General features: G+C 43.4%; 3 protein-coding genes across 4 annotated transcripts; 1 reads left to right on the plus strand and 2 right to left on the minus strand.

Annotated features, from left to right (window-relative positions):
• Window positions 1-27,104: 27,104 nt before the first annotated feature.
• On the minus strand, window positions 27,105-67,431 carry LOC112253993 (parathyroid hormone 2 receptor-like). Its single transcript, XM_042324122.1, has 13 exons — window positions 66,727-67,431; window positions 65,114-65,213; window positions 55,904-56,014; window positions 54,732-54,853; window positions 54,413-54,510; window positions 52,438-52,621; window positions 43,299-43,452; window positions 42,984-43,044; window positions 42,493-42,559; window positions 37,578-37,672; window positions 35,070-35,208; window positions 28,901-28,942; window positions 27,105-27,948 (listed from the first exon to the last, which is right to left on the minus strand). Exons 1-13 carry the CDS (start codon window positions 66,832-66,834, stop codon window positions 27,571-27,573), a joined length of 1,659 nt encoding a protein of 552 aa, XP_042180056.1. The 5' UTR covers window positions 66,835-67,431; the 3' UTR covers window positions 27,105-27,570.
• A 26,517-nt stretch (window positions 67,432-93,948) lies between these two features.
• LOC112253994 (alpha-1,6-mannosylglycoprotein 6-beta-N-acetylglucosaminyltransferase A) lies at window positions 93,949-218,930 on the plus strand. The gene is made up of 17 exons (XM_042324123.1): window positions 93,949-94,158; window positions 112,811-113,296; window positions 122,232-122,396; window positions 145,917-145,993; window positions 147,983-148,072; window positions 150,154-150,225; window positions 153,293-153,454; window positions 154,982-155,151; window positions 155,891-156,025; window positions 161,839-161,972; window positions 184,544-184,677; window positions 198,667-198,816; window positions 211,094-211,240; window positions 211,775-211,891; window positions 213,153-213,227; window positions 214,542-214,699; window positions 215,343-218,930. The coding sequence occupies exons 2-17, from the start codon at window positions 113,056-113,058 to the stop codon at window positions 215,539-215,541; spliced, it is 2,226 nt and encodes a 741-aa protein (XP_042180057.1). The 5' UTR covers window positions 93,949-94,158; window positions 112,811-113,055; the 3' UTR covers window positions 215,542-218,930.
• A 4,469-nt stretch (window positions 218,931-223,399) lies between these two features.
• Window positions 223,400-270,181, minus strand: LOC112253995 (transmembrane protein 163). 2 transcript variants are annotated; one of them, XM_024426189.2, is made up of 8 exons: window positions 269,778-270,181; window positions 268,201-268,320; window positions 249,783-249,826; window positions 248,799-248,890; window positions 246,621-246,717; window positions 236,977-237,088; window positions 229,627-229,768; window positions 223,400-225,036 (listed from the first exon to the last, which is right to left on the minus strand). In XM_024426189.2, exons 2-8 carry the CDS (start codon window positions 268,301-268,303, stop codon window positions 224,976-224,978), a joined length of 651 nt encoding a protein of 216 aa, XP_024281957.1. In that variant the 5' UTR covers window positions 268,304-268,320; window positions 269,778-270,181; the 3' UTR covers window positions 223,400-224,975. The 2 variants fall into 2 exon arrangements, with proteins under 2 accessions (XP_024281957.1, XP_024281956.1); XM_024426188.2 differs by having other exon boundaries at window positions 269,621-270,181.
• Between the last annotated feature and the right edge of the window lie 14,243 nt (window positions 270,182-284,424).

Consider the following 284,424-nt stretch of genomic DNA (forward strand, 5'->3'; position numbering starts at 1 on the left):
GCTCTGGCTTGGGCATGGGAAGCCACATGGGTACGCTGGGTGGTGGGCAATTGTATTTGCCTCTGGGTCCGTTCATCATGCCAGAGTGGTTGGTGGAAAGGGGCTCCATGTGTTACGTGGATAAGCCGGGAACCAGGCGACAGAGGTTTGGTGCCAGGTTGGACTTGCTCGGCACGGGCACCAGATGGCAGATGGGTTCCATGCCAACGCTGCTTCCGAAGGCCTCTCACCACTTCTTCCAATTCTGACAGCCTGGGGCAATGTCTAAACAGTGTGTTCTGATTAGCTCAGAGTACGAGAGCATGGTGTTAACAACACTAAAAACTGTTGCCTACCTCTAGTTTTCAGAGGGTAATGTTTGACAAGGGTCTCTAAGTAAATCAAATGATTAAAAGGCAAATTAACCACTGGCCTGTATGTTTGTGAATTGTGAGTTTTCTACTGTACTCCGTTAATATTGGACGTGCCTCTACAAAAATATAGTACACAATAGCATCCCTCGATCATGTGTGGTGGTACTTACTATAGAATGTTGTAGAACAGCCTTTCTTAAAGTATGGGTCGAGTACCTGTTAATGGTGGGTCGCGATGTGTCAGAGTAAATGTATCATTATTTAATGAATTACTAGAATTTATTTGGCCAAGTGCAACTGCGGTCTGTTCAGTGCGCTCTCTGCTTAGCAGCGGTCTCTGTTCAGTGCTCTCTCTGCTTAGCAGCGGTCTCTGTTCAGTGCTCTCTCTGCTTAGCAGCGGTCTCTGTTCAGTGCGCTCTGCTTAGCAGCGTTCTCTGTTCAGTGCGCTCTGCTTAGCAGCGTTCTCTGTTCAGTGCGCTCTGCTTAGCAGCGGTCTCTGTTCAGTGCGCTCTGCTTAGCAGCGGTCTCTGTTCAGTGCGCTCTGCTTAGCAGCGGTCTCTGTTCAGTGCGCTCTGCTTAGCAGCAGTCTCTGTTCAGTGCGCTCTGCTTAGCAGCGGTCTCTGTTCAGTGCGCTCTCTGCTTAGCAGCGGTCTCTGTTCAGTGCTCTCTCTTCTTAGCAGCGGTCTCTGTTCAGTGCTCTCTCTGCTTAGCAGTGGTCTCTGTTCAGTGCTCTCTCTGCTTAGCAGTGGTCTCTGTTCAGTGCTCTCCCTGCTTAGCAGCGGTCTCTGTTCAGTGCTCTCTCTGCTTAGCAGCGGTCTTTGTTCAGTGCGCTCTCTGCTTAGCAGCGGTCTTTGTTCAGTGCGCTCTCTGCTTAGCAGCGGTCTGTTCAGAGCTCTCTCTGCTTAGCAGCGGTCTCTGCTTAGCAGTGCTCTCTGTTCAGTGCGCTCTCTGCTTAGCAGCGGTCTCTGTTCAGTGCTCTCCCTGCTTAGCAGCTGTCTCTGTTCAGTGCGCTCTCTGCTTATCAGCGGTCTCTGTTCAGTGCTCTCTCTGCTTATCAGCGGTCTCTGTTCAGTGCTCTCTCTGCTTATCAGCGGTCTCTGTTCAGTGCTCTCTCTGCTTAGCAGCGGTCTCTGTTCAGTGCTCTCTGCTTAGCAGCGGTCTCTGTTCAATGCGCTCTCTGCTTAGCAGCAGTCTCTGTTCAGTGCTCTCTCTGCTTAGCAGCGGTCTCTGTTTAGCAGCGGTCTCTGCTCAGTGCTCTCCCTGCTTAGCAGTGGTCTCTGTTCAGTGCTCTCTCTGCTTAGCAGTGGTCTCTGTTCAGTGCTCTCCCTGCTTAGCAGCGGTCTCTGTTCAGTGCTCACCCTGCTTAGCAGCGGTCTCTGCTCAGTGCTCTCCCTGCTTAGCAGCGGTCTCTGTTCAGTGCTCTCTCTGCTTAGCAGCGGTCTTTGTTCAGTGCGCTCTCTGCTTAGCAGCGGTCTGTTCAGAGCTCTCTCTGCTTAGTAGCGGTCTCTGCTTAGCAGTGGTCTCTGTTCAGTGCGCTCTCTGCTTATCAGCGGTCTCTGTTCAGTGCTCTCTCTGCTTAGCAGCGGTCTCTGTTCAGTGCGCTCTGCTTAGCAGCGGTCTCTGTTCAGTGCGCTCTCTGCTTAGCAGCGGTCTCTGTTCAGTGCTCTCTCTGCTTAGCAGCGGTCTTTGTTCAGTGCGCTCTCTGCTTAGCAGCGGTCTGTTCAGAGCTCTCTCTGCTTAGTAGCGGTCTCTGCTTAGCAGTGGTCTCTGTTCAGTGCGCTCTCTGCTTATCAGCGGTCTCTGTTCAGTGCTCTCTCTGCTTATCAGCGGTCTCTGTTCAGTGCTCTCTCTGCTTAGCAGCAGTCTCTGTTCAGTGCTCTCTCTGCTTAGCAGCGGTCTCTGTTCAGTGCTCTCTCTGCTTAGCAGCGGTCTCTGTTCAGTGCTCTCTCTGTTCAGCGGTCTCTGTTCAGTGCGCTCTCTGCTTAGCAGAGGTCTCTGTTCAGTGCGCTCTCTGCTTAGCAGCGGTCTCTGTTCAGTGCTCTCTCTGCTTAGCAGCGGTCTCTGTTCAGTGCGCTCTCTACTTAGCAGCGGTCTCTGTTCAGTGCGCTCTCTACTTAGCAGCGGTCTCTGTTCAGTGGGCTCTCTGCTTAGCAGCGGTCTCTGTTCAGTGGGCTCTCTGCTTAGCAGCGGTCTCTGTTCAGTGCTCGCTCTGCTTAGCAGCGGTCTCTGTTCAGTGCTCTCTGAATTTTTTTCTGTAGATTTCTTGAACACACGCTGCAGCACTGTCGTTCAGCAGCAGATGATGCGCTGTCTGCCACTGACGTCTTTAAATGGACTCATGCTAGAAACCAGTTCTGACTGAGCTCAATCGTCATGAAAATCCTATACACAGATGAGTTTAGCTCTCTTTCATACAAACTTTGAGAAATAACGAGGAGCTCCCTCAATGTGTTTTGTGTGGGGAAGTACTTAGTTATGAGTCAATCAAAACGAACAAATCCCTATAACGGACACGTCCTGACCAAACATCCACAGCATGGCGGTATACCCAGGGAATTCTTTCAGAGTAGGGTAGAATGCTTCAGGAAGCAGTGCTTCGACAGTGGAAAAGTAAGTCAGCTAGCAAGGCAGTGTTGTCATTTTATAACAGGTGATAAGCAGAAATAAAGGAGTACTATCTCATAGTAGTAGATGTGAGTTTCTCTTTCAAACAATCCCCTGGCCATGTACACAGCTAACGGTAGCCAAAGCAAGCTAGCTACTGATAGTGCAACCCTAAGTAACAGTACAGATGAAAAATGATCAGGCCTACTGTACATCTTACTGTAGAAATTATTGTTGAAAACAAGTCTAGGTTGGATCAGATGCTGTTAAAATACAAGTCATAATTTTTATTCTGAACTGGAATAAACTGATTGAAGCCAGATACTTTTTAAGGCAAACACACACACAGTTCTGGGTTTTTCATCTAGAGCAGGAAGTAGTCTCCTGCCTAACTGAGAAAGCAGCAGTAAATATCCTGATCCAGTGGGTTAACTGCTGTGTTCAGGGGCAGAATGACAGATTTGTACCTTGTCAGCTCAGGGATTTGATCTTGCAATCTTTCGGTTACTAGTCCAATGCTCTAACCACTAGGCTACACTGCCGCCCCATATGGCTGATTTGTGGTTTCTAATGACAATTGTGATGTACAAACTATGGCATAAGTGGACGACAAGCGGATAAGAGGCAATCCGTAATTTAAGACAATGAGCGAGCTTGGACGGACGTAACGTTAGTCAATATAACTATTTGTTTAGCACTTTTGAAATGTACAGGGACAGAATTCAGAACATGGGCTGTTTTTACAGTGATCTCCCTGTACACCAAGTTAGAACCGTAGGATAAATAAAGGGGGCATATACGCAGACAATGAAAGCTCTTACAATATTCAATGATTACATTTCTCTAAAACAGGTTATAGGCTACAGTAAAACAGTCAGAACAGTAGGCGAAATTAAGAGGGGTAAATAGACCAAATTATTAGTGTGAGGCACATGGGCTACTAACAGCTTACTACACAACAAACACTTAGTATTACTTTCTTAACTACAGTATACATATCTCCCTGGCATATTACATAATTTATGAAGCAGAAAAAAGAACATTTTTGGACTCACATTGTTGTGCTCGGCTCACTTGAACAGGAAGGTTAACAGTAGTTAACAGTTGTTTTGAGCGCAGCACAAATCATGTTCCATTGACAGCATGGCCGATGTTGACTGTTTATCATTTTAAATTTGGAAAAGAGCCCCTTAATCCCAGATATGGGACCACACAGCCACTGTCACTGATTCCTTCCAAACCACTCGTTGAATTTGCGATTTCCAACTTGTTGTGTAATGTTTGTCCCAATGGCCGATGAGCACCGATACGTTTTATCTATAATTTCTCTTCATATGACAAGGATTAAAAAGGACTTGCCAGTAGATGCTCTGTATTTTTTGCTGGCTTGCCCCACTACCACATAAAACACTGAGCTAGGCTGAAACACCTGCATTTTGGAGCCGCCTTACTCAAGAAATCAAAAAAGAGACCATGATTGTATGCAACTTTATTAACTCAATGATATATATTATTTTTACATTGTTTGCAAACTGATATGTGACAAGTATTAATGCCAAAATAACTTGAAAAACAGGCAAGCCCAGTTATTTATATTTTTTTGTGGGGCTCAAAACAGGTGGGGCTCTGCCTGGTATACTGTACCCATACCCAGTTTTCTTTTCAGTGGGCATTGCCTATACTCTCCTTAATCCCTACTATTGCGTATCAAAGTATAGTGGAGGTATACGACATATTACTTATGTGTAGTACAATAGAGAAATCATGCACAATGTAGCCTACACAATCGCAAAGCACGTGAAATATATTATATTTATATAGGCTATTTATATAGGCTATTTGCAATGTGCTATTCAGTCATCATGCACTGTTCCCTTACAAAACAAATATTGCAATCAGAGTGCAGTATAACTGCAGTTATAGTGCAGTATAAGTGAGTATTCTGCAAACACCGTTTTTAATTTTTTTTTAACTGCAGTAGTTTTGCAGTGTAACTACAGCTCACTATTGCACAGTGGCCTGATGGCCTTTGAGAAGGCAGAAGTTCCACCCATTACAAGTCAATGTGATTGGTTGATTCCACTGTCACTCCGAGTGTTTTGCCATAATACAGTTGAATGGCAGATGCCTTCTATCAGGTGTCTGATGGTCTAGCCAATGGCTGACTTAGCTAGCTAGATTTATCCCCCCTTTAACCCTTTCCTTTCGAACAAAAAATGCAGAGATTAAATCAGAACATAATTGAAAATAATGAGAGATGGTGTAACTGAGTCAGGTTTGTAGGCTTCCTTACTCGCACACGCTTTTTCAGTTCTGCCCACAAATTTTCTATGGGATTGAGGTCACGGCTTTGTGATGGCCACTCCAATACGTTGACTTTGTTGTCCTGAAGCCATTTTGACACAACTTTGGAAGTATGCTCGGGGTCATTGTCCATTTGGAAGACCCATTTGCAACCAAGCTTTAACTTCCTGACTGATGTCTTGAGATGTTGCTTCAATATATCCACATAATTTTCCTTCCCTCATGATGCCATCAATTTTGTGAAGTCCCTGTCCCTCCTGCAGCAAAGCACTCCCACAACATGAAGCTGCCACCCCCGTGCTTCACGGTTGGGATTGTGTTCTTCAGCTTGCAATCCTCCCCCTTTTTCCTCCAAACATAACGATGGTCATTATGGCCAAGTAGTTGTAATTTTTGTTTCATCAGTCCAGAGGACATTTCTCCAAAAAGTATGATCTTTGTCCCCATGTGCAGTTGCAAACCGAAGTCTGGCTTTTTTATGGCGGTTTTGTAGCAGTGGACTGTGGATATAGATACTTTTGTACCTGTTTCCTCCTTTGCTGTTGTTCTGGGATTGATTTGCACTTTTTGCACCAAAGTACGTTCATCTTGAGGAGACAGAATGCGACTCCCTCCTGAGCGGTATGACAGCTGCGTGGTCCCATGGTGTTTATACTTGCGTACTATTGTTTGTACAGATGAACGTGGTACCTTCAGGCGTTTGGAAATTGCTCCCAAGGATGAACTATTTTTTCTGAGGTCTTGGCTGATTTCTTTTGATTTTCCCATGATGTCAAGCAAAGAGGCACTGAGTTTAAAGGTAGGCCTTGAAACACATCCACAGTTACACCTCCAATTGACTCAAATTATGTCAAATAGCCTATCAGAAGCTTCTAAAGCCATGACATCATTTTCTGGAATTTTCAAGCTGTTTAAAGGCACAGTCAACTTAGTGTATGTAAATATCTGACCCACTGGAAGTGTGATACAGTGAAATAATCTGTCTGTAAACAATTGTTGGAAAAATGACTTGTGTCATGCACAAAGTAGATGTCCTAACCGACTTTCCAAAACGATTGTTTGTTGACATGAAATTTGTGGAGTGGTTGAAAAACGAGTTTTAATGACTCAAAACTAAGTATATATAAACTTCCGATTTCAACTGTACATGAAGGATGGTTGGTTGATATAATATGTAAGATACACGTTATTCATATGTTGCATTCAGATCTACATATCAACCAAATATCAAAGTTGAAGAAGAGGACTTTTGAGAATGTGTGAATGGTCCGTGGACCATGGAGGGACAGTTATGACGAGTGTGTTTCATTTGGCGATCTCATGAAGGACAGGAAACACACATAACTGTGTCTCTTAACGCTGAGCGACTTCTATCTTTGACCAGCAGAAACACAAACAATTATCACAAGACCACTTCTGATTACCCTCACCGATTCCACAGCACCCAACTCTGTTTTCACCCACCCTGAAACCACAAATGGATCAGTCAAAAGGCAAGGGTCCACTTTTTTCGAAAAACTTCACTCCGACTGTCACAGACTCCTCTTTATCCTGACCCTCGGTGCAAGCCTCGGTCTCCGAGAACTTCACCACACCTATCACCTCTGATAATTAGCCCTCATCCACTTTCATTTCCACTCCTGTCTTCAGCTTACTCTGCTTGCAATTTCTATCATTTTTCTTTAACAAACCATCTACCTTTTTCCCCCGCCATTTTTAACCAACTCAAGCTCACCAGCTTCCCCCCTCTCTCTCTTAGACCTCCTCTGCCTCTCTTTTTCCCCCCATTCCTCCTCCGTATTCCAAGTATACGTCTCCTTATGATAATACTGCACTTCTCCTGACATACATTTTGTTCTTGCTTTCTCAAGGGACGCCATTTAACCGGCTGTCCCAATCTCAGTCAAATCAGCACGAACCCCTCGGGATGTAGCGCTCAACAGTGCATCCCACTTATAAAGCAGCTGCTTCGTCTGGATGTTATTCTTTATCAAAAGCTACCGCGACACTTTTCCATTTCAAACAAGCGCGCTCTCTGCCTTCCTTCTCCGAAGTGCTCCCCCCCACACTTTTATATACAATATACCGATGCACAGACAGCGCATTGCGCAAACAAAACAACCACCCTTGCAACATCAACTGGAATTACATGGGTCTATTACTGAACTTTTTGTTGAAAACAAATATTTGACTGTGAAGAGACTGTCACTGGCAAACATGGTTACAGACCAACAACATTATATAGTATCTCCTCCTCGTTAAGAAAAGCACATGAGCTAATTATAATACACAAAGTAAGCAAAACAGTTAAATCATTTCAACATTGCCTAAAATGATGAATAAGATACTAATGAGATATACCTATATAAGCAATAGGCCTATAACAATTGAGATGTACAAACTATGGCATAAGGGAATGATGAGCGGATAAGAGGCAATCCGTAATTTCGATATTAATGAGCGAGCTAAGATGGACGTAGTCAATGTAGCTCTTTGTTCAGCACTTTTGAAATGTACAGCGACATCATTCAGAACATGGGCCGTTCTTACAGTATTCTCCATGTACACCAAGTCAGAACCGTATGATAAATAAAGGGGGCATATAGGCAGACAAAGAAAGCTCTTACAATATTCGATGATGACAGTTCTCTAAAACATGCTATAGGCTACAGTACATGTGCACCACCAAGTCAGAACAGTAGGCTAAGTTCTGAGGGGGAAAGAGACCAAATTATTAGTGTGAGGCACATGGGCTACTACACAACATAAACTTAATATTACTTTCTTAGCTACAGTATACATATCTCCCTGGCATATTACAGCATTTATACAAGACATTTTTGGACTCACCGTTGTAGTGCTATGCTCACTTTGCCCTCAGACCATCCTTAATTGATCGGAGCATGGACACTACAAGGTGTCGAAGCGTTCCACAGAGATTCTGGCCCATGTTGAATCCAATGCTTCCCACAGTTGTGTCAAATTGGCTTGATGTTCTTTGGGTGGTGGACCATTCTTGATACACATAGGAAACTGTTGAGTGTGAACAACTGTCATATATGTATATATATGTAAACATTCATACACATAGCTCATATATTATACAGCGCCAAGCCAAACCGCCTGACTCAAGTCATCTTACCTACCCCTGTTAAAACAGGAACTAGCTCACACAGCCAGCAATAAAACTACCCCCCTAACACTATCCCCTCAGCTTTGTTGTCTCCCGACCCCAGGAAACAAAGACATTCCATCGCAAGAACACATACACCCAGCCATAAAACTGACCCTCTCTGCTCTCCTGTGTCAGATTTCCTGATACACAAATGTCTCCTTGTATAAACACACATCTCAACCCCTCTACTGGTCAGGGAGCTCAGAGAACAAGACTCTGCTATGCACCAATGGGGCCCGCTCTGGCTAGAGCAAGGCCCGCCTCCAACCCTTTGTGACCAGTCAGAAGACCAAAACGACAAGACTCCACCTACTTTATTCTATGTATAAAAATGAATGTAACCTTTGTATAAGGCCTCTTTTTCACCTGACTCCTTGCCGAGTTATATGAACTAGATCCGTGCACGTAAAACTGCGGGACAAGATATCTTTGACTCATTAAAACTGTCTTTTGTTACAACTGAAATCCACTGTCCAGCGTCCGTGATTTGGTCTCAACTCTCCAATATATAAACACCAATCAGAACATGGTAGCAGAGGATGGTTTTTCCTAAATTCGATCTATGATAAATTGGTGTGAGAGGTGAGACAAATCATCCGGTTCGAATCAGACGGAAGAGTGACCGAACCAGGAGAAAATCAGCCATTCATCTTGCCTCAGGAAATCTGATCAGAGCGCTCTACTAAATAAGGTAAGCAAAGCCTGTTAAATCGAAATCTGCATATTGTATTATAGCCTAAACCAAATTTTGATCAGAAAGTACTGGGCGTGAGTATGAATCGTTGCCAAATTATTTTTTACATAAGAACCTAAGGCATTGATTAAAGATATCTTGTTTTGTATAAAAAAAATAAAAAATGATTTTTATTTTTTAATTTTTATTAATTGGCCTATACTGAGTTATTTTAATAGGAATGTGGGAATTGTGATTGACCAATGTGTTAAATTCCTTCGGGACCCTATTTGTTCCGAAATCTGCAAAGAAAACTGTCCTAATTATAAATATATTAGGTTGTGTATAGAGGTGACGTTAAATAGAGGCTGTGTTTTAACATGTAAAGGACACGATTATGGATGTTGGAAATTCAATGAGAATTTCATACGAATGAATGTGGTTATAGATGAACCGAATCTGCATGTAAAATGTCCTATTGATACGTTGTGTACGATCGAATAGGTCTTGTGGAGGTGTGGTTAAAGTTAAATAATAGATGAACCGAATCTGCAAGTAAAATGTCCTATTGATAACGAATAGGTCTTGTTGAGGTGTGGTTGGATCGAATGAATCTGCATGAAAAATGCCCTATTAAAAAAGCTGTGTACTATTTAACAGGTTATGTAAGAGGTGTAGTCGAGTAGATATAGGATATGTAAGTTTGGCGTTCCACTAGACAGAGATCGGGAATGATGTGACCATTGCACATCAAACAATAACATAATATAACCAGAGTTGACGTTCCATGATTTTGAGACCGGGGAAATTAAATTGAGAGAAACGTTTGAGATACGTACCTGGGCTATTATGCACACGTGCTGATAGACAAAGCTACTTTAGTAGCCAAATCGCCGTACAACCTTGATTGACAGCCGCTAGCCTCGAACACTGATTTTTGCTTTTTTCATTGCTGTTGATATTGCCTAAAGTTTAAAATTGTTCTGACAATTGTTATAGAATCGCTTGAATTTACTGATATAAGTTCATAAAGGAAGTTACTGAATTATTTACGGAAAGTATTTAAATGATTCGACTAAAAAAAAAAAAAAAATTTTTAAATTCTTCTATTTTTCTATTTCCTAACGTACTAGAATTATTCTGACAGTTATTATAGAATCGCTTGAATTTACTGATATAGGTTCATAAAGGCAGTTACTGAATTATTTACAGAAAGTATTTAAATAATTCGCAGAACATTTTTTTGAGTTCTTCTATATTTCCTACAGAGCTAGAATTACTCTGACGATTGTTATAGAACCGCATATATTCACTGATATATTGTTCCAAAAGGAAATCGCCGAATCATTTCTAGAAAATACTTAAATAAATCACTCAACAAATTCAAATTACTGCCGGAGAGGCACACACGTAACTGCCGCTACATTACTAATCTGACCAAGGGTGGGGGCGCATATGGGAGAACTTTGAGCTAGCGATACAGTACATCCCAGGTCTCGAACAGAGACGGGCTGAGTATACAAAGATAGAAATAAGCTACACAAAGGACTGACTAAAACCTAGATAAACGCATTATACACATTATCAGACGAATTAGATAAAAATGTCTGCAGCCACCACACCCAAACTCGGATTCAATGAATATTTAGATCAGAGTATAATTCATGGAGCGGGAGATAAAGAACAGTATGAGAAAGTGTGGAAAGGATTACGGTTAAAATGGACACAAGCAGGTTACTTTAGCGGGGGACCCCCTACAGGGGGGATCTCCAAGATATGCAGAGAAAGCTACAGGAAGACGTAGGGAAAGCAATGGCAAGTGAGACAGAGAGGAACAAAGCTCATTGGTTCAAGAAGGAAGGGACTAGAGAGAGAAAGCGGGCAGAAGCAGAATTGAATGTAGGAACATGGGCTATAGAAGTGTGTAGGAGGATGCAGCCCAAAAACAAACCAGATATGATGTGCGTGGCTTCTGCGTCAACGGGGGATGTTAAAGCTCCGCCTGAGGACTTGCCCATGGCTCCCCCTGAGGCCGTTTCTCCCTCACTATATCCACAATTGACAAAGGAGGCAGTTCAGCCCCCGCCATACTCAAAGGGACAAAATCACCGGAGCCCGTCACACAACCCATTCCACGGTAACAACCCATTCCTGCCCAGGGCACCTCCCGCAATACAGGCTCCAGTTCTGAGAGTAGACCAAGGGGAGTTAAAAGGGGAAATGACACTGGGGATAACGGGTGGCCATATTGTATGTGAACAGCTCGAAACCGGGACTCCAGGCGCAGGAGGTCTCCCCCAGGAACGGAGACCACAATGCTCCTCTGTGAACTCTCTCACCTCTGAAACCAGAGGACACCTACAAACAAGATTAGATTCAAACCACTTCTATCAGACGGATAGGGAGGACTGTCATCAGAACATGGATATCGAAAACGAAGAAGAAATTGACATGGTGCTCACCCCAGCTCCGATGGGAGCTCCAAACATGACTAAGATGCAGGAGCTGCTGCAATCATCAATAGCTCGAGCTAAGGAACTCAGGGAGCTTATGGCTAACCAAGATAACAACAGACAGGGAGCCTATCGTGTGGAAGGCATAATGAGAGGAACAGTAACCGAAGTCACTGAATCAATGGGGTCCGAAACACTCCGTCGTTCCTCCAGAATCGCTGATAGAAGAGAGCGAGAGCAGGAGCAGGAGATGGCAGGACAGTACCCCCTGCGACCGACACCTTGTGATGCACACACTTTGGAGTACCAGCCCTGGAAAATGACTGATTTAACAACCTTGATGGAACAGATGCCTAGCTTACATGGGGGAGCTTCAGCGTGGCTACTGCAACTGCAGACTCTTACATCAGGCCTGCAACTCTGCCTAGGAGACATGAAAGCACTACTAGCAAGAGCCACTGATCACGGAACCATGGAGGCCCTCATGACAGCAGCTGGCCTTGAATGGCGGGCCCCAACACTCCCCATAGACAACTTCCATACTAGATTATGGGAAGTTTTACGGAGAGCATACCCTACAGAAAGAAACCATGCCACCTTATCCTCCTTTACAATCAACCCAGGTGAGCAACCTGCAGCACATACCTGGACAGGGCTAAGACCACATGGAGATCGGTCCACGAAGAACCATTCGATCACACTGATAGCACACTCAGCATGTGGAAGGAAATGGTGGTGAACGGGTGTCCTGGAGATGTTAAAACCAAACTCAGAGGAACAGGAACAGTGGGGCATGTGCACCACCATGTATCCCAACACCACAAGGAAAGAGGGGGAGCTGAGAGCCAGGTCCAGTCCCTCCAAATTCAATTCTTGAAGCTTCAACTAAAAGAGGCACAGAAAGGTGAGAAACCTAAAAAACAAATGCTTGCAGAAGAAACTCAAGACCAAGGGGAGCAGCCAGATATCACTCAGATAGTAGCACAGACTGTCTCTCAGATGATCCAACAGCAGGCAGCCTCACACAATGCCACTAGGGGGGCCCAACCACCCCAATACCCTCCCCCACAGCAGTATATCCTGCAACAGCAACAGCCAGCATACAACCACCCAGGATCTAGCCACATGCAGCAGGAGCAGCAAGATTACAATCTACCACAGTTCCAAGGTATGGCAGGGAACGCCATGCCCTGGCCATGAAGATTCCCACCACCCACGGCAGGAGAAGGGAGACAACATTTTCAACAGCACACTGAACCAACTATGATGTGTGAAGTTGAGGGTGTCCCCCATCAATTCCTGGTAGACACAGGATGCACCTATTCTACTATCAAGTTCCCTCAATTACTACTGAAAGTGGAGTGGAAGTATCCACCAACCCTCCCTCTTCAACACCTGATCGCCCAGCAAGAATTATGATGATGCCACTCCAGCCGACGCCCACGCTGTCTGAAACCCAAGAAGTATACTGGCTAAAATGCCTACCCACAGGGCCCACCACCCCTCACATCCTGTTTAAGTTCAACCAACTGACAGCTCAGATCTACACTCTGCACCCATAGAAGACTCCCCAAGCTGAGGCACTGATGGCTGCCCCTACACTACAGACTGGGACGAAGAAATGATGCACCTGACCCCACCTATCAGGTGTTGTACTATTGTGTGAGGCCCAGAGGGGGTGGCAGCACCGGTCATCCTACGACCAAGGAACCTCCATGCACCGCTGGCCTGGACGGCTGAAGCATCAACAGCCATAGCACTCCTGAAAACAGATCTATCAGCGGCAGCAGCTCTGACTGCACCTGACTACAAGAACAAGTTCCATTTGGATGTTTCTGAAAAGGAAGGATTCACCTCATCCGTCCTATTCCAGAAACAAGAGGGGGAGAGAAGGGTCTTGATGTACTACTCTTCCAAACTTGACCACATTGAGGTAGGACAGACAACATGCTCCAGATACGTTGCTGCAGTAGCAAAAGCTATTGAAAAAACAGCTCACCTTGTGATGTCACCCTGCAATCAAGCATCATCCCGCAACCAGTACCTGCTCAATTAGCTGAAATCATCGGATTGACGCAGGCCCTCATCAGAGGAAAAGGAAAGACTGTGAATAACTATACAGACTCAGCCTATGCCCATGGAGCAGTCCACACTGATGGACCCAGAACCTTTACGAGAAGCACATGGCCCCACACACAAAGGCAAACTAAAGACCCTTCAAAAGGTCTCGCACATCTGGTGGCACCCTCATATGATTAGGTATGACTGACTTATTTTGTGACAAATGCAACATAGGTGGCAGCCACAACCCAAAGAAATCATATCAAACACCGAGGGGCTAATACCCAGTACCTAATGCATGTTTTCAGGACATTAGTATAGATTACACCAACATGGGCCCCGACAATGTATTCTAAAGATAAACGCTATCTCCTAGTTATGATAGATAGGTTCTCCAAATGGGTAGAAGCAATACCAACAGCGAAGGGGGGATGCTAGGTCAGTCGTTAAGTGGCTAACAAACCAAACTAATACCCAGGTATGGCATCCAAAGAAAAATCTAATTTGACAAATGGCTCACATTTCAGAAATAAACACCTAAGACAGGTGGAAGAAAGATTTGGCATAACACACAGATTTGGTTCTGTGTACCACTCCCGGTCCCAAAATCTGGTGGAACGTTAAACCAAAAGCAAAAGCTAAGATAGCTAAAGTATGTGCAGGTACGAAGTTGACATGGGTTGAAGTCCTGCCTCTGGTGCTGATGGCCATGAGAGCCTCACCAGGAGCAGGCACCCATCTCTCTCCTCATGAGATAATGACTGGAAGAGTCATGCCTGGTCCACCAAGGGAGGGAGGTCATATGCCCGCTCTTGATGTACAACAAATTGTAATGTCTGATTATGTGAAAAAACTGACGGTTCTCTCTGCAGCACTCTCTACCCAGGTTCACAAGGTCCAGGAAGGGGAGCTGCCGGGGGACACGCCACCACTGAAGGTATAGGTTGGTGACTGGGTGAGGGTTAAAAGTCCACAAGATAAAGTGGCTGGAACCCAGGTGGACTGGACCGTACGAAGTGAAGGAGGTTACTTCACACTCATTCCAGGTCAAAGGTAAATCAGGCGCACCTTGGCACCACCTTACACATTGCACCCTAGCCCCAACTCCTTCCAGAACACTGACTGAAGTCAGAGCTGATTTGAGCGGCCTAAATTCGATTCCAAATGAAGACACTCCTTCCTCAGGTGATGCGGCATCAAACTCCGCCTCCCCTGAAAAAGGAACCTCGCCCAGATAGAGGGACATTTCTCCCTCCCTGGGTGAGGCTGGGGATATCTGGCTCTTTGTTTGTGATATTCCTACTGATCTTTGGGGTGTCCTTAGGCACTCTCACATGGTTAATAGAACAACAAACACATACTAAAGCATCAACCCCTCTCACCCCAACCCCTATCCCTGATAACATTCCTAGCACCACTCCCTTCAATCTCACACGCACCAAACGTAGGACTACACCTACAGACCCACCATGCACACCAGACAAGGTTAGAAGCACCACCTTATGTATACCCACGACTGGAACCACCACCTTTCTGCTATAGTTTTCACATCTAGTAGACGTGAAGAGGGGGATTTGTCATATATGTATATATATGTAAACATTCATACACATAGCTCATATATTATACAGCGCCAAGCCAAACCGCCTGACTCAAGTCATCTTACCTACCCCTGTTAAAACAGGAACTAGCTCACACAGCCAGCAATAAAACTACCCCCCTAACACTATCCCCTCAGCTTTGTTGTCTCCCGACCCCAGGAAACAAAGACATTCCATCGCAAGAACACATACACCCAGCCATAAAACTGACCCCCTCTGCTCTCCTGTGTCAGATTTCCTGATACACAAATGTCTCCTTGTATAAACACACATCTCAACCCCTCTACTGATCAGGGAGCTCAGAGAACAAGACTCTGCTATGCACCAATGGGGCCCGCTCTGGCTAGAGCAAGGCCCGCCTCCAACCCTTTGTGACCAGTCAGAAGACCAAAACGACAAGACTCCACCTACTTTATTCTATGTATAAAAATGAATGTAACCTTTGTATAAGGCCTCTTTTTCACCTGACTCCTTGCCGAGTTATATGAACTAGATCCGTGCACGTAAAACTGCGGGACAAGATATCTTTGACTCATTAAAACTGTCTTTTGTTACAACTGAAATCCACTCTGTCCAGCGTCCGTGATTTGGTCTCAACTCTCCAATATATAAACACAAACCGGTGTGCCTGGCACCTACTACCATACCCTGTTCAAAGGCTAAAATTTTTTTTTTTACCTGTCTCCACTTCATCTACACTGATTGAAGTGGATTTAACAAGTGACATCAATAAGGGAGCATAGCTTTCACCTGGTCAGTTTATGTCATGAAAAGAACAGATGTTCTTAATGATTTGTACACTCAGTGTAAATACATACCTCTATTTTTAAAGGCTTGTATCTATCTATAATACCTGGAGAGTGAGCACACATTTCATAGCCCGCTTACAGATCTGTTTGTGCTGGATAGCCAACCTGTATGGTCTTTATCATGCAGCACAAACAGATCTGAGACCAGGCTGTCTGCATACAGCTTTAACTGGTGGTGGAGGGAGGTGGCGTAGATGACCTGGAAGCTCTTGCCCTCATCTGTCCCGTCTTCCATAATGACCTCCAGAAAGCCCACAGCCCTCAGGGCTTTCAATGTGATGCTTAGCTCTTCTGATAACAGAATGCTATGTTACCATCACTCCTGACTCACAGCTATATTATACTTGCCAAAGGATGGCATTGTTGGATAAACCCAGAAATTCTGAAGAATAGATCCAAGTTCCCTTGATTGAACCAGTACAACCAGTACTTTCTACCATTGATAACATCTCGTCGCTGTTCTTCAGGATTAGTCACCCTGAATCAGTGCAGCCAGATTTGGAATATTATCTGAGCGCTAGATGTATTTCAGCCTCTAATGCTTAATTCATTCATATATATCAGTGGTTCCCTAACTTTTTATAGTCCCGTACCCTTTCAAACATTCAACCTCCAGCTGTGTATCCCCTCTAGCGCCAGAGTCAGCGCACTCTCAAATGCTGTTTTTTTGCCATCATTGTAAGCCTGCCACATGCACACTATATGATACATTTTTTTTTTTTTCGTCACAACCCGGCTCGTGGGAAGTATAATAATAATAATCAATATTTTTGCTCTTTATTTAGCCATCTGACAATAAATAAAATTTGTTCATCAGAAAATGTGAATAACTCACCGCAGGTTAATGAGAAGCGTGTGCTTGAAAGGATGTACATAACTCTACAATGTTGGGTTGTATTGGAGAGAGTCTCAGTCTTAAATCATTTTCTACACACAGTCTGTACCTGTATTTAGTTTTCATGCAAGTGAGGGCCGAGAAGCCACTCTCACAAAGCTACGTGGTTGCAAAGTGCATTAGTGTCTTCACAGCATAATTTGCCAAGACAAGAAACTCTGAGCACAGCCCTATCCAGAGATCTGGCAGTAGCTTCTGATTAAATAAATTTTTTACAGAACTGCTTGATTCAATTTCGATGAGGCTCTCTTGTTCAGATATCGGTAAGTGAACTGGAGGCAGGGCATAAAAGGGATAACGAGTCCAGTTGTTTGTGTCGTCTGTTTTAGGAAAGTACCTGCGTTATTGCGCTCTCAGCTCATTCAGGTGCTTCGCTATATCACATTTGACGTTGTCCATAAGATTGAATTCATTTGCACGCAAAAAAATCATACAATGATGGAAATACCTGTGTGTTGTCCTTGTTAACGTAGACAGAAAAGAGCTCCAACTTCTTAATCATAGGCTCAATTTTATCCCACACATTGAATACAGTTGCGGAGAGTCCCTGTAATCCTACATTCAGATCATTCAGGTAAGAAAAAACATCACCCAGATAGGCCAGTCGTGTGAGAAACTAGTCATCATGCAAGCGGTCAGACAAGAGAAAATTATGGTCAGTAAAGAAAATAATCTTATCTCTCAATTTTAAAAAACGTGTCAATACTTTGCCCCTTGATAACCAGCGTTCTGTATGTTGTAAAAGCGTTACATGGTCGCTGCCCATATCATTGCGTAATGCAAATGTAGCAGTGTGATGTTGTTCCCCTAGATTATGCACCAAATTGCACACAAGAACCAATTCGAAAAGGCCAGGTCAAGAGGGGATGTTAATAATTTGATAATAACAATAATAAATTGTTAATAATAATAATAAATTAAATAATAATAAATAATAATAATAAATAATAAATTTAATTACAGCTGCATAGCTAATGTTTTTCTTTGGTGTACAAACACTTTTTCATATTAATATTGTACATACATGTGATTGTAAAAGTTTTGTATATTTTGGTTTGGCCCATCGCGGATTATCTGTATTTCCATACCCCCTTATTGTTCTCTTTTGCCTGACCTTCGGCTAGCAAGGTATGTTGTCCGTGGCTCCGAAATTGTTTAATATAAAACCGTCATAATGTTACACAATGTACTGTTATGCTACCATAAGTCTGTTACAATGTGGATAATATAAAGATTTTTGTTAACAAATTTCACAAAGCTCGCTAACTAGGGTATCTATTGTAACTTGTGAGTACTTGGGACAGTGTTTGAGGGAGTGTCCATGTGCTTGCGCAGGTGCCTGAGAGCTAGGACTGCTCCAAGGGTTAACATAATGTGCGTTGTCTCTTCGTGTGCAGGTATGTCTTTTATTTTGTTCGAATTATGTTCTGTATCATTTTACTTGTATTGTATGGTGTGCTGTTGTGCATTGAATGTGTGCACGCAGCTCCTGTTATTTCCTTTTGGCGCTCTTTTAACAAAGTTAACCATTTTCACTGTAGTGTCCAAAACATCTTTCAAGATGTCAGGCATTCCCTTGGCAGTAAGAGCCTCTCATTGGATGCTGCAGTGTATCCAAGTTGCGTCAGAAGCAACTGCTTGCACGCGCGTTTCCACTCCACTATGTCTCCCTGTCATGGCTTTTGCTCCATCAGTACAGATACCAGCACATCTTGACCACCAAAGTCCATTGGATGTCACAACGCTGTCCAGTACTTAAAAAATATCCTCTCATGTTGTACTGGTTTCCAGTGGTTTGCAGAAGAGGATGTCTTCCTTAATTGACCCCCCACAAACGTAACGGACATATACCAGGAGCTGTGCCAGGCCTGTCACGTCTGTTGACTCATCCAGCTGTAGTGCATAGGATTCACTGGCTTGTATGTGAGGCAGTAATTGTTTCAAAACGTCTCCTGCCATGTCACCGATGCGTCGTGAAACAGTGTTGTTTGATGAAGGCATTGTCTGTATATTTTTGGGGGCCTTTTCCCCCAGCATTGTTCCAGCCATATCCGCAGCAGCAGGAAGAATTAAGTCCTCCACAATAGTATGGGGCTTGCCTGTCCTAGCCACTTGTTAGCGCAACATATAAGACGCTTCTAGCCCCTTCTTATTAATAGTATATGTTGCTTTTATACATGTCTTACTACTTGAAAGTCGACTTTCTTCTTGCTCAAAACTCTCCCATGGCTTATTTTTCAAATTGTCATGTTTCTAAATGTCTGCGCAAGAGTGAAGGTTTCCCGTGGGAAAGTAACGGCTAATGTGATTAGATGTTAATTATTTGACTACCTGTATTTGACATTGTGTTGTTATTTCCGCTACACACTAGATGGTTTAATTTTGTACCCCTGGGGATACGCGTACCCCAGTTTGGGAATATCTGATATATATCATACAAAATTGTGAAGAAAAAATGTGTGATTCTCATCCTTGATAGCGAAGGTCAGGAAAATCTTTATTAATGATATTTCTCACTCTGAGATGAGAGGGATTAATGCAAATTATAAACTGGGTGGTTCGAGCACTGAATGCTGATTGGCTGATGCCGTGGACCGCGTACTGCTTTGTGTCGTGCCTAAGAACAGCCCTTAGCCGTGGTATATTGGGCATATACCACACCTCGGGCCTTATTGCTAAAATGAACCATATCTGCATCCCAAATTAAAGTGCACTACTTTTGACCAGGACCCATAGGGATCTAGTTAAAAGTAGTGCACTATATACGGAATAGGGTGCCATTTGGGATGGAGTTTGTTTCACTCAATTTCATGTTAACTCAAAGAGTATTAGATCAATGGCCAACAGCAAATCTTCTCACTAGCTCTGTGTTGCCCACATGCTTGCACAACATGACATCCAAGCAACACTCACACACTTCACAGTAATACACTACAGAGACTAGTAATGATAACTACAGATAAGGGGTGTAGGCTACTGAAGGTTATTGCTCATTATTTCTCTGTGTGTGTGTGTGTGTGTGTGTGTGTGTGTGTGTGTGTGTGTGTGTGTGTGTGTGTGTGTGTGTGTGTGTGTGTGTGTGTGTGTGTGTGTGTGTGTGTGTGTGTGTGTGTGTGTGTGTGTGTGTGTGTGTGTGTGTGTGTGTGTGTGTGTGTGTGTGCGTGTGTGTGCGTGCGTGTGTGTGTGACCGTACTGTGTCTGTCACTTATCAGCGATGGACACATCACAATCTTCAATTGATCACGGTTTCCCCAGAATAGTGGTTTCCTCATTGATACATTATTGCACTATTACCCCTCAGATGATTGGGATCAGAGTGTGTAGATGTGTGCCACTGCGTGCCCCATCGGTCTCCACCGCCATTATTGGTATAAATGGAAAATAATACCACATATTCCTATCATTATTGCACACAGTATGATCAGAGAGGTAGGTGGAGGTTCCAGGATGATCTAGCTCATCGTTAAAAAGTCTGGCGGTTTCATGGGATTCTATGGCTGTGTTCCAAATTGTACGCTATTCCCTATAGCACATCAGAAGACAAAATATTGTGTAACAAGTATTTGAATACCTGCTGTGTGTGAATGGTCTAATAGACCATGCAGTGCTAGATTGGAACAGCTGAGATCAACACAGGTTATTCCGATATTGTGTGGAGTTTTGATGGAATCACAATTTGTGCTTTCTTGTGAGTAATGTGGCTTGATGAGGCCTAAGTATGGATGGAAGTGAAGTGACTCATTTGCTATTGAACCTAACGTGCCACAGCACAGGAATTCTGTAGTCACCATTTACTGAACCTAAGGACATTCATCGACGCCCCTTCTGGGTGTTCGTCGATGCACCTATATCGGCCCTGTCATTTTTCCGCTTTCATCATATCAACCTAGCAATGAACTTGTACTGACTAAGAACGATTATCTTGATGCAATGTTCAATTTCATTACAATCTGCCCCATTTCTTTTTTTTCTTCAGCTTTATTATTATAGATAGATTGTAGCTTTCATTATTGTAATTGTCTGCATTCTTGCCAATCCCCCCATATATTTTTGTCACGGCTACCGCTGAAGTTGGTGCCTCTCCTTGTTCGGTCGTCGTCACTGGCTTTCTAGCTGCCATCGATCCACGTTTATTTTCCCATTTGTTATGTCTTGATTGTACACACCTGGTTCCCATTAAGTTATTATTATTTCCCTATTTAACCCTCTGGTTCTCAGTATGTTTTGTGCTTGATTGTTCCTGGTTTGGTGTTAGTCTTTTGTGTTAGGGTTTGTGATCCCTGCGTGGATTTATTTGCTGATTATTTTTCGAGAGGAAAGTACGTTATTTTACTCAGTTCTATGTCCTGCGCATGACTCTGTTCTCACCTCTGCACAACTGACACCTGACAATTGATTTGTAAATACATGTATGTATACACAGTACCAGTCAAAGGTTTGGACACACCTACTCATTCAAGGGTTTTTATTTATTTTCACTATTTTCTACATTGTAGAATAATAGTGAAGACATCAAAACTATGAAATAACACATATGGAATCCTGTAGTAACCCAAAAAGTGTTTAACAAATAGAAATATATTTTATATTTGCCTTGATGACAGCTTTGCACGCTTTTGGCATTCTCTCAACCAGCTTCACCTGGAATTATTTTCCAACAGTGTTGAAGGAGTTCCCACATATGCTGAGCACTTCTTGGCTGCTTTTCCTTCACTCTGCGGTCCAACTCAACCCAAACCATCTCAATTAGGTTGAGGTTGGATGATTGTGGGGTTCACCTGATGCAGCACTCCATCACTCTCCTTCTTGATCAAATAGCCCTTACACAGCCTGGAGGTGTGTTGGGTCATTGTCCTGTTGAAAAACAAATACTCTCACTAAGCGCAAACCATGGGATGGTGTATCGCTGCAGAATGCTGTGGTAGCCATGCTGGTTAAGTGTGCCTTGAATTCTAAATAAATCACTGACTGTGTCACCAGCAAAGCACCCCAACACCATCACACCTCCTCCTCCATGCTTCACGGTAGGAACCACACATGCGGAGATCATCCGTTCACCTACTCTGCATCTCACAAAGACACGGCGGTTGGAGACAGAAATGTCAAATTTGGACTCGGCTCAAAGGACAGATTTCCACCGGTCTAATGTCTATTGCTTGTGTTTCTTGGCCCAAGCAAGTCTCTTCCTATTATTGGTGTCCTTTAGTGGTAGCTTCTTTGCAGCAATTCGACCATGAAGGCCTTATTCACGCAGTCTCCTCTGAACAGTTGATGTTGAGATGTGTCTTTTGCTTGAACTCTGTGAAGCATTTATTTGGGCTGCAATGTGAGGTGCAGTTAACTCCAATGAATTTATCCTCTGCAGCAGAGGTAACTCTGTATCTTCCTCTCCTGTGGCGGTCATCATGAGGGCTAGTTTTGTGCTTGATGGTTTTTGAGACTGCACTTGAAGAAACTTTCAAAGTTCTTGAAATTTTCCGGATTGACTGACCTTCATGTCTTAAAGTAATGATGGACAATCGTATCTCTTTGCTTATTTGAGCTGTTCCTGCCATAGTATGGACTTGGTCTTTTACCAAATAGGGCTATCTTCTGTATACCACCCCTACCTTGTCACAATACAACTGATTGTCTGAAACACATTAAGAAGGAAAGAAATTCTGGTGGGAAACACCACTGGTGGGAAAATGTGCATATTTTCTACATGCAGAATTTAATGTTTAAGGGTAATACTTTGTGAAAGAAGTGAGAAGACAGTTATTATGCTCCTGGGGGCTAGTTTAGAATATTTATCAGAGTTACTGTGTAGTTTCAAGTCAATATATCAGTTGCTTTCACAGCCCAAGAGTTCAACTAATAACATGTGTCCGAAATTCAATAAAAGACTTGGGAAATCATTTGACAGGCCGCCAAGCCAGTTTTAGTTTTAAGATCCCAAAGAATGACATTGATCCATGGTTCTGTATGTTCAATCAACAAGTTTATGCAGCAGCTCTTTTTCCCCATGTTCAAATAAAATCACAGGTTGGTCTTGGGTACTGTATACAAACCTACAACGACAACCAGATACTCTCTCACAGCTATGCTTTCACTTTTCAGGAAGTGTGTGAGACACTGTGTAAACATCACTAGCAGGTTTGATTGAATTCCAGCTATACTAGAAAAGCGGGTAATACTTTACTTGACCTCCAGCATCATAACACGTCATAACCATGTCATAACAGTTGACATAACTGGTTGTCGTGATGTGACTATTATTGTGATGACGGCTATTTTATCAAATCAATTAACTATGTTTCATTATTACGCGATTCAATTAATCATGTAACAATTAACTCATTAGTAACTTGTGGCACCACTTGAAAAGTTTGTTTAATGAGTTACCGTTTCCCGAATTAACTCAAGAATGTATCAGAATATATCGTTATCCTACCAGTCATCCATTTATCATCATTACCTCATATCAGTCTCATTCTGATGTCGTTGGCCTCGTAAATCTGCACAAACCCTAGTCTAAATGATTATTCAGCAATACACAAATTGGCTTAATTATTTATTTACTAACTAACTAAACAATAACACAGAAATACATAAACACACACAGTATAGGTTAAATTGATTACTAACATAATGCAATGAAAAGTCCCTAGTGGACTAACCCGATGTAACAGCTTGTTACACAATGGAAAGGGGTGGGGAAAGAAAGAGCGGGAGAGACAGAAGGGACTCATCTTACATACAGTTGGAAAACTATGCTCATGGGAATGTGAATACTTTGCACATGAACGACCACTCAATCGGAAATAATTGCAATGTATATATTTACACTTGTATGTCTCTGTCGTCTATCTCTGTTGAAGTCGCCCGGTCCGTCTATGGGGTCGTCGTCCGATGCAAGTTTCTGGTTGTCCACCAGAGGTCACAATGTCCTTAGTAGTTGTAGTAGGCTTCTTTGTCTCAGTGTTCGTTAGACTGGATCCTTCAGATGTACCACAATGGTGATGATAGGGAAATGTTCTTCTTTCATCTTCAGTCGAGATTCCTAGACTATTTTACATATACAGCTGCAGACTGTGAATGTCTAGTCTTCATCTTCACTCGGCGAGAGTTTGAGGGTCTTACCATTTTCTGGTCTCAATGGTTTATTATTCAGGGTACAGCTAGGACCACTTTACACTGGCAGCCACCCGGCATGTTTTGGCCTCTAGAGATTTTCTTCTTCACTCATGTTGAGAGTTTCTAACCATTTCGTAACATTCAGAAAACCGTCCCACTTCCCCACCTTCCTCTCTGGTGGGAGAGGGTGGGGGCTCTCTTTGATCCTCACCCAGGAGGGAAAGTCATGGCATTTGTCATAACACAAATGTAGTTTTGTGACATATATTGCATTATTTTATGGCCAGTTATGACACCTATACAAGAGTATCAAAACCCACAAAACTTACCACACGAGGCAAAACATTCCATTACACCATAGCCTACGTGTCAACAGTATGTTTATTATATATATATTTTTTTTAAATTGACCATATTAAATTCTAATTGTAATTGCCCACACATTGATGTCAGACATGCACCTACCCCAATGCTCTGTTGCTGAGGACAAGACACCCTGTTTTTGACAGATGACTGATATAAGGTCATGTACGTGATAGACCTATCTGGTTTACATGATTATGATGGCGTTGACAGCGTTATAAAGTGACACAGGATGCTCACAATGCTTCATGACAATGTCATAAAGTGTATTTTCTACAAGTTATTTAAAATATGAAAAAACATTACCTTAAAAAATTCATTAAAACAACAGCAAAGGATTTAAGACACAAAGTTTCAAATGAAAGGAAACTTCTTGGCAGAGAAAAAAAGAATTTGAATACATGTGGGATTTGACCAGCCATAAAATAACACAATATATGTCACAACAGGTGTAAATATGGGTCATGACAGTATTAACATAGGTTATGACAACTGTTATGAAATATTATGACATGGTTATGACACTGGGTGTCAAGTAAAGTGTTACCGAAAAGTGTGTTCCTGGTATTTGGTTAAAGGGGCAATCTGGTATTCAAACGACAACAAAGCAGTTACTGCCCACCACATTTTTTGGTAAGCTGAGGGATGGAACTGGGGCAAATGTAAAGATGGGGCTATTAATGAAAATCTAAAGCAACACATGGGCATTTTTATTTTACAGGTATCCTACTTCACTACAGTACTACCACAAACTAGCCAATAAACATGTTCAAATAAACTGTGGCTGAAACCACATGCCATTTGGAAAATAGATTTTTCTGTTGCTGAGAGAGAGAGAGAGAGAGAGGTCAAGGTTAAAGTAAAATGCCAGACATACTACCACTAGCTGTGCCGTGTGAAATTCCACATGCTTATTTGACGAGGTTCCTCTGTGAAGCAACCAGGTATATACTGCATATGCTTTGGTTGTCAGTAGTCACCCAGGTGTTCCATTTAAAACCAAATTGGCATTTGCAGGGATTGTGCCTTTTCTGTCAAATCGCACACTGCTTTGTTGAATCCACTCTGTATTCTGATTCATAGTCATTAACTATTACTCATACAGGAAACCAAAGCGACCAGAGTGTTACTGGCTGGAATTGGCTGAGCAGTAATGAATGCATTTTCTAGATAAAGGCCATTAATTGGTCCATATAGAATGTGTCCAAAATGGCACCCTATTCCCAATATAGTGTAGTACATTTGGCCAGAGCTCTATTGGGCCCTGGTCAAAGTAGTGCACTGTAAAGGGAATAGGGTGCAATGTGGGGCTCAGATGTAGTGTACTGAAGAAATGACAGGGCAGGAGTACAACTAATGGGGTTCTATTAATACAGACATAGAACACGGATATGGTCGGTACTACACACATGGGTTTGAAGTAGGGTCTTTAACCTGGCAAGGGGATAAAATCTCTAATGGCCTAGCTTACATCATAGCCTGATCTTACATTACTGTAAGTTGATCATATGTTATATGATCACTGAATGTGATCGATTTGGATAATGTGCATTGTGCAATCAAGTGTTTTATTATGTACAATTCATTTTTGGCTCTGCTATCCTGTGAACTGTAACTAGGCCACTAAGGAACATTCAATGTCGTCTTGGTAAGTAATTCCAGTGTATATTTGGCCATGCATTTTCGGTTATTGTCCTGCTGAAAGGTGGATTGGTCTCCCAGTGTCTGTTGGAAAGTAGACTGAACCTGGTTTTCCTCTAGGACTTTGCCTGTGCTTAGCTCTATTCCTTTTCTTTTTATCCAAGAAAATTCCCTAGTCCTTGACAATGATAAGCATGCCCATAACATGATGCAGCCACCACCATGCTTGAAAATATGAAGAGTGGTACTCTAATGTGTTATGTTGGATTTGCCCCAAACATAATGCTTTGTGTTCAGGACAAAAAGTTAATTTCTTTGCAATATTACTTGCCTTATTGCAAATGGGATGCATGTTTTGGAATATTTGTATTCTGTACAGGCTTCCTTTAATTCGTCATTTAGGACCGGCAGGTAACTGAAAGGTTGCTAGATCGAATCTCCGAGCTGACAAAGGTTCAAATCTGTCGTTCTGTCCCTGAACAAGGCAGTTAACCCACTGTTCCTAGGCCGTCATTGTAAATAAGAATTTGTTCTTAACTGACTTGCCCAGTTAAATAAAGGTTAAATTATTATTATTAATTTTTAAACTCTACCTGGTTTAAAATCAACATTGGCCTCATGGTGAAATCCCGGAGCCGTTTCCTTCCTCTCAGTCAGGAGTTAGGAAGGACACCTGTATCTTTGTAGTGACTGGGAGTATTGATACACCATCCAAAGTGTAATGAATAACATCACCATGCTCAAAGGGATATTTAGTGTCTGCTTTTTTTCTTCTACCCATCAGTGCCCTTCATTGCGAGTCATTGGAAAACCTACCTTGTCCTTGTTGAATCTGCGCTTGAAATTCACTGCTCAAATGAGGGACCGTACAGATAATTGAATTTGTGTGGTACAGAAATGGGATAGTCATGGAACTTATTATTTTACTCCTGAACTTATTTCGGCTTGCCATAACAAAGGGGTTGAATACTTATTGACTCAAGACATTTCAGCTTTTTCATTTGTATTCATTTGTAAAAATGTCTAAAAACATAATTCCACTGACATTATGGGGTATTGTGTGTAGATCAGTGACACAATCTGAATTGAATCCATTTAAAATTCCGGTTGTAATACAACAAAATGTGGAAAAGGTCAAGGGGTGTGAATACTTTCTGAAGGCACTGTAATTGTCTTCAGCATTACGAATGACACAGACACAAACTCGTCTGTAGCTGCAGCACCAGTCCATATTTAACCACAGACCTGACTGATTGTCTAGCCACCACTCGAAGTGACAAATAACAGTCCATGAAAAAAGATATTGGAGTCTGGTCTAGTGGTCTAGTGTTAAGGCTGCCAACTCCGAACCATGTATTCCCTTGACGATGCGAATTCGAGTTCAGAGTTCAGTCTCAGCCACTTTCTGTTTGTGTCCCTAATTCCTGTGTATCTCCTGCTCTACCTTCCCTCTGTCCTGTCATTCAAAATTAAAAAAAAAAAACACAATTGTTGTCAGCTGTACATTCCCACTACTCTCTCTCTACAGTGTCTCCTCCAAGTCCTCTCCTATGCGGGTGGTATTCACCACAGGTAAGGACTCTCGGAGGGAGATGTCGTCCACCTGCTTGGCTCTCTCGTCTGGCTCCTCTAGGATGGATGGGGGCAGGCTTTCCACCTCAGAGTTGCTGAACACGTAGCCGGGCAAGGTGGTGTGGGTGCTGACGCTGTGCCTGGCTTGGCTGCTGCGGTACACGTGGCTGGAGAAGAGAGAGGAGGTGCCCGAGATCACGGCCAGCGGCTGGGGCTGACTGGTAGTGGTCTGGTTGAGGCCGTACCGGTAGTTGGCGCATGCCGCCGGTCCCTTCCCATCGAACTCCAGGTTCCAGCGGGTCCAGGTCTTCTTGATCTCTGCCTGGACCTGAAGAGAACAAGAGGATTGTATGGGTCATGATATGGGTCAGGATTTTGTATGGTAGCCTATAGTACCAGTCAGGGCAGAAACTTATTTGGGGAGTTCAGACAACTTTTAGAATGGACGGAATGTTTGCACCTTTATCGCGAAACCTTTGTTGATGTAACAATACAAGAGCGCCTCCGACCATTCTCAATGAAATGACTCGCCGCAAACAAGAAAAACAGAGTAGTGAATTCAAATGTTGTTTTGACCGACTGACATTCACAATGAAATTTGTTGACAACACAACACAAGAGACTTGAATACATATTATTGCCAATGCCAAAGTTCCTATTGTGTTGTGGTGCCCACAAATGTCCTATTCGCTTTCACTGGGCTTTTTCAGAGGTTTTAAAAGCTTTCAGAAATAAACAGCCCAACCCAAAAGCGTCAATTATCACTTAGCAACGAACATAGATGAGAGTAGGGGTGCTCTCGGAACATTACGTTCTAAATGACCAAACTCTCTAAATATTGTATATGGGACTAATAAATGTGGAAATTATTGGGGGAAAAGTAGCATTTTATTTTACAGTAGCTACTGTTTTTACAGTGGTATTTACCTGGTATTGACCAGCAAGTTATGCGGTAGTAACAATGGGTATTTTCTGGTAGCCTACTTACTTACAATACCCACAAATAGGGTTTGAAGTATCACTGATGGGTACAATGAGTACGCACAGTATGACTGTTCTTTTGTTCTAATAAATGACATCAATAAGTTCCATTAGTTCTAATAACATCTCCCCCCCTCTCATTATGGTTAGTTCCTAGAACACTTATAAATGGGCAACAAATGAGCACGTGAGCACAGTTTGGTTCAATTAGAGTCCAGCATGATAGATTCTTGAAAGCAGCAGCTCTAGAGTGGAGAAGATCTTAAACCTTCTGGCCGGGTCTGGTGAACAGTACTCACCTCTCCATTGCAGTAGCAGTAGATAATGGACACAAAGAAACCCTACGAAGAGATGAAAGCGACTAAGGTTAGAGGCATGTGTTGAAAGCTCAAATTCCCGCTGAGAGTATAAATGATGTAACATTCTCTCCAAATGAGAGGTGTCCATGACCTTCGGAGAATAATATCGACATGATGATCTCAGGAAAGAGAGCTCTTAAAGAAAAACACACAATGGATTGGATTTTTTTTTTTCAAAAGTAGTGTAATGTTAAGATAAAAGCATGTCCCACGACATCAGTTGTGTTGTGTTGTGTATATCCAGCTATACACTTCAATCCCAAATGAATGGAAAAGATGAGCACCATTTACATTCCTGGTTTTATCTGGTGCTCATCCTTTCATTCATTTATTCATAGCTGGATTTGCACATGTCATGAGATGTGGTTTCATCTTGACATAAGATGACATTAGAGGTCAAAAAAACATCTGAAAGAAGTGAAAGTGTAATGTCCCTTTAAGCTATAATGCTCAAATTCTCACATTTAAAATCGTATCAATATTGCTTTCAAGTGCTGAGCGATTAACGGAAATTTCTGTTATTTTTTAAAAACAAATAATTTACTATTTGAATTTGATTTCATTCCATTTTTTTCTGTGAGCTCAATGCGCATTTTCTCACTGTAGTTTCTCGAATAGAGGTATATCAGATCAAGCCCGAACTGTGCAATGTAGCAGGGAGTTGTAGTTTACAACAGCCCAATATTCAACATAGTTTAGAGCAGAAAAAGTGGTAACTACAATGACCATAATCCATTGTGCGCCTACTTGTCCGGAGACTGAGAGAAGAGAGAAGAATGCACAATGAAGAGAGATGGAGCAGTTACTTCGCGAGGTATCTCTACCTGAAAATACATGATCGATAGTGTTCAGCGTTCATAAAAGTATTTTTTTAAATAATTTAACCGATTTGACCTCAAAAAGCACTAATTGCTCAGCACTATTGCTTTCTACAGTTTTAAATCTATTAGCAATGGGCAATACAGTGCATTCGGAAAGTGTTCAGACCTCTTGAATTTAAGTTACTGCCGTATTCTAAAATTGATTACATTGCTTTTTTCCCCCTCATCAAGCTACACACAATACCCCATAATGACAAAGCAAAAACAGGTTTAGACATTTTAGCAAATGTATAAAATTTAAAATAAAATAAATATCACATTTGCATAAGTATTCAGACCCTTTACTCAGTACTTTGTTGAAGCACCTTTTGCAGTTATTACAGCCTCAAGTCTTCTTGGGTATGACGCTACAAGCTTGGCAAACCTCTATTTGGGGAGTTTCTCCCATTCTAATCTGCAAATCCTCAAGCTCTGTCAAGTTGGATGGGGAGCGTCGCTGCAGAGCTATGTTTGATCGGGTTTAAATCCAGGCTCTGGCTGGGCCACTCAAGAACATTCAGAGACTTGTCCCGAAGTCACTCCTGCGTTCATCTTTCCCTCGATCCTGACTAGTGTCCCAGTCCCTGACCCTGAAAAATCTCCACAGCATGAGTCACATGCGCCGAATACAACAGGTGTAGACCTTACAGTGAAATGCTTACATATAAGCTCTTAACACTTTTCTTTACTGCATTGTTGTTTAAGTAAAAAATATAAAAGTAACAAGTAATTAAAAGAGCACCAGTAAAATAACAATACCGAGGCTATGTACTGGGAGTACCAGCACAGAGTCAATGTGCGGGGGCACCGGTTAGTTGAGGTAATTGAGGTAATATGTACATGTAGGTAGAGTTACAGTGACTATGCATAGATAATAAACCGAGAGTAGCAGCAGCGTAAAAGAGGGGGGCAATGCAAATAGTCTGGGTAGCCATTTGATTAGCTGTTCAGGAGTCTTATGGCTTTGGGGTAGAAGCTGTTAAGAAGCCTTTTGGACCTAGACTTTGCACTCCGGTACCGCTTGCCCATGCGGTAGCAGAGAGAACAGTCTATGACTAGGGTGGCTGGAGTCTGACAATTTTTAGCAGTTGCCATATCAGGCAGTGATGCAACCCGTCAGAATGCTCTCGATGGTGTAGCTGCAACTTTGAGGATCTGAGGACCCATGGCAAATCTTTTCAGTCTCCTGGGGGGGAATAGGCTTTGTCGTGCCCTCTTCACGACTGTCTTGGTGTATTTGGACACCAAGGAACTTGAGGCTCTCAAACTTGCCTGTCGGTGAGAATGGGGGCGTGCTTGGTCCTCCTTTTCCTGTAGTCCACAATCATCTCCTTTGTCTTGATCATGCTGAGGGAGAGGTTGTTATCCTGGCATCACACTGCCAGGTCTATGACCTCCTCCCTATAGGCTGTCTCATCGTTGTCGGTGTGTCGTCAGCAAACTTAATGATGGTGTTGGAGTCGTGCCATGCAGTCATGGGTGAACAGGGAGTACAGGAGTGGACTGTATCTGCCACACTGATCCCCTTTATTGAGGATCAGTGTGGCAGATGTGTTGTTACCTACCTTTACCACCTGGGGGCGGCCCGACAGGAAGTCCAGGATTCAGTTGCAGAGGGAGGTGTTTAGTCCCATTGTCCTTAGCTTAGTGATTAGCTTTGAGGGCATTATGGTGTTGAACGCTGAGCTGTTGTCAATGAATAGCATTCTCACATAGGTGTTCCTTTTGTCCAGGTGGGAAAGGGCAGTGTGGAGTGCAATCTGTGGATCTGTTTGGGCGGTATGCAATTTGGAGTAGGTCTAGGGTTCCTGGGATAATGGTGTTGATATCAGCCAGCCTTTCAAAGCACTTCATGGCTACAGACGTGAGCGCTACGGGTCAGTAGTCATTTGGGCAGGTTACCTTAGTGTTCTTGGGAAGAAGGGACTATTGAGGTCTGCTTGAAAATGTTGGTATTATAGACTCAGGTCAGGGACAGGTTGAAAATGTCAGTGAAGACACTTGCCAGTTTGTCAGTGCATGCTCGGAGTACACATCCTGGTAATCCTTCTGGCCCTGCTGCCTTGTGAATATTGACCTGTTTAAAGGTCTTACTCACATCGACTACGGAGAACGTGATCACACAGTCGCCTGGAACAGCTGATGCTCTCATGAATGTTTCAGTGTTACTTGCCTCGAAGCGTGCATAGAAGTAATTTAGCTCGTCTGGTAGGTTTGTATCACTGGACAGCTCGTGGCTGTGCTTCCCTTTGTAGTCTGTAATAGTTTGCAAACCCTGCCACATCCGATGAGCATCGGAGCCGGTGTAGTACGATTCAATCTTGATCCTGTATTGATGCTGTTGTGTCTTAGGCTCTGCCGGATTAAGTGATATGATATGCTATTCTAAAAAATAATTTCTCTGTAAATGTAATTAACTAGAAAGTCGGGGGCACCACAAAATAATGTTTATAGAGCTGTTATCTTCCGAATAAACTCTTAAAGACCTAGTAACCTTTTACATCAGTAGCAGTCATATTTAATCCTCGCCTTATTCAGTCTCATCTGAAAGTTGTAAATTCTTGGTTCACGAACCCTGGCTAACAAGTCGAATCAGCAATACAAAATTTGGTTTAATTATTTATTTATTAAATACCTAAATAATCACACAGAATTACATCTACACAGAATGGATCATACATTGATTACAAATTATGTCATAAAGGAAAACGGCCCTAGCGGACGGAACAGATATGACAACTGGTTACACAAAGAAAGGGGGTTGGGTTTGAGTGAAAGAGCAGGAAGACTGAGGAGCAAAAATGTTTTGTGTCCCTATCGGGCTGTAGGCAGCTATGCTATCGTAAATACAGTATCTTATGCATTCTAAATAACCGCCCATTTGAAAAAGGAGAATGCAATAAATATTTACTCTGAGCAGCGCTTCGGTAGATTGGATGACGATAGAAGGCGGGTTGGTCCAGCATGGATCTGGTCCTCTGAAGAATGTCTCTGGTGGTAAACTGGATACGTTGTAGTATCGTTGTGTGTGTTAGACAGATACGTTGTCCGTCCTTTCCTAGCCCACGTTTACAGCGACTGCTGGGAGGTATCACTTCTGGAGTGAATAAGAGTTCAAAGTTCATACCAAGTTGCCATACTTTTAAGTCGAAATTCATCCTTTCCGCGTGTTGACCATCATCTTCACTTTGAAATTCGATGCTAATTTTGTTAGGTTATTATCTGAGCCCTTTTAACGTAGGACCATCGCCCTAACGTCCTCGGAACAGGAAGTAACATTTTCGTAAAGGGGCTTATATAGGGTTGGGAGAGAGGGCAGTGTTTCATAGTTTACAACCAGTGTCTGTTCACATGGGCGGGGCCACTGAGTTGAACATAGTTCCCTCATGAAAACCATTTCTCTCATTTAGGAGCTTAGGAGCATATTTTAACAAATAGTTTCATATTTAAACATTTAAATTGCACAACAATTCCATATGAATCTGATAACTAGAATGTGTAGACTTTCCAATATACAGTTCATTTCATCCTATCATCAGCAATAATGTCTCAGACGCCAACTGATCTGACATCATATTCATTAAGTACCAACTCATATTTTCAAATGGTTGGACTACTGAAATATGGTTCAGTTTCCCACCTTTTGATGTTACCAGACTCTCCATTTTAACAAAGTGATTTTGAATAGTCACATCGGTAGAGTAGAGAGAGGAAAAAGGGGAAAGGTATTTATGGGGGTCATAAACCCTCTGGTTGCACATTTAACATGCTGGTAGAAATGAGGTAAAACGGATTTAAATTTCCCTGCATTAAAGTCCCCGGTCACTAGGAGAGCTGCTTCGGGGTGAGCCGCCTCTGAATGAGCATTTTCCTGTTTGCTTATGGCCGTATACAGCGCTTTGAGTGCGGCCTTAGTGCCAGCATTGGTTTGTGGTGGTAAATAGACAGCTACGAAAAATATAGATAAAAACTCTTGGTAAATAGTGTGGTCTACAGCTTATCATGAGATACTCCTCAGGCGAGCAAAACCTCGAGACTTCCTTAGATTTCATGCACCAGCTGTTGTTTACAAATATACATAGACCGCCACCCCTTGTCTTACCAGAGGCGCCTGTTCTATCCTGCCGAGAAAGCGTAAAACCCGCCAGCTATATGTTATCCATGTCGTCGTTCAGCCACGACTCTGTGAAACATAAGATAATACAGTTAAAGGAGTAAATTCTTCGCATCCGACTTGTTATTGAAAAAATATTCTTCCAGTACGGGGTAAGTAATCGCTGTCCTGATTTCTAGAAGCTCTTTTTGGTCATAAGAGACGGTGGCAGAAATATTATGTACAAAATAAGTTGCAAATAACGCAAAAAACACACACAATAGCACAATTGGTTAGGGGACTGTAAAATGGCAACCATCTCCTCCGGCGCCATTAATGTGAAAGCGATGATGCTGCCACCACCATGCTTCACCGTAAAGATGGTGACAGGTTTCCTCCAGACGTGACACTTGGCATTCAGGCCAAAGAGTTCAATCTTGGTTTCATCAGACCAGAGACTCGTTTCTCATGTCCTTTAAGTGCCTTTTGGCAAACTCCAAGCGGGCTGTCATGTGCCTTTTACAGAGGAGTGGTTTCCATCTTGCCACTCTACCATTAAAGCCTGATTGGTGGAGTGCTGCAGAAATGGTTGTCCTTCTGGAAGGTTCTCCCATCTCCACAGAGGAATTCTGGAGCTCTGTCAGAGTGACCATTTGGTTCTTGGTCACCTCCCTGACCAAGGCCCTTCTCCCAGTGATTGCTCAATTTGGCTGGGGGCCCAGCTCTAGGAAGAGTCTTGGTGGTTCCAAACTTCATCCATTTAAGAATGATGGAGGCCACTGTGTTCTTGGGGACCTTCAATGCTGCAGACATTTTTTGGTACCCTTCCCAGGATCTGTGCCTTGACACAATCCTCTCTCGTAGCTTTACAAACAATTCCTTCAACCTCATGGCTTGGTTTTTGCTCTGACATGCACAGTCAACTGTGGGAGCCAATATAGACAGATGTGCCTTTAAAAATCATGTCCAATCAATTGAACTTACCACAGGTGGACTCCAATCTAGTTTTAGAAACATCTTAAGGATGATCAATGATCAACAAGATGCACCTGAGCTCAATTCTCGAGTCTCATAGCAAAGGATCTGAATACTTATGTAAATGTGTATTTTACATGCAATACAAAGCAGGATCCCCAATTGGGGTGAATGCGAGCACCTGGAAAGAGTTGAAAAAGAGCTCACAGTACATTCGGACCTCCCATCCGACCCCTTTGAACGAGTGTGGCATGCCCACAAACACTATGTAGTGGACCCCGAACACCAGCACCAGCACTAGAGTGGACTTAGCCAGTTTCCTGTGAAAGGGACAGTAGAACACTGTATAATCCTCTATTGAGGGAATCCGTTGTGCAGCATCAGACAAAAATCTAATACAATACAAAACATTAGGCCAGGGGTGGCAAAATCAATCTCTGGAGGGCTGTGTCTGCTGATTTATGTTATTTCCATTTGAATTGTGTCGATTTAATATCTATACAACTGGCTGAGGGGAGTTCCTAATCAATGATCAATGAATGATTGATCAATCAAGTACAAGGGATTGAGTTTGACACCCCTGCATTAGGCTGTATGAGAAAGCCTACTGTCCATGATACGTGTCTGGTAAAGTGCATGAGTTTACGTGTCTGGAAAAGTGCATGCGTTAGGTATCTGGTAAAATGCATGCGTTAGGTGTCTGGTAAAATGCATGCGTTAGGTGTCTGATAAAATGCATGCTTTAGGTGCCTGGTAAAATGCATGCGTTAGGTGTCTGGCCAAATGCATGCGTTAGGTGTCTGGCAAAGTGCATGCGTTAGGTGTCTGGCAAAGTGCATGCGTTAGGTGTCTGGCAAAGTGCATGCGTTAGGTGTCTGGTAAAGTGCATGCGTTAGGTGTCTGGTAAAGTGCATGCGTTAAGTGTCTGGTAAAGTGCATGCGCTAGGTGTCTGGTAAAGTGCATGCGCTAGGTGTCTGGTAAAATTCATGTGCTATGTGTCTGGAAAAGTGCATGTGCTAGGTGTCTGGAAAAGTGCATGCGCTAGGTGTCTGGAAAAGTGCATGCGCTAGGTGTCTGGAAAAGTGCATGCGATGTGTGTCTGGAAAAGTGCATGTGGTGGTGATGGGGTTTGAGAGGGACAGGATGGAAAAGACATGGGTCAAGCTAAACCAGATGCAGCTGGCATCGAGCTAAAATAATTGAACTTCTTGCCAGCCATCTTTATCTGACAGTCCCTTGCAGTGCTTGGGACTGAAATATATGCTGGTACTCATTTTGGGTGCCGGTATTGTTTACATTTAGGTACAGGAGTTCCGCATCAAGTTTGAGGTAATATTCTATAAGAGGAAGAGGAGCTCAAGCAGTAGAACATTTGAGGTGCCAGTACTCCGCTCCGGTGAGCTCCGGCCCGAGTCAAGCACTGCTCCCTTGAGCACTTTCCAAAAACAATCCCCTCAACAGATTTGTGATACAAATGTCAATAGCCAAGGATGATTACACATTGCAATCTACATGTTAACATTAATATCGAGCCAACCTTTGCATCTAAATTGTTCAAAGACAGTCAGCAGTTTAAAAAAAAGTAAATAAATCACAGCTAGAGAAAGAGTTAGGTGAAGTAGAACGAGGGAGAGAGCAAGAGGAAAACAGTCTACATCCCAAATGGCACCCTATTCCCTATATTGTGCACTCCTTTTGACCATAGCCTTATCAGTGACAATCCTGTCTACACCTGTGGGAATGGAGCGGGCTCAAGAGACAACCTGGATCTGATGTCGTGTCTGTTTACTAATGACTGACAGGAGGGTTACCCCCTCAGCCTTCAAGCCTTGGCACAGACCTGCCAACCAACACATTTCCCCAGACAGGAGTGGGAATTAAACAAAGACTCAGGCAGCCCTATAGGGATGGCTTCACAGCATGTCAAAATTTGTCTTGCACTTAGATATGAGAAGAGCATGTACAAAACACTGCAGCTGGGACACTGGGCTGTCAACCTCTGCAGTGAACAGAGTAGTCAGGAAGTCCCACAGCATCATCAAGGACCCCACTCACCCCAGCCACGGAATGTTCTCTTCCCGAGACGGTTCCTGGCCCAACGCTCTTAACCGCTAGGCTACCCGCCGCCCACAACTGGGTTTAATAGACCAGTGGAGGCTGCTGAGGGGAGGACGTCTCATAATAATGGCTGGAACGGAGTCAATGGAATGGTATCAAACACACCAAACACCTGGCTCAGACTGCATATTGGCGTAAAAAGACGTTTTTTTGCCTGACCGTAATGCATTATGGGAGTCATGTTTAATTCATCTTTTCCAATACACATATAAGAAAATAAAAGATGCATTCTCCCATGGCTACGACGCAATACATTTAATAAATCCCAACATTTCAACAGCTTAGCTGCCTTCATCAGGGTTTCAGACACAGATGAACCTGCTTTAAATTCATAACACAGCCTGTATCCTCAGCCTCAGTAAATGACGTGAACGGATTGTAAACACAAACACATGGATCGTGAATATAAAAGAAAATGATTCAACTCAAAGGCACATTTGGAATAAGATGTTCATATAAAAGGCACATTTACTGAAAAGTGGTATTTACAATATCTAATGTTTTTTCATACAAAATCACATAAATGAGATTGACTAAAGCAACAAGGCACTAATGAGACATCAACCCTACCTGCATTGCTTCCGAGTGTCAAATCTCCCAGCATTTGTCTCCCTGATTTTTGTGGCCAGCACTCGCACAATATTCACAAACAAAATAAAGTTGAGCTGAAAATCAAAACAAAGCAAGCATGATTCACTGCTCATTTTAGCGGGGCTACCGTTCTGTGGGTGACATGGTCAGATTGTCTCATTGTAGTGGGGCTACCGTTCTGTGGGTGACATGGTCAGATTGTCTCATTGTAGTGGGGCTACCGTTCTGTGGGTGACATGGTCAGATTGTCTAATTGTAGTGGGGCTACTGTTCTGTGGGTGACATGGTCAGATTGTCTCATTGTAGTAGTTATACCGTTCTGTGGGTGACATGGTCAGATTGTCTCATTGTAGTAGTTCTACCGTTCTGTGGGTGACATGGTCAGATTGTCTCATTGTAGTAGTTCTACCGTTCTGTGGGTGACATGGTCAGATTGTCTCATTGTAGTAGTTCTACCGTTCTGTGGGTGACATGGTCAGATTGTCTCATTGTAGTAGTTCTACCGTTCTGTTGGTGACATGGTCAGATTGTCTCATTGTACTAGTTCTACCGTTCTGTGGGTGACATGGTCAGATTGTCTCATTGTAGTAGAGCTACTGTTCTGTGGGTGACATGGTCAGATTGTCTCATTGTAGTGGGGCTACCGTTCTGTTGGTGACATGGTCAGATTGTCTCATTATAGTGGGGCTACCGTTCTGTTGGTGACATGGTCAGATTGTCTCATTGTAGTAGTTCTACCGTTCTGTGGGTGACATGGTCAGATTGTCTCATTGTAGTAGAGCTACTGTTCTGTGGGTGACATGGTCAGATTGTCTCATTGTAGTAGTTCTACCGTTCTGTGGGTGACATGGTCAGATTGTCTCATTGTAGTAGTTCTACCGCTCTGTGGGTGACATGGTCAGATTGTCTCATTGTAGTGGGGCTACCGTTCTGTGGGTGACATGGTCAGATTGTCTCATTGTAGTGGGGCTACCGTTCTGTGGGTGACATGGTCAGATTGTCTCATTGTAGTAGTTCTACCGTTCTGTGGGTGACATGGTCAGATTGTCTCATTGTAGTGGGGCTACCGTTCTGTGGGTGACATGGTCAGATTGTCTCATTGTAGTGGGGCTACCGTTCTGTTGGTGACATGGTCAGATTGTCTCATTGTAGTGGGGCTACCGTTCTGTGGGTGACATGGTCAGATTGTCTCATTGTAGTGGGGCTACCGTTCTGTTGGTGACATGGTCAGATTGTCTCATTGTAGTGGGGCTACCGTTCTGTTGGTGACATGGTCAGATTGTCTCATTGTAGTGGGGCTACCGTTCTGTGGGTGACATGGTCAGATTGTCTCATTGTAGTAGGGCTACCGTTCTGTGGGTGACATGGTCAGATTGTCTCATTGTAGTAGAGCTACTGTTCTGTGGGTGACATGGTCAGATTGTCTCATTGTAGTAGTTCTACCGTTCTGTGGGTGACATGGTCAGATTGTCTCATTGTAGTAGTTCTACCGCTCTGTGGGTGACATGGTCAGATTGTCTCATTGTAGTAGTTCTACCGTTCTGTGGGTGACATGGTCAGATTGTCTCATTGTAGTAGTTCTACCGTTCTGTGGGTGACATGGTCAGATTGTCTCATTTTAGCGGGGCTACCGTTCTGTGGGTGACATGGTCAGATTGTCTCATTGTAGTGGGGCTACCGTTCTGTTGGTGACATGGTCAGATTGTCTCATTTTAGCGGGGCTACCGTTCTGTTGGTGACATGGTCAGATTGTCTCATTGTAGTGGGGCTACCGTTCTGTGGGTGACATGGTCAGATTGTCTCATTGTAGTGGGGCTACCGTTCTGTGGGTGACATGGTCAGATTGTCTCATTGTAGTGGGGCTACCGTTCTGTTGGTGACATGGTCAGATTGTCTCATTGTAGTAGAGCTACTGTTCTGTGGGTGACATGGTCAGATTGTCTCATTGTAGTAGTTCTACCGTTCTGTGGGTGACATGGTCAGATTGTCTCATTGTAGTGGGGCTACCGTTCTGTGGGTGACATGGTCAGATTGTCTCATTGTAGTAGTTCTACCGTTCTGTGGGTGACATGGTCAGATTGTCTCATTGTAGTAGGGCTACCGTTCTGTGGGTGACATGGTCAGATTGTCTCATTGTAGTAGTTCTACCGTTCTGTGGGTGACATGGTCAGATTGTCTCATTGTAGTAGGGCTACCGTTCTGTGGGTGACATGGTCAGATTGTCTCATTGTAGTAGGGCTACCATTCTGTGTGTGACATGGTCAGATTGTCTCATTGTAGTAGAGCTACCGTTCTGTAGGTGACATGGTCAGATTCTCATTGTAGTAGTTCTACCATTCTGTGGGTGACATGGTCAGATTGTCTAATTGCATCAATGTTCCTACGGTCCAAATGTATTGTAATGGGCCAGAACTGACACATGCAGGCATCAAATAACATGAAATCAATGTGAATCTATTACAATTTCACTTATTGCTTTGTCACTTAATAGGTTGGGAAATAGAGTTGCAAAATTCCGATTATTTTCCCAAAATTCCCAGGTTTTCTAGAAATCCTGGTTGGATTATTCCCAAATCAGGATGTAATAAGTGGGAAAACCAGAAACCTCCAACCAGGTTTTTGGGAATACCAGGGAATATTGGGACAAAATTACCTGAATTTTACAACCCTATTTGGGAATAAAAAATATTCTCTTTTGCAGCATTTCCTCACAGATGAAATATGACAGAGACAACTGAAGGCTTAGCCTGCAGCTGCACTCTGATTCACTCTGGTCCACACAGTCTGACTGTCTGGATCTGCACTGGGTCCCTGAGGAGTAGATGGCTGACAGTCAGTCTGTCCTCTGAAACTCCTCCTATTGAACCAAATCCACTAATAATACTAGAAGGAGAGGCACTATCAGCACATCACTTCATACGTCTGACTGACTGCTTTGACATTCTCACTCTCTGGAGTCTGGAGAGAAAGAATAACTGCAGTGCCGGTGGTCTTGCACCTGGCAGTGACACATATTCCTCTCCCCACCGGATACCAGGTTTCAATCCCCACTCCAACCCTTTGTCATTTTGCACTCAATAATGAAACAAGATTCTGGGCATCGATACACAGCATATCAAATTTGCTCCCTCACCATTATCTCTAATCATGACATTTCTACCATGATATAATTGAACTTGTATCAAAGGTTTGGATGAGATTACATTTTAATTGAAAGACAGGGCTGTAACCTGTAGTCCACTTTGATTTCATTATAATAAGTCCTTGGTCATGTGGCCGGTTAAGAGCAATAGTATTGAAAGGGATGCAAATGTATTTATCTCTGGCGAGACTGAGCTAGTGGTGTCAGTCAGAGTGTTGGTGGCCGAGTAAGAGCACCAGGGAGTCCCTAGTCCACTAGGGAGTAGGGACAGGTACACTGTACACCAGGGAGCCACTAGGGAGCAGGGACAGGTATACTGTACACCAGGGAGTCCCTAGTCCACTAGGGAGCAGGGACAGGAATACTGTACACCAGGGAGTCCCTAGTCCACTAGGGAGCAGGGACAGGTATACTGTACACCAGGGAGCCACTAGGGAGCAGGGACAGGTATGCTGTACACCAGGGAGCAACTAGGGAGCAGGGACAGGTATGCTGTACACCAGGGAGCCACTAGGGAGCAGGGACAGGTATGCTGTACACCAGGGTCCCACTAGGGAGCAGGGACAGGTATGCTGTACACCAGGGAGCCACTAGGGAGCAGGGACAGGTATACTGTACACCAGGGAGCCACTAGGGAGCAGGGACAGGTATGATGTACACCAGGGAGCCACTAGGGTGCAGGGACAGGTATACTGTACACCAGGGAGCAACTAGGGAGCAGGGACAGGTATACTGTACACCAGGGAGCCACTAAGCCACTAGGGAGCAGGGACAGGTATACTGTACACCAGGGAGTCACTAGGGAGCAGGGACAGGTATGATGTACACCAGGGAGCCACTAGGGTGCAGGGACAGGTATACTGTACACCAGGGAGCAACTAGGGAGCAGGGACAGGTATACTGTACACCAGGGAGCCACTAAGCCACTAGGGAGCAGGGACAGGTATACTGTACACCAGGGAGTCACTAAGCCACTAGGGAGCAGGGACAGGTATACTGTACACCAGGGAGTCCCTAGGCCACTAGGGAGCAGGGGCAGGTATACTGTACACCAGGGAGTCCCTATGCCACTAGGGAGCAGGGACAGGTATACTGTACACCAGGGAGTCCCTAGGCCACTAGGGAGCAGGGACAGGTATACTGTACACCAGGGAGCCACTAGGGAGCAGGAACAGGTATACTGTACACCAGGGAGCCACTAGGGAGCAGGAACAGGTATACACCAGGGAGCAAGATGTCACTCCACTCTTCCAAGGGGCAGATTGAAAGCTTCTGGCCAAGAGAAAAGCAGATTAAATCCTCTCTTCAGATTTGAGTTCTTCAAGAGTATTATACATAAACCTGGTTTGTTTGAGAGCTACAGCAAGTAGTTTTTGCATGATAAAAAGCCACCAGATCTTTGTGAGGACCAGCACTTATTTTTTGTATGTCAGCATTTCTTGGCATCTGGCTTCCAACTTCTCTCTTATTTGTCTTTATTTATTTTCTTTATCTTATCTCCCGAAATAAAAACTTCACCCAGAAATTCTAGTTGTGGAGTTGTGCAGAGCAACCGAAGCTATAAGCTTGACCAAAGTTGCTCACACTTGAACATGAATTCAGCTGTACTAAGTATAAAACGCTTTTTTAAAACCAAGATAGGAGTCAGCAATGTAGCCTTCTAGTAATGCATGCAAACGACCGGATTCTCGCCTCATTGGCAATGATTGATGAATTGGGGAGAGGCATTATACCGCAATTGAAGCCACTTACACCAATGGCTGTAAGGATGGGAACTTGATAGATCCATTTTATGTTACCAGCACTTAACTCCCAGCATCTGGGGGGAGGGAAAGAGAAAGAGAGAGAGATTAGAGTACATTTGTACTGCAGGAGTTCCTTACTGCTCTCAAAACAGTGCAAGGTGCAAGGTGTCGAGGTGCAACAAAAGTGTAGTCTCTCTTGCCAGACTCAGGGCGCTCCGCACACACAGCGGCTGTGAGAAGAGGCAAAGGTGTGCAGCTGCAACAATAAGGCAAGTAGGCCGCTGACTGAATGAGAACAAGAGTTCTGCAACACCTCGGGAGATCCTGTTTCCAAGCCAGATGATTGCGGGGAGCCTAGACAGCCGATGCACAGAGTTCATCTCAGCAGGCACCTGCATGCTGCCATGGGCTCCTCCACTTAAAGTGTGTTGCTGGAGGTTTATGTGTTACACGGATATGGTAGATGAAGGATGGGGGCGGCGTGTCACTCTCACCCACCGTGCGTCTGCCAGCGTTGCCCGGACAACAGCCCAGGCGGCGACGAAGAGAGCAGGGACACCTGTAATTAGAGAGGACAATGATTGCCTTAAGATCTTCAGTACTCTGAATACATTAAATTGATACCGGCAAGAGCAGTGAGATTCTTGTTTCTTCTTTTAAGATATTAAATGATCCCCACACACCTGCAACAAGCAAACTCATATGTCGGAGTGCTTTTCCTATTTTGAATAACAGCTATAGTGGCCGTCAACAACATGAGCGCTGTTGTGATTGGGTGACTGCATGCGTTTCTAAGACGTCAGAGCAGCTCACCCCATCCAATCAGGGTAAAGCCCCACAGGTATTTGGTGTTCGAGTAGAAGGCCATGAAGATGAGGCTGTGGAGGTACAGCCCCTCTACCAGGATCCAGTAGTAGTTGGTTGCCAGGAAGTAAATGAAGAGCAACACAGTGATCTTGCATCCAACCTGGTAAAATCAACAGATTGTTAAAAATATCCTGTAGTGCAAAGATCTGTGATCCAGTGGTAACACTTTCGGCTCCATACACATATGCAGCTCCCTGCCAGCGACAGGGATCAATCCCTGCATGCCCCCTTCTCACTGTCTCCTCCTCACGTATCTCCCACTCTAATCTATCTGTCAATAAAGCACAAATGAAAAAAAGTGATTGTCCCACGAGCTGAACCACACAGAATGCTTTGTGACCAGAAAACAGATTGAAGTATTAGTCATAGTAGGGATATCAGATGTGTTGGTGCAAACAGCAGTTTTTTAAATTTTTATCTATGCACAAATCGTCCCATTTGTCATGATTTACCTGCTGAGGGAAGTCTTTTTTTTTTCTCTAGAAATGCAAACTAAATAGTTAACTAAATAGTATGTTTTTCTAGTAATAAAAATTAAGTTCTGGGAAAATAAAAACCTTTGAATGTTATTCTCTTTCCCTGATGTTTGTCTGTCGTGATGGAGATATTTGTGTAGAGGAAATTGACGCCTGCCTGGGGATATCCTGACAGAGGAAAAACTGGAACAACAAGATGGCGCCGACAGAGATGGTCGCCTCGCTTCGAGTCCTATTTAGTTTTTAAAAATGTATTATTTCTTACACTGTTACCCCAGGAAATCTTAAGTCTTATTACATACAGCCGGGAAGAACTATTGGATATAAAAGCGACGTCAACTTACCAACATTATGACCAGGAATACGACTTTCCCGAAGCGGATCCTCTGGACCAACACTCAGGACAATGGATCTAATCCCAGAAGCCGAGCCAAAACAACGGTACCACAGAAGGGGCAGACTGAGCGGCCTCCTGGTCAGGCTCCGTAGACCTGCACATCGCCCACTGCTCCCAAGTATACTACTCACCAATGTCCAGTCTCTAGGCAACAAGGTAGATGAAATTCGAGCAAGGGTTGTCTTCCAGAGAGACATCAGAGATTGTAACATCCTCTGTTTCATGGAAACATGGCTCTCTCAGGATATGTTGTTGGAATCGGTTCAGCCACCGGGCTTCTCCATGCATCGCACCGATAGAGAAGAGGAAGGGCGGGGGTGTATGCTTCATGATTAATGACTTGTGTAATCAGAACATACAGGAAGTCCTTCTGCTCACCCGGCCTAGAATTCCTTACAATCAAGTGCCGGCCATATTATCTCCCAAGAGAATTCTGGTCAGTTATCATCACAGTGGTGTACATTCCCCCTCAAGCAGACACCAAGACTGCCCTCAAGGAACTTCATTGGACTCTATGTAAACTGGAAACTATATATCCTGAGGCTGCATTTACTGTAGCTGGGGATATTAACAAAGCAAATTTGAGAACAAGGCAACCTAAATTCTATCAGCATATTGACTGCACTACGCGCGGGTGTAATACACTCGGTCACTGCTACTCTAACTTCCGAGATGCAAACAAAGCCCTCCCCCGCCCTTCCTTTGGCTAATCCGACCACGACGCCATCTTGCTCCTACCGTCTTATAGGCAGAAACTCAAACAGGATGTACCAGTGACTAGAACCATTCAACGCTGGTCTGACCAATCGGAATCCAACTTTCAAGATTGTTTTGATCACGTGGACTGGAATATGTTCCGGTCAGTCTCAGATAACATCGATCTATACGCTGACTCGGTGAGTGAGTTTAAAGAAGTGCATTGGAGATGTATCCACTGTGACTATTAAAACCTACCCTAACCAGAAACCGTGGATGGGTGGCAGCATTCGCGCAAATCTGAAAGCGCGAACCACTGCATTTAACCATGGAAAGAGGTCTGGGAATATGGCTGAATATAAACAGTGTAGTTATCCCCTCCGCAAGGCAATCAAAATGCCGGTTCAGGGACAAAGTGGGGCCGCAATTCAGTGGCTCAGACACGAGCCGAATGTGGCAGGGTCTACAGGAAATAACAGACTACAAAAAGAAAACTAGCCATGTCACGGACGTTAAGCTTCCAGACAAACTAAATACCTTCTTTGCCCACTTTGAGGATAAAACAGTGCCACTGTCGCGGCCCACTAACAAGGACTGTACCCCCCCCCCCTCTCCTTCTCCATGACCGACGTGAGTAAAACATTTAAATGTGTTAACCCTCACAAGGCTGCTGGCCCAGACGGCATCCCTAGCCGCGTCCTCAGAGCATGCGCGTACCAGCTGGCTGGTGTGTTTACGGACATATTCAATCACTCCCTATCCCAGTCTGCTGTCCCCACATGCTTCAAGATGGCCACCATTGTTCCTGTACCCAAGAAGGCAAAGATAACTGAACTAAATTACAACCACTCCGTAGCAGTCACCTCTGTCATCATGAAGTGCTTTGAGAGACTAGTCAAGGATTATATCACCTTCACCTTGCCGGCCACCGTAGACCCACTTCAGTTTGCATACCGCCACAACAAGTCCACAGACGATGCAATCGCCATCACACTTCCCTATCCCACCTGGACAAGAGGAATACCTACAGTATATAAGAATGCTGTCCATTGACTACAGCTCAGCATTCAACATCACAGGACCCTCCAAGCGCATCAACAAGCTGGAGGCCCTGGGTCTCAACCCCACCCTGTGTAATTGGGTCCTGGACTTTCTGACGGGCCGTCCCCAGGTGGTGAAGGTAGAAAACAACATCTACACTTCGCTGACCCTCAACACTGGGGCCCCACAAGGGTGCGAGCTTAGCCCCCTCCTGTTCTCCCTGTTCACCCACAACTGTGTGGCCATGCATGCTTCTAACTCAATCATCAAGTTTGCAGACAACACAACAGTAGTGGGCTTGATTACCAATAACAACAAGACAGCCTATAGGGAGGAGGTGAGGGCCCTTGGAGTGTGGTGCTAGGAAAATAACCTCTCACTAAACATAACAAAGGAGATGATCGTGGACTTCAGGAAATAGCAGAGGGAGCACCCCCCATCCACATTGAAGGGACAGCAGTGGAGAAGGTAGAAAGTTAAGTTCACCAAAAACCCTGACAAAACTTTTACAGATGCACAATCGAGAGCATCCTGTCAGGCTGTATCACCGCCTGCACCTCCCTCAATGGCAATGCCGCCGCAAGGTCATCAACATTATCAAAGACATTGGTTACGTGTGGCAGCGGTAGTGCTGCAATCGACCATGATGGCATAGGAGTGACATGGGTTTGAATACCCACCCCAGCCACTTTCCTCCCTTCACAAACTATAAATCCACAGTAGATCTACATTCTGAACTGTCTAAATAAAGAGAAAAATACAGCAAAGCTCTCTAGGCTTGTCTGAATACCCCTACCTGCGTTCTAAGTAGTACTCTGACTGGGTATGCAAAAACAAAGATTTACAGCATGTGACACTTCTAAAAATGTATGCTGTAAACACCAGGATGTCATATATCTAGGATACATTCGCTAGGATGAATTCACTGCACACTGAAGAGAATGGTCTTTCCAGACCATGTTTGACTACAGCTGATAACCAGAGTACCAAAAATGAACAAATGGCGGGAAACAACACAATTGACTATCGCCCTGAGGCACTCACACCTGCCATTATGAAGTGCAGTCTAGTTAAGGAACACATATCACCTATAACTTAACAGACACCCTAGACCCACCGCAATTTGCATACCACCCCAATAGATCCATGGATGACGCAATTGTCTGCACACTGCCCTATGCCATCTGGACAAGAGGAATACCTATGTAAGAATACTGTTCATTGACTACAGCTCAGCATTCAACACCATAATACCCTCCAAGCTAATCATTAAGATTGGGGCCCTGGGTCTGAACCCTGTGTAATTGGATCCTAGACATCCTGACGTTAGGCAACAACACCTCCACCATGTTGATCCTCAACACAGGGGCTCCACAAGGGTGTATGCTCAACCCCTTCCCGTAGTCCCTGCTCACCCATGACTGCGTGGCCACGCACATCTCCAACGTAATCATCAAGTTTGCTGACGACAACAATGGTAGGCCTGATTACCAACACCTACGAGACAGTGTACAGGGAGGTGAGGACCCTGGCGGAGTGGTGCCTGGAAAATAACCTCTCCATCAACGTCAACAAAATGAAGGAGCTGATTGTGGACTTCAGGAGACAGCAAAGGGAGCACACCGCCATCCACTGGGACGCAGTGGATAAGGTTCCTCGCCATACACATCACTAACAATCTGAAATGGTCCACTCACGCAGACAGACAGTTCTTCAGGAGGCTGAAGAACCCGGTTACTCAACCCTGCACCTTAGAGGCTGATGCCCTATGTATAGTACATAGATATTGAACACGGGTCACAATGTTTAAACTGTTTTACCCACTTCATGTGTATTTTGTGGGGTCCCGAGTGGCGCAGCGGTCTAAGGCACTGCATCTCAGTGTAAGACATGTCACTATAGTACCTGGTTCGAATCCAGGCTGTATCACATTCAGACGTATTTGGGAGTTCCAAAGGGTGCCGCAAAAATTGGCCCAGCGTCGTCTGGGTTTGGCCGGAGTAGACCGTCATTGTAAATAAGAATTTGTTTGAAGTGATAGTGTCTGGATTTGACCTTGTATTTCTGTGTGTTTATTATAGTTAAGTCTATGATTTGATATTTGATAGAGCAGTCTGACTGAAGGGTGGTAGGCAGCAGCAGGCTCGTAAGAGTCAAAGGTATATGGTTTAGAGAGAAATAGTCGACACTTTATAATTCCTGTAATAACTTGCGGCTGAACTTGAAAGGGGTTCCTTCGTTATTTTACCGTTCATGTCTTCCATAGAGAATGTCTTGATCTACTTCAAATAAGGTCTGTGTTTCGTGCTTAAACCGCCTCAGCGTTTTGATACCCGTGTAAATCCCACTAGGATAAGGTAACGTTTGTCAAAAATATTTTCATAAATCAACTCTACAATTTTTTAAATCTTTTTAAAATCTTCGCTTATATTTAGCCAATATTGATCCTATGGATATCTACAAAGTTATACAATTGGCAAGGTGGTGTAGGTCTACACGATACACAGACCTTGTTTTAAGTGAATCTAAAAATATCCTATTGAATAAATGAACGAAGGAACCGCTTTTCAGATTTTGCTAGAAGGTGTCATGGGAATTATGACTCACACTTTGGTAGTCAATTCTTACCATGTCCATTATTAAAATAGGATTACCTGCATATAGAAATTAGTTTTTGTTTTCAACATTCATCACAGGTAACTTAAACTCTATTTTTATTCAAACAGTTGAGAGTATTTGTCTCCTAAGCAGACTCTTCAGTATTATTGTCACTTCAGAGATCTGTGTGTGTTTTACAGATGGCAGAGAAAAGAGGAGCACCAGTGTGGAATTGGCACCAGGGAAAGCAGAGCACCAGTGTGGAATTGGCACCAGGAAAAGCAGAGCACCAGTGTGGAATTGGCACCAGGAAAAGCAGAGCACCAGTGTGGAATTGGCACCAGGAAAAGCAGAGCACCAGTGTGGAATTGGCACCAGGAAAAGCAGAGCACCAGTGTGGAATTGGCACCAGGAAAAGCAGAGCACCAGTGTGGAATTGGCACCAGGAAAAGCAGAGCACCAGTGTGGAATTGGCACCAGGGAAAGCAAGGTGTCTTATTTGTGATAAAGATGTAAGCATGGGGTCAGCAACGGCTAAATCAAAAAATACCACCAACCTGTGGAATCACCTTAAAGAACACCCATCCAAAAGCCCATATGTACTATATTAAGTTAAAATAAAAGTGTTCATTGTTCATTCAGTATTGTTGCAATTGTCATTATTACAAAAGTGTGTATATACAAGATATATATACACAATTTAAAAATCGTCCGATTCATTTTTTCGGCCTCCAATAATCGGTATCGGCGTTGAAAAATCATAATCGGTCGACCTCTAATTACAATGCTGAAACATGAGGTGATGGCGGCGGATGAATGGCATGACAATGGACCTTAGTATCTCGTCACGATATCTCTGTGCATTGAAATTGCTATCTATAAAATGAAATCGTGTTCGTTATCTGTAGCTTGTGCGTGTCCATACCATAACCCCACCGCCACCATGGAGCACTCTGTTCACAACGTTGACATGAGCAAATCGCTCGCCCACATGAAGCCATCTGCTCGGTACAGTTGAAACAGGTGTGCCAGTGTCCATAGAAGGTGAGCATTTTCCCACTGAAGTTGGTTATAACGCCAAACTGCAGTAAGGTCAAGACCTTGGTGAGGACGACGAGCACCCAGATGACCTTCTCTGAGATGGTTTCTGACCGTTTGCGCAGAAATTCTTTGGTTGTACAAACACACAGTTACATCAGCTGTCTGGGTGGCTGGTCTCAGATGATCCCGTATGATGTGGAGGCCCTGGGCTGGCGTGGATAACACGTGGTCTGCGGTTGAAAAAGCCTTCAAAGCGAAGCTGGTTGAGAGAGAATGCCAAGAGTGTGCAAAGCGGTCAACAAGGCAAAGGGTGGCTACTTTGAAGAATCTAAAAATGATTCGTTTAACCTCTTTAACCCCCCTACTCTTTTCAATTTTTGCCTGAAGACATACCCAAATCTAACTGCCTGGAGCTCAGGCACAGAACCAAGGATATGCATATTCTTGGTACCGTTTGAAAGAAAACACTCTGAAGTTTGTGTAAATGTGAATTGAATGTAGGAGAATATAACACAATAGATCTGGTTTAGATAATACAATGAAAAAAACATACGTTTTTTTCTTTTTATTGTTGTATCATCATCTTTAAAATGAAAAAGATAAAACAAACATTCAGATAGGCTGATGGTGACAATTTCAGTGAAAAATATAAGAGGGCAACAGTACTTGTGCAAAGTTTCAGAATGATAACTTCCAAAATGAGTGTGCTACATGACATTTATCATGAAGTCACCCAGGTGCCCCACACAAGTAGCCCAAATGTACCCAAGTGGCCAAATTGGTGAAGTTATACATTTTGAAGGGAATAACTATATACAAAATACCAAAATGGTATTCTAACACCCCCCAAAAAAAAATAGAGAAAAATAAAAAAATAAAAAATATACATTTACAAAATAACACTTTCAATATTTGGAAGGCCCTCAGTCCTCTACACAATATTATGCTGCTGATGCCAGGTGCCATAGCACATCCATGCCTGCAGAAATACATTTGGGCAGATGAACCAGCTTCAGTGGGGGATGGACACCGTGGCACTGGGGGCTCCCATTCGGAGTCAGTGTCACTGTGAAATAAAATGTTCAGTTAGAATATTTTCACATATGAGCCCTGTATCAACAGGTATAATAAACAGATATATATAGAGTACAGGGAACATAAAGTTGAATATATTATTATAGACCTGCTAGATCTACTGACCCTATTATATTATGACAGACCAGCTAGATCTACTGTCTTTATTATATTACAACAGACCAGCTGTATATACTGTCTCCATTTCACTTTGGCCATTGTTGTGGGCCTGCCCTCCCCTCAACAGCCTCAAATAGGCTATTTCATTTCACAAATAATATTTTATATTATTAATTTCAAACAGCAGCATTAGCATGAGAAGAACTTACCGGTCCAAAACAATGTCCTCTCCTTTCAAAAAATATTCCTCCATTTGGGAATCGCTAAATGAATCGTCCTCGATCAATTTCTTCTAAAATTGTGTGTACATCTGTATATCTAGACTTAGATTTAGCTTTTCCTGACTTAGTCGCCATACGGATTGATATATAAACAGCTGAATATGCGCTTTACCAAAACAATGCTGTGCGCAACATGCGTTGCTCCTTCCGGTATGAATCGTCAATGGCGAATGAACCTCTTTACGCCGGAGTTTACTACATGGGTTGGTCTTCCAACACATAAACATTACATATTGCCGTTTACCTCAGCTCATTGGCTATCTACCCAGCTAGATTTCAAGACAATCCGTGGTCATTGGGTTAAAATACAGTCAATCAACGAAACAGCGGGCAAATCATTGGTGCACAATGATGTCATTACTTGTTGTCTTCAAATCAGTTTCTTTCAGTCAATACGTCCCGCAAAATGACCCATCAGGTTTGGTTGTGTTACAAACAAACCAGTTGATTGCAATGAAACCAAATATGACTGGAAAAGTCACGTTCTGTGTGTGTATTTACCTTGAATGTGTCGTCGAAAATGTAATGAGACGGAATTCACGACACAAGCGGTTCACAAAATGTTTTGTGTTAGGCTATAGAAATGGATTTTATCAAACAAAAAAACATTCATTGTGTAACAATGAGCATTGGGATTGCAAACAGAGGAAGATCGTCAAAGGTAAACAATTAATTTTATTGCAGTTTGTGATTTTGTTACGCCTGTGCTGGTTGAAAGTTGTTTTTTATGGGGCTCTATCCTCAGATAATCGCACTTTCGCAGTAAATCCTTTTTTAAATCTGACAACGCAGTTGGATTAGCAAGATTCTAGGCTTTTGAAACATGTGAGACACTTGTATTTTCATTAATGTTTAATATGACTATTTATGTAGCGATCACCGTATGTTGTCGAATTTCAGCCTGCTACCGGGTTCCGTGCGCAGAGAGGTTAACACTTTTTTGGTTACTACATGATTCCATATCTGTGGGACTCCAAGGGTCAAGGGGTCTGAATACTTTCCGAAAGCACTGTATATTTCTACTCCGGACTCCAATATTGACCACCCTAATATTTCTATATTCCTTAATTCCGTTCTTTTACATGTGTGTGTATTGTTGTGTATTGTCAGACATTACTACACTGTTGGAGCTAGGAAATCAAGCATTTCGCTACACCCATAATAACATTGCTAAATATGTGAATGTGACCAATATCATTTCATTTGATTTCGATTTTCGATTTGATTCAATGTGTATTCATCAACCCCGCTATGTTGTGCCGTTATTTATGCGATGACACTTGAGCGCAAGCCTTTAAGTGCACTTCATACAACAAACAAACTGACCTTGAAGTCGAAGGGAAGAACATTACAGTACTCACAAACTGGGAGTTGTCAAGGGGCATAGCAGAGATGGTCTTGTAGTTGTCCATGAGCGCTGTGTCAAACTCCTGCAGACCTCCGTTGGTGTGGACCACCTTGTCTTTGACAAAGATGCTGACGGCACGCAGCATGAAGGACACGAACAGGTGCAAGTGGATGTAGTTCCTAGTGCAGTGGAGGCGTCTGCATGGCAGGTGTAAAACACTCAAGGCTCAACAATCACTATATTCGACCAATGAAATGTATTTTATAAAACCCTTTCACATCAGCAGTTGTCACATCGTGCTTTACCCAGCCTGGAACCCCAAAGAGAAAGCAAAGCAGTAGCAAAAGGACAGTGGCTAAGAAAAACTAAGTAGAAACCTAGAGAGTGTTTGTTTCGGCATTCAAACCTAGTTTGTGTTGAAAGAAATGTGGAAATGTACAGTTAATACACATACAACTGCATTGAAGACAATAACCTGAATTGAGTAAAATACCCTAAATTCCACGTTTTTTTAAATCACAATGGCCCACCGCAAATCAGCTTCCCGCAGATCATTTGAGTTTGTTTTACAGTGTACGGTGGTTTTTTCAACGGCATCTGTGTTGAAATACTGAGGGAAGATTGAGAGTAAGACGTCCTTCTCTAACTGCATTCATAATACTGACAGCTCATAATGAAAAGCATCGATTTGTTGTATTCAAGTCTCTAACTCAACCAACTAAATCTATTCTTTAACTTGTACAAAGGGGTGTTCTACTCTGTTATTAGGGAATCATGACAGTCCTATTCTTTACATTTGATTCTAGGTTGAGTTGGAGACATGAATACCATGTCATGTCAATGATTAATTTGTAGACAAAACTAGAATTAAGGCCAGACTAAGTCAGTGGCACAATACAGTTTTTGCAATACAGTAAATAGCCTGTTAACTTTTTTCGAAAAGTTAACAAGTGATATGTTCGATTCAGGACTCCAACTAAACCAACATTAAAAGTTAAAGAATAAGATTAAGCCAGTGGCTCAGATGAAACTATCCAAACATTAGATATACTTTTAAAACGTGAATATTTAGCTGTGTTGTCAATCAAACACAATTCAATAATAATTTTCTAATATAGTAAATAGCCTAGAGTTAAGGCTATCTTACAAACTAATGTAGCAGTGTTTATTCAAACTTAAAATGAGTAACATGTTGAGGAAAGTGTTCATGGTCAAAATAGCATGCAAAGGTTGCAGGTCTGTGGAGATCTTCACAATTGCTATAATAATCGGTGTAGAATCTTGCTCAGCATTGACCACTTGCTTGCACATGTACTTTTATTGTAATCTCAACTGTTATCGAGGTCATTTGGTTGTGCTATTAGATGAAGCACAGTGACAACACATTAAGTTGTTGTACAAATACAAACATATCTGACATTGTGTTCCCGTTTGAACTTTGTTGTGCTTTAAAATGGTCGAAAGCGCAGTGATAACACATTCAGGTGACAACTAAAAATCGAAAAAAAAAATTCCATTGGAATTTAGTTGAGGTTTTAGATGGTTGAAAGCAGAGTGATAACACATTGGGAATTCAACAAACCTCTGGCAGTTTTTTTTTTGAGCGGGTGAATAAAGATTGAAATCTCGTTGAGAATTTGGAGATGAGTCAAGAGGATGGCCAGGACATTTATTTTTACTTCTCATTTACATGCGTGACTGTTTTTGGAAAATGGTGATGAACAGCTGAGGCTTAGTGCTGTAGGACCTCGGTGCCATTTACACAGGTGGATAGAGCAGCACATAGAAATATATGGATGAGCAAAGACCGAGTGGCATACATCTGCATCCCAATATATGTCCTTTCTCCCAAGGTCTGCACTTGTTCACTTCCTTTCATAGGCCGAAAGGAAATGACTGGTATAACGCAAACTATATTTGTGGGAAGGAGCGCACAACTGCACACTTCTGGAGAAAGGACCAATCGTTGGGACACAAGGCTGTCTTACCTGAAGTAGCCTATGATGACAATGGCCCCTAGAAGAGAGATGAAGGACAGTGCATATCCAATGGTGTACATGACGTACAGCCGGTCAAAGAAGTCCTGCTAGAGAGAAATGGATATGTTATAGGCCTGCTTCACTGTTTACGCCGGGAAAAAGGTTAGGTTTTTAGCTTCTATGCTAGCTGCCTGTACTCCCGACGCCCCAGTGTAGCGCCGCTGTTATCATGAGTCAGAGCAACTCAAGCATTGTCATGAGTCAAGTCTGCAACCACAACCATGTTAATTGGAGTCTTAGGTGTGACTGAAGTGGTGATTGGGATTACCTTTTCCTCCTCTTGACCAGGTAAAAGGAATTTTAAGCAGTCGGAATAATTGGACCATGTTCGGTTCAACCCCTCCACAGAAACCCAGGAACCGTTGACATCACACTTCCTGTATGCATGACCTGGACATACACACAAACACAGGCACAGACACCACACACACACACACACACACACACACACACGATCTGGTCATTAACATTGCAGCATACAGTTAACTGCCAAAACAAAGGAAACACCAACATAAAGTGTCTTAATAGGGTGTTGGGCCGCCACGAGCCAGAACAGCTTCAATGCACCTTGGAGTGGATTCTGCAAGTGACTGGAACTCTATATGAGGGATGCGACACCATTCTTCAATGAGAAATTCTATAATTGTGTTTTGTTGATGGTGGTAGAAAGCGTGGTCTCTGGCACCGCTCCAGAATCTCCCATAAGTGTTCATTTGGGTTGAAGTCTGGTGACTGAGACGGCCACGGGATATGGTTTACATCGTTTTCATGCTCATCAAACCATTCAATACGTCAAATCCATTACATGTACATTGCTTGTCTCCATATAAAGACCACATAATGCAACACACAGGATTTTAACACAATGATACTGCAGTTAAAACGGTATTCAGTATATTCAATTGTTACCATGGGCCAGATTTACTAAGGGTTTGCACCAGCTCAGAAGTAAAACATGAAGCTAGAATCCTCATTTCAAACAACAACAAAGTGGGTCACCCCGCCTCTGTTCCCTCCGGGGATACGGTTGAGCTTGAACAACCCAGCAGCGTCGCAGTTCTTGACACAAACTGGTGCGCCTGGCAACTACTACCATACCCCATTCAAAGGCAATTACATTTTTTTTGTCTTGCCCATTTCACCCTCTCAATGGCACACATACACAATCCAGGTCTCAATTGTCCCAAGGGCTTAAATCTTTATTTAACCTGTCTCCTCCCTCCTCATCTACACTGATTGAAGTGGATTTAACAAGTTACATAAAGAAGGGATCAAAGCTTTCACCTGGATTCACCTGGTAGTGTCACGGAAAGAGCGGGTGTTCTTAAAATGTTCTGTATACTCAGTGTACACCCCCCCCAAAAAAGTGCAAACTTTGCACCCAGTGCAAACACTTAATAAATATGGCCCCATGAGTATAGCCTATCTGTACCCCAATACCTTGATGGTTGAAGTCGTAGATGTAGCTGGGGCAGGGGATCTTGGTTAGCGCTCCGGGGGATCCCTGAGGCCAACAGATCAGACCATCCCAGCCAGGGGCACAAAGGTCATCTGGATACATAGTGGGAAAGGGGAGTTAGGTAATATAAGTGGTGGGCACCAATACTGAATTAAATATGATATAGATTTCACTTGATACCGATATGAGCAATTCATATTGTGATATTGGTTTATTTGTGTTTGATATCGATATCTGGAAGGCATATTATGATATTGGTTTATCCTTCCTCTTATTTTACACTCTTATGTAAAAACCAATACTGTACATGACTGTTCCTGCATGAACAAACCCCTCTCACAGACCTTCTCACTGGCTCTCAACTTAGTGACTTAATTGCCTGTGATAAATTGACTTATTTAAACTGTAGGTTTAGGCTCCCAGAACATTCATATATGGTCCAATGAGTAATCAGCAAGCACTTGTCTGGACGTGGAAGTGAACAGAAAAAAAAACGAGGTTTTTATAAAACCTAAAATCTTCACAATTACAAACATCAATATATGTGATGTAGATATTTTAGGCTTTTACTTTCATAAGTGACATTATTTGGACATTGTGTTAGAGGGTATCGTCATGAAAGGAACGGAGGCTCCCAGGCCAAATATCATGGCCACTCCCTTAGGATAAATCTGAACTTAAAAGAAATCATTGCTATTGAACTCAAGGCATTATCATTGAAAGGTTTCATTGACTTGTTGCTTTTGTGCCTGTCAATGGTAAGTGCTGGTGATCTTGCAGACACTGGACATTGATCCACTCAATTTAAGAAAGGGCAAATATCCAGCAGTGTGCACTCAGTCCACATCATCAATGAAACAAGCTGAAGAAGGATCAATTTACTACATATCGGCTCCATGGACAAAAACTCTTTCTCCCACTATGTATATTTAAACCTCCGCTCTCTTGATTAAACACATTTCTAATATTAATCTATATTCCATGATGAGAGTGTGAGATGGAAAGACAAAGCTTATGAGTCACTCATTAGCGACAAGTGCAAAAACATTGCTCATAGTCATTACAGCTATATATACACACACACCATCTGTCCACCAGATGAGTAGGCTAGTGGGAGAGCACTAGGAGTAATAGGTTGTCGTCTTTTGTCAGCTAGCCCTCCTGATGGTTCAGTGAAACAAGTGACTAGGGTGGGACTGCGTCACAAATGGCACCCTATTCCCTTTATAGTGCACTACCTTTAGTGCCATTTGGGATGCAAGCTGAGACTAAGTAATAAAGACCTAAGACTGAGAAAAAATAAGAAGTAAATATATTTAAATAAATTAATATATCTTATGATTGCAATTAGGGTTGCACATTTTCAGGAATGTTCAGAGGTGGAAACTTTCAGTGGGAATTAACGGGGATATATGGGATTAATATCAATATCATTTAAATGCAGATGTTTTTTGCATTGGATATATTTACCATATATGGATACAGAAACATAAACCCTTTACCTTATCATAAGTAGACAATTGCAAATGATTAAATCCTTCAAATAGAAATAAAAACAATTTAGTTACGAATTGAACTTTAATTAAATGAGTTGCCTCTTCACATGGGATGATTTCACTGAACAACAAAAGAAAGGGAATATTGAATGATCCCCAATGAGCCATCGCATCTACCAAAAACATTTTCAATATACATCTGTAAAATGATAGTCTAGAAACTAAAGCTTTGGTTGTCTTCCTCTCATGCTTCCATGTCTTCTCCCCGGACCTCAATGTCCACCTCATCTTCACGGTCACTTTCCAACCTTGTTGAGGATAGCTTGTCGTCAGGCTCAAAAAGCCTAAAATTTGCCAGGATGGCCACCAATTTCTCAACCCTTGTATTGGTCAGCTTCTTGCATGCTTTGGTGGGTGCGTTCCCAAACAAGGACCAGTTGCGCTCTGAGGCGGCTGATGTTGGTGGGATTTGGAGGATGATGGAGGCAACAGGTGACAGAGCCTCAGATCCACAAAGTCTCTTCTACCAGGTGGCTGATGAGATATGTTGGCACGACTGCCATATTGCATCTTCATCCCAAAGCCCTTGTTTGGAAGTGTACTTCGCCAGACTGCCAAGAACCTTGCCCTCATCCAGGCTAAGGTGGTGAGACACAGTAGTGATGACACCATAGGCCTTGTTGATCTCTGGACCAGACAGGATGCTCTTGCCAGCATACTTGGGGTCCAACATGTATGCTGTGGCGTGTATGGGCTTCAGGCAGAAGTCTTCATGCTTTGTGATGTATTTCAGAACTGCAGTTTCCTCTGCTTGGAGCAACAGTGTAGTGGGCATGGCAGTACGAATTTCTTCTTACATCTACAAGCAGAGTCTGAACATCAGACAGGACCGCTTTGTCTCCCTCAATCCGTGCAATGGCTACTGCTGTAGGTTTCAGGAGTTTCAGGCTGCTTACCACTCTCTCCAAAAATAGATCATCCTGGAGGATCCTCTTGATGGGGCTGTCCATATCGGCAGACTGTGATATGGCCATTTCTTGGAGAGACTCCTTCTTCTCCAGGAGACTGTCAAACATGATGACAACACCACCCCAATGGGTGTTGCTGGGCAGCTTCAATATGGTGCTCTTATTCTTCTCACTTTGCTTGGTGAGGTAGATTGCTGCTATAACTTGATGACCCTTCACATACCTAACCATTTCCTTGGCTCTCTTGTAGAGTGTATACATTGTTTTCAGTGCCATGATGTCCTTGAGGAGCAGAGTCAATGCATGAGCAGCACAGCCAATGGCTGTGATGTGAGGTTAAGACTCCACTTTAGACCAAGCAGCCTTCATGTTCACAGCATTGTCTGTCACCAGTGCAAATACCTTCTGTGGTCCAAGGTCATTGATGACTTCCTTCAGCTCATCTACAATGTACAGACGGGTGTGTCTGTTGTCCCTGGTGTCTGTGCTCTTGTAGAATACTGGTTGAGCGGAGGAGATGATGTAGTTAATTATTCCTTTCTCATGAACATTCGACCACCCATCAGAGATAATTGCAATACAGTCTGCTTTCTCTATGATTTGCTTGACCTTCACTTGAACTCTGCATACAGCAAATGAGTAGACAAAGCATGTCTGGTTGGAGGGGTGTATGCTGGGCGAAGAACATTCAGAAATCTCTTCCAATACATATTGCCTGTGAGCATCAGAGGTGAACCACTTTCATGCACAGCTCGAGCAAGACATTCATGAGCATTTCTCTGACTACGTTCCTCTATTGAGTAAAAAAAAACCTTCAGATTCCAGTAGGACCATGAACTGTTGCTATTGATAAGGTCTAATTCATAATTTTCAACTCGAATAGAAGTAGAGGGACTTTTGTCAGAGGATGCTTGTTGTGAGCGCTGAGGGAACTTATGCACTTGACCAGATGATTCTGCATCTTTGTTGTATTCTTCACATATGATTTGGCACTGTATTTGCAAATGTACACAGCTTTTCCTTCTACATTAGCTGCAGTGAAATGCCTCCACACATCAGATAGTGCCCGTGGCATTTTCCTGTAAAGATTTTTAAAAAAGAGTAAAAAAACAAAACATACAATTCCATGTACAGATAAATAGTTAAGCAGTTAGATTAAACAACTCCTTTTAAGACAAATGTTTTTAAATGAACCATGTATGGAAACAGGTGAATTAACACTCCTCAGTTAACAGGATCAAGCAAGCTAAACCCCACATGGTAGCAAAAACTAACTAGCAGAAATTGTTTACAAGTTTAAAAATTATTTAAACACACCTTGTTGTAGGCTACAATTTAATAGTTAACAAAAAAATGTAAGATAAAATATATTCACCCCACCCAGTATTGTAATCAAAACTTACCAGAAAGCATGTAGTCCTTGGCTCAGACAGTGTAGTAGTGTGGGCTCAATAGCATCTCATACTTGTGCAAGATTTTGAGAATCAGCTGTACATGTGATGGAAGAATGCACTGTGCATGCAAAGGGTTGTAATTCCATTGAATTGGGGATAGTTTAACCAACATATGCCACACGACCTAGAATTGCCTTATGTGCTTCCCACAAAAAAGGTTCACTGTTATAAGCTAACTTTTTTGATGAATTTAAGTAAAATTCCCCAAATTCCCGGGCTTAAATTCCCATGGAAAATTTCCAGAAACCCCCCGGAAATTTACCGGAAAGTTTCCAACCCTAATTGCAATCCAGGTCTAAATAGTAGATATTTGTATATTTCAGTGTCTCAGCTGCAGTAGCCTTCCTATGCGTATGATGTCATACTTCATTATCTCAGAGCCAAATTGGATCTGATTATAGCTGGGTTGAGTCACATTATCATTTGAGACATCAAAGCACGTTGTATTAATTTAAACTGACAGACAGGAAATGTGCCATATTGGGGTTTGGGACCACTTGCCAGGTGGGTCCCATGTGCAGACACTGTGAAATACCTTAAAGGTGGAACTGACATTTTTTTTTAACTACTTTGAAGACATGAAACCAACAATGATAATATCAGTCAAAAAGATCAAATTCCCAGTTTATACTTCAAAACCAATTTCATTAAGTTTTAAAAATAGGTTCTATTTGACTCAAAATTCCATGAAGTAGAAAGTAAGGCATTGTTGGCAGAATAAATGGACGCAGTTCAATGCATGATTAATATAATTTACAAATAGCAATATTTTTGGAACCACAAATAAATGTACCTGGTTGTAAATCACAGATGGTCTGGTACATTGTTTGTTTCCTCCACCCATTTGGGATGTTTCAGTTTCAATGACCCAATATTTTGAACAAAAACAGATGACTAACTAAGGCTGGGAATGTCAATACAATCAAAATAACAAGGACAGTGATCACAAGTCAGTCATAACGTGGCCAATAGGCTAGCACGTGTGTCAAACAAGGCCTTCAGACTGAATAGGACACATAAGCGAGTATAAATGAGTCAACAGTTGAGACATCTACTTTATGAAATTTTGGCATGATGCGCTCAAAATCGGTGAATTCAACTTCAATATCTGATTTTCCTCTTGAAAATGTCCATAGGCCTACTGTATTAAACCAAGTTATAATTAATGGACTAAATCAATTATAAACAAAAAAACATGTTTTTACTCATGGGTTTTCAGTACATAAAATGTATCGGGAAAATTGCCGCTGTATATTTGTCCTGGTAAATGAGGAAATACTATATTTCAGGTGTACAGAATGATTCTCAAATACTGTAGATACATCCGTCCTTAGTCTGCTCAATTAGCAGGCTTGAAGTGAACTCCGACCTTTGATAACACCGAGGGAGAGGTAATAGGATGGCTAATGATGGATGCAACTGAGATCAGGTGCGTGAGTGATCTTAGCCCGTATTGATGGTTGAACGAGAGATCACCGGGCAGTAATGATTAGAATTGGGCCATTGCCTTTAAAGGAACAATCTCGGAATCAAAACAACAAAGCTATATAATTGCTATATATCCTACATTTAAAGACTCAAATGGAATGAACCAATCACAGATTTCAATTTTAAATGGGGCAAAGGGAACACAGTCTTATAGGGGAACAGAATTATCTGTTATCATTTAGATCTGGGTTAAATTATCTGGAAAAACCAAATACAACAGACAAATACACCACTGATTGAGGGGAAGTGGGGTTATATAATGTTTGTAATTTTTTATTTATTTTACTCCTATGAAAGGCAGAATATCATTTAGCCAATAAGTGGTTTCATTGATGTGATTTCAGTAACATTTTAAGGGTCCATAATAAACCATTTATTCAGCATTTATAAAAATTGTGTGTCCACCATTTATTAATCATTACTCACATTTATAAACTGTAATGGAATTTTTATGTTTGTGCTTTTCTTATAACAAATGTCTGTCTTCTATTCATGTGCTGTTCTAAGAACCAATTTCTGTGTTCATGCAAGTGGCTGACTGTACAAATCCTCACTATCAGTAGCTGCAATTTGGCAGTACGCCCAGACCGTGTTTTGAGAACAAACTAAAGATATCTCAGTTTCAAGGTCTCAGCTAAGAGAGAAAGAAGCCTCGTGGGGTATTGGTCTGTCACACGTTTGGAACCGGTATTGGTCGGTCACATGAATGAAACAAAACGGTAATGATTAAGTAATTATGCTAAATCATGCAAATATAACTTGTCTGCGTATAGCCGTATATAAGACAACTGCTGGGTTTGCCCAGGGAGAGCTGCTGATTGATATGTGAACTATGGTGCATTGAATTGGTTGGAACCTCCCAGCGTGCTGACAATAAAACAATGATTCATTTAAGATTGACTTTGAGGTGTCCCTGTGTAAGAATTTCCACGACAAAACCATTTACTAATGATTAGTAAAGTCCTTTTGCAGTCCCTAATCTAAAGTGAGCACTATTTATAGTTTATAAATGTTGCGAGACCAGTGTAATTTCTCACAAATAGATGCATGCCATTGGTAAACATTCCAGCAGTACCTGGTAAAAGAATAAGCACGCCACACAGGATGTTTAAGGAAATATACTACATATACACAAAAGTATGTGGACAACCCTTCAAATTAGTGGATTTGGCTATTTCAGCAACACCCATTGCTGACAGGTGTATAAAATCGAGCACACAGCCATGCAATCTCCATAGACAAACATAGACAAACATTTGCAGTAGAATGGCCTTATGGGGCGGCAGCGTAGCCTAGTGGTTAGAGCGTTGGACTAGTAACCGGAAGGTTGCGAGTTCAAACCCCCAAGCTGACAAGGTACAAATCTGTCGTTCTGCCCCTGAACAGGCAGTTAACCCACTGTTCCCAGGCCGTCATTGAAAATAAGAATGTGTTCTTAACTGACTTGCCTGGTTAAATAAAAGGTAAAATAACTTTTTTTTTTAAACTATAGGATGCCACCTTTCCAACAAGTCAGTTCGTCAAATTTGTGCCCTGCTAGAGCTGCCTGGGTCAACTGTAAGTGCTGATATTGTGAAGTGGAAACGTCTAAGAGCAACAATGGCTCAGAAGCAAAGTGGTAGGCCACACAAGCTCAGAGAACGGGACCGACAAGTGCTGAAGCGTGTAAAGATCATCTGTCCTCGGTTGCAGCACTCACTACCAAGATCCAAACTGCCTCTGGAAGCAATGTCAGCACAAGAACTGTTCGTGCAGCCGCAAACAAGCCTAAGATCCACATGCGCAATGCTAAGTGTCAGCTGGAGTGGTGTAAAGCTCACCACCATTGGACTCTGAAGCAGTTGAAACACGTTCTCTGGAGTGAAGAATCACACTTCACTATCTGGCAGTCTGGCGGACGAAGCTGGCGGCTACCAGGAGAATGCTACCGACCATAGTGACAAATGTAAAGTTTGGTGAAGGAGGAATAATGGTCTGGGGCTGTTTTTCATGATTCGGCCTAGGCCCTTTAGTTCCAGTGAAGGGAAATCTTAACGCCACAACATACAATGACATTCTAGACGATTCTGTATTTCCAACTTTGTGGCGAACAGTTTGGAGAAGGCCTTTTCCTGTTCCGGCATGGCAAGTGAGGTCCATACGGAAATGGTTTGTCGAGATCGATGTGGAAGAACTTGACTGGCCTGCACAGAGCCCTGACCTCAACCCCATTGAACACCTTTGGGATTAATTGGAACTCCGACTGCAAGCCAGGCCTTAATCGCCCAACATCAGTGCCCGACATCACTAATGCTCTTGTGGCTGAATGGAAGCAAGTCCACACACTTTTGGTCATGTTGTGTGTATATATATATATATATATATATATACACACACACACACACACACACACACACACACGTGTGTGAATAACTAGCTAACTAACCTTTACAAACGTGGGAATAATGATTACTAAATGGTGGGCAAACTGTTTGTAAATGCCTTATAAATGTTTTATAATGGACCCTTAAAATAAAGTGTTACAGTCATTTCTGCATCTCTCAGAGTATATAGCAAACTGTATTTTCATAATGCCTCCCAGTGAAACCATAAGACTTCCGTCATGACTAAATTTGGATGGGTATCAGAAGCTGGTCTGTTTTTCTAAGTAGCCAGGATTTACTTACTATAGACTGTCACCAAACAATAAACACACTAATTATCCATTTTGCTCCAATATCTGTTTACGTTCTGACATTTCTAATCTCCCACCTGGTTTTAACGACTGGTAGATTCTGGATCAAACACACAAAGCGCTTTGTTTTTATCCAGCTCTCACACTGCTACAGAATGTGGGCGGACACACGGAGGATAATAACATGGAGTGCAGCAGCCAGAAAGAGAAACAACCGCAGGGTTGGGGCTGGCAAATTGGCACAGATTCAAATTAATGGAATAAATCCTCCTTTCAGCACCCACAGATTCCGTGGCTAGGGAGAGACACAGCATAATATCTGTGATCTTAAGTCATCTTTGTCTAATCAAACTGCAGTGGTAGTCCAAGTAAATAAAGGCTTTTCAAGAAGTGCCTCCCTCCGCTCTTCAAGAGTGCCTATATGAGAATACTAAGATGAATTTTTCAAAATGTTTTAGTGGTTGCCATAATCCCAGTTATTTTTCCCAAAGACCACTTCTGCCAATTGTAGTTTTCATCCATGCTGTATTGAAAGTTGTCTCAAGCTACCGCAATTAAAAATATATTATAATAATTATAATAATTCGGGGGGGGGGTGAGAAATATTTTGGATAAATATCAGAATACACATTTTTTGCATGAAGCATTACTCAATTCAGTAAATCGCATGTTGAGCATTGACTGACAATGTGAGAAATGCAAGGAGTTCAGCGTTGTCAGTGTACATGCAACAGCACCACATCCAGTCTCTTTCACCAACTCCAACCTCTGACTGAGTGAAGCCTGGGAGAACGTGGGCAGACGTGGAGCAGGCTAGTGTTTGCCCGTCTCTCAAAACCCAAACCCCTTTTCCAATATGCGGGAGACGAATACACGTAAAGTTATGGGATTTGGTCTCTCCAGGCGGGATTGAAGTATGGCGGGCTGCTACGGTTACCATAAAGGTCTGTCTGGATCCACCCGGAAACACGCTGGCCAATGGGGCTCTGCTAAAGCGAGGTAGACCAATCATCTGCTTAGTGGGTACCGATTACACAAACAAACAAAAGGTTGTAAATGACCTATGCTGCCCAAAGAGTAAAATGATGTACGTAAGTCAGTGTTTGCCCACCTGCAGGGTTGTGTGTGGAGATGTTCTGATGACACGCGACTTTGACATCATACAGCAGGTACATCTGCTCCTGTGCTGTGAGGCCGACCTCTGGATGAACCTGCGGAGTAGATTGCAGCATTGATTCCAAAAAGTTGCCCCTTAGATGCTGATCTTTGGTCAGTTTAGCATTTCCCCCCGCTAATAGTTAAGGGTAGGATTGGGGAGGGCAAGCTGATCCTAGATCTGCACCTAGGGGAATCTTCACCCCGGAGGTCATTTTGAGCTCAAACATAACGAGGAGAAATGGTAAAGTGGCTTTGATATAAACTTTGATAAACATCTAAAAGGTCATATTGACAATGACATATACTGTAGCATAACATACTTCATAAATAAAACAGATGTCATATACATTTGGCACACAGTAAGCAATCGCCACACGCTGACGCACTGTGCTCATACTTCCGCCTCATTTAAATGCATTCAAGGAGAAAGTGGATGTTGAGTACTAGTCAACAATGAATATGCAAACATTGACTGATGAGTACAGAAGTGGGCATGTCTGAACATATGCATGACAGAATACATTTTCAGATGAAATAGCACCAATATAAAGAAACATAATGTGTGTGTGTGGGGGGGGGTCCATCTTAGTTTTACCATTATTTACAGAAGAAGTATTTTAAAAGATAGACTGGGAGGAAAGGGTATAGGAGTAGAGGAGTAGAGAAATATAGGGGATTGTAGATGCAAGACAAAAGCAACCAAATGCATTATGCCAAGAACTTTGTCAACTAGACTTGCAATAGCCTGCCTAAACATAATAATACATGTTTTACTAGTTGAATGGTGCATTTCTAACATCCCTTCTCATTTAACCCTCACCCCATACCTACACCCTAATATACACGGAGTGTACAAAACCTTTGGAACATTTACTGTAACTCAGCAGACGCTCTTATCCGGAGCAATTAGGGTTAACACCTTCCTAATATTGATTTGCACCCCCTTTCGCCGCCAGAACAGTCTCAAATCGTCGGGGCATGGACTCTACTAGGGTGTCACAAGCGTTGCACAGGGATGCTGGCCCATGTTGACTCCAACAGGGCTGGATGTCCTTTCGGTGTTGGACCATTTTTGATACACACGGGAAACTGTTTAGCGTGAAAAAATCCGACAGCGTTGCAGTTCTTGACACACACAAACGGGCACCTACTACCATAATATACACTGTTCAAAGGAACTTAAAAATGTGGTCTTGCCCATTCACCCTCTGAATGGCACACATACACAATCCATGTCTCTTTTGTTTAATGGCCCGTTAATTAACCTGTCTCCTCCCCTTCATCTACACTGATTGACATCAATAAGAGATCATAGCTTTCACCTGGATTCACCTGGTCAGTCTGTCGTGGAAAGAGCAGTTCCTAGTGTTTTGTACACTCAGTGTCTATAATCTAGCATCATGTTGCTTGTAGCCTATGTAAAAATGGTCATGCAAATTCCGTATGTGTGTGGTTTATTATTATACACAGTGTAGGCTCCTGTAACAAAACAGGGGGGGGAACCCTAGATTCATTATTCCACAAAAAATACAAACAATATTACTCTAAATCGTCTAGTCTACTTACCTGTGCGTAAACGTGTAGGTAAATTACATTCCAGCATAAAATAAACTTCGCAAAGTTACGCAGAAGTATTGTATTCATTCTGCAGATCATTGGTGGACAGCGTTGCATATAGAGGATTCGATCAACTCCAAAATCAGCTGTGTTTCTGAAGCACGCAGTAGTTCAGGTGTTGTGTCAAACTCGACTGGACGTGGTTCTCCTTCCTGTAGTCTACTCTGTGCGTATTTCCATCCGACGCTCTTGAAGTCTGTTGACAGAGGATGTCAGGAGAAAAGGGCGCAGGAATCGTGTAGGCTTGGTCAGAGTTTTGGTGTCATCTCTCTGAAATAAGGATGTAGCATAAACTTGTTCAAAACGTTTATTGATCATTTGTGGACCTTGAAATAGATAGGCTATATGACTGGCCTTTCAGGCTACTTGTGTCCTGTAGTTCCTCTCTGAAACACACCATTTTAGTAGGCTAAGTTTGCTTTACAGAAACAATTTGGGCATGTTGTCTCTTCCGTGGGCCATGAGCGTTAAAAATGCCATATTATTATTATTATTATTTTAAACACGAATACTCATTATGTTCAGAAAGTCGCAAGAAAATTCCAACCAGAATTATCCATAGGCTAGAAAAAAATCGAGTTTGCGCCTGATAACCAAAATAACTATTACTCTACAGTAGCCTAGCTAACCTACCTATAACTGCATTTCCCGTCTGCACGTGAGTAATGTCGCTATCTATCCGTAGTCATGAAATCTTACGATGTGGGAAGGGATGTCCGCAGCGGTCTGCAGTGTGTGTGTGTGTATGTTCGCCCATAAGCGTCCAAAAAACGCATTTTCTAATTAAAAATGAATGCATTTTGAGAAAAATATTGTTTGCAAATATTGTTCATGTTTAATCTTGGTCAGACTCAGAGTTTGTCAGACTTTCTGTGTGAACAGGTTACAGCGTTCAGAAATCTTAAAGCTACACTCTGTGATTGGCATTACATCAATTGTTTTAATTTGAAGTGAATGATAAAGCCATTGTTTCTTGAGGAATATAACTCATGATCTTAGATCAACTGTTTTACCCCATCAGAACCCAAATAATAAGGTAACTAGATAACCAATAACCTGACTAGATCATAAAGGAACAATTTTCCAGACAGAGGATTGAGTTTACGGTTTATTAACCCAACTTCACACAGGTTACTGTTTGGCCGTAGCCCACGCCAAATAAATGAAGAATACCCTATAAAATAACCGTGACCTTCTCTTGTGAAGACCAGACGTAAGAGAGAGAACAATGGCTAAACCTAATCTTAACTTCCAATGCTCCATCCCCCTGCCCAACCCGCCTCCGCCAACCATCAGGATGCCCGGCATTAGAACATTCCAGACATTCCCGTGATTGGCAGATAGCAGGTTGATTGGCATGTTGGACCCTGCAAACACTGGGTGCTGGTACGTACAACACAACCAACTAACCTAACACATAACTCACAGCTGTCTGTGCGGGTCACTACAATAACATGTATTAAACACTGTATAGCTTCAAAACATGGTTTAAACTATCATTTTGATCTCATGGATGGTCAGTCCTTGCATTCCTATCTCTGTCGTGGTCATTACCATGTAAAATGACCCATGAGCACCCTAGACCTTAACCGGCACCCAAGACCCGCTACAATTTAATGATCGCTCCAACAGATCTACGGTCGACACAATCGTCATTGCTCTAAACACTGACCCATCCCAGCTGGACAAGAGAAATACCTATGTAAGAATGCTGTTCATTGACTAGAGCGCAGTCTTAAACCCCATAGTGCCCTCCGAGCTCATCACTAAGCTCAGGGTCCTGGGTCTGAACCCCTCCCTGTGCAACTGGGTCCCGGACTTCCTAATGGGCCAATTTATTCGAGGTACTCCTCACTCTTTTGTTTGGGTTTCAACCCTGTGTTTTGTATACGTGTTTGTTTGGTCTTCGTCCCTGTGCCTTTACATGGCACACTGTAATTATGGTCAATAAAAAAAAACTATTATGCATTCCTGCGCCTGTCTCCCGATCCCTTTATACCAACGTGACACACACCTGTTAATTGAAATTCATTCCAGGTGACTACCTCATTAAGCTGGTTGAGAGAATGCCAAGAGTGTGCAAAGCTTGGCTACTTTGAAGAATCTAAAATCAATTTTGATTTGTTTAACACTTTTTTGGTTACTACATGATTCCATATGTGTTATTTCATAGTTTTGATGTCTTCTCTATTATTCTACAATGTAGAAAACAGTTGTCACGACTTCTACCGAAGTCGTTGCCTCTCCTTGTTCGGGCGGTGCTCGGCGTTCGACGTCATCGGTCTTCTAGCCATCATTGATCCATTTTTCATTTTCCATTGGTTTTGTCTTGTCTTCCCACACACCTGTTTTCAATCCCATTCATTGCCTGTTGTGTATTTAACCCTCTGTTTCCCCTCATGTCTTTGTCAGAGATTGTTTATTGTCAGTGTAGTGTTTTTTGTATAGGTGCGTGTCGGGTCTTCGTACCCATATTTGTTTATATTCATATTTTCTATTTAGTGTTATGGAGCATGTACTTGGACATTTATTAAAAGACTCCATTTTACACTCCGTTTGACTCTCCTGCGCCTGACTTCCCTGCCACCTATACACATATATCTGACAACAGTAAAAATAAAGAAAAACCCTTGCATGAGTAGGTGTGTCCAAACTTTTGACTGGTACTGTATGTAAATGATTATTCCAGTTTCTGACGTTATTTCTGATATTTCTTCATTTCTATTTATTTTTCTGGAATACGTGTGTATTGTTTCTTAATGACATTTTCATTGCTAGGTATTACTGCACGGTTGGAGCAAGAAACAAGCATTTCGCTGCACCTGCAATATCTGCAAATCGGTGTATTCGACCAATAAAATTTGATTTGAGCACCAACATGTGCCGTTTAGAAGAGCATATAATATTTGGTGTGAAGTGAAAGCTAAGATTCTATATTTGGGGGAAATGAAGGCATAGATGCATTTTTCAACCATTTTCCATCTTAAAAATGTCTGGTTACAAAAATGGAAAAGGAGTATTAGAAATCATCTACTAGAAGTCTTAAAATGTATTAGAAATACATAAAACACAATCTTGTAGTAATATCATAATTTATACTTCGTTTTGCAGAAACTATTTGCCTTCTGTAGGTTTAAGAAATATTGTCTAGTGTCTTCTGTTACCTTCATTCTGTTACCGGGTGTTGAGTCAACTTCACTTACTGTAGTTCAATAAGCAAAATAGATTTTTTTCAAACTCAAGGTGTTATATCGTAGCTGACACTCCACTTTTTCTGCAGACATCTTTGAATCTTTATTCAGAGTAGATATTTAAGAGTTTTTGGAAAATGTGTCCAGGTAAAAAACAGGGAGATTTTACTGTCATTCTGTTGCCAAGCTTTGCATGTGCCCTGTTTCTCAAGTAAACATGTTAAGTAACATTGTTAAAGTAGACTTCTGCATACTGTCTACAGTGCCTTCAGAAAGTATTCAAACCCCTTGACTTTTTCAACATTTTGTTGTGCTATAGCCTGAATTTAAAATGGACACAATTTTGATTTTGTGGCACTGGCCTACACACAATACCCCATAACGTCTAATTGGAAATATGCTTTTCCACATTTTTACAAATTAATTAAAAAAGGAAAGCTGACATGTCTTAAGTATTTAACCCCTTTGTTATGGCAAGCCTAAATAAGTTCAGGAGTAAAAATGTGCTTAACAAGTCACATAATAAATTGCATGTACTCACTCTGTGTGCAATAATAGTGTTAAACATGATTTTTGAATGACTACCTAATCTCTGTACACATACAATTTTCTGTAAGGTCCCTCAGCCGAGCAGTGACTTTCAAACACAGATTTAACGACAAAGACCAGGGAAGTTTTCCAATACCTCACAAAGAAGGGCACCTATTGGTAGATGGGTAAACATTTTTTTTAAAACATACATTGCATATCCCTTTGGGCATGGTGAAGTTACTCCTTCCACTTTTGATGACGTATCAATACACCCAGTCACGACAAAGATACAGGCGTCTTTCCTAACTCAGTTCCCGGAGAGGAAGGAAACCGCTCAGGGATTTCACCATGAGGCCAATGGTGACTTTAAAACAGTTACAGAGTTTAATGGCTGTGATGGGAGAAAATGGATGATGGAATCAACGACATTGTAGTTATTCCTCAATGCTAAACCAAATGACAGAGTGAAAAGAAGGAAGCCTGTACAAATATTCCAAAAATATTCCAAAACATGCCTCATGTTTGCAATAAGGAACTAAAGTAAAATTGCAAAAAAATGTGGCAAAGAAATTAACTTTATATCCTGAATACAAAATATTATGTTTGGGTCAAATCCAAGGATGGTACACATCACTGAGTACCACTCTTCATACTTTCAAGCATAGTGGTGGCTGCATCATGTTATGGGTATGCCGGTCATCAGCAAGGACTAGGGAGTTTGTTTTTGTTGAATAAAAATAAATGGAATAGAGCTAAGCACAGACAAAATCTGTGAGGAAAAGCTGGTTTTGTATGCTTTCCAACAGACACTGGGAGACAAATGCACCTTTCAGCAGGACAATAGCCTAAAACACAAATCCAAATATACACTGGAGTTGCTTACCAAGGCAACTTTGAATATTCATGAGTTGCCTAGTTACAGTTTTGACTTAAATTGGCTTGAACATCTATGGTATGTCTGTCCAGCAATGATCAACAATGAACTTGACAGACCTTATTCCAACATGTATTGATTCCGGGGAGCAAATTAGATATATTTCTGTATTTAATTTTCAATAAATTTGCTAACATTTAGATGTCAAAGTGAGGAATACTTTAAAACTTTGCAATCAATGGTTTTTGCATGGCATACATTTTAGAGTGAAAAGGGGAATCTCAGCTTCACTGTTACCATGGAGATGGCCTCTATATTGTGAGAGTGGTTAAATTTCCCCAGCCCTACAGCGGTTTACCAAAACAGGTGACCGGAGCATTTATACAACTGACAACATCTGAACCAGTCCAGCAGAGATTACTCAAGAATTTTTATGATGGTCTACAGACCTCAGAGTATAGGAAAATTTGGTCTTGAAGTTCCACGGTTAATTCATTTTTTTTTTTACAGTTCCCTTTTAGAACTGGGAGGCCAGGTAGGTATATCCAATTCAACTGAATGTATCCCTCCAGGGGAACTTAAGGTAAACCGGTTACAAGTACAATATCACAATCAACACCACACCATCCAAATAAAAAATGCAATACACAACAGACCTCATTCCCCAATACAATACATCCCCCCCAAACAATAGATAATACACAATTCAATAACGTATTAATAAGTGGAATTCAGCCTGATTGGAACTAAACACTGCCGTATCTGTGGTACTCCAGGACCAGGGTTGCCTCTAGGCAAATTAGAGGCAAATCGTCTAAAATCTGTGACAACTCTTTGCCAGAAACCTGTTTTTTGGTAAGACTCTGCACTACAGCATACATCAGGTTAATTTGACATGATGACTTGACCTGCTCCACTGATGTCATATCCACTTACTGGAGTCCCTGTCTTTTGTGGAAAACAGAGTCCAAAGAGACGATGCACTCAAACCATAGTAAGGAAAAACCAAGGAGGCAGAGATGCCAAAAATATTCTTTATTTAATTACACGCTCAAAAAAATACATAGACGTTCCAGTGCAATAAAGTGAAAAACAAACATTTCAGCGTCTATGCCATCTTCCGTGCAATCACCGGTTATGGCATAGAAGCATAGAAGCAGAAACAATGCTCTATTTTTTATTTTGTTCAGCACTTTATTGCACTTTGCGCTGGCACTTTTTGTATTCTTTCGACCATGACATTAAATTAAGAATATTTTTTTGGGCATCTCTACCTCCTTGGTTTTTCCTTTTTATGGTTTGAGTGCAAAAGGTTGCAGCTCCCGAGTAGCGCAGTGGTCTAATGCACTGCATCTCAGTTCTTGAGGTGTCACTACAGACACCCTGGTTTGAATCCAGGCTGTATCACAACTGGCCGTGATTGGGTGTCCCATAGGGTGGTGCATAATTGGCCCAGCGTCGTCCGCTGGGCCAATCATTGTAAATAAGGATTTGTTCTTAACGGACTTGCTTAGTTAAAAAAAAATATATATATATCATATTTAAGTACAGTGCACTCAGAAAAACTTCAGACCCCTTGACTTTTTTGCTATGTTAAAGCCTTATTCTAAAATTGATTACATTTTTTAAAAATCCTCATCAATCGACACACAATACACCAGAACAACAAAGCAAAAACAGGTTTTACAAATTTTTGCAAATGTATTAAAAATAAGAAACAGAAATTCCTTATTTACAGAAGACCCTTTGCTATGAGGCTCGAAATTGAGCTCAGGTGCATCCTGTTTCCATTGATCATCCATGAGATGTTTCAACAACTTGATTGGAGTCCACTGTGGGAAATTCAATTGATTGGACATGATTTGGAAAGGCACACACCTGTCTATTGTATATAAGGCCCACAGGTGACAGTGCATGTCAGAGCAAAACCAAGCCATGAGGTCGATTGAATTCTCTGTAGAGCTCCGAGATAGGATTGTATCGAGGCACAGGTCTGGGGAAGGGTACCAAAAAATGTTTGCACCATTGAGGGTGCACAAGAACACAGTGGCCTCCATCATTCTGTAATGGAAGAAGTTTGAAACCACCAAGAATCTTCCTAGAGCTGTCTGCCCTGACAAACTGAGCATTTCGGGGGAGAAGGGCCTTGGTCAGGGAGGTAACCAAGAACCCAATGGCCACTCTGACACAGCTCCAGAGTTTCTCTGTGGATATGGGAGAACCTTCCAGAAGGACAACCATCTCTGCAGCACTCCACCAATCAGGCCTTTATGGTAGAGTAGCCAGACGGACCACTTCTCAGTAAAATGTACATGACAGCCCTCTTGGAGTTTGCCAAATCCACCTAAAGACTCTTAGACCATGAGAACCAAGATTCTCTGGTCTGATGAAACCAAGATTGAACTCTTTGGCCTGAATGCCAAGCGTCACGTCTGGAGGAAACCTGGCACCATCCCTACGGTGAAGCATGGTGGTGGCCACATCATGCTGTGGGGATGTCTTTCAGCAGCAGGTACTCGTCAGGATCGAGGGAATGATAAATGGAGCAAAGCACAGAGAGACCCTTGATGAAAACCTGCTCCAGAGCACACAGGACCACAGACTGGGGTGAAGGTTAACCTTCCAACAGGACGACAACCCTAAGCACACAGCCAAGACAATGCAGGACTGGCTTCGGGACAAGTCTCTGAATGTCCTTGAGTTACCCAGCCTGAGCCCAGACTTGAACCCGAACATCTCTGGAGAGACCTGAAAATAGCTGTGCAGCAACACTCCCCATCCAACCTGACAGAGTTTGAGAGGATCTGCATAGAATAATGGGAGAAGTATGCCAAGCTTGTAGTGTCGTACCAAAGAAGACTCAAGGCTGTAATCTCTGCTTCAACAAAGTACTGAGTAAAGGGTCTGAATACTTATGTAAATGTAATGTTTCATCTTTTTTCTTCTAAAAAACATTTTTTTTCTTTGTCATTGAGGTATTGTGTGTAGATTGATAATTTGTTTTCTCCATTTAAGAATAAGGCTATAACGTAACAAAATGTGGAAAAAGTCAAGTGGTCTGAATGCACTGTACATTCTGAATGATATGGTACTTACTGTAAGTATTAGCCATCTATCATCTACGCCTGGGCGCAGACCCTCATACTGGTTCTCCTTGATGGTCTGGTTTCCCATATATTTGCTTGGGGCAATACAGTTGAAGTTGGAAGTTTACATACACCTTAGCCAAATACGTATAAACTCAGTTTTTCACAATTCCTGACATTCAATCCTAGTAAAAAATCCCTGTCGTAGGTCAGTTAGGATCACCACTTTTTTTTTAAGAATGTGAAATGTCAGAATAATAGTAGAGAGGTGTTAAGGTTTTCTTCCGGTGAATGAGAGGAGGACCAAAATGCAGCGTGGTTAATTCGATACATCTTTAATAAAAAGATAAACGAACAATAAACGTAACGTGAAAACGTAAACAGCCTATTCTGGTGCAAACAAACACTGAGACAGGAACAATCACCCTCGAAACACTCAAAGAATATGGCTGCCTAAATAAACACCTGCCTCTGATTGAGAACCACTTCAGGCAACCATAGACTTTTCTAGACAACCCTACAAAACCCCAAGACAAAACACACCACATAATTAACCCATGTCACACCCTGGCCTGACCAAAATAATAAAGAAAACACAAAATACTAAGACCAGGGCGTGACAAGAGGATTCATTTCAGCTTTTATTTCTTTCGTCACATTCCAAGTGGCTCAGAAGTTTACATACACTCAAATAGTATTTGGTAGCATTGCCTTTAAATTGTTTAACTTGGGCCAAACGTTTCGGGTAGCCTTCCACAAACTTCCTTGTGGTCTACAATTTTTTTTCTGAAGTCTTGGATGATTTCCCCATGTTGGCAAGCAAAGAGGCACTGAGTTTGAAGGTTGGCCTTGAAATACATCCACAGGTACACCTCCAATTGACTCAAATGTCAATTAGCCTATCAGAAGCTTCTAAAGCCATGACATTGTTTTCTGGAATTTTCCGAGCTGTTTAAAGGCAGTCAACTTAGTGTATTTAAACTTCTGACCCACTGTGAATTAAGTGAAATTATCTGTCTGTAAACAATTGTTGGAAAAATTACTTGCGTCATGCACAAAGTAGATGTCCTAACCGACTTACCAAAACTATAGTTTGTTAACAAGACATTTGTGGAGTGGTTGAAAAACTAGTTTTAATGACTCCAACCTAAGTGTATGTAATCTTCCGAATTCAACTGTCGATGCCATGGACTATCTAGTATCAATGTTTGTTATCAACACAGTATACAAAAATGTTTGCTTAAAATACTAATTTCATGGAAGAGTCACGTAAAATTAAATCAAGAACAAGTTGGAAAGAATTCTCAGGAAAGGTAATTTACCCAGAACAAAACAACAAAGTCTCATGACGGAATGCTCAGTTTGAGCAGTAAACATTACATTCTGAGGACACCACAGAAAAGGCTCATGTGACTCCCAGTGCTGTTGGAGTCAGACAAGCCTCCCACTCCTCCACTTTATGCATACCTATGTAACCATCCTCTGATCACTCTACATCGAACCACGGGCACAACGGCTTGACATTACAGTTGCCCTGTAATGTCCTGTGAACTTTTAGAGGTGCTCATTTCCCCCAAAATGGATAATGTAGCAATCATCCTGTGTGGCTGAATTGGTTGTGTTTTCAATTCCAATTCCTGCATGGATCACATATTGTCACGCCCTGACCTTAGTTATCTTTGTTTTCTTTATTATTTTGGTTAGGTCAGGGTGTGACAAGGGTGTTTTGTTCGTTTTGTATTGTCTATAGTTTTTTTGTATGTCTAGGGTTTTTTGTAAGTCTAGGTGTTTATATGTCTATGGTTGCCTGAATTGGTTCTCAATCAGTGGCAGCTGTTTATCGTTGTCTCTGATTGGGGACCATATTTAGGTAGCCATATTCCTTGAGTAGTTTGTGGGTTGTTATTCTATGTTTAGTTGCCTGTCTGCAGTAGCCATATTAGCGTCATGGTTCGTTTTGTTGTTTTGTATAATTTGTTCATTGTTCGTTCTTTCATTAAAGAAGTATGTACACTTACCACGCTGCGCCTTGGTCTCCTCCATATGACGATTGTGACACATATACTGTAACTACAAAGTCTCTTTGGGTAAAAGTATATGCTAAATGGCATAAATTACTTTTACTACTATCAGATTGCCAATTAGTCTGCATGTTGTTCTAAAAAGAGACATGTCCATCATTGTGATTCAAAGTGAATGTGTAAGATCCCAGTTTATATATAGAGTCATTCTGTGAGAGCAATAATGTGCCTTTGTACGTCGATGCAGTGAGCAAGTCTTTCATCTGACTGATCTTTCATTTCAAAGAGCCCTAATCCAATCTATGCCATCTGTTAGCCCCTATAGCTGACAAGGAGAGGGCTTCTTGGTTCTCCTTCCTGTTTTGCTCCTCTGATGGGGCACTTGCTTGCTCTGTTCTCACATCGGAGTATGCCAGTGCATGTTTGACAGCTTTTTTTTTCCAGGGGGAGAATTCAAAGGTGTTACGTGTGACCTCCAGATGTTAGTTTCACACACACACACACGTCACATTATACCCGAAGCTGTGTAAAAGAATTTTTTTTTTTACATGGTCATAAGCCTTTTATAACAGTTCTCAAATATGATTAAAGTTAACTTCCAACTGTATATTTGACACACTAAAATACAAAAAACCCCCACTATTATTTAGTGAGAATGTTATAAAGTTCATTTCCAACTGTTCATTTGACCCACTGTGTTCTAAACACTGAAAAAGCCATCTCTTAGTCCTAATAAGCATGTTACAACTGACCACTTTGCCATGTACGATTACAGTTTCGGGGCAAAGTAGTTCAGATGTGGAGCCAGTCGTGGGATGCTGTATGAAAGAGAGCAACCCGGCTCTCCATGTTTGCTGATCTGTGACCTGCTAGCACCGCCCCCAGTTAGAAGGGAATAAGGCAACTTCAGAGTTACACACAAATACTTTGACACACAGATGAAATTGACACGGAAAGGTAGTGGAATGGTGGTGGTTCTGTAGAAGGAAATTACTAAATCAAATCAAATCAAAATCAAATTTTATTTGTCACATACACATGGTTAGCAGATGTTAATGCGAGTGTAGCGAAATGCTTGGGCTTCTAGTTCCGACAATGCAGTAATAACGAACAAGTAATCTAACTAACAATTCCCAAAAAAAACTACTGTCTTATACACAGTGTAAGGGGATAAAGAATATGTACATAAGGATATATGAATGAGTGATGGTACAGAGCAGCATAGGCAAGATACAGTAGATGATATCGAGTACAGTATATACATATGAGATGAGTATGTAAACCAAGTGGCATAGTTAAAGTGGCTAGTGATACATGTATTACATAAGGATGCAGTCGATGATATAGAGTACAGTATCTACGTATGCATATGAGATGAATAATGTAGGGTAAGTAACATTATATAAGGTAGCATTGTTTAAAGTGGCTAGTGATATATTTACATCATTTCCCATCAATTCCCATTATTAAAGTGGCTGGAATAGAGTCAGTGTCATTGACAGTGTGTTGGCAGTAGCCACTCAATGTTAGTGGTGGCTGTTTAACAGTCTGATGGCCTTGAGATAGAAGCTGTTTTTCAGTCTCTCGGTCCCAGCTTTGATGCACCTGTACTGACCTCGCCTTCTGGATGACAGCGGGGTGAACAGGCAGTGGCTCGGGTGGTTGATGTCCTTCATGATCTTTATGGCCTTCCTGTAGCATCGGGTGGTGTAGGTGTCCTGGAGGGCAGGTAGTTTGCCCCCGGTGATGCGTTGTGCAGACCTCACTACCCTCTGGAGAGCCTTACGGTTGAGGCGGTGCAGTTGCCATACCAGGCGGTGATACAGCCCGCCAGGATGCTCTCGATTGTGCATCTGTAGAAGTTTGTGAGTGCTTTTGGTGACAAGCCGAATTTCTTCAGCCTCCTGAGGTTGAAGAGGCGCTGCTGCGCCTTCCTCACGATGCTGTCTGTGTGAGTGGACCAATTCAGTTTGTCTGTGATGTGTATGCCGAGGAACTTAAAACTTGCTACCCTCTCCACTACTGTTCCATCGATGTGGATGGGGGGGGTGTTCCCTCTGCTGTTTCCTGAAGTCCACAATCATCTCCTTAGTTTTGTTGACGTTGAGTGTGAGGTTATTTTCCTGACACCACACTCCGAGGGCCCTCACCTCCTCCCTGTAGGCCGTCTCGTCGTTGTTGGTAATCAAGCCTACCACTGTTGTGTCGTCCGCAAACTTGATGATTGAGTTGGAGGCGTGCATGGCCACGCAGTCGTGGGTGAACAGGGAGTACAGGAGAGGGCTCAGAACGCACCCTTGTGGGGCCCCAGTGTTGAGGATCAGCGGGGAGGAGATGTTGTTGCCTACCCTCACCACCTGGGGGCGGCCCGTCAGGAAGTCCAGAACCCAGTTGCACAGGGCGGGGTACTATACATACAATATCACGAGAGCTGTAATAACGGATTGTATAAATGGCATATAATCCCTGAACATGTTTATAGGTTACAAGCTATACAGAAACAGCATGCAACAATAACAACTAACTATTAAGAACGATTTCACACAACTCACTTTGGACATACGCACTGTAATATCTTGACATATGTTCAGTGTGATTACGTCTAGCCTATCACATGCGACATCATTGGCATAAACGTCACCATTTGTACGCCAAGTGCACGTTACTTTTGGATCCAGATGGCAAAATAAACAAGTCAATTCAAAATTCGTTGTCGATCCCTTTCCTTTGATTGGACACAAAGAGTGACTGTTAAGTGGAAATATAACATGGTGTCAGTTTCTATCCAACTCACAATCAAAATAATAAAATGGAGTCATAGGGGATTCCAACACCGTGGATGGATTGGGATTCAAACTTACCTGACGGATGGAGAAATTTCCGACAGCACGCTGAGATGTTCTCTGGATTGCTACGTGCTAAGAACGAGAAGTGCAGCTATCCCCTGTTGTGGATGGGGGAAAAGGAAGTGAGAGACAAAGGTGCTGAAAACATGACAAGTATGAGGAATACATCATGCCCAAGGCGAATCCGATTTTTGCTCGGTGACAGAAAAAAATTAAAAGGTGTAAACGAGTCCGTCGAGCATTGTTACAGATGCTAAAATTGCTAGTGAAAGACTAACTATCCAAACAGTGATGAGATGGTTAGAAATTGGATTGTTAAATTACGAACTCACCTAGCGCCTGAAAAGCTATTGAGTAATGGCTCATCAGATTTGACTTTGGAAAAAATCCATAGACACTGGGCGCTCACACGAGCTAACAGGAACAGTGGAGGACCATGACTAGCGATAACAGAGCTAGCGCTGCTACAGCTGGTCAGGCAGTGCATGCTCTTAACCAAAGAGAACATGGAGGACACATACACGACGCAATGCAACAGAGCTACGGGGACATTGCAAAGAGGACCAAAATATGTGGAACTTGCGGGAGAGAACACAGTGACAGTGAGGAATGTCCAGCAAAAAAGGCAGCGCTACAATTGTAAGCGATTCAATCACTTCTCCAAGTTATGTGGAGCACATACTCTAAACACAGCAGCCACAGCGCAGGATGAGAACTGTGCATGCTGTAGTTGAGGACATGGCCACAGAGCAAAGGGATATGTTAAAGGGACATGTAACTTCAAATGTAGACATAAGGACACTGCAGTCATGTTAGGGTTGGACATTTTCAGCACACAAGCACCACCCATCTTAGGGCTGAAAGCTTGCCTAGACATGGATTTAATCAAACGGGTGTTGTCGGTCAATACAAATGCAACACTGAATGTAACTAACATTATTGAGGAGTTCTCTGATGTGTTCGAAGGTATCAGAGAGTTCCCAGGAGAATGCAACCACCACATCGATCCCAAGGCAACACCAGTTGTGTATCCACCACGGAGAATCCCATTCACACTCCAAGCTCACCTGAGTGTCACGGAGAAGGGCAGTCATTGTAAAGGAAAAGACAGGGTCAATGCACTGGTTAAAGTTGAGCTGGAGACCATTCTGGGGATAATCAACTACCTCGCCAGGTTTGCTCCCAGACTGAGGTAAACGCCCCACTACGTCAGCTCCAGAAACAGAGCAGTGAATTTTGTGTGAGACATCTCATTACGCTGCATAACAGCAGATGAAAGAACTCATCACAAGGCCCTGTACTCACCTACTTTGATCCCCACAAGGAGTTGCAGCTCCATGTTGATGCATCCAAACGTGGATTAAGAGCAGTCGTCCTACAAGAAGAAACGCCAATCTTGTATGCTTTAGAATTATCAAAGCAGACAGAGGAAAACTACGCCCAAATCGAGAAATTACTCTATCCACCCTGTCCAGAAAGTCAATCACATACAACACACTGAGTGAGGGCATGGATACACAAGTGCACACAGTTATCAACAATGTGCCAGTGAGTTTACCGCAAACTAACTGAAATCAGAAAAGCTACAGCTCAAGACAAGCAACTTTCCACACCGAAACAGACTATTCCGGCAGGTTGGCCTGAATCATGGAAAAAAATATTTAAAAAATGCCCAACCACTGTTGAGTACTGAAACCACAGAGACGGGATCTGAGCTGGATGGTACCCTGTTCAAAAGTGAGAAAATCATTGTGACACGCACACACTCAGACAAGACATGCTCAAACGCATAGACACAGAGCACATGGGCATGAAGAAATGTCAACATCGGGCTAGAGATGTTGTATTTTGACCAGGCATGGGAAAAGAGAGAGTCAATGGTAGAGGCTTGTAAAGCACATGCATAGAACACTGCCACTCTAACCCAAAAGAGCCAATGAAATCACACACTACATCCCTGAGAGGCCATTGTCACAGATCTATTCGTGGAATGGAGAGGACTATGTAGTCGCCATAGATTTCTACAGTAGGTATTTTGATCTCGAGAGACTATACACAGCACCACTTCATCAGAAGTCATACCCAAACTGAAAAACCCATGTTTTCCAGGCTAGGAATTGCATAGACTCCACTTAGCGACAATGGAACTGACAGCTCAGCTGAATTAAACAAATGTTGCACAGGCATGGGACTTCAAACACATCACAACCAGCCCCCATTACCCACAAAGCAATGGGCTTGTGGGGAAAAACAAACAGTGAAGTTCAAGAGCAGAGGGGAAGATTATCCACTCCAGTGGATAATCTGAAGTCATGTGGTTGACTTGAGTAAACAGTCAAGATGAACTGGCACAGAGAGACAGGAAACACAGGGATAAATACACTGGGGAAAATAAGCGACACCTGGAGGGGGTGGAGACAATCACAGGAACAGGTGAAACAGATCAGGGCGTGACAAATATGGTTGAATTCAATGCATACTTACTTGTTATCTTCGAAAGTGAGGTAATATCGTTCTAGGATATATTATGTTCAGTGTGATTATGTCTAGCCTATCACAGTGTCACGGTGCTGACTTTTGCCGAATACCTGCAGCAAAAGCCTCTACCCCGTCCTCTGGCTGGGCAGAGTACTTTAGGATTTTAGTTACTTCGGTGTAACAAGGGCCTAGCCTTGCGGCCCTACCAACCCTCCTATTTATTCGTAATGGCCCTTCGCGTGAGTTGGGTTTGTTCCTTTGTCACTCCCTTATTTTCCGGTCTAGTATGAGGCCTTGTGTCACACCCTGACCATAGTTTGCTTTGTATGTTTCTATGTTTTGTTTGGTCAGGGTGTGATCTGAGTGGGCATTCTATGTTACATGTCTAGTTTGTCTATTTCTATGTTTGGCCTGATATGGTTCTCAATCAGAGGCAGGTGTTAGTCATTGTCTCTGATTGGGAACCATATTTAGGTAGCCTGTTTGGTGTTGGGTTTTGTGGGTGATTGTTCCTGTCTCTGTGTTTGCACCAGATAGGGCTGTTTTGGTTTTTCACATTTCTTGTTTTGTTAGTCTATTCATGTATAGTTTCTTTATTAAAGAACCATGAATAATAACCACGCTGCGTTTTGGTCCGCCTCTCCTTCGACTCAAGAAAACCGTTACACCTTGGATAGATATACTCCTATTTAAGTGTTATGGATTCCTCCTATATTTCCTTACTTTCAAGTGTCTTTACCTCTGTATATATCAATACCTAATAACTTCTTCTATTAGTTATTATGCTCGTCAGCTAGTAGTCACTTGGAAACTAGTATTGGTATATGTTTTGACTCTCTTAAAAATATATTATTGTCCACACAATGAAATATTCTTTAGGGCAATCACTAACCTATAACCAGGGTCATTCTCTGTTCAGTGAGAGTGTCAAAGGCGGTTGCTCTCCAGATTGTTAATCTGGCCTAGTTGTCAAAGTTAAGCTTTTATTAAGTCACTCTGTTTTTTGTCTTATACACATTATTACAATTCAATGGTTCTACAGTTTCTAAATACAGCAATAATGTTCAATCAATCCTTAATGCTTTAAGCTATGCCAGATAATATTGCAAAACTTTAAATGCGTTAACACTTCTAACAATATTGACTAAATAGCAAAAATGGTTCAATTACCTTAAATGCTCAGCCCCTTGGTCACTTTCCCGTAATTGGTATTCTCACAGCAATGAGAATACCAATATCTTAATACATTTCCTACTCTGTGTATGGACTCAATATATTGTAACTGGTACTTGGCTGTTTCCTTGTATTGCCAATTACATCTGTACTTGATGTCTCACTGAGTGACTGCCGCTTTGTCTGTGATCAAGAGGTGTTTAGACCTCAGTTTCGGGTTCACAAAGTTCAACCAAGTATCTTCAGATAGTGATCCAATAAGTACTTAGGCAAAATTATCCAGTTCTCAAATATTGTTCTAGTCTAACAAAAAGCGTATAGTGCAATAGTAAATTTACCTATGATGATTCTCCATATGAAGTCTGTCTCATATGTCAGTGAGGATCATGCCTCTCTTATGATCTCTGTTCTCTTTATATACATTTTTACAGGGGAAGTTCACACTGGCACTGCAGACCTACGTAGTCTTAGACCTGTGTGTAAACGGAAGCTTCCTATTATTACCATTCAAGGTCATGCACTACTGACTCCCACATTGCTGCTTCCGCGTTACTGTTGGCTGATTCTACTCGATGATACCAGCTGGTTGTTTCTACCACTGGAGTTGGCGTAGGTGGCATGTCAAGCGTCAGCTGGGAGAAGTCTATGATAGGTAATCTCCTCTGCTTCCCCCTGTTGTCCAGTTTCTGCAGGTGTGGTCCATGGTTCCATGAGGTCCCGTGAATGCCCTGTGTTGTTGTCCCCATTGCTTGATGGAGTGGGCAGATTCTTTTCATCTCGTGTCACAACATCATTGGCATAAAGGTCACGTAGGTTTATGTCAAGCGCATGCAGGGTTGGGTATGTTACTTTCTAAATGTAATCCGTTGCAGTTACTAGTTATCTAGTCCAAAACAAATGTGTGTTTTTTCGACTCCCCGAACTCAGTAACGTAATCTGATTACATTCAGATACTTTTATTACGTCCCCTTAAGAGGCATTGGAAGAAGACAAAAATGTATGTTACCAATTGAACAACATCTATTGCAGGATAAATCAATGTTAAAGTTTACATAGCTGGTCATATATGGATGTTAAATGTTACTTTATAGGTTGGTTATTTAGGCTTCTTCTAACCCATTGCTTTCTACTACATATAATAATACGATTAAATTATATCTTTACATTAAAAACCAAGGTCTATCAGAATTCCAGTCATTCCAATAAATGTTATACGCTCATGGAATGCGCTCATGGAATGCGCTCATGGAATGTGCTCATGGAATGCGCTCATGGAATGCGCTCATGGAATGCGCTCATGGAATGGCATGCTTTGAGCACTACTAAAAAGTGCTATTCACATGGGAAAAATTAATGCCATATGCTGCATTTGCTATAGGCCTATTGTTGACCTTTTTGCTGGTGAAAATTTGATAATATCCAGCTGTTTAAAGGGAAAATCCACAGATGAAACAATAACAAAACTGTCGCTCCGCCTCGGTTTTGGTAAAAAGCTGAGGGATGGGCCTGGAGAAATGTAACCACTCTCAGATTAATAGACAGAGCTATGGATGCAAGTTCTGACCATACATGATATCAACATTATTGTTTTAACCATGTTATGAGGCTATGCAGTGTTTGTTTACATGCACAATGTTAACAAACATTGGAGAAAAACAAGCTCATATTTTGGGTTCTCATGGAATGTGACAGTTGAACTAAACTCATGAGGCATTTATAAGTTACATTCTTCAAGAATCAATGGATATATATGCATATACAGTATATAAAGTTGAAGTCGGATGTTTACACACACTTAGGTTGGAGTCATTAAAACTTGTTTTTCAACCACTCCACAAATTTCTTGTTAACAAACTAGTCGGTTAGGACATCTACTTTGTGCATGACAAGTAATATTTCCAACAATTGTCTAGAGACAGATTATTTCACTGTTTCACAATTCCAGTGGGTCAGAAGTTTACATACACTAGGTTGACTGTGCCTTTAAACAGCTTGGAAAATTCCAGAAAATTGGATGTATTTCAAGGCCTACCTTCAAACTCAGTGCCACTTTGCTTGACATCATTGGAAAAGCCAAATAAATCAGCCAAGACCTCCACAAGTCTGGTTCATCTGTACAAACAATAGTACGTAAGCGTAAACACCATGGGACCACGCAGCCGTCATACCGCTCAGGAAGGAGATGAACGGACTTTGGTGCAAAAAGTACAAATCAATCCCAGAACAACAGCAAAGGACCTTGTGAAGATGCTGGAGGAAACAGGTACAAAATTATCTAGATCCACAGTAAAACGACTCCTATAATCGACATAACCTGAAAGGCCACTCAGCAAGGAAGAAGCCACTGCTCAAAAACAGCCATAAAAAAGTCAGACTACGGTTTGCAACTGCACATGGGGACAAAGATCGTACTTTTTGGAGAAATGTCCTCTGGTCTGATGAAACAAAAATATAACTGTTTGGCCGTAATGACCATCGTTATGTTGTGAGGAAAAAGAGGGATGCTTGCAAGCCGAAGAACCACATGCCAACCGTGAAGCACGGGGGTGGCAGCATCATGTTGTGGGGGTTCTTTGCTGCAGCAGGGATTGGTGCACTTCACAAAATAGATGGCTTCTGAGGAAGGAAAATGATGTGGTTATATTGATGCAACATCTGAAGACATCAGTCAGGAAGTTAAAGCTTGGTCGCAAATGGGTCTTCCAAATGGACAATGACCCCAAGCATACATCCAAAGTTGGTTTCAAATGGTTTAAGGACAACAAAGTCAAGGTATTGGAGTGGCCATCACAAAGCCCTGACCTCAATCCTATAGAAAATATGTGGGCAGAACTGAAACAGCGTGCAAGTAGGCCTACAAACCTGACTCAGTTACACCAACTCTGTCAGGAGGAATGGGCCAAAATGCACCCAACTTATTGTGGGAAGTTTGTGGAAGGTTACCCGAAACATTTGGCCCAAGTTAAACAATTTAAAGGCAATGCTACCAAATACTATTTGAGTGTATGTAAACTTCTGACCCACTGGGAATGTGATGAAAGAAATATTAGCTGAAATAAATCACTCTACTATTGTTCTGACATTTCGCATTCTTAAAATACATCCCTTACATGTAATGGATTACATGTAATCCATTTCTCCCCAACCCTGGACCTACTGAAGATATGAGTCTTCAGTAAAGACATAAAGGTTGACACCAAGTCTGCAAGTCAAGGCCGTTGAAAGAAGAGGACCAAGGCGCAGTGTAGTGAGCGTATAATTTCTTTTTATTAGAAAAGACGCTGAACAAAACAATAAACACAACAAAACAAACCGTAAAGCTAAAGGCTATGTGCCATAAACAAAATTAACTTCCCACCAAGACAGGTGTGACTGTAGCGTACGTGTAGGTATGTACGGCAGGACCAAATAGGAGAGATTTTTAGGAGCAAGTCCATGTACTGCTTTGTAGGTTAACAGTAAAACCTTGAAATCAGCCCTAGCTTTAACAGGAAGCCAGTGTAGAGCGGCTAGCACTGGAGTAATATTATCAGAATTCAGGATAAGACCCTGATGCAGACAGCTAGAGTCACAGATGTTTATTGACCCAAACAGGGGGCAGGCAAAAGACAGGTCAAAGGCAGGCAAAGGTCTGTAAGCCAGGGCAGAGTCGATAAGGTACAGAAATGCATGCAGGCTCAGAACAGGCAGAGGTTTGTAAACGGGTCAGAGTCAGGCAGGTACAGAACAGCAGGCAGGGTCAGGGCAGGCAGAATGGTCAGAACTGGGGAAACTAGGGAACAGAACATGAACCAGCACGGAGACGGGAAAACACGCTGGTAAGACCTGACCAGACAAGACAAACTGGCAACAGACAAACAGAGAACACAAGTATAAATACACTGGGGATAATGAGGAAGATGGGCGACACCTGAAGGGGGGCGGAGACAAGAACAAATATGTCTGCGGGATAGATGGTGCCGTTGAGGACTCCAGTGCTGGCGGCTGCCGGGTGGACTGGAGGGCCGATGACTGCTGGGTCAGCCGGGGTTCGGGCTGCTGCTGGCGTAGTAATGGGGCCTGCGGCCCTTGGCTAGGTGGGGGTGCTGTCTCAAGTGTTGGCTCGAGCACCGATATGGACTGGGATGGGTTCTAGTCCCAGGGTTCGCTAGGTCGACTTAGGTTATGACCGGACTGTCTGCCATCCTGGAGGTTTCTGGGCCACAGGCGAGCAGTAAAACAGAAGGATCTGTGGTGCTGGGTGTGGTGGAAGAGGTTCCTGCTCTGCTATATAGAGCCTGGGAGGCAGCAGAACCTCCCTGCGGGCTGCAAGTGGCGTCCCCAATGTTAGGGCCGTCCTGTTTTGTCCTAGGCACTGGGAAACCAGGTGTAATAGCTCAGGAGAGCACCGCTCCCACATGTCCCCTTGTTGCAGTCCACCACGTGACAATGGGGAGGAGACGGAGTAATGGTAGGCAATATATCTGACCGGAGACATCCTGTGCTGGCTATGTTGCGGTGATGCTGCAGGACCACGGTGGGATGGCACTTCCATAGGTGTGGGCCCAGTTCTCGTTGCAGACATCCCTAGCAAAGTGGCAAAGGAGGTACGTCCAAGCTCAGTCCCTCCACTGGATGCACTCAGCAACGTTTCTGGGCCGAGGAGGTGATATATCCCGCAATAGGTCCGCTGATCACTTGTACGGTCCTTTCCTGGACTGCAGGTGGGCTGTACAGTATGTCAGGTACACCGTGTGTCCCCAAGAGGCTGCCGTAGTGGTGCTAGCAAGTCACAAATCCGGTGACCGAAGGACCATGAAAGAGAGCAACCCGGCTCTCCGTGTTTACTGATCCTTAGACCTGCTAGCACCGCCCCTGGTTAGAAGGGAATAAGGCAACTTCAGAGTTACACACAAAGATACTTTACTGACACACACACGGATGAAATTGACACGGAAAGGTAGTGGAATGGTGGTGGTTCTGTAGAAGGAAATGAAAGGCAATGAATATACTCTACATACGATATCACGAGAGCTGTGATAATGTTAATAACGGATTGTATAAATGGCATATAATCCCTGAACATGTTTACAGGTTACAAGCTATACAGAAACAGCATACACAATGCCTAGCAAACAATCGGTGACCAGGCCTTAGCTGCGAAGGGCCAGTGTACGACTCCCTTGGCCAACTTGGCTCCAGTGGCGGAGGGTAGCCTTCTGCCAAAGTTATTAAGTTACAGAGTTTGTCTCTGAGAGGGCTGTGTCACCAGCAGAGAATTTTTAACATTGTACATTGCCCTTCCCCAGGAAGGAATGTACATTATCCACTGCACTATTTTCCAAGGCTGCCAATGCCTATTGCCTCTTTATCTCTCCACAGCAGACCTTCTCTCATCCTTTCCTCCTCTCTCCTCTACTCACTCCCATGGATGTTTAAAGGATTTGTGGGATATAGGACGCCTCTTCCGCCTCCTCCTATATTGGTGCCCGTTTGTTTACACACACCACAGACAGTAAATTCCTGAAATATTGAGGAAAAACAGACAGAATGTCCACAGGTGAGTCATGGCAGGTTTACAAGGCTGTTATTTGGCTTGAACCTTTCATCCACTCAGGTGACAGCAATTCCAAGAAAATCGAGCTACCGCTTCGAATGTGGCCGTGACATTCTATATAGTTTAGCCTCAATTATGCATTGTTTCACAGCATGGATGTATTGCCTGAGGATGAGGGTTCGAAAGCAATAAACTAAACCCATGTGTGACTGGCTTATACTGGCTTTGTGTGATTCTCTTTCACTGTGACCTGCCATTGTTTAGTCCGATGTGTGGGTTTGGTATGTTTTGCGTGGGTTTCTAAGTTCTGTTCTTAGGCTGAATTGCTTTTGCTAGACACAGCAACCTATCAGTTGTGTGTACTGTCTGTTTTATTCAAAGAGCACCTTGTTTGAACCCCCTAGCAACCCTCCTGATATAAAAAAAAGAAATGTCTTAGTGTTGTACTTGTCATTCTTGCACTAACACTTGCACTTGTCTTTTCTTACTTGCAATAATTTCAATGATAGATGCTTTTTCCAGGAATGGGTTTACTTGTGATGATGTGGTTGTCTTACCTACCTTTGTTGAATGCACTGGCTGCAAGTCACTCTGAATAGGAGCATCTGCTACTGCAAATGACCAAAATGACAAATGTACTGTCTGGTTCAGGAGAATATCACTCGTGTCAATATCATTCTTATGTCTGACTTTAAAATCATTACTTTGATGTTTTTATAAAATGTCTATTCAAATTATTCTGTTGATACATTCACATGGAGTCTCCTCACAGTAGTCAAGATAACCCCCATCATATTACAGTGAGATATCTCCCATTGTATTAGGCAATACTATCATCTATTTCATGTGTACTTCAAAAGAGCTGGCTTTCCTAACTGCTGATGGATAAGAAGGAAAAAAAGAACTTCAAAAGAAACAGTTTCTTCTCTATTTTCCTTGGTGTAGGCAGGAAAGCTGTCAGACTGAGAATAATAACAGCCATACATTTGTCCTCCTCGTTCGCTCTCTATAGGTCCATATAAAGGTCATTCATTTGAATATGATACATGGAGGGTAGGTTAAGATTTTATGCAGTATTCACCACATTGTGTGCACTACTCACAGACTGGACTGGCTACAACTTATTTTTGGCATGTAACTTCTCATGTTATTTGATGAAATGTTCTAAATTGGTCTCTGTTGCTCTTTGTCACACCCAAAGCAAGTATTCTATTTGTGAGCAGTGAAAGATAAGTGTCAATGATATATACTGTAATAAGTGGCGATTTTAACAGGTTAATCTAGGTGGGGCAAACAAACAAAAAAAAGGTTTTTGATGCATGCCAGCAAAGCCACAACACGACACACCACACCACTAAACAATACAATCAATTGTACTATAACAGTGATATCGGGGGCACACAAACTGTTAGGGCCTACATAAAGATATCCCAACAGCAGAGCTTTCTTTTCAGCACCATGGAGTGAATCCGCTGAGCCTCATCTGGCAGGGAAACAGTTCATTCAGCCTCATTTACTGCCTTTAAAAAAAACATAGCTGATATGACTGACTTGCTTAAACAAAATTTTATGTGGTTTCTACTGACAATTGATGTGTGTCGATTAAGACATTAATGAGCGAGCTAGGACGTAGTCAATATAACTATTTGTTCAGCACTTTTGAAATGTACACCGAAATTATTCAGAACATGGGCTGTTCTTACAGTTTTCTCCCTGTACACCAAGTCAAAGCCGTAGGATAAATAAAGGGGGCATAGAAGCAGACAAAGAAAGCACTTACAATATTTAATGATGACATTTCTCTAAAACCGGCTATAGGTTACATGTGCACCACCAAGTCAGAACAGTAGGCTAGGTTATAAGGAGGAAAGGGACCAAATTATTAGGGTGAGGCACATGGGCTATTAACAGCTTACTACACAACTTAGTATTACTTTCTTATAGCAGCTACAGTATACATATCTCCCTGATGTAAAAAGGGCTGAAATATAAATATACATATATTTGATTGATTGATATTACATCATTTATGCACCAGCATAGAATACATCCTTGGACTCACCTTGTTGTACTGTGCTCACTTGAACAGGAAGGTGGCGCGGTGATCCTTCGTAGGCAAATTTTGTCATCACACTTTGTCATCATAGTCTGGGATTCTCTGGATTTATGGTGCTTCAAGAAAACTGGGGGAAAAAACAAGGTTGAATCATGACGTCAGTGATCTTCAGGCCGGAGCTCTAGAAAGAAGGCAGAGTTCCCGACTTGGAATTCCGAGTTGGATGACTGTTCAAAAAGTATTTTCCCAGTCAGGGATTGTTTTTTCCCCCAAGTTCCCAGTTGTCTTGAACTCAGTGAAGTCTGAGATTTCCCAGTTCCGAGTTTCCAGTTATTTTGAACGCGGCAGAAGTCATGCTGGATTGACAGCATGGCCAATGTTGAATGTTTATAATTTTAAGCTTGGAAAGAGACCCTTAAACTCAGACTTAGATCACACACCCTCTCCACTGAATAGCAGGCTGGTGATTGCTTTGCAACGCTTGCAGTTAGCCACTGATTCCTTCCAAACCACTCATTGTTGAATTTCACCACAGAAAGCACTGAGCTAGGCTGAAAAACCTGTATTTTGGAGCAGACTTACATTGTTTGCAAACTGATATGTGGCACGTATTAACGCTAAAATAACATGCAAAACAGGTAACACCTGACCTAAATGACGAGTCGCCACTGACTGTAACCTCAGTCTGATTATGTGTCAGTTACAGTGCCTTGCAAAAGTATTCATCCCCCTTGGCATTTTTCCTATTTTGTTGCATTACAACCTGTAATTTAAATCATTTTTTATTTGTATTTCATATAATGGACATACACAAAATAGTCCAAATTGGTGAAGTGAAAAAATCATCCAGCAGGACAATGACCCTAAGCATACTGCTAAAGCAACCCTCGGGTGGTTTAAGGGGAAACATTTAAATGTCTCTGAATGGCCTAGTCAAAGCCCAGACCTCAATCCAACTGAGAATCTGTGGTATGACTTAAAGATTGCTGTACACCAGCAGAACCCATCCAACTTCAAGGCAGTTTTGCCTTGAAGAATGGGCAAAAATCCCAGTGGCTAGATGTGCCAAGCTAATAGAGACATACCCCAAGAGACTTGCAGCTGTAATTGCTGCAAAAGGTGGCTCTAAAAAGTATTGACTTTGGGGGAGTGAATAGCTATGCAAGCTCAAGTGTTCTGTTTTTTTGGTTTTATTTCTTGTTTGTTTCACAATAAAAAAATATTTTGCATCTTCAAAGTGGTAAGCATGTTGTGTAAATCAAATGATACCAACCCTCCAAAAAATCTATTTTAATTCCAGGTTGTAAGGCAACAAAATAGGATACATGCCAAGGTGGGTGAATACTTTCGCAAGCCACCCTACAGTATGTGTTACGGGATAATTAGGGTTATCCAAAGTTGTAAATGACAATACTTCCCTGGATGTTATACAGTATATATAGGCAATCTCGTGATGAAAAGGAAAATGGTCACAGTCATGTCTGCGTCCCAAATGGCACCCAATTCCCTACATAGTGCACTACTTTTGATCAAGGCTCATAGGGCTCTGGTGAAAAATAATGCCCAATATAGGGACCATGTCCACTGCACAAAAGGAAGATCATAGTAGGCCTTTCATTTGATTTTCTGAATTGACCCAATTTCGTTACCATTACAATCACCTCTGATACAGTCAATCAACCTCCCGACTGGCATAGAATGAGTAGATAATAAGAACATGACTAGAAGAGTAATAGATGATATTTCTATGCTGAGGAGCATGATTTACTCAGATTTCACAGAGTACAAACCATGTCAAATTATGATGAGCCTTCTGCATGAGTTGTTCAGTGAATGTGTCTGAGGCTCTGAGCCATGAATGATTATTGCATTGAGGGGGAATATGCAGCAGAGATGGTTAGTGCATTGAGGGGGAATATGCAGCAGAGATGGTCAGTGGCCATAGTAGTATTAACATTCCAATGGGACCCAGTTTACTACAGGTTAACCTGCTGCTAGCTACCAGTGGATAGGTGCTCTCCTTTACACTTAGTTTGGATTAGATTGAACTTTGGTAACACTTTACTTAAAGCCTTTAATGCATTGTGATGCAGTTATAATGCAATGTAAGACTTGTCATAAAGAGCATGTATGACTCACTAATAATGTCTTATCATAATCATCTTATAATGATCCTGACTAAATACTGTTCATTTTGAGTAAGGTGCATTAGGCCTACACCTGCAGGCTTTATTTGGTGCCTCTTCGGATTTCAATGACAAGTACAAGACATTCTCCTCTCAAAGTTGAGAGGGGCCTCTTCATAGAAGTGTGTCTTTAAATCAAGAGGGGCAAAGAAATTAATAAATCCCCTGATACAATAATTCTGAGCTTTGAGGGGGGCTTATCTGTAATTTATACTTCCTTTGAAGATGGAGCGCTTTCATAATGCGGTCCACAGCCTAACAATTAGAATATCAGTGTGATATGGATGGGTTGAGTTGCCAATGCCTAGGCCTGGGGGACTGGTGTATTAGGGGAACTTGGGGAATGCCCCACAAAATGTTTTTAATTAACCACCATCAAAATCAAAAATTTAAAGCAAATATAAAATACTTTTGTAATAAAAAAGTTTGAATATCAATGTATCACTTGCTATGGATTAGATAAGTGAGTACGCCTGGAATGTTGCTGTATTTTGGCAGGAAAATATCAAAGTAGGATTGGTGTGCCATTTCACATCCTGTTATGTTCTAATTCATGTCCCCATAATATTGGCATATAAAACTGTGCTGTGGATGCCCTCTAGTGAGCCTCTTAGTCCAACAGTTTGGATTTCTTTCAAATCTATCAGCCAAAATAGATGATTATATCTGAATCAAGCGACGCACCCAATGTGTGTGACACAGTGTGTGTGTGTGTGACATATGTGAATCACGGTGACTGACTCTTACTTTCAGTATACAAAAGGCCACAGCAGATGGCAGCAATCACTAAGCTTGTCTTAAAAAAAAAAAGTGTTCACCTTTTAAAGGGAGAATGGTGATTTTGTTGTCATATGACACTACGCAGCCTAGGGATTGGGCTGCTGTGTAGATTCGGCTACTTATAATGAACATATGAAAGTAAGAAAACTGAAAATAATATATAGTTTCAGTTATCATGGAATTATTGACCACATAAATAGTTAATGCATATCGTTTTCCCCTATTTGTGATATCTTTAGGCTCACAATTCCTTGTATGACGCATGCAATTGGTACATATGCGAAATATAAAATAAACATGCTTCTAAATATGAATAAAACAGCACCAATGTAACATGTGATACAATTTATGCTCATCCTTTTCTCATAAAGGTAAATGTTGCTCTCTTTTTTTTCGTTATTTCAAGGGGATGCCAACATTCAGAGGATCCCTGGATAGCCTTCGCGTTAGGACAAGGTGCTGGAAGTGACAGAGCGAAAGAAAAGACTCCAGCGCTAGAGCGGAAAAACCGTAGCAAGCTACAGTAACTGGCCATTCATTCGGAATCCTGTATCTGTTATCATATCAGCATAAAACAAAACCTGAGCCCCGAAGTCAACTCGGAGCACTCTACTATCCGAAAGGTAAGTTGTAATATGATTTCCACAACATAGCATTTTCATTGCAGAGACGCAGTATTCTCCCAATCGTACTACGAGCGACTTGTCACTGCGGTTAGAAGTGCTGCTCAATGACCGAAGGATGACCAGAAATCCAGACTCATATAGCTAGCTAGCTATTTCAGTTTGTTCTTGTTTTCATGTCAGATATCTCTCGTTAATAACAGCTATTACGGTAATGTTATTGTTAGCTCCACGAGTAGCAAGCTAGCTAACGTTAGTTGGCTAGCTGAGAAAGTACTGCATGTGACAGCTAGCGCGAACTAGTAGAGAATCGCGTACCGCAGCGGCCAAATGTTGCTAATAATCCATCTGACCTATCCAATATAATGGTTAGCTAACCTGGTAGTTTCAACCCGTTGAAATGCAAACGTACTGGCTTCCTTGCTATCCCTAAAAACACAGTGGCTAGTTATGAACGGGGCTACTTTCTTGCTTGCTAAAATTGTCTGTTGTCGATTATAACGAGTGCGCGGTCAGACCAGAGTAAATAACTAGCCATGTTATAGCCTACCTCCCTACCGTTGACAGTTTTGCAGTAACATTAGCAAACCAGCCAGTGCAAACAATGTCTATTGTTTCATGATCACACAGAATCATAGCTCGGGTTGCATTGATTTAATACTACTACAAATAATAATAGCTAACATTCTTTTGAATTCGATCCTTGGCATGATATGATAGAAGTGACACTACTGGCTATGTCGCTTGAATTGCTGTTTGAAAGGTATCTAGCTGGCTAGTGGTGTTAGCCCCCCCCAATCAAATATAATGAGTATGGTTAATCTGTACGAATCTAAAATACATGGCTCCGTTTGACACTGCATGGTATTGCCTAGTCTCAAATAGTTATGTACAGCCTGTATCTTTTGATTGTCTTTTCACTAGATATATTTTGATAATTTGCAGACTTGTTTTTTTTATATATATATATATATATATATTTTACATAAAGCAATGTTTCTACAATATAACTACACGTGAAAATGTATCAAATTAAAAGGTTTTGTTACCATGGTAATATATGTGCGGTGTCCTTTTGTGGATAAGTATGAAAAACACTTTCCCCACACTTTCCACTGTGAGAGATAGCTCACTATATGTTCCTAACTTCCTATAGCTCAGTGATTGGGTTGCTCAATACTGCCTTGGCTGCAATCCTCTGAGTAGATCTGAAAGAGTGCTTCTCTTACAACCCAGGAGATTTATTCAAACACCCAGAAATCCCCTTGGAAACAGTCCAGTGTACTCTGTAATTACAACTGTAGTCCACATTCTCTACAGTATACTTACTCTAAGGAATTTGGCTAAGGTACAGGTAACGTTGTGGTTGGTGCCATGACAACATAAAACATTCAGCTTTTGATGTTTAGTATCTTCTCTTGGAGGTTGGCTCTTTCTTACCCCCTTGGTAATGAAGAAGTGTGATTAAGATGGAGGACAGACTGGCAGGTTTAATTGAGGTGATCTTTGGTTTCTGTTTCTGTTCACCTCACTGCTTAGCTTATTATCCTGACCATCAAACGGCCATTGGGCCTGCAGTTAGCAGAGGTGAGGTGCTGGCTTCCTTGCCTTTATAAAGAGCTCTTTCAAGCGCCTTTGCTGCAGCTCTTGGGGAGTATAAATCTGCTTGAAAGGAGCTTTGCTCCAGTGGCATGCCTTGCTGCTGGCAAGATAAATCGTTGGGACCGCATCATTGGGCATGGCTGGAGATGACGGAGGGATGGGACGGAGGTGGGCTTGTTGATGGTTTTGCCCAGAGCCGCGGAAGATTAAGTCTCTCTCTGATTAAAGGGGTCCTACTCCTCACGGCCTGTACACACACACCACTGCCTCCCTCTCTTTGTGCCACCCACTCGCTGTGCTTGGTCACTGTGTTCGGCTCGAACTGACTTAGGCTAAAACCGCAGTATAGCCAACCTTCTGTTTAAATGGTTGGGCAGGTCCAAAGCTTCAGGTTTTTCTTAAAATGTCACATATCACTAGTGAATTCTGTTTGAGATGTAGGCTAATGTTTGCTTTGAGCATATTTAGAGGTTTTTTTGGAGGGATTGAAGATTGCCTCACCTAGGTGCTTTTTTATTTAACCAGGTAAGTTGACACAGTCTCATTTTCAGCAACAACCTGGGGAATAGTTACAGGGGAGAGGGATATATGAGCCAATTGTGAACTGGGGATTATTAGGTGACCGTGATGGTTTGAGGGCCAGTTTGGGAATTTAGCAAGGACACCAGGGTTAACACCCCTACTCTTAGGATAAGTGCCATGGGCTCTTTAATGACCTCAGAGAGTCAGGACACCTGTTTAACATCCCATCCGAAAGACTGCACCCTACACAGGGCAGTGTCCCCAATCACTGCCCTGGGGCATATATTTTTTTAAACCAGAGGAAAGAGTGCCTCCTACTGGCCCTCAACACCACTTCCAGTAGCATCTGGTCTCCCATCCAGGAACTGACCAGGACCAACCCTGCTTAGCTTCAGAAGCAAGCCAGCAGTGGTATGCAGGGTGGTATGCTGCTGGCATAGGTGCTTGTTTTTGTATCAAAGAGATGAGCTGTTTATGAATCCTTTTGAAGGGCAAGGTAGAGCTTGTAATTAAGCCTTTCATCACTTGATTAGGCTGTAGATTGAATCATATGATATGATCTCACTTTGTCAAGGCAGATGGAAAGGCTTGGGATAAATATACAGCAGTCAGTATTTTAACACTGGCTTGTATACCACACAACTTTCTATTAAAAGCAAATAGTTGCGTTGTTCAGCTTAGGCATGGAGGAACGCAAATAGGAGCTTTTAGCTCGGGACCGGATTCAATGCCTGTAATAGCACTGTTTATACCATATACATAACCTAGTCATTCTATTTTCAGTCATTCTACCTGGTCTTTGTTTATACAACATTGCAGATACTGCTCTGTCATTTCTTGGTTGCAAAATTTTTAATTGTTAGCCCAAGCCTTAATTTCAGTTTCTGTAACAAAACAAGCAACTATAATGTAGAGCCCTCAAACTCAACTCTGGCCCTCGAAGCCAGTTCCACTGTTTTCTCCCATTGTTCGCCTCTAATCAGGGACTGATTTAGACCTGGCACACCAGCTGGGTGCAATTAATTATCAGTTAGAACAGAACCAGCAGTTCTGTAGATCCAGCAAATCTACCACTTAGACTTGCTTTCTATGACAAGTACAGATCTATAATTCACATTTCTATGTGAATTTGGTCAGGTTGCACAAAAAGTTTTATATATTGCAGTTTTAAGGAAGTCTACCTCCTGTGTTACAGGATGTGCTGCAGTACGGTTCAGTACTCAATAGGTTTTCATGACATTCTGCTCCAGTCAAATGATTAATGTCCTAGCACCCATACTGAGATCTAATGACACCCGGGATAAAGTACTCTTCTGTTTCTGCTCTGGTGGATCTCGAACACAATCAGCAGACCAGGATATTAGCTGCTTTCTGAACCTCTGGGGATGAAGGGGGATGTATTGCTTTGATTTAGTTAAATGATCACTTGTTGCTACGCTCGTCCTGCTTGGGTTATTCCTTACATACAGACAAACAGCCCTGTGGCTATTACAGATCATCTTTATATTTCACTAACCTATCTTTCCAACGGCTGTGTGTTGGTTAAACCGATAGGTCTAACGTTTTGTCATCTGAAAGCCATAAATCCACAAATGAACGTTCCTCTGGGAAACATAAACTCAGTCTCTATTGTAACTATCATCTTATTACACAATGAATTCATGTTTCTGAGTATTGTTTTCTTCCTCACTGTTGCTCTTGAGATGAGACACTTGATTGGGAAAGCTTGACTGTGAAAATGAGCACTTTACGGTACCTACTAGTCCTGACAGTTTTACTGCCGCTGGACCTGAACGGGTACTTGTGGGTTTGGGGTTAAGAGGATCACTGTCTAATACAACATCCCAATCAGTTTAACCGCTCGCCTCTCCATAGGCTTACAGGAGTGAGCAGCAGGCTCGGTCAAGAAACTAGAGACCAAGCGGGTCTCTGAAATGTGCCTGCCCTAGGAGAGCGGCCCGAGAGGAAACCATGTTTGATTTACTGTGCGCGGCAGTGCAGTCAACTGCCTCCTTTATTCAGAGGAGGTGGAGAGAACAGAAACGCTCTGTTGGTGCGCAATGCACAGTAAGGGGTTAACAACCCCACACAACTCTTTAACTCTGTGATGGTGTGTAGGGTTGGGGGCGTGGTTAACATTTGTCCTATTGTGATTATTTACCCATAAAATATTGTGATATACGATGCTATTCTTGGCAATTTCTCGCATGGAATAGCCTTCATTTCTCCGAACAAGAATGGACTGATGATTTTCAGAAGAAAGTTCTTTGTTTCTAGCCATTTTGAGCCTGTAATCTAAACCACAAATGCCGATGCTCCAGATACTCAACTAGTCTAAAGAAGGCCAGTGTTATTGCTTCTTTAATCAGAACAACAGTTTTCAGCTGTGCTAACATAATTGCAAAAGGGTTTTCTAATGATCAATTAGCCTTTTAAAATGATAAAGTTGGCTTAGCTAACACAACGTGCCATTAGAACACAGGAGTCATGGTTGCTGATAATGGGCCTCTGTACGCCTATGTAGATATTCCATTATAAATCTGCCGTTTTCAGCTACAATAGTCATTTACATCATGTAACAATGTCTACACAGTATTTCTGATCAATTTGATGTTATTTTAATGGACAAAAAATTAGCTTTTCTTTCAAAACAAGGACATTTCTAAGTGACTCCAAACTTTTGAAGTGTGTGTTTGTGCGTGCGTATGTCCCAGACTGTGGTGCTGTGTTGAACCAGGCTTGGGCAAGAGGCCAGTGGCAGGATGGCCCTGCCTGGCTGGTGGGGTGACCGTCACAGATTGGTCACGGTGCTGCGCCCGCCCGCATCACGTGTGTGTGTGTGGTGCCAACCGCTTGAGAGCAGAGACTGCAGGGAAATGGTAGCTCAGCCGATGAAGGGGAGGGCAGGTGGGAACTGGAGCTTATTCAGTTTGGTACAATGATAACCCTATCATTTTGCAGGTAGAAATGCAGGCCTAATGACTAGAGCTGACGCATAGGCCTGTGCCTTATTCTACATGACATATACTCATGTCTGGTCTACACCAGTGCATTTATATATGTTCTACACCAGTGCATTTATATCTGAATGATCAGTAACTGCACTCTTCTTCTGAGGAAGTGGTGATCTCTGTCTCACTTGCTCTCTCACTCAGCACCACCACTGTCATGTTAAGCTCAGCGTGGATGTCGGGAACAGCCTGTGTTGATTGTCTCACTCATCACACTTAGTATTAAGTTACCCATCCCGTGCCATAGTGTTGCTGTTTTGTCTACAAAGGACACAATGCAGTTGCTTGGTTAAACCAGACCGGAGTTAAATACGCAGTGGTTTTTCTGGTCACATAGTTGTTTGCTACAACACCCTGCTGAAACAAGAAGCAGCAAAGTTTCATCACTTTGTCAAAAGTTAATGTTACCACTGAAACGGACTCAACCGCATGTGTCATATTTTTGAATGCCTGACCGTCCCGTCTTCAGTCAGCTGTTCGTTCCACAACACAAAAATCTAAGCTGGATAGTTTACCCCCTCTCGTCTCTCCTTATATTGTCAGTTAAATGTAAACCAGGCTTTCTTTTACTTTGCTGCTTTGGGTAAAGTTTGTCGACTTGAATATGACGTGTGTGTGTGTGTATATGTATGTATGTATGTATGTATGTATGTATGTATGTATGTATGTATGTATGTATGTATGTATGTATGTATGTATGTATGTATGTATGTATGTATGTATGTATGTATGTATGTATGTATGTATGTATGTATGTGTGTGTGTGTGTGTGTGTGTGTGTGTGTGTGTATATGTATATATATTTTAAATACGGTTTGGACTGTTATTTTCATGAATGTCTTCATCCATAATCGTCAATTACACTGTCACATCCCTAGGCCTACATGATAACATCTTTTGTCCAAATAATAAACCGATTAATTTGATATAGACTAGATTAATCGGTTCCACAGATAAATCGGCGATATTATGTACATAGAATACACAAATATGTCTGCTCATTTGCGGTCATACATTATTTTTTTTTTTATTCAATGAGTTACCTGAAGAGGACTGCTCATTGAACATCATTCAGACCTAGGCATTGGTGGTTTGACAGTGCGTTGCTTGCCACAGCCAACATATTTGAATAAGTAAATAATCAAAAGTACACTTCTCCAAGCAAGCAGCCCTGTCCTCATCACATTCTTAACGTTATCTGGCCAGCAAGGTAATTAGCTAGCTAGCAGAGTTATTTTGTATCAAGGACAAGTGTTCACTTTGGCGCCAGTCCAGTGTTAGCACATGTGCAAAGATAACGCTGTTACTGTCTGGGCCTATTATGTTAGCTAGTGGGCTTATTTAGTTAGTTTTCCGCAATCTGCAAAAAGCAAGGCAGTTAGATATGTGCCGTCATTCAGGCCATGTGCTTGTATTCATGATGAGATAAGTAGCTAACGTTAGCTAGCTAGCTAAATTGGAACTTTGTGACTAAAACCTGTGCGGTTAGCATTTTCCTCCATAAATGTTTTTAGTCATTAGCACATTCCATTTGCAGTTGAAATGTATAGCCAATACATTTTGTATTGAGAAACAGTGTCATGTACATGTGGTTTCTGTAAGAAAATATTGTTGTAAGGAACAGCTAGCTTGTGGTCAGTGGATATCCTGTAAACCAGTGGTTCCCAACCTATTTCGGTTATTGTACCACCAATTGCATTTTACTCTGAAGTACCCCCTCGTGCATTTTACAAGTCGGACTATGGTCTCATGAGGCTTCTCAAGTACCCCATGTGGATAGGCCAAGTACCTCTGGTTGGGAACCACTGCTGTAAACCACAGATGAAATGTACATTTTTATATTCAGTTGAGAAATCATAATTTAGAATATCTTTTAATCTTTTGGAGCACAAATTTGTGTAGAAAAAGGTCTGTTTTTCATTCCATTTCTAAAAAACAATATATTGGCAGATCTATTGATAATCGGTGACTTTTGCCACACTAAAATCGGTATCGGACCCAAAAATCCCATATCGGTAGATCTCTAGCAGAATTGCATTCTTGTGTTAAGAAATCTTCATAATGACAACGCAAAATACATTGTGTTAAAAGCCAATCAGAGGTGTTTTTGGGCAGAGTGTTGGCCTATTATGCTGTGTGCCATTCACACCAGTAAGGTATGGCCATTTGTTTGGACTAGAGGTGGGAATTAATAATTGAATGGAGGCCCTGCCGAGTGTGAAGAAGTAGCCTATTAAGATGCGCAGTCACACTCGTCTCCATGACAGCATGGCCATCGTCAGTTTCACGTCTCCATTACCTTAGACTGCTGCCTGGACGCTTCAAGGGCTGTGTAGAGGGACATACCGGTACCAACTTGAGGCTATAGTCCTACAGTTTTAAAGTGTTAGGGAATGTCATTCCTATGCCTTAGTTTTGGCTCAATCAACACCTGTACATGTTGGATTGGACATTTTTTTAAGTCACCTGATTCTGATTTAGTTTTAGGTGGGAAATGCAGCCTAGGATTATTGTTTTTTTTCTTCTCATTCTGATCCATTATTGATGTAACCTACAGTGGGGCAAAAAAGTATTTAGTCAGCCACCAATTGTGCAAGTTCTCCCACTTAAAAAGATGAGAGAGGCCTGTAATTTTCATGATAGGTACACTTCAACTATGACAGACAAAATGAGAAAAAAAATCCAGAAAATCACATTGTAGGATTTTTAATGAATTTATTTGCAAATTATGGTGGAAAATAAGTATTTGGTCACCTACAAACAAGTAAGATTTCTGGCTCTCACAGACCTGTAACTTCTTTAAGAGGCTCCTCTGTCCTCCACTCGTTACCTGTACTAATGGCACCTGTTTGAACTTGTTATCAGTATAAAAGACACCTGTCCACAACCTCAAACAGTCACCCTCCAAACTCCACTATGGCCAAGACCAAAGAGCTGTCAAAGGACACCAGAAACAAAATTGTAGACCTGCACCAGGCTGGGAAGACTGAATCTGCAATAGGTAAGCAGCTTGGTTTGAAGAAATCAACTATGGGAGCAATTATTAGGAAATGGAAGACATACAAGACCACTGATAATCTCCTTCGATCTGGGGCTCCACGCAAGATCTCACCCCGTGGGGTCAAAATGATCACAAGAACGGTGAGCAAAAATGCCAGAACCACACAGGGGGACCTAGTGAATGACCTGCAGAGAGCTGGGACCGAAGGAACGAAGGAGTGGCTTCGTAAGAAGCATTTCAAGGTCCTGGAGTGGCCTAGCCAGTCTCCAGATCTCAACCCCATAGAAAATCTTTGGAGGGAGTTGCCCAGCAACAGCCCCAAAACATCACTGCTCTAGAGGAGATCTGCATGGAGGAATGGGCCAAAATACCAGCAACAGTGTGTGAAAACCTTGTGAAGACTTACAGAAAACGTTTGACCTCTGTCCTTGCCAACAAAGGGTATATAACAAAGTATTGAGAAACGTTTGTTATTGACCAAATACTTATTTTCCACCATAACTTGCAAATAAATTCATTTAAAAAATCCTACAATGTGATTTTCTGGATTTTTTTTCTCATTTTGTCTGTCATAGTTGAAGTGTACCTATGATGAAAATTACAGGCCTCTCTCATCTTTTTAAGTGGGAGAGCTTGCACAATTGGTGGCTGACTAAATACTTTTTTTGCCCCACTGTATCTATTCACATATTTCAATGCTTTTGGTCAGCTTCTGCAACATGTGAGGTGAAAAGTCTTTTAAAGAACATTATTCCATTTCAGTAGGAGGCTGTCTCTTTCAGACCCCCCCCCCCCAGGGCTATTTTGAGCTCCCATCACAAATCCTAAGGAAATGGACAAAGCTTTAGAAGCCTGCAATGCATGGCCATCTGTCTCAGTCTTCGGGAGGCACGGTGAGGGGCAAGGGTGTCAATATATTTATCAGTGGGAAGTAGTCTATTATGTTGATGATTATCATGGCTTTTTGGGTGTTGTGATGTTAAAAGTATGTTTGATTTATTATGTTCCTTCAGACCTTTGTGTTGTATGATGATTGGGAGCACACAGACTACTAGCCTAGCTCTTTCTGATCAAACTAGGGTATTGACATAGCCCATAGGCTTGTTTATACGCCTACCTATGTGAGCACACAGTATTTTGTGATCTGACAACTGTATAAGCCTAAAAATAATCACAGCTGTTAGCAGCAGTTGGGATTCTCAGCCCTTCTAGAGATCAATTGAGTGTGTGTGGGTTCCAGCCATTTAAAACGACAATTCAGTCATTTGTGTGTCACCCACTCCAACGGTGGTGGTTGTATTGCATATTGTGAAACCGAAGCTGGCTGTCAGCACGCAGGGTTTCATAGGCGCTGTTGGGTGCCAGAAGGCACCCTGCCAGCCAAATAAAGTTCCTGAGTTAGAAACCTGAGAAATTAGTCTGTATTCTTATGCCTCCCTTCTATAGAACAGGGAGGCGTTGTGACAGTCAGCGAGCACATTGGGGGTTTCTGTTAAAGTTTCGGGGTCATGTGCATTTAGGGCACAAGCACATCATAGAAAAGCGTTTTGCAACAGCACACACAAATGTGCGTTTCTTATTGGACAAGTTCAGAAAGTAGCGACCTCCCCGTTTCACTCCGATTTGGGTCATCATGCCTATTGAACAAGAACCCGATCTATGTTGACACAGGGTCATGTCTGTAGTGACCCCCAACCCTTCTCCTTTTCTCTCCTTATCGGCGGAGAATGGCAACTCATAACTCCGTCTCATAGAACCCAGACCTGTGAGAGACAGTTGATGTTATCAATGCAGCAGATTGCGGAAGTAGGTTTTCCGAATATAAAGCGCTGTGCAGAGATTTTGTTTTTCATGCCCGAATGCTTCATTTCTTTTGCACTGTATCACGTTCGAGATGATAAAAGTCCAGCATTAGGTGTTAGCAGAAGAAAACGATTGACTTGACTACATTTTGAATTGAATTGAATCATTTGACTTTTTACTTATCCCATCCTTCAGGACTTGTGAAATGGTCTTGATAGTCTCAAAACTGGTGACAATGGCAACACAGACGTAGAAGTTTTCAGTAGAAAAAGCCCATATATTTGTCAGGGCTGGTACGCCTAAATATCCAAGGAACATTGGCACGTAACGGTGTTGAGATTCTGTCAGAAGTATTGCGCTGCCTGTGAAATTTCACTGCTGGAGGAAAGACTGCTCATGTATTGCAGCGCTGACCCATTTCCCAGGGATCATTTGGAAGGGGAAAGAGAGCCTTTTATGATCCTGCCTTTGAGTTGCATGCAAAGGTGCCGTCAGTCAGTTATCCACTGCCTCATCCCTGGGCCAGTATTCATAAAGCATCTCAGAAGTGCTGATTTTAGTATAGTTTTGGCTTTTTTAATCACAATTAGTAAGAGGGGGGGACCTGATCCTAGATCAGCGCTCCTACTCTGAGATGTGTTGTGAATACCGGCCCAAAGGTTTTCATTTTCCTTTTTATAATATGTCTCGAGACATTTTATATCTTCAAGTGGGCCTGCTAACAGAGAAAGCCCTTTGGCTATTCAGAAAATGATTTATTTAACTGCTTCTGAAATGCTCGAGGCCTGTAACTATCTAATCCTCATCAAAGTGTTACAATCTGATGCTTGATAATTGACAAAGCTTTGTGGCAACTGATCTGAATAAATACAGCAATGCAAGGTTTCCCTCATTCTAGAATATCATGGAGCTTATTGGGCCTCTAAATAACAAGTTGAAGCTGTTTCACACATTAATGAAGCCCAAACTAATCGACGTGAGTGTGTTTGTCCCAACATTGAGGTTCAGAAACACATCATATCTGTAGCTAGATTGATCTGTTGTTTTTGGAACATGGTGTGTCTGTCTCAGCTGGCAGCATCACAGGGTGCAAGCAGTCATTACCGTGAGGTAATGTGTCTCTGTGGCTACTCTGTTCACTTCCTATAGCTAGCAGGGGGGCTTCATAGCTCAGGTCCTTGGGGATCACAGCCCTGCTGGTTTTTGGTTAAACGGTAAAGACTTATTTCAGGAACGACGTGTTCGGTAGGGCATAATGTTCTGATACAGAGGGAGGAATCATGCCAGCTCTTCATGATATTTGTAGATCTGCAATGTTTAGCTTGTTACACCCTGTTTAGCAGAGTGCATGTTTTGCGCTCTCTAGCAAATCAGTAACACCAATAGATCAAGTGCCCCAGAGAATTCAATCCAAATCATTGCCCTTGTTCTGAAATCCACACTAGCATATCACTTAGAATACAACGCTTTATTCTAAGTGGTAGGCAGCCAATGCTGCTCGTATGGACATTGGACAAAAGACTTTGTGAGTCGGGCCACCCTACAGCCTGCGCTGGATCTTCCCGGTGTCCTCTCCGTTGCCACCTGTTCTGTCATCCCGAGCCACACCGCACGGGCTCCGTTAGCGTCTGCCGACCCCAGACCATCGGCCAACCTGATGGGATTATAGCTCTGATGAAAGGGGACAGTAGGGGAGCACTGTGTGCCTCCTATGAATAATTATATTTTATTTCAGCGCCTGGCCTTTCAACAGAGCCAAAGTTACCTGGGAGCTGCTGTCTCCCTCTATCTAGCTGCTTCTGCTGCAGTAAATGGCTAGCCTCGTAAGCCAAGGATTTGGGAGGAGGGCCACACAACACTAATGTCTAGCCATTGTCTCAAGTATATTTTGCTCAGTGAGGCCACAGATGTAGGCCTATAGTTTCAGGCAGCACTGCCATTAGAATTTTTGGCAGCGTTTTACAATCTGGCATGAAAAAAAGTAAACGTGAGAAGCGTTTCGGCCGATCGAATGCATAAACAGGCCTATATTATTTTTCTAAAAACATTTTTTTCGTAAAGGAATTCAGTCCGGCTTTAAGAATGCACAAGGTGCAATTTGGAAATTGGGAAGTGCATCATCAGTTCCTCTTGTCATGTCAGTCATTGTACACCTTAGAGCTATTTATAACTTGTCAGAAATGTTCAGATCAACTAGCCCATGTCAGCTAACATTTATTTTTATTTAGGTTTTTTACCCCATAGTTATTTTTGTAATTTTCTAGTCACTCAAATATCACATGAATACACATTAGACATGGCAAAATGTATAGAATTGCAAGAAAATGTGCTTTAAAACTGCAAAAGGTTCTTTGTACCCCATGACAAAATGTGTTTAATTGCAGGACATAAGCTTTAAAACGGCAAACTTCTGTCCACCAACAAGCGTGGTGTGAACAGTCTATGTCATGAACAGTGCCTGTGCCCATAGAAATAGATGTAGCACATGCACACAGGGGGACGCGGGATGTTCCCCAATGCTGGAAGGGGGGGCCCTGAGTGAAAAAGTTTGGGAACTCCTCATCTAGCTAATGATTATCCTATTGGGGTAACCAATGCAGATGAGCAACATCATACTTCAGGCATGTAGCCACAATACTGTGTCAGGCTACAGGGGATAATGCTTATTGCTAAAATAGCACACCTGCCTGATAATATGGATGATGTACAGGCCCTGAAGCTATTGCTTTCCATCTATGTTATTGGGCTAATTTCTGGAGGGGAATATTACATTTGAAACGGTTTAATATGTTAAGGTTTTACACTACCGGTCAATTTTTAGAACACCTACTCATTCAAGGGTTTTTCTTTATTTTTTAACTGTTTTCTACATTGTAGAATAATAGTGAAGACATCACTAGTATGAAATAAGACATATGGTAGTAATCTAATTTATATTTTATATTTGAGATTCTTCAAATAGCCACCCTTTGCCTTGATGACTGCTGCACACTCTTGGCATTATCTCAACCACCTTCACCTGGAATGCTTTTTCAACAGTCTTGAAGGAGTTCCCACATATGCTGAGCACTTGTTGGCTGCTTTTCCACTTGTTGGCTGCTCCGACTCATCCCAAACCATCTCAATTTGTTTGAGGTCGGGGGATTGTGGAGGCCTCTCTTTTTGATAGGAGGCATTATACCATTCTCCTTGTATGACTGGTGGAGAAGAGTCAGGTGTGTTTTTTTTTCTCTACTGATGCTGAAAGACACATTTCGGATACAAATAGCTAGCTAGCTAAACAATGAACCATAATCCCAATCCATAGAGTACTAGCAATACAAACTTATTGTCATAGCTTGCTGAAGTTAACCAAATAGGTTCAATGTTAGCTAGCTAACATTTTTCTGCCAAAAAAAACACATTAACAACCCATGCTAGTTATTGCAAAGTAGATCTCCCCTCTTTCTAAAGTTTCGAATGGATATTTTCATCTGTCACTTGAAACCGCACAAATGCGAGCGGTGCCCTTTTGCCAAGTGTTTTCCCGCTAATTGCATAATGGAATGAATATTCGCGCGTAACATACTGCCCTGTGCACGTTGCTGCACTTATAATAGTTTAGCAACATTTTAAGCTAAACTTTCTGATCTGTTGCATCACTCATTACTTTTGAAGGTTTAAAAAATTAATACAATTATTTACCCTAGGCTTACTGGTTTTATGAATATCAATCTATCGTCCCACAACTGTACCAGAGTCTGTTTGGAATAGGCTATTTCTTTCTCAACCATCTGACCAATAGAATAGGTAACCTTCTACTTTGTGGGATAGTAAATTGACATAGAATAGTGATTTTGCTGTTTGTCACTCGTCTTGTCGGCTGAGGGAAAGTGCACATCAGAATTCGGTAAGAAGGACTGCACATCGTTGCATCCTCGACTTGCATGTTCTGTTAACATGAATTACCATAATCGAAATGTGATCTTTGTCATTCTGACCGCTGTGGGTGGACGCCCTAATCAGGTTACGCAGCCAATACATATGGGTCCGGTAAATGTCTCCAATGTCCAGTAAATTAAAAGGCTGCCGGTCCTAACAGAAACCCTGGCGCACAGGCTTGCGTTATGTAGACTAAACACCTATCCTCTACGGATATTTTAATGGTACTTCCCAGGGCCTAAGATCTACCCACCATCTGCTAAATGCGGGTAGATTTTGGCATTGGCGGGTAAGAAGTCTATTTCACCAGCCACGTTGGCGCATTTGTGAGTAGAAATAGTCAAGTATGATCACATTTATAGTAAAATAAATGCTGCATTAGCTGTTTTCAAAAGATTTGGTTCATAGCTGGTAAATTAATCGCTCAGTCAAAGAACTACAAATCCTATATAGCCTGTTCCACCTCACACTGCAACAATGCCTGTCTGGGGGCTGTGCGCATGTGAATAGCTGAGTGAAAGATTCATTTTTGGAAGCGCTGTGCACAGTCATAAAAATTGGTCTAATTGACTTGAAACGAAAGTCTACTGAAGTGAGACTTTGTCCTTGTGTTTCTTGGCTATTTACATTGTTTTATTCACATTAGAGGTTGACCGATTAATCGGAATGGCTGATTTAATTAGGGCCTATTTCAAGTTTTCATAACAATCTGTAATCAGCATTTTTGAACAACGATTGGTCGATATTTATTTTTATTTTTAACCTTTTATTTAACTAGGCAAGTCAGTTAAGAACACATTCTTATTTTCAATGACAAAGTTAACTGCCTTGTTCAGGGACAGAACGACAGATTTTTACCTTGTCAGCTCGGGGATTCGATCAACCTTCTGGTTAGAGTCCAACACTCTAACCACCTGCCTTAGATGCACTCCACGAGGAGCCTGCGTGGCAGGCTGACTACTTGTTACGCGAGTGCAGCAAGAAACCAAGGTAAGTTGCTAGCTAGCATTAAACTTATCTTATAAAAAATCTTAACATAATCACTAGTTAACTACACATGGTTGATGATATTACTAGTTTATTTAGCATGTCCTGCATTGCATATAATCGGTGCGGTGCCTGTTAATTTCTCATCGAATCACAGCCTACTTCGCCAAACGGGTGATGATTTAACAAGCGCTTTCGTGAAAAAAGCACTGTCGTTGCACCAATGTGTACCTAACCATAAACATCAATGCCTTTCTTTAAAATCAATACACAAGTATATATTTTTAAACCTGCATATTTAGTTAATATAATTTCTTTTAACTAGGGAAATTGTGGCACTTCTCCCGTGCAAGGAGTCAGGGTATATGCAATGCAGCTGTTTGGGCCGCCTGGCTCGTTGCGAACTGTGTGAAGACCATTTATTCCTAACAAAGACCGTAATTAATTTGCCATAATTGTACATAATTATGACATAACATTGAAGGTTGTACAATGTAACAGCAGTATTTAGACTTAGGGATGCCACCCATTAGATAAAATATGGAACGGTTCCGTATTTCACTGAAAGAATAAACGTTTTTGAAATTATAGTTTCCGGATTTGACCATATTAATGACATAAGGCTCGTATTTCTTTGTTATTATGTTATAATTAAGTCTATGATTTGATATTTGATAGAGCAGTCTGACTGAGTGGTGGTAGGCAGCAGCAGGCTCATAAGCATTCATTCAAACAGCATTTTCGCTGTGCTTCAAGCATTGAGCTGTTTATGGCTTCAAGCTTATCGACTCTCGAGATTAGGCTGGTGAAAGGGTTCACCAAACTAATATTTTAAAATAAATATGATTTTACTGCAAAATGCACACACTTTAAGAATACTACTGGAGTGAATACAAAGTGTTATGTTTGGGCAAATCCAATACAACACATTACAGGGTACCACTCTTCATAGTGGTGGCTGCATGATGTTATGGGTATGCTTGTAATCGTTAAGGACTGGGGAGTTTTTCAGGATAAAAAAGAAACGGAATGGATCTAAGCAGAAGAAAACGCAGCAGACCCACCCCCAAACTACTTCCAGCTGCTATGACTAGGCCAAAGTCATTAATCATCGAATGAGTTTGTAGCTAAAAATTTCCTGACAGTAGATTTCATGACCGTAGTTTTTTAAAGGATCGGACCCTTTTTCTTTAAATTTTTGCCTAAACTGACATACCTAAATCTAACTGCCTGTAGCTCAGGACCTGAAGCCTGGATATGCATATTCTTGATACTGTTTGAAAGGCAACACTTTGAAGTTTGTGGAAATGTGAAATTAATGTAGGAGAATATGACACATTAGATCTGGTAAAAGATAATACAAAGAAAAAAACCATGCGTTTTTTGGGGGGGTTTTGTTCCATCATCTTTGAAATGCAAGAGAGAGGCCACAATGTATTATTCCAGTATAGGCTCAATTTAGATTTTGGCCAATAAATGGCAGCAGTGTATGTGCAAAGTTTTAGACTGATCCAATGAACCTTTGCATTTCTGTTCGAAATGTTGTATCAAGTCTGCACAAATGTGCCTAATTGGTTTATTAATACAGTAATACAACTGTGCACTTGCCTCAAACAATAGCATGGTATTTTTCACTGTAATAGCTACTGTAAATTGTTATTGTTACTTACAACATCATGCTAATCACATTAGCGCATGTTAGCTCAACCATCCCACGGGAGGGACACTGATCTTGTAAAGGTTAAAATAAGTCCCCCTGAGTTTGTTTCTGACCCAAGATGGTAGGCTTGGCCTAAGAAGTCTTTTAAATAGAAGCTAAATATAATCGTTTTTTCCCCCCTCCCCAGTCGCTCACAAAGAAGTAGTTGGATTGGCCTCGGTTTCCTCCCCAAAGCAAGTTTGGTTTACCATGGTAATGTGTTGTGTTAGCCCCCTGACCTTGGCCTAGCTGTGACGACAGTAGGTCAATGCTACTCCCACAATAAACCAGCAAAATATACATATATACACACACATTTTTTTGTAATGCATAAACATGACCTTTTTGAGCTAGTGTGGTGGGAAAAGAAACAATAGTCAGTGCATACTGCATAATGCCCTTCATATCCAATTACTAGCAACCTTGGTTTGAGGGTATGGTGTGTATCCCCTAGGAGTTTGTGCAGAAACCTGAGGAGCCTGACTGAACAGACCATGGATGTAACTAGCTTCCTTAGCTGGCCTGAGGAGGAGGAGGAGGCTGATGATGAAACAACACGTACATGTATCCCCACAGTGTGAAGGACGCCTGGGCTTAAGGCTGCCTGTCTACGTCCTAAATTAAGCCCTATTCCCCCCATGTAGTGCACTACTTCTGACTAGCCCTGTGAATACATATGCTGCAATAGAGTGGAGCGATATGGACAAACATCCATATCACGATAAATTGGCTGAATTATCATGATACCGATATGTTGAACGATAAATGTATAACTTTAATGTGGATCAGTTACTTCTATACATTACCCGTACAAATGCTACTACTACTTTGCATGTTGTAGCCGTCAATTGTCCCATTTTATAAAGTGCCCTTTATTTCATTTCAAACTTTCCGTTTCTCTAGTGTAGATTACATGTCGTAACTCTCCATATTAGCGGCCTTATTTCACATGTTCCATTTCTCTAGTGTAGACTTGCTTATCATCGCTCTCGTCTCTCCCCTTCCATTTCTCTCTCCCTCAACACATTGCTTTCACTAAGAGGCTTATGAAGGTCTTATGGTTAGCGAGAGTTTTCGGGTGCCTTACGAAATAACCTCACCTCTTGGCTGAAGATGATGGGCAAGAAGGATTGCCATTTCACGCGAGAGCGAAACGTCCTGTTTTTCTCCATCCTTGAGTGGGCAGGTATACTGTTTTTTTTTTTTTCCTAAACTGTATCACTGAAATATTTACAAGTCCCAACTCCTCGTACCTCTACTAAAGTTGACTTGCGGTATGGTTTTGTGTCATGGAAAGGTTTTTTTTGGGCCGGTAGTCCTAAGGGTAACCTGCCCACTCATTCAGTTACTTGTAGCCAAGCTATCGGCATAATAGTATTCTTGTGAAAATCATTACACAGTAGACCTTACAGGATTGAACATAGACAGAGACAACATAAAATACAATTTAGCTTTCTTTAGGATGTTTAACAGAAATTGAAGTAGGCTTAACTCTGAAGAGAGACTGGGTTGGGTTATATTTCCCTGTGGAGACAATGTGATTATTCACCATTTTCACTTCACGCTGACTGCATCTTTTTTTTGCATGAGAATCTTCTTAGCAGCAGGGATTTGTCAGCTTTGATACATTTTGTTTGTCTCTCTCTGTTTAGTTCTTGGCACACGTTTCAGGGCGCAGTTCTAGCTCCTGCTGTTTAATCGAAACGAACCTGAATCAAAGTGGTCCCATTTTATAGCAGGTTGTTTGTAAGGCATTGCAGCAAGGACAGAAGGTTGTCTATAGTGTGTGTTTGTGTGGTATGCACATGGTTTTTAGATGCAGATGGCAGAGACATAAGGGTTATCCATGAGTTCATCTGACTTTACGTAAGTAGGAAAAGAGCTTAGTTGCCAAAATCTCGGACTATCCCTTTAAAAGCTCATCTTGGCAAAGTGTGGCGCTGTGCAAAATGAATATAGGGGAAACATTGGATGGCTATAGCTACAGTAGCTAACACCCGCCTTGGGAATGCACATGTAAATACTCCTCCTTTTGCTTCTGGAACTGCGGTGTTTTCTGACTCTTGAGTGCCTCTTAACAGCCTTATGTCTCCTCCTCTCTTACAGAATGCAGCTTGGCCAGTCAACCCGGTGGGAGTGACTGATAAAGATGGGCCAAAGAAGTAGAGCCCACTGGTGAGGAGTAGTGAAGAGTCCAAACAGAACCATAGCGGCTAAACTACCCCGAGCGCCACCATGCCCCGCCTCCCCTTCTGAACTCTCCTGCCACTCCGACTCAGTCCCTTCCACCCCCTGTCCCTCACGCACAGACACAGTCACTCTTGCCAGTCGAGCTGCGGGCCGCGCTCGCCATGGCCTCGGCCTACCTGTGGAAGCTGTCGTCCCAGAAGCTGGGCTTCTTCCTGGTGAGCTTTGGCTTCATCTGGGGCATGATGCTGCTCCACTTCACCATCCAGCAGCGGGCCACGCACGAGAGCAGCACCATGCTGCGACAGCAGATCCTGGAGCTCAGCAAGCGCTACATCAAGGCCCTGGCCGAGGAGAACCAGAGTGTCATGGACGGGCCCTACGTGGGAACCATGACGGCCTATGGTGAGTACCGAGCACTGCGCAAGCAGTGTTCTCCGTCCTTTTTGCGCCCTCTTCAAAATAGAATGACTCCCCTTTGCAAAGCGGTGGTTGTGAGAACTATGAATTTGCTCAATGGTACACTCGGAATGTTCCATTCATTCACTTGGTATGTTTTATTGAATGGAATTCTGATTTGACAGTCGTTGGTAGTGCTGCAATATTTGATCAACCTCAGTGAGAGAACACACTGCTATTGAATAAGGACAGGTTGAATTGATTTACTATGTAGGCTAAGTAGAAGTGCCTTTTTAAAGTCAAAATAGCCAGCCCTATACATCCTCTGACATACAGATCATACAAAATGCATAATGTAGGCTGTTTATAAGTGTTTTCTATTTTAATTGTATCGTGGTTGTAATGCAACCATAGACAACGGGTGAGACAAGAAAGAGGAAGAGAGAGAAAAATGTACATTTTGTCTACAGCAGGGTGCTGCCTCATTGGATAGAGGAAAGTAAAGCATTAGGGGGCTAGCCTGCCAGTAACTTGACTTGCGCAAACAGAGGTGAGTGATACGCTGATGCAGCTGCTTTCCGCCATAACCTATTAACGCCCCACAAACAGCCGTCAATAAGTTATTCACGCCGTTAATAGACCCGTTTGGGTCAATGAGAGGCTTCCTTAGAAACATGAGATTGGAATTGATTACGCTGAACACATTCTAATGGACGGCGAAAAACCTGAAGATGCTGTAAAATGACCAGGCAACCAACCAACCGTCACTGGTCCCGAAAAGGCCATGCCTAATATGATTGGTCTTAAGACTCTTTTAGCCTGTAAAAATTCAATATACCGGCGTTTGTCAGGCAGGAAGCCTCCCGCCTATCTCAGAAACACAGAGTAGGCCTATCAACCTCCGTTCTTCTGCCACAGTCTGCTAATCGCCAGACCTCAAAGAGTACTGACTGGCGAACACGGAGCATTTAGCTGCTCCTTGTTCCCCTTAGGGTCTGTGTTAAAACATTGATGCAGAGTGTTGAAGCATCTGCCTTGGTGAAACCCTTGGTCGTACAGATCCGGGACGCGTCCCAAATGGCATCCTATCCCCTACTTACTATGGGCCCTGTCAAAAGTAGTGCACTAAATTAGGAGTAGGATGCCATTTGTGACGCAACCGAGAAGTCTGTTGTTCTAGCAGCCCAGTGCGCTCCGACCTGTTTTTAAATGACCTGGAGGAGGGTGTTGAAAGAAATCCTAAGCTTTATCCCAGACCGGTATAATGATATCAGCTCAATGTAATGGGCTAATTGCTTAATCGTGTCATTAATTATCTCCATAAAAGCATGAAATGAGTTGTTGCTGCAAACACTATTATTCGGGAGGCAATGAGACAAAAGATCTGTGATATGGTCTCTTCAGAACAGATTCATAATATTCTGTCAATTGCCTGAACTTTAATTCAAATGAATAAACTTCATTAATGCACCAAGTGGAGTATATGTTTATATGATGTAATAATGTCAGTATATAACAGATTTTTTTTTTAAATCCAGCTGTAATGAACTAAAACATTACATTGGACAAGGCAGTCTTTCCCTAGTTTGATTTGCCAGGCGGGCGCAAAAGCTCCCAAAGCAACATCCACGCCCCCTGGCATCGAAAATACAAATGGAAAGCAGTAGAAGCCAAAACCCTGTTTTGGCAACAAAGCTAGCCGTTGAAACCAGTGGCAGATATATGCATTGGTAGGGAAAACATTCATATTGAGTCAGAAGATGTTGTTTGGGGCATTGTGTCCTGTCTTGACCTAGGTCTAAAGAACCAGTCTGGAACCAGTTTATAATGGACTGGATGAAACCAGTTTCCCTTTTTTTTCTTCTTTTTTCTCTCATTTGAACATGTCTCAATCTTAATGTACTTCTTGAGACTGGAACACTGTTTACTCTCTGCCATAGAAACATAATGATACGGTCTAGGAAGCCTTTAAAAAAAGAAAGAAGCTTTTGATTAAATAAAAGTACTAAGGGGAAAAATTGCCTCATGCTGCAGTATTTGTACACTCTGCAGATTTAGGATTCATCTCGATATGACATTAACGCATTTAAGGGGAATTATGGCTTCCTCTCTGCTCTCAGTAAATTACCCATAAAATCTGAGTGCACGTTAATTAAATATTGTATCAAGACTGAATCGGTCTGGTGGTTTATGTGGTGCACTGAACATTGTTTATTAGTTTGAGTAGATTGAAATTTGGACTGAAAAAAGAGAAGCATTGAACTAAACAATTCCAGCCAACCGGTTTCCACGCTTTCCTTTTGTGAGAAGAGGTTATAAAGTTTATAAATATCTGGATTGACGAAAACCCATCTTTCATAAAGCATGTTGATGAGTAAGTTAAGAAATTAAGAATGAAAAGGAGCTTATTTTATAGGAATAGGTCATGCCTTTCATTAAGTAGCAGAAAACAAATGATTTAGTCGACATTCACACCGGTTATAGACTGGCGTTATTGTACTTCTGAATGCAGCTGAATGAAGCTATTAGACGCAGTTTATCATAGCAAACGACACTTTATTACAGGCGATAGGTTCAGTACACATCACTGTTTTCTGTATCAGAAAGTACAGTAGGTTGGTCCTCTTTGAAGTCAAGTAGATCGATGGATTTGACTCGTTTTGTTTGTAACGCCCTCCTGCATAAACTTCCACCATACCTTACTTCATTGTTAACTTAGATGTACAAGATATCAGATCAGAGCCGGTCTCAGGGATGGCTAACTCTATCCCTTCCATCTCCACTGAGTTAGGCCAATCTGCTTGAACTTTTTTTGCACCTTACTTGTGGAATGATCTCCAAGGCTCTCTAAAATTGAATGAATTGGTGCCTCTTGGGCAATTCAAAAGGCTGATTGAGGACCTTTTTTACTGAAGAATGTGTTTTCAATGATTTATGTTTTGCTTTTTGTGTATATCGATGTGTATACAGGGCTTATCTGGGAAAGAGACCTTGATCTCAGCATGACTTCTTGTTTAAAAAGAAAGGTTAAATAAATAAGAGTGCGAGAGACGCCTTCTGTAATAGACTGGAATGATGGTCAAATTATGAGGAAGCTGCACTAACTGCATAACTGAACATAGCTTTGGGACACAACATCGGGAGTGTGTGTATTGGTTGGACTCCCTGAGTTGTGCATTGTTCTGGTGGGTGGCCATGAAAAATAACAATTTTATTTATTTTTTTATTTCACCTTTATTTAACCAGGTAGGCCAGTTGAGAACAAGTTCTCATTTACAACTGTGACCTGGACAAGATAAAGCAAAGCAGTGCGACAACAACTGGGGTTACACATAAACAAACATACAGTCAATAGCACAATATAAAAATCTATGTACAGTCTGTGCAAATGTAGAAGAGTAGGGAGGTAAGGCAATAAATAGGCCATAGAGGTGAAATAATTACAATTTAGCATTAACACTGGAGTGATAGATGTGCAGATGATGATGCACAGGTAGAGATATTGGGTGTAAGAGGGTAAGTAATAATATGGGGATGAGGTAGTTGTGTGTGCTATTTGCAGATTGGCTGTGTACAGGTACAGGTAAGCTGCTCTGACAGCTGATGCTTAAAGTTAGAGAGGGATATATAAGACTCCAGCTTCAGTGATTTTTGCAATTTGTTCCAGTCATTGGCAGCAGAGAACTGGAAGGAAAGGCAGCCAAAGTAAGTGTTGGCTTTGGGGATTACTAGTGAAATATACCTGCTGGAGCGGTTGCTACGGGTGGGTGTTGCTATGGTGACCAGTTAGCTGAGATAAGGCGGGGCTTTACCAAGCAAGGACTTACAGATGACCTGGAGCAAGTGGGTTTGGCAACGAAAATGTAGCGAGGGCCAGCCAACGAGAGCATACAGGTCGCAGTGGTGGGTAGTATATGGGGCTTTGGTGACAAAACGGATGGCACTGTGATAGACTACATCCAATTTGTTGAGTAGAGTGTTGGAGGCTATTTTGTAAATGTAAATCGCCGAAGTCAAGGATCGGTAGGATAGTCAGGCTTTGTTCAGAAATAGGGAGCCGATTCCAGATTCAATTTTGGATTGGAGATGCTTAATGTGAGTCTGGAAGGAGAGTATACAGTCTAGCCAGACACCTAGGTATTTGTAGTTGTCCACATATTCTACGTCAGAACCGTCCAGAGTAGTGATGCTAGTCGGACGGGAATGTGCAGGCAGCGATCGGTTGAAAAGCATGCACTTAGTTTTACTAGCGTTTTAAAAGCAGTTGGAGGCCATGGAAGGAGTGTTGTATGGCATTGAAGCTCATTTGGAGGTTTGTTAGCACAGTGTCCAAAGAAGGGCCAGATGTGTACAGAATGGTGTCATCTGCATAGAGGTGGATTAGAGAGTCACCAGCAGCAAGAGCGACATCATTGATGTATACAGAGAAAAGAGTCGGCCCGAGAAGTGAACCCTGTGGCACCCCCATAGAGACTGCCAGAGGTCCGGACAACAGGCCCTCCTCCGATTTGACACACTGAGAAGTAGTAGTCGAGGACCATAACCCAGTATAGCTGGCTTCAGCCCAAAAAAACATCCCTGTCAACAAAAGCATATTTATAATCTCTAGGAACTCTTACTTACCAGACATAAAGTGCAGTTCAGATATGTATTTGATAGCGAGGGACACATTTCACTTTGTGTATGGTAAGTAGAGTTCCTCGAGATTATAAAAGCATTACATCACATCATGTGGTTACTTGGCAATGGTGATATAGTATCTGTAAGGTCACTATAATTACAACATGCGTGCATTTCTTACATCTGCCATCAGCTCACAGCAGTGTTGTGGGATTTGTGCATGTGGACTGTGATGTGATACTGTGTAATATCACTAAGGCCACGAGCGAGCACACAGCTGCATAGAAATATGGATTAGTCTCCCCGTCTGTCAGTCCGACTCTAAGCAAATGAAAATCTCTGTGGATTTGTACACCACATATCAGAAAATGATGGGAAAGTCATTTTAGTGCATTGTCTCCAATATAATGTATTTTCTTTGGAAGTGTTGCTTTCATCCGAGTCTTTGTAATATCATTTTTTCCCCGCTTAGTTTCAAAATACTGTACAGTATGTTTAAAACTCTCATGTTGATTTTTATGGAGCTCCCATCTATGAATTTTGAGCAGTTACATTTCCCAAGCCCCATCTCTGTTCACCAAACAAAGTGACAGGGTCAGGCTGTTGAATTACAGATTGTGTCTTTAAATAAAATGTTTAAAAAAAAAAATCAGTTGTTGTTGACCTACTTTGTTAACTGAACCAAGTTTATTAAACATCTGGGCTGGTTCCCCATTTTACAACCATGCAAATTAGTCTGAATTTGAATTGTATTTATTAACCTATAATGGTTCTCTTAGTTTGCTTGGTCTGGTGTTGTCTGTTCTGTCTACTCACTCGGTGTGTTTAGGCTGCAATCATTCAAACGGGGAACTCGTTTTGTAGGTCGGTCTCTTGAAAGACAAAGCTTGGCTGACAATGAGGGTCACTGCAATAATGAGCACACAGGTTGGCACCTCATTCCCTTTTACGGTGCACTTCATGTGACCAGAATCCTATCGGCCCTGGTCAAAGGTAGTGCCCTGTATAGGGAATACGGGGCCATTTTAGGACACAGTCACAGTTTGTCGCCATGCTCATTATGTACCACGCATCGGCTCATCGTAGACATTTGCTGCGGACATGAGTGAGGACATGACTCGGCTAACACAGTTGACATCTGTAAAGCGCCGTGACTGCAATCTAAGCTTTGCTCGCTCCCTATGGGTGCCTCCTGTGGAGAACGGACGTGTCAGGCTTTCGCATGCATATTTCAACTCTCATGTTTCATTTTGAAACGTTTTTGCTTAGGGAACGAAGAACGAGTCAAGGTTATATTTTTTTTAGCAGACAGGTGGTAACGATGAATGGGGAGTTGGGGACTATAAAACAGTAAAATCACAGCCTTACGTCAATCCACTTCTGTAACAGTAGCTTTTAATAAAGGTGGGTGTCTAGAAAAGGATCTGAACCAAAGAACTTGAATAATTAACTAAGGTATCACCCATATTACCACCACTGTCTTTCAAATCAATTTATCTATGTAATGGTAGTATTTTTTTTTTTTTACCAGTTTGGCCCAAAACCCAATTCTGATTTGTTCTGATGCTGTGAATTGTACTTTGCTTTTCGGACAGTAAGTTTATCTATCGCATGGATTTAGCCCACCTATGTTTTCACACCTATTACACCACTCTGCCACTTGAATGCAGGCTGTCCACACTCCGCCCTGAAGCATGCATTGCAATTTCCCCCTGTTTTAATCTGGCTTAATTCATTACAATGTTCCGTGCCTGTTGGAAAGACACTATTTCATTTGTTAACACAAACCTCATTGTGCACTCATTGCAAACATGCAAAGGAATGTTTATTGGCTGCCACCTGTAAAACATGAATTAGCTACACACACATACAGATCAGCCATGTGGGGAGATGGCCTACTCTACCTTGTCCAGGTTTGGGAGAGATGGATGGAGTGTGTTTGGTGTTTGGACCAAGGGCAGTGTGTTTGGTGTTTGGACCTGGGGCAGTGTGTTTGGAGCTGGGGCAGTGTGTTTGGAGCTGGGGCAGTGTGTTTGGAGCTGGGGCAGTGTGTTTGGTGTTTGGACCTGGGGCAGTGTGTTTGGACCTGGGGCAGTGTGTTTGGAGTTTGGAGCACTGTGTTTGGACCTGGGGCACTGTGTTTGGACCTGGGGCACTGTGCTTGGACCTGGGGCAGTGTGCTTGGACCTGGGGCAGTGTGCTTGGGGGCAGTGTGTTTCTTTCTCTCTGTCTGTGTTGATGGAGGCTAGGCCGGGCGGTTTCTGCTCAGCGCATTGTGTTTTCTGAGGACACAATCTATTGTGTGCAATTATGTTCAGCCTGATGCAGTGGCAGCTCCACTCCAGGGCTCTGTCCCAAATGGTACTCAATTCCCGACATAGTGCACTGCTTTGGACCAGAGTCGTATGGGCCCTTGTCAAAAGTACTACACTATATAGGGAATACGGTGTCATTTGGGACAAAGTCTAACTTTCCAGTTGATTTCTTCCTTGTCTTACGCAGCGGCGCTCCCTCCCGGCATCTGCTTATCTCCTCCCCACGTAGCCGTGCAGAGCAGACATAACGCTGCAGCTTCCCTCTCTCCCTCGCGCCAACTCTCCTCCCCATCCCTTCCCTCGCTCCCTGACCACGGCGGCGCACACAGGCCTGTTTCCCTCCACACTGTCTTTCTGGCGCGATAGGGAGTGACATATCAAATGCGACACGCAGCCAGAGAAATTGCACCGCAGTCGCCGCGCTGACGTGTGACAGACGGGGTGCAATCGCTTTCTTCACGGCTCCACCACCCCATGGAATGTTAATGAGGTTGACGACATTCCGGATTATTCTTGGTTCGGCGGGAGGAAAGGAGAACATTTCAGGGGCAGAAGGGACATGTCATATTTCATTTTCTTAGTATCTACTAATGATGTGACAAAATGTCTCGCAAGTCAAAATTGATCAACTGTTTTGTGACAAGATCTTCGGTCATACCAATAAACAATATGTTAAGCATGTTGGATAAAAAAAAAAAGAGTTCTATGCAAACTACTGAAATTGAAACCAATGCCAAAATGTGTGTTGCACTTGCAAGTCAACATCGGTCAACAGTGAGCTCTTACACCACCACCATGAACAATAATATGTCAATAATCCCAAAAATCTGAGAGTTATAACAAATGGATTTGAAGCCACTCAGGTTTGTGTTGCGTGTTATACAGTAGCTTTAGAATCGTTACACTTTATTCAGTTGCTTTGAGCTGTGTAAAGCCATGGAGGCCCTGGTCAAAAGTAGTACTCCATAGGGAATAGGGTTCCATTAGGGATGCACCCTTGATATCCTCATGGCTGCCGGAGGGTAAATATCAGATTTACACCATTAGGACACTGAAATGCCAAGCCCTGCATACCAAGTCCTGAAATGCTACTGAAACAAACAGAGATGATGTCGTTGTGAATGTCAGCTCACTGTGTCCTTTCTATCCCATCTCACCTCTTATTGGCCCGCTACTGGGCTATGTCCCAATTATCTCTCCTTCCCTCCCAAAATATGCATTTGTTCACTTCCCTTCACTGATTTGAAAGGAGATGAGTGGTATAAGAAACATGGTGGAGACTCCCGCTAGCCTGTGCCTCCAGCAATCAATCCAGTGCTCTTAGATTTGTGGGGAGTAGTGAACGAGTGCACACTTCAGGAAGGAGACATTATTGGGGACACACTTATTGTGGATTCCAGCTAACTTTAGTGTCTTTTCAATCCCATCGTCCATCCCACCTTCTTTTGGCTAGCTACCGGAGTCGGGAGATGTCTTTAGAAATGCACAGACCTAAATGACGCAGCAAGGTCCTTCTCAGACACCCGCCAGCTCAGTTATACATCTAAATGAGTCCTTTAACGGACAGCATGAAATCCAATGACTTAATGGGGTCGCTGAAATAAGCTGATCCTCTCCCCTTGTTTTTCCTTTTTTTCAGAGGAAAGCCAATAAGAACGGTCCGTCTCGGTATACAAGGCATACTCCGATTACTCACACCATAACGATCTATTGATTAGCCTAGTTATGAAGACAAGAATAGAAAAGCATTTTCTCTGACCGGGACCGCGGAGAGCGACTCACTGGTATTATATCACTATGCGGTAGTTTCCTCCTTGTCCTTCAAAAAGTCAATCTGAGATTTGAAAATGACTATTCATGAGATCAATTAAAATGATAGGAAAATGAAAGGGACATATAGAAAACACTATACTGTATATTTTAGCCTCAAGTTAAGTTAGCTGGTTAGCAGTAAGACTGATATGAGGTATCTATGCTTCATGCTATACTGTGTTTCCATATGCCAGATCTGAAGAAGACCCTGGCGGTGCTCCTGGACAACATCATGGTACGGCTGGGCAAGCTGGAGTCCAAGGTGGAGAACATCTACAACAGCACGGGGGCTAACCTGACCAACGGCACCAGCACGGCCACCCCCAGCGCCTCCAATGCGGAGAAGGTCAACGTGGCAGGTGAGGCTCACTCACTCCCTCACTAGCTTATTCTTTCTCTCCCGAGGATTGGCCGAATCTTCTTTTATTGAAGACATTCAAAAACAAGACATTGCACCTTGAGAATCCCCAGTCCTAGTTCTAGAACATGTCAAAGTAATAAGACATAGGCCTATAGCAGGGGTGTCAAATAAGACATAGGCCTATAGCAGGGGTGTCAAGCTCAATTCCTGGATTTGCTGAGTGTCTGCGGGTTTTCGCTCCTCCCTTGCACTTGACTGACCAATTTGAGGTAATTTATTAGTTAGGAGCTCACCTGGTTTTCTAGGGCTGGACACACATTGAAAGAAAATAACAAAAACAAACTAGTAGACACTCAGTTCTCCAGTGAATCTGATGTGAGCTTAGGTGAATAGTGCTATTTATGCTGGTAAGAATAAAGTTGTGCTCTGAGCTTTGAAATGTCTCTATTCACCCTAGTTACCCCTCTGTCATTGTGTGGCGACAGAATATGGTCGGAATTAGATTCTGACGATTGTGTTACAAAGTGATCGTTCTACTCTTGAGAGAGGTAGGCCCATTCCGCTCAGGCTTCAGAACGTTTGTTTAACAAAATGAAGAATGTTTAACTCTGCCTTTCATTTTTACAAATGTTAAATAAGTATACTGCCGCCATCTTGGGCTGTATCAGTGACAGTTCCCTGCTAGCTGTGTCGGGCAGGACATTGTGGTCCTCCTATACTGCAGCATCCGCCACTTCCTGTGCAACGGCGATAACGACATACCGCATTAACGGCGCACTGATCTCTCAATCCCACCCTTTGTTAACCAATGGAATGCTCTGGCTTCGGACGAGTCAAAGGAAAGAGACCATACTGGTTGTCTTGACTTCTAACCTGTTAATAGACACACGTATCATTTGGCCATGTGGTTTGCCCTAACAGTCTTGAGTTGTCCCTGAGACACCACTCCTCCTCTCCACGTCTGTCCTGTGTGGCAGGCAGCCCTGTCAACCCATTTGCTGCTTTCCCCTGGACCATGTGGTGCTGGGAAGGCAATTACCCAGATAGGATCTGGACAGTGAGGGGATCACATATGTCTTTCGAGAGGCTGCTAGCTATCAAGGTGGAGAACCCAGGGCCCCAGGAAGAGATGTGGTGCTCCCCCCTTACCCTGCTGCCACACTGTCTCTGTCAGACAGTTTGTGCCCTGCTCAGCCATGGAGAGATGCCTATCAGACCTAACTACCGCTAATGCACTGCCTAGACAAAATATGCTGCTTTAGTCACTGTAAATATGCACATTTTGGTATAATCATGAAGTAAACATCTTTATCTCCCGAATTCAATTGTCGCAACTAGGTAGCTTTACAAAGTGTTTATTTTAAAGCTACCCCTCTGTTTTTGATTTAAGAGCAAACACGTTTCCATCTGACAAAATGCGCTACCATGACAATCTCCATTGGGGGTAGCACATCATTAGTGGGTAGGTCAGTTTCTCAGAATACCTCTCTTCGCTACAGCCCAGATGAGCAGGGAGCAAACGAACGTGTCACGTCTGGCCAGTGCCCGACCCACCTCACAGCCGTGTATGGATGTGGCTGAGTCACCACAACCAGTCACAGTCGGAACTCAGAGGGCAACGCCTAGTCCCTTCCTAACTGCTCTCGACTCACCCATTAGCAGCTGTTTGGGAACAAGGTCTTTGACAATGCGTCCTCCATGTAGACTAAATAAAAACTAAATAAAACACTTGTTAGGCTTATCAAATTCTGCAATTGAATGACCTAACCCATGGAGCCATAGGCTTGTCAGACTGTTGGTGGAGGAGGACCCTTAAACGTATTGGAAAGATGTTCCATCGGAGAAACACAAAATGATGTCAGGTCATGTGACCAGGGAGAGTCTTGCGGTGGCCACTCTGCTTCCTTGCAGTGATGAGCGAATGTGAGGTCAGATAAGGAAGTTCATGCTAGTATGCTGTAGTTTCACTTTGTTTGCAGGCTAAGTTACACATTGTATTGCATAGGCCAAAGTCTGTTTTTAGTTTTGTATTCCAAGTCAGTTTTATTTTTGTCTATTTTATGTGGTTGTGGGTATCAATGAGAACATGGCTTCACTGTCCTTTTGCAGACCTATTTACACACGGTTTGATCTTTGTATGTTTTATAGTGTAGTGGCGATGTTGCATCCCTCATTTGATGACAACTTTTAACCAACTGGTCTCCGTAAGCCTACTTCTGCATGTCAGACCTCTTAACATCTATCTAGAGTCTTCCCTTGGCTACTTTTTGTTTTCACGTACTATAGCTGACTGTCCTGTAGCCCATAGTGCACAAATATGGTAGGAAGTGGCTTACAAAGAGAAGTAAGACATTTAAATGAAACATTTCCTAGTGTTTCCTTGTTTTGGGGGGCACAGTACTGCTCAGGGCCATTGGTGGTTTGCAGACAGCTGCACAAGCCTCCTTCAGATCCTAACATTTTTCTGTGACAAATAACATTACCCGTAGATAAAAACCCACACAATACATTCTGTCAACCTTCTTGTTTTGTTTTATTATGAGAACAATTTCCAGTAAGCTAAAGCAGAAAAGCCACATAGCATGAATACCTTTTTGAGTTCCTTTACCAGGATTCTATGCTATGACAATGCTATTCAGGCCTCGTTTTCACAAGTGCTTGTCTTTAGTGTGGATGTCCGTCTGCCATCATCTTTTTCCCGTGTTGGTGGGGAAGCATAGCATAACTACTTCTGTTGTCCTATATTATTACTATGTCTTCCAATCTATACTGAACTGAAATATAAACGCGACATGCAACAATTTCGAAGATTGTTGAAATAAATTCATTAGGCCCACTCCCCCTCAGACGATCCCTCAGGTGAAGAAGCTCGTTGTGGAGGTCCTGGGATGGCGTGGTGACACGTGGTCTGCGGTTATGAGGCCAGTTGGACGTACTGACAAGTTCTCTAAAATGACATTGAGAAATTCACATTCAGTTCTCTGGCAATAACACTGGTGGACATTCCTGCAGTCATCATACCAATTACAGTCTCCCTACAAACTTGAGACATCTGTGGCATTGTTTTTTTAAGCTCATGAAACAGGACCAACACTTTACATGTTGCGTTTATATTTGTGTTCAGTGTATTTGATTCTATAAGCTCTGAACATCTTCTTACTCCACGTTACATTAGGGGGCTTGCCGGGCTCAAACGTGAGAGCATTTGACAGGGACAAATCACATTCCCCAACATTTTCAGTAAATATGACAGATTTAGCTTGCAGGCTAGTTTCCATCTGTAGTCACTTGAAGGTCATCTTTAAGAAGTGAATCTGAGCGGTCCTTATCGGGTTGGCCTAAATAGCTGCCTGGGTCTCCTCTCCGTCCAGAGCCACTTGATGTGAGTTCTGAGGGAAAGGCCATCACTCGCCTGGTCTGAGCTTCTGATACCTGGCACATCCACTACACTGTCTGGCTGCCACCATTCAGCTCAGCTGGGCCAGAGACACGGAGGATCACAGAGGCTGTTAACAGCACAAGGATGGCTCAATCTTGATTTTCGATCAGCGGGAGAGGATTGATTCAGCAATACTCAGAACGGCCTTGGTGTGGACATTTTGTCTGTCTGCATCATGTTGATGTAGCCATTCACCAAGCAGTGTGCGTTAGCTATCGCTCTGCTGAAATGCAATCATGCTGGTAGAGGGAGGAGGGGAAGGGGGGATGAAAGGGGGATGTAAGAGGATGAAAAGCCAGGTGCTGGGCTCCTGGGATCTGGCTGGCTCTCTTCTCGTCTCCCCCTAGCTGGCTGCCGTTGATAGGTGTGGATGTAGCTTTTGCCTTGGCCACACGTTGGGCCTTCTGTGTAAAATGTAACGAGTAGGCTGTTGTTTTTGAGGCGGTGCTGGCCGTGAATGCGGACAGAACAGCCCTTTTCTGCCTCAGAATGGCCCATCTCTTTGTCTTCTTAATCTATGTCATCGATTGCTTCAACCCTGTCCTAGGACAGATGACTGCCAACAATGGACGGAGTGCTAAGGTTTCAATGATGCCACACGGGACAATGACACCGCTGCCTCCCTGTGCACGGTAACCCTAATGCATCACGGCGCAGCTCAGGCAGGATTATAATACCGCTTACAATTTCATCTTGCAGACTGTTGCTGTCGCAGAGAATGCTTCTCTCTCTGAGGAAGGAATAAGGCACTAAAGTCATACATCATCAGAGTGCGCAGCTGAATACTGTATGCTGGAAAACACTCGGTTTGTTAGTTTTGATTCAAACGAAACCGCTATAAATTAAATACGAATACCAAAAGTGTTTTTTGCATGGATTCCGCGAGGTGGCTGTACTGCAGACACCTGTCGTCGACGTGGAAAAGACTCATTGTTATCTTTTTGTAAAAACAACTGGTTTCAGTAATGAGCCGGGCTGGATACGATGAGTACCCACAGCTTTACGCTATGGAGGAACAACATACTCCATCATGGAAATATCTGACTACCTCACAAAATAACTAGTGCTCTGGTTGGAAACCATGCAACACTGGAGAAGTTGTGTGAGGAGGTAGCAGGGCTGAGGAGTTTAGGCAGAGTGAAATTCTCACGTTCCAAGGAGAGAACAAGGCACTCACAGCTGAGGTAAAAATCCACAATTCCAACATGGATTGTCTACTCAGGGAAAACAGGGTGATGAAGGAGTCACTACTAGGCATACAAAGTCGTAGCATGCGTGAAAATGTTTTTTTTTCTGGGATATCTGTGGACGCATCCAATAATCCAGAAGGCGCAATCTGCCTTGAAACTTCCTTTAGAGACTGTAAACAAGGTGGTTTTCCACCGAGTACACAGACTTGGAGCTCGGAGCGACAAGACCAAGGGTCCCCGACCGATCATCGCCAAATTTGAACACTACCAAAAAAAGGAGCTGATGAAAAGCAGGGGAAGGGAGCTTAAAGGGACCAAATTCGGTCTCAATGACCAATTTCCAAGGGAGATAAACGAACGTCGTAAGAGACTATCCGGTACAGAGGCAACAGACAGAGAAGGGTAATTGTGCCTTTCTCATTGTGGACAAACTCTTTATAGATGGACAGCTATTCCCGAGACAGCTCCATAACAACATGGCTGTACTAAATTCTACAGGGAATTCAGGTTATGGAAAAAATGAAAGTTTGGAACTGTAAAAATATCAGAACACTATGAAGTGAATATGAACACACGTACTCAATTACATGCTCGCTTACACACACACACACCTGATCTCGCTCTCACTCTTTCTCTCATTTCTCTTCTCTCACCTCTCTCTATTGTCGAACTGTTTTATAATGTAATATGTTTCTTGTTTGTCTATCTTTTTTTATGTATTTGTCTACAAGTTTATATGTTTGTTTGTTTACAACAAGCAAGGGGAAGATATCAGAATGGGGCATTGGGGAATAATAACATATTGTACGGAATACATTTGTACTGTAGTGAAGCCGTCTCTAGAGTAATGCAATGTCTCTTTCATGATCATGGGAAACGTCAATTGCTATAGAAATGCTGGGATGTGTTTTTCATTGATGTTAAAGGTAATTATGATGCAACTGACAGTGATACGATACGGATTACAGTTATCATCATGAATATTAAGGCTATACGCACTACATGTAGACACATAGACACTCAACCATGCAAATTGGCAGAGTTATGATTTATTTAACATTAGAGGTTTAGAAATCCAAAGCTTAAAAACAAAGGTGTCCATTTATGCTGATGACTCAAATTTTATATTACGTCCACAAGCTAGATCCCTGCAACGTCTAATTATGATAAGTGTACAATATTACGTATTGGATCTTTTTAATAACATTAACATTTTACATTACCCTGCAGTTTGCCTATAAAATGGGCTGATGGTGAAGTAGACATACTTGGTATTAATATCACAAAATATATAAATCATCTCTCAACAATGAATTTCAATAGAAAAAATATCCTATTTATGGAACAATTTCCCTGACTAACTCCTTAGTCATATCTCAGCTGCCTACTCCTGATTTGTTTTTTAAATCATATGAGCAAAAATTATTATGCTTTATCTGGAACGCTAAACCAGACAAAATAAAACGTGCCTATCTATATAATGAATATGAATTGGGTGGGTTGAGATGATTAAATATAAAAGCACTAAACCTCTCACTAAATGCTTCACATATTCAAAAGTTTTACTTGAACCCTAAATGGTTCTCAAGTAGATTACTAAGAAAAGCTCATCCATTGTTTAAATGATATTGTAAGTTGGAAGGGTAGAGTTATGTCCCTCCTGGAGTTATCAGAATTGTGCGGGAAGGTCTGCTCAATCCAAGAGCACAACCAATTGATTACAGCATTAGCTCAGAAATAGAGGAGGCAGGTGGCAGCGGGAGGAGGTAGGGAACTGGTCTGTCCAAAATAAAGGAACAAAACTTGCGAAGGAATAAAAATAGCATAAATAGGAAAGTATACCAGTTTAATTTGAGAACCAGGATGTTGACAACTGTGCCATACAGATAGCAAAATAGTTGGGAAGAGATTTTTGATGTAACAATTCCATGGTACAGAGTGTATGGTACAGGATGTAATGAGTTGATATATAAAACGATTCAAGACTTCGTGCTTTTCAGCCAAAAGTATTATATAGAATTCTTGCCACCAACAAAATGTTGAATATTTGGGACATAAAATCATCGAAGCTCTGCAGATGTTGTTGTGAGGATACAGAATCAATAGACCATTTATTTAGGTATTGCCCTCAGGGAGCCTGTTTCTAGTCTCTGGTTCAGGAAGGGCTGAAAATGCATAGCATTGATCTAAACTTGTCCCTAGATATAGTACAGTTAGGAGATCTGGAGAGACCGGGTCAGTCAATTACTAGTATACTAATACTCTTTAGTAAATGTATTTGTCTTCAACTCATAATCTGTAGATACTATTCAATTAGATAGTTTGAAATTGTATGTTAAACATCACAGCATAGTTGAAAGATGTATGTTGCGTAGAAATCCGGAGAGGGTGGCCAGCAGAGATAGGTGGGATGGGCTGAGGGAAGCTGAGGACTTGGGATTTGGAATTGGGGTCGAGTGGGAGTGGAGTTACTGTGCGGGAGATAGAATGATGGTCAAAGATAAAAGTAAAAAATAAAGTCCAAATAAAACATAAGTCAAGGTAAGTTTGAATGACACTGAGGGGCAGTGTTTTTACAGCTAATGCCGGTTTGCCTGAGGCTGATACCCGTGCAGGTGTTTGTACACATGCATATACGCAAACTCTCATTCAAATACACACATACACACACACACGTAATAGTGCCAGACATGCACTCAACATATACAGTTCTCATTGCTGTTATGATTGGTTGCATTGAAGTCTTTTTTTTCTTTTTTTTGCATTTGTGGTTTTCTCTTTCTTTAGTTCATTCTCTTGGTTGTTGGTGCATTGGGGGGTTCTTGGGGGTGGGGAATGGAATTGTATTGTATTTTTTTTATTTTAAATGGAATAAAAATATATATCTTCCTGGCGGGGACTGTGGGTTGGGTCTCGGATGGTTGAGGGACAGCTATTGGGGAACTGTGGGGGAATCTTGGAGGGTTTGGGTTCATGTTTTTTGGCATGGTGGGAGATCTGTCAACATGCTCTTGAGCAAGGGCATTAACCCTGGATGTCGCTCTGAATGGGAGTCATGTGGATGGATGACTGGTATGATGTAGTTGTTGAGCAGCTTCACTGCAATTATATTGTATGTTTCAGATATTCAATAAAAATCTAAATAAATAAAAATGAATACTACGTTCCCTGAACAGCTGACTATCAAAGACACTCTGGGAATGTTGTCATTCAACATAACGTTTGCCTTTGACATAACATGGATGAGTCATTTTTGTCATGTCAATGCCATTTCATAGACGTTGGCAAAGGTTTTGTGTCCGAAATGTTGGGCCAACCGTCTAGCCCTCCTTTGAATTAAACCTAATGTGCTGAGATCTGGAGGTCTGCTTGTGGTGAGTGCAGAGGCTGTGTGTTTTCCTCCGCTCTGTGTTCTTAGTCGATACTAATTCGGTCCACTCCAGAAACACTCATACATCACCCACTGATGGACACTGTCCAATCTGATGTCTATCTCTTAAACAAATCAGTCCAGCTGATCACCTCCATGACTACACCCCAGCTTTCTGTGCATATAAAGACAGTAGGCACACTCCTATAGATGTTGACTAGGTTTATTGTGTACAATGGAAACCCCAGACCTGCCAATGCTAAGTATGTCTTGGCTCAGTGTTCAGGGCCAGGTGGGATAAGTATGTTGACCACTAAAGACCTCCCGGTTCAATGGCAGTAATAAGATTTGCTTGACAAAGAACGGCTCTACTGGGACGCAGCTTCTGAGGCCTGTCAATTACAGGATCTCCAATGCACTTTCTCGCAGGTTGGTAATACTGTACTGTATTGGCAGTGTCGACTGCGTTACACCCTGACTACAAAATAAATGTAGAAATCTATATTATTCAATTATTTCACCCACACTGCTCGCTCGCGTGCCAACGAGTGTCTGCTTTGCCAAGGGCTAAAATAGAAGTCCGTTCTATTTGTGACGCAGATCGCGCTGCAAGTCCTACCTCTCCCATCGGTTTATAGAAGCAGATACCCACATGGGTATGACTAGAAACGATTCGTTTTACCGTTTTAATGTGTGGATTAATTGCCGGAGTAGAGGACCTTGTGCATTTCCGGTAAAATAGCGCAATGTTTATATCCCAGGACAAATTAGCTAGCTAAATTGCCATAAATGTTTAATGCTATTCGACCTCTCCCCAAATGAATGTAATTGGTTCAGAGTTCGTATTGATATTTTTACCTGAGTGTCGTGATTGCGTCTGGTGTGGGGGGACAAAATAAATGTATGCACGATGGCACACGCGCGCAACCGGTTTGAGTTCAGTGTTATGACCTACACATGTCCAAATATGAGTGAGTCCTATCGCATTCAAAAATGAACATTTTTCATCGGACGTTGACACAAAACCGCACAGACACGTTCTTCTAATATTTGTTTGAGTCCCAACCATGGATCATGCGGATATGGATTGTTTATTATATGTTTTGAGTTTGAGACTCGTGTGTGTGTGTGTGTGTGTGTGTGTGTGTGTGTGTGTGTATCAGAAAACACTTCATAGCTTGGCGTATTGACTACCTGACATTGTGAGAGGCACTTCTTCACTGTAACACCTGACCTATTTTCCATGAATACACAGTGTGACATGCTACGCGGGTTGACATTTTGCAGGATGTGGCAGGAACATGTCTGGCAAGCCGTGCTGAGAGAGAGTCAGGCTCAGGAACTGACTGGTGGGTGTGTGTGTAGACCGTGAGGACTGGGATTGGGCCGCCAGCCACTGAAGCCAGTGCTGTGTGTGGGTCTGTGTCTGGTTGGGTTCAAACCCGGGTCTCCTGCAAACTTGTTATCTCTCTGAGGTAAAGCCTAGGTTTCCGGTCTCATCCAAATTGCAAACAAAGTTACTCATCGACCCACTTCTGTTACATGAACCACCGCCCTGTCACCAGCTTGTGAATAGGGACGGATGCCTCGGTGCCGGTCACACCTCGTCTGCCACCCTGCTCAGGGCCACTCATAGAGATCAGCACTGACATTTCCAAGCTTTCACTGCAGAGTGGGGTTTTAGTCAATACGGTTTAGCGATTGAACGGGGAAATGTAAAGGCATTTGTACTTGGTAACTGACACCACACCGAGGTAGCCCAGAGAAAAGGCTTTTGAACAAGGAGTAGGCTAGATAGCCTTGCTTTTTGAATATATTGCCCCACTACAAAGCAATCTTGCTATCTTAGGAGCCAAAAAGGACATTTGTATTCTGAATCGCTTCCATGAGCTTTTGAATGTCCTTATCTCCTCTGGAACTGAGATAACACCTGCTCTGTGTTCCCCATTCACCTGCATGACAGCATGATGGAAAACATTAGAGGATGTTTTTGAGTGCCCTGCTGAACATTTCCAGGCTTTCCCTGGAACAGGCTGCTAACAGATCCAGTTGGAAACAACTCATGGCCTGCGTCCCAAATGGCACCCTTTTCTCTATATAGTGCACTACTGTGGGCCCAGGTCAAAAGTAGTACACTATATAGGGAATAGGGTGTCATCGGGGTTGCAGCCCAGCAAGGCCTCTGCTTTGCATCAGTGCAGATTTGGCAAACCATTTGCAGTACAACGTGCAAAGTCCCCCCCCCCCTGTCTAACTCTGTCTAATTATTGGAGGTCTTCATATGGAGTGCGGATGAGGATCTAATTGTAAACAAGGTGAGGTTGAGAAATGTGGCCACTTGCGGAGCTCACAAAGGAGGATACTGTATCATGCCGCGAAAGCGTGTTCTGGATGGGATGGAATTATGTATCTATGTCTATGGATGGGATGGGGAGAACATCTGGAGCCAGCAGCCAGGCCTCAAACCAGGCCATGTGTGCCACTCAGCTTCACCTCTCGCTCTGTCTCTCGCTCTCGCTCTCTCTCTCTCTGTCTCTCTCTCTCTCTCTCCGTCTCCTTCGCTGGCTTGTGTTCGACTGTTTGAGCTGTACTGAACGAGGCAGCCGTATCCTGGGGGATGGTAAAACAGAGCGCTGCACTGTATTAACTCCCCCGTAAAACTGATATTTGCCTTTTGTTATAACTAACAGTGACTCTGTATACGTTCAGAGAGGATCAACATAAGCCTCAGCTGGGTCCCTACATTCGTACAGCATGTGTTGTTGTCGAGACGGGCGCATCTGTTTCTACTCTGGTTCGCTGTGGTAGATTTGACTATTTTTCGTAATTCATCAATGCACTCTCCAACAACCCACGTTTGGTCCCAGATCTTGTGCTCTCACTTGACGTGACAGGAATTGGCAAGGCCACACAAACTGATCTGGGACCTGACTAGTCTAACCTCGGTTGTATTGATTTGAATCAGGTAGTTGAGAATGTGCTGATAGTTCTGTTGACAGGACTCATAATGAGGGATACACTTAATCAAGCCTGATCCCTCTACAGTCAGTAACAAGGCGTGATTGTTTCGTGCTGGCTGTACACACTGTAACATGACATCATGCAGCCTTGGGAAGGACCAATGTTTTCCTTGCATGGGTAATGCCATGCAAATATTGTAGCTACAGTATGAGACATTTGACTACAGGCTAGTTATACTGGTGCTAGCTAGTGTTGCTGGGTGTAGAGTGAAATTGCACTTAGATGCTGATCTTTTGTCAGTTTAACCTTTTTAGTGGAAAAAAATGTTAAGGTTAGGGTTGGGGGAGGAAAGCTGATCCTTGATCTGTACCTATAGGAGAAACTTTACCCCAAAGAAGTACAAGAAGTCATGTGTTCCCCATCACAGTTCCGATATTTTATGGTCTTTTTTTAAACCAGTTTATGGACTACCTTTGTTTGAAGGCACAAAGTCACAGCAAGTAAAACACTTAGAGCTGTAAATGTAAAACTTCTCTTTTGCCCTCTGTCCTCAAATGCAAATCAGGTCCTTTATGGTGATGCAAGGGGAAAAAATAGTTTATGATGCTGATATTACAGAACAACCTCTGGAAACATTGGCCTAGATTTAAATGAATAGGAGAGTGCAAATGGGAACACCTGATCTTGCACATTGCACCCTGGGGTGAAGTTTCCTCTAGGTACAGATCTTGGATCAGTTTCTCCTCCCCCAATCCTAACCTTAACCATCAGGGCCTAAATTAACTTTTTGGTCCACCAGCCACTGTGGCAAGTAGATTTAATAATCTACAGTTGAAGTTGGAAGTTTACATACACGTAGGTTGGAGTCATTAAAACTCTTTTTTTCAACCACTCCACAAATTTCTTGTTAACAAGCTATAGTTTTGGCAAGTTGGTTAGGACATCTACTTTGTGCATGACACAAGTAATTTCTCCAACAATTGTTTGCAGACAGATTATTTCACTCATTCACTGTATTACAATTCCAGTGGGTCAGAAGTTTACGTACACTAAGTTGACCGTGCCTTTAAACAGCTTGGAAAATTCCAGAAAATGATGTCATGGCTTTAGAAACTTCTGATAGGCTAATTGACATCATTTGAGTCAATTGGAGGTGTACCTGTGGATGTATTTCAAAGCCTACCTTCAAACTCAGTGTCTCTACTTGACATCATGGGAAAATCAAAAGAAATCAGCCAAGATCTCAAAAAAACAATGTCATCCTTGGGAGCAATTTCCAAACGCCTGAAGGTTTAGTACGCAAGAATAAACAATAGTATGCCATAGTACGCAAGAATAAACACCATGGGATCACGCAGCCGTCATAACTCTCAGGAAGGAGTCGCGTTCTGTCTCCTCGAGATGAACGTACTTTGGTGCGAAAAGTGAAAATCAATCCCAGAACAACAGCAAAGGACCTTGTGAAGATGCTGGAAGAAACCAGTACAAAAGTATCTATATCCACAGTAAAAATGAGTCCTATATCGGCATAACCTGAAAGGCCGCTCAGCAAGGAAGAAGCCACTGCTCCAAAACCGCCATAAAAAAGGCAGACTATGGTTTGCAACTGCACATGGGGACAAAGATTGTACTTTTTGGAGAAATGTCCTCTGGTCTGATGAAACAAAAATAGAACTGTTTGGCCATAATGACCATCGTTATGTTTGGAGAAAAAAAGGGAAGGCCTGCAAGCTGAAGAACACCATCCCCACCGTGAAGCACGGGGGTGGTTTCATCATTTTGTGGGGATGCTTTGCTGCAGGAGGGACTGGTGCACTTCACAAAATAGATGGCATCATGAGAGAGGGAAATGATGTGGATATATTGAAGCCAAATCTCAAGACATTAGCCAGGAAGTGAAAGCTTGGTCGCAAATGGGTCTTCCAAATAGACGATGACCCTAAGCATACTTCCAGAGTTGTGGCAAAATGGCTTAAGGACAACGAAGTCAAGGTATTGGAGTGGCCATCACAAAGCCCTGACCTCAATCCTATAGAAAATTTGTGGGCAGAACTGAAATAGCGTGTGTGAGCAAGGAGGCCTACAAACTTGACTCAGTTACACCAGCCCTGTCAGGAGGAATAGGCAAAAATTCAACCAACTTATTATGCATGTAAACTTCTGACCCGCTGGGAATGTGATGAAAGAAATAAAAGCTTAAATAAATTCTTCTCTCTACTATTATTCTGACATTTTACATTCTTAATATAAAGTGGTGATCCTAACTGACCTAAAACAGGGAATATTTACTATTTACTATGTCAGTAATTGTGAAAAACTGAGTTTAAATGTATTTGGCTAAGGTGTATATAAGCTTCCGACTTCAACTGTACCAGCCACACAGATTTTTTTAACCAGCCCAAAATATTTTTGTGACTTTAAAAGTACACCAACAAAACATAAAAAATGGATGAGCATACTTTGTAATATTTATTTTTAATAAATGTATAACTAGTAAGAAGTAACTCATCTAGTATATTGAATATTTTTTTATTATACCAAAATACACTACATGACCAAAAGTATGTGGACACCTGCTCATCGAACATCTCATTCCAAAGTCATGAGCATTAATATGGAGTTGGTCACACCTTTTCTGCTATAACAGCCTCCACTCTTCTGGGAAGACATTCTGCTAGATGTTGAAACATTGCTGCAGAGACTTACTTCCATTTAGCCACAAGCATTAGTGAGGTCGGGCACTGATGTTGGGAGATTAGGCCTGGCTCGCAGTCGGTGTTCCAATTAATCCCAAAGGTGTTCAATGGGGTTGAGCTCTGGGCTCTTTGCAGGCCAGTCAAGTTCTTTCACACTGATCTCAACAAACCATTTCTGTGTGTACCTCGCTTTGTGCGCTGGGGCTATTGTCATGCTGAAACAGGAAAGGGCCTTCCACAAAGGTGGAAGCACTGAATTGTCTAGAATGTCATTGTTTGTTGTAGCGTTGAGATTTCCCTTCACAGGAACTAAGGGGCCTAGCCCGAACCATGAAAAACAGCCCAGACCATTATTCCTACTCTACTAAACTTAACAGTAGGCACTATGCATTCGGGCAGGTAGCGTTCTCCTGGCGTCTGCCAAACCCAGATTCATCACTCCAGGGAACGTGTTTCCACTGCTCCAATGGCGGCGAGCTTTACACCTCTCCAGCCGACACTTGGCATTGCGCATGCTGATTTTTGGCGTGGCTTGTGTGGGGCAGCTCATGGAGCTCCCGACGAACAATCAGGAACGGATGTGGCAGAAATAGCTGAATCCACCACGTTTGTATATATGGTGTATCACAGAGGAGACACAAATTTTCACCTGCCCTTTTTAAGTTTGCCTTGGTAGCTCGGCCTAAGTCCCGCGTGCACCTTTTGAGATCGATTCTGACTGGTAGAAGCATTTTTCTTTTCTTCCCTAGCAGTTGAAACTCCAGCTTAGAAAAACATCCTAGCTTGTGAACAAAACAATGTAACTAGCCAAGAAACAGAACAGCGTCCCACTTCAGTAGACTTTAGTTTCAAGTAAATTAGACAGACTTTTATGCCTGTTGCGCAGCGCTTCTAAAAATGTGTATTTCACTCAACACCACAGCCAGGCGGTGTTGTAGCTCAAAGAAGAATAAGCTATATAGGATTCGTAGTTCTTTTGACTTTGTGCAGTTCATTTACCAGCTATGAAACGAAAAGGCAGAAATACTTTGAAAGCAGCTTCTGCAGCATTTGTTTGACTATAAATTAGATCATTCTTGACTATTTGTATTCACAAATGTGAGTGAAATGCTCACCCTGACCGCCCGTCAACGTGGCTGGTGAAATAGACACTTCACCCGACAATCCCAAAATCTACGCGCTGGTGTTACTTTTAGGCCCTGTTAACCATTAGTGGAGGAAATACAGAGTCTAAGAGCAACTTCAACCCAGACAGCACATTGACGCCTTTTGAATGAGGATTGGAAATGTAAGATCAAATTTGATTTGTCACATCCACCGAATACAACAGGCAAAATGCTTATTTACAAGCTCTTAACCAACAATGCAGTTCAAGAAATAGAGTTAAGAAAATATTTACTAAATAAACAAAAGTAAAATATAAAAAGTATATATAAAGTAACACAATAAAATTACAATAACGAGGCTATATACCGGGGGGGCCGGTACAGAGTCAATGTTATTCAAATGCTATTCAAAGCCCTGTCCCTGACCTATCTGAATTCTCAGAAATGTTACCCTCACAATGGATTCTTCCCAGCATTGCGGCTTTGACTCATTAGTAAATATTACACAGCTCTTCTTAATTAATTTGAAACCGGGGAACGTTAGTCATGCTTGGGAGATGATGAGATGATAAATCAAGGCTTTTAGTTGCCACAGGGACTCTGGGAACCTTTGTTATTTACCCTGCCGCGAGACTGAAGTTCTGGGACTGGTTTCCCCAAATGATCTTAAGGCTAAGTTAATCATTAGAACTATTGAGCTCGAGGCTAATTTCGCCGTTAGAGCCATTGAGGTCAATGAACTTAGCCTTAAGATGCTTTTGGGAAACCGGTCCCTGGTGAGAGCCTGTAGCCGAGAACGGGCACGAGTGCACTCGCGCGCACACACACACACACACACACTAGGACGTACATGTTGTTCTGTTCCTATGCTGTTGTGAGGTCCTGTAGAGAATAAAGACGGTTCTGGATGACTTCTCCAGACTAGAGTCAATCAACAGCAGCCATGCTGGCAGCCTCGCTCCGGGTGTGGGTGTGTGTGTTTTTCCTCCATGGAAAATCACCCCCTGTTTATGGTCATCATCCAGCTTCTCCACTTCCACAACATCCCCTCAAAGTCCACACTAGAGGTCGACCGATTCCTCGAATGGCCGATTTAATTAGGGCCGATTTCAAGTTTGCATAACAGTCAGTAATTGGCATTTTTGGGCACCGATTATGGCCGATTACGTTGCACTCCACGAGGAGACTGCATGGCAGAATGACTACCTGTTATGCGAGTGCAGTAAGGAGCCAAGGTTAGGTGCTAGCTAGCATTAAAGTTATAAAAAAACAATAAATCTTAACATAACACTAGTTAACTACACATGGTTGATGATATTACTAGTTTATCTAGCTTGTCCAGTGTTGCATTTAATCGATGCGGTGCCTGTTAAATTATCATCGAATCACAGCCTACTTCGCCAAACGCGTGATTTAACAAGCGCATTCATGAAAAAAGCACTGTCGTTGCACCAGTGTGTACCTAACCATAAACATCAATGCCTTTCTTAAAATCAATACACAAGTATATATTTTTAAACCTGCATATTTAGTTAATACTGCCTACTAACATGAATTTGACCATATTAATGCCCTAAGGTGGGTATTTCTGTGTGTTATTATATTATAATTAAGTCTATGATTTGATAGAGCAGTCTGACTGAGCGGTGGTAGGCAGCAGCAGGCTCGTAAGCATTCATTCAAACAGCACTTTCCTGCACTTCGCTGTGCTTCAAGCATTGTGCTGTTTATGACTTCAAGCCTATCAACTCCCGAGATTAGGCTGGCAATACTAAAGTACCTATTTGAACATCCAATGGTCAAAGGTATATGAAATACAAATGGTATAGAGAGAAATAGTCCTATAATAACTATAACCTAAAACTTCTTACCTGGGAATATTGAAGACTCGTGTTAAAAGGAACCACCAGCTTTCATATGTTCTCATGTTCTGAGCAAGGAACTTAAACGTTTGCTTTCTTACATGGCACATATTGCACTTTTACTTTCTTTTCCGACACTTTTGTTTTTGCATTATTTAAACCAAATTGAACATGTTTCATTATTTACTTGAGACTAAATTGATTTATTGATGTATTAAGTTAAAATAAGGGTTCATTCAGTATTGTTGTAATTGTCAAATCATCCAATTAATCGGTATCGGCTTTTTTTGGTCCTCCAATAATCGGTATCAGTGTTGAAAAATCGACCTCTAGTCCACACAACTTTATTTTTGTGGAATTCCAGATTGTTTCCCCCCCTAACCCTTACCTTAAAACCCTAAACTTAACCCCAAAAACCTCAACCTTAAGCTTGAAATAGCATTTGACCAACTTCGACAACAACAAAAAGTCCCGGCTTTTTAAAAAAAGTTCTTGTTTTCCAACCTTGTCAGGACATTCGGGTGAATTGTTAGGACATTGGGGTCCTGATAATGTAGGAAAACACACACACACACACACCCCTCTCCTCCTGTCACCACACTGAGAGCCTACAGCTGTTCTGTGGCTGAGAGGGCACTCTCCATTAGCTGCCTCTTGCTTAATTGATGAGGTGTTCAAAGATGTCTTCACTCGCACGGTAAAGTACACCTAAAGTCGGAGCTGTGGTCTTGATGGAACAGAAGCGTTGAAAGAGATGAAAAGCGGGGGAAATCTATTTTTTATATCTTGCCATTATGGCGCTGGACCATGGTTGTGTCTGAAATTGCACCATATGTCCTATATAGTGCACTACTTTTGACCAGGGCCCTCAGGTCATAACTCTACTCCAGCCACTTTAATCATGGGAATTGATGGGAAATGATGTAAATATATCACTAGCCACTTTAAACAATGCTACCTTATATAATGTTACTTACCCTACATTGTTCATCTCATATGCATACGTTGATACTGTACTCTATATCATCGACTGCATCCTTATGTAATACATGTATCACTAGCCACTTTAACTATACCACTTGGTTTACATACTTATCTCATATGTATATACTGTACTCGATATCATCTACTGTATCTTGCCTATGCTGCTCTGTACCATCACTCATTCATATATCCTTATGTACATATTCTTTATCCCCTTACACTGTGTATAAGACAGTAGTTTTTTTTGGAATTGTTAGTTAGATTACTTGCTCGTTATTACTGCATTGTCGGAACTAGAAGCACAAGCATTTCGCTACACTCGCATTAACATCTGCTAACCATGTGTATGTGACAAATAAAATTTGATTTGATTTGATTTTGATTTGATTTTTAGAGCACGATATAGGGAATAGGGTGCCATTTTGGAGGTACCCCATGAATCTCTCCCACTCTGTAACGGTACCATTCATTGTTGAGTGGCTTCTTCCTTACGTAATGCTTCCAGAAGGCTTCGAATGTCAGGAGGTGGATGGTGATGAGCGCAGGACTGTGAGGAGAGGAATGAGTTTGAAGGGGGGCTGAAGAAGAGGAGCGGGTGTAACTTTAAGCTTGATTTATTTAGTCCCAAAGTCCATTTTGAGTTAACCCATGCTAGACCTGGGTTTAGCTTCGGGATCAACTCAGAGAAGCAGAATGACAAAGGAGAGAGAAATGCTTCCTCCCTCTTCCCACCTTGGACATACAGCACTACTACTGCTAGTAGCTGCTGCCTTGTCTGATTTTAGGCTTGTAAAATTCCAGAATTGTATTTTGTGATTGTCTGGATCTTTATATGATCTATTAACAGTTCCATCTAGATTTCGAGCAAAGGGTATAATAATGGAGTGAATTTTTGCAACTCCAGTCTGGTCGGATGACATTTTGTAAACCATAGAACTCCACCTCAAAGATCTCCACTAGTACTGTGTCGTTGACTAGCACCCTCATGTTTCCTGCATTCTGTGGAAGTGGTCTTGTGCAATGCTGCTGATGGTATCATCTTTCTATCATCGTCATCGCCTTAGTTCTCTCTGTCCCTGTCACGTAGAGGTGTGGGTTAGGCCCGCGGAGGGCTTATCGGGGAACGCATTATCAGACGATTGGCTTTGCTTGACGTTAGCCTTCATTTCCTCTTCGTGCAGGAGAGGGATTTGGCTCTGTCTGCTATTGCGATAGACTATTCCTTTGCAGAGTTACGTTTCTAGCATTACGGTCCTGCTATGAGGCACGTGTGTGTTGTGGTTGACCTCAAACCGGGGGTTTATACCAACAGACTAGGAGAATGGGTTCAAAGGACATGTCCTCACAGACCACCTACCCCCATGTGTCTTTGTCCATGTGTGTGCGGGTGTGTGTGTTTACTCAGAGAAGGGTAGCTCTGCTGGTACTTTCAAACACAGCCCCGTAATACCGTGTGCATGTTCCACAGAGCACTATTATGCAAGCCTTGCAGTTGCCGTGACCACAGCGCAGCATGTCAATCTAAATCCTAAACAACATCGCTGTGTGGGTTCATCAGACTAAAGATGCTCATCAGGCTTAAAGATGCTCTGTGAAGCACAGGATGTGGAAAGATCTCTTGTTAGGTTTAAATACCACCTCTCTGACGTTTGATTAGAATGCGGCTATATTTAGCCTGCCACTTGGCGATAGGCAGCTCTTTCTGCTTGATTAAAGCAGCAGCGACTTAAGGAGCCATGTTTTGTCACTGACACACTGGCTGGTGAGATCTCAGCCAGTCTCGGCTCATATCAGCTGGTCTCTTTCTTGTCAGGAGGAGGGAGGGAGGGAGCGAGGGAGGGAGCGAGGGAGGGAGGGAGTGTGTGTGTGTATAGAAAATACTTTAATAATAATCTGTCTGCCTCCCCCTATTGTTCTCCTGCTCCTGTTGCCCCGGGAAACCGTGGCTAAACCTTAGGCCTTTTGTCTCAGGCTAGCTGTCTCATGACCACATGACTGTTGTCCAATTCTGCATTAATTTCACCTTTGTTTTAACCGGGAGTCATATTGATACCTTGGTCTCTTTTCCAGATTAGCAGAATACAGAATACGGCAGAATACAGAAATACACACAGTAAATAGGAACATGCAACCAACGCATAGCCTGCGGTGTCGCACACACTGGCTCAGGGTGTTGCGCTGGGCACGTGTGATTCCACTGCAGTTGGACTGCGCAGAATCACTGCTAGGGGCTACTCATTATGTGACGATTGATTCTGTGCATTGCCTTCGTTCAAACGGATCCCCTCAAACACGCCGATTGACTGTCTTCTCGCTCAAAGGCTTCTTCTAGCAGATAATGGCTGAAACGGGAGCAGCTTCAAAGGTATCTTTAGGTGGTTTGGACCCACTGGAAGTTGGTGAATAGCAGCGTTGAAGTGTCCGCTAGATGCTGATCTCGAGTCAGTTTTGCGTTTACCTCCCTATGGTTAATATTAGGTTTGAGGGAGGGAAGCTCATCCTAGATGTGGAACTTCACCCCGGAGCGTTCTCATTTGTCTACTGTATCCGCCACTATGCTGTCTATTATATAAATGATGTATTGCACAGCCATTGTGAGTATGAAAACAACAAAGATATTAAAATAGATGAGAGGGCCGCGTCGCAGCATGTGCTCTTTACATCGAGGGTTATTAAGTCAAAGCGCTGTGCGAATTAAATTAATTTCAATCAGTGATTTTCCTTGGAGTAGAGACTATATATTATCAGAATGAGGTCCCCTCCCAGTAACTGACACACACACACAGACACACACTCCTGACGTGGTAGGATAGAATGGCTTTGTGTGCAGAGATCACATGACGTTCTGTTCAATAGAATTCTGATACATTTTCTTCTCTCTCACTGAAATCTCTTTGTTTCTTAGTGAATGCTACTCGGTACAGAAGGATGAATTGTCATTGGACTATGGGCCGTAGAGTTTTAGTCTGTAGCCCAATCATGGCGGGCCTCGTCAGAACTTGGCGTTTGGGCTGAGCCGACCCTGAAGGTTTAATAATTAATCTAGGACTGATCAATCACTAGAGAACAAAGTGATGCATTGTCTAATATTTGGCTCTGTACAAGCCGCAGGACTTTTGGATGCACGATTTGGTAACTCAGTCTGCCTTTTGTTATTGGCAAGCTCCCCATGGGTCGCAAATGGTAAAGATCCTGCCTCTTTGTTATTGGCAAGCTCCCCATGGGTCGCAAATGGTAAAGATCCTGCCTCTTTGTTATTGGCATGCTCCCAATGGGTCGCAAATGGTAAAGATCCTGCCTCTTTGTTATTGGCAAGCTCCCCATGGGTCGCAAATGGTAAAGATCCTGCCTCTTTGTTATTGGCAAGCTCCCCATGGGTCGCAAATAGTAAAGATCCTGCCTCTTTGTTATTGGCAAGCTCCCCATGGGTCGCAAATGGTAAAAATCCTGCCTCTTTGTTATTGGCAAGTTCCCCCAAATGGTAAAGATCCTACCTCTTTGTTATTGGCAAGCTCCCCATGGGTCGCAAATGGTAAAAATCCTACCTCTTTGTTATTGGCAAGCTCCCCATGGGTCGCAAATAGTAAAGATCCTGCCTCTTTGTTATTGGCAAGCTCCCCATGGGTCGCAAATGGTAAAAATCCTGCCTCTTTGTTATTGGCAAGTTCCCAATGGGTCGCAAATGGTAAAAATCCTACCTCTTTGTTATTGGCAAGCTCCCCATGGTTCGCAAATGGTAAAGATCCTACCTCTTTGTTATTGGCAAGCTCCCCATGGGTCGCAAATGGTAAAAATCCTGCCTCTTTGTTATTGGCAAGCTCCCCATGGGTCGCAAATGGTAAAAATCCTGCCTCTTTGTTATTGGCAAGCTCCCCATGGGTCGCAAATGGTAAAAATCCTGCCTCTTTGTTATTGGCAAGCTCCCCATGGGTCGCAAATGGTAAAAATCCTGCCTCTTTGTTATTGGCAAGCTCCCCATGGGTCGCAAATGGTAAAAATCCTGCCTCTTTGTTATTGGCAAGCTCCCCATGGGGCAAATGGTAAAAATCCTGCCTCTTTGTTATTGGCAAGCTCCCCATGGGTCACAAATGGTAAAAATCCTGCCTCTTTGTTATTGGCAAGCTCCCCATGGGTCGCAAATGGTAAAAATCCTACCTCTTTGTTATTGGCAAGCTCCCCATGGGTCGCAAATGGTAAAAATCCTACCTCTTTGTTATTGGCAAGCTCCCCATGGGTCGCAAATGGTAAAAATCCTGCCTCTTTGTTATTGGCAAGCTCCCCATGGGTCACAAATGGTAAAAATCCTGCCTCTTTGTTATTGGCAAGCTCCCCATGGGTCGCAAATGGTAAAAATCCTGCCTCTTTGTTATTGGCAAGCTCCCCATGGGTCGCAAATGGTAAAAATCCTGCCTCTTTGTTATTGGCAAGCTCCCCATGGGTCGCAAATGGTAAAAATCCTACCTCTTTGTTAAAGCTCCCCATGGGTCGCAAATGGTAAAAATCCTGCCTCTTTGTTATTGGCAAGCTCCCCATGGGTCACAAATGGTAAAAATCCTGCCTCTTTGTTATTGGCAAGCTCCCCATGGGTCGCAAATGGTAAAAATCCTGCCTCTTTGTTATTGGCAAGCTCCCCATGGGTCGCAAATGGTAAAAATCCTGCCTCTTTTTTTCTATCCATTTTGTGCAGATGCTTTGCTCTTCAGAACAAATGTTCACAGAACAGGTAGTGACTGTTAAGAGATTTTTAACAGGACAAGACACGCAGTCTGCAAAGGTTCCCTTATTGTTATCGAACTCGTTTAAAGGTCAGAGCTGATACCTGTAGTTCACTCATGGCCAAGCCACAGGCCCCAATGGCAATATCCTCTTGTCAGTCCAAACTAAGTTTCCCTCGGACTGTGAGAGAGTATCAGCCTAATGGACAGGGCAATCACGGCCATGGGCATGATGACAGACTTTCAGACAGCCCCCTGAGAAAATAAAGCCCTGACTGAGCCTCATCACCTCTGTCATGTAACAGCCATTTCTTTAATGGGACACCTTCCCCCAACCCTGGTGTTTTCATCCTCACAGGAACACGAGTGCGCTAAGGTTTTGCACTATATAGGAAACAGAGGGGCATTTTGGGACGCACCCAATCATTTTCGACTCATCTTTTATTTATGGGTGATGCCATCACATTTTCTTTATTGGAATGGGACTTTTCCCAGCACCCCGTTCCACTAAACGCCTTTTAGTGCCGCCGACATATCTAAACTCCACCCATGTCTGTTGTCACGGTGTGAGGCTGGCAGAGAGCGAGCTTATCTGAACCTGCGTCAGTCTGCTGCATCCGGTATAGAAATCACCACTGTATGCCCGGCCAGGGGAGCAGCATAGCCTCACTGGCATCATGTATCTGTCGCAATGTCTGGCTGGCTGGATGGTACCATGTGGTCACACATGTTACGCTACCTGTGCTCGTGCTATTGGGAGACAGCACACATCACATACATACATATGTTGTTTCAGTTCTGGGCTGTGTTCAGTCTCTTCCAAATACCCTTCACCTCCCTGAGGGTACATGGAATTACAGACCCAGTGAAGTCATTGGTTGTCCTGAACTTTTTGACGTGTAAACCCAATGTGTGTGTGTGTGTGTGTGTGTGTGTATTTTTGTTGTGTCATGCGCATACATGCCTGAGGCAGTGTGTATGTGCACATGAGTGTGTTCATTCATGCCTGTGTATTGATCTCTCCGTGTCGTCTTAGTTTGTCAATTCCAGACCTGCACGGTTTGTTGATCCCTTCCTTTTTCTCTCCTCTCTTTCTCTCTCTCTCCTCTCCTCTCTTTTTCTCTCCTCTCTTTTTCTCTCCTCTTTCTCTCCTCTCTTTTTCTCTCCTCTCTCTCTCTCCTCTCTCTCTCCTCAGATCTGCTGAACGGCGCTCAGGAGAAATGTGAGCTTCCCCCCATGGACGGCTTCCCTCACTGTGAGGGCAAAGTCAAGGTCAGCGACATACACACGCACACAGTCACACACACACACACACACAGACACACACAGACCGTAACCACCAGCAGCAGCAGTAATCACAGCCCTCCAGCCCCAGGCCAGAGTCTGCCCGGAGCAGATACCGTCATATCATAAAGGCCATCTGCTCTGTGCGCTGCTCCCAAGCCTCCGCTGGCACCAAGGAAAGGCAGGCATGGCTAGCCGATCACCATTTTTAAAAGAGACAAAACAGGGCTCAAACAGGCTCCCTAGCGGAAACAGATGAGCTGTTTTGTCCTATTTAGCTTCCCTTTGTCTCAAATGTCTATCTCCTTTCTCTTTTTTTAAATGGGATTATTTCAACCACGTTAAATCTCAAGTGTTTCATTGAGGTTAAATCAGAATGCAGCTTTTCAGTGTATTCTGTTGCGCATGGCCTAAATGTTTCTGCTGACTAAACTGTTGGCTCGTAAAATAACTTCAGACAGTTTCTTTTATTCCTCTGCCGTTTTTATGGGTATGGTGGAAATCGCAGCTGTCACAGTGCTATATAATACTGTACATGGTACAAACTTCCTACTGGCATCCTTTTCCTTCCTGTTATTGTGCTCTGATGGATGGGATAATTATTATTAGAATAATCTTTCACAAGGTTTTCAGCGGGAACAAAAGACATATTGAAGACTTCTTGCTCCTTCCCATTACAATATACTTTGGAATTCATAAACCCCTGTCGAATACCTTTTCAAGTCAATTAGCTGCACGTGATGTTTTCATCTGCCTTGCGTGACTCATTCCATGGGACTTACTTGGGTGGCTGTCAATCTCAGTGGAATTAGTTAGGGCAGTCTCATATAAACCTACACCGACTCTGCATAACCTAGTCATTCAAAAACAATGGGATGGAAATCGGATAGAAAAATCTGATGGAAATTGCAGTGATGGAAAGAGGCAATGGCAGGCTACGTCCCAAATGGCAGCCTATTCCCTATGTCGTGCACTACTTTTGACAAGGGCCCATAATGAATAGGGTGTCATTTGAGACTCAGCCTTAATGTGTCAGTGTTGGAGTGGAACACCATTATTCCTAACCCAGACTGTAAGCCATATTCCCACGTAGCCTTGGCCAAGTCGTATCCCCACTCTGTGCCTTCACTCTGCCTTCACTCTGCTCCTTCACTCTGCTCCTTCACTCTGCGCCTTCACACTGCTCCTTCACTCTGCTCCTTCACTCTGCTCCTTCACTCTGCGCCTTCACTCTGCTCCTTCACTCTGCTCCTTCACTCTGCGCCTTCACTCTGCGCCTTCACTCTGCTCCTTCGCTCTGCTCCTTCGCTCTGCTCCTTCACTCTGCTCCTTCCTTGCGCCTTCACTCTGCTCCTTCACTCTGCTCCTTCACTCTGCTCCTTCACTCTGCTCCTTCACTCTGCGCCTTCACACTGCTCCTTCACTCTGCTCCTTCACTCTGCGCCTTCACTCTGCTCCTTCACTCTGCTCCTTCACACTGCTCCTTCGCTCTGCTCCTTCGCTCTGCTCCTTCGCTGGGCTTCAGCAGATTTTTTTTTCTTCTTTCTTTTACCTTTATTTAACTAGGCAAGTCAGTTAAGAACACATTCTTATTTACAATTACGGCCTAGGAACAGTGGGTTAACTGCCTGTTCAGGGGCAGAACAACAGATTTTTACCGTGTCAGCTCGGGGATTCGATCCAGCAACCTTTCGGTTACTTTCCCAACACTAACCACTATGCTACCTGCCGTTTTGCACATCTCCATCTGTGAACATCTGAAAACAATATATTTTTGTCCCTGTTTCTTTGCTTATATTGCCTGGTTGTTTTTCTTGGATTGGGTCCACACACACACACACACACACTTGGGTCTGGTCAAATAGCTCAGAGCTCCTACACATGGGATGGGAGGACTGGCCAAGGCATGTGGATTGGTAGGCTAAACTGGAACCTATTGTGTTCAGTCCTGATTAAGTCTCTCCTCCTCTTCCTCAGTGGATGAAGGACATGTGGCGGTCAGACTCATGCTACACTAACTACGGCGTGGACGGCTCCACCTGCTCCTTCTTCATATATCTCAGCGAGGTGAGTGGTGTCTGTGTCTGTCTGTGCATGTGTGTCTGTGTCTGTCTGTGCACGTGTGTCTGTGCGTGTCTGTGCACGTGTGTCTGTGTCCATGCGCACAGTGGCTACAGTGTGGTTTGATCTACTCATTGACATTCAGTGTTAACAGCCTAGGGGACGTGGAACGCCCCAGCTCTTTACGTATTCATCCACTGAAACTCCACGCGCCCTTGACGACTGAACTATGTACTTGTGAATTATACTACAGCGCAGATTTTTTTTCTAGGAGTTGATATGGAAACATGTACTGTAGCATTCTGATGACTCTAGCGAGTACGGTACGCACACCCAAACACAACACTCCAGATGTAAAGCCCATTTATACCGTAGCATTCTGATGACCCTAGTGAGTATGGTACGCACACCCAAACACAACACTCCAGATGTAAAGCCCATTCATACCGTAGCATTCTGACGACCCTAGCGAGTACGGTACGCACACCCAAACACAACACTCCAGATGTAAAGCCCATTTATACCGTAGCATTCTGATGACCCTAGCGAGTACGGTACGCACACCCAAACACAACACTCCAGATGTAAAGCCCATTTATACCATAGCATTCTGATGACCCTAGCGAGTACGGTACGCACACCCAAACACAACACTCCAGATGTAAAGCCCATTTATACCGTAGCATTCTGACGACCCTAGTGAGTACGGTACGCACACCCAAACACAACACTCCAGATGTAAAGCCCATTTATACCGTAGCATTCACAAATAAGGTTTGTCCTCTGTTGGTCAATGAGAAGCTCATTGCTAAGTAGCAATGACTGAACTGAAGTTTTTAATCAAACTCAAGTCCCTGACTCTTTATGTTGATTATTCTCGGTCAGATATGGGAGCTGGTCAGATATGGGAGCTGGTCAGATGTGGGAGCTGGTCAGATGTGGGAGCTGGTCAGATGTGGGAGCTTATAAATGTTGAGATCAGTGCTTGGGGGAAGTGCAGTGTCATTTTACTCTACTGAAAATACCTGTTGGGAGAGACATGTACCTTATCCATTAAAGGAAAACTTGTTTCATTAGTCCATTCTTGATATAGTCACAAAATGTTTTGCATGGCAGCAATCAAGATATATCAGTTTCAAAATACAGCCAGTATGATGCATTTTGCATTATGTTATGCAACACTCAGCATCATATGATGCAAAATGCATAACACCGGCTGTATTTCTGTATTCCCAACCTTTATATAGCATGAGAACTTGATTGCTGACAAGTAAAACATTTTGGGACTGCGTGTGTGGGTGGAATTCTCCTTTAAGGGAGAGAGAGGGTGGCTGCGTACCAAATGCCATCCTATTCCCTATTTAGTACAGTAACTCTGACTAGGGCCCATAGGGAACTTTTAGGTACGCAGCCAGTGAGAGGTCTATGCAGTGAGACGGCGCTCTATCTCAGTCGGTGTGACTTGCTTTCACAATGGCGATATGCATGTATTTCCATGTAGTATCAGCCTTGTTCGTTCTCTCTCTGCCTCTCTACTTTTGGCCTGAGCCCTACACCCTATCAGCCAGAAACTCCAAAAGTAGTGCACTATATGGGGAATAGGATGTCATTACAGTAGGGTGGGGCCAAATTGTTTCTCTGTCTATCTTTGTATCTGCACTCAGTGAGGCTGGGCCCACCATTGCTATTCGATTCATCAAACACCCCCCCTCCCCCATCAGAACCTCTGAAGTGAGATCAAAGTGAGCTAGGCCACTGTCGGCATGACATCTGCTTTCACTGAAACAATTACCTGCCTAATGATTGCCTGATTTGCCTCCTAGGCGGCATCCCAAATGTTACCCTATTTCCTATATATAGTGAATTACTTTTGACCAGGGCCTATATGGCTCTTATCTAACGTAGTGCACCACATAGGGAAGCGGGTGCCATTTTGGGACACAACCCTAGTGTCCCTTCCTCCCTCCCTCGCCCCTGCGTCCTCCTCTCTCTCCTCTCCTTTGGCAGAGTTCACAGGCCCCATACTCTGTCATATTTTCCATCTCAGTTCCTTCTGATGTTATGTTCTGATGTTAATGTCATTTTAGGTGGAGAACTGGTGCCCGCACCTGCCGTGGAGGACCAAGACATTGGACGAGGAGGCCGACCGGAGGGGCCAGGTGAGTGTCTGAACTGAAGGGCTTTCCACACTGCCAAGCCGAGACAAACTGAGTATAGTTGCTTGAACCGCGCTGGAAAGGACAACGGGAAAATGAAATATTAGAGCCAACACAGTTTGGTTCAGGTTGGCACGATGTGAAAATGACAACGTGATAAGAAAATATCCTAAAACACAATAGTGAAAAGGGCGTAAGTGCCCGTCTCTGCACCCTGCTGAAAGACTCAACAGCCTGGCCAGTCCTTTTCACTCTCACCACTCTGGGGACTGGCCAGACAGAATACCCAGCCTGAAGACAAATGCCACAAAAGTCACGAGGGCATTGAATAGCTTTTATAATGTTAGAACATGTGCTCTTTAGCTCAAATGGTACCGACTAATGCATAAGCAATGTTAGATGCTGCACATAGGCTAACACACACACTGTCTGAAGAGTCAAGTCACTCCAGTGATTGCGTTAGTAACTGACTATAGAGCGGGAGAGGATTTATACCATGACGCCGGTCGCCATGCCAATGGGCACTCGCTTAAATCTCCTTACAGGGCCGTCTGAGGTCAGAACTCCGGGCGTGGCTCGCCGTTATTGACTTTAAATATACTCCTGGTTGTGGATAATGCGATAAGTCCAAATGTAATACTCTTTGCCCCCCTTCGGATGTCCTTTTGTTTTTGAGATCACCATTGATGGTGGCTGTTGTTGTTGTTGTTGACCTGGGCCCATAACGCTATGGGTTAAAAGTAGTGCACTATACAGGGAATAGGGTGCCATTTCGGACACGGTCCCCCAGACTTTTCTCTCCCAGTGATTTCCTGTCCTGATGAGGGATGGTAATACACTGCCAGAGCGTTGTTTCCCCAGCTTTAGCAGCTGTTAATGGCAGGCAGGACGACATCTCAACCAAGCCGCCTGTGGGGAAAGCTTTCTTAATTATTGACCCTAGAGAAGCGGAGAAATGTGTAGATTGGTATCGTTGCATTCCTGCGTTCAATGAGGAGCCATACGTCTTTGCAATGCAAAGAGCGCCTGGCAGAACTTGGCACTCTGTAGCTTTAGTGTTTAAGTTGATGAGAATCCCCTCTATGTCCTGTATATCCAATGTGCGTGTTGGAGATTTTGACAGCGTTACAGAATCGCTGATCTACAAATGACCTCAAATCCTACATACAGTGGGGCAAAAAAGTATTTAGTCAGCCACCAATTGTGAAAGTTCTCCCACTTAAAAAGATGAGAGGCCTGCAATTTTCATCATAGGTACACTTCAACTATGACAGACAAAATGAGAAAGAAAAATCCAGAAAATCACATTGTAGGATTTGTAATGAATTTATTTGCAAATTATGGTGGAAAATAAGTATTTGGTCAATAACAAAAGTTTATCTCAATACTTTGTTATATACACTTTGTTGGCAATGACAGAGGTCAAACGTTTTCTGTAAGTCTTCACAAGGTTTTCACACACTGTTGCTGGTATTTTGGCCCATTCCTCCATGCAGATCTCCTCTAGAGCAGTGACGTTTTGGGGCTGTTGCTGGGCAACATGGACTTTCAACTCCCTCCAACGATTTTCTATGGGGTTGAGATCTGGAGACTGGCTAGGCCACTCCAGGACCTTGAAATGCTTCTTACGAAGCCACTCCTTCGTTGCCCGGGCGGTGTGTTTGGGATCATTGTCATGTTGAAAGACCCAGCCACGTTTCATCTTCAATGCCCTTGCTGATGGAAGGAGGTTTTCACTCAAAATCTCACGATACATGGACCCATTCATTCTTTCCTTTACACGGATCAGTCGTCCTGCTCCCTTTGCAGAAAAACAGCCCCAAAGCATGATGTTTCCACCCCCATGCTACACAGTAGGTATGGTGTTCTTTGGATGCAACTCAGCATTCTTTGTCCTCCAAACACGACGAGTTGAGTTTTTACCAAAAAGTTATATTTTGGTTTCATCTGACCGTATGACATTCTCCCAATCTTCTTCTGGATCATCCAAATGCTCTCTAGCAAACTTCAGACGGGCCTGGACATGTACTGGCTTAAGCAGGGGGACACGTCTGGCACTGCAGGATTTGAATCCCTGGCGGCGTAGTGTGTTACTGATGGTAGGCTTTGTTACTTTGGTCCCAGTTCTCTGCAGGTCATTCACTAGGTCCCCCCGTGTGGTTCTGGGATTTTTGCTCACCGTTCTTGTGATCATTTTGACCCCACGGGGTGAGATCTTGCGTGGAGCCCCAGATCGAGGGAGATTATCAGTGGTCTTGTATGTCTTCCATTTCCTAATAATTGCTCCCACAGTTGATTTCGTCAAACCAAGCTGCTTACCTATTGCAGATTCAGTCTTCCCAGCCTGGTGCAGGTCTACAATTTTGTTTCTGGTGTCCTTTGACAGCTCTTTGGTCTTGGTCATAGTGGAGTTTGGAGTGTGACTGTTTGAGGTTGTGGACAGGTGTCTTTTATACTGATAACAAGTTCAAACAGGTGCCATTAATACAGGTAACGAGTGGAGGACAGAGGAGCCTCTTAAAGAAGAAGGTACAGGTCTGTGAGAGCCAGAAATCTTGCTTGTTTGTAGGTGACCAAATACTTATTTTCCACCATAATTTGCAAATAAATTCATTCAAAATCCTGCAATGTGATTTTCTGGATTTTTTTCCCTCATTTTGTCTGTCAGTTGAAGTGTACCTAGGATGAAAATTACAGGCCTCTCATCTTTTTAAGTTGAAGAACTTGCACAATTGGTGGCTGACTAAATACTTTTTTGCCCCACTGTAACTACTCATCATGTAATGAAGATGAGCGATTCTCTGCCTCCTTGCTCAAACTGATCACGACAAACACAATTGTGCGTGCCCGTTTGTCATCGTCCTGTGCCCCAGGTGGGTGGAGATTTCACTTTAGTCTAAAATGTGCACACTCCGTCCACCTGGAACTTCTGCCGATCTAAAACTTGTCTACCTACCCCCTTTCAGAGGCTAACGTTCTCTTTCTATCGGGTAAACATTGAAAGAGGTTAATGGGTTAAACCATAACGCCTAAAGAGTAGGGGTGTCTAACTTGTGTCGTGTCTTCCTAGACGGAGATCCGGACGAGCTTCGAGGAGCTATACCGGGTCACGTCTCGGCGAGAGGAGTTCCGCTGGATGATGCTCCGGATCAAGCGCATGGAAGACCCCTGGATCAACGCCATCCGCGCCCTGGCTGCCAAGCAGAACCTGGCCAAGCGCAAGAGGAAGAAGGTAGGACACGGACATGCTCTCAAACACGTACTCATGTGCACGCACACACATACTCATGCAAGCTTGCACTTAAAACACTTGCACGCACTCACACAAACACACCGCCAAAAATATATTAGCTACATGGAGAATAGAAGAATAGAGAATATTGGAGAATAGAGTCAGCCCATGCCTTTCTGAACTGAGAATATTGAAACAAGGAAAGTCTATTGTGTTCTGCTACCTGGCCCCAACGATTAGTAATGGAGGTTTCAGTTCCCTAGTGATCTTCAGGACTTCCTCTTTCTGACTCTACGGCTTTTAACAGTGTGGATATGACATATGGTGAGAGACCTACTTCCTCTTTGCACCTGAAACTCCAATTCTTCACTTTTTTTCCCAAGAAGTGTACGCTTACATACTCCTTGTAATGGATTTTAAAACATATGATTGGTGTAAGCATTGGCTTGAGTGAGCAAGAGTACACTTTGGGAGAAGTGGGGAGAATCGGGACCCAGCCCAAACTCTCATGCCAAAGGCTCCGAGCAGGAACAAAGTAGCCTGATCCCAGATCTCTTTGTGCGGTCTTGCCAACTTGGCAAGACCGCACAAACAGATCTGGGATCAGGCCAGGAACAAGGAGCCTGCCCCATTTCCATGACCCTAAAGAGTCAAGATAGGCTTGGTCCCAAATGGCACCCTATTCCCTGTAAATTGCAATAGTTTTCACCGTAGCCTTATATTCCCTGGCCGACAGTAGTGCACTATATAGGGAATTAGGGTGCCATTTGAAACACAGTCACAGTGTGCTGAAAGGTTGATTTTTATATTATTACAGTCATAATCCTCTCTCTACCCATTAATCCCTGAACAATGCACCTTGGTGATTGTGTCTCCGTCCCAAATTGCACTCTATCCCCTACATAGTTTACTACTCTGGGACCTGGTCAAAAGCAGTGGACTATATAGGGAATATGGTGCTGTTTGAGACGCTGGCTAACACGGCAGCTGAAAGTGTGTTGAGAACGTCCATAGAAAGCACAGAACATTGTAAAGTTGGATTCTGTCCCGTGGCTCAGTGTGTTCCCTGGTGAGTAGAAGGAGACTTGTGCGCTCTGATGTTAATAATGATACGTCTTCTGTGGAGCGCATCTTGCGTTCTGCCATGCTGTACTCGGGCAATTGAAACGAGCCTGCCGTTTGAATAGGGAAAATGCCTTATTACATTTTTCCAACCCATTGAATTGCGTTTGGATTACTTCACTAAAGACGTACACCCAGATGGTTGGCGATGTGCCCGAACATACTTGAATAAAGAAAGTTGCACACTATATTACACCGTGATTTATTGGGTTGGTAATACTGTATGAATTTCTTAAATGTTGATGATATAACCCATTTCCTTACTTCTCTGTATTGATAGCTCCGTTGGGAATCAAACTCGCAACCCTGGCATTGCTAGCGCCATGCTTTAACCAACTGAGCCACAATGAGAAACAATAGATTTCAACTGAACTGACACCATCCATGCCCCTCTCTCTCTGTCAGATCCTGGTGCACCTGGGCCTATTGACCAAGGAGTCGGGCTTCAAGATCGCAGAGAACGCCTTCAGTGGGGGGCCCCTGGGGGAGCTGGTGCAATGGAGCGACCTCATCACCACCCTCTACCTGCTGGGCCACGACGTACGCATCTCCGCCTCCTTGGCCGAGCTCAAAGAGTGAGTGTGTGTGTGTGTGTGCACCCCTCAGACATATCTGGGTGGTGTTCAGTGCAGAGTACCGTAGCGAAACGGCTAAAAACGTTTTCCAACGTAAAATTTTGAAGGGCGTTTCTTCTTGAACAGTTCTAGGATCATAATGAATAAGGTTGGGACTTGATCCTAGATCGGCAGCACTCCTACTCTGAGACACTTTATGGATACAGGTCCAGGTCTCGCCTGTCCATGTAGTCTTATTCATTGTGCTCTAAAAGGCTAAACTGATCCTAAATCAGCAGCACTCCTACTCTTGAGATGCTTGATACATACAGCCCCTGGTATTACCTCCCCAAGGTCACCTATGGAATGAGCAGCAGAAGCTAAGTACAGCTAAAGCTAGTGTAATGTGAGGTGGTTGCAACCCACCTGCTTCTGAAAAAACACCCACATGTTCTTTGTGTGCTCTAGTCCCGCTTCGTTAGGTAAAACCTGTCTCACATTGCTTCCTATTTGCATAAGAGGGGTTTACTGTGTGTAAACAATCCATAGCTTTCTTCTCTTTGTTTGTTGTGTGTTAACATCATGTTGTTGCTCTCTTTTTGTAATATATTACAATACCACGTTATTGTCCATGTTACAGTGAATTTAAAACTGTTCTCAACCCCAGAGCATTGGTTAAAAGTAGTGAACTATATAGGGGAATATGGTGCCATTTCAGATACACCCGGTGTGTCCTAACTAAGCCCACTCCCTCGTGCAGGATCATGAGGAGAGTGATGGGGAACAAGTCCAGCTGCCCCACCCAGGGGGACAAGGTGGTGGAGCTCATCTACATTGACATTGTGGGCCTGACCCAGTTCAAGAAGACACTGGGGCCCTCCTGGGTCCACTACCAGTAAGTACTCTATATATATATATATATCTCTGTCTCTCTGTCGGTCTGTCTCTGTCTGTCTACACATCCACCTCATCTATGGGCTGGGTGGGGCATGTGATGTTTTTTACATTTTTATTTAACTAGGCAAGTCAGTTAAGAACACATTTTTATTTACAATGACTGCCTACCCTGGCCAAACCCTAACCCGGATGATGCTGGGCCAATTGTGCGCAGCCCTATGGGACCCCCAATCATGGCCGGTTGTGATACAGCCTGGAATCGAACCAGGGTCTGTAGTGATGCCTCTGGCACTGAGATGCAGTGCCTTAGACCACTGCACCACTCGGGAGTGTGTGTGATTTTGTTCATTTAGTTAGGTGGAGAGCGAGAGAGAAGTTACTTACACATCTCCTCCCTAGAAGAACACCTATCGACTAACACAACTCATCTCACATACACATGGTTCTGAAATCTATCTGACTCGTCATACAATGCCTTAGTTAAAAATATGAGCATCCTAGTTTTTCATCCAATGAGTTTCCTGGTATCCTCGTTTACACCTGTGTCAGGGGGTATATTTGATTTGATTTGATCTCTTTGGAATCCGCATCCTCCTTGCTGCTCTGACTAATTGGGAAGTGGGAACAGTGTCAGGCTCTCTGTCTGTGTCCCTCTGAGTCTCCCGAGGCTGTATCCCTCCCTGTAGGATACCAAGCATTGCTGGGGCATGCTGTCAGAGTGTTCGCCCACTGCTCATTTACTGATTGGAGAGAGGTTGGCGGGATGAAAAGAGGCCTATTTCCTGCAGCTTATTTGATACCTGGTGGGGTAGCTATTCAGGAGGCAAAGACCCAGGCACAGAGGGTGGGACCAGATGTGATTTACACACTCATTAGCATCTGAATGAGTAGGCTGAGACTAAGGCCCAGGCTGGGTTGACATTTAAGTCATTTCACAAGATGCTCTTATCCAGAGCAACTTACAGTAGTGGGTGCATACATTTTCATACTTTTTTCTCGTACTAGTCCCCCGTGGGAATCGAACCCACAACCCTGGTGTTGCAAGCGCCATGCTCTCCGAGGTGGGCCTGCTCCCCCTGCCTGGATGGGTGGATGGGTTTTTCTTCTGTAAGCCCCTAATTTTCTTTTCAAGCTAACAAAAGTCTTCAGGTCTCATGCAAGGCTTCTCATCGAACAAGCTCACTATCATGTGAACCAGCTCTGTTACAGTGGCTGCCATCAAACTGTTCTTTCACTGGGCTAAAATTGCATTACGTCTGAGCACAATCGTTTGATGTTCCAATGTTGGTAGGCCATTTCCATGGGAACATCAGGTCAAGATCTTAACTCTTAATGGGGAGCGGTGGTCATGGTTGTGTCGTCTGTTAACGGTGTCTGTTTTCTGCCCACTCTAATGTGCGCATGCGTTTGTCCGCTCCACTGATAAGACTGTCTGAACCGGCACCTTGTACTCCTCGCCACTGATCTGAACAATGTTCGAATTACAACCTTTGTCTCCAGTCGACAACAATCTCATTTGAAAGACTTTCACCTGCATCTCTCTCTCTCTCTCTCTCTCTCTCTCTCTCTCTCTCTCTCTCTCTGTCTCTCGCTCTGATAATCTCCTAAGAATGTTGTACTGTGTCTGACAATACACACGTGTCTCAAAAAGAAGAGATTTGCCTGCTGTGGCTTTAGTCCCACTGGTCTTGGTGGGACTAATTGTTCCTCTGAAGTATCCCAACGGTGTGGTTGGAGGTTGTTACGAGAACTGCCTTGTGAGAACAAGAAGTCAGGTTCGCTAATAGCCCCAAGATTTCCTTTCTCGTGTCAACACTTTTTGTTTGTTTCAGGTTTGCATTCTGTTTCATCTTGCTCTGAGGAAATTGACTGGGATGCATCCCAAACGGCTCCCTCTTCCCTTTAATATGCATTTGTTTTGACCAAGGCCCCTGGTCAAATGTAGTGCGCTATTTAGGGAATAGGGAGCCGTTTGGGACACAGATTCAACCTTTTTACAGACGGTGTGGTCGTAATGCAGGTTCCAGCTGGCATTTTCATGAGTGTATTGATTAATTCCTCGTTATACATATCGGTGAAGACATTTACATTTGGCCACTTGATTCAGTGTTGATTTTGTGACGTGCACTTCCAGGAAGGTTATAAGATGCCTCGGCTTTACTGTAACTTCAGGCAAAAGTTCTGTTGAAAGTGCATTTTGATTTTTAAGCCCGACGATTCACGTCATGGAACAGTTTGGTCTCATAGTTATCTAATCCTGTCTTGTTTACGTTCTTACATATGTCCTCTCCTTCCTCCTCCTTGTCTATGCAGCTCTCTCCCTCTCTATTTAAAGCGATGCTCCAGAACCTTTGTATAATTTCAGCCAGTAGTTTTGAAAATGGTGCTCATGAGCCAAAACGGGTCCCTGTTTTTTTTGTGTGTACTACGTCATTATTTTTTTGTGTACTACGTCATTATTTTTGTGTGTACTACGTCATTATTTTTGTGTGTACTACGTCATTATTTTTTGTGTACTACGTCATTATTCTTTTGTGTACTACGTCATCCAATTGTGTTTCATTATGTAGAATATGTTATTGTTTGCAATTCCTATAACATGTTGCATCCAATTCGTACAATATGTTACAAATTTGTTGTGCTTAAGATCCTGGACTTGCATCTTGAAGTGTCTTTCATTTTCCAGCCTCTCTAGAACAGCTTCTAATATAGAACAATTCTACATTAATGTGAATGCCACCATGATTACGGATAGTCCTGAATAATGATGAGTGAGAAAGTTAGACGCACAAATATCATACCCCCAAGACATGCTATCCTCTCACCATTACAATAAGAGGGGAGGTTAGCATTTTATATCATACCTCCAAGATATGCTAACCTCTCACCATCACAATAATAGGAGGGATTAGCATTTTATATCATACCCCGAAGAAAGGCTAACATCGCACTGTTACAATGACAGGGGACATGCTAATCTCTCACCATTACAATAACAGGGGAGGTTAGTATTTATATCATACCCCCAAGACATGCTAAACTCTCACCATTACAATAACAGGGGAGGATAGCCTTTTATATCATACCCCCAAGACATGCTAACCCTCACCATTACAATAACAGGGGAGGTTAGTATTTTATATCATACCCCCAAGACATGCTAACCTCTCCCCATTACAATAACAGGAGGGATTAGCATTTTATATCATACCCAAAAGACATGCTAACCTCTCACCATCACAATAACAGGAGGGAATAGCATTTTATATCATACACCCAAGACATGCTAACCTCTCACCATCACAATAACAGGAGAGATTAGTATTTTATATCATACCCCCAAGACATGCTAACCTCTCACCATCACAATAACAGGAGAGATTAGTATTTTATATCATACCCCCAAGACATGCTAACCTCTCCCCATTACAATAACAGGAGAGATTAGTATTTTATATCATACCCCCAAGACATGCTAACCTCTCACCATCACAATAACAGGAGAGATTAGTATTTTATATCATACCCCCAAGACATGCTAACCTCTCACCATCACAATAACAGGAGGGATTAGCATTTTATATCATACCCAAAAGACATGCTAACCTCTCACCATCACAATAACAGGAGGGAATAGCATTTTATATCATACACCCAAGACATGCTAACCTCTCACCATCACAATAACAGGAGAGATTAGTATTTTATATCATACCCCCAAGACATGCTAACCTCTCACCATCACAATAACAGGAGAGATTAGTATTTTATATCATACCCCCAAGACATGCTAACCTCTCCCCATTACAATAACAGGAGAGATTAGTATTTTATATCATACCCCCAAGACATGCTAACCTCTCACCATCACAATAACAGGAGAGATTAGTATTTTATATCATACCCCCAAGACATGCTAACCTCTCCCCATTACAATAACAGGAGAGATTAGTATTTTATATCATACCCCCAAGACATGCTAACCTCTCACCATTACAATAACAGGAGAGATTAATATTTTATATCATACCCCCAAGACATGCTAACCTCTCCCCATTACAATAACAGGAGGGATTAGCATTTTATATCATACCCCCAAGACATGCTAACCTCTCACCATCACAATAACAGGAGGGATTAGTATTTTATATCATACCCCCAAGACATGCTAACCTCTCCCCATTACAATAACAGGAGGGATTAGCATTTTATATCATACCCCCAAGACATGCTAACCTCTCACCATCACAATAACAGGGGACATGCTAACCTCTCACCATTACAATAAGGCACAGGCACACACGGAAACAGATGCAGGCAGGAACAAACACACATTCACTCGTTCTTTCTCTTCCTCTTTCTGTATCGATCTATGTATTGGTCTATCTCTCTCAAACACTCTCACTACAGAAAACCAATGCTTGCTTCAATCATCCTATCGACTGTAATCATTATTTGCTGGCTATAATACGCTATAATTTCAGTTTGTCTAATTCTCAATATTCTCAATACTACATGGGAATCATTATAGACACATGACTGATATCTTAAAGGCGACCGTTTTGTACTCCTTGCCACTGATCTGAACAATGTTTGAATTACAATCTTTGTCTCCAGTCTACAACAGTCTCATTTGAAAGACTATTTCACCTGCATCTCTCTCTCATAATCTCCTAAGAATGTTGTACTGTGTCTGACAATACACACGTGTCTCAAAAAGAAGAGATTTGCATGCAGCGGCTTTAGTCACACTGGTCTTAAGTTTCCTCATTGTGAATCCATTTCCCCTATTTCCTGAGCATCTTGAGACGACACACACACACACACACACACACACACACACACACACACACACACACACACACACTGTCTTTCTCTCTTTTCTTTCTCACGCATGCACACACCCACCCACCCACCATCTGCGAAACATCTGCCTGGTCAGGAGTGGCCTTGACTGGGCTGCCAGACTGAGCTTAGCCAGCCCCTCTGGTACTCCTGGCTCCTCATCAATTTTTATTAATGCTCATTATTACACCTCCACCCCACCAGGGGTCAATCAAAGGAGTATGTTGGACTCTGTCCAGAAGGATTAAAGATGGAAAGGAATAGTGGTGAAGCATAGCCAGGTGTTTATTTTTAGGCTTTCAAAAAAATATTTTTTTTGGGGGGGGACTTATAATGGGGGTAGCAGGTAGCCTAGTGGCTAGAGCGTTGGGCCAGTAACCAAAAGGTCGCTACAGAAGATCGATTCCCCGAGTTGACAAGTTAAAAATCTGTCGTTCTGCCCCTGAACAAGGCAGTTAACCCACTGCTCCTCGGCCGTCATTGTAAATAAGAATTTGTTCTTAACTGACTTGCCTAGTTACATAAAATAATCTGAAAAAGCATCTGTCAGGGAAACTGAAAGATGGGAGCTGAGAGAAGGTGACTGAAAGAGAGATAGTTGGAGAGAGAGAGAGAAAGCTAAAAGGCTTGATTAGAGAGGGGGAGCGAGAGAGAAAAGGTCATGAATGTGTCATTCCATTGCACATGACATCCTTTCTCTGTTCCTCTAATTAGTCATGAAGTGTAACCTTTACTGTTCAAGTTTCATCTGTAGGAAGCTCTTTCTGCTCTTTGTACACTAGCTGTGACCATGCTGAAGGTGTGGAAAAGATATACATCATGTAATTAATTAACCATTTGTTAGCGGTTGAGGCATACAGCTGGAAGTGTGTATTAATGCGGTGTGTACTATAGATGTATGTTAGCACTATAATGTGGTGTGTGACGGGTGTATGATACCTTTGTCGTGTTTGGTGTGTGTTACAGGTGTATGCTGCGGGTTTTGGATTCCTTCGGCACAGAGCCCGAGTTCAACCACGCCCACTATGCTCAGTCCAAGGGCCACAAGACCCCCTGGGGCAAGTGGAACCTCAACCCCCAGCAGTTCAACACCATGTTCCGTAAGTAGCATCTAATGGCTCTGGGGTGCAGATCTAGGATCAGCTTCTCCTCCCCAATCCTAACCTTAACCATGAGTGGGGGAAATGCCAAACTGACCCAAGATCAGCATCTAGGGACATCTTCACCCTACTCCCACCTAATGACAGGGTCATGTTCATAAATCAAAATCAAATCAAATCAAATTTTATTTGTCACATACACATGGTTAGCAGATGTTAATGCGAGTGTAGCGAAATGCTTGTGCTTCTAGTTCCGACAATGCAGTAATAACCAACAAGTAATCTAACTAACAATTCCAAAACTACTGTCTTATACACAGTGTAAGGGGATAAAGAATATGTACATAAGGATATATGAATGAGTGATGGTACAGAGCAGCATAGGCAAGATACAGTAGATGGTATCGAGTACAGTATATACATATGAGATGAGTATGTAAACAAAGTGGCATAGTTAAAGTGGCTAGTGATACATGTATTACATAAGGATGCAGTCGATGATATAGAGTACAGTATATACGTATGCATATGAGATTAATAATGTAGGGTAAGTAACATTATATAAGGTAGCATTGTTTAAAGTGGCTAGTGATATATTTACATAATTTCCCATCAATTCCCATTATTAAAGTGGCTGGAGTTGAGTCAGTGTCAGTGTCTTGGCAGCAGCCACTCAATGTTAGTGGTGGCTGTTTAACAGTCTGATGACCTTGAGATAGAAGCTGTTTTTCAGTCTCTCGGTCCCTGCTTTGATGCACCTGTACTGACCTCGCCTTCTGGATGATAGCGGGGTGAACAGGCAGTGGCTCGGGTGGTTGATGTCCTTGATGATCTTTATGGCCTTCCTGTAACATCGGGTGGTGTAGGTGTCCTGGAGGGCAGGTAGTTTGCCCCCGGTGATGCGTTGTGCAGACCTCACTACCCTCTGGAGAGCCTTACGGGTGTTGGCTGAGCAGTTGCCGTACCAGGCGGTGATACAGCCCGCCAGGATGCTCTCGATTGTGCATCTGTAGAAGTTTGTGAGTGCTTTTGGTGACAAGCCAAATTTCTTCAGCCTCCTGAGGTTGAAGAGGCGCTGCTGCGCCTTCTTCACGATGCTGTCTGTGTGAGTGGACCAATTCAGTTTGTCTGTGATGTGTATGCCGAGGAACTTAAAACTTGCTACCCTCTCCACTACTGTTCCATCGATGTGGATAGGGGGGTGTTCCCTCTGCTGTTTCCTGAAGTCCACAATCATCTCCTTAGTTTTGTTGACGTTGAGTGTGAGGTTATTTTCCTGACACCACACTCCGAGGGCCCTCACCTCCTCCCTGTAGGCCGTCTCGTCGTTGTTGGTAATCAAGCCTACCACTGTTGTGTCGTCCGCAAACTTGATGATTGAGTTGGAGGCGTGCGTGGCCACGCAGTCGTGGGTGAACAGGGAGTACAGGAGAGGCACCCTTGTGGGGCCCCAGTGTTGAGGATCAGCGGGGTGGAGATGTTGTTGCCTACCCTCACCACCTGGGGGCGGCCCGTCAGGAAGTCCAGTACCCAGTTGCACAGGGCGGGGTCGAGACCCAGGGTCTCGAGCTTGATGACGAGCTTGGAGGGTACTATGGTGTTGAATGCCGAGCTGTAGTCGATGAACAGCATTCTCACATAGGTATTCCTCTTGTCCAGATGGGTTAGGGCAGTGTGCAGTGTGGTTGAGATTGCATCGTCTGTGGACCTATTTGGGCGGTAAGCAAATTGGAGTGGGTCTAGGGTGTCAGGTAGGGTGGAGGTGATATGGTCCTTGACTAGTCTCTCAAAGCACTTCATGATGACGGAAGTGAGTGCTACGGGGCGGTAGTCGTTTAGCTCAGTTACCTTAGCTTTCTTGGGAACAGGAACAATGGTGGCCCTCTTGAAGCATGTGGGAACAGCAGACTGGTATAGGGATTGATTGAATATGTCCGTAAACACACCGGCCAGCTGGTCTGCGCATGCTCTGAGGGCGCGGCTGGGGATGCCGTCTGGGCCTGCAGCCCTGCGAGGGTTAACACGTTTAAATGTCTTACTCACCTCGGCTGCAGTGAAGGAGAGTCTGCATGTTTTCGTTGCAGGCCGTGTCAGTGGCACTGTATTGTCCTCAAAGCGGGCAAAAAAGTTATTTAGTCTGCCTGGGAGCAAGACATCCTGGTCCGTGACTGGGCTGGATTTCTTCTTGTAGTCCGTGATTGACTGTAGACCCTGCCACATGCCTCTTGTGTCTGAGCCGTTGAATTGAGATTCTACTTTGTCTCTGTACTGACGCTTAGCTTGTTTGATAGCCTTGCGGAGGGAATTGCTGCACTGTTTGTATTCGGTCATGTTACCAGTCACCTTGCCCTGATTAAAAGCAGTGGTTCGCGCTTTCAGTTTCACGCGAATGCTGCCATCAATCCACGGTTTCTGGTTAGGGAATGTTTTAATCGTTGCTATGGGAACGACATCTTCAACGCACGTTCTAATGAACTCGCACACCGAATCAGCGTATTCGTCAATATTGTTATCTGACGCAATACGAAACATATCCCAGTCCACGTGATGGAAGCAGTCTTGGAGTGTGGAGTCAGCTTGGTCGGACCAGCGTTGGACAGACCTCAGCGTGGGAGCCTCTTGTTTTAGTTTCTGTCTGTAGGCAGGGATCAACAAAATGGAGTCGTGGTCAGCTTTTCCGAAAGGAGGGCGGGGCAGGGCCTTATATGCGTCGCGGAAGTTAGAGTAACAATGATCCAAGGTTTTTCCACCCCTGGTTGCGCAATCGATATGCTGATAAAAGTTTAGGGAGTCTTGTTTTCAGATTAGCCTTGTTAAAATCCCCAGCTACAATGAATGCAGCCTCCGGATAAATGGATTCCAGTTTGCAAAGAGTCAAATAAAGTTCGTTCAGAGCCATCGATGTGTCTGCTTGGGGGGGATATATACGGCTGTGATTATAATCGAAGAGAATTCTCTTGGTAGATAATGCGGTCTACATTTGATTGTGAGGAATTCTAAATCAGGTGAACAGAAGGATTTGAGTTCCTGTATGTTTCTTTCATCACACCATGTCTCGTTAGCCATAAGGCATACGCCCCGCCCAAATGGAAGAAAATGGTCTAAAACAGAGAGGGGCAACCTGTACTCATCCAATAAAAAATAAAAATAATTAGTTTTACATTGAACCTTTATTTAACGGGGCAAGTCCGTTAAGAACAAATTATTATTTACAGTGACTGCCAAATCCGGACGAAGCTGGACCAATTGTGTGCCGCCCTATGGGACTCCCAATCACGACCAGTTGTGATACAACCCAGATTCGAACCAGGGTGTCTGTAGTGACGCCTCAAGCACTGAGATGCAGTGCGTCAGACCGCTGCGCCACTCGGGAGCCCAATAAGACACACTCATTTTTGTTTTCCTTTGCAAAACATGTTGAAATGTTTTCTCTTACGTGCCCTAATGAACACAACCCAGGGGTGGGGAGGGAGAGTCTACCACCCCAGGGTGTTTTAACCTTTCCCCATGGCTGATGGAAAGCAAAATCTTACCCAGAATGGATGAATACCCCTCTCCGGTCTCAGTTTCAGTGGTTTGGCCCACGTCGGGCTGGAATAGCAGACCAGGCTCAATAGACCCTTTGTGTTGCGGATAGACTATGCCATTCTCATACGACGCAGGTCTTTTCATGTCATCCAGTTTACTAGCTGCGAGGGTTAGATGATATCTGTAACTAATCAAACTTACATGGGTTACACCATGGGTCGAAATGAAACACAGATTTGTTTCGGTGCATCTGGCATGTTGGATTTGTGTCCCCTTGCCTGTGGAGAAACATTCACCTTATCCTCAGCGGGTTGTTTTATACCCTTTCATTACAGCTCTGTTTCCAGGCTTAAGGGAAGTCACTGAATCTCACACTTGCAGTTGTGTGACAACAACAACGGGGCTTGAATAAACAAAACATATAGTTTCAATATGTTAACTCTGAGTGTTGGATTTCCTTCCATCCTAACACTAAAACGTAACAGAGGACATTTAAGACAAAGAAGGCGCCACAGGGAAATCAATCCTAGTCTTGGGTTCCATTCATTACCATTAAGTAGTCTTGCATAAATCACTGGATAAAGGGTAATAGACGAGGGAAAGCGATGAGACGGGAGAAAGGGCTCTGGCCAATGAGACAGGAGAGGCAAAGGCCTCTGGCCAATGAGACAGGAGAGGCAAAGGCCTCTGGCCAATGAGACAGGAGAGGCAAAGGCCTCTGGCCAATGAGACAGGAGAGGCAAAGGCCTCTGGCCAATGAGACAGGAGAGGCAAAGGCCTCTGGCCAATGAGACAGGAGAGGCAAAGGCCTCTGGCCAATGAGACAGGAGAGGCAAAGGCCTCTGGCCAATGAGACAGGAGAGGCAAAGGCCTCTGGCCAATGAGACAGGAGAGGCAAAGGCCCCTGGCCAATGAGACAGGAGAGGCAAAGGCCCCTGGCCAATGAGACAGGAGAGGCAAAGGCCCCTGGCCAATGAGACAGGAGAGGCAAAGGCCCCTGGCCAATGAGACAGGAGAGGCAAAGGGCTCTGGCCAATGAGACAGGAGAGGCAAAGGGCTCTGGCCAATGAGACAGGAGAGGCAAACGGCTCTGATCGCCCAGATCTGTTTGTGCTGTCTTGTCTCGTATGGCCGTTGGCAAGACAGCACCAACATATCTTTTAGGAACCAGGCTAGAACTGAAGCCATAGAGGGAACATTTCCAATGTCGTTCTTCTCTCTACTGTTCTCAAATCCAAAACCATAACAACATGTTCACATCTAGAATTGTTTCTCTGCTTCCGGCGAGGTACAGACTCTAGTCCCAAAACAGTTCCTGTAGCATACTATATAGCGTGTCCTTCATCCTCTGGCGTTGTTGTATGCAGTAAAACAAAAGGAAAGTCCTTTAGTCTCTGTCTCAGATACAGTTGAAGTCAGTTTACATACACCTTAGCCAAATACAGTTTTTCACAATTCCTGACATTTAATCCTATTAAAAATTCCCTATCTTAGGTCAGTGAGGATCACCACTTTATTTTACAAATGTGAAATGTCAGAATAATAGTAGAGAGAATGATTTATTTCAGCTTTTATTTCTTTCATCGTATTCCCAGTAGGTCAGTAGTATATTTAAATTGTTTAACTTGGGTCAAACATTTCTGGAAGCCTTCCACAAGCTTCCCACAATAAGTTTGGTGAATTTTGGCCCATTCCTCCTGACAGAGCTGATGTAACTGAGTCAGTTTTGTTGGCCTCTTTGCTCTCACATGCTTTTTCAGTTCTTCCCACAAATGTTCTATAGGTTTGAGGTCAGGGGTTTGTGATGGCCACTCCAATACCTTGACTTTGTTGTCCTTAAGCCATTATTTCACAACTTTGGAAGTATGCTTGCGGTCGTCGTTCATTTGGAAGACCCATTTGCGACCAAGCTTTCACTTCCTGGCTGATGTCTTGAGATTTGGCTTCAATATATCCACATAATTTTCTTCCCTCATGATGCCATCTCTTTTGTTTAGTGCACCAGTCCTTCCTGCAGCAAAGCATCCTCACAACATGATGAAACCACCCCGTGCTTCACGGCTGGGATAGTGTTCTTCGGCTTGCAAGCTTCCCCTTTTCCTCCATACACAACGATGGTCATTATGGCCAAACAGTTCTAATTTTGTTTCATCAGACCAGAGGACATTTCTCCAAAAAGTACAATCTTTGTCCCCATGTGCAGTTGCAAACCGTAGTCTGGCTTTTTTATGTCGGTTTTGGAGCAGTGGCTTCTTCCTTGCTGAGCGGACTTTCAGGTTATGTCGATATAGGACTCGTTTTTACTGTGGATATAGATACTTTTGTACTGGTTTCTTCCAGCATCTTCACAAGGTCCTTTGCCGTTGTTCTGGGATTGATTTGCACTTTTCGCACCAAAGTACGTTCATCTCGAGGAGACCTTAACGCGTCTCCTTCCTGAGCGTGGGTCCATGGTGTTTATACTTGCGTACTATTGTTTGTACAGATGAACATGGTACCTTCAGGCGTTTGGAAATTGCTCCCAAAGATGAACTATTTTTGTGAGGTCTAGGCTGATTTCTTTTGATTTTTCAATGATTTCAAGCAAAGAGGCACTGAGTTTGATGGTAGGCCTTGAAATACATCCACAAGTACACCCTCAATTATGTCAATTAGCCTATCAGAAGCTTCTAAAGCCATGACATCATTTTCTGGAATATTCCAAGCTGTTTAAAAGGCACATTCAACTTAGTGTATGTAAACTTCTGACCCACTGGAATTGTGATACAGTGAATTATAAGTGAAATAATCTGTCTGTAAACAATTGTTGGTAAAAATGACTTGTGTCATGCACAAAGTAGATGTCCTAACCGACTTGCCAAAACAATTTTTTGTTAAAAAAAAACTCTTTGGGCTGAGATACCGCTAACGAGATCGATATGACAACTGCCATTGAAAGTGCAGGGCGCCAAATTCAAAACAACAGAAATCCCATAATTAAAATTCCTCAAACATACAAGTATTTTACACCATTTTAAAGATACATTTCTTGTTAATCCCACCACAGTATCTGATTTTCAAAAAGACTTTACAGCGAAAGCAAACCAAACAATTATGTTAGGTCAGAGCCAAGTCACAGAAAAACACAGCCATTTTTCCAGCCAAAAAAGCAGAAATATAGGTAAGACTAATCACTAGCCTTTGATGATCTTCATCAGATGACACTCATAGGACTTCATGTTACACTATACATGTATGTTTTGTTCAATAAAGTTCATATTTATATAAAAAAAATCTCAGTTTACATTGGCGCATTACGTTCAGTAGTTCCAAAACATCCGGTGATTTTGCAGAGAGCCACATCAATTTACAGAAATACTCTTAATAAACATTGATAAAAGATACAACTATTATGCATGGAATTATAGATACACTTCTCCTTACTGCAACCGCTGTGTCAGATTTTTAAAAAACTTTACAGAAAAAGCACACCATGCTATAATCTGAGTACGGCGCTCAGAGACCAAAACAACCCAAACAGATATCCGCCATGTTGTGTGGTCAACAGATGTCAGAAATAGCATCATAAATATTCACTTACCTTTGATGATCTTCATCAGAATGCACTCCCAGGAATCCCAGTTCCACAATACATGTTTGTTTTGTTCGATAATGTCCATCATTTATGTCCAAATACCTCCTTTTTGTTCGCGCGTCCAGCCCAGTAATCCAAATTCATGATGCGCGATCACTAGGAGCAGACGAAAAGTCAAAGTTAAGTTACTGTCCGTAGAAACATGTCAAAAGATGTATAGAATCAATCTTTAGGATGTTTTTAACATAAATCTTCAATAATGTTACAACCGGAGAATTCCTTTGTCTTCAGAAATGCTATGGAACTCAAGCTAACTCTCACGTGAACACGCGTCACCAGCTCGTGGCTCTCTGGCAGACCTCTGACTCATTCCCCTCTCATTCGCCCCCACTTCACAGTAGAAGCATCAAACAAGGTTCTAAAGACTGTTGACATCTAGTGGAAGCCTTATAGACACTGTGTATTCGATCAGCCAAGAGTTGAAAAACTACAAACCTCTGATTTCCCACTTCCTGGTTGCATTTTTTTCTCAGGTTTTTGCCTGCCATATGAGTTCTGTTATACTCACAGACATCATTTAAACAGTTTTAGAAACTTCAGAGTGTTCTCTATCAAAATCTACTAATAATATGCATATATTAGCAACTGGGCATGAGTAGCAGACAGTTTACTCTGGGCACCTTATTCATCCAAGCTACTCAATACTGCCCCCAGCCCAAAGAAGTTAATAAGAAATTTGTAGAGTGATTGAAAAACGAGTTTTAATGACTCCAACCTAAGTGAATGTAAACTTCTGACTTCAACTGTAACAATGTTACATTATGTTACATAATGCATATTAACTCAACAGAGGATATGTAATCCCCTGTATAGAGTAATGATACACTGAACAAAAATAGAAACGTAAAAGTGTTGGTCCCATGTTTCATAAGCTGAAATAAAGATCCCAGATGTGTTCCATATGCACAAAAAGCTTATTTCTCTCAAATTTTGTGCACACATTTGTTTATATCCCTTTTAGTGAGCATTTTTCCTTTGCCAAGATAATCCATCCACCTGACAGGTGTGTCATATCAAGAAGCTAATTAAACAGCATGGTCATTACACAGGTGCACCTTGTGCTGGGGACAATAAACAACAACACAATGTCACGGAAGTTTTGAGGAAGTGTGCAATTGGCATGCTGACTGCAGGAATGTACATCAGAGCTGTTGCCAGAGCATTTAATGTTCTTTTCTCTACCATAATTTGGATAGAGAATTTGGCAGTATGTCTAACCGGCCTCACAACCGCAGACCACATGTAACCACGCCAGCCCAGGACCTCCACATCCAGCTTCTTCACCTGCAGGATCGTCTGAGACCAGCCACCCGGACAGCTGATGAAACTGTGGGTTTGCACAACCGAAGAATTTCTGCACAAACTGTCAGAAACCGTCTCAGGGAACTTATCTGCGTGCTCGTTGTCCTTACTAAGGTCTTGACCTGACTGCAGTTTGGAGTCGTAACCGACTTCAGTGGGCAAATGCCCACCTTCGATGGCCACTGGCACACTGGAGAAGAGTGCTCTTCGCGGATGAATTCAACTGTACCGGCAAGATGGCAGACAGCGAATTATGGCGTTGTGTGGGCTAGGAGTTTGCTGATGTCACTTTGTGAACAGAGTGCTCCATGGTGGAGGTGGGGTTATGTTATGGGCAGGCATAAGCTATGGATATCAAACACAATTGCATTTTATTGATGGCAATTTGAGTGTACAGAGATACCGTGACGAGACCCATTGCCGTGCCATTCATCCGCCGCCATCACCTCATGTTTCGGCATGATAATGCACGGCCCCATGTTGCAAAGATCTGTACACAATTCCTGAATACTGAAAATGTCCCAGTTCTTCCATGGCCTGCATACTCACCAGACATATGTCGCCCATTGAGCATGTTTGGGGTGCTCAGGATCGAAGTGTACGACAGCGTGTTCCAGTTCCCGATAATATCCAGAAACTTCGCACAGCCATTGAAGAGGAGTGGGATAACATTCCACAGGCCACAATCAACAGCCTGATCAACTCTATGCGAAGGATATGTGTTGCACTGCATGAGGCAGATGGTCACACCAGTTACTGACTTGTTTTCTGATCCACACCCCTACCTTTTTTTTGAAGTTATCTGTGACCAACAGATGCATATCTGTATTCCCAGTCAAGTGAATTCCATAGATTAGGGCCTATTGAATTTATTTCAATTGACTGATTTCCTTATTTGAACTTTAACTTCGTAAAATCGTTGAAATTGTTGCCTGCTGCGTTTTACATTTTGGCTCAGTGTACATATCTGCCAAATGTGATCATTTTTCTATCATGCAAATCAAGCCAGCCGGCACATACAGGCTCTTCATTGTCTGTAGTGAGATTTGAGGATGGGTTTGGAACCAGTCACACTCCCTGAGTTCACACGGGAAAGAGATTCTTTCCACACGATGCCCTCCCAGTTTGCCGAATGTGTGACTGACTGACTTCACCAAGGGCCTGAGCAGGCCCTTCATCAAGGGTCCTGTTTCACTGGTCTGAAACAGTGTGTGTCTGTGCATGCACGTGTATGTGTGTGTGTGAGGGGTCTGCTGGAACGCTCTCCCACATCCGTCTTCGGCCATCCATCTGTACAGTTAATCACTTTGCCTGTTTATAACACAACCCCTTCAGTGAGCAAATGTTTCCCCTGCTCTCGCTCCAGTTGGTACATGACAGCCTGACTGTTCTGTTTCTCTGGCTCTTGGCTTCCATCACCTGCGCGCTGTGTTAAGAAGCAGTGCGGCTTTGTTGGGTTGTGTTTCGGATGACGCATGGCTTTTGACCATCATCTCTCCCGAGCCCTTACGGGAGTTGTCATGACGAGACAAGATAGTAATTACTAACAATTGGATTCCACGAAATTGGGGAGAAATGGGTGTAAAATAAAAATAAAAGTAGTGCACTGTATAGGCAATAGGGTGCCATTTGGGATGGATATGTGATTTCTGGGAGTGAGCACCTCATATGGTTTAAAGTTCTAAGAACAAACCAAAACTATCGTAAGTTTTATTAGTCATATGTACGGGATATGGATGGTATACATCGTCCAACAAAATGCTTACTTGCAGGTTTTTTCTCGACAATGTAACAACAATAAGAAATAATACAATAAGAATACGAACATAAAGTAAATGTCAGTAGAATAGAATAAACATTTTAGCATAAGTATAATACAGGAAGGCACAATTTATAGTCCAATATTTACATGTGTACTGGGGAAGGGGGGATGGGGGAAAGTGTATAAATTGAGCAGTATAATACTGTGTGTGTGTGTGCATGAGTGCTAAGGTGAGAATCTGAGCAGAGCCCTTTGATGTGGGAAATGCATTGACGTGCATACACCACCCACATTGACGTACATACACCACCCACCCATTGGTTTTATGTTTTCCATACCCAATTCCTGAGATGATGCTGCAGTATTCTAGAGATTTAACTTCAATTCGGGGGAAATTCCCAAACTGTAATTTGTCTGTCTCATCTGTCAGAGCTCACAGGTACAGGTATCAGGGGCCGTATGCATCAAGCATTTCAGCGTATGACTGCTGATCTAGAATCAGTTTTCTCTTTTAGATCATTTTGAATACTATTTTATGGACACAGGGGACCTGATCCTAGATCAGTACTCCTACTCTGAGAGGCGTTGTGAATATACAGTACAGCGCAATGGAGCATTTAGAGGTCTTCAGACAGGGTCCCCAGGACTAGCCCTCCCCCGTCTAGTCTTCTCTGTTTGTGTTCGGGAAGGCCAGCCCTGGGTCGTGTTTACCAAGTGCCAAACGGAAGAAAACGAACTAAAACGAGGACTGCTCTTCCTTGGACTTGTCCAATAAGAAACCTTCATTTTCGTTTTCCGTTGCAAAGCGTTAAAAAAAGAAACAAATGTTGCGTGCCCTAATGAACACATCAGAGGGAAACTCCCCCCTGTAAAATGGAAGTTGGTTACAGCGATGTTTATCTCCGCTTATCCTCTGCCGAGTCCCCAACAACAGGATGTTCTGGTTTCAGGGGAAATAGATGTTATTAACAAGGAGGCACTCCATCTTAACTCCTCCTCCACGTTTACTGGATTGGTTGAACAGTGCCGAAGAGAACCTCCCCCGACAGTTATTTTTTGTCAAAACCAGTATGTAGGGGATGTAGTTTCAGGCGTGTCTTTTACGCCTGCTACGTTAGGTTAATCTACTCTAGACAGCACGCCCCTTCAAACCTCCTCTGCTTCTGCATTTCCCCTGCTTGTTTTCATTCATGTAATTTCAGCTCAGTGTTTTTCCTGCAGCTGATTTAAAGTTAAAGGGGAAAAGTAGCAAAGGTCCTCATTTGAGTTTGTACAACTATGATTATAATACATTCTCATCATTAGTCTTGCAATAAATTCAAGGTATGTTTTTTAAAAGATATAATCTTAATAACGTTCCGCAAATTCTGAATAGGGAAACTAAATATTGAACTCAAATTGTCTTGGTAGATTGAAAGCTCTCTGTATTTCCAGCCAATTGTCTTTTTTTAATAGAATTTCACTACAAGGCCTATCAAAACCTACGCAGAATAGAATTGCATTTCACGCTAGAATTTCAATGTCTTTCAATTTAACATTAAACAAGCCACACAGAAAAGCATATGGCCTCAGTGCACTTTCTTAAATTTCTTATGAAGCAGTTGCTGATTTCCTTTTTTGCCAATACATTTTTTGGACAGAAATAAACATCTGATTATGATGAATTATGGCCAGATGAAAGCTGTGAAGTATTCATCCTTCCTTGGCCAGGAGCAACAATAGGGAACCAGTGAAATGGGATGCTATAGAATGAGGGCACCGGTTGCCTTCTCTACCCCTCCTTTAATTTGGAACGGTTGCATCAAGTCCATCAAGTAAAGTCCAGAGAGTCATCCAAAATTCCACCCTATTCTACCCTATACCCTATGAGCTTGTCCTATGGGCCCTGGTAAAAAACGTAGTGCACTATATAGAGAATAGGTTGCCATTTTGGAATGCAAACAACTTTTCAAAAGACTCTATGCTTTACTTGATGGACTTTACCCCTCTGAAGTTTATCCTTATAAAAAAAGAAGGAAGCATCTCTCTGGACCAGTCAAAAAAGATTAAGTGTTGTTTTCTCCCCCCGGCAATGTGCTTGAGCAAGAGAGAGAGAGAGAGAGAGAGAAAGGCGCCCTGAGAGTGAGATGGAGAGTGAGAGAGTGAGTGAGTGAGGGCGAGAGAGTGAGTGAGGGCGAGGCGGTGAATGAGTGAGGGCGAGGCAGTGAGTGAGGGCGAGGCGGTGAGTGAGTGGCGAGGCGGGAGTGAGTGAGTGAGGGCGAGGCGGAGAGTGAGTGAGGGCGAGGCGGAGAGTGAGTGAGGGCGAGGCGGAGAGTGAGTGAGGGCGAGGCGGAGAGTGAGTGAGGGCGAGGCGGAGAGTGAGTGAGGGCGAGGCGGAGAGTGAGTGAGGGCGAGGCGGAGAGTGAGTGAGGGCGGGCGGAGAGTGAGTGAGGGAGTGAGGGCGAGGCGGAGAGTGAGTGAGGGTGAGGCGGCGGAGTGAGTGAGGGAGTGAGTGAGGGCGAGGCGGAGAGTGGGAGTGAGGGCGAGGCGGAGAGTGAGTGAGGGAGTGAGGGCGGAGAGTGAGTGACGGAGAGACGGAGAGTGAGTGACGGAGAGACGGAGAGTGAGTGACGGAGAGACGGAGAGTGAGTGACGGAGAGTGAGGGCGAGTGAGGGCGAGACGGAGGGCGGACGGAGTGAGTGAGGGCGAGGCGGAGAGTGAGTGAGGGCGAGGCGGAGGGTGAGTGAGGGCGAGGCGGAGAGTGAGTGAGTGAGGCGGGCGGAGTGAGTGAGTGAGTGAGGGCGGAGGCGGAGTGAGTGAGGGTGAGGCGGAGAGTGAGTGAGTGAGTGAGGGCGGAGGCGGAGAGAGTGAGTGAGGGCGAGGCGGAGAGTGAGTGAGTGAGAGGCGGAGAGTGAGTGAGTGAGGGCGAGGCGGAGAGTGAGTGGCGAGACGGAGGGGAGAGTGAGGAGGGCGAGCGGAGGGTGAGTGAGTGAGGGCGAGGCGGAGAGTGAGTGAGTGAGGGCGAGGCGGAGGTGAGTGAGTGAGGGCGGGCGGTGAGGCGGTGAGTGAGTGAGTGAGTGGCGAGCGGTGAGTGGTGAGTGAGGGGAGGCGGTGAGTGGTGAGTGAGGGCGAGGCGGAGAGTGAGGAGGGGGGCGGGAGTGAGTGAGGGCGAGGCGGCGGAGAGTGAGTGAGGGCGAGGCGGAGTGAGTGAGGGCGAGGCGGAGGGTGAGTGAGTGAGGGCGAGGCGGAGAGTGAGTGAGTGAGGGCGAGGCGGTGAGTGAGTGAGTGAGTGAGGGCGGAGAAGTGAGTGAGGGCGAGGCGGCGGAGTGAGTGAGTGAGGGCGAGGCGGAGAGTGAGTGAGTGAGGGCGAGGCGGAGAGTGAGTGAGTGAGGGCGAGGCGGAGAGTGAGTGAGTGAGGGCGAGGCGGAGAGTGAGTGATGGAGAGTGAGGGGGAGACGGAGAGTGAGAGAATAAAAGACGGAGTGAAAGATGTAGTGATGGAGATACAGAGAGAGAGAAGACACCTGCCAAAAAATGTGAGTGCTGCTCTCTAATTAAGAACAACAGGTTCAGACTTTTCCTTTGTGCCAGTGCTGCTCTGGGCTGGGCCTGCTTGGATGTTTGCATTTACTCCTCACAGGGATACAAAGTGCTGAGTCAGGGGGTCTCGCTCTCTCTGTCTCTGTCTCGCGCTTTCTTTTTCTTTCTCTCTCGCTCTGTCTCTCTCCGTCTCTCTCTCGATACACATAAGCCCTGGTGATGTCTTAACTGAGCCTTGTGCGTTCCGTTCCCTCTCCAACCCTCCCGGACAACGCTAATGAATGGACAACAAGCTGGCCTCCTGAGAGCGTGCGTGTGGTGGAGCCGTGTGTGTGTGTACGATAACCCTATGGTAGTTAGTGAGGGTTGTTCATTAAGCAGGTTTTTGTTGTCCAATTTTATTTCTGTCCCTTATGCAAGGTGTGGGGGCAACCAGTGGAGAGTGACAGCTCATAATCAGAAGAATGTGCTAAAAGCCCACAGTCTTTCAAGTTCCAGTGAAATGTGCTAAAAGCCCACAGTCTTTCAAGTTCCAGTGAAATGCCTTTCTTGCGATAATCAATAACAATGTGATACTAAAAATAACAAGGTAGAAGAAAAATACACGAGATATAGAAATAAGAAGAGCACGGTAAAGGAAGTTAACATACTATATACAGGGTCAGTTCCAGTATCATGTTTACAATGTGCAGGAATACTGGATCGATATACTACATTACCAAAACCATGTGGACATCTGCTCGTCGAACATCTCATTCCAAAATCATGTGCATTAATGAACACATTTCTACCAGAGTTGGTCCTCCCCTTTGCTGCTATGCATTATTTATGTTCATAGAATTGGCATTCACTTTTCAAACAAAGTTTTAATTGTGCTATGTTCTCCAGTCACAACACTTCGTTGCTCTCTCTCCCTGCTGCCTGCCTTTTTGTTTTTGTGACCATCTTTTTTTAAATTTGAGTTTTGTCTCTGTTTTTGTACCTGTAACCGCCCCTCTGAAAAACAATCACAGAAATGCCTACCAAGATAACCCCAACCCATTTCCCCCCTCAGTCCCCATCTACCAACCCGTATCCTCCATCCCCACCCGGAAGCCATGTTTCCCACCTGCCAGAAGGAGAGCCACGGGAAGCATTGAACTCCAGAAATTCAGCCGTGGCAATATATTCATTTTGACAATTAGACATTCTGCCAGTTAAAAACAACTGGTATGTTATTCCATCTACTGAGGTTGATTTTGATTTGAGCGTTCTGTTCAAGTTTCTGGCAATGGTTTTATCGAAGGAAGGAAATACAGTATATTTCTTCCCAGATGTTTAAAATATGAAATGATTGAGATTCCATAAGTAGTGGTGGAGTCCTCCATCGGGGTCTTAAGGTAGTAGGGCTGATTTGGTTACGTATAACATTAGGTGAAGCTGAATTTATCTATGATCATCTCTTTTAACTATGGCTGGGGGATTGGCATGTAGTATTTTAATCATATTAATGAATTGGAGCCAATTTCCATATGTTCCAAGCACAGGAGGCTGCTGAGGGGAGGACGGCTCATAATAATGGCTGGAACGGAGTACGGCATCAAACACATGGAAACTGTGTTCGATGCCATTCCATTAGTTCCGTCGTCCCAGCCATTACTGTGAGCCCGTCCTCCCCAATTAAGGTGTCACTTGACCGGCCTGTGGATAATACAACCCAAGGAGCCGTTTCTGGTGAAACGTCTAAGATATGTAAATAGTCGACGGAGGATATCCGGTGATAAACACTTTTTTAACAAACCCGCTTTGTAGGTTCTGCACAATTTGGTCAAGATATCTCATTTAGCATTTTTGGGCAATTGAGATAAATGATTTGCGATTTTGAAACACTTGGCTGAAAACTTCCATCAGACATGGTTAAAACAAGCGTCAAGGGTAGAGAACATCAATTCTTAAAATGAGGTCATATGAATGAATACATACTGTGCTAACGGAATACATAACCAAATGAAATTTTCCAACATTGTTATAGGCTACATATGTTAATCGATAGGATTATATATATATTTTTTTATATATATATTTTTTTTTAAATACCCCTTTTTCCCCCCAATTTCGTGGTATCCAATTGTTTAGTAGCTACTATCTTGTCTCATCGCTACAACTCCCATACGGGCTCGGGAGAGATAAAGGTCGAAAGCCATGCGTCCTCCGAAACACAACCCAACCAAGCCGCACTGCTTCTTAACACAGCGCGCATCCAACCCGGAAGCCAGCCGCACCAATGTGTCGGAGGAAACACCGTGCACCTGGCAACCTTGGTTAGCGTGCCCAGCGCCCTGCCCGCCACAGGAGTCGCTGGTGCGCGATGAGTCAAGGATATCCCTACCGGCCAAGCCCTCCCTAACGACGCTGGGTCAATTGTGCGTCGCCCCACGGACCTCCCGGTCGCGGCCAGTTGCGACAGAGCCTGGGCGCGAACCCAGAGTCTCTGGTGGCACAGCTGGCGCTGCAGTACAGCGCCCTTAACCACTGCGCCACCCGGGAGGCAATCGATAGGATTATTACACCGAGATGTTAACAAACGTACATTTATAGCATGATCATAAATATGGTGTGCTATAAGCCAGCACTTGTTCATTCATTAATTAATAACCTTATGATTTACACCCCAAAAAAAATGTCAACGTTTTTTTGCTTTGTCGTTATGGGGTATTGTGTGTAGATTGATGAGAGGGAAAAAAAAGTAATTTTAATCCGTTTTAGAAAAAGGCTGTAAAAAGTCAAGGGGTCTGAATACTTTCCCGAATGCACCGTATATAGTAAACTACCTAGCCATTTCAGTGGATGTTGAACATATTTCTACCAGCAATTGAACACATTTCTACTGGCATATGTGTTAAATTATAGCCCTGGCATAAAAGGGATAATTAACTTGGGGCTCTGTGCGTTCTCTGGAAAATAATGTAACTCTGTGGAAGGTTAGTTCTACGACGCACTAGCAGAGTGGAACACACCTTCTAAGTCGTTCGTTATTCTTCATAAAATGTATATCGCCTCGTTTGATTATCCCTTACGTAACACACAGCCTACCGATTGCAAGGTGCAGCCTGTGTCCAAAACATTGGAGTCTGGTCCAGTCATTCAGCGCAACATGTTTCAACTTCCCCCTTCATTTTGTTATACAGTGTTGGGATGGCGACTTAGGGGTGATACATGTGCGAGATGGAGTCTTTGTATCTCCTATCCAGCTTCTTTTGTCTTTGCTGCCTTTGTCGACTGTGTAAATAGGAACCATTTATTTGGCTAGGTGATGGCCCTCTGATTTTATATGTGTCTGCCGGATGTTTTTTCGTAGGGCGTTACACTAGAAAACCCATCAGCAATCAATGCCTGTTTTAAGGTAGGTGGCTGCGGGACTTTGCTGATGCCGGGTGCATCATTTACCATATAATCGTCGTAAAGTAGGGGATGGTTGTTCTTCAAATGATTCAATACATTTGTCGCGACAACAAGAGGCACTTTTTGCACAACACTTGCATGTGGTTGACATCGGTTTGCCTGTAGCCAGAATACTCCCATCCCACTGAAAATGTGCCCTTTGGCACCAAAACGGCATTCTCGTTAGCACAAGCAGCACTCGTGTTTCCACTGCGCACTGAGGTAAAGCCGCAGAATTTGTAGACCTCATACTGTACTATCTTTGGTAAAGCCCTTTCTCTCCTCACCAGCATCTAACTGTGCACTAGAAGCTGGGACACTTGTGGTTGGCCAGCATGTGAATGTCATGCAGAGAGTGAGAGATCGTAACCAACTTCAGTGGGCAGATGCTCACCTTCGATGCCGCGGGCACACTGGATGAGTCCTGGTTTCAACTGTACCGGGCAGATGGCAGACAGTGTGTATGGCGTTGTGCGGGCGAGCGGTTTGCTGACGTCAACGTTGTGAACAGAGTGCCCCATGGGGGCGGTGGGGTTATGGTATGGGCAGGCATAAGTTACGGACAGCAAACACAATTGCATTTCATCTATGGCAATTTGAATGCACAGAGATACCGTGACGAGATCCTGAGGCCCATTGTCGTGCCATTCATCTGCCTCATGTTTCGACATGATAATGCACGGCCCCATGTCACAAGGATCTGTACACAATTCCTGGAAACAGAAAATGTCTGTTCTTCCATGGTCTCAACAGACATGTCACCCATTGAGCATGTTTGGGATGCTCAGGATCGATGTGTACGACAGCGTGTTTCGTTTCCCACCAATATCCAGTAACTTCGCACAACCATTTGAAGAGGAGTGGGACAACATTCCACAGGCCACAATCAACAGCCTGATCAACTCTATGCGAACAAGACGCATGAGGCAAATGGTGGTCACACCAGATACTCACTGGTTTTCTGATCTACATCTCCTTTTCATTTTTCAATTTTTTTTAAAGGTATCTGTGACCAACAGTCTGTATTCCCAGTCATGTAAAATCCATAGGTTAGGGCCTAATTATTTTTTCAATTGACTGATTTCCTTATATGAACTGTAAATCAGTGAAATCGTTGAAATTGGTGCATGTTGCGTTTTATGTTCCGTGTGTATATATGGGGATAGTTTAGTGGCATAAATATGCGATCAAATGCATGTTCCCAAAAAAGTATTTCTTATCTCTCTCAGATATAGGACAGACACTTCTGAACAAACTTCCTTTCGATTTTTGGGGGGGACTAACTGTGGTTCCATTTAGTGAATCTGTTATTCAAATCAAATCAAATTTTATTTGTCACATACACATGGTTAGCAGATGTTAATGCGAGTGTAGCGAAATGCTTGTGCTTCTAGTTCCGACAATGCAGTAATAACCAACAAGTAATCTAGCTAACAATTCCAAAACTACTACCTTATAGACACAAGTGTAAGGGGATAAAGAATATGTACATAAAGATGTATGAATGAGTGATGGTACAGAGCAGCATAGGCAAGATACAGTAGATGGTATTGAGTACAGTATATACATATGAGATGAGTAGGTAAACAAAGTTGCATAGTTAAAGTGGCTAGTGATACATATATTACATAAAGATGCAGTAGATGATATAGAGTACAGTATATACGTATACATATGAGATGAATAATGTAGGGTATGTAAACATTATATTAGGTAGCATTGTTAAAGTGGCTAGTGATATATTTTACATAATTTCCCATCAATTCCCATTATTAAAGTGGCTGGAGTTGAGTCAGTGTGTTGGCAGCAGCAGTGGCTGTTTAACAGTCTGATGGCCTTGAGATAGAAGCTGTTTTTCAGTCTCTCGGTCCCAGCTTTGATGCACCTGTACTGATCTCGCCTTCTGGATGATAGTGGGGTGAACAGGCAGTGGCTCGGGTGATTGTTGTCCTTGATGATCTTTATGGCCTTCCTGTGACATCGGGTGGTGTAGGTGTCCTGGAGGGCAGGTAGTTTGCTCCCGGTGATGCATTGTGCAGACCTCACTACCCTCTGGAGAGCCTTATGGTTGTGGGCGGAGCAGTTGCCGTACCAGGCGGTGATACAGCCTGACAGGATGCTCTCGATTGTGTATCTGTAGAAGTTTGTGAGTACTTTTGGTGACAAGCCCAATTTCTTCAGCCTCCTGAGGTTGAAGAGGCGCTGCTGCGCCTTCTTCACGATGCTGTCTGTGTGGGTGGACCAATTCATTTTGTCTGTGATGTGTACGCCGAGGAACTTAAAACTTACTACCCTCTCCACTACTGTTCCATCGATGTGGATAGGGGGGTGTTCCCTCTGCTGTTTCCTGAAGTCCACAATCATCTCCTTAGTTTTGTTGACGTTGAGTGTGAGGTTATTTTCCTGACACCACACTCCGAGGGCCCTCACCTCCTCCCTGTAGGCCGTCTCGTCGTTGTTGGTAATCAAGCCTACCACTGTTGTGTCGTCCGCAAACTTGATGATTGAGTTGGAGGCGTGCGTGGCCACGCAGTCGTGGGTGAACAGGGAGTACAGGAGAGGGCTCAGAACGCACCCTTGTGGGGCCCCAGTGTTGAGCATCAGCGGGGTGGAGATGTTGTTGCCTACCCTCACCACCTGGGGGCGGCCCGTCAGGAAGTCCAGTACCCAGTTGCACAGGGCGGGGTTGAGACCCAGGGTCTCGAGCTTGATGACGAGCTTGGAGGGCACTATGGTGTTGAATGCCGAGCTGTAGTCGATGAACAGCATTCTCACATAGGTATTCCTCTTGTCCAGATGGGTTAGGGCAGTGTGGTTGAGATTGCATCGTCTGTGGACCTATTTGGGCGGTAAGCAAATTGGAGTGGGTCTAGGGTGTCAGGTAGGGTGGAGGTGATATGGTCCTTGACTAGTCTCTCAAAGCACTTCATGATGACGGAAGTGAGTGCTATGGGGCGGTAGTCGTTTAGCTCAGTTACCTTAGCTTTCTTGGGAACAGGAACAATGGTGGCCCTCTTGAAGCATGTGGGAACAACAGACTGGGATAGGGATTGATTGAATATGTCCGTAAACACACCAGCCAGCTGGTCTGCGCATGCTCTGAGGGCGCGGCTGGGGATGCCGTCTGGGCCTGCAGCCTTGCGAGGGTTGACACGTTTAAATGTTTTCCTCACGTCGGCTGCAGTGAAGGAGAGTCCGCATGTTTTGGTTGCTGGCCGTTTCCGTGGCACTGTATTGTCCTCAAAGCAGGCAAAAAAGTGATTTAGTCTGCCTGGGAGCAAGACATCCTGGTCCGTGACGGGGCTGGTTTTCGTTTTGTAATCCGTGATTGATTCAATGCGTTTGTATGGGTTAATGGCAGTAAAGCCAAATTCCAATGTTTTTTTTATACTTCAAGGAGTCTTAAAATTCCAAATAAAATAGCAGAATTATCCTTGGTATGACCTTCTTAAAACAATTCCATATAGCTTAGTATAACATAGCTTGGCATCCCATAGAATCCGGGGGTCATCAAATTATTTGAAAATAAGTCCGTTAATTCACAGTTATTTTGCAAAAGAAAGCCACGCATTTCAATGCATGCCAACGGAACCGGAGCAGAGTTTCTGCTGCGTTTCTGACCTTATCCAGTCAGTCTAAGTGCGAGACGTTTTCCAATTGCTTTCAATGACTTCCACAAAATTACCCAAATTACATTATGTATGGATTGCCTGCCTGCTACGAAGTGCCGAGTCGAGCCTGGGTGTGTGTCTTGTTTTGGCCGGCTGATTAAAGTCGACTGGCCTGGCATCTTGGCATAGTCCAGCTGGGCCCGCAAACCTTTTCTGCAGACTGTCACGCCCACTTACACTGAGTGATGACAGAGGCCTCCCTTCTCCTTCTCCCCAGCACTATTATTATTAGGAAAAAATATTTGTACAATTATTCTTGTTTTTAGCATGCAGTGCACATCCCATCCCCGCTCCTCTTGAGGAAAGCCCTGTGCTGCGTTGAAAGATTGAACTGCCTGTTGTCCTAACACATCCCATCCCAGCTCCTCTTGAGGAAAGCCCTGTGCTGCGTTGAAAGATTGAACTGCCTGTTGTCCTAACACATCCCATCCCAGCTCCTCTTGAGGAAAGCCCTGTGCTGCGTTGAAAGATTGAACTGCCTGTTGTCCTAACACATCCCATCCCAGCTCCTCTTGAGGAAAGCCCTGTGCTGCGTTGAAAGATTGAACTGCCTGTTGTCCTAACACATCCCATCCCAGCTCCTCTTGAGGAAAGCCCTGTGCTGCGTTGAAAGATTGAACTGCCTGTTGTCCTAACACATCCCATCCCAGCTCCTCTTGAGGAAAGCCCTGTGCTGCATTAAAAGATTGAATTGCCTGTTGTCCTAACACATCCCATCCCAGCTCCTCTTGAGGAAAGCCCTGTGCTGCGTTGAAAGATTGAACTGCCTGTTGTCCTAACACATCCCATCCCAGCTCCTCTTGAGGAAAGCCCTGTGCTGCGTTAAAAGATTGAATTGCCTGTTGTCCTAACACATCCCATCCCAGCTCCTCTTGAGGAAAGCCCTGTGCTGCGTTGAAAGATTGAACTGCCTGTTGTCCTAACACATCCCTTTCCCGCCTGGGCCATAGAGGCTGATGGCAGCTCCCTCTCTCTCACCTACTTTTCCTCCTCCTCTGTCTGCTCGGAAGGAGGCCAGCCTCCATTATCACCACGCCGCGTGGCGGGCCATGAATTTATCTCCCAACACGTCGTCTCTCCACACGATTTACTGGCGCTCTGCAATAGCTCTAAAATAGCAGTGAGCTCCCTCGAGCAGCATATATTAAATCGCTTCCACAAACGGCTTCAAGCAACAACTTAACAGGCCCGGTGGAGAAGGAACAGGATGCTAGCCTAAAACCCTCCCCTCCACTTTCCAGATTTCATGACTTCACATTAACTTAACAAGTGACATTTTCTTCTCTTTTATTCAGGAGATCCCCCTTACATAATTGTATTGTTTTATGATGGGACAGATGTAGATACAGATAAGGAGACCTAACAAAACAAATAGCCTAATCATTAAGGCCTAATCATTAGGGCCTATTGTCATGCTATTCACTTGTTTTCTGTACAGCATATGCATGAATCGATCAACTAATGTAGAGATAAATAGTTGTTGCCCTATGCAGATATCATAGCGATAAAGTGCTGGCAATTGAATTGCTCTTTTAATGAACTAACTTTACCCACCTATAATCATTGTTGTGTTCCCCATTAACTGTACAATGACAGCTTGTGTTTGTAGCTTGTTTTCCTTTTCCTGTATACAAATGAATGAATGTGAACTAACTAGCTTCAGTACAATAATCATAGTGATTCCAGTTGAGCCGTATAATGACAGTTGTATTGTGTGGTTTATTTCCCCTGCAGCCCACACGCCAGACAACAGCTTCCTGGGCTTTGTGGTGGAGCAGCACCTGAACGCCAGCGACATCCGCCACATTGACGAAGTCAAGCGGCAGAACCAGTCGCTGGTCTACGGCAAGGTGGACAACTTCTGGAAGGTACGACGCTTTAGCCCGTGTATCCCGTGTGGCTGGCATGGCCAAGGTTCTGCGTTGAACTCCGGCAGGGAACAGTGTTCAAATGAAACGTTGACTCTTGGGGGTGCCTAATGTGTCTTGGTGTTGTCTGACGTTGAAATCTGATCACCCTCATACTTAGAATGTATGTATGCACTCACTGTATTGTAAGCCGCTTTGGAGGAAAAGTGTTTGCTACATAGCATTTATTCCAATGTTATTTACATTGTGTACAAACTCTGCTCAGCTCTTAGTTATTTGGGAGCCGTGGTAACGTTTTGTCGTGGACAAAAATAGACTTTTGTCTACATCGGCATTGAGGGTGAAGTTGAATGTGGTAGAGTAGTGACAGTTGTATTGTGACAATACCATGTCATCAACTGGTGACTCTTCTTGTTTAGAACAAAAAATGACACGTGATCTAGTTCCCAGACATCAACACTACTAGAATAGAGCCCAAATGAGAGGGAAGTGCAACTCAGTTGAGTTCAATAGGAAGCTGGTCCCATTTGCTTCACAGTCCCGTCCCTTGATCACAGGGAAATGGACAACGCTGTGGACACTTTTAAGGAGACTGTAGTGACTGAAGTGACAGTGTTCACTGAGCCTTGATCTGCACAGAATGCCTTTCAAGATGAAAGCACCAGACACACTACGGCATATATTCTTGGGAACCGGCGTATGGAATCTATTGTAACCCAGTTCCTTAACTCTTGAAAGAAAGTCACTGGAACACTTTGAGAGTTTTTGGGAGATTTCATGGAGACTAGTAAGTAGTGTTCCTTTTTATAAACCATATTCCTGAGTTTCTGATTATTATGTTGATAAATAGTAGAATTCAGCTCTACTCTGATTAGTTAGAATATATTCCCACTCAGACTCTGTTGGGCAGAGGCATTGACGCAGGGATTATTTCATCTGAGATATAAAAAAAAAGGGTTTAGAGATTGTAACTACACCAGCCACAAGCATTTTGTGTGCGATTCGCTCGTTGGCACATTACACATTCTCGGATTACTGCCTAGTCTGTATGTCTTGGTGAGACTTGACAAGGGCTGCGATGATGACAAACTTGGTAAAGAAGCCGGTTGTAACATTGTAAGCCAGCCATCTTTCGGAGGTCTTAACACACAAGGAGTGCATCCCAAATGGGCCCTGGCCAAAAGTAGTGCACTATAAAGGGAATAGGGTGCCATTTTGGATGCACCCAGAGTAACTCGGGTGGAAGCGGATTCTGCAAACAAAAGAACAGAGGTAATCTCAGATCTGTGGCGAACAACGCCCGGCTTTTTATGGAGATACTCTTAATGATCGGCTATGAAAAGCCAACTGACATTTACTCCTGAGTTGCTGACTTGCTGCACCCTCGACGACTACTGTGATTATTATTATTTGACCATGCTGAACATTTGAACATCTTGGCCATGTTCTGTTATAATCTCCACCCGGCACAGCCAGAAGAGGACTGGCCACCCCTCATAGCCTGGTTCCTCTCTAGGTGTCTTCCTAGGTTCTGGCCTATCTAGGGAGTCTTTCCTAGCCACCATGCTTCTACACCTGCATTGCTTGCTGTTTGGGGTTTTAGGCTGGGTTTCTGTACAGCACTTTGAGATATCAGCTGATGTAAGAAGGGCTATATAAATACATTTGATTTGATGTGCTTTTGATTTGATTTTCACTTTTGGGACTATTTGATTGGTGCCATTGCGCCAATCAACAACAAATGCTATTTGAACTCAGGTCTGTGACCACACAAAGAAATGACCATGTCTTGCAGAACCAGCATCCACACACAACACTGATTTATCTAATACAACAGCCCTATATTAACCATGCAGTGCGGCTTGCCACACGCTCTCGCAAACCCGCATGTGGCACAGCACAGTGGGCCATTTAGTCTATCTTAAAGGGCAGAGTGCCGAACTCCCGTCACTTCTCCTTGAAAAACATTAGCAGCTAACCAGACACCCCGTCGTGTTCATTACCTCCGTTTTAATTAAATAGCCATTTCAGAGTCTGATAATGACTGAACATGAGGAGAAAAGGCCTCCCTCGCACTTTCCCTCCCCGAATCTGCGGGGGCTGTCTGCATTGCCTTGTGACGTACTGCTGTGGTGGTGTCACGAGACCTGGCCGGCTATTTTCTTTTCATCAAGGAAACCAGGAAACAGCCTTTCAACTCCCTCATATCTTGCGATTGTGGCATTTACTGCTCTCTACAAGGCTTGAACATGATGAGGGGTGGCCGTGCAAAATACAAGAGGTCAGAGGTCTCACTACACAGGACATCTAGTACAAAGTGCCTTTGCGACTTTTAACAACATTCGGTGACCAAACAAACGTCATTGTCTCCAATTGCTTTGTCTCTGACGGACATTAGATTTCCACATGTAATGCTCCTCACTACGGGGAATATTCCCCGTCTCTTATCAGTATGCAGAAGTGTACCGCTAGCCTCTCTCTTCCCCTCTCTGCAGGTGTGTGAATGGAGCCACTTGCGTCCCAAATGGCACCCTGGTCCAAAGTAGTGCGCTATGTAGAGAATAGGGTGCCGTTTGTGGTGCAGAAATTGTGTGGGGAGGTCTGATTTATAACGGGCACAGAATGGACGGTAATTGCTGTATCCATATAGGAGAGATTTATCGGCTTTATGAGTGGCATTAAATGTAATTAGACACAGCAGAGAGGAAGCATCTGTCGGCCGTCACTGCGTGGCCGACATACTCAAACACAACTTTCAGATAATTTCACCGGCAAACTCTAATGAGAATAATCCACTATTGTTGCTGTCTGGAGTGCCTCAGTGCGTATCGCTGCTCTCGTACTAACTAGTAAATGTGATGCCTAAGAATTAAATCTCAAAATATCATATATTACTTAGGCTACACAATAGTTTTTGTTTTTAAGTTAATTAATACAAAGTCATGATAGGCTGGTAAGATCCTGCATTTGAGTTATCAAGGAGCAATTTCCTTAACATCAACCTTCAGACCTACTTTTCCCTATGAACGTAGGTGTCATTTGAGATGTGGGTTACTACATTATACAGCGGGTGGTTCTAATCGTAGATCCTAATTGGTTCAGCAGGTTTTTATTCCATAAGTTAACACCAGCTAAGGCTATGATGTTGAAATGCTTATTTACTGTTCCATCTCACTGTGCAATCCACTGTCTCATTAGCCCAACCAGGCATTAGCCCAACCACTGTCTCATTAGCCCAACCAGGCATTAGCCCAACCACTGTCTCATTAGCCCAACTTGGTCTCCACAGTAAAAAAAAAATCTTTCTTTGATAATTTTTATGAATATATATACAACGAAATGTCAATAGGTCAAACAAAATGAAATGGTCCTGCTGAAAGGTGAATTCATCTCCCAGTGTCTGCTGGAAAGCAGACAGATCCAAGTTTTCCTTTAGGATTTTGCCTGTGCTTAGGTCCATTCCGTTTCTTTTTTTTATCCTGAAAAACTCCCCGCCCAGTCCTTAACAATTACAAGTATGCCCCTAACATGATGCAGCCACCACTATGCTTGAAAATATAGAGAGTGGTACTGAGTAATGTGTTGTATTGGATTTGCACCAAACATAACACTTTTTATTCAGGACAAAAAGTGAATTGCTTTGCCACATTCTTTGCAGTATTACTTTAGTGCCTTGTTGCCAACAGGATCCATGTTTTGAAATATTTGTATTCTGTACAGGCTTCCTTTTTTTCACTCAGTTTGGTTAGTATTGTGTAGTAACTACAATGTTGTTGATCCATCCTCAGTTTTCTCCTACCACAGCCATTAAACCATTGGCCTCGTTGTGAAATCCCAGAGCGGTTTCCTTCCTCTCTGACAACTGAGTTAGGAGTGACTGGGTATATTGATACACCATCCAAAGTGTGATATATAACTTCACCATGCTGAAAGGGATATTCAATGTCAGCTTTTTAACATTTCTACCCATCTACCAACAGGTGCCCTTTGTGAGGTATTGGAAAAACCTCCCTGGTCTTTGTGGTTGAATCTGTGTTTGAAATCCACAGCTCGACTGAGGGACCTTACAATTATCTGTATGTGTGGGGTACAGAGATGAGGTCATCATTAAAAAATCATGTTAAACGCTATTATTGCACACAGTGAGTCCATGTAACTTATTATGTGACTTGTTAAGCAAATGTTTACTCCTGAACTTATTGAGGCTTGATATAAAAAAGGGGTTGAATACTTATAGACTCAAGACAGCTTTTCATTTTTAATGAATTTGTTTAGAATATATTGGAGGCCCTCGACTTTATCTTGGGCCTAACAACACTTGTGCCAATATATCCTCCAAACATCGGCTTCTCTGGCATTATCAGTTAACTATCTTACTCCTGAAGTGCACAACGGCAGTAGGTAGCACGTGGGATATAGATGCCTTTGGCTGCTGGCTCACTCCATTTACATTGTCCCGGTCAGCCATGGGGTGCGAACCAGCAATCCTCAGGTTAATAGCCATAAACAACGCCACCAACAGCGCCCAAGAGCTGCATTGAAAACTGGTTGAATCTACCAGGTCGCCTACGTCTCGAACAGACATGTTTGAAGTGGGAGAGGGGAAGGTGATAATCGAGCAGCCAAAAAGCAGGCCTCTCAAGGAGCCGCTACCATGGCAACCGGCTCGAGCCGAGCGCACTCACCGGGGCAGAATGAAGGGTATCTGTTGGCTGCAGCTCTGCGCACTCTGAAACGGCAGTTGTTTGAGTCTTGTTGTTGTGAGCTGAGGTGGTTGAGGCTGTGCGAGTAATTGAATACACGAGAGAGTGCAAACCGTATATACTGAACAAAAATATAAACGCAACATGCAACAATTTCACGATTTTACTGAGTTAAAGTTAATATACATAAGGACATGTAAATTGAAATAAATTCATTAGGCCCTAATCTATGGATTTCACGTGACTGGGCATGGGCTTATCCATGGGTGGGCCTGGGAGGGCATAGGCCCCACACACACTAGGAAGCCAGACCCAGTTTTTCCCCCACAAAATGGCTTTCTACAGACAGAAATAGTCCCCAGTTTCATCAGTTGTCCTGGTGCCTGGTCTCAGACGATCCCGCAGGTGAAGAAGACGGATTTTGGGTGGACCTGGGCTGGCGTGGTTACAGGTGGTCGGCGTTTTTTTTAGTCCGGTTGGGTTTACTGCCAAATTCGCTAAAATGACATTGGATGTTAACATTCAATTTTCTGGCAATTGCTCTGGTGGACATTCCTGCAGTCATCATGCTAATTGCACGCTCCCCATGCTACACCTGTCAGGTGGATGGATTACATTGGCAAATGAGAAATGCTCATTAACAGGGTGGAAACAATGTTGTGCACAAAATTTGAGCGAAATAAGCTTTTTGTGTGTATAGAACATTTCCGGGATCTTTTATTTCAGCTCATGAAGCATGGGACCAACACTTAACATGTTGCGTTTATGTTTTTGTTCAGTATAGAAAGTGAGATGAGAATATAGACTAACAGAGCGAGAGGGTGGGTGAGAAAAAGAGGAAGAGAGAAAGATGGAGAGGTAGGGAGGAAGAGAAGGAGAGATGGAGGGAGGGTGTGAACATGTTGGCGGAGAGAGAACGTTTGAGACCGAGAGGGAGGGAGAGGTGTATTAAAAAGAAACACCGGTCCCAATGGCCTTAGATCAGGGGAGGTGGACACTGGTGTTTGAAATGCTAATGCTGGCTGACGGACAGTGCCCACAGTCCCTCCAGTGCACAAAGATTCATCAATGTAACACTGACACATTTTTCTCACTGAGTCACTCACACACACACACACAGACACACTAGGGCGCAGACACTAGCGTGAGCACGCGCACACACCTACAAAATAACACAGGCTTTACAAACAAACCCACACATATTCACCCAGCTGTACAGAAAAACCCACTAAACCGACTTGCCTAGTTAAATAAATAAAAAAACACATGATGAATCAGGAACAGACTTACAAATGTACCAAGATATACGAAATCTGGAGATTCCAAGGGCTGTGATTCTCTACCACTGAATGCTTTTCTATTTTATGGAACAAAAATAAGTTGATGCTGGATAGTGAACAATGCCGATTAAGCCTGTGTGCAAAAAAACCTCCCAGAAGTAATCAAATATTTTACATTGTTTCCTATCCAGCATCAACTTATTTTTGTTCTATAGTATTTCATCTTGTGATCAAAGAGCACCTCATGGATTAACTGTAAACCAAAGAAGTGCTCCTCTCCTGTGTCTCTGCTGTTCTATTTTAATTGGATTCAGTGAAGCTCATAACCCATTACAAATGATTTAGCGTAAGGTCATATTGGCCCTGTGAGAGTACATGGGTTGTATTCACACTTGGTAGGTTCTCTCCACTGCCAGAATAATCTACCCCAGTATCCCAATATGTGCTGGTGAGCCCTGCATAACGCTAGGGCCTCGTAGGTTTAGCTCAATGGGCTAACACAGTCTTGTCAAACAGTACGAGACACCAAAAAGGGAAAGAGGGATATCTAGTCAGTTGTGCAACCGAATGCATTCAACTGAAATGTGTCTTACCACATTTAACCCAACCCCAGAACACACACACATACTTTTCCAGGTGATTTACAATGTAATTAAAGACCTCTCCTCTCTCATTTTGATCATCTGCCCTCAAACCAATATCCTGGTTTGATTATTTCCCTAATACTACTCCCCATAAAGGCTAAGAAAGGCAATGAATCTGCTTCCTCCTCAAAGTTAGCCTGACATCTATCGTGTTGTCTTCATTATCTTGGTCCCTCGGGTCAATGTCCCTCAGTTTACATTTACAGGTGGGAGGCACACAAATGCGCGTGTGCACACACACACACACGCGAGCGCGTTTGCACACTAGCACACCCACACTTTCACACAAACCAATACATATACTCTCAAAACACACACGCTGACAGGATTTCTCTGAACAACACAGAAGGTATGAGTTACTTCTAATAAACCAGCGTGTCCTCGTTCCAGGAACACACTGAACTAGAATAATGTTCTTTAAGAACTTTTTATGGAGTGAGTTTAGAATCTTAATTTGGTAAATATACAGTACCAGTCAAAAGTTTGGGGACACCTACTCATTCAAGTGTTTTTCCTTATTTGTACTATTTTCTACATTGTAGAATAATAGTAAAGACATCAAAACTATTAATTAACATATATAGAATCATGTAGTAACCAAAAAAGTTTAAATCAAAATAGATTTTAGATTCTTCAAAGTAGCCACCCTTTGCCTGGACGACAGCTTTGCACACTCTTGACAGTTGGAGGGTGTGTCAATGCACCAAGTCACTACAAAGTGTGTCAGACCAGGGGGTTTGGTCAAGACGTTTACACAGATCAGACACGGACAGAGTATGATTAGCTCGGTTTCAAAGGTGTTTTTTAAATAATAAATCAAAAGAAAAGGATAGGTCTGCCCCATGAAACCCTCTCCGGGATACTGTCTTCTGGGCTCCGAGTCTTGCTGTATCCTGTCAGCCACACCAACTCAACTCCGTCTTAGCTCGGGTACCGTCTCCAATGACACGGAAGTCACCTTACTTCCCCCAGTCCTCTCCTGTGCGCTGCCCTTCTGGCAGCTTTATGGGGCTTGTACAGCTGGTGAGCAATCGCCCTTGATTACTCACCAACTCTCAATCAGCCCCAATTAGTCCTGAGCGGAGAGCCTGCCGAGACCTGGCACGTCCAGCAGATGGAGCCATCACCTCGTGATGTATACTCCTTCTGTCACCAGGCCTCGATGGGTCTCCCCTGGTGGCTGACCTTCTGTATGCCACAAAAGATACTGGCGTCCTTCCTAACTTAGTTGCCGAAGAGGAAGGAAACAGCTCAGGGATTTCACCATTAGGCCAATGGTGACTTTAAAACAGTTAGAGTTTAATGGCTGTGATAGGAGAAAACTGAGAATGGATCAACAACATTGTAGTTACTCCACAATACTAACCTAATTGACATAGTAAAAGAAGGAAGCCTGTACAGAATACAAATATTCCAAAACATGCATCCTGTTTGCAACAAGGCACTAAAGTAATTCTGCAAAAACATGTGGCAAAGCAATTCACTTTTTGTCCTGAATACAAAGTGTTATGTTTGGGGCAAATCCAATACAACACATTACTGAGTACCACACTCCATATTTTCAAGCATAGTGGTGGCTGCATCATGTTATGGGTATGCTTGTAATGATTAAGGGCTGGAGAGTTTTTCAGGATAAAAAATAAATGGAATGGAGATAAGCACAGGCTAAAACTCCTAGAGGAAAACCTAGTTAAGTCTGCTTTCAGCAGGACAATTTACACCTCTGGAATGTGCATTTGCGCATACACATTTGCTTGTGGATTTTGTATTTGTTGTTTACAGAATTTTCAGGCTCTCTTTTCCACTGGTTTTATGTTATACAATCCACAAATGTGGCTATAGTGTCCATATTAGGACAGCCTCAGTCTAAGCAGATGACTATCCTTTCCTCTATTTATAGCTTAATTTCCACCTTTCTTAGATCCCTTTTCTCATTTTCTTTCCTAGATCCCTTTCCTCCTATGATATCTCCCTCCCATTTCCTCCCCTCCTTTGCTTTTCTAGCTTTTTCTAGTGAATGATCCTGAGTGGCCGATTTACAGTTTTGACTTAAATCTGCTTGAAAATCTGTCAAGACAACCAACTTGACAGAGCTTGAAGAATTTTGATTTTAAAAATTATGGGCAAATATTGCACAATCCACACTTTGAGACTCCAAAGGTGTTTCTAACATATCTATCATATACTCAAGGGGGTAAATATTTATTTTATCAAGTTATAGTAGTGTTTTCTTTTTCTTTTTTCTTCCACTTTGACAGTATAGAGTATTTTGTGTAGATCATTGACAAAAAAAATGATAACTGAATCATTCCAAGACCACAGATCAAAGTCCAACTAGAAAGCATGCACACACATTTATCACACACATTGTCAGAAGAAAATAGTTAATCAAAAATGAAGATGAATTAACCCTAAAATGAATTAATTAAAAACGTATCAAAAACTGTAACCGTCTTGAGAAAATAGGCTTACCTGTATGATATCTTTACGTATACATAGCTTATGCCTTTTTTTGTGATGACCATCCTCAACCAACACTTTACATGTTTTAACTGATCGGAGTTCTCAAAAAAAAACAGCAAAGAAGGTATGAGTGACCACACACAGTCATTAACAAACCAGTTAAGCAAGTGAAAGCTATAGTGTTGCTATACAGCATTCCAGTCCCCACACACAGACATACACAGAGGACTTCTGGATTCAAATCGGGTTCCAATCGGAATGGTACGAACCAATTGTGGACATAACTCCCTTGTCCCTAATGAAATTTCCGCCCCTGGTTCAAATACATGTGTATTTGAAATACTTATTTTCTGTGTATTTGACTATTTTTCAAATGTGTGCAAAAGTATTTGAAAGTATTTTTTTAGGATTTCCTATAAATAGCCTACTATTTAAAACTATTTTGAAATACTTGTTCAAATCCATGGAGTATTTAGATATTTGTATTTAAAAATGCACAGACGAATACATACCAATCCTTTCAAAGTGTATTTCCAAATACATTCCTATATGACTTACTTCAAATGCAAAAATATCCAAATACTTACTTCGAAATGTCTTTGAAAATAATTGAAATACCCAAAATAGTATTTGAAACCAGGTCACACACACACACACACACACTGCACCCGTCAGGTGCCATCAGTGTTAATGTGGGTTTCTGTCACTGTCCCTCCCCGTTGGAGCCAGACTGAGCTTCAGGCCGCAGGGGAACAGCTCTGTGACTGTCTGATGTGTGACAGTCAGGGCTGCAGTCTGGAGTGGTGGGGAATGTTACTGTACCCTCACTCTGTGACAGCTTAGGCTAGACTCAAACATCAGAGCCCTAGCCTCTAGCCATACTACTGGCCTAAACCTCCCTCACTTTACCCTCATAGGCATGGCACTGACAATGAACAATCAGTCTGCACTGCAGTAACCTTGTGGCGTTCACTGTTGTAATCATATATCATCATCACCATTTGCATACTTTTACCATTCTCAGGGCCACATCGTGGTTTAGTGTGTGTGTGACACAATCCACTCCTTCTCTCCGCTCTTCCTCCGTAACCTTCCTCTAACCCTCCACCCACACACCTGTTCAGGCCCCAGCTCTCTGGGACACACATATTAGAGAGTAAACATTTCACCATCTCATTAGAAGTGGCCACCTCCACACTACCTCCACCCCTGCCTGGCTCTCTGATCTTCCTAAGGCTGTGTCCCAAATGGCAACCTTTTTATAGTGCACTACTGTTGACCAGGGCCAATTGGGCTCTGGTCAAAAGCAGTGCACTATATAGGGAATAGGGGTGCCATTTGGGACTCGGTCCCCTCTAAGGCTCCTGTTACAACAGGCTGCCAGGAGGCATCTGATAGGGCATCCCTCGGGGCCCGGGGCGACTGGCCTGTGTAAGACACACTCAAAGGAGAGCCTGATGTACTGTAGTCACTCCACTGTTCTCCTTCCTGTTCCTAAAGCTAACAAAGGATTCTGTGTGCACCGGAGACATACGGTGTCAGCCTGCTTTGCTTAGAAAGAATTAGCTTGCAGGCAGGTTGATTTGTATTTGGAATGTTTAGAATATGGATTTTCATAGAAGTTAGACTTTTTTTTTCGGGAATGTTGTCTAAGATATCGATTTGCATGGTAGTTAGAATGTTGTTTGGAATATTGATTTGTATTGGACTTAGAAGGTCAAAGGATGCTGTGTGCCCTGGAGACATAGCTACTCCTCTGTGCTAGAGGCCTTCATGGATCTACCCGAACCCGATTTACCCTTGATCCGACCCGGGATCCAGAATGTTGTAGTTAAACCTCAGATCACTGTGTAAAAAAATATGTGAAATACTGACCAGTTCCTAAACAACAAATGCAAATGTCATACATTTACATTTGCTTATCTTAAATGATTCTTAGTGAGTTCCCTTTCATCAAACCCAATATGTCAAAATATCATTGTCAAACCCGCATTTTCGCTTCATGACAACGAGCCACTGCGGGTTAACTAGGCTACTGTTGTGGGAGAGGAAGAGGAGGACTCAGCAGAAAGGAGTGATAGCCTATAGGGAAAGGGTTGAATGCCTTCAACTGAAATGTGTCTTCTGCATTTAACCCAACCCCTCTGAATCAGAGCGGTGCGGGGGGGGGGGGCTACCTTAATCACACAACCCTTCGGTTACTGGCCCAACGGTCTAACCATTAGGCTACCTCCTGCCCCATAGGCTATATAAAGTGAGTTTCTGAAACATGGAGTTGTTTTTTACTGATGTGAAGAAGAAACTGAATGAAAGCGAGTACAGGGAGGTACAACCAGCAGGCATATCGTCTGTATGGGCCTCATTTATGCACATTTGTGGATACGAAGGAGAAAAGGGTTACCCATATTCTTAAGACCTGAGCGATAAACATTTTTTTTTAAATGTGGGCTTGCCTATTCAGTGGGCTATTTATTGCAATTGTATTTTCTTTCTTTAATTTCAGTTTGCTAACTAATATTCATTTACTTGAGTGATAAGCTATTTGTCAGCATACCCAAGTTTCGGGACTTTCGCTCAAAATAAATGAGACTATAATGCGGTGTTACCGACACATTCTTTCTGATTGTCTTTAATAAAGAAGCCTTTTGACCGTGTTAATCTGCTCATGTTGTTGTGTGCATGTGTTATCCTTATGTTGCAAGGCTGCCAATTTATTGATTGTGTAAGGCATGGTGTAATAAATATCAGGACAGCTCCTCTCTTCAATTATGAATGTTGAATTAACTCTCCGGACGGTAGGCCAACATGTCCTCTTAAATCACAATTGTTAAAAAATGAAATGGGACTGCAGGAGACTCCATCCTTCCTTGGCCCGTTTTAATTTTAGGCTTGCTGGTCAAAAAGGCTATAACCCACTTAAAAAAAATATATATATTTTTTTTAATCAACTATAGGGATGTCATTATGAAAACACTAAGCTGTACACCACAAATACATTATTTTAGATGGGCCTACAACCAAAAATGCATATTCACTGCCAGACAAGTCAAACAAAAATTGCTGACTTGCAGGGCAATAAAGCAGCCTTTAAAAAATATACATATATGTTTCGGATCCACGTGGGTCGGATACAGACCAGACCAAATTTGGATCGAATTCTCTCTCAACTCTGATATGTTTTGGTGGTTCTGGTCCACTAAGATCCGAAACAGATTTTTTTTTTAAATGACCGGATCCTGTCGGGCTGGAAATTTGCGTATTCAATTTCGGGATCTGAGAAGGTCTCTACTCTGTACCAGCCTGCTTTGCTTAGAAATAATTAGCTTTGAGGCAGAAAGGGCTGCCTTGGTGGCAGGTTGATTTGTATAGGAGTCGGAGCCACGGGGAGAGGTGTGACGGTTTGAATGTTGGTTTGTATCACTATTGTTACTTTTTAAAGTGAAGAGATTGTTGTTGCTCTAGCCAGGTCATAGAGAATGTGCATTCTTTAACTTCCGTGGCCTGGACGTGCTGCGAACCCGTCCTCTTAAAAGATGGATACCACCGCACACTATCGAACGCTCCTGCATTCAAACCTTTCCCCAGGCAGCAATGGCTTGATAATGAGTGGTGCCAGCGTAGTTTGCCACTACCTGAGCACACCTGGTGGCAGCTTGGAAGGATGTACGTACGTGGGCGAGAGGAAAGCTGCTGTTCCTGTCACTTCTTCCTAGCTTCAGTTTAATCGGCGCCGCTGCCCGCAGCCTGCCATTAGGGGTTCGGTCGGGGAGGATGTCGCAATCGATGCTTGATCAAACTGGTTATCCCCTCCCGCTGTCTGCTGTCGCCTGTGTCCTATCCTTCACGACTGCATTTTTCTTTCTATGAGCAGGGGAAAATGTACCTTAGGACTAGTTTCGGAATGTTCTCCATTCAAACGTTTAGGTGTGACCGCTCAGGAAATTGTTGCAAACATTAAGCCTACCGTTATAATCAAGCTTTCTCAAACCGAATGAACAAATCTCTTATTTGATATTATGTTTTTTATTTTAATTTTATTTTTTTACTATATATTGCCGCCAACCCAAAGAATATCCATGATTACAGTTTTGATCATGAGAATGAAGTGAAGGCATGAGTCATCTTTCATCTCTCAGTGGATACTAGTTTCCATCATTCTCCCTGAAACGTATATGTGCGTCCCCTTTTTTCCTCTAATGCACGGTGCGCTACTTTTGACCAGAGCCCTAAGCGCCCTAGTCAAAAGGAGTGCACTTTATAGGGAATAGGGTGCCATTTGGGACGCAGAGCTCTCTGCGCATCTTCCTTTGTTTGCGAGAGAGATCATGTTGATCCAACAGTACACTCTCTCCGTTTGTTTTGCTCGAAAGTGTTTTTGAGTCGCCGCACTCCAGCGAGGAGCCATCTCTTATCAGCAATGAGCTCCTTGCCGGACATCATTTCCTGTGATTTCCAGTTTGAGGGAGGACTCTTTAATTGTTATAAGCCTGTACCTGAACCTTTTGCGATGTCTTTTATATTCGGTTATGGCTGTTTATTTAATCCGAATCATTTTAAGGAGACGGTAATAAGACATTATAAGGGACCATGCGAGTCTTACAATGCATTATAACCTCATCGTAATGCATCACCTGTCAGCATTTTAAGTGCTACCAGATATTGTTTTCATGTTGTCTATGTGTCATCAACGTTTAAAAGAGTACACTGCAGATTAGAGGCAGAGGTCCCGGATACAATAATAATGTACTACTTTGTTTCCTTTAACCCTGTTTTGAGAATCTCAACATAGAGATCTATAATGAGGCCAGGTTATGTACTGTGTACAATACACAGTGTGGACTACAGTATGTACAGTGGTAGGGTCTCACTGACTGGTGGTTTTCTTCCTGTGTGCTTCAGGACAAGAAGACCTACCTAGACATCATCCACACCTACACGGAGGTGCACGCCACCGTGCACGGTACCAGCACTGTGCACTTGCCCAGCTACGTGAGAAACTACGGCATCCTGAGCGGCCGGGACCTGCAGTTCCTCCTCAGGGAGACCAAGGTGAGAGTAACACACACACACACACATACATATATATACACATATACAATACACACGGACACACACACCAGAGTTGAAGAATCCTGCCCTAGAGAGAGGAACCACACTTGCTACGCTGTAGGACTCGGGGGGCATGGGTACCAAGTCATTACTAAGAGTGACGGGATTGCTCATAAAAAAAAGCCTTGGTTCCTGATAAGATGAGATAGAAGAAGGACTTTATTAATCCCTGATGGGAAGTTGGTTTGTCAGTCAACAGCATGTACACACAGTCATGAATAAAAAACACAACAATCAACAGCATGTACACACAGTCACACACAAAAACCACAACAATCAACAGCATGTACACACAGTCACGAAAAAACCCACAGCAATCAACAGCATGTACACACAGTCACGGAAAAACACACAACAATCAACAGCATGTACACACAGTCACGGGAAAAAAACAATCAACAGCATGTACACAGTCACACAAAAAACACAACAATCAACAATAAGTAGTAAAAACAAAAGCCCTAAAGTTGAAGTGGGATGATTATTCAAACAAGATATTTTCGGAGCAGTTTGCTCATAATAGCAGTCAGCTGAACGCCGCAGAATGTTCTAATACGTACACACACACACACACACACACACACACACACTGTGTTTGTTGGGAGTGCGACACCCCCTGTGACTTCACTATGCATCCCAGTGAATGGATGGTTTATGATTTTACACAGTGTCAAGGCGAGTGTCAGGATTTCTCAGCACTTCATCATTAGTCATAGTGATTTCTCCCAGAGTGCCTCAGCAGGGCCGTATGCTAGCCAGGAACTCTGTTCATGTCATGCCCAGGCCTGCCACTGCTCTTGACACAATGCTACTGCTCAAGGTTCACTTCTGAAGCACCTCCAACCTGTTTTCTAGCCACGCAACTCGTCCCAGGTCTGTTTGTACTGTACAGCCCAACGATCCTCTGAAGCTCCAACCAAACTGCCTGTTCTCAATCCACACAACTGGTCTGTTTGTGCTGTAGAGCAAACTCATATGGTGGTGCACACAGACAGATCTGGGGCCAGGCTATACCTGTCCTAAATAGTCTGAAAAGAGGCTGTTGGGAGAAACTGTGGAAAATCCGGAAATCAAACCAGCAAGCGTCAACCTTGAAAAGAGAGAGTCATCAGAGATCTTTGGAAGGAGAGAGGGAGGGTGGGGGAGATCTTTGGAAGGAGAGAGGGAGAGAGAGGGGAGGAGATTTTTGAAGGAGAGAGAGAGAGAGAGAGTGGAGGAGATCTTTGGAAGGAGTGAGCGAGAGAGAGTGGAGGAGATTTTTGGAAGGAGAGAGAGTGGAGGAGATCTTTTGGAAGAGAGAGAGAGAGAGAGAGAGAGTGGAGGAGATATTTGAAAGAGAGAGAGAGAGCGAGAGAGAGTGGAGGAGATATTTGAAGGAGAGAGAGAGAGTGGAGGAGATTTTTGGAAGGAGAGAGAGTGGAGGAGATCTTTGGAAGGAGAGAGAGAGAGGAGGAGGTCTTTGGAAGGAGAGAGAGTGGAGGAGATCTTTGGAAGGAGAGAGAGAGAGGAGGAGGTCTTTGGAAGGAGAGAGAGAGGGTGGAGGAGGTCTTTGGAAGGAGAGAGAGAGGGTGGAGGAGATCTTTGGAATGAGAGCGAGAGGGTGGAAGAGGTCTTTGGAAGGAGATGGAGAGAGGGTGGAGGAGGTCTTTGGAAGGAGAGAGAGAGTGGATGAGATCTTTGGAAGGGGAGAGAGAGGGTGGAGGAGATATTTGGAAGGAGATGGAGAGAGGGTGGAGGAGGTCTTTGGAAGGAGATGGAGAGAGGGTGGAGGAGGTCTTTGGAAGGAGATGGAGAGAGTGGATGAGATCTTTGGAAGGGGAGAGAGAGGGTGGAGGAGATATTTGGAAGGAGATGGAGAGAGGGTGGAGGAGGTCTTTGGAAGGAGATGGAGAGAGGGTGGAGGAGGTCTTTGGAAGGAGATGGAGAGAGTGGAGGAGGTCTTTGGAAGGAGAGAGAGAGTGGAGGAGATCTTTGGAAGGAGAGAGTGGAGGAGATCTTTGGAATGAGAGAGAGAGAGTGGAGGAGATCTTTGGAATGAGAGAGAGAGGGAGTGGAGGAGATCTTTGTAAGGAGAGAGTGTGGAGAGAGAGTGGAGGAGATCTTTGGAATGAGATGGAGAGAGTGGAGGAGATCTTTGGAAGAAGAGAGAGAGAGTGGAGGAGATCTTTGGAAGGAGAGAGAGAGGTGGAGGAGATATTTGGAAGGAGAGAGAGAGAGAGAGAGAGAGGGTGGAGGAGATCTTTGGAAGGGGAGAGAGAGAGAGGGTGGATGAGATCTTTGGAAGGAGATGGAGAGAGTGGAGGAGAACTTTGGAAGAAGAGAGAGGGTGGAGGAGAACTTTGGAAGAAGAGAGAGAGGGTGGAGGAGATCTTTGGAAGGAGATGGAGAGAGTGGAGGAGATCTTTGGAAGGAGAGAGAGAGAGTGGAGGAGATCTTTGGAAGGAGAGAGAGAGAGTGGAGGAGATCTTTGGAATGAGATGGAGAGAGTGGAGGAGAACTTTGGAAGAAGAGAGAGAGAGTGGAGGAGATCTTTGGAAGGAGATGGAGAGAGTGGAGGAGATCTTTGGAAGAAGAGAGAGAGAGTGGAGGAGATCTTTGGAAGGAGATGGAGAGAGTGGAGGAGATCTTTGGAATGAGATGGAGAGAGTGGAGGAGAACTTTGGAAGAAGAGAGAGAGGGTGGAGGAGATATTTGGAAGGAGATGGAAAGAGTGGAGGAGATCTTTGGAAGGAGATGGAAAGAGTGGAGGAGATCTTTGGAAGGAGAGAGATAAAGAGTTGTGGAGATCTTTGGAAGGAGAGGGAGATCTTTGTAAGGAGAGAGAGAGTGGATGAGATCTTTGGAAGGAGAGAGAGAGTGGATGAGATCTTTGGAAGGAGAGAGAGAGTGGAGGAGATCTTTGGAAGGAGAGAGAGAGAGAGAGTGGAGGAGATCTTTGGAAGGAGAGAGAGAGAGTGGATGAGATCTTTCGAAGGAGAGAGAGGGAGAGTGGAGGAGACCTTTGGAAGGAGAGAGAGAGAGTGGATGAGATCTTTGGAAGGAGAGAGAGAGTGGAGGAGATCTTTGTAAGGAGAGAGTGTGGAGAGAGAGAGTGGAGGAGATCTTTGGAATGAGATGGAGAGAGTGGAGGAGATCTTTGGAAGAAGAGAGAGAGAGAGTGGAGGAGATCTTTGGAAGGAGAGAGAGGGTGGAGGAGATCTTTGGAAGGAGAGAGAGAGGTGGAGGAGATATTTGGAAGGAGAGAGAGAGAGAGGGGGTGGAGGAGATCTTTGGAAGGGGAGAGAGAGAGAGGGTGGATGAGATCTTTGGAAGGAGATGGAGAGAGTGGAGGAGAACTTTGGAAGAAGAGAGAGGGTGGAGGAGAACTTTGGAAGAAGAGAGAGAGGGTGGAGGAGATCTTTGGAAGGAGATGGAGAGAGTGGAGGAGATCTTTGGAAGGAGAGAGAGAGAGTGGAGGAGATCTTTGGAATGAGATGGAGAGAGTGGAGGAGAACTTTGGAAGAAGAGAGAGAGAGTGGAGGAGATCTTTGGAAGGAGATGGAGAGAGTGGAGGAGATCTTTGGAAGGAGAGAGAGAGAGTGGAGGAGATCTTTGGAAGGAGAGAGAGAGAGTGGAGGAGAACTTTGGAAGAAGAGAGAGAGGGTGGAGGAGATCTTTGGAAGGAGAGAGAGGGTGGAGGAGATCTTTGGAAGGAGAGAGAGAGTGGAGGAGATCTTTGTAAGGAGAGAGATAAAGAGTTGTGGAGATCTTTGGAAGGAGAGGGAGAGGGTGGAGGAGATCTTTGGAAGGAGATGGAGATCTTTGTAAGGAGAGAGAGAGTGGATGAGATCTTTGGAAGGAGAGAGAGAGTGGAGGAGATCTTTGGAAGGAGAGAGAGAGTGGAGGAGATCTTTGGAAGGAGAGAGAGAGAGTGGATGAGATCTTTGGAAGGAGAGAGAGAGTGGAGGAGATCTTTGTAAGGAGAGAGAGAGAGTGGATGAGATCTTTGGAAGGAGAGAGAGGGAGAGTGGAGGAGACCTTTGGAAGGAGAGAGAGAGAGTGGATGAGATCTTTGGAAGGAGAGACAGAGTGGAGGAGATCTTTGGAAGGAGAGAGTGGAGGAGATCTTTGGAATGAGAGAGAGAGAGAGTGGAGGAGATCTTTGGAATGAGAGAGAGAGAGTGGAGGAGATCTTTGGAAGGAGAGAGAGAGAGAGAGAGTGGAGGAGATCTTTGGAATGAGATGAAGAGAGTGGAGGAGATCTTTGGAAGAAGAGAGAGAGGGTGGAGGAGATCTTTGGAAGGAGAGAGAGAGGGTGGAGGAGATCTTTGGAAAGAGAGAGAGAGGGTGGAGGAGATCTTTGGAAAGAGGGAGAGAGGGTGGAGGAGATCTTTGAAAAAGAGAGAGAGAGGGTGGAGGAGATCTTTGGAAGGAGAGAGTAAGAGAGGGTGGATGAGATCTTTGGAAGGAAATGGAGAGAGTGGAGGAGATCTTTGGAAGGAGAGAGAGAGGGTGGAGGAGATCTTTGGAAGGAGAGAGAGGGTGGAGGAGAACTTTGGAAGAAGAGAGAGAGGGTGGAGGAGATCTTTGGAAGGAGAGAGAGGGTGGAGGAAATCTTTGGAAGGAGAGAGAGAGGGTGGAGGAAATCTTTGGAAGGAGAGAGAGAGGGTGGAGGAGATCTTTGGAAGGAGAGGGAGAGGGTGGAGGAGATCTTTGGAAGGAGAGAGAGAGGGTGGAGGAGATCTTTGGAAGGAGATGGAGAGAGTGGAGGAGATCTTTGGAAGGAGAGAGAGAGGGGTGGAGGAGATCTTTCGAATGAGAGAGAGGGGTGGAGGAGGTCTTTGGAAGGAGATGGAGAGAGGGTGGTGGAGTTCTTTGGAAGGAGATGGAGAGAGGGTGGTGGAGGTCTTTGGAAGGAGATGGAGAGAGTGGAGGAGATCTTTGGAAGGGGAGAGGGATGGTATACAAGATCTTTGGAAGGAGAGAGAGCGAGAGTGGAGCAGATCTTTGTAAGGAGATGGAGAGAGTGGAGGAGATCTTTGGAAGGAGAGAGAGAGGGGTGGAGGAGATCTTTTGAATGAGAGAGAGGGGTGGAGGAGGTCTTTGGAAGGAGATGGAGAGAGGGTGGTGGAGGTCTTTGGAAGGAGATGGAGAGAGGGTGGTGGAGGTCTTTGGAAGGGGAGAGGGATGGTAGACAAGATCGTTGGAAGGAGAGAGAGCGAGAGTGGAGCAGATCTTTGGAAGGAGATGGAAAGAGTGGAGGAGATCTTTGGAAGGAGGAGAGAGAGAGTTGTGGAGATCTTTGGAAGGAGATGGAGATAGTGGAGGAGATCTTTGTAAGGAGAGAGAGAGTGGAGGAGGCCTTTGGAAGGAGAGAGAGAGTGGAGATCTTTGGAAGCAGATGGAGAGAGTGGAGGAGATCTATGGAAGGAGATGGAGAGAGTGGAGGAGATCTTTGGAATGAGAGAGAGAGAGTGGAGGAGATCTTTGGAAGGAGAGAGAGAGAGAGAGAGTGGAGGAGATCTTTGGAATGAGATGAAGAGAGTGGAGGAGATCTTTGGAAGAAGAGAGAGAGAGTGGAGGAGATCTTTGGAAGGAGAGAGAGGGTGGAGGAGATCTTTGGAAGGAGAGAGAGGGTGGAGGAGATCTTTGGAAAGAGAGAGAGAGGGTGGAGGAGATCTTTGGAAAGAGAGAGAGAGGGTGGAGGAGATCTTTGGAAGGAGAGAGTAAGAGAGGGTGGATGAGATCTTTGGAAGGACATGGAGAGAGTGGAGGAGATCTTTGGGGGAGAGAGAGGGTGGAGGAGATCTTTGGAAGGAGAGAGAGAGGGTGGAGGAGATCTTTGGAAGGATAGAGAGGGTGGAGGAGATCTTTGGAAGGAGAGAGATGGTGGAGGAGATCTTTGGAAGGAGAGAGAAAGGGTGGAGGACATCTTTGGAAGGAGATGGAGAGAGTGGTGGAGATCTTTGGAAGGAGAGGGAGAGGGTGGAGGAGATCTTTGGAAGGAGAGAGAGAGTGAGAGGGTGGAGGAGATCTTTGGAAGGAGATGGAGAGAGTGGGGGAGATCTTTGGAAGGAGTTGGAAAGAGTGGAGGAGATCTTTGGAAGGAGAGAGAGAGGGGTGGAGGAGATCTTTCGAATGAGAGAGAGGGGTGGAGGAGGTCTTTGGAAGGAGATGGAAAGAGTGGAGGAGATCTTTGTAAGGAGAGAGAGAGAGTGGAGGAGGGCTTTGGAAGGAGAGAGAGAGAGTTGTGGAGATCTTTGGAAGGAGATGGAGATAGTGGAGGAGATCTTTGTAAGGAGAGAGAGAGAGTGGAGGAGATCTTTGGAATGAGAGAGAGAGAGAGTGGAGGAGATCTTTGGAATGAGAGAGAGAGAGTGGAGGAGATCTTTGGAAGATCTTTGAAGGAGAGAGAGAGAGAGTGGAGGAGATCTTTGGAAAGAGAGAGAGAGGGTGGAGGAGATCTTTGGAAGGGGAGAGAGAGAGGGTGGAGGAGATCTTTGGAAAGAGAGAGAGAGGGTGGAGGAGATCTTTGGAAAGAGGGAGAGAGGGTGGAGGAGATCTTTGGAAGGAGAGAGTAAGAGAGGGTGGATGAGATCTTTGGAAGGAAATGGAGAGAGTGGAGGAGATCTTTGGAAGGAGAGAGAGAGGGTGGAGGAGATCTTTGGAAGGAGAGAGAGGGTGGAGGAGAACTTTGGAAGAGAGAGAGAGAGGGTGGAGGAGATCTTTGGAAGGAGAGAGAGGGTGGAGGAAATCTTTGGAAGGAGAGAGAGAGGGTGGAGGAGATCTTTGGAAGGAGAGGGAGAGGGTGGAGGAGATCTTTGGAAGAGAGAGAGAGGGTGGAGGAGATCTTTGGAAGGAGATGGAGAGAGTGGAGGAGATCTTTGGAAGGAGAGAGAGAGGGGTGGAGGAGATCTTTGAATGAGAGAGAGGGGTGGAGGAGGTCTTTGGAAGGAGATGGAGAGAGGGTGGTGGAGGTCTTTGGAAGGAGATGGAGAGAGGGTGGTGGAGGTCTTTGGAAGGAGATGGAGAGAGTGGAGGAGATCTTTGGAAGGGGAGAGGGATAGTAAACAAGATCTTTGGAAGGAGAGAGAGCGAGAGTGGAGCAGATCTTTGGAAGGAGATGGAAAGAGTGGAGGAGATCTTTGGAAGGAGGGAGAGAGAGAGTTGTGGAGATCTTTGGAAGGAGATGGAGATAGTGGAGGAGATCTTTGTAAGGAGAGAGAGAGTGGAGGAGGCCTTTGGAAGGAGATGGAGATCTTTGGAAGGATAGAGAGGGTGGAGGAGATCTTTGGAAGGAGAGAGAGAGTGGAGATCTTTGGAAGCAGATGGAGAGAGTGGAGGAGATCTATGGAAGGAGATGGAGAGAGTGGAGGAGATCTTTGGAATGAGAGAGAGAGAGTGGAGGAGATCTTTGGAAGGAAGAGAGAGAGAGAGAGAGTGGAGTGGAGGAGATCTTTGGAATGAGATGAAGAGAGTGGAGGAGATCTTTGGAAGAAGAGAGAGAGAGTGGAGGAGATCTTTGGAAGAGAGAGAGGGTGGAGGAGATCTTTGGAAGGAGAGAGAGGGTGGAGGAGATCTTTGGAAAGAGAGAGAGAGGGTGGAGGAGATCTTTGGAAAGAGAGAGAGAGGGTGGAGGAGATCTTTGGAAGGAGAGAGTAAGAGAGGGTGGATGAGATCTTTGGAAGGACATGGAGAGAGTGGAGGAGATCTTTGGAAGGGGAGAGAGAGGGTGGAGGAGATCTTTGGAAGGAGAGAGAGAGGGTGGAGGAGATCTTTGGAAGGAGAGAGAGAGTGGAGGAGAACTTTGGAAGAAGAGAGAGAGGGTGGAGGAGATCTTTCGAAGGAGAGAGAGGGTGGAGGAAATCTTTGGAAGGAGAGAGAGAGGGTGGATGAGATCTTTGGAAGGAGAGGGAGAGGGTGGAGGAGATCTTTGGAAGGAGAGAGAGAGTGAGAGGGTGGAGGAGATCTTTGGAAGGAGATGGAGAGAGTGGAGGAGATCTTTGGAAGGAGTCGGAAAGAGTGGAGGAGATCTTTGGAAGGAGAGAGAGAGGGGTGGAGGAGATCTTTCGAATGAGAGAGAGGGGTGGAGGAGGTCTTTGGAAGGAGATGGAGAGAGTGGAGGAGATCTTTGGAAGGGGAGAGGGATGGTAGACAAGATCTTTGGAAGGAGAGAGAGCGAGAGTGGAGCAGATCTTTGGAAGGAGATGGAAAGAGTGGAGGAGATCTTTGGAAGGAGGGAGAGAGAGAGTTGTGGAGATCTTTGGAAGGAGATGGAGATAGTGGAGGAGATCTTTGTAAGGAGAGAGAGAGAGTGGAGGAGGGCTTTGGAAGGAGAGAGAGAGAGTGGACGAGATCTTTGGAAGGAGATGGAGATCTTTGGAAGGATAGAGAGGGTGGAGGAGATCTTTGGAAGGAGAGAGAGAGTGGATGAGATCTTTGGAAGGAGAGAGAGAGTGGAGATCTTTGGAAGCAGATGGAGAGAGTGGAGGAGATCTATGGAAGGAGATGGAGAGAGTGGAGGAGATCTTTGGAAGGAGATGGAGATCTTTGGAAGGAGAGAGAGGGTGGAGGAGATCTTTTGGAAGAGAGAGAGTGGAGGAGATCTTTGGAATGAGATGGAGAGAGTGGAGGAGATCTTTGGAAGGAGAGAGAGGGTGGAGGAGATCTTTGGAAGGAGAGAGAAAGGGTGGAGGACATCTTTGGAAGGAGATGGGGAGAGTGGAGTGGAGAGATCTTTGGAAGGAGAGAGAGTGGAGGAGATCTTTGGAATGAGATGGAGAGAGTGGAGGAGATCTTTGGAAAGAGAGAGAGGGTGGAGGAGATCTTTGGAAGAGAGAGAGGGTGGAGGAGATCTTTGGAAGGAGAGAGAGAGGGTGGAGGAGATCTTTGGAAGGAGAGAGAGAGAGGGTGGAGGAGATCTTTGGAAGGAGAGAGAGATAGAGGGTGGAGGAGATATTTGGAAGGAGATGGAGAGAGTGGAGGAGATCTTTGGAAGGAGATGGAAAGAGTGGAGGAGATCTTTGGAAGGAGATGGAAAGAGTGGTGGAGATCTTTGGAAGGAGAGGGAGAGAGTGGAGGAGATCATTGGAAGAAGTCAGAGAGGGTGGAGGAAATTTTTGGAATGAGATGGAGATAGTGGAGGAGATCTTTGGAAGGAGAGAGAGAGTGGAGATCTTTGGAAGCAGATGGAGAGAGTGGAGGAGATCTTTGGAAGGAGATGGAGAGAGTGGAGGAGATCTTTGGAAGGAGAGAGAGAGGGTGGAGGAGATCTTTGGAAGGAGAGAGAGAGAGTTAAGGAGATCTTTGGAAGGAGAGAGTGAGGGTGGAGAAGGAGATCTTTGGAAAGAGATGGAGAGAGTGGAGGAGATCTTTGGAAGGAGAGAGAGAGAGGGATCTTCAAGATCTCCTCATTAACCTGGTGTTTGGAAGCCCGGAGGGAGCGCTAATGAATTGCCATAAATCCAGACCTATTTAGCAGCAGCATTGTGTTGTTGAGATAACAAGAAGAATGAGGCCAGGTGTTTTCCAGCCACGCTTTCCTCCCTGCTCCTCTTTATGAATAAAGCATTTACCTGCTAACAGATTGCTTGTGTTAATTGCTCCCCCGAGATTTTTGGCAAAACAACACGGAATACATAGATGCAGTATAAAACAGGGCAGAGGTGGAAGGCACTGTATAGAATTTGCCATGAACCAGCATTATACTGCCCTAGTATAATATTATATGGAATTGGTGTTGAGACAAGCATTTTGCTACACTCGCAATAACACCCGCTAAACACGTGTATGTGACCAATAACATGCGATTTGATTTGGATGCTTTGGCTGTAGCTAATGGGGATCCTAATTTAATTACCCAATCTCACAAAACATGCACCACCTTGCGTTTACAACTGAATCGAAGACCGGGCTCATGTTGACTTAAGGTCCTAATTATCTCTTATCCCTTACACTCTGATCTTGGGTCTGTTTTGCACCCCCCCCCACACTAATGGTTATGGTTAAGATGCAGGGAGGGTAAGCTGACCCTAGAACAGGCTTTATTTGTCCAGTGCACAGCTTAGTACAGTAGCATGCTTGCCTCCAAGCATCTATTCTGTTACTAGGGGGAAACTCCAGGTACATGCTATTGCACAAGGGCCCTTCTGTTGAAATAACAGTCCACTGTGATACGTTAGTCTGCTGTATGTAGTGCTGGATCACAGGCTTTTCTCTCCTAGGTCTCGGCCTTCTTCGTACTGGCACATATGACCACATTCTTCTTCTGAAGTTGTTCAATTACCGTATTTCATCGGAGGTCATTGTATTCGCTGCTCTTCCCTTTCACATCGCTAGCTGCCTTTTCCTAAGTGGTATCTGAAGCACTTGCAACTAGCCCGGTTGCCTCTCACCTTCTCACCACCACCCAATATAGAGTCCTTCTCACAATATCCATTTAGCATATGCTACGCTATGCTTTTGTATGCTGTGCAATTCTATGCTGTGCCATGCTACACGATCGGAGAGAGGGGGTTTGCTCTATAAATAGCAGCTGTTTGTCAGGCCGGTGGGCTCACTGGGCTGCAGTCTTGCCTGCGAGGAAGAACCATCAGTCAGCCTCTGCTGCCACCTGTCGACCACACGCTGAAAGCTGCAGTCAATACTGTCTGTCCCACAGCTGTTCAGTGTTTACATTGGGGTTCTCCGGTTCTGGAGAGCTACTGTCCTGGGACTGCGGGCTTTTGCTCCAGCTTGTCACGAACACACCTGATTTAAGTCATCCTTCTAAGGATTTCACTCTGGACCGTGATTAGCTGAGTTAGATGTGTTACTGCAGGGCTGGAACAAGACCCTACACACACAGTAGCTGTTAAAGAGAGTCGTGAGGTACAGTGGCTGAGGAGAAGGATGATATGGGTATGGACTGAAGAGAAGGGATGGTATGGGAGAGTCCGTGTACAGCAGTGTTGTCAACAGTGGGCCGAACTCAAGAGACCCTCTGTCTCCCCAGGCATGGCCGGCACTGACCCGGTGGGATCTTGCTCTCGCCGACTCATAGACCAGCCATTGTGGCCGTCGCCGGCCCTCCGCTATAACAACCCCAGCTCCAGCGGCTCTCTTTTTACTAGTGGGGCCTCAGACAAACACATTATTGTGGCACGCTTCACGGGCTCGTCACCTCTGGTTCCAGCATGTCAGAAGAGCCTCTCAGATATTTGCTTTGGTCGTCCAGCTCAATGGGTTTTCTATGATCCTCTGTGTGTACGGAGTCTTTGTTGTGATGATTGGCGGTGGGCCTCTTCTCTCCAGAGACAGGGCCGTATTTGTGCGAATAGCGTGTTTTATTACAAGAGCAAGTAGTACAGGTAATAGAAGTACTGTAGCTACTGTCTCGGTGCCGAGTAGTGCTTGAACGAGATGGGTTAGTACATAAAACATTACACACTTATTTACCGAGTCTGTCCATTTTCTGCTGGCTTTGCCAATGTTCTGCTTTTCTTTATTGCTGCAATTTATAATAATAATATAATAATAACATTAACATAATCACCATTCACTAATTCAGTCACTGACGTTTGATCCCTGGCATGCATATGCATTTTTCCCAAGTCAAAACCTGTCATGGGGTTTCAAACCCATGAGTCTCATATCCAGAGACCAATCCTAACAACACCACAGGCCTTACTTCCCCTCCTCTGGCTATTGTTTTGTCTGTGCACGTGCGTGTGCACGTTTTCACTCTACCGTGTGTGTGTGAACTCCGCGTTTAGCCTCTCCTTGGGCCGACACCACACACACACACACACACACCACACTAAAGCGACTGAGAACTTGAGGCTGTGCTTACCAGACAGGAGAAGCCCTCTTTTACGAGCCAGTTTTATAGCCGAAACACTTAGGAATGGTTAAGAACCAATAAAAGCAGGCTGTGTGTGCTGCTGGTGCAGAGCATAAAAAACACAGACAAGGCTGTGGGAATTCTAGGAAGTAAGAGGTGTCTCCTTTTATTTCTCAGAAGAAGATAATATTGTGTTTTTCTCTCACCCACACCTGCAATAGTTATTTCTTCCTGGCACTGATTCTGCTGATGGGGTCTATTTCAAATAAGAGTCTACTTGCAATAACTGTGATATGTAGTTGTTGTTTCCTGCTAAACTTGAATGCATTGATTGAATGCGTTGATTTGTTAAGTTGCTCTGGACAATAGCGTCTGCTAAATGTCAATGTAAGTGCAATGCTCTTTTTCTCTCCACAGCTTTTTGTTGGCCTGTCCTTCCCCTACGAAGGCCCCGCCCCCCTAGAGGCCATAGCCAATGGCTGTGCCTTCCTCAACCCCAAGTTCACCCCGCCCAAGAGCAGCAAGAACACGGACTTCTTCAAGGGCAAGCCCACCCTGAGAGAGGTGAGAGGGCGCCACTCTGCCCAGAGACCCCGGTCAAAGTGTGTGTGTGTGTGTGTGTGTGTGTGTGTGTGTGTGTGTGTGTGTGTGAGAGACATAACCTAGTCCTCTATTCACTTCTGTGCTGTTACCTCCCCTTTATTTTATTCATGACAGGTCCTCTGTAATAAGTCCGTCTGGTGTTTGACGGATAGGGTCTAGTTTGTGGAGCGCGTGCACACAGTTCGTTCTTCATCTGTGATGTGACTCGACTTCAATGCGCTCCTATTGAAGTGAACTACTGTGTCATGTCTGTTTTGATTCTGCCAAAGGGACTAAGGATTTAAAAAAGAACTCTCTACTTATTAGCTGACTAGCCAATTCAGCCAATCTGACTTCAGTAATTGTCTAGATAAGAGCATCTGCCAAACCTGCTAAATGACTCAAATATAAACGTGAATAAATAATCAAACGTATATATTGTGTGTTTTCTTCAGCTTGCCAAAAGTATTTTTTATGGCAGTCGAAGAAATTCTATAAAAACGTGTTCCCATGCAGTTGACCTCCCAGCACCCGTATGCTGAGGTGTATATTGGCCAGCCCCACGTGTGGACGGTGAACATCGACAACCCTGCGGAGGTGGACAGAGCCATCCGCTCGATCCTCAGTCAGAAGGTACACACACACACACACACACACAATACATGTTTCCCTGCTTGCATTCCCTCTTTTCTAAAACTCTCCCAGTCTCATTCCCTAAAGCCTCGGGTGCACAAACGATTGTACCAGTCAGGGAAGCAGAGAGTGTGATCACAAATTCCAAGGGGGCCCGAATAGAATAGATGAATAAGAGGAATTCACAGAGAGAGGAATTGAGAATAGCAAAGTGAGAGCTTTTCTTTCTCTCTCCCCTCACTGGGCCTGTGCATATTTACGTCCAGGGGCAAGCAGCCCTCGTGGTTGTGTCCCCCAATAGCACCCTATTCCCTATATAGTGCACTACTCTATGGGCTCTGGTCAAAAGTAGTGCGCTATGTAAGGATTAGGGAATATGGTGCCATTGGGGACACAGACCTCGTGTGCTTCTGCAGGGGTGCCCGAACAATGGGTTTGTTCATTAGAGAAGGCTACTGTGTCTCGTATGGTTTCTGACCAGTGTCCAGACCAACAGCCCTCAGCTTAATTTTCTCTCTCTGGATGTGCCCCAATGGCACCCTGTTCCCTTTTTATAGTGCACTACTTTTGGGCTCAGGCTCTGGTCAAAAGTAGTGCATTATATAGGGAACAGGGTGTGATTTATCATGCACCCTTTGTCTCCGCTCTCTACGGCTGAGAGCATCGAATGTTATTCCACCAATCACAAATTGATCTCAAAGGTTAGTTGACCAATTACAGAGCTTCACAGCAGCGTATCTGAAGTTGTTTCGATGGAACAAGGATGCAGCTCAGTAGTTTGTCTCATTGAGTTTTGCTCTGTTGACTGCAGAACATAATGACTATAGTGTGTGTGGAGTTCTCGCTGATATCCTCGGCGCTACTGTAGGTAGTTGTGTATTTATTTCAGGAATGTGTCTGTCTAGAAGACCTCAGTCAGGGTTGGAGAGTTTTGAAGCCCACACACACACACACACACATACCCCTCTTTCTTTTTTTCTCCTCTCCTCTCCTCTCCTCTCTCCTCTCTCTCCTCTCCTCTCCTCTCCTCCTCTCCTCTCCTCTCCTCTCCTCTCCCTCCTCTCCTCTCCTCTCCTCTCCTCTCCTCTCCTCTCCTCTCCTCTCCTCTCCTCTCCTCTCCCTCCTCTCCTCTCCTCTCACTAACCCACTACGGTACCTATCCCACCATAGACACATACTCTTAGCAAGCTGACTGGCATTCTACAGCCTATAAAGTGCTTTACGTCCCGCTGTAGCCTGACTCTGTGTTTTCCATCCTCAGATCGAGCCCTACCTGCCCTACGAGTTCACCTGTGAGGGGATGCTGCAAAGAGTCAACGCCTTCATTGAGAATCAGGTACGGCCTCGCTATAACTGTCCTCTCCATTCTCCTGGACAGCCGTCAGAGCCTTTACACACTATTATGCCGACCCTAACTCATTTTTTTGGCTCGCTTTTCCAGTAAGTACAGTTCGGTACAAGATCAGCATAGTTTTGTTACACACTGCTTATGTCTGGCGTGGTTTAGGCAGGGCGTGGCTAGCTAACTATGCCTCTCTGATGGCTTAGGCGGACTGGCGCCAGGGCCCGTATTAACAAAGTATCTCAGAGTAGGAGTGCTCGGATCAGTTTTACAGCATCATAAATAAGAGGGGTGACCTGATCCTAGGTCAGTATTCCTACTCTGAGACGCTTCTTGATTACAGGCCCAGGTATGTTAACGGGCCAGCTTGGCTCCCCATTAACGAACTGAGCCTTACTTTCTTTTAATATTTTAGTATCTTAGTGTGGAAAGGGTGTCAGAGCCTCTGGAGTATTCTACTTTCACTGAAAAAAAAGGATCTCCGTCCTGTTTCAGGTTAGAGCCCAAATGGCCTCTCCTTCTCCTACCACCTCTCTATTTGTCATGCCCATGCATACTATATCTCCTGTCTTGCAGGGTGTACCATCTTTCTATAAGGTTCTTATCTCTGTGTTGACTTTGTAGCTACTGATGACAGCCTGCTGCTTCTCTCTTCGCCGACTGTGAACAGATTGGGTTCCGAATGTATCTTTTTAGCAGAGTTTTAAAGTTGGAAGGGGTGACAGACTTGGCTCTGTGTCCGTTGCTCCCTCGGTGTCTCTCTCCCTCTGCATCTGTCCTGCTGCACTTTGTGACAACTGCTGATGTAAAAAGATTTTTAAAAAGGGCTCTCTAAAATACATTCGATTGAGCCTGTCTGCATGAAGAGACGTCCCTATGCACACTTGTCATCTCCCGAAAGGGTCCTATGCCAGCCCTGGGAAATAGGTCTCAGGAGAAATGTCACTTTACACACCGCGAACAAACAAGCTGTCAAATAGTGTGCCGTCTGTCCTATCGACGGATGTTGCTATAACAATGGCTACAGTGCAACCACAATATGAGCTGTTGTCATTCTTTCAATGCTACAGTTCCACGTTCTATCTGTCATTCACTTGTATTTTGACTATTCACGACGGATTGTGAAATGACTCTCGTATAACTCTCCGGTGTTCTCTCTCCCTGTCTCTCTCGCTCTCCCATCTCCCCCATTTCAACCCTTTCCTCTCTCCCTGTCTCTCTCTCTCTCTCTCTCCCTCCCTGTTACCCTTCTCCCTCTCCCATCTCCCCCATTTCAACCCTTTCCTCCCTCCCTGTCCCTCCCTCTAGGATTTCTGCCATGGCCAGGTGATGTGGCCTCCCCTCAGTGCTCTGCAGGTGAGGCTGGCTGAGCCGGGGAGCTCCTGTAAGCAGGTGTGTCAGGCGGAGCAGCTCATCTGCGAGCCCTCCTTCTTCCAGCACCTCAACAAGGACAAGGACCTGGCCCGGTTAGTGTGTGCACCTACAGTACACCTTAACCTGTACGCACACTTATGCGCTCGCACACACACACACAAATGCACGTCTGACACAGGCATTTTGCTTTCTACCCAACAGATGGCAGTATAGCATAAATAGACGATCAATACTTGCCTGCTGCTGTGCTGAATTTGGTTCACTAGAGGTCGCACACAAGTTATTCCCTTTTATGACGTTTCAGAGACAAAAATGATAAGACCGATATCAGAGGGGAAATGTCATTTATTGCAGTTGTCAAATGTCAACTTGAGCCATTTCAAATTCAACTCACTCATCGGTGTCAGCAGGGAATGGTTATCGAGACGTCAAGACTCAATGTAATTGCTGTATCAGGCTGTATCCAGGCCAACTTCAGACACAGTGATGCTCAATCTGTCTGTCTGTCCTGACTGTGTCTGCCTGTCTTTCTACCTGCTTGCCTGTCTGACCGTGTCTGTCCATCTGTCTCTTTCTGTCTGTCTCTATGATATCCCAGATGTTTGTGTACAGATACATTTTTACTTGTGTGTCTTTGTTCTGTGTATATTGTGTCTTATCTACTCCCGGCAGCATAATTCATTTCCCTGTGTAGACAATGAAGTAGAATTTCATATTTCCCATTTTCTGCCTGAGGTTCGGCATGGACTGCCAGACGGTGGAGTCGTCGGGCGACACGGTGGTGCCTGCGTACAGCGACACACGTCACCACTGCGTCTTCCAGTCGGACCTGCTGCTGTTCAGCTGCGCCGGCGCCCACCCCTCCCTCAAACGCGTCTGCCCCTGCCGGGACTACATGAAGGGCCAGGTGGCGCTGTGCAAAGGCTGCCTATAGCACCTGTCTGTCTGGGTGTGTGGAGAGGATGGAACTGGAGTGGATTGGACCCCGTACCCTTCCAGAGCGCTGCAGGGAATGGGGGGGGTTGGGGATCTCTAGCTCTAACCACTCAGATGGCTTGGCTCCACACCTGCAGTCCTGCAGCCTAACTCCTCCCACAGCCAGGCCTCTGGAGGGAGGAAGAGCAGCCTGGGAACCAGACAACCAGGAGACATCTGTATTATTTATGTCTGTTTTTAATCGACTGAACTTTGACCTTAGAAGGCATGTTGATCAGCTCGTCAGACAGACACAGCATCGTCAGCAAACTGTGGAAATTCAAATGGTGGACAGAAAGAGGCCAGTGAGCTATATACATACTCTGGGAACTAGGAATGTCAATGGAAAAGTTTTCAGTAAGGCACCGGGCAGGAGGAAAGGAGGGTACAGAAAAAAGAGACATTGCGCATCGGCCTGAATTACTTGAATCAATGGGAGTCGGTGTATATTTGAGGCAGAGCGCATGGCAACAGAGCTCACTACTGCCCCTAGGATGTGTGGCAGTGGGTGGTACTGCAGTCGGTGGCCCAGTGACTCCACCCACTGTATCTCTCTAAGCTTGTAGTCGCATCGTGGGACCAACGAGCTGGTGTGTCGCCACACTCGGCATGCTTTCCTCTCTGCCCCGCTGTCCCCTTTTATCTTTGAACTCTTTTAGCTATGTAGGTTTGCACTGGAGACCCATAAGAGGCCGTCCCCAGGCAGTAAGGCTCTGTTTCAATGTCCACACTAGCGTACTACTTAATATGAAGCAATGCACAGGGCATGTATTCTGAATGGTATGCTCCAATGGAAAGTTTCCCATAGACCCTGATCTATGGTCAGTTTTGCATTTCCCTTATTTATGGTTATGATTGGGGGACTGGAAGCTGATCCTAGATCTGTACCTAGGGGAAACTTGACCAAAAGGAACACTAGTGTGAAGAAGAAGACGACGCAGAGCCAGTTTTACACTGTAACTGTACCGCTCCCCATCGTCGCGTCTGGACAGGGGAGCGGGTCAGATGTAGATATAATGTTGATTTTTAAATGTTCTAAATCGCAAATCATTTTTAATCCTGAGGCATTGTCCCTCGTGGTCATTCCCAATTATACCTCACACACACACACCGTTCAGCATGGCTCCTCTGTAGCCCTGCATGGTAGATTGCCCCTCATGTTCCCAATGTACAGACTAGAGGCTGAGTTTTTCGAAATCGCACACATTCACAGCCACACACACACACACCTGACTGACCGGTTGGAATGTGCTGGGGATAAGAGGTGTGTGCAAAATAATTGCCAGTAGCTAATGAAAATAATAATTAGTCATTGATCAATTTCAATCAAATGAAAAAAATTTAAAATTGTTTTAAAGGATAATCAGGTCAGATCAGTCTCATGTGACAGTGATGACATAGTGTGGTACTGTTCTGTAGACAGTAGAACATCATCACAGCTGTAGTGGGAAAGGGCCCCTCTGGTAGATCAAACATCAGTCCGCTCAATCACCAGTATCACATAGGACCGTTGCCTTGACCACAATAGATTTATCGGGAACATATTCTAAATTCTAAAGAGATATATTGATCATGAGTACTTGTATTATAGATATTTAAAACCTTTATGTATACAGTCGACCCAAAAGATACACACACACACACACACACACACACACACACACACACAAACATAATTTCTATGGATGCACTGTAAGTTATAGCTCTTGACAGAGCAACACACACACACACACCTGCAACTTGACCTGTTACCTTCATTTGGAGATCGTTTAGGATCCTAATTTGCCTGCCAATTCTTTTTTTTCTTTTTACGTGTCAATAAAAGCTTGAATTAGTAGTCCTTGTTGTGAATGGAAATAATGCACTACTTTAACCTAATTTACTGAAGTTTAACAACATATATGACTAATACTGTATATTCTTCATATGGGTTTTAAATTATTTTTTAAATGTGTTTTATATACAGATCTTTCTCTGTGTTTGCTGAATTGTTTCTTTTTATTTATAGAAAAGGAGATTTTTTTTTTTACAGAGGGTCATTTTATTTATGGAAGAAATAATATAAAGTGAACACGTGTACATTCAAGTGGATGGATTAGACGGGAGTTGTTTGTCCCATCTGACTCCAACCTCCAGCAACAGTGATGAGAGAGAATGAGGAATGGCAAAGATAATATCCAAATGCTTTGGCAACATGGCTGCAAAGGGAATAGGGTGTCATTTCAGACACGCCTTGAGACCATCCACTTAGACACTGACGAAAACGTGTTGGACTGGACAGTAGTGACATAGACGTCTCGCTCCTCTCATCACTGTGTTTTCGGGGTGATGACGATGACATCGGGACAAAAAGCAGCGCGCACACATTTATTTTATTTTATTGTAAATGCCAGCAAAAGAACCTTGTGTTGTTTTTTATTTTCAGATCTTAATGCAAACCATTTGCACATTTTGTAAATATAGATACGTTGTCTTTTAGATGGTCACTTACGTTTTATGACGAGCCCCCCTCTCCGTACCGTCCAGATCAGTTTTGATTACGTTTGTGTATACGATCTGCAGCCAAGCTACCATTTTAAAAAGTACATGACGTGCCTTTTGATGGTTATTACTAGACCGCTTATTGTACCTGCCCTATTGATCAACCGGTCCTAGTGCCAGAGAGAATTGTTAGTTGAGATCTCATACTTTGCTCGAAAGATAATGCTTCTTATAACATTTACTGTAAAGGTAAAACAGTAATTGTATGTGTTGGACTTAGTGGTGATGGTTAAAACACATGTCTCTTAATGCTGTTGTGGACATGTTTAGCGAAGGCTTTTAGTGGGGTAAAATGCAGCATATGAAAGATTCTGCTTCTTTGTGGCAGTGGCCTTGTTCTGCTCGTATTAGAGTCATGCTTATTTTTAGTATGTTGTCAACTGTTTCCTTCCTTTCATTGGTTGTCATGTATACACCGAGGGATCTTGAGAACCAACATTAAATAGCCTCTGTAAATTGTCTTCTTTTAAATTGGTTTGTCCCAAAGCGGTTAATGGAACTCTAAATGCGATAGCTGAAAGGAAGATGTGTTATGGGCATGAGAAAATGTCCTTGTCTCTTTTAACCCAACATCAAACATCAACATCTCCGTTGTCAAAATCTGCATTTTGCATTCATGTGTATCATTATGACTTTTCTTTTTCAATCTCAACCTTGTTTTAAGCCAATCATGGAAAAGCTAAAGCAGCGATTGTTATGGGACTAAATTATGACTGTACAAAAAAATGATACATTTTGTTTTCACAGTTGCTGACAATTTAAGGAGGATATAACTTTATTTTTCAATAAACCTTTTTCTGTGACAAATGGGTCTGTCTTGTGTGTTTTATCGAAATGTACATTGTTTACACTACAGGCATAACATTTACATTCGCACATAAAACTACGTACTTCATGACTGAGTGGCCTACATTGTCCTGAGGCTCAACTGTGCGTGTCTGTTTGCAAACTGTAGTAGTCCGCCTTTCTGTTTAAATATTTCCCTAACAGTTGATTGTGTAAAGCCTATGCAAATCTTAACTGCTGCCATCTCAAAAACGTTGAGACCACTGAACCACGTTGTGCATACATTAACAAACCAAATCATTTGAGGGTTCGATTCAATCCGTAGCGCTGAAGTTCCACGTTGTAGCCTGATTGCCTTTAAATGTCAATGTTCCCGCATTAGTGGAGACTGCATTCACGGTAAACTCTGCTGCATACAGTATGTCGGGCCCAATGGGAAATTCCCTTTACATTTCAAGCAAGCTATATGGCTGAACTTCGGCAATACGGATTGATTCCAGCCCTGAGTTTTGTGTGATTACTGTTCAAAGTAGGAGCTCAAACTGTTTTGCAGTACCTTAAAAAATATATATATTCCTGTTTCGTGTCCTTTAAGTCATGCAAATGAAGACATTTTTAAATATTTTCCAATTGAAAACAAAAGGTTGTGTTTCTTATATGCCAAGTTCTGGTAATCACTCCCAGTTTCTGTCCGTTTTCTTACATTTGGTGCCTGCTGAACGCAACCCCCGCTCTCCCAAAAAGTAAAGTTCTCTCAGATGTGTAGAAACACCCCTAACACTTTAGGGGTGTTACAGTGAGTTTAATGTGTAAATAATATAGAGTACATACTGCAGCAAGCATAGACTTCAAAGTTTAAAAGCAAACTTTCAAAGTTTATATTCTCATTTCCAGAATTCTGGGGTCTGTTCAGATGAGTGCAATGTTATACAATATACATATTAATATGTAATTATCATAGAAATGCATTTTGTAGAAGCAGAAATTATTTTCTGTCTTGTAAAATTATGCATCATATCAGCTCTATGCATTGCATTTCTTTCTGCAATGAATGTTCTGAGCAGTTTACTTACAGAATGTGCCCCAGTTCAATGGTTAAGGCTGTTTCTGTGCAGTGCAATTGTGGCTTGGAAAGGATGACTTTTCCATCTGCTAATATATTATATGCCTCCTTTGATACCTCACTGTCTTTGATTGGTGTCCGAGACCAGCGAGCCATGTAGCCCAAAGGCCAGGCAGATGTTGATATTGAGTCATTTCATCATACCGTCCAAGCGTATTGTTTGCAGCCAGTATCCACCGGCCTACCAGACACCCCGCAGCCCCCACAAGGCATGGGGCCCACAAGCTCTGAGGGACCATGTGCCTGACATCGGTCTACTTTTATTTAACACATACTTTTGACAGTAACCCTTCTAAAAGTCATTTATAAACCTTTTTCATTGCCGTGTGTACGAGGACGTTAAGTGTTTGTTTCTTGGGCTTCAAGAATGTGACTGAAAAAGTGCCTCCCAACTGGGCACACACTGGTTGAATCAACTTTGTTTCCATGTCATTTCAATGAAATTAGTTTGAACTAACGTGGAATAAGTGTTGAATTGATGACAGTGCACAGTGGGTCAGACCTTGTTGGGGTCCAGAGAAACTGCGTATCCCCCGTGGACGGTTCGTACATAAAACATTCTCTATTCATGCTAATGCTTCTTCATGATGTTGCTCCCTGCGTTCAGCCAGGGGTAAACAACAGACTGCTGCAAACTGATTGGCTGAACACGATACGCCACATCCGGGACTACCATTCCTAGGCATTTATGTTGCCCTCTCACCATTAAATATAGCTGAGGAAATTGACGCCATTGCAGCCTGAATGGAGAATGTTCTAGGTATGAAGCGGTCCACGAGTTACACAGTTTCCTACAATGCGTTTGGAAGGTAAGATGAAACGACTCAATATCGCCTCCTGCTGGCCGTTGGGCTAAGAGCCATGGTGCTCCAAGGAGCCTGTCACGTTCCAGGCCGACTACATTGCAGACATGCATTGGATCAACCAATGGTTGTGTGCCACGTCATCGGCTGCAGAGTCGGGTATCAGATGAATCCATCGTGATGTGGTAAACTGATATTAGGGTTAGGCGTTGTGAGATCTGGCATGCTTCTGCAATGTAGTCAGCCTGGAACGCAGCCATAAAGTTAGGGGGTTGCGTTAGTATCCATCCTTTTTGACTGAAAACAGTCACAGGAAACAAAAGTTTACAGTGGTGCAACTCTTGCTCAATCACATTATCGAAGTGAATTGAAACCCATCCTAGATCCTGAACTTAGTACGTCTAATGACACGTTCCTTTGAGAAGACAAATATCGACTTAGCTTAAGCACTCTTAATACAGAACAACACCGCAACCGATTATCTAGCAAGTCTAGTTTCTGCTTAAATTGGCAATACCAATGTAAACATATCAACTTATATTACAATATGTACAAGAATTCATTGCTATGTACAAAAGGTGTTGGTAAGAATTAGAGTCAGGCCATGATTCAATCCAGAGTATGTTATAGTGCAGCACAGTTGACATGCAACAATGCCCCTTTTTCCCCCAATTTCGTAGTATCCAATTATTAGTAGTTACTATCTTGTCTCATCGCACCTGGCAACCCTGGTTAGCAGTGCACTGCGCCCGGCCTGCCACAGGAGTCGCTGGTGCGCGATGAGGCAAGGATATCCCTACCGGCCAAACCCTCTCTAACCCGGACGAAGCTAGGCCAATTGTGCGTCACCCCTCGGACCTCCCAGTCGCGGCCGGCTGCGACAGAGCCTGGGCGCGAACCCAGAGTCTCTGGTGGCACAGCTAGCACTGCGATGCAGTGCCCTAGACCACTGTGCCACCTGGGAGGCCCCAACGCCCCTTTTCAAGGCAATTTCCCCAGCGTTCGTGGAGATCGCATTTATGGCAAATGCTGCGAATGTCGGCTCAAGTGTAAGTTAACTTTAAAAAGTGCATTTTTGGCTGTCCAGTGCACTGCTCTATAACGAGCCTCGGATTGAATCCTGGTCTAAAAAGCCATTTGGAGTGAGTGCAATGACCCGTCCCACCTGTAAACAAAAATCCCTCTCTATATGTACAAAAATGTATTTTGTATTATAGTTGTATTATAGTGCACTATAATAACTAATGTCTTATTGACAACTTTCATTGGTACAGTATTCTGAAAGACTGAATCGGTATGCACAGCTTGAAGGCTCGATTTCAATCATCTTCCTTTAGGGCTCTATTCAATCTGTATCCTGAAGCATCACTGATTTCAAGGTCATTTCCTATTGAGTCCACATCTGCAGTGTTTACCGTGAATGCAGTCTCCGCCAACCCAGGAACATTGCCTTCAATCATGCTGTAATGCTGAATTTCCACGAATCGGGTTGAATAGAGCCCTTAAGTGCACTCCTTGTGCAATGGGTCAACATTGTATTGCTGTATGTCAACACTGCATGCATGTAATTGTATAATGTCAACATTGTATTCATGTAATTCACATAAATCATTGTTATGTGGATTCTTTTCATTTTGCAAACCACATACACTATATATACAAAAGCATGTGGACACCCCTTCAAATGAGTGGATTTCAGCCACACCTGTTGCTGACAGGTGTAGAACAGGTGTATAACACACAGCCATGCAATCTCCTTAGACAAACATTGGTCGTAGAATAGCCTTATTGAAGAGCTCAGTGACTTTCAACGTGGCACCATCATAGGATGCCACCTTTCCAACAAGTCAGGCAATGGTAATGTGCTGTCCTAGATTGCAACACTCACTACCGAGTTCCAAACTGCCTTTGGAAGCAACGTCAGCACAAGAACTGTTTGTCGGGAGCTTCATGAACTGGGTTAACATCGCTGAGCAGCCGCACACATGCCTAAGATCACCATGCGCATTGCCAAACGTTGGCTAGAGTGGTGTAAAGCTCGCCGCCATTGGACTCTGGAGCAGTGGAAACGCGTTTTCTGGAGTAATGAATCACGCATTACCATCTGGAAGTCCGACAGACTTCTCTGGATTCGGCGGATGCCAGGAGAACGCTACCTGCCCCAATGCATAGTGCCAACTGTAAAGTTTGGTGGATGGGGAATAATGATCTGGGGCTGTTTTTCATGCAATGACATTCTAGACAATTCTGTGCTTCCAACTTTGTGGCAACAGTTTGGGGAAGTTCCCTGTTTCAGCATGACAATGCTGCCGTACACAAAGTGAGGTCCATACAGAAATGGTTTGTTGAGATCGCTGTCTAAGAACTTGACTGGCCTGCACAGAGCCCTGACCTCAACCCCATGTAACACCCTTGGGATGAATTGGAATACAAACTGCGAGCCAGGCCTAATCGCCCAACATCAGTGCCTGATCTCACTAATGCTCTTGTGGCTGAATGGAAGCAAGTCCCCCCAGCAGTGTTCCAACATCTAGTTGAAAGCCTTCCCAGAAGAGTGGAGGCTGTCATAGCAGCAAAGGGGGGACCAACTCCATATTAATGCCCATGGTTTTGGAATGAGATGTTCGACGAGCAGGTGTCCACATAATTTTGGTCATGTAGTTATATCCTACATATATAATTACATCCATCGTGGCAGATTGTGAAAGCTTTAAACAATATCATTGTATATGGTATATTTACTCGCCAGGACGACCGTATTTCCCCCATCAGACTTGGTTAAGGAATTAGATAAGGAAGAGGGAATGGCCTAAAAAAGGGATGACCTGTTGTGCTCTAGCCACCAGACTTGGCTGTGGTGCACAGAAAAAGACTTGTTTTAATTCCAGCGCAGTAATCTCTGGCTAGAGTCTTTGTCTCCAGTCATGTTGTCTGTTGATGGTCTGCCACAGGCTTTTATTCAACACCCCTTAATGTGGCCCTCTTAATCAATACAGCAAACACAGATTCCATACATGAGTTGTTGACAGGGGCATTTGTGCTTTCATATTCACTAATCAAATGATACAGGTTTTGTCCCAAATATCACCCTATTCCATATAGTGCACTACTTTTGACCAGGACCCATAGTGACTATGTAGGGATTAGGGTGCCATTTGGGACACAAGCCATTGATAAGAGTCGTCTGTCATGTTGTTATTGCACATAGTGTACTGCTATACTACACTATTGTGTCTACAATTGATAATACAATGGGCATCTCAGAAATCCATTTCCCCTGCTGATTATTTGGGGGATAGCAAACATGCCCTATAGCTACGAATAGTAGCAACTACCACCCTAAAATATACTTTACCTGTTACTACATCACGACTACATAAACGCAACACATCTACTTTGAGCAGTGGTGTCATAAACAGAAATAGGCTGTGTGTGTGCCAAATGCCACCCTATTTCCTACATAGTGCACTTTTTATGGGCCCCGGTCAAAAGTAGTGCGCTATAAAGGGAATAGGGTGGTCAAAAGTAGTGCACTATAAAGGGCATAGGGTGCCATTGGGGACACACACAGTGTTACTGAACAAAATAAAATGCCTATTAGAAACCATTGAAATCCCATAAGGACTGAGATGCATATCTGAATCAGCCATCTTGTCCAAGGGGAAATAGAGATATGAACACCAGACTGTAATCAGTGGACAATGTGCAGTGCCTTTGTAGCGGCAGTGGCATAATTTCCTGACGACTCAGCAGCCCACGTTCTTCGGTCTGTCCTTCCGCCTCCCCCTGCTTCGGCAGAGGAGGAGGAGAAACATCGAGGGAAACCTCCTCCGTCTTCCCTTTGACTTCATAACGACTCCTATGGACGGATCAGGTTCGGAGTCAGAGAGAGACAGGGGGAACGCTGCAGAATGGACCACTTGGGTCTCACTAAAATGCCACTGGGCTGGCACCGTGAGGTCTAAATCAATAGGTTTGTCATGGTGACTGGAGAGATCTACCAGGAAGAATGGAGCTGAGCTGGATAGGGACTGGGCGTAGATATACATATCCTAGAACAGACACTGGACGTACACATACTGTATATAACCTAGAACCCATCCCCCACTGAGCCCTCGCTGCCCTTCCCGTGGTCTTCTGTCACTCAAAGCGCTCGTAGTTCCTCGTCTGTCGCACTCGAGGGACCATATCAACCAGCAGCCTGTGACAGGAAAGAGACATTCACATTAATGAAATCGCTAACATACACAGGCACACACACACACACACACACTGGCACACACAATATTAAATGAGTGAAAACCGTCGTTCCTTGTAGTGGAAGTTCAGAATGTGTTGAGTAACTGAACATATCACGTCTGATTATTTGAGTACATTTGTGTAACCACTGCAGCTGCTTTTGTTGGTGCATTTGTTGATGCACCCCTGTGGTGTCATGTTTGGATTTCTTTCTCCCCCAAGTCTCTTTCATGATTGGAATGCTCCCTGGGACAGAACACTGCCAGTGTAGTGCATTGTTTCCCATAGGATTTTCTTCAGCGGCAGTGGAAAAGTTAGCGTAAGGGGGGGTTGTGGTAGTGGGAGTCTCCAATGGCGCCGTCTGACCACATTTTTTTTGAGGCCGTCCTCTTGGCCTCCCAAATTTTGCTGTTTTAAAGCAAATTTTCTGCACATTTTGCAATGGGGCGGGGAGAACATTTTACAGTTTTAAAGTTAGTTTCCTGCAATTCTACACGTTTTGTCAAAGGAATGAGAGAAAAGAAATGTCAATTTTAAAGATAATTCCATGCATTTCTACACATTTTGCCATGGCTTATGCTATCTGAGTGACTCAAACATAACAAAATTAATGGGTGGCCCATGCCATGACATGTTTGGAATTTTAGATTCTCCCTGACTGTCTGGTTTTTCATTTGGTGGTTGTTACTTCTCAAAGATGATCATATTTAAAAACACACGGACTATACTAAACATTAGGAACACCTTCCTAGTATTGAGTTGCATCCCGCCATTTTGCCCTCAGAACAGCCTCAACTCGTTGGAGCATGGACTCTACAAGGTGTCGAAAGCGTTCCACAGGGATGCTGGCCCATGTTGACTCCAATGCTTCCCACAGTTGTGTCAAGTTGGCTGGATGTCCTTCGCGTGGTGGAGCCTTCTTGAGACACGGGAGACTGTTGAGCCTGAAAAACCCAGCGTTGCAGTTCTTGACACAAGCCGGTGCGCCTGGCACCTACTACCATACTCCGTTCAAAGACACTCAACTCTTTTGTCTTGCCCATTCACACTCTGAATGGCATAATCCATCTCTCAATTCTCTAATGGCTTAAAAATCCTTCTTTAACCTATCTTCTTCCCTTCATCTACACTGATTGGAGTGGATTTAACACGTGACATCAATTAAGGGATCATAGTTTTCACCTGGATTCTATGTCTTGGAAAGAGCAGGTATTCTTAATGTTTTGTACACTCTGTGTATATAGCTCCATTATCTTTTTAAATACTTTACATCTGGTTTTAGTCGTTTTAGTTTACACTGAAAACATTTTACCATCACAAAAATATATTTTTTAAATAAAAGAATATTCATTTTTCGTAGTGGCTGCCACGATTAAGAAGTGGCGGCCCGCCACTGCTAACTTAGTATAGGGGAAACACTGATAGTGGGTATAACATGTTTTTCCCCTACCAATATGCATTGCCTAAAAGAGTTTGTCACCTAAAATATTCCTGGACTACCATGGATGAATCACAGGCTTGACCATAGGCCTGACTAACCTTGTAATCCACGATTAGTTGATGTTCATGAAATCAAATTTAAAATGATTGTTTCATAAACCTTCATCTGGATTCATTTAATATGGGTCTTGATGTCCATAATGAAGGCTGTGAGGTACCTTCTCTTGTACAAATGAGTCAAACACTAAATGAATGAGTTTTGCTGTGTATTCCATCTGTATCTAAGATGCAAACAGGTTGTGGTATATTGACAGAGTTTTCCATACCCCAGGCATGTACTCTCCTGTACCTATTTGTTTTTCCATCTTTAAAGTTCTTCATTTGAGCAGCTATCAGTTTGAAAAGATCACAATTATAAGGATATGTTTTTAGGTCACAAACATAATCTGTAATGATATGTCTATACATATAGCTATATATAGCTATTACATGCCCGGGCAAAATTGCCACCTAAAAGTCTGGAGATAAGGCATGGTTTGACAAGAAGTACAGGAGAGCTACGAGGAAGAAGCGGGACCTCTCCCGCCAGCTTCAGAAAAACAACACTGCTAACAACCATTTAAAATATGCCCAAGCAAGACGCTCCTACAAGCAGGCTGAGAAGCAGGCTAGAAGGAACAGCAACGTCAAACTCAATGAGGAGCTTACTGATAAGACCTTAACCAGTAGGAAATGGTGGAAGCATGTCAACTCCCTGTCTGGGGGAGCTGCAAATTCCCTGGACAGACGCCCCCCTACAATCTGCTGTTTGAGTATGGAACTGCCTCACCGAAGACATCGTTGCTGAAATCACTGACACGGTTCTTCAGGCAATTCAAATGCCCAGCAGATGCCTGTCTCCTAACTTCCCCACGCGCCTTGTAGGATTGAGTCCTTGGGCTGCAGTAAACCAATGATTATGTCAATTGGATGTTGTCTGATATTGCTTTTGTTCACAATTGCACCCAATAACAAGAAAAAAAAGAAAAAAAAGATGGGATAGCTAATTTAAGGTGGTTCAATACTGATGACGATTCTTAAACCAGTATCATCCAATACCGATATGAAAGCTGATATACCATGCCATCCTGACAGATACCGCCAAAAACAGAGTTTTTCAAGAATATTTCATAATTGTTATTATAGTTCACCAGTAGTGCCGTCAGGGGACCATTTGAATCCCTCTCTCCCTCCAATGATAGCATATTAGTGTGACACTTTTGCAATGTTCTATATTTCCATAGTTTCTCTTTTAGTTTTCTACAGCTCATTAGTTTCCTCTCGGTCAATGTAAATATGCTCAAATGTGTTTTCCTGCATATATCCAATGTAAATAGTTAATACCTGAGCGACACCTGAAACCCCTGGCAGCGTGTCCGGCGTTTGAGCACCTGGACGCTGTCAGAGAAGATATCACTACGAGAGATCCTTCTGCATGCTCCATCCACCGCGAGGCAGAGAGAGACTGGGACAGCCTGTGAAGATACTAGCGGGATCTATGGCGGGATTCACCACAGTCTACAGTACCTAGTTTCTGGTATTGTAATTGAAGTTCGCAGCTAGAGCTCATCTTCGCCTTTTATCTGATAGTGGGGTAGACTGTATCCAGCAGCATGTCAAACTCTTATTTGGATTCATTGTTTCTTCTACACCCAGATCATCCCTGCCCAGAGAGCTCTCTTCGCCTGGGTGAAGAGGAACATCAAAATCATCATCAACTGGGCCATATTTATCGACAGGGTGTTGTTCAGTTGGTTTGGCTTTGCTGTTGAACTTTCAACTACAGTTTTTCTCTCAAGATTTATCAGGAAAGACTAACAGCACTTAAACTGTACATCAACATATGGCCCTGCGTCTAGTCTTGTTTTTCTTGAAAATAATTTATACATTTTTTTTTTTTTGTCCGTCTGATGGTTTGGTTGAGATGTGCTACGGTGCGCTACCTGGGAAGACACACGAAAAGCATGAAAGAGAGCGGCAGCACCTTCTCCTCTCCCCGACTGCACAGTCAGATGAGGGTCACCATCGCTGGGATCATGCAAGGAAAGCTCTATTTCTTTGCCGCGCTATGGTTCTACATTCATTGCTTCTGCGAGAATTTGACCTCTACATACTTTGACATGACTATTCTCTGGACAGTCGGAAAAAAAGGAAAGTGAATTAGGTCAAAATCGGTCAAATGTTAAATACCTTTCTATTTTTGGAAGCGTGTTATTGACACTACAGGCAAAAAAATATAGTTTAGGAGCAGTTGCTAACTAACTGTAAATAATTGTAGCTAGCTAACTAACTGTAAATAATTGTAGCTAGCTAACTAACTGTAAATAATTGTAGCTAGCTAACTAACTGTAAATAATTGTAGCTAGCTAACTGTAAATAATTGTAGCTAGATAACTAAATAATTGTAGCTAGCTAATTAACTTGACTTACTGTGGGGGGAAACAATTTTTTATAGTTAGTTAGCACCAAAAGTGTCCCCACTAATGTTTACAAGCGTATTGACCGTTTTGGTGTATGAATGTTGCTTTCGGCCCCACCTGGAAAACAATCTAAGCGAAACACTGGCCATGTTCATTTTGCATCATTCCCTTGGTCATAAAATGGTGAAATCGCCACCAACTGGGGCACGGGGCAATGTAGTTTCTATTCCAAGGTTCTTCTGAATGGTTACAATTTAAATGACAATATTTCTGATACTTAAATAAGTGTGTTTCTCAGGGAACATAACTATGTACATGTGTGTAACAGTGAATATTGAATATTATGTTTCTTCTACATACACATCTAGGATTAGCTTCCTCTCCCTGAATCCTAACCTTAACTCTTACCGGGCATAACTGACCCAAGATCAGTGTTTAGAGGCAGCTTCCTCCTACACCAGGGGTACTCAACTCTTACCCTACGGGATCCGGACCCTACTGGTTTTCGGTTCTACCTAATAATTAATTGTACCCACCTGGTGTCCCTGGTCTAAATCAGTCCCCGGTGAGAGGGGAACAATGACAACATGAACTGGAACTGGCCTCGAGGTCCAGAGTTGAGTTTGAGGGCTCGACACAATGTACCCACTCACTTGACTCCGTAGGCCAGGATGATGAGGCCTATCAGGACCCCTATGGACCCGTCCAGGTACCACACTTTGGGATCGTGCTTGAACACCTCGGCACTGATTAGGATGGAGAAGCCCATGACCCCGCCCACCAGGGAGTTGAAACCTGTAGATCGGACAAGACAGGTAGACAGACAGCTTAGTTTAGTCAACTGTATTATCACGTAGGGAATTCCAACACACTATGTAGAAATAGCATGAATGTGAACAACACTAATGAACACATGTATGTACATATATTTCATGAAATGCCATGTAGTCTGCCACAGAGTCTTTATCCAAAAGTCCATAAGACCGACAGACACGGACGAACAGAGAGACGACTTTGAATCCTTTTCTATTGTCTCTTTCCTCATTCGATTCCTACTGTATAAGAGCCCACTTCCTGGCTCCTCTGCACCTCAAAAAGACGCCGACTGACGAGGACCTCTGCCAGTCTTTTACATACTGCACATTTGACATGACCAGACTGGGCATGTCAATTACCTCCGTAAAGAACATCAGGGGCAATCTGCAGTTCAGACAACAAAAGGGACACCCCGCCACTGTTATGGTAAACAGCTGCGAGGACTGACCATCCATGAGATCAAAATTACACTGAGGCTAGCCCGTGTTTGTTTACAGTGCCATTGTTTAAAAACAAGGGAGCAAAACAAGCTTATATTTTTGTGTTCTCAAGGAGTGTGACAGTTGAACTGCTTATGAAGCATTTATAAGTTATATTCATCAAGAATCAATATATATATCAGTATATATATATATCATTCATTTAGAAGTCCAAAAATGTATGTAGCAATCACAGATTGCCCCTTTGAAGGCTTGTTTAATGTCACGCAGCGAGAGGAAAATCTGGTGGGTAATTAACTTCTATTCTGCTAGCTGTCACATACAATTTAATGAACCCCACACACACACTTTAATGAGCGAGTGTCTCCATCCAAAGCTGACCTTTCAAACTGGTTTGACGCCAGCCTGTCTGCCACAAATCTCTTATTGAAACGAGAAGGGACATTTTAAGAGCTCAGGAGCTACGGAGTTGTCCATAAAGACTCATAAGTAGTGAACAACTTTCTCAATTGTAGAAGGAAATAGATGTGTGGCCCAGTACCTGAGGGTACTGGGCGATTCTCCTGTCTGTGTGGGTACGAATCCCAGCACCTACCGGCTCTAAAAATATGGAAAGAGAGACCAGCCAACCTGACAGCTGATGAAACTGAGGAGTATTTCTGTCTGTAATAAAGACCTTTTATGGGGGGAAATTCATTCTGATTGGCCAACCCATGGCTGCGCCCCTGCCTAGTCATGAGAAATCCATAAATTAGGGCCTAATTTATTTATTTTATTTGACTGATTTCCTTATATGAACTGTAATTCAGTAAAATCGTTGAAATTGTTGCATGTTGCGTTTATACAATCAAATCAAACTATTGGTCACATATACATATTTAGCAGATGTTATTGCGGGTGTAGCGAAATGCTTGTGTTCCTAGCGCCAACACTGCAGTAGTATCTAACAATTCACAACAATAAAAACAAATCTAAAAGAATAGAATACAGTATATACATATGAAATGAGTAAAGCCGGTCATAAACATTATTAAAGTGACTAGCAATCCATTATTAATGCGAATAGCGATTCTATGTGTATGTATATAGGGCAGTAGCCTCTAAGGTGCAGGGTTGAGTAACCGGGTGGTAGCCGGCTAGTAATGGCTATACAGTGGGGCAAAAAAGTATTTAGTCAGCCACCAATTGTGCAAGTTCTCCCACTTAAAAACATGAGAGAGGCCTGTAATTTTCATCATAGGGACACTTCAACTACAGACAAAATGAGGGAAAAAAAATCCAGAAAATCATATTGTAGGATTTTTAATGAATTTATTTGCAAATTATGGTGGAAAATAAGTATTTGGTCACCTACAAACAAGCAAGATTTCTGGCTCTCACAGACCTGTAACTTCTTCTTTAAGAGGTTCCTCTGTCCTCCACTCATTACCTGTATTAATGGCACCTGTTTGAACTTCTTATCAGTATAAAAGACACCTGTCCACAACCTCAAACAGTCACACTCCAAACTCCACTATGGCCAAGACCAAAGATCTGTCAAAGGACACCAGAAACAAAATTGTAGACCTGCACCAGGCTGGGAAGACTGAATCTGCAATAGGTAACCAGCTTGGTTTGAAGAAATCAACTGTGGGAGCAATTATTAGGAAATGGAAGACATGCAAGACCACTGATAATCTCCCTCGATCTGGGGCTCCACGCAAGATCTCACCCCGTGGGGTCAAAATGATCACAAGACCGGTGAGCAAAAATCCAAGAACCACACAGGGGGACCTAGTGAATGACCTGCAGAGAACTGGGACCAAAGTAACAAAGCCTACCATCAGTAACACACTACGCCGCCAGGGACTCAAATCCTGCAGTGCCAGACGTGTCCCCCTGCTTAAGCCTGTACATGTCCAGGCCCGTCTGAAGTTTGCTAGAGAGCATTTGGATGATCCAGAAGAAAATTGGGAGAATGTCATATGGTCAGATGAAAACCAAAATAGAACTTTTTGGTAAAAACTCAACTCGTTGTGTTTGGAGGACAAAGAATGAGTTGCATCCAAAGAACACCATACCTACTGTGAAGCATGGGGGTGGAAACATCATGCTTTGGGGCTGTTTTTCTGCAAAGGGACCAGGACGACTGATCCGTGTAAAGGAAAGAATGAATGGGGCCATGTATCATGTGATTTTGAGTGAAAACCTCCTTCCATCAGCAAGGGCATTGAAGATGAAACGTGGCTGGGTCTTTCAGCATGACAATGATCCCAAACACACCACCCGGGCAACGAAGGAGTGGCTTCGTAAGAAGCATTTCAAGGTCCTGGAGTGGCCTAGCCAGTCTCCAGATCTCAACCCCATAGAACATCTTTGGAGGGAGTTGAAAGTCTGTGTTGCCCGGCAACAGCCCCAAAACATCACTGCTCTAGAGGAGATCTGCATGGAGGAATGGGCCAAAATACCAGCAACAGCGTGTGAAAACCTTGTGAAGACTTACAGAAAACGTTTGACCTCTGTCATTGCCAACAAAGGGTATATAACAAAGTATTGAGATAAACTTTTGTTATTGACCAAATACTTATTTTCCACCATAATTTGCAAATAAATTCATGAAAAATCCTACAATGTGATTTTCTGGATTTCTTTTCTCATTTTGTCTGTAGTTGAAGTGTACCTATGATGAAAATTACAGGCCTCTCTCATCTTTTTAAGTGGGAGAACTTGCACAATTGGTGGCTGACTAAATACTTTTTTGCCCCACTGTATATGGCCTTGAGATAGAAGCTGTTTTTTAGTCTCTCGGTCCCAGCTTTGAAGCACCAGTACTGCCCTCACCTTCTGGATGATAGCGGGGTGAACAGGCAGTAGCTCGGGTGGTTGTTGTCCTTGATGATCTTTTTGGCCTTTCTGTGACATCGGGTGCTGTAGGTGTCCTGGAGGGTAGGCAGTGTGCCCCCGGTTGGGCTGACTGCACCACCCTCTAGAGAACCCTGCGGTTCGGGGTGGTGATACAGCCCGACAGGATGCTCTCAATTGTGCATGTGTAAAGGTTTGTCAGGGTCTTAGGGGCCAAGCCAAAATTATTCAGCCTCCTGCGGATGAAGAGGCCCTGTTGCGGCTTCTTCACCACACTGTTTGTGTGGGTGGTCCATTTCAGATTGTCAGTGATGTGTACGCCGAGGAACTTGAATCTTTTCACCTTCTCCACTGTGGTCCTGTTGATGTGGATGGGGGCATGCTCCCTCTGCTGTTTCCTGAAGTCCATGATCAGCTCCTTCATTGTGTTGACGTTGAGGGAGAGGTTATTTTCCTGGCACCACTCCACCAGGGCCCTCACCTCCTCCCTGTAGGCTGTCTCGTCATTGTTGGCAATAAGGCCTACTACTGTGGTGTCGTCTCCAAACAAACTTAGGGAGGAGGCTTCTGATGTTAACATTCATGAAACCAAGGCTTTTACAGTTACAGAAGTCAACAAATGTTAGCGCCTGGGGAATAGGAGTGGAACTGAGGGCTGCAGGGCCTGGGTTAACCTCTACATCACTAGAGGAACAGAGGAGAAGTAGGATAAGGGTACGTCTAAAGGCTATAAGAACTGGTTGTCTAGTTCGTTGGGGACAGAGAATAAAAGGAGCAGATTTCTGGGCGTGGTAGAATAGATTCAAGGCATAATGTACAGACAAGGGTATGGTAGGATTTGAGTACAGTGGAGGTAAACTATGCGTTGCGTGACGATGAGAGAGGTTTCGTCTCTGGAGGCATCAATTAACGTAGATGAGGTCTCCGCATGTGTGTGTGGTAGGACGAAGGCATTTTGAGCGAGACTGAGGGCTCTACAGTGAAGGCATATTGACATTAAAGAGAGGCATAAAGCAGTCACAGGTGTTGATCAGGAGAGCTAAGACAACAATGGGTAAATGGCGATGAATGGGCAGAGCAGGTCAGTTAGGTACATACAGGACCTGAGTTTGAGGCTGGGGCCGACAGGTAAACAAAATGAGGTACCGTGTTATTGAAACAGTCCAGGGAGAGTAGCAATAGGTGAGTCCGGGTTCTGTTCGGTAGTCACTACTTCGCTGGGCGAGCAGGGGACACAGCGTTCAGAAAAAGCTAGCGGGCCGGGGCTAGTAGATGGTTCTGCGGCGATATCGTAACAGAATAGCCTGTTGAGACCACATCGGGCAATCGCGTCGGCAGTCCAGTCGTGATGGATCGGTGGAGCTCCGTGTCGACAATAAAGGGTCCAGACCAATTGGCAAAGGAGGTATTGTACAGTGCCTTGCGAAAGTATTCGGCCCCCTTGAACTTTGCGACCTTTTGCCACATTTCAGGCTTCAAACATAAAGATATAAAACTGTATTTTTTTGTGAAGAATCAACAACAAGTGGGACACAATCATGAAGTGGAACGACATTTATTGGATATTTCAAACTTTTTTAACAAATCAAAAACTGAAAAATTGGGCGTGCAAAATTATTCAGCCCCTTTACTTTCAGTGCAGCAAACTCTCTCCAGAAGTTCAGTGAGGATCTCTGAATGATCCAATGTTGACCTAAATGACTAATGATGATAAATACAATCCACCTGTGTGTAATCAAGTCTCCGTATAAATGCACCTGCACTGTGATAGTCTCAGAGGTCCGGTAAAAGCGCAGAGAGCATCATGAAGAACAAGGAACACACCAGGCAGGTCCGAGATACTGTTGTGAAGAAGTTTAAAGCCGGATTTGGATACAAAAAGATTTCCCAAGCTTTAAACATCCCAAGGAGCACTGTGCAAGCGATAATATTGAAATGGAAGGAGTATCAGACCACTGCAAATCTACCAAGACCTGGCCGTCCCTCTAAACTTTCAGCTCATACAAGGAGAAGACTGATCAGAGATGCAGCCAAGAGGCCCATGATCACTCTGGATGAACTGCAGAGATCTACAGCTGAGGTGGGAGACTCTGTCCATAGGACAACAATCAGTCGTATATTGCACAAATCTGGCCTTTATGGAAGAGTGGCAAGAAGAAAGCCATTTCTTAAAGATATCCATAAAAAGTGTTGTTTAAAGTTTGCCACAAGCCACCTGGGAGACACACCAAACATGTGGAAGAAGGTGCTCTGGTCAGATGAAACCAAAATTAAACTTTTTGGCAACAATGCAAAACGTTATGTTTGGCGTAAAAGCAACACAGCTCATCACCCTGAACACACCATCCCCACTGTCAAACATGGTGGTGGCAGCATCATGGTTTGGGCCTGCTTTTCTTCAGCAGGGACAGGGAAGATGGTTAAAATTGATGGGAAGATGGATGGAGCCAAATACAGGACCATTCTGGAAGAAAACCTGATGGAGTCTGCAAAAGACCTGAGACTGGGACGGAGATTTGTCTTCCAACAAGACAATGATCCAAAACATAAAGCAAAATCTACAATGGAATGGTTCAAAAATAAAAAATAAACATGTCCAGACCTGAATCCAATCGAGAATCTGTGGAAAGAACTGAAAACTGCTGTTCACAAATGCTCTCCATCCAACCTCACTGAGCTCGAGCTGTTTTGCAAGGAGGAATGGGAAAAAATTTCAGTCTCTCGATGTGCAAAACTGATAGAGACATACCCCAAGCGACTTACAGCTGTAATCGCAGCAAAAGGTGGCGCTACAAAGTATTAACTTAAGGGGGCTGAATAATTTTGCACGCCCAATTTTTCAGTTTTTGATTTGTTAAAAAAGTTTGAAATATCCAATAAATGTCGTTCCACTTCATGATTGTGTCCCACTTGTTGTTGATTCTTCACAAAAAAATACAGTTTTATATCTTTATGTTTGAAACCTGAAATGTGGCAAAAGGTCGCAAAGTTCAAGGGGGCCGAATACTTTCGCAAGGCACTGTAGCCCTAGAAATAGCTGGTATATGGGCCTAGCTCGAGGCTAGCTCAAGGCTAGCTGGTGCTTGCTTCGGGACAGAGGTGTGAGCTAACAGCAGCCACTCGTTTGCAGCTAGCTACCTGCGAGGATCAGGAGTAAATGACCCAGAGCGGCAGGAATCCGATGATTTGGTGGAGAGAAGCAGTCTGATATGCTCTGGGTTGATATCGAGCTATGCAGACTGGCAGGTGTTGTCCGAGCTAAGGCTGGCTGATTCCGGAGGGAAAAAGGCGAGGACCGCTAGCCGTGGCTAACAAAGACTAGTAGCTAGTTATCTCCTGATGGAAGTTCCAGTTATAATGTAAGAAATAACACACAAAAAAAACGAAATACTGCAAAGTGGCTCAGGAGCTAGAAGCAGAGCTACCATGTCTGTTGGCGCCATCTTCTTCCCTATATGTTCCGGCCTTCTGACCATCTGCTCAAGAAAATAAATCGTCCCGCGGCTGAATCTAGTTGATGGTCACTGCCCTACATAGTTCACTAAGTAGTTCCCAATATATTCCACATATTTCATGATGGTGTCTTTAAGCCAATCACCTTCCATCTTCATGCACTATGGGAATAGGGCGCCATTTCAGACACAGCCATAGCCTCCTATACACCATACCTTTTCCCCTTTTCATTTTTCTCAATGATTCCCTATGGAGTTTTTCACCCTCGTGCTCCACCTTCCTCCAATTCTCTAACTGGCCTGAACTCAAGTGGGAGTGGCCTAGATCAGGCAGAAGTATGCGTTGCTACAGATCAAGGATCATCTTCTCCTCCTCCCAATCCAAGTTGGAAAAATAAAAAACTGACCCAAGATCAGTGTATTGGAGCAACTACACACAAAGTTAGGTACCTACCGTCTGTGATGAGGGCTCTGCTGGTGAGCACCCTGCCCAGCATGAACTTGAACACGGACAGAATGATACACATCACGCCACTGACGATGGACACACTGAAGAGGAAGTCATCCTGATAGAGAGAGAGAAGTAGATGACAGAGGAGAGGGGGATTGAGAGAGAGAGAGAGAGAGAGAGAGAGAGAGAGAGAGAGAGAGAGAGAGAGAGAGAGAGAGGTGATGAAGAGGGAAAGAGAGGGAAAGGGAGAGAGAAAGAAAAAAGAGAGAGAGAGAGCAAGAGAGAGAGTGGGTAAGTGTTGCAGAGGGCCTCCGCTGTAGAATTAATATTGCACTATGGCCTTGAAGGCATGAAAAGCTGCATTTCTGCAAGGTTAATAACCTCATCAGTCCCATGAAATCCCCCAGTGCAAAAATGCACCACTTTCATCAATCTGCTTGCTCTGCCCTCATATTTAGCCTCACATTGAAGTGTTTTACCATTTTCTTTTCAGTACAACCATAAACAGTTTCATTGGAAAATGTCAACAACTACAAAATAGGCCGCCAAGCAAAAACTTTATATAAAACTAATTTATAAGAACGCTTTAAGTACAGGAACTGTCTCCTCAGTGGGAAATTAATATCAAACTAGTCAGTGACAACTGTGTGGAGTTTGTGACCGCAACAATGTAAGCTTATTACAGTATTATGCCACTTTGTCCTGGGATTTCCTATGATCTTCTATGTAGAAGAACCCCTTACCTTCTAACGACTCGTGTGGCCTGTGAGTGCCAGAGCAAAGCAGATTACATGTGCATGTTCGTGAGAGTCTCAGTTTTCATATATGGGTCATAATAGTCTGTAGGTCAAACCAGACTTTTTTGTTAGAAGAACCATTTTCAGGATCCTCCCTTGTCTCACATACAACGCTCAGCCTCCGTTCTAGCTCAGCCCTTGTTAGCTCAGCCTCCATTCTAGCTCAGCCCTTGTTAATCACACACTGAAGGTTGGTATCATGATGCAGAAGAAATAGACCAATCAAATGCAACAACCCAGCAGTCTGTAGCTCAAACACACTATGTTTACAAGGGGTTAGAAGCACTAAAACCTGCTGGCGGGATATGGGACTCAAAGCGTTTTAATCAGGTAACAGAGAACAGCCAGAGATAGACTACAATTACGTAGAAGGACAGTGAAACCTGTAAGCCCAGTAAACACATGGTATATTCCTGAGTCATTGTTGAGTTTAGAATGAAAAAACAGTTTGTTATATATTACTGAGATGTAGTGCAGGGGCACAACATCCACTATGGACGGGGAAGGTCATGACCCCCCCCACGTTCTAAAATTCCGTGATAAAAGAAGAAGGACCAGTGTTCTTTAGGACTATGCAGATGACTCAGAGCAGTCGGGCAGGCTGTGTGAAAGCGAACTGAAAGGCTGGCTTTAGGACCATAGGAGGTGCTGTCAGTGTATGTGTGTTGAGCTTTTTCTGTGGCAGAGAGCTAGCCAATGGTTAGCTAGCTAGCTAGCACACTAGCTATTTTTATTCCGTCTCACTCACACTGGATCTGAATCAATCAAGATAAAAACCAGCGGCCAAGCAATTAAAGACTGATATTCAGATGTTTTTTTTCACCGCAATGTGAGTCTGTATAGCCATGTATTGACCTGTCAGTTTCCCTAGCTAATTAATTTCAACTTTTTGTTCTCACACTGACACTGTAATATGCAAGAAATTAGCTTTAGATTAGAAATTATTTGTGTCTGTCTGCCCCCACTTCTAAAACCATTGTTGCGCCCCTGAGTGAATATACTTAGTTAGCTATAAGTATAGTATACAAGGTCTATAACGTGAATTGTTTACATGAGATATACATAAAAATGCCATTGTTTTCTATGGGGATTTTTTGAATCATGAATTGAATCATTTCACTTCCTGAATTTACAGAATTGAGAACTGAATTGAGCCCAATCCTACTATGCTGCACAGTGCGCACCATTTCAAATCTCTTTTATGGGAAGTCTAGCCTGGTCCCAGATCTATTTGATCTTCTATGGCTGTAGAAGCTAGCTATACAGCACAAAGAGACCTGGAATCAGGCTAGGAAAGACCTGCTTCCCCAATGACTTCTTCTGACACTCCTTTTAATATTGAAAATTCTTAGCACTGCGGTGCTTGGGTTGAACGAAGCACCGCCACGTGGCATTTAAAAGCCCTCTGAGGAGATGATATGGGAGATGGCTAAGCAGAGATCAGGGCTGTATGGAGGAGGGTGAGTCACTCTCTCTCTCTCATTCACAGGCTGCGTCGCAAATGGCACCCTTTCCACATATAGTGTACTTCTTTTGACCAGGGTCCATATGGCTCTGGTCAAAAGTAGTGCACTATGTAGTAGGGAATAGGGGGTTGTTTGGAATGCAGACAGAGAGACACACTCAACATTCAAACACAGTGCCTGACATTTACAGTTGATAGTCCAGGTTTTACTGTGAGGAATCGAATTCACATCTTATAGTCTGCATCCTGATTTTCTACCCTTCTCCTGAAAACTTCCTGAAATCTATCCAGCCAATGCAGAAGTTGTGTCTCCTCTTAAACTGAATTTTAATATACCTGTTTCGGCCCTATTCTCACTACGAGATATGAAGGAGAGTCTGAGGAGTGGAGTGGCGAACCAGAATTCTACATTACATACTTTCCTTACCTTCAAATTGACCGTAAATATCAAAGTAGCCACTAGCCAGTAACCACAAACTAATCAACAATGACAGACATTTTTCCAAAAACATTAGCTACACTGTTGAATAATGCAACCAAACTATATTACACTCTTCAATTCATAAACATGTGCAGCCAATTAAAATGTCTATTTTCTCATCTGTAGGCTACTGTACATTACATTTAACTTCAAGACAAAAGCACAGAGTTGCTAATAGCATGTCTTCATCAAGTAACGATAGCATATCAAAAATGAACGATTAACCCTCTCATACGAATTTAAAAGCACAGTAGGGCCTACCTTTCAACATTATAACGAACCAGGCTTAATATTATGCAACTCATGACATGTGTAAAAGCAAATTGCTACTGAAAACATGCGTTTAAGTGAATTCACTACAACAAGCCGTTTTCTATGGAAGCCCATACCAGCAACCCAAAAAATTGAATAAAATAAAATGCCTCTTGATTTGTCAACGTGCACAACGTCTGTGCTTCAGTCTGACTGTAGTCCACTGATAATAACCACAGCTACAGCTAGCCTAGAGGAGCCTATGTGCTCTGATCCCATCTGGACCTGGCCTTGGGGAAACATAACGTCATGTTTTTATAGCCTAAATTAGGCCCATTTATTTGGGTTCTGGGAAAATGTGAATGTGATCAACTTTGGTTTATATTCGAACTTTGGGTTGCTCGGCTAACTAGGCCTTTTTAATAAAATATGATTGACTGGAATGAATCAATCGAAACAATAGTGGTGACATACTGTCTGAGTATCTTTTTAATTACAAATACAAAGGCCTACACTATGTAACCCTGCATACAGCGAGCTCGACCCTGCTAGTTTTATTGTCCAATCGCAGTTGTTGTCTGTGTAAAGGGTTTTAATGTTTTCACCAAAGAATTTAAGAAAAACTTTCAATCGAAATGAAAACTTCTTGGCAGGGAAAAAACTCATTTGAATAAATGTGGGTTTTGACAATCTTACAGTATGTAGGTGTCATAACCAGCCATAAAATAACACAATATATGCCACAACAGGTGTAAATATATGTGTCATGACAGTGTTTTCACCCTATTATAACAAGTTATGTCAAGTTATGTCAGCTGTTAAGACATATTATGACATGGTTATGACAGTGTCATAACGTGGCACTGGGTGTCAAGTGTTACCGATTTTTAAAAACTTTTTCATACCCTACAAATATTTGTAAAATGACTATACACTTCAGCTGTTTCAAAAACATTGCTCTGCTATTATCATTTATACCGTAGGAGTGTTGGCTCAACAAAACAATTCTGTTTACACTGCCCTGCTTCAAGGGCAGGCAGGCAGATTTCTATATAGTATCTGAATAGCAGTTCTGCAGTTTCTATGACACTCACCTTCGTCAAATAACTCTGACGATTTAACAGGTGCAGCTCTTTTTCCAAATGTAACTTTTACCAAGAATATCCGTGATGTACATGAATGACTAGTCACGTGGCAGGTAGCCTAAAGGTTGCTGGATCGAATCCCCGAGCTGACAAGGTAAAAATGAGTCATTCTGCCCATGAACAAGGCAGTTAACCCACTGTTCCCAGGCCTTCATTGAAAATAAGAATTTGTTCTTAACTGAATTTGTTCTTAACTAAAATAAAAAACGTTACAAAAGCTCATTTCACACATAATAAGTGTTAGCCTATAGACAAAATTACATTGACAATAACCTGATGAGTGACAATATTAGTCCTATCAGTTGTCAAATTGTACATGAATAGATTGGGGCATCTTTTAATTGACAGAGTCACATGCATGTAAAACAGTGTGATTTCTATATAGTATCTGAAAGAGCAGTTCTGCAGTTTCTATGACACTCACCTTCGTCAAATAACTAACGATTTAACAGGTGCAGCTCTTTTTCCAAATGTAACTTTTACCAAGAATATCTGAGATGTACATGACTAGTTACGTGGCAGCATTGCTCTGGCTGCTAAACAAAACTAGTAACATAGTTAACGTAAATGATTTTATTCTGTCGTCAATGGGATGAATGGGCGAAAGAAACCAGACAGAAACTGATAATGGGTGCATGTGACTTCAGTTAAGTTTAGGTTTGCTGCCGATGTCGAAACCAAGTACTTGCTCAATGGCTTTCCATATCAGGGGAAAGATGAAACCAGGCCAGTGGGTGAGCAACTGTTTGAGACTGTGGTTTAGAGACTCGTAAGAGCCTTACACGAGCTAAGGCAGAAATGTGACCGTGGGACAGCTTCTTCACATCAATTTCCCTGGCGGACAAGTTGATCGCAAAGAAGACTAGCCAGTGACCCAACAAGGCGGGAGCTGCCGCCCCTCTGCGCAAAACAACATACCAGCGGAGCTGTACTCCACATCAGTGAGTGATGGAGAGTGGTAAAGAAACACTGTTTGCATCCTCAGCACCTTGCATTCCCACTGGATCTGGCATGTGAGCTTCGTGAGAACCACATCAACGGCAAAAGAAGAAGATACAGCTGCCAGGCAGGCCGCCAAGGGCACAACAGTGTGTCTGATACAATCCACTGTTTATATATATATATTGTCACAAATATATTTCCACTAATATTTCTTTATGCAGTTCATCCGTTACAATTGTTCGTGCACTGGTGCTTTTGTTCAGGAACGCAGGAAATGGCTGGTTATATTATTATTATCATCATCTTTTTCGTCTCTACTTGACTTTATTAATTTATATAACTCTATTACTAATCGAATCTACAAATACAGCTGATCAAATTGACTACCCTGTAATGTTTTTATTGTTAGAGAAACGAAAATAGGATATAGGCCTACATTTTCTCTACGACTTTGTAGAATTAGTATTATTTTTTTAAACATATCCTTGACTCTATCTAAACAAATAACTATTGTTGTTATTTGTTTTAATTGATATATTTCCATTAATATTTCTTACTGCAATGAATCCTTTACAATAGTTTATGCACTATTCGTCAAGCATTTATTTATCAAGCAGGTTTAAGCACCTTGCAGGTTGATATGCATCTGATACATATGCTGTCGGGCTCGCCCGGCATTGGTCTCTAGCGGGTACCACTATGCTAAAAGGCCAGCGGTCCTAGTGTTAAATGTGTTGCACGTTAGGTGTGCCTCCAATAATTGGCCTCATTCCCTCGAGCCAAATCATAGGTAGTGGTTAAGAGATGGGATCAAGAGATGCTAGAACGAGGAGCTCCACCCTCTCTCTTTGCAAATTACGGGACAAATATCCCCTCCCGAAATTCAAAAGCAGCTAACACCTGCAAAATCGTGATTTGTCCAATTAACCAATGATGAAAAACCCAAAACACCAGAAGTGCTTATGACATCAATGGCCTTAGGCTACCTTGTTTGCTTTCTATGATTAAAAACGGGTTCTTAGCTTCGACTTATTGCCTGGCAACAGAGTAATGCAGTTAGCTATTCTAGTAGTTCTCTTTTCACACCTGAGCTCTGCCACATTCCTCCTGTAATTATCCACCAGGAAGAGGCACCACAACATCATGTTTCACTTCACAGATATCTCTGTTTCTCTCTCTGTGTGTTTTCTATCGCTCTGTTTTCTCTCTCTCGCTTGCCTTTTCATCTCTCCCTCTCGTGCACCGACAGCAGCCAGATAAACACTTGTTTTCTCTTCACAAATCTCTCTCTCTTTGTTTCTCTTTCTCTCTCACACTCTGTCTGCCTGACTGTCTCCCCCTCTCTCGCTTTGTCTCCCTCCCTCTCTTTCTGTGTGTTTCTCTCCTACTCTGAGCCTCTTCACACGTACTACACTTTTCGTAGAAATACTGTCGGCTACATATATTGCTCAAATGTAAACGTGCGTACTTGCTACGTCTCGACCGTTACCTCCGGAGGTACTGAGCCACGTAAACCCATGGAAGCCCATCCCCACCTCCAAATGTAGATCATTTGTAACCTTGTGTGGTGATTTCAGAGATGGCACCACAGGTCCCTGAGTGGTGGGGAGGAAATCGTTTTTCCTGATCTGGTAGTAAATACAGTAGGCTAATCTAACCAAATCCGACCCTAGTTGTAGCGCATGACAAAATAATAAATCGGCTTTGATGGGACCAGATAAATTTTCTAATCAGGGCATATAGTATTTTTTTAACTCCTGAAAAAACTACTGTCCCGAGGGTGTAAGAAAACATTAAAGCCCTTTACACAGACAAAGAGGCAACAACTGCGATTGGACAATAAAACTAACAGGTTCGAACTCGCTGTATGCAGGGTTACATAGTGTAGGCCTTTGTATTTGTAATTAAAAAATATACTCAGACAGTATGTCACCACTATTGTGTTGATTGATTCATTCCAGTCATATCTACATAGCTTAAGCTATAAAAAAAATGACGTTACGTTTCGCCTGGCACAGATTGGATCAGAGCGCATAGGCTTCTCTAGGCTAGTTTCAGCTGTGGTTGTTATCAGTAGGCTACAGTTGATCAGTGTGAAGCAGAAGACTTAATTGTGCACGTTGACAAATCATGAGGCTTCTTATTTAATTGTTTGGGTGGCGGGTATGAGCTTCCATATATAAGTGAATTCAATTATGCCACCGTTTTCAGCCGCAATTACCACATGTAATGGTTTGCATGATACTGCTAAAAATTGAGCCTGGTTTGTTGCAATGCTGTAAGGTAGGCCTACTGTACTTTTATATTCGTACAGGGGGTTAATCGTTCATTTTTGATAGGCTAACGTTACTTGATGAAGACATGCGGTTATAGCAACTCTGCGCTTTTGTCGTGAAGCTCAAATGTAATGAGTGTAGCAGCCTACAGACGAGAAAAGAAACCCTTTGTCTGGTCCAAAAGTATTTGCCCCCTCTCTGATTTTCTCTATTTTTGCATATTTTTGATACTGAATGTTATCAGATCTTCCAACAAAAACCCAATATGGACGACATGGGTCTCATTACACCTGGCAAAAACCACACTGCATTCAACAGTAAGAACCTTATACCAATGGTCAAACATGGTGGAGGAAGTGTGATTGTTTGGGGATGCTTTGCTGCCTCAGGACCTGGACAATTTGCCTAAATAGAATGGACCATGAATTCTGCTCTGTGTCAGAGAATTGTACTGGAGAATGTCAGGCCATCCATCTGCAAGCTGAAGCTCAGCTGGGTCATGCAGTAAGACAATGATCCAACACACAAGTCTACATGAAAATGGTTAGAAAGAAACACATTTGAAGTTTTGGAATGGCCTACTCAAAGTCCAAACATTATCCCAAATTAGATGATGTGGCAGGACTTGAAACGAGCAGTTCAAACTTGAAAACAAATGTCGCTGAGTTAAAGCAGTTTTGCATGGAAGAGTGGGCCAAGCATTCCTCCACAGCGACGTGAGAGACTGATCAACAACTACAGGAAGTGTTTGGTTGGAGTCATTGCAGCTAAAGGTGGCACAACCAGTTATTGAGTGAATGGGGGCAATTACTTTTTCACACAGAGGCAGTGGGTGTTGTATAACTTTGCTTATGAAATAACTATGTCATTGTTGTGTTATTTGTTCACTCAGGCTCCCTATATATACTACTAGCTTTTGTTTGAAGATATGATAACATTCAGTATAAAAAAATGGTTGTGAAAATTAGAAAAGGGGCAGCTCTGTACACGCTGATTAATTGTTGCATTATTCAAGAGTGTAATATGTTTTAGAAGAAAAGTTACTGTTATTGTTGAATAGTTTGTGCTTACCGGCTAGTGGCTACTGTGATATTTACGGTCAATTTAATTTGAGGTGCGGATCAAGAATGTTGCGTTGCCAGCCACAACAACAGGTAAGGCAAGTGTGTAATGTGAATTGATAAGTAGAATTCTCGTTCGCCACCCCGCTCCTCAGACTCTCCTTCATATCTCGTAGTGAGAATAGGGCCTCTCTCTCTGTCCCTCTCTCCATTCTGGAGGTGTTGTCTCTTCACACATTCCCACATGAAAGTCTTGTAAATGGAATTCACACCCGATGTGACCAGTCTGGCGATGCGAGAATGAAACTATATGTTAGCTCTCGGAGCTTATACTCAGTTGTGTCCCAAATGGCACCATATTCCCTACAAAGTGCACTACTTTTGACCCCGGGCCCATAGGGCTCTGGTCAAAAATAGTGCACTATGTTGGGAACATGGTGTCATTTGGCATTGGGGACACCATAATGGCACAATGCTCGAGTTGAAGAGACTTCAGATAACCCAAGTACAACCAGTTGACAACTTCGAAGAGTGAAAAGACTCCATATTTCTGTTGATTTAGACAGACTTACTATACGTTGCATTACAGTGAATCTTCATTCTAGTGTTCTTCCAACAACAACAACCACACAATAAGACTTTGTAAAGATTTGTAGGTGTATTTGTGATGCCCCAGCAGTGAAATGTACAGTACACTGTCTGGACCCCCCACTGCCTTGACAAATGACACCCAACACATTTGTCATGACATGAACAAGACACAAGCAAAGCTGTGCGACAAGAAAAAAACAAGTCACCAAACCGAGTTACACTCCTCTGTTTTTTGACAAGCAATTTCAGAGCACCAACCAGATGTTCATTGGAATCCCTTTGCTGAAGTAAAACCTATTTGCCAAGGCTGCTGGCACTGCCAATGTGGGTATTACAGTACCCGGAGCTGGCCTTAATGAACGCTCACATGCCCAGACATGTGGAGCAGAGCGGAGAGTAGGGCAGTGTCTCAAACAACGCCCTATTCCCTACGTAGTGCACGACATTTGAGTCTCTTCGTTGAGCTGGACCATATGGCTCCGTTCACCAAAAATAGCTTTTCATGTGACTCCCATATAGCTTTTTTCAAAAGATAGATAGATAGGCAGTGTAGTGCCCCTGGATTGAGAGTTATAGGTGCAGTTAAGGATTAAGTGTCTTGCTTAAGGGTACAACGGCAGGAGATGGGATCTTTTACCACTTCAGGCAGTAGCTTGGTAGCCAGGTCATGGATTGCCTTTCCCAGGATACACAGAGAGGACAGGATGAAGACCACCCCCAGGATCACGCAGGCTCTGTAGAGAGAGAGAGAGAGAGGGGTGAGAGGGAGGAGGGCGTTAGGGGGGAAGCGAGAGAGAGGAAGGGAGCGGGGAGAGAGAGGGAGGGAGGTAGACAGAGGGGAAATGGAAGGGAAAAGAGTGAGAGAAAGTAGTGATTAATAATATCGTGCTTTGATAATAATTTGTGTGAGGGATCATATATTGTATTTTAAAAACATTCCCAAATCATCGGCCACCTTTCCATGACAAAGTAGACCTACTGCAACTACCCATCATATAAGCTTAACGCCACTTAACACAATTGCAAATCGTCTCCATTATTTCCACAGCTTTGTGGAAGAGAAAAAGCATCCGTTAAATAAACAACCATTTTGCTTTTCTCCGTGGCTGATTCAGAGAGTTGAACACAGTCTCCACGGATCAATTTGAGAAGAGATTTTCTTTAAAGACAGTTTTATCCAATTAGGTAAGCCTGGCTGGGAGAAGCCCCAAAAATCGGTCAACTGTGTCATCTGGGGTGGTCAGGCATGGTCGGGTTAGCTGTCTGTCTGCTCTCTCTCTCCCCTACTTAATCTACCAGTCTAGCGCAGACTTAGTTGCAATACACACACCATACATATTATCACAAAGAACCCATGAAAAGGGCAAAAACAAGACAAAGTGTCAAAAGTAGACAGTGTATTATAGATATAACATACATGATGTTCAGACAAAACCATAATGGATGGAAACATGTGTGTGGGTCTGTGTGCGTGTGTGTGTGTGTGTTGATGCTCACAGCTGGCTCCCGCTCAGCAGCACCCAGCCCCCTTGGTCCAAATCGGAAGGTAGCTAGGCAACACAAAGTAGAGCGAGAGGAGAGAAGCCATGTAGGAATGATTTCAGTGGTGCAGCGGGGGAGACCGAGAGAGACCCAGAGCTCTGTGTGTGAGAGACCTCCTCGGGCTGTGTAAAGCTCAACAACAGAGACTCTCCCTCACAACGGACTTGATCTTCATTGGGCTATAATCCCGCTGCTTAGAAAAGTCCCTTTTTTGGGGGGACTCATCGACTCAAGGCAATTGGCATCAAGCACATTTGCAAGTTTGATTTTCCTCAAACATCGCAAGACAGTCAATTTAGTTTTGACATCAAAGATGCAAGGTCTTGATCGGACTTGGCAGAACTGTGGTTGACCAGGCTGAGGACGCACGCACACGCACGCACACACGCAGAGTCATCCAGTGTGCGTCTACCCTTTCTCTCCTGCTCCATGTGTCATGTCAGCTGACGAATACAACAATATTCCCCCAATTACAGTGGAAGAAAAACTTGCTGTAAAATTCATGCTGCTCGTTCATTCGTCTACAGACCTGGTAATTTAATTGTCTGGTGGCCTAGTGCCTTACAAGGCCTCTCCCCTGAGGGATCACACATACACACAAACACACACACATTCACCCCCCACAACACACACCTAGGAGAGGCCAATTACTAGCTGCTGGGTAACACAAACCTTCCAATTAGGATTCTGGACCAAAGAGGTGTTCACCGGTATAACTGAAGGCTCATATTAGCCTGGTTAAACCAGATTGAATGCTGCCCTCACAATGGTAAAAGCAGCATTCAAGCTCGTTTATCCAGGCTAATATGAGCCTATAGGCTTCTACAGTAAACCAGAGGCTGTCAATCTGCTGCTGTAATGCCGGTTAGGCTGGTTAAACCAGAATGAATGCTAAACTCACCACTGTTTCATCATTAAAGCAGCATTCAATCTGGTTTAACCAGGCTATAGGCTTATACACCAGAGTCTCCATGGCGATCTGCATTCACAAAAGCATCCCCTGAGACTGCAGCGGATGGTGCCTGGCAATTTCACACATGAAAATGCGAGTAAGGGGGATGAGAGACAATGCTGGGGTTCTAATACTGCACATTACAGTCCCAAAGAATGAAATGCATTGTAATGACTGCAGCGATTTTGCTTAAGAGAGCTTAGAGTGTGCTGAAGAGACAACATAGTGCTAGAATACAGTATCATTTCTAGGCTTTATATAGTTTTGCTGGTCATCAAAAACAACAAATATGATAAATATGGAGGTGATACATCTACTCACATGTACTCCCTGTGTGCAGAGTGAACGGCGGCGGCGTTACTATAGCGCCACACCACGATGATGGAGGACAGCACGTCCAGGGCGGCATCAAACTGCAGAGGGTAAACAACAACAACATCAACGACAACACTGACCAGCTATTCAACAGAAACCCATGAGGGATGGGGGGGGTCACTTAAATGATTGTACCCTTCAGTTATCCTCATCCCAATAACTCAAAAGTCAATGCCAATCTAGCCTAAATTACAAACTTAGACTCCGAAGGTTAGCAGGACTCGATATGGCCAGGCCCTTGTGGAACCAATGTGTGTTTTTGAGATTGACTACATTGCAGTTGGTCTGCGCAGAATAATTTGTCTACGAATCACCTTGCACCCCAAATAACTAGCTAGAGCTACTACTCTTCACGTGATCAAGATCAGTGATCCTGGGGGCCTCCCGGGTGGCGCAGTGCCACCAGAGACTCTGGGTTCGCGCCCGTGGGACGACGCACAATTGGCCTAGCATTGTTCGGGTTAGGGAGGGTTTGGCCGGTAGGGATATCCTTGTCTCATCACGCACCAGCGACTCCTGTGGCGGGCCGGGCGCAGTGCACGCTAACCAAGGTTGCCAGGTGCACGGTGTTTCCCCCGACACATTGGTGCGGCTGACTTCCGGGTTGGATGCGCGCTGTGTTAAGAAGCAGTGCGGCTTGGCTGGGTTGTGTATCGGAGGACGCATGGCTTTCAACCTTCGTCTCTCCCGAGCCCGTACGGGAGTTGTAGCGATGAGACAAGATAGTAGCTACTAAAAACAATTGGATACCACGAAATTGGGGAGAAAAAGGGGAAAAAAATTCAACACAAAAAACAAAAAAAGATCAGTGATCCTGTGCCTTGCTCAAACTGACCCCTCAAAACACACTGACTGTAACGTGTTAGTAATGACATCTGCCCTTTAGCACTCAGTAGTAGATTCATTCAAATACATTTTAAAAGTACCTACAGCGAATCCGAAAGCCGAGGCACTGTGTCTCATGAAGGAAACCGCTGGGGGGGAGAAACAAGAGAAACACAAGTTTTACGATACATGAAGAACATTCATTCATGAAATGCATTTCTATCAGTGTACTGTTGTGAATGACTTGAGAATAACCGTTGCTTACCAAACACTGGCAGCCGGTTAGCTCGAAACCAGCCTACCGGTAGTCCCTGGAGTCAAATAGTATTTCTTTTCTTTTAACTACTTTAGCTGCGCTTGATTGAACTTGCCTGGGACTGGGACCAATAGAACAGTCCCAAAAGTGCAAACCCCGCCCACCCGGCAGTCCAAAATAACAGACAGGCTCAATTAAATGCTCCACGTATTTAAACCCAGGCCGTACACAGCGCAACTACAACACTGTTCTACTCAGCAGGTGGAGTAGTAAGATAAAACGTAGTGTTATCACTCAGCATCCACACCATTGTCAGGTTCACAGCGTTAAAATCCCTAGTTTGCCCTCGAAAGCAATGGGGCCGCTGCTTCTAATTACCGAGCAGTGAGCAGGACTGAGTACCCCACCAATGTGTACATACAGCTGTTTGTAACGCAGATTGTTCCTGAGGCTACATTACAACCCCCCTCCCCCTACCCAGCGTTGAACTCCAGAGTGATTACCATATTCAGGAAATGAGAAATCATGGAATTCAAAACACATCCAACCCCAACCAAGAGAGATTACCCAGCACTGAAGACTACGCAACGTTCATACTAACGCAGCCCAGGCTAATGACTACTGGCTTTGGTTTCCAAAATAATGGCATCCTATTCCCTATTTAATGCACTACTTTTGACCAGGGCCCATAGGGCGCAATATAGGGAATAATATAGGGAATTGGCTGTCATCCGGGTTGTAGCCTGCCTAGGCTTCCTATTCAGGCTGTTTTGAGTAAAAGAGACCCGATCCAACGATTCTAGATCATCAACTCCTAATCTTCCAATCTCGCACGTCAAACACGTCTCCAAACTCAACCATCAAGTTTGCCGACGGGGGGAAAAAAGCGATAGGCCTGATTACCAACAACGACGAGACAGCCTAGAGGGAGGAGGTGACGGACCTGGCGGAGTGGTGCCAGGGAAATAAATCTGTCCCTCAACGCCAACAAAACCAAGGAGCTGACCGTGGACTTCAGGAGACAGCAGAGGGAGCACGCCCCCATCCACATTGACAGGGGCGCAGTGGAGAGGGTGGGAAAACGTCAAGTTCCTCGGCGTGCACATCACCGACAACCTGAAATGGTCCATCCATACAGACAGTGTGGGGGGGAAGGCACAACAGCGCCTCTTCAACCTCAGGAGGCTGGAGAAAAATGTGCTTAGCCCCTAAGGACCTCACATACGTCTACAGATGCACCATTGGGAGCATCCTGTACTCTACCCTGCACCTTAGAGACCGCGGCCCTATGTACATGGCTTTGCTATAAACATTTAAAAAAGGCATTCCATTACTGTTTGATTAAAGGTTAGAATGGGCGAAACGAGTGACCTTAAGCGACTAATGAGCGCCGGTGCTCGTCGGTGCCAGTCGCGCCGGCTCCTGTATCTCAGAAACAGCCGCCCTCCTGGGCTTTTTCGCGCATGACAGTGTCTAGGGTTTCACGAGAATGGTGCGACAAACAAAAAACATCCAGTCAGTGCCAGTCCTGTCAGCTCGTTGACGAGAGAGGTCGAAGTAGAAAGGCAAGAATTGTGCAATCTAACAGGCAGGCCACAAACAGACAAATAATGGCGCAGTCGGTACAACAGTGGTGTGCAGAATGGCATCTCGGAATGTACAAATCGTCGATCCTTGTCACAGACGGGTTAATTGCAGCAGGCGACCACACCGGGTTCCACTCCTATCAGCTAAAGACAAGAAGAAGCCACTCCAGTGGGCACACGATGACCAACACTGGACAATTAAGGAGTGGAAAAACATTGCCTTGTCTGACAAATACCAGTTCCTGTTGTGTCATGCTGATAGCAGAGTCAGGATTTGGCGTAAGCAGCATATCTTGGGACAATAAGTACTCAAGCCCTTTTATATGACAAGCCTAGATAAGTTCAGGGGTAAACATTTGCTTAACAAGTCACATAATAAGTTGCATGGACTCATTCTGTGTGCAATAATAGTGTTTAACATGATTTTTGAATGACTACCTCATCTCTGTACCCCACACATACAATTATCTGTAATGGTCCCTCAGTCGAGCAGTGAATTTCAAACACAGATTGAACCACAAAGACCAGGAAGGTATTCCAATGCCTCACAAAGTTGTTTTTAACATTTTTCGATAGGTAGGCCTAAAAGTTTTTAGGCAAAATAACCCAATCAAAACAGAAAGCTCCTCGAAAGTGGTAATATGCCAGGCCTATTGGTCCTAAATAAATAAACTTAAAGAGATCCGATTTTTTGTTTATACATACTTTGCCTCAATGACACACTTAGTTAGCTTCCCACCTCGTTCCTTTCTGTTAGCATGTGCATGTAGTAAATACACCATCATGCTTTCGGGAAATGTGTCTTTTCAGATTCCACAATCATTCTTTAGTCGTGGTCACTACATCATCTTTGTAAGTCACCTTGATTTTGCACCTGTGTGTTTTATCAGTCTCTCTCTCTCTCTCTCTCTCTCTATTTGTGTGTATTGTTATGTATTACTGCACTGTGGAGCTAGAAACACGCTGCACATGCGATGACATCTGCATATCACATATGGACTGGGATGACCCAGAACGATCTGTCTGTCACCCACTGTGTGTCACTGTGTTTAGAAGGATAAATGGGTGGGGGCTTTACACCCCAGGAGGACTGCAGAAAGAGAATACCTGGGTCTTGTTCATTAGGGCACGCAAGCAAAAATCATTTTTATATGAAAAAACGAAAATGATAATTTCTTATTGGACAAGTCCAGGTAGTCCCTCCCTGTTTCAGTCTATTTTCTTCTGTTTGGTGCATAATGAACATGACCCAGAATAATAAAAGCCTTTTCATTATTGGTCTCTTAAATAACATAGTACTGTAGTGGAAAGGCCAAATCAGAGTACACCCAGGGGGCTTTCACACCAAATTGGTTTGGAGCAGTTTTTCCGAACTCTGTTGCGTTTACCCCCTTAGTTCAGTTCGTTTGGACTGGTGTGAATACTATCTGTACTTGGGAGAGCACCAAACAACGCACATCTTTCGCTCAAAACGTGTGGCCTCAGTCTGTTTCCATTGGTGCATTTCGCTGCAGGTGAGAACGCAGTTTGGACCAAACACAGGAAAACAGCAGGAGGCTGGCAGTATTATTGGTTCTTTGACTGCGAGCATTTGATGAAATGCATGCATTATCTTAACTTGACATCGCTAAAACCTTTTTGTGAGTAGCAGTGCATTTACTGTATGAGCGCATCCTATGCAGTATAGAGGAGACCGGGGCTACAAGGGACACAGGCTACTGAATATATTCACTGCACGTTGCAGTTGGCCACTCAGTGGGGAGACCGGGGCTACAAGGGACATAGGCTACTGAATATATTCACTGCACGTCGCAGTTGGCCACTCAGTGGGGAGACCGGGGCTACAAGGGACACAGGCTACTGACTATATTCACTGCACGTCGCAGTTGGCCATTCGGTGGGGAGACCGGGGCTACAAGGGACACAGGCTACTGAATATATTCACTGCACGTCGCAGTTGGCCACTCGGTGGGGAGACCGGGGCTACAAGGGACACAGGCTACTGAATATATTCACTGCACGTTGCAGTTGGCCACTCAGTGGGGAGACCGGGGCTACAAGGGACATAGGCTACTGAATATATTCACTGCACGTCGCAGTTGGCCACTCAGTGGGGAGACCGGGGCTACAAGGGACACAGGCTACTGACTATATTCACTGCACGTCGCAGTTGGCCATTCGGTGGGGAGACCGGGGCTACAAGGGACACAGGCTACTGAATATATTCACTGCACGTTGCAGTTGGCCACTCGGTGGGGAGACCGGGGCTACAAGGGACACAGGCTACTGAATATATTCACTGCACGTTGCAGTTGGCCACTCGGTGGGGAGACCGGGGCTACAAGGGACACAGGCTACTGAATATATTCACTGCACGTTGCAGTTGGCCACTCGGTGGGGAGACCGGGGCTACAAGGGACACAGGCTACTGAATATATTCACTGCACGTTGCAGTTGGCCACTCGGTGGGGAGACGCGTACGCATATCACCCTGACAGAACACCAGCCACACCTAGAACAGAAGGACTACACCCGAAATGACACCTTTTCCCCTATATAGTGCACTATTTCTGAACAGGGCCCATAAGTCACTATATAAGTAATAGGGTGCCATTTCAGACACAGCTAGGGTCTCCGTGTGACAGGACAGATCTGGTTCGTGACCAGTCGTTTACAATGAAGGCAGGAGAGATCAATTCTCCTCACTTTGTCAAGCCAGATCAAGTGTCTCAGAGAAAGGGTTTGAGAGGAGGGCTTAAACCAACGCTGCACAGTAAAGTCATCCATCTTAGGGTTGTCACATTACCCATAGGTATCATGGTGTAACCGGTGTCACACTGCTTGAGTAACAGTACCGCTTCCTTCCTCAAGAGCCCACACTGATGTTCAGAGTTTGATCCTCTGGGTGTTTCTCAATATGCATACTACCGTGCTCCACACTCTCACGCTTCCGAGTTCTTTCTCCAAGGGCATTCTCTTGAGTACAATCTTGTGAGGACGAGAGTTTGGAGAATGCATGAAAATGTACATAAAGAAAATGCAACACTCATAATTATCAGCTACATGTGATTTGTATTCATCTAGCTGGCCAACTAGTTTTACATGTTAAAAACACGACCTAAAACAAATGTTGTTATGAAAGGTAAATGGCCAGCGTTAGCTACAAATTCTGTGTGGGTCGCTAGCTAGCTACACATTTTTCGTCAGCCTAGGCACAGAGGTTATTCTATGCAGTTAAACAGACCAAAGTTAACATATTATGGTTAGTCAGGCGTCACATGCGATGTGAGCGGGCAACTTTTCATTCCAATGTCCGAGCTCTCTCACTTCAACTCAAAACCAGCCGCCATTGACTTCAGGACATTTTGCGTAGTTTGTTTTATGTGGTTGCGTCATACTACGTCAACAATACTGGGAATATTTCAGTTGAAGCTTGCGTCGATGCATACTTCGAAATATGTACAAATGAAGTACACATCTGAGAATTGCCCTCCGTGTTCCATTTCAAATACCTTCATTACGACTCATACTCCGGCCGTTCCGTGGTCCAGTTTGCTTGCTCGGAGCATATTAAGAAACACCCCTTGTTTCACAAACACACGTAACTTCCTTATTGACACACCATAACCAGCTGCACCACCGGAAAGCTAGCAATTCAATGGCTCAGGCAGTGGTATATGAGGTTGAGGAGTTAGTTTAACCAATTCATCTTGTTTTCGATAGGGGAAAAAATGTAAGAGCACTCCATTTCACGCCAAACCCACTGGCAGTTAAACCCAAACCCACTGCTAGGTAAAGCCCCGCCTTATCTCAGCTCGCTGGTCACCATAGCAGCACCCACCCACAGCACACGCTCCAGCAGGTATATCTCACTGGTCTTCCCCAAAGCCAATTCTTCCTTTGACCGCCTTACCTTCCAGTTTTCTGCTGCCAATGACTGGAATGAACTGCAAAAATCACAGAAGCTGGAGACTCATATCTCCCTAATCTTGTTCTCATATCTCCCTCATCACCTATACATAGCCCATCTGTAAATAACCCATCCAACTACCTCATCCCCATACTGTATTTATTTATTTATCTTGCTCCTTTGCACCCCAGTATCTCTACTGCACATTCATCTTCTGCGCATCTATCATTCCAGTGTTTAATTGCTATATTGTAATTACTTCGCCACCATGGCCTACAGTGCCTTGCGAAAGTATTCGGCCCCCTTGAACTTTGCGACCTTTTGCCACATTTCAGGCTTCAAACATAAAGATATAAAACTGTATTTTTTTGTGAAGAATCAACAACAAGTGGGACACAATCATGAAGTGGAACGACATTTATTGGATATTTCAAACTTTTTTAACAAATCAAAAACTGAAAAATTGGGCGTGCAAAATTATTCAGCCCCCTTAAGTTAATACTTTGTGGCGCCACCTTTTGCTGCGATTACAGCTGTAAGTCGCTTGGGGTATGTCTCTATCAGTTTTGCACATCGAGAGACTGACATTATTTCCCATTCCTCCTTGCAAAACAGCTCGAGCTCAGTGAGGTTGGATGGAGAGCATTTGTGAACAGCAGTTTTCAGTTCTTTCCACAGATTCTCGATTGGATTCAGGTCTGGACTTTGACTTGGCCATTCTAACACCTGGATATGTTTATTTTTGAACCATTCCATTGTAGATTTTGCTTTATGTTTTGGATCATTGTCTTGTTGGAAGACAAATCTCCGTCCCAGTCTCAGGTCTTTTGCAGACTCCATCAGGTTTTCTTCCAGAATGGTCCAGGATTTGGCTCCATCCATCTTCCCATCAATTTTAACCATCTTCCCTGTCCCTGCTGAAGAAAAGCAGGCCCAAACCATGATGCTGCCACCACCATGTTTGACAGTGGGGATGGTGTGTTCAGGGTGATGAGCTGTGTTGCTTTTACGCCAAACATAACGTTTTGCATTGTTGCCAAAAAGTTCAATTTTGGTTTCATCTGACCAGAGCACCTTCTTCCACATCTTCCACATGTTTGGTGTGTCTCCCAGGTGGCTTGTGGCAAACTTTAAACAACACTTTTTATGGATATCTTTAAGAAATGGCTTTCTTCTTGCCACTCTTCCATAAAGGCCAGATTTGTGCAATATATGACTGATTGTTGTCCTATGGACAGAGTCTCCCACCTCAGCTGTAGATCTCTGCAGTTCATCCAGAGTGATCATGGGCCTCTTGGCTGCATCTCTGATCAGTCTTCTCCTTGTATGAGCTGAAAGTTTAGAGGGACGGCCAGGTCTTGGTAGATTTGCAGTGGTCTGATACTCCTTCCATTTCAATACTATCGCTTGCACAGTGCTCCTTGGTATGTTTAAAGCTTGGGAAATCTTTTTGTATCCAAATCCGTCTTTAAACTTCTTCACAACAGTATCTCGGACCTGCCTGGTGTGTTCCTTGTTCTTCATGATGCTCTCTGCGCTTTTAACGGACCTCTGAGACTATCACAGTGCAGGTGCATTTATACGGAGACTTGATTACACACAGGTGGATTGTATTTATCATCATTAGTCATTTAGGTCAACATTGGATAATTCAGAGATCCTCACTGAACTTCTGGAGAGAGTTTGCTGCACTGAAAGTAAAGGGGCTGAATAATTTTGCACGCCCAATTTTTCAGTTTTTGATTTGTTATAAAAGTTTGAAATATCCAATAAATGTCGTTCCACTTCATGATTGTGTCCCACTTGTTGTTGATTCTTCACAAAAAAATACAGTTTTATATCTTTATGTTTGAAGCCTGAAATGTGGCAAAAGGTTGCAAAGTTCAAGGGGGCTGAATACTTTCGCAAGGCACTGTATTTATTGCCTTACCTACCTTATCCTACCTCATTTGCACACACTGTATATAGACTTTTTCTACTGTATTATTGACTGTATGTTTGTTTATTCCATGTGTAACTCTGTGTCAAACTGCTTTGCTTTATCTTGGCCAGGTCGCACTTGTAAATTAGAACTTGTTCTCAACTAGCCTACCTGGTTAAATTAAGGTTACATTAATTAATTAATTAATTATTGAAGAAAACAGTCCTATTGTTGGAAACAAACAGCCTTATAATATCACATTTGTTTACTTTCCAAGCTATAGCACACAACTTGTGACATCAACACTAATCTCTCTCTGTGACTCTCTTCCTCAATCTCTCTCTGCCTCTATCTACTCCGTTCACCCAGAGTGACAGAGACAGCAGGGCAGATGGGAGATGTGTCACTCTCTCTGTCTCTCCGGAGACCTAAGTCAGTCCCTTTCCACAACATAGACGACAGATGTCATTGGTTCCTCACAGCCACTCCAGATGACTTCATTTCTGTGTCAATTCTCACAGTCAGATCCTCTGTCTGCACTGACACTGACAATTACAATGATCAAATCCTTTGTAGCATATTCTTGGGTTCGGGATCACAGATCTGACAAAAATATGATATGCAAGTGTTATGATATACCCATGTGACATGGGTTTATTATGTCAAATAATAAAATGTCCAAGAGAACGCCATCTCACAGACACAGGAAATATGTCCGGAGTGGAGAGAGTTTTAAAAACAGCTCTGCCTAGGTATGGAAAGGAACCTTTGATGTTCAAAGATCCTATATGGGACAGTGTCAGAAGATACGCTGAACAGAGAAGCTACCCAGACAGACTGTTGTTGCAGTAGCAGTGCGTGGGTAAAATCACTGGGGAAGCCAAGCATGAAGAAAGCAATATTACAACCTATGTGTTGTGATCAATGCCTTGTTTGCTCTATAACCTGTTAGTTCATATGCCTTGCCACTGTGATATATACTGTAGGCCTAAGGCAGAGACAATAAGAAAACAGACTGGCAGAATAAATTCAACTGCAACTTGGTTTCATCACAAAACCAGAGAGAAACATCTGTCCACAAAGCATATCGCATGTAACAAACAGTTTCATGACCTACAGCATGGTCAATCAAGTTAATGTTTCCTGAATTTTCAGACTACTAAACAACTATTGATTTAGAACCACGGAGAGTTGCCGCAAGTCGCTAAGAAAACAGTGGCTGCCTCCACTATTCCAGCAGCATTTCAACATCAACATCCTTAAATAACCTATGCTTAGTCTAATACAGTGACAATTAAAAAGGTACCAAAAAAATGTGTCCAATCAAAGTAAGCTGAATATGATGTGGCTGTCCATGGTACTGTGTGTGTGTGTGTGTGTAAGTAGAATAAACATGTTGACTCACCCTAGAAATGCTACACACTTTTAGTTTTCCTTTCATGGACAACGATGAGCCAGCTAGTTAACATTAGCCTACTACATTTAGCTACAGATTGAACTTCCATCCACTCAGGCCAGGGGCACAATGTATGAATTAATGGTTGGATCAGAATCATCATTATAATCATTGTCCAGTATGGAGAATTAAGTAAACCACAAGTCCAAATCCCTCCATCCATGGCTAATTTAGGAAAGGGACCATTTTAGCTAGCTGGCTAGCTAGCCACCAGAGAACAACACAATAAGATGCAACAATTCCATTTTTTTCTGTCAATGAAGTTTGGTTTTATTTTGATGTGATTGGTGTGAAGCCAAATCCAAACTGGCTTCCCTTGACACGTATTTTTTGTTTGCGCCAGGAGGACATTCACAGTTGAGCTCACTCACTTTAGCTCAACGCTGACTGGCAATGATTTTATTGAAAAAATGATCAAGGGAGGCCAAATGGTGGCTGGCTTTCCTTGCATTCAATGCTACGGGCGGCAACAATGTCACACTCGTTTGGACCAGACAGCATCAGATAGACGGCCTACACATTAGAGAGACAGAGGGGCGCTGTTTTGCTCGCTTGGATGCTTTCTCCGGGGAGATACATTCAGCCTCTCAATTGAAGGAAATTTATGAAAAACAGAGACGAAAAATTATTAATATATGTTTTTTATTTTTTAATTGGTACATTTTTGAGGGAAGCCTGGCTTCGCTTGCCATCAATGAATACACGCCACTGTTGTGTTGGGGCCAATGCCATTGCGTTTACCCCAATAGCATTAAGCTTAACCTATGTACAGCAGTGTCAGTGTGCCAGCTGCATCTCTATCAGTGGTGGAGCAATTGAGAGCAGGTTAATCAGTTGAAATGCAGTTTACTACACTCTTTACTATCAGAGGGTAATATAACCGCAGATCTGTTTTCCCTGTAATATTCCATAGTATACTATAATATTACAATTTTATTTGTATATTTGTTTACTGGTGTGGTTTAATGCTTGCTTGGTCAGCACGATTCTAAAACTGCACTGGCGAACTATGTGAAATTGTATTGTGATTTACAGAAATACAGCACATTATACGTGGTTTAATAATGAGTGCGTGCGTTTCTGCGTGAGTGCGTGATGTGCATAGATTTAGCTGGGACAAGCGCAGACATTCCACAGGCCCTTACCTAGCCTACACAGAGATGTGTAAAACAATGTTTTCAAAGCCTTGCTTCAAATCTGGAGTGTCTGCATACAACCTCCAACAACCTGCCCATGTATGAGGATATACTACGTTTTATGTCATGCGACACAAAGCACAATGAACCACACAACCTCCACCTCCCAAAAGTAAAAACTCAACCCATCTTGCACTCCAGTCACAACGCCCCCCCCAGCCTTTCCATCCAAGGGCAGGTAGGTGAAGTGGACATGGCAGAAGACAATCATCACTCAGTCAACTCCATGCCCCCACACCCGCTACTCTGAGCCTCCCTCCCAATCTCCTTTCATCCCTTCCTCCCTCTGCCTGCTCCTGCTGTTCATGTGAGAACAGAGAAGGGAGAGCACCCCTCCCTCTCCCGCTCTCTCTCTCTCGGTTTCTCCACATGCACCTCCTGCTGCTCTTATTTTTAGACTGCAGACTCTTTGGGGGCTTGCGCTCCAGCTTATAGAGACGCACAGTTCTGAATGCATGAATATGTGTTGCATCTCTCCCTCTCTCCCCCTCTCTCGTTTAGATTGTTCCTTTCTGGGGGGGTTTTTCCGTGCATTTGGCCTTGAAATTCTTATGTAGCATCTCAATTACATCTTAATTGTGGGTGTGTGTGGGTGGTTGTCTCTGTGGGTGTGGGTGTGCGTGTGCATGTGCGTGCATGCATGCATAACTGCATGTGCGTGCGTCTGTGCATATCTCTGTATGTGGCTTTCTCCGTCTCTCTCCAGGGTGCACAGAGCGATGTGATCTGTACTCAGGGTCTGCCTCGGGGCTGTGTGCCCTGGCATCCATCGCTCAGCCACCACCTAGACCGGTAGGGCACTCCCACTCAAAACACAGCAAACAGACAGCATGGTGACATGTGGTATTTCACTAAGCCCTGTGTTGGGTAATGTGATGTGTCGAGTATGTTGTGAAATTGACATTCAGGTCACCCAAAAAAGCAGTCAAAGGGGGGAAAAAAAGGTATTTGTGAAGCAAACCAACGAAAAGCTATTGAAATTCTAAAAGGTATTATTTAGTGAAATCCAACAAGCGCAACACATTTTCAAAAAGTGCACACACACAAACATGGCAACTGTGGAACCTGATTATGCCATGACATCCAAAGAATGAGGGGGCAGGAAGGAAGAGAGAAACAGCAGATTCACCTGGAACAGGAGTGGAGAAATCCACCTTGTCAACAACAGTCATCAGTCAGAGTTGAGAAAGTTGACACACACACACACACACACACACACACACACACACACACACACATTAGGGGGGAGAGAGAGAGAGTAAAAGGGCCTCCATGCATCGACTGGCCTCAAATGGATGCGAATGAATCTGCCATTTAAGAGCCGACAACCTGCCACTGAGCGCTTGTTAATTGTATCCTGAGGAAGATGTGAAGTATCTGGGACATTTTTGTCCCTAGTTCCTACATCACAGCCAGGCTGGTGCACGTTTTCACATGTGCACATCTTCCTCCCTTCCCCTTTCCCCCTAAAAACCTGTCAGAGATGACAAACAGCTTAGAAAATGCAATTTCCGTGGTGTGATTTAATTGTGTTCGAGTATCTTTGAAATCACATAAAGCAAGCAGGGGACAATTAAATAACACACACAAGTAAGCTAGCTGTGCTTCCCACGTTGATCACCTTGTACAACACACAAGCACACATCTATTGGCCTATTGATCTGGGCAGCAAGGAATCTATATGACCCAAGTCAAATGTACATGTGCAACTGCACGCGTCACTGAGAATTCGCACCAAAACCAGAGCTGGTTGCAACAGTTTCCCTAATGCTAATGTCTTCCTGTTTGCATACCCCAGTAGCCATCATTCTGGTAGACATCTACCGTATAGAGAAAGACCCCAGGTCCCAGATACCCGTAATAGCCAATCAGTCACTTTTCTTACGCAGAACATACACACTGAAGAAGATGACACGGTACACACCAAAACCTCTGTGTTTTTGGATTACACAGAACATTCCATAAAGGGTAGCAGAGCCATTTAATCCCATTTATCCTCGATGTCAAAAAACGTTATTTGCTTAACCTACACAACTGGTGCGATAACGCAATGTCTTCAATCAATATTTGCTTTCATTGAAATCAGAACTGCGAAGGGGTGTGTGTATGTGGTTAATGTACAGTACCAGTCAAAAGTTTGGAGAGAATGCCAAGAATGTGCAAAGCTCTCAAGTCAAAGGGTGGCTCCTTTGAAGAATCTCAAATATGAAATATATTTTGATTTGTTTAACACTTTTTTTTGGTTAACACATGATTCTATACAGTATGTGTTAATTCATAGTTTTGGAGTCTTCACTATTATTCTACAATATAGAAAATAGTAAAAATAATGAAAACCCTTGTCACGACTTCTGCCGAAGTTGGCTCCCCTGCCTGTTCGGGCGGTGCTCGGCGGTCGTCGTCACCGGCCTACTAGTCGCCACCGATCCCTTTTCCTTTTTCTGTTTGTTTTGTCTTATTAGTTGCACCTGTGTCTAATTCTGTTTTCCTGATGTGCTTCCTTATTTAAGCCTAGTAAACCCACCCTTGTTTTGTGCGGGATTGATTTTATATTACGTGGTGTGTTCGTGCTCAGGACCGTGTACCCTGTGTTTTGGGTTGGTCAGTATTTCTCGCGCCCTGTGTTTTGTGCATTGTATTTTGGTGCCATATTAAAGTGCACTTTTCCCTTTGGAACTCTCTGCCCTCTGCGCCTGATTCTTACCTCACACACCCAGTCCCGCGTGACAACCCTTGAATGAGTAGGTGTGTCCAAATGTTTGACAAATACTGTATGTCTGCATCCCAAATGTCACCCTGTTCCGTATATGGGCTCTGGTCAAAGGTAGTGCACTACATAGGGAATAGGGTGCCATTTGGGATTCCACCTATGTACAGTATATTTACAATGCTGGGTTGTAAAAGCCCCTAAATGTATTGAAGTCATGTATTGCAGGTTCTTGGTTCATGCTATGAACTGAACATCATGTACTAATAAGCATTGTTTATTAAGCAGGGAGAAAGAGTGAGAGAGAGAAAGAAAGAGCGAGGGTTTTTTTTTTACCTGCCGGGAGAGAGAGAGGTTTTTTTTAAACTGCCGAGAGACAGACAGACAGACAGACAGACAGACAGACAGACAGACAGACAGACAGACAGACAGACAGACAGACAGACAGACAGACAGACAGACAGACAGACAGACAGACAGACAGACAGACAGACAGACAGACAGACAGAGAGAGAGAGAGAGAGAGAGAGGTGTTAAAAGTAAAGAACTTCCACCACACACACACTGGCAGAGAAAAAGGAGGAAGGACTGCTGCCCTCATCAGAACAGGAAATGTGCTGCTCATTTAGAAACAGGAAACTCTGCAGTGGAAAACACAATTACAGACCAGATTAATCCAATACTATAACAACAATTGTGTGTCCCCATAATCCCATACCACTGTGGCTAAACCAAGAGCTTGTAGAACTATTATAAATTGAATTCCTATTTCTCATTCCACACTGACACTGCATGGAGGAGGTGATTGAACACGGGCTTGTTGCCTTCTCTGTTTCTCTCTTGAGGGGCAGGTTGATTTCAGGGTAATGAGATATCAGTGTGCAAGCAGATCACTTTTTACAATGGCTGTATCTTTCTCCAACTCAGTGGACTTGTGGTTAGATGATCCACCTGAGATTGGAAGGTTGGAGGATTGATACCCGGACGAGCCATTCCAAAGAATAAAAATGGGACTTGATGACTCTCTGCTTGGCACAAATATGTCAGTATTATAATGTACTGTTAGCTATAGATAACAAGCATAACTCTAGGCAAGACAGGCACACATCCTTTGATCAAGGCTTCAGTCTTCGCTATTTATATTCTTCACAGCCTTGGCTAAGTATCAAACCTTATCTGTGTCCTGAATGGCACCTTATTCCCTCTTCCCTATATAGTGCACTATCTTTGACCAGAGCCCTATATGGGCCCTGGTCAAAAGTAGTGCACTATATAGGGAAGAGGGGGCATTTGGGACATGGCCCTTGCAACCTTGAGTTTGAAACTCCACCTGAATATTGCTGCTGAATATGGCTCCACTTTGATCTGTTCCCAGATCTGTTTCCAGTCAGCAGAAAAGCAGCAACTTCTTCTCGGCTGCTGAATCTTCACTTTACTCATACAGAGATGAATGGAGACGCTTGGCCAATAGAAAGTTAGTGTTTTGTATTCACTATTCACTGCTGCATTTTCACGTATCACTGGAACCATTTGTATTTGTTGAATATATCACAAATGAAAAGACAAAATAATTTAAAGACATGGAATAAGGTCAAATCCTGTTTACCAACCTTATGCGGTAAACCTGAACACCTACAGTGAACCTAGTACCTAGTACCTACTGCATCTGGGAAATCCAACTGCAACTAAAACCTAGGGTGACAATATAGCAGGACTCTAAAAATCAGCCATGGCGGATTGTCGACCCCCCCAAAAAAGTGCAAATGACAAAAAAAGCTCTCTCAGTCAAATTTGAAAAGTCATGACTTGATCGACTTATAAGAGGGGTTGAGGTTCATACACTGGCCGAAATGAAATCTAATTCCATACTGATTCCACCCTGCAACCCCAAAGTACAACATGAGTCATCTTATCCACATGGGTCCCATCCTGAAGAAGTCTTGTGGAGCTATATCACACAAAAAAGAGCTCGTGAGAGCTATAGAAGTTACTGTATTCTAATACAATACAGAGAAATCTGAGCTTTTCAATAACTATTCCAACATGCTTTGTTTGTTTGCTTTATTGTCAATATGTCCACCTCACAGATGATGTGCAGTTGAAGTCGGAGGTTTATATACACCTTAGCCAAATACATTTAAACTCAGTTTTCACAATTCCTGACATTTAATCCTAGTAAAAATTCCCTGTTTTAGGTCAGTTAGGATCACCACTTCATTTTAAGACTGTGAAATGTCAGAATAATAGTAGAGAGAATTATTTATTTCAGCTTTTATTTATTTCATCACATTCCCAGTGGGTCAGAAGTTTGCATACAGTCAATTAGTATTTGGTAGTGTTTCCTTTAAATTGTTTAACTTGGGTCAAACATTTCAGGTAGCCTTCCACAAGCTTCCCACAATACGTTGGGTGAATTTTGGCCCATTCCTCCTGACAGAGCTGGTGTAACTGAGTCAGGTTTTGTAGGTCTCCTTGCTCGCACATGCTTTTTCAGTTCTGCCCACAGATTTTCTATGGGATTGAGGTCAGGGCTTTGTGATGGTCACTCCAATACCTTGACTTTGTTGGCCTTAAGCCTTTTTGCCACAACTTTGGAAGTATGCTTTGGGTCATTGTACATTTGGAAGAACTATTTGCAACCAAGCTTTAACTTCCTGACTGATGTCTTGAGATGTTGCTTCAATACAGTGCCTTGCGAAAGTATTCGGTCCCCTTGAACTTTGCGACCTTTTGCCACATTTCAGGCTTCAAACATAAAGATATAAAACTGTATTTTTTGTGAAGAATCAACAACAAGTGGGACACAATCATGAAGTGGAACGACATTTATTGGATATTTCAAACTTTTTTAACAAATCAAAAACTGAAAAATTGGGCGTGTAAGATTATTCAGCCCCCTTAAGTTAATACTTTGTAGCGCCACCTTTTGCTGCGATTACAGCTGTAAGTCGCTTGGGGTATGTCTCTATCAGTTTTGCACATCGAGAGACTGACATTTTTTCCCATTCCTCCTTGCAAAACAGCTCGAGCTCAGTGAGGTTGGATGGAGAGCATTTGTGAACAGCAGTTTTCAGTTCTTTCCACAGATTCTCGATTGGATTCAGGTCTGGACTTTGACTTGGCCATTCTAACACCTGGATATGTTTATTTTTGAACCATTCCATTGTAGATTTTGCTTTATGTTTTGGATCATTGTCTTGTTGGAAGACAAATCTCCGTCCCAGTCTCAGGTCTTTTGCAGACTCCATCAGGTTTTCTTCCAGAATGGTCCTGTATTTGGCTCCATCCATCTTCCCATCAATTTTAACCATCTTCCCTGTCCCTGCTGAAGAAAAGCAGGCCCAAACCATGATGCTGCCACCACCATGTTTGACATTGGGGATGGTGTGTTCAGGGTGATGAGCAGGGTTGCTTTTATGCCAAACATAACGTTTTGCATTGTTGCCAAAAAGTTCAATTTTGGTTTCATCTGACCAGAGCACCTTCTTCCACATGTTTGGTGTGTCTCCCAGGTGGCTTGAGGCAAACTTTAAACAACACTTTTTATGGATATCTTTAAGAAATGGCTTTCTTCTTGCCACTCTTCCATAAAGGCCAGATTTGTGCAATATACGACTGATTGTTGTCCTATGGACAGAGTCTCCCACCTCAGTTGTAGATCTCTGCAGTTCATCCAGAGTGATCATGGGGCTCTTGGCTGCATCTCTGATCAGTATTCTCCTTGTATGAGCTGAAAGTTTAGAGGGACGGCCAGGTCTTGGTAGATTTGCAGTGGTCTGATACTCCTTCCATTTCAATATTATCGCTTGCACAGTGCTCCTTGGGATGTTTAAAGCTTGGGAAATCTTTTTGTATCCAAATCCGGCTTTAAACTTCTTCACAACAGTATCTCGGACATGCCTGGTGTGTTCCTTGTTCTTCATGAGGCTCTCTGCGCTTTTAACGGAACTCTGAGACTATCACAGTGCAGGTGCATTTATACGGAGACTTGATTACACACAGGTGGATTGTATTTATCATCATTAGTCATTTAGGTCAACATTGGATCATTCAGAGATCCTCACTGAACTTCTGGAGAGAGTTTGCTGCACTGAAAGTAAAGGGGCTGAATAATTTTGCACGCCCAATTTTTCAGTTTTTGATTTGTTAAAAAAGTTTGAAATATCCAATAAATGTCGTTCCACTTCATGATTGTGTCCCACTTGTTGTTGATTCTTCACAAAAAAATACAGTTTTATATCTTTATGTTTGAAGCCTGAAATGTGGCAAAAGGTTGCAAAGTTCAAGGGGGCCGAATACTTTCGCAAGGCACTGTATATCCGCATAATTTCCTCCTCATGATGCCATCTTTTTTGTGAAGTGCACCAGTCCCTCCTGCAGAAAAGCACCCCTACAACATGATGCCGCTACCCCGTGCTTCACGGTTGGGATGGTGTTCTTCGGCTTGCAAGCCTCCCCCTTTTTCCTCCAAACATAACGATGGTCATTATGGCCAAACAGTTCTATTTTTGTTTCATCAGACCAGAGGATATTTCTTCAAAAACTACGATCTTTGTCCCAATGTGCAGTTGCAAACCGTAGTCTGGCTTTTTTATGGCAGTTTTGGAGCAGTGGCTTCTTCCTTGCTGAGCGGCCTTTCAGGTTATGTTGATATAGGACTTGTTTTACTGTGGATATAAATATTTTTGTACCTGTTTAATCCAGCATCTTCACAAGGTTCTTTGCTGTTGTTCTGGGATTGATTAGCACTTTTCGGACCAAGTACGTTCAGCTCTAGGTGACAGAACGTATCTCCTTCCTGAGCGTGGGCTGCATGGGTCCATGGTGTTTATACTTGCGTACTTTTGTTTGTACAAATGAACGTGGTACCTTCAGGCGTTTGGAAATTGCTCCAAAGGATGAACCAGACTTCCACTTCACAATAACAGCACTTACAGTTGACCGGGGCAGATCTAGCAGGGCACAGATTTGACCAACTGACTTGTTGGAAAGGTGGCATCCTATGACGGTGTCATGTTGAAAGTCACTGAGCTCTTCATAAGCCCCATTCTACTGCCAATGTTTGTCTATGGAGATTTAATGGCTGTGTGCTCGATTTTATACACCTGTCAGCAACTAGTGTGGCTGAAATAGTCAAATACACTAATTTGAAGGGGTGCCCACATAGTTTTGGCCAGGTAGTGTATGTTTAGTAAACATGTGCAGTATGGTATGTGTACTGTATGTTATGTGTTAGAGTAGATGCACCCATGTGGCGTGCTATCTATAGTCATAAGATTTGCAAAATTGACAAGTTCATCAGAGTCTATTGGGAACTGTCGCATTTAAAAAATCATCACCAGGAAGACATTGCCTCAAAGCCTGGTCACAGATCTGTTTGTGCTGTCTTATCAACTCACCAGAGTTGGCAAGGCAGCAGAAACAGATCTGGGGCCAGGTTTATTCCCTCATCCCTCAGAGAGAACAAGAGAATGAAGAAATGTATACTCACTGAAAGCTGCTACTGCCAGGATCAGCGTCACAAAGATGGAAACCCAGGAGACCCACAATGCTTTCTTGCGGTAGCTTTGAGCTTCGTGGGGCTTCAGCCTCATGCTGCTCTCGAGCAAGCCTGTCAAAAGCAACACGATATTAAGCAAGGGTGAGATTCTTGATGCTTTTATCAATCACATCATAATTGTTTGTCCATTGCCTACAATAGATTTAAGATTATCTACATGCTATGAAGCTTCCTGGTTTCTGTAACAAAGAAAAATGAAGCAATACACAAATTTGAAGGATCCTTGTATTGTAGACTACTGAAAACCCAGAGGTGTGAGGACTGGCACAGGTGTGATAATAGTGTAGGGTTACACAGTAAACTACTGTCTCACAATAGTGATAATGATGAGGCACTGTGGGCCATCAAGAAATTGAATCTTCTAGACATGAAATCAAGTTGGTCACGAGCTGAGTCCTACCGACTGCAACCTCAAGAGCCTGAGATTTATTCACTACATCTAGCAACAAGAAACCATTTTACAGTTTAAGAACCAATTGGAAGCAAACAGAAAAAGACGGCATAAACGGGGAGGGACCTACCTGAATTTGTCCAATAGAAACCCTCTTTTTCGTTACAAAACTTTTTCAGTTTGGAGTAAACGGTTTCTGTTGCGAAATGTTTTGAAACAGACTAAACATTTTGCAACAGAATCAGCATAATAAATACACACATAGTCCTCTAAAATGTGTTTTGAATAAGGTGAGTTGCATATAAGAGCTAGAGGGCGTGGACATTATTTTTATTTTAGAGTCGGCTGAACAGAGTACCAGCATGTAGGTTATACTATAATGGTCATTGATACAATTATCTCAGAGATGTATTCCTTAGATGTGTAGGATCGGTGATGGAGATAGTGCCCTGATATTATCAAGCGGTTTGTCTGTCAGTGTAAAACTTAACAAATGTGTTATGGCTGCCTTAATATACCCCCTTCAAGTGAAGTTTAAACCAAAAATATTCCAGGTCTCCAGTCTGCTTAAAGAGACTACTTATAACGTATAATCACAAGTCTGGAAACGTGCTGGGAGTAGCCCATAAGCGTTCAGAGGTACGTTCAGAGTAACTGACAGTTTAGTTTGTTGAGATATTTCTGCTAAAAGAAAAAAATACTAAACGTACATAGAATGTTGGCTTACTTTGTACTATCGACAGACTATTATATTGTGTTAGTGGACTGCAATAATTTCTAGTACACAAAGCATTTATTTTAAAAAACTTCCTTGAAAAGGATGAATAATATTGCGATATTATCCAATGAAGGCGCACATATGTCACAATTCAGACGCACTCTAGGCTAAAGTAGCCTAGTCTACGTTTAAATAGCAGGCGTATTCTATTTTTGTTTGATTTCTCATAGTTATCGGCCTACCTTGCCCCTCCACGCTATCGCTAATCTTCATCTCCTGGTCCATCTTGAATTTAGGTTCCCCCTGATTTGCTCTTTTGGGTGGCTGTTGATCTGTCGGGTCGAACTGGCCGTTCACAGTCGACGGATCAACAATAGTTGGATCCGGGATGGTGCTCACCGGGTCTGAGGCTGTAGAGTCCGTCATTGCTCTAAATTGCGGTTCCAATTAGGCAACTCCAAAAGTCTCACACCAACGCGCGAAGTTCCGTCCTCAAGCGTTGAGCTGCGGCCGGCGGAGTGGGCTTCTGTAGATCTGAGCGCAATATCGAGCGCATCAATACCGTGCCCCCATGCCAGTCATGAATTCGAAGTCGAGTGCGAAGACAGCAGCAAGAGGACTCTAATTACGAATCTGGTTTATTTAACGAGGCCTCTGGGTTGTGTGGAATCCGTACCCATGTCCATGTCAAGTCTGCTTATCAGTGAACACTGGAGACTGTAGACATGTTTGCCACGCTACAACAGTTCCCGGTTCGACTCCGCTGCGCGTAATGAACAACATCTGTCCCAGGTGGTTCTCGAGACAGCATCGAATTTCACTGGCGCACAGTAGGCGATTCCAAATAGTCTCAGAAGAATATTAAAGGAAAACAAACACATTCAATGAGAAATATTTGTGCTTTGTGGCTTGTAACTATTTTATCAATGCCATGGACAAACATATTTTTCTATTTCTAAATATTGATTTAGTGGCCTACATCAGTCTATGGAGTGTTCCTGCACATGAACTAATGTAGATGTAGACAAACATAGTATGTATATTATTATGCCTGGACAGTATGGGGCATTGGGTTGTAAATCACTCTCAGGTAAACAGCTTCTTGCTAACATAAATATCCTATTTGTAAAGTGATTTTTCACATTCCAAGTGACTAGAGGAATGCCATTCAATAATAGTGCACTAAAGTGGCAATGGATGAAGTAGCCGTAGAATAGCTCAGATCACTGTCCTTAAACTATTGGCCTATATCTAGCTATCTACTTTCCCCACTATAATAGACTATAACGCTATGGCTTGAATGCTGGAATGTTATGTGGTTTTGCTCAAAGATCAAGACTAAAAACTGCACGCTTGAATCTCTTTGATTGCCGACCTATATACGGTGCATTCGGGAAGTATTCAGACCCCTTCACTTTTTCTGCATTTTGTTACATTGCAGCCTTATTCTAAAATTGATTCAATTGTTTTTTTTCCCGCCTCATCAATCTACACACAATAACCCATAACGATAAAGCAAAAACGGAAATAGCACATTTACATAAGTATTCAGACCCTTTACTCAGTACTTTGTTGAGTAAACTTAGGCAGCGATTACAGCCTCGAGTTTGGCACACCTGTATTTGGGGAGTTTCTCCCATTCTTCTGTGCAGATCCTCTCAAGCTCTGTTAGGTTGGATGGGGAGCATCACTGCACAGCTATTTTCAGGTCTCTCCAGAGATGTTTGATCAGGTTTAAGTCCAGGATTTGGCTGGGCCACTCAAGGACATTCAGAGACTTGTCCCAAAGCCACTCCTGTGTTGTCTTGACTGTGTGCTTAGGGTCGTTATCCTGTTGGAAGGTGAACCTTCACCCTAGTCTGAGGTCTTGAGTGCTCTGGAGTAGGTTTTCATCAAGGATCTCTCTGTACTTTGCTTTGTTCATCTTTCCCTTGATCTTGACCAGGTTCCCAGTCCCTGCTGCTGAAAAACATCCCCACAATAGGATGCTGACAACACCATGCTTCACCGTAGGAATGGTGCCAGGTTTCCTCCAGACGACCACAGATCGACTCCAATCAAGTTGTAGAAACATCTCAAGGATGATAAATGGAAACAGCATGCATCTGAGCTCAATTTCAAGTTTCATAGCAAAAGGTCTGAATACTTATGTAAATAAGGTATTTCTGTTTTTTATTTGTAATAAATGTGCAAAATTTTCTAAAAACCTGTTTTTGCTTTGTTATTATGGGGTATTGATGAGGAATTTACTTGATTTTATCCATTTTAGAATAAGGCTGTAACGTAACAAAATGTGGAAAAAGCCAAGGGGCCTGAAAACTTTCCCGAATGCACCGTAAGTCAGTGGCGCAGACGGAAAGGTTACTTACTGTAAGGTACAGCCTGCCCCTATGTGGAATATTGCAACTATTACAGCACAAGGTGAATTTTTTGGGGAGAAATAAAGTGCTTTCATTTGTACTGTATTATTTTCCATATATTGCCCTATTCTTTCAATTTTGCTACGATTATAAACACACCGTAGACAATATAACTGAGAGAAAATAAAATACCCTCTAGTGTTCAAGCAGGCCCGATAGCATTGAAGCGACACAACACGACCTATGACCCTGCATCATCATTCCCCTTGCTCTGTGGATATGCTGTCTCACCCTTAACAGGAAGTGTAAAAGCGTCCTTATTGAAAAAAAAAAAAATTCAAAGCAAAATGATGTTGTGATCATGTTCATAACACACAGTGTTCTATACTGAAAGGTTTTTACTATATGTGGGTATATGTATTGTCAGTGTCTAGGAACAGAAGGAATAGCTGTTATAACTTGTCTGTAGTTCATCTCTCTTTCGCAGGTTTGTCCACAATTAACAAAATATTCACAACTGGTTCTAAAACATGTTGGCTTACAGTCGAATCGAAAGAAACGCACACAAAATCAAATTACTGACATTAGATTTACGCTGAAATTGGGGAATAACGGCTCACAATGAAATTACAAGTTCTAGCTTTATAAATGAATGACTTATTTATTTATTAAAGAGAAAGTGAACATGAATAGGCAAAGCAGTGCACACATATAAAGATTAAAGCTGTAAATAAGGTTGTATTGAATCGAAATTGCATTTGTGAGACATACATATCATGTGTAATACGTATCATGTGTTGCGGTGTCCATGGGTTCATCTGACTCTGGGTAAGTAGAAAAAAGGGCTTGATTGACAAAATATTGCACTATCCCTTTAATGTGAGATTGTTAGGCCTACTGTATGCTGCTAGGCTAGACTTGGCAGTCACACTTTATTTTTATAGATTGAAAATCATTTTAAATGTTTGAAAAGCTTGCAGCAAGCAATACCATTCACCTGAATCACACTTTGTTATTATACATATTAAAAATACTGCAAAGGTCCAAGATAAAACATACAGTACACTCATTCCCACAGACATTCTTTTTTACCCCGCACTAACCTCTGGAAGAGGAATGCTTCTTTGTTGGTTATCAGATCTTTCTTGTAGCCTGCCCTGAAGTGGTTGATCCGCATGTCACAGTTCAGCAGCTGCTTGGGCTTCTAGCTAGGGCTGGGCGGTATACCATATTTTATGATATACCGGTATTTATGCAGGGACTGGTTTGGGTTTTTACTTGACCTTCTATACCGGTATTTTAATGTTTTGGTTTGTTAAATGTGATACGCCATGTGTAATGTACATTTGTATAGTTTACTTTGCTACTTGAGTCATCTCTCTCCATGCCACTCTGTGCAAAAGAGCAAGAGGGTAAGTAATAAAATGGGGATGAGGTAGTTGGGTGTGCTATGTACAGATTGGCGATGTACAGGTACAGTGATCGGTAGGCTGCTTTGACAGCTGATGCTTAAAGTTTTAGGGAGATATATATCTCCAGCTTCAGAGATTTTTGCAATTCGCTCCAGTCATTGGCAGCAGAGAACTGGAAGGAAAGGCAGCCAAAGGAAGTGTTGGCTTTAGGGATGACCAGTGCAATATACCTGCTGGAGCGCGTGCTATGGTTGGGTGTTGCTATGGTTACCAGTGAGCTGAGATAAGGTGGGGCTTTTCATAGCAAAGACGTATAGATGACCCTGAGCCAGTGGGTTTTGCGATGGATATGTAGTGAGGGCCAGCCAACGAGAGCATACAGGTCGCAGTGGTGGGTAGTATATGGGGCTTTGGTGATAAAATGGATGGAACTGTGATAGACTACTTCCAGTTTGCTGAGTAGAGTGTTGGGGGCTATTTTGTAAATTACATCGCCAAAGTCAAGGATCGGTAGGATGGTCAGTTTTTTGAGGGTATGTTTGGCAGCATGAGTGAAGGAGGCTTTGTTCAGAAATAGGAAGCTGAATCCAGATTCAATTTTGGATTGGAGATGCTTAATGTGAGTCTGGAAGGAGAGTTTACAGTCTAACCAGACACCTAGGTATTTGTAGTTGTCCACATATTCTAGGTCAGAACCGTCCAGAGTAGTGATGCTTGTCAGGCGGGAGAGGGCGGGCAGCAATCAGTTGAAGAGCATGCACTTAGTTTTACTAGCATTTAAAAGCAGTTGGAGGCCACTAAAGGAGTGTTGTATGGCATTGAAGCTCGTTTGGAGGTTTGTTAGCACAGTGTCCAAAGAAGGGCCAGATGTAAACAGAATTGTGTCGTCTGCTTAGAGGTGGATCAGAGAATCACCAGCAGCAAGAGCGACATCATTGATATATACAGAGAAAATAGTCAGCCCGAGAATTGAACCCTGTGGCACCCCCATAGAGACTGCCAGAGGTCCGGACAATTTGCCCTCCGATTTAACACACTGAACTCTATCTGAGAAGTAGTTGGTGAACTAGGCGAAGCAGTTATTTGAGAAGCCAAGGCTATTGAGTCTGCTGATAAGAATACGGTGATTGGCAGAGTCGAAAGTCTTGGCCAGGTCAACAATGTTGATGACAACAATTCTATTTTCACATTGCTTCTTAATATAAATCTACTAGCCTTCTATAATGACACTAAAGGTTTGTGTTTCTTACATCAGCAAACAGCTAGTTTGTCTTTTCTTAGCAAATTGCCCTAAATATTGTGAGATGCTAATTGTTAGCCGCTAATGCTAATGGATAGCTAGCTAATAAATGTACTGAGTAAGAGCAAACGTAGCTAACTAATACAGCCTGATACCAGTGATGGTGTAGACCTAAATCAGCATGTTGTTTGTGCAACAGTATCTGGGCTTACCTCCGCTGTACCCGCACCCCACCATACCCCTGTCTGCGCATTATGCCCTGAATATATTCTACCATGCCCAGAAATCTGCTCCTTTTATTCTCTGTCCCCAACGCGCTAGGCGACCAGTTTTGATAGCCTTTAGCCGCACCCTCATTCTACTCCTCCTCTGTTCCGCGGGTGATGTGGAGGTAAACCCAGGCCCTGCGTGTCCCCAGGCACCCTCATTTGTTGACTTCTGTGATCGAAAAAGCCTTGGTTTCATGCATGTCAACATCAGAAGCCTCCTCCCTAAGTTTGTTTTACTCACTGCTTTAGCACACTCTGCTAACCCTGATGTCCTTGTCGTGTCTGAATCCTGGCTCAGGAAGGCCACCAAAAATTTGGAGATTTCCATACCCAACTATAACATTTTCCGTCAAGATAGAACTGCCAAAGGGGCAGGAGTTGCAGTCTACTGCAGAGATAGCCTGCTAAGTAATGTCATACTTTCCAGGTCCATACCCAAACAGTTCGAACTACTAATTTTGAAAATTACTCTCTCCAGAAATATGTCTCTCACTGTTGCCGCCTGCTACCGACTCCCCTCAGCTCCAAGCTGTGCCCTGGACACCATTTGTGAATTGATCGCCCCCCATCTAGCTTCAGAGTTTGTTCTGTTAGGTGACCTAAACTGGGATATGCTTAACACCCCGGCAGTCCTACAATCTAAGCTAGATGCCCTCAATCTCACACAAATCATCAAGGAACCCACCAGGTACAACCCTAAATCTGTAAACAAGGGCACCCTCATAGACGTCATCCTGACCAACTGGCCCTCCAAATACACCTCCGCTGTCTTCAACCAGGATCTCAGCGATCACTGCCTCATTGCCTGTATCCGCTACGGAGCCGCAGTCAAACGACCACCCCTCATCACTGTCAAACGCTCCCTAAAACACTTCTGTGAGCAGGCCTTTCTAATCGACCTGGCCCGGGTATCCTGGAAGGACATTGACCTCATCCCGTCAGTTGAGGATGCCTGGTCATTCTTTAAAAGTAACTTCCTCACCATTTTAGATAAGCATGCTCCGTTCAAAAAATGCAGAACTAAGAACAGATATAGCCCTTGGTTCACTCCAGACCTGACTGCCCTCGACCAGCACAAAAACATCCTGTGGCGGACTGCAATAGCATCGAATAGTCCCAGCGATATGCAACTGTTCAGGGAAGTCAGGAACCAATACACACAGTCAGTCAGGAAAGCTAAGGCCAGCTTCTTCAGGCAGAAATTTGCATCCTGTAGCTCCAACTCCAAAAAGTTCTGGGACACTGTGAAGTCCATGGAGAACAAGAGCACCTCCTCCCAGCTGCCCACTGCACTGAGGCTAGGTAACACGGTCACCACCGATAAATCCATGATTATCGAAAACTTCAACAAGCATTTCTCAACGGCTGGCCATGCCTTCCACCTGGCTACTCCAACCTCGGCCAACAGCTCCGCCCCCCCCCCGCAGCAGCTACTCGCCCAAGCCTCTCCAGGTTCTCCTTTACCCAAATCCAGATAGCAGATGTTCTGAAAGAGCTGCAAAACCTGGACCCGTACAAATCAGCTGGGCTTGACAATCTGGACCCTCTATTTCTGAAACTATCCGCCGCCATTGTCGCAACCTCTATTACCAGCCTGTTCAACCTCTCTTTCATATCGTCTGAGATCCCCAAGGATTGGAAAGCTGCCGCAGTCATCCCCCTCTCCAAAGGGGGAGACACCCTGGACCCAAACTGTTACAGACCTATATCCATCCTGCCCTGCCTATCTAAGGTCTTCGAAAGCCAAGTCAACAAACAGGTCACTGACCATCTCGAATCCTACCTTCTCCGCTGTGCAATCTGGTTTCCGAGCCGGTCACGGGTGCACCTCAGCCACGCTCAAGGTACTAAACGATATCATAACCGCCATCGATAAAAGACAGTACTGTGCAGCCGTCTTCATCGACCTTGCCAAGGCTTTCGACTCTGTCAATCACCATATTCTTATCGGCAGACTCAGTAGCCTCGGTTTTCGGATGACTGCCTTGCCTGGTTCACCAATTACTTTGCAGACAGAGTTCAGTGTGTCAAATCGGAGGGCATGCTGTCCGGTCCTCTGGCAGTCTCTATGGGGGTGCCACAGGGTTCAATCCTCGGGCCGACTCTTTTCTCTGTATATATCAATGATGTTGCTCTTGCTGCGGGCGATTCCCTGATCCACCTCTACGCAGACGACACCATTCTATATACTTCCGGCCTATCCTTGGACACTGTGCTATCTAACCTCCAAACGAGCTTCAATGCCATACAACACTCCTTCCGTGGCCTCCAACTGCTCTTAAACGCTAGTAAAACCAAATGCATGCTTTTCAACCGTTCGCTGCCTGCACCCGCACGCCTGACCAGCATCACCATCCTGGATGGTTCCGACCTTGAATATGTGGACATCTATAAGTACCTAGGTGTCTGGCTAGACTGTAAACTCTCCTTCGAGACTCATATCAATCATCTCCAATCGAAAATCAAATCAAGAGTCGGCTTTCTATTCCGCATCAAAGCCTCCTTCACTCACGCCGCCAAACTTACCCTAGTAAAACTGACTATCCTACCGATCCTCGACTTCGGCGATGTCATGTTAGATATCTCACTGATCATCCCTAAAGCCAACACCTCATTTGGCCGCCTTTCGTTCCAGTTCTCTGCTGCCTGTGACTGGAACGAATTGCAAAAATCGCTGAAGTTGGAGACTTTTATCTCCCTCACCAACTTCAAACATCTGCTATCTGAGCAGCTAACCGATCGCTGCAGCTGTACATAGTCTATCGGTAAATAGCCCACCCATTTTTACCTACCTCATCCCCATACTGTTTTTATTTATTTACTTTTCTGCTCTTTTGCACACCAATATCTCTACCTGTACATGACCATCTGATCATTTATCACTCCAGTGTTAATCTGCAAAATTGTAATTATTCGCCTACCTCCTCATGCCTTTTGCACACAATGTATATAGACTCCCCTTTTTTTTCCTACTGTGTTATTGACTTGTTAATTGTTTACTCCATGTGTAACTCTGTGTTGTCTGTTCACACTGCTATGCTTTATCTTGGCCAGGTCGCAGTTGCAAATGAGAACTTGTTCTCAACTAGCCTACCTGGTTAAATAAAGGTGAAATAAAATATTTAAATAAAATAAAACAAAATAAATCAAAGCAGAATATGCAAAGGAAGAATATGTTAGCCAAAGCTTGTAGGGTCCCCTAGGAAACACTTATCAACACTTTTTTATTTTTTATTTCACCTTTATTTAACCAGGTAGGCCAATTGAGAACAAGTTCTCATTTACAACTGCGACCTGGCCAAGATAAAGCAAAGCAGTGCGACAAAAACAACCCAGTGTTACACATAAACAAACATACAGTCAATAACACAATAGAAAAATCTTTGTACAGTGTGTGCAAATGTAGAACAGTAGGTAGGTAAGGCAATAAATAGGTAATGGAGAGGAAATAATTACAATTTAGCATTAACACTGGATTGATAGATGTGCAGATGACAATGTGCAAGTAGAGATACTGGGGTGCAAAAGAGCAAGAGGATAAGTAACAATATGGGGATGAGGTAGTTGGGTGTGCTATTTACACATTGGCTGTGTACAGGTACAGTGATCGGTAAGCTGCTCTGACAGCTGATGCTTAAAGTTAGAGAGGGAGATATAAGACTCAAACAATTGTTGTGGAAATACTACACAGGGACACTCGAAGATACATCTAAAATTAACAATTCTTTATTATCAGCGCGCTGGAGAGGTTCCAACCAACTCAGTGCACCAAGTACACATGTCGATCAGGAGCTCTACCTGGGGCAGTCCTGTTAGTTCTCTTATATACTGACAAATTATATTTGCATGATTTAGCTTATTCATCATTCATGATTAATTAAGCGTTAACGATTACTTCTTTCATGTGACCGACCAATACTGGGTCATGCATGTGACAGACTAATAACTCACAAGGCTTCTTCTCTCAAAGCTGAGACCTTGAAACTGAGATATCCCTTTCTCAAAACAAATTTCTGGGCATACTGCCAAATTGCAGGTACTGATAGTGAGGATTCGTTCAATGAGTCACTCATGAACACAGAAATTGGTTATAAGAAAAGCACATGAATAGAACAGAGAAATTGGTTATTAGAAAAGCACAAACATAAAAATGTCAATTAAACATTATTTTCACAAACACTGTTACAAAATATATGTCATTTTTAATATAATAAAAGAATGACTAAGGTGTCTGTTAATTGTATTTTCATACTTTATAAATTATTTATTATTTCAATTACAAACCAGCTGTAAATGAGTTATTGGTTCATGAGATCATTTAGAAAACATACACATAATGAATTGGATATTTACTAATAGTTATTAAGTGTGACACTTACTAATACTGCAATTGATGATGAATAGATATAGAAAATCAAGAAGATTGAATTACTGCTATTTTTTTTATTTAACTGCCTTTTTCGTCAGCATGCTAGGCTAGCTAATGCTAGAACGAGCAGTATTTCAATCTTCTTGATTTTCCCATATCAGATAATGGGATCATTAGGAGTACAGGCACATCTTCCATCCCTGGATTGGGGTACGTTTTCTAGCCATATCCGCATTCCTCACTGCGGTGCAAACATTATGGCTGAGGATCGTTCTGACTTGAAGGGGGAATATGTATTTACTGCTCAACCTCAAGTCGAAACATATCGGCTAATAAAAACCCTATTTACCACGGTCTCAGTCTTTCTGTCTCTCTCTGAAGCTGGTTTGCTCTCTTTAAGTCAGGTTGTTGTGGCTGGTCTCTAGTTGGTCTCTCTTTAGTCCGGTTGTTGTGGCTGGTCTCTAGTTGATCTCTCTCTTTAGTCAAGTTGTTGTGGCTGAACTCTAATTAGTCTCTCTTTAGTCAGGTTGTTGTGGCTGGTCTCTAGTTGGTCTCTCTTTAGTCAGATTGTTGAGGCTGGTCTCTAGTTGGTCTCTCTTTAAGTCAGGTTGTTGTGGCTGGTCTCTAGTTGGTCTCTCTTTAGTCAGGTTGTTGTTCTCATCACAGTAGACACATAGGCCTATGATCCCAGCCAGTAGGACACACTGCAGCAGCTCCAAAAGGTATCTTCCGTCAAATGAAAATATACTGAGGCACACATTGCTATTATAACATCAATCTGACAGATGTGTTCTTCTCTTGCAACCTCATCTTTATTTTTGTCTCAGCTTTGGTTACATGTTCAGTTGCTATTTCAAGCTCTGAGAATTCAGATATATATATTTTCTTCTGGTAAGAGATTTGATGTCTGTGTTTTGTATTGTTACATGAATGATGAGCACCAGCTCCAGGTTCTCTCTGACATACACTACATGACCAGAAGTATGTGGACACCTGCTTGTCAAACATCTCATTCCAAAATCATGGGCATCAATATGGAGTTGGTCCCCCCTTTGCTACTATAACAGCCTCCACTCTTCTGGGAAGGCTTTCCACTAGATGTTGGAACATTGCTGCGGGGACTTGCTTTCATTCAGCCACAAGAGCATTAGTGAGGTCGGGCACTAATGTTGGACGATTAGGCCTGGCTCGCAGTCTGGGTTCCAATTCATCCCAAAGGTGTATGATGGGTTTGAGGTCAGGGCTCTGTGCAGGCCAACCAAGTCCTTCCACACCTATCTCAACAAACCATTTCTGTATGGACCTCGCTTTGTAAACGGGGGCATTATCATGCTGAAACAGGAAAGGGCCTTCCTCAAACTGTTGCCACAAAGTTGGACGCACAGAATCGTCTAGAATTTCATTGTATGCTGTAGCGTTAAGATTTCCCTTCACTGGAACTAAGAGGCCTAGCCCGAACCATGAAAAACAGACCCAGACCATTATTCCTCCTCCACCAAAATTTCCAGTTGGCACTATGCATTCGGGCAGGCAGCGTTCTCCTGGCATCAGCCAAACACTGATTTGTCCAATGGCAGCGAGCTTTACACCACTCCAGCCAACACTTGGCATTGCGCATGATGATCTTAGGCTTGTGTGCAGCTGCTCGGCCATGTAAATCGATGTCATTAATGTGCTAACATTGCTTCTGAGAATAGACGATTTTTACGCCCTACACGCTTCAGCGGTACCGTTCTGTGAGCTTGTGTGGCCTACCACTTTGCGGCTGAGCCGTTGTTGCTCCTAGACGTTTCCACTTCACAATAACAGCCCTTACAGTTGACCGGGGCAGCTCAGGCAGAAATTTGAACTGACTTGTTGGAAAGGTGGCATCCTATGACGGTGCCATGTTGAAATTCACAGAGCTCTTCAATAAGGCCATTCTACTGCCAATGTTTGTCTATGGAGATTGCACGGCTGTGTGTTCGATTCTATACACCTGTCATCAATGGGTGTGGCTGAAATAGCCAAATCCACTAATTTGAAGGGGTGTCCATTCTTTTGTATATATAGTATATCGCCCACATACTTTTGATGATGCAGTGTATGTTCCCTGCACTGCTCTAGTCTGTGTGATTTATTGTGAACTATTTAACATTTTCAACTACAATGAACAGGAAATCAACACACTCTGATCACCTTATGACTCCTGCCAACCTTAATTTCCCACGGTGCATTGTAGTTTTAAACATGAGATTGAAAAATTGAAGTCAATATGTATTAAGTGGAGCCACTGAGGTGACACATACAGCCATAACTGAGGTTTTGACAGTTCAGCTTGCACGTGACCGGCCAACAATGGCCCTAAAGGGGTCCTTTATGCGGCCTGTATATGACAATGACATCTGTGTGAAGAGTATCCTGAGCAGTGCAATGAAGGTATGTTTTCTTGTCATGCTTCAAACTAAAGGGAAGCCAGTGGAAAACACTAGCATTCTCAGAAAAGGCCAGAACATCAACATTTAAATATCTAATTTCATTATTGTTTTCTGTTGGAATATTCATCTTTGTTACACCATTAGAAGCCTACACACGGAGAACTGTCAACACAACTACAGTTTTAAGTTTCAAAACTGTAGGAGGATGATAAGAATAAGAAAGGAGTTGAAAGAAAGATTTCATTCGTGTCTATGATTACTTAGTACAAAAACATGAATGCTGTGCTAGAGTGACACTAGGCTGGACTGGCGGTCTAAGCTGCTGCCCGTAGAACACAGTTTGCTGCAGCATGGGTTCGAATCAGACCCATTTGCTATTTCAGCACTCTCTCCCCGGTCTTTTCTCTCCTCCAACAAACAACTATTTATGTAATGATTGGGACTGCCCCACATGATGATACAATTTACAATCATGTTTGACAGACACGCACCCAAAACAGACTTTGATAAAAAGGGATTACTTTGGACCAAATCAGACGTGAAACTGCTCGGGTTTACACAGCCAACTTCTCAGGGGCATCAAAGGGTTAGGGTTGGGGTTGTGTTTTCTGAGAGCGATACTCTTAAGAGCGAGGAGGGCTTCATTGCAGGCCTTGGAGATGAATGATGGCGGTAGGAGGAAACCTATATCGACCATGATCCTCCAGCTCAAAGGTGAAGGAGTAGTGGATGCCCAGGTTGTAGGTCCAGTCGTCAGAACCTCCAGGGGCTAAGTCTGGAGAAGGACGAAGGAAGAACAAGGAATTGAACTTGTTTTGTAGTGACTGTTTATAAAGCAATAACTTATAACAGCTTTACAAAGCAATTGTCAGCATTTTATTATAAAACAGCCTGGTCTCATAGACTAGATGTAACATAGTGAATGTAAATTCGGGACACTCAAATTAGTATGATATGTTCCGTTTGGTATGGTTACATAAGAGTGATGGTTTCTTAATGCAAAAACTAAAGTAGGATGGTTGGTCAGGGTGGATTGGTGGGCATGTAACACGAACATCAGTTTGAATCTCATCATGGGAAAGTTTATCATTTTTAGCTAATGAGAATGTTTTCAACTACTTACTACTTTTTTTTCTACTTTGCAACTACTTAGCATTTTAGCTAACCCTTCACCCTAACCCTTTCCTAAACTCTTTAACCAAATTCTACAAATATTGTACATTTTGGACAATCGTAACATATTGTACATTTTGCAAATTCGTAACATACAGTACCAGTCAAAAGTTTGGACACACTAACTCATTCAAGGGTTTATGTTCATTTGTACTATTTTGTAAATTGTAGAATAATAGTGAAAACATTAAAACTATGAAATTACACATATGGAATCATGTAGTAACAAAAAGTGTTTAGCAAATCTAAATATATTTTCTATTTGAGATGCTTCAAAGTAGCCACCCTTTGCCTTGATGACTGGTTTGCACACTCTTGGCATTCTCTCAACTAGCTTCATGAGGTAGTCACCTGGAATGCATTTCAATTAACTGCTGTGCCTTGTTAAAAGTTCATTTGTGGAATTTCTTTCCTCCTTAATGCGTTTGAGCCAATCAGATGTGTTGTGACAAGGTAGGGGTGGTATACAGACGATAGCGCTCTTTGGTAAAATACCAAATCCATATTATGGCAAGAACAGCTCAAATAAGAAAAGATAAATGACAGTCCATCATTAATTAAGACATGAAAGTCAGTTTCTTCAAGTGCAGTCGCAAAAACCATGAAGCGCTATGATGAAACTGGCTCTCATGAGGACCGCCACAGGAAAGGAAGACCCAGAGTTACCTCTGCTGCAGAGGAAAAATTCATTAGAGTGAACTGCACCTCAGATAGCAGCACAAATAAATGCTTCATAGAGTTCAAATAACAAACACATCTCAACATCAACTGTTCAGAGGAGACTGCATGAAGGCCTTTATGGTCAAATAGCTGCAAAGAAACAACTACTAAAGGACACCAATAAGAAGAAAATAATTGTTTGGGCCATGAAACACAAGCAATGGACATTAGACTGGTGGAAATCAATCCTTTGGCCTGATGAGTACTAATTTGAGAGACTTTGTGAGACGCACAGTAGGTGAACAGATGATCTCCGCATGTGTGGTCCCCACGATGAAGCATGGAGAAGGAGGTGTGATGGTGATTTGCTGGTGACACTGTCTGTAATTTATTTCGAATTAAAGGCACACTTAACCAGCATGGCAACCAAAGCATTCTGCAGCGATATGCCATCCCATCTGGATTGCGCTTAGTGGGACTAGCATTTGTTATTCAACAGGACAATGACCCAAAACACACCTCCATGCTGCATCAGATGACCCGGCCTCCACAATCACCTGAGCTCAACCTAATTGAGATGGTTTGGGATGAGTTGGACTGCAGAGTGAAGGAAAAGCAGCCAACAAGTGCTCAGCATATGTAAGAACTCCTTCAAGACTGTTGGAAAAGCATTCCAAGTGAAGCTGCTTAAGATAATGCGAGAGTGTGCAAAGCTGCCATCAAGGCAAAGGGTGGCTACTTTGAAGATTCTAAAATATATTTGTTTAACACTTTTTTGGTTACTACATGATTCCATATATGTTTTTTCATAGTTTTGATGCCTTCACTATTATTATACAATGCAGAAAATAGTGAGAATAAAGAAAAACCTTGAATGAGTAGGTGTGTCCAAACTGTTGACTGGTGTTGTATAAACTGAACAGAAAAATAAACTCAACATGTAAACTATTCTTTCCATGTTTCATGAGCTGAAAGAAAAGACACCAGAATTTTTCGATACACAGTTAAATCTTATTTCTTTAAAATTGTGTGCACAAATCTTTATATCTGTCACGGATCCCTCCGGAACTCTCATTATGCACACCTGGTCCCTACCCCCTGATTAGTAATTGTATAAGTGTGCCCTTGGCTTACCATTGTCTGGTC

The sequence above is a fragment of the Oncorhynchus tshawytscha genome, linkage group LG07 (genome assembly GCF_018296145.1).
Source record: "Oncorhynchus tshawytscha isolate Ot180627B linkage group LG07, Otsh_v2.0, whole genome shotgun sequence".
Taxonomy (NCBI): domain Eukaryota; kingdom Metazoa; phylum Chordata; class Actinopteri; order Salmoniformes; family Salmonidae; genus Oncorhynchus; species Oncorhynchus tshawytscha.

What these genes read in the sequence shown, in the direction of transcription:
- LOC112253993 (XM_042324122.1), bottom strand. Translation starts at nt 66,834, where the DNA reads ATGCAACGCTGTCCACCAATGATCTGCAGAATGAATACAATACTTCTG. An exon ending in GCAACGCTGGCAGACGCACG is followed by an intron (nt 42,560 to 42,983) that starts GTGGGTGAGAGT and finishes CCCTCCCCCCAG; the next exon opens with ATGCTGGGAGTTAAGTGCTG. An exon ending in GACACTCGGAAGCAATGCAG is followed by an intron (nt 35,209 to 37,577) that starts GTAGGGTTGATG and finishes TCCCTTTCACAG; the next exon opens with GAAACTGGCTAAGTCCACTC.
- LOC112253994 (XM_042324123.1), top strand. Translation starts at nt 113,056, where the DNA reads ATGGCCTCGGCCTACCTGTGGAAGCTGTCGTCCCAGAAGCTGGGCTTC. An exon ending in GCAGTTCAACACCATGTTCC is followed by an intron (nt 161,973 to 184,543) that starts GTAAGTAGCATC and finishes TTTCCCCTGCAG; the next exon opens with CCCACACGCCAGACAACAGC. An exon ending in AGGTGGACAACTTCTGGAAG is followed by an intron (nt 184,678 to 198,666) that starts GTACGACGCTTT and finishes TGTGTGCTTCAG; the next exon opens with GACAAGAAGACCTACCTAGA.
- LOC112253995 (XM_024426188.2), bottom strand. Translation starts at nt 269,804, where the DNA reads ATGACGGACTCTACAGCCTCAGACCCGGTGAGCACCATCCCGGATCCA. An exon ending in CCTCGGCTTTCGGATTCGCT is followed by an intron (nt 248,891 to 249,782) that starts GTAGGTACTTTT and finishes TACCCTCTGCAG; the next exon opens with TTTGATGCCGCCCTGGACGT. An exon ending in CAGAGCCCTCATCACAGACG is followed by an intron (nt 229,769 to 236,976) that starts GTAGGTACCTAA and finishes TCCGATCTACAG; the next exon opens with GTTTCAACTCCCTGGTGGGC.